Source organism: Oryctolagus cuniculus, chromosome 3 (genome assembly GCF_051225735.1).
Source record: "Oryctolagus cuniculus isolate XC-2025 breed Fujian yellow rabbit chromosome 3, ASM5122573v1, whole genome shotgun sequence".
NCBI lineage: Eukaryota > Metazoa > Chordata > Mammalia > Lagomorpha > Leporidae > Oryctolagus > Oryctolagus cuniculus.
The window spans coordinates 121,769,508-121,995,615 of record NC_142869.1 but is presented as its reverse complement, the minus strand read 5'-3'; the positions used below and the strand labels follow the sequence as shown (position 1 = coordinate 121,995,615).

General features: G+C 42.8%; 1 protein-coding gene, 4 long non-coding RNA genes and 3 pseudogenes across 16 annotated transcripts; 4 read left to right on the top strand and 4 right to left on the bottom strand.

Moving 5' to 3' along the window:
- Positions 1 to 1,158: 1,158 nt before the first annotated feature.
- Positions 1,159 to 17,525, bottom strand: LOC138849021 (uncharacterized). The gene is made up of 2 exons (XR_016231237.1): positions 17,269 to 17,525; positions 1,159 to 1,380 (listed from the first exon to the last, which is right to left on the bottom strand). It is a non-coding gene; the product is annotated as an uncharacterized LOC138849021 (long non-coding RNA).
- Positions 17,526 to 30,490: 12,965 nt separating this feature from the next.
- LOC149127486 (coiled-coil-helix-coiled-coil-helix domain-containing protein 2 pseudogene) lies at positions 30,491 to 31,043 on the bottom strand (annotated as a pseudogene).
- A 7,937-nt stretch (positions 31,044 to 38,980) lies between these two features.
- On the bottom strand, positions 38,981 to 42,377 carry LOC149127485 (coiled-coil domain-containing protein 71L-like; annotated as a pseudogene). Its single transcript, XR_016231133.1, has 2 exons — positions 42,371 to 42,377; positions 38,981 to 40,777 (listed from the first exon to the last, which is right to left on the bottom strand). The product of XR_016231133.1 is annotated as a coiled-coil domain-containing protein 71L-like (transcript).
- Positions 42,378 to 42,751: 374 nt separating this feature from the next.
- On the bottom strand, positions 42,752 to 169,519 carry LOC138848879 (uncharacterized). 6 transcript variants are annotated; one of them, XR_016230889.1, is made up of 5 exons: positions 168,854 to 168,988; positions 167,486 to 167,708; positions 143,331 to 143,554; positions 108,340 to 108,407; positions 42,752 to 43,192 (listed from the first exon to the last, which is right to left on the bottom strand). It is a non-coding gene; the product is annotated as an uncharacterized LOC138848879 (long non-coding RNA). The 6 variants fall into 6 exon arrangements; XR_016230886.1 differs by lacking the exon at positions 167,486 to 167,708 and having other exon boundaries at positions 168,854 to 169,519; XR_016230887.1 differs by lacking the exons at positions 108,340 to 108,407; positions 167,486 to 167,708 and having other exon boundaries at positions 168,854 to 169,515.
- LOC138849019 (uncharacterized) lies at positions 47,755 to 108,332 on the top strand. Of its 5 annotated transcripts, XR_016230892.1 has the most exons (5): positions 47,767 to 47,906; positions 68,802 to 68,946; positions 79,297 to 79,397; positions 105,305 to 105,368; positions 105,585 to 108,332. It is a non-coding gene; the product is annotated as an uncharacterized LOC138849019 (long non-coding RNA). The 5 variants fall into 5 exon arrangements; XR_011387342.2 differs by lacking the exons at positions 105,305 to 105,368; positions 105,585 to 108,332 and adding an exon at positions 60,538 to 60,626 and having other exon boundaries at positions 47,768 to 47,906; positions 79,297 to 81,575; XR_016230891.1 differs by lacking the exons at positions 105,305 to 105,368; positions 105,585 to 108,332 and having other exon boundaries at positions 79,297 to 79,513.
- LOC100356443 (uncharacterized) lies at positions 87,676 to 98,223 on the top strand. Its single transcript, XM_089328379.1, has 3 exons — positions 87,676 to 93,060; positions 93,297 to 93,512; positions 93,743 to 98,223. The coding sequence occupies exon 1, from the start codon at positions 89,608 to 89,610 to the stop codon at positions 91,462 to 91,464; it is 1,857 nt and encodes a 618-aa protein (XP_089184505.1). The 5' UTR covers positions 87,676 to 89,607; the 3' UTR covers positions 91,465 to 93,060; positions 93,297 to 93,512; positions 93,743 to 98,223.
- An 18,399-nt stretch (positions 169,520 to 187,918) lies between the features above and the next one.
- On the top strand, positions 187,919 to 188,942 carry LOC103348819 (coiled-coil domain-containing protein 71L-like; annotated as a pseudogene).
- A 6,957-nt stretch (positions 188,943 to 195,899) lies between these two features.
- Positions 195,900 to 200,444, top strand: LOC103348734 (uncharacterized). 2 transcript variants are annotated; one of them, XR_016230894.1, is made up of 3 exons: positions 195,900 to 196,006; positions 197,321 to 197,383; positions 200,222 to 200,443. It is a non-coding gene; the product is annotated as an uncharacterized LOC103348734 (long non-coding RNA). The 2 variants fall into 2 exon arrangements; XR_011387337.2 differs by lacking the exon at positions 195,900 to 196,006 and adding an exon at positions 196,194 to 197,024 and having other exon boundaries at positions 200,222 to 200,444.
- The last annotated feature ends 25,664 nt before the right edge of the window (positions 200,445 to 226,108 follow it).

Sequence of the window (226,108 nt, the reverse complement as noted above, 5' to 3'; positions counted from 1 at the left end):
ACTGCTTTCCCAGGCCTTAGCAGAGAGCTGTATCGGAAATGGAGCAGCCAGGACTCGAACCAGCATCCCTATGGGATGCCGGCACTGCAGGCGCTGGCCCCTACCCCTGAAATTTTAAATTGAGTATGTGTCATGTTCTATTTTGTTTTGTTATAAAAATGTGTATTTTTGTTATATATTTTTTTAAGATTTATTTCATTTGAAGGGAAGAGAGAGAGATCCATCTTCCACCACTGGTTCACTCCCCAAATGGCCACAATGCCTGGGACTGGGCCAGGTCAAAGTCAGGTGCCTGGAACTCCATCTGGGTTTCCCACTTTCGTGGCAGAGTCCCAAGCATTGGCTCCACCATTGCTGCTTTCCCTGGTGCATTAGCAGGGAGCTGGATGAGAAGCAAAGTAACCAGACTCAAACCGATGCTGTAATATGGAATGCTGGCATTGTAAGCAGTAGCTTAACCTTCTGTGTCATAACATCCTCCCACCCTTTATTTTTTTTATTTTTTATTTTATTTTATTTTATTTTTGACAGGCAGAGTGCACAGTGAAAGAGAGAGAGAGAGACAGAGAGACAGAGAGAAAGGTCTTCCTTTTGCCATTGGTTCACCCTCCAATGGCCACCGCGGCCGGTGCGCTGCAGCTGGCGCACCGTGCTGATCTGAAGCCAGGAGCCAGGTGCTTCTCCTGGTCTCCCATGGGGTGCAGGGCCCAAGGACTTGGGCCATCTTCCACTGCACTCCCAGGCCATAGCAGAGAGCTGGCCTGGAAGAGGGGCAACTGGGACAGAATCCAGCGCCCCGACAGGGACTAGAACCCCATGTGCCGGCACCACAGGCAGAGGATTAGCCTATTGAGCTGTGGCACCGGCCCCACCCTTTATTTTTAACCAAGGGTAGCAATAAGGAGTGTTTAACAGCTCCTGCCTACATGATCCCCACAGCCTCTCTCCCTCTGGTCCCTGAGGGTTTCATGATTGGGAACAAATGTGTAGCTCAATCCCTATGCAAAGACACCCCCCACACTGTGAAGAGTAGACTCCACAGGCACCAGCAGATCCCAACTCACACACACTCCATCCATCTCCCACCAATGTTTCGCAGTGTGAGAAAAGTAAACGATGAAGGTAGATAGTGTTAAAGAAAGAATAGAAAGGTAGACCTTTTCTTTTTTTAAAGATTTATTTATTTGAAAGAGTTACTTAGAGAAAGAGAAGCAGAGAGAGGTCTTCCATTCGCTGGTTCACTCCCCAATTGGCTGCTATGTCTGGAGCTTTGCTGATCCAAAGCCAAGACCCAGGAGCTTCTTCTTGGTCTCCCATGTGGGTGCAGGGGCCCAAGGACTTGGGCCATCTTCTACTGCTTTCCCAGGCCACAGCAGAGAGCTGGTTTGGAAGTGGAACAGCCAAGACTTGAATCAGTGCTTGTTAGGAAACTGGTGCAGTTGTAGCCAGGTGGCCGTATGGCCCAGCTACCTGAGCCAGGCTCCACCCCCATCCTAATGGGATTCGCTGCTCCTGCTTCCCTGCCCGCCCTCAGGCAAAGTTTTAAAAGGGCCTGTTCCTGAACACGTGCTCTCTGGGTCCTTCTCTCCTGCGCTCTCTTGGCCTCTCTTGGCTTCTCTCCTCCTCTCATCTCTCTTCTCCCTCATCTGTCTCTCTCTCTTACAGTCTCCTCTCTTTTCCTTCGCCACCCCTTCACTCTGGTCTGTAGGGTGTTCCCCAATAAGCCCTTTCCCTTACTCCGGTGTCCGGTGTGCTTTGCAACGGCTAACATTAAGATAAAACAGTGCTCATAGGGAATTCTGGCATCACAGCGGGTGGCTTAACCCAGTGCACCACAATGTTGGTGATGAAGAAGATGATGATGATGGTTTTTTAGAAGGACCCCTTTTTGTCCTCCTATCCCTCCCCACTCCAGCTCCCAGAGGCACTCCTAGGAGGCAAGCCCCTCAGGAAGCTCGTGAATCAAGAGGTGCTGCTGCCTGAATCCCAGGCTTATTTGCCAAGGACTAAGTGACCAAACCGTGCCCCTTCTCTGTCCCCTCCCTCTATGAATCTGTCCCTATGCCTCTCCCCGTGCCTAGCAGTTTGTCCCTCTCCTTCCTGGCTGCTCTGCCAGCCATCTCACTTCTGCATTTCCACTTCATGAAGTTAAATAGGACTTTTCCAATACCATTCCCCAACAAAAAAAGGGTTCCTAGAGGAACTGTTGCTTCCAGGGCCAAGGTAGGGAAAGCGCAATGGAACCCTGAAACATCTTTTTGATTTTTATCTTATTTGAAACTCTTTAGAGACAGAGTCAGACAGAGAAGTCTTCCATCCATTGGTTCATCCCCCAAATGCCTGCAACAGTTGGGGCTGGACCACACCAAAGCCAGGAGCCTAGAACTCAATCAAAATCTCCCAAATGTGCAGTAGGGACCCAAGTACTTAAGCCATCACTGCTGCCTTCCGGGGTGTGTGTTAGCAGGAAGCTGGAATCAAGAGCAGAGCTGAGACTCAAACTCAGGCACTCCAGTATGGGATGTAGGTATCCCAAGCAACATCCTAGCTCTACACCACACATCCACCCTGCCTGCAGCATCTTGTGCCAGACAATAAGGAAAGGCTCAAACAATAGGGTTATGTCAAAGGGTAGAGGAGCCAACTCAGAAGCTCTCCCAATAGCCAAATCCGGTACAATTAGAGCAAAACCACAAAAATCATAGTGCTAGATTATAACTGGGAGAAGACATCCAAGAGTCCATAACAGATATAAAAGTAATGAAATAAAGGAAGGCAAAAGACAGTTTTTTAAAAGATTTATTTATTCATTTGAGAGGCAGAGTTAGAGAGAGAGAGAGAAGGAGAGATAAAGAGAAAGGTTTTCCATCTGCTGATTCACTCCCCAAGTGGCCGCAACAACCAGAGCTGGGCCGATCCAAAGCCAGAAGCCAGGAGCTTCTTTCCAGTCTTCCATGCAGGTGCAGGGGCCCAAGGACTTGGGCCATCCTCTACTTTCCCAGGCTGTTAGCAGAGAGCTAGATCAGAAGTGGAGCAGCCAGGACACAAACTGGCACTGATACGGGATGTTGGCAGAGGCTTAACCAACTACACCATGGTGCCAGCCCCAATAGTTCTTTTTCTTAAATAGTAAAATTCCAGTTAGTAAATGTAGAGGGGCTGATATTGTGGCTTAGTGAACGAAGGTGCTGCCTCACACGCTGGCACCCCATATCAGAGAGCTGGTTTGCTTCCTATCCAGCTCCCTGCTAACGTGCCTGGGAAGGCAACAGACAATGGCCCAAGTCCTTGAGGCTCTGCCACACCCATGAGGGAGACCCACATGGAGTGCCAGGCTCCTGGCTTCAGCCTGGCTCAGCCCTACTTGTTGTGGCCGTTTGGGGGAATGAACCAACAAACGGAAGATCTCTTTCTATCTCTCTTTTTTTCTCTTTCTCTCTGTAACTGACTTTCAAAGAAAGAAATAAATCTTTAAAAAATAAATGTAGAAAGAATGATATAAATAGAAAATTACCATTTTGCAATAAACCACAGTAATAATTGTTGGAGGCAAGAATCATAAACAGATGCTAAAATTAGTGGGCAAAAATATGAGAAAGAAAGAAACAGGATAACGCAACTCCCCAGAGGATATTTGTTAATTGTGAAGGGAAAATAGCCCCGCTACCATGGAGAAACATCTGGGAGACAACACTATACCCAAGTTAGCCAATTCACGTGACCAATAACAATGCACACCCAGGTCACCTGTCCCAAGGTTTGCTGTCCCAGGAAAGGCACTGAAAGGAGCCAAGAGCCACCATAAAAAAATGGGGCTCCTGAGACAAACCGTTCCAGAGACGGCCTTGGGAAATGGGGAGTAAACCGGTTCACAGAGAAAGCAGTCAGCTACTAACCAGAGATACACAGAACACCTGCCTTGTAGATAAGCCCCTTCCCTACGCTTGCTCAAGGTTAACAAAGAAAGCTGCAAGGCACGTAGCAACCTATTCCTCTCTCCTAGAAACCCCCTCCCCCTAATGTATCCCTTTAACCTAGTACTTTTCCACCGACATTAGCACTTCAGACTGCCATACAAGGCCCGCTACTGAAAATTATCCAATGAACTTACGCCAGCCTATAATATGTTAATTTTGTGGTTTTGCCCTTTAAAAGCTGTGTGAGATAGCTGCTCGGGGCTCCTCTCACTTGCTTGCTGCTTGCAGCAGTAGGGGGCCCATTTGTACAAATGAAATAAAATTACCTCCTGTTCTATTGCATCGTCTGGTCCGGAGTCTGTGTTTCTGGGGTCATCACAAGAGGACACCGCTTTTGGGGTCCTACAGGCACAACATTTCTGCAGCGTTCTTGCCAAAACTGCATAACCTCAACCTAACACTGAGAAGTCGGCAGCAGACCATCCACCGTGAGGGATGTTCTGGAAAGCAACTGGCCAGAGTGTCCCAGTGACAAGGAAAGACTGAGGAGCTGCCTCAGCCTGCAGGAGGCTAGAAGCCTCATGGGGTTCCGAACGGAACTCTGGCCTAGAAGCGGTGCATTAGTGGGACCCTGGCGGCAATGGCAGGATGAGACACAGACCCCAGCCACAAAAGGCTCCATCTCAGTGTTCTGCTTACCCTCTCCGCGTACCCCCCAGCTCCGCTGCCCTCAGAGGTGCACCAAACCACAGCAGAATCTCTGCAGTCAGAGGATTGTGGGCTTCAGGATCAGCCCGTTCCAGCAACCCTGCCCATCTCCTGGGGGTGGTTTCTGTCCTCAGCCTGCTGCTCTCTGGCTGTGCATCTGCTCAGCACATTGGAGGAGACTGGGGCTCTTCTGCTGGTTTTCCCCTGAAAAGAGAAGCCCGCTTTTCTACAGAAGCCTGCAAACTCCCCCTCCTACTCCACTAGCCTGCATTTGATTACAGACCCATCCTGGAAGTCATCTTTGGGCCAGGGAATGCCATGCACAGGCTGCTAAGGGGCTGGGCATGGGTCAGCTCTCCTGGAGGCTCCTACAGAGGGGGAATGGATGCAGGGCAGGCAACCATCTCTTCTGCTATGATCGCCTTCCCTGGGGGGTTTCCTGCAGAGCAGAGAACGTACCTGTGACGGGCAGGCACTTTCTGTTCCTCCCGACAGCTGTTTCTCACCTATCAGTGAGCCACGGGGCACGTTCATGGTTACACACCAGGCTCTCAGGGGTGACTGACAAAATGTCAGAGCAAATGTGAGCAGCCCAGATGGTGTCAAGTTCTCCCTTGTGCACAGAGGGACTCACGGTGGCAACCTCCAGCTGAGGGACTTTGCAGGTCCTGTGTCCTATAGGAGGCACCTGCTTGGTCAACCCTTGGGAATGTCTAATGCCAGGATCCAGAGAACTTTTTTAAAAGACTTATTTATTTATTTGAAAGGCAGAGTTACGGAGAGAGAGAGAGAGAGAGAAAGAGAGAGAGAGAAGGGAGACACACACACACACACAGAGAAGGGGGGGAGAGAGAAGACATCTTCCATCTGCTGGTTCACTCCCCAAATGGCCACAGTGACCAGGGCTGGACCAGGCTGAAGCCAGGAGCCTGGAACTTCTTTTGGATCTCCCATGCAGGTGCAGGGGCCCAAGCACTTGGGCCATTTTCCACTACTTTCCCAGGCCATAGCAGGGAGCTGGATTAGAAAAGGAGCAGCCGGGACTCGAACCGGTGCCCCTATGGGACACCGGCACCTATATGGAACACTAGCGCCACAGGCGGATGCTTGGCCTACTATGCTACAGTGCCGGCCCCGTTAGAGATTTTTAAGAGAGCCCAGTGACCCACACCAACAGTCTCTCTCTCTCTCTCTCTCTCTTTTTTTTTTCTTCACTGTTCTCCAGCTACCTTAGAATGTGCTCCAAGAGACAGTCCAGCTTCCAGCTAATTTCTTTCGGATTTTGGAGTGCTGTCACCACCCAAAGACTCTAAGTGCTGTGGGGATAGGGACCTGAAGGTGCTGCGAGATGGCTGAGCACCATGCAGTTCCCCGGGGGCAGCCAGGGCTCCAGACAGATCTGCCTGCTGACCACATGGCCCGGCCACTGACAGCATGTTCAGTCCTGCCAGAGTCTCCCGTCTGCAGCCCAGGTGCTGCCTAGACAGTGCTGGAGGGGACGGTTTCGGTGTGATCTGTGACCACTCGGTGGGGCTGCCCTGAAGGCTGTGCTAAGAATTCCAAGCCTCCTTCCACTCCCAAGGGGGATGTGCTGAGGCTTTCTCCAGGGCTGGAGGAGGCAGCCGTGACCTTGTGTCCCTTTCATTCCTGACACCACTTTGTCCCTTTGAAATGTTTCTAAGTCACTTTTTTTAAGGTAATTTACTCTCATGAGTGAGAAACACTGAGCAACAATGAAGAGAAGTGAAGTCCTCCCGTTAGCAGAGAAGGCTGGGATAGACATCCTTGTCTTCCGGTAAGGAAAGCCTTTCAGAGGTGAGGCAGCGGTGAGCAAGGCAGCAAGGCCGAATGAGATAGGGCGTCCATCAGAACGAAACTCAGAGACAGCGCCCAGCCTACCTGCAGACCGCAGGAAGCCGGCTAGCAAAGTATGCACCTCACTGAGAGCCCAGCTTGTACTCAGTCTGGGGCTTCTAATGCAGTGGGGTCCAGGTCTCCCCGCCATTTCCCCTTCCCCTGGAGGTGGGGGGAGGGTGCGGTTCCTCCCAAGGTTTTGTCAGCCAGCGTTATCACACTGGGCAGCCTGCTAGGCACCTGGCAAAGAGGCACCTTTGGGTGCTTCTCCTGGCGGAGGGGAGGGAGCCTGGGACCATCTATAAAGTCACTGGGGCCTGTGCGCAGGACTTTGTAGTGTAAAACAATGGGCTGCTTCCCAGGCTGCAGGGGCTGTGTTTTCCTAAGGCTGCTTGCACACACAGAGGTTAATTTCTATCTTCCCACCTAGCACTCCCATCCCCTTGTCCCCTCCCTCTGCAAGGAATCAGTTACCTGGCTGCAGTGCACATCCGGGATAAACAACTCACAGGTGTTTATGGCTCCTGGGGCTTCCTTACCGGTGGGCTAAGTATTTAAAAGGAGGAAAGACCTATGGCTGCAGACCTCAAACCCGGGCTTCTCAAGCCGCAGGTTACAACCTATTAGTAGGTCATAAAAATCAGTTCAACGTTTCACGATTAAAAAAAAAAATCCAAACAGGACAGTGTTAGATGGCAACACCTGACAGGGATGCACATGGCTTGGTGGAACTTGGATGTGATGTAAAATGTACGTTTTTCTGAGGGCTGGGGTCTGTTCAAGATTTTTAAAAGTTGGGAAAAGACGGCCTTGCGCGCCGCGGCGTAGGCGCTCGGTGAGGACGGACCCAGGCTGCAGGTGAGGGCCCTGCTCCGGGGGCCGGAAGCTTCCGCAGAACTGTGCGCGGGGCGGCGGGCTCGCAGGTTTCTCCCCGCACCCCCTGCCACTGCCGGCCGCGCCCCGCCGCGGCGCGGTCAGGGGGCGCTGACTCACCCGCTGACTCAGCGCGGGGCGCGCTGCCAGCAGACGCGGCGGCCGGAGAGCGGCGGGGCGCCGGCGGCCGCAGGGGCGGGGCGGCGGGGCGGCCCTGGCGGATCCTGGCGGATCGTGGCCCTCCGCGGCGCCGGGAAACACCGAGGCCTCGCTACAGGGCCGGGGCCCGGGGGGACGGGCCCGGAAGCCGTGCTGCCCCCGGCCACCCAGACGGCCAGGATCCCCCGACTGGCTCTTCCTCCCCGCACCCCTGGCGGGTGACGCGCGGACACCACCGAGGACCAGGCACCGGCTTGGGGCAGGCCAGGAGCTGGGCTCGGCTCTTCCCCACACACTCCAGTCCCCAAACTCCAGCCCCCACCTCCCGCTGCCGCTTGGCCACCTCCTTCAGGAAGCCTTCCAGGAGGGCCTCTCCCTGGCCTGTCCCAGGGACACCTTGAACTTCGCTCCCTGCTCGTTTCCGGTCCGTCTTCATCCCCGGACTGCGCCTGTTGGAGGGCAGCGACAGGGTCCTCCCTGGCTCTGCCAAAGCCCCTGGGCGAAGAGAAGGTTCTGGAAGAAGTAGGACTTGTATCACAGTGTGGTCAGCTTGGAAGATCCAACCCAGGACACAGCCATACCAGATAGGGGGAAAATACAATATGTGAAAAATTCCTGCACACGTGTTTTTGTTACTTTAAAGTTTGTTTGTTTGTTTGTTTTATGTGAGAGACAGAGAGAGCTCCCATTGGCTGAGTCATGCCCCAAATGCCAGCACCGCAGGAGGGAACTTAGCACAGCCCCATCACTGGAGCCATCACCTGCTGCTTCCCAGGGTCCACATTAGCAGGAAGCTCAAGTCAGGAACAGGAGCTGACTGAGAACCCAGGTGCTCTGATGTAAGGTGCTGGCGCCTTGCCCTACCAAATGCCTGCCCCTTTTATTATTTTAATGTGGAAATATGAAAGTTTAGTTGAAATCATATATGTTCTGAGTACCTGTATTAACAGAAGAAAAATCTAGTTAGGTGCAGTGGGATAAGCTGTCACTTGGGATAGTTGGGACCCAGCTAATGTGCACCCTGGGAGGCAGCAGGTGATGGCCCAAGTATTTGAGTTCCTGCCACCCACATGGGAGACCCAGATGGAGTTCCTGGCTCCTGGCCTCAGCCTGGCCCATCCTGGGCTGTTGCAGGAAACTGGGGAGTGGTCTAGGGGATGGGAGAGCCCTGGGCCCCGGGCGCTCTCACTGACTCGCTCTCTTTCTCTCTCTCCCCCTCCCCGTCTGTTCCTCTCTTTGTGTCTCTGCTTTTCCAATAAATAAAGTTTTTAAAAAGGTCCATAAATGTAAGACTTTTGAAAGGAGACTGTAAATATAGTAGGACTAATTGAACAGATATTACTGGTATTTACTTTAAAGAAGTCACAATGATGGGACTGGTGTTGTAGTGTAGCAGAAAGCTCTGGCATCCCGTATGGGTGCCACTTGGAGTCCCAGCTGCTCCACTTCTGGCCCAGCTCCCTGCTAATGCACTTGGGAAAGCAGCAGAAGATGGCTCAAGTGCTTGGGCCCCTGCACCCATGTGGAAGACCCGAAAGAAGCTCCTGGCTTCGGCCTGGCCCAGTCCCTGCCGTTTTGGCCGTCTGAGGAGTGAATCAGTGGATGGAAGATGTCTCTCTCTCTCTCTCCTCTCTCTCTCTCTCTCTCTGTAACTCTTTCAAATAACAAATTTTTTTAAAAAAATTAAATTTGATAAAAATCACAATGACACTTGATAAAGGAGGATATTTTTACTCTAAGTCACTGTCTGCAGCCTTTGGGAAATTTCGAATGTAATGATCAAACTAAAAGTGCTCAAAGGTAAAACTTTTTAAAAATTTATTTATTATTTTGAAGGGCAGTTACAGAAGTGGAGAGAAAGGGAGAAGAGAGAGAGAGAGAGAGAGAGAGAGAGAGAGGTCTTCCATCGCTGGTTTGCTCCCCAAATGGCCGCAATGGCCAGAGTTGAGCTGATCTGAAGCCAGGAGCCAGGTGCCTTTCCTGGTCTCCCATGCGGGTGCAGGGCCCAAGCACTTGGGCCATCCTCCACTGCACTCCTGGGCCACAGCAGAGAGCTGGACTGGAAGAGGAGCAACCGGGACAGAATCTGGCTCCCCAACCTGGGGTGCCGGTGCCGCAGGCTAAGGATTAGCCAAGTGAGCTGCGGTACCAGGTCTATTTTTTTTTTTTTTTTTTGAAAGGCAGAGTTACAGAAGCAGAGATAGAGAGAGAGAGAAAGAGAGAGAGAGAGAGAGATTCACTCCCCAAATGGCTGCAATGGCCGGAGTTGAGCCAATCCAAAGCCAGCAGCCAGGAGCTTCTTCCAGGTCTCCCACAAGGGTGCAGGGTCCCAAGGACTTGGGCCATCTTCTACTGCTTTCCGAGGCCATAGCAGAGAGCTGGATGGGAAGTGGAGCAGCTGGGTCTCGAACAGGGGTCTAGCTGCATCTTAACATGCCTTAACATGCCTCAGGGAGTCAGCACTGGGACTGAGAGAGAGTGCTAGAGAGCTTGGTTTTGCAGCAAAGCTCCTGCTGCCTCTGTAACTGTTAACCCACCCAGGAGAGCACAGCCCCCATGACCTCTTGACCTCCTCAAAGTTCTGTTTCCAAATGTCATTAACATATGACTTTGGTGTTTAAGTTTCCAGCACATGAATTCTTTTTTTTTTTTTTTTTTTTTTTTTTTTTTTTTTTTTTTTAAGATTGATTGATTGGAAAGGAAGAGTTTCAGGGAGATCTTCCATCCACTGGTTCACTCCCCAAATGGCCATAATGGCTGGGGCTGGGCCAGGTTGAAGCCAAGAGCCGGAAACTTCTTCCAGCTCTCCCATGTGGATGCAGGAGTCCCGAGCACTTGGGGCATCTTCTACCACTTTCCCAGGCTCATTAGCAGGGGCTGGATCAGAAATGGAGCATCGGGGCCAGTGCTGTGGTATAGCAGGTAAAGCCGCCGCCTCCAGTGCCAGCATCCCATATGCATGCCGGTTCGAGTCCCAGCGGCTCCACTTCCAATCCACCTCTCTGCTATGGCCTGGGAAAGCAGTAGAAGATGGCCCAAGTCCTTGGGGCTCTGCATCCATGTGGGAAACCTCAAAGAAGCTCCTGGCTCCTGGATTCAAATTGGTACAGCTCTAGCCATTGCGGCCAATGGAGGAATGAACCAGCGGATGGAAGATCTTGCTTTCTCTTTGTCTCTGTAACTCTGCATTCAAATAAATAAATAAATCTTTAAAAAAAAAAAGGAATGAAGCATCAGGGACTTGAATCCTCACTCATATGGGAAGCCAGCATCACAGGCAGGGTCACATGCAGCCGCCTAGCCTGCTGTGCCACAACCCCGGCCCCACAAATTCCAGGGCCAAGCATTCAAACCATGGCAGATTTGGGCCTCTTTCCTCCATTTTCATTCTCAACACCTTTCTCTAATAGAGGACATTTGTGTCTCACACGTTGAAAATATGATTTATTGGCAAGCTAACTTTCCCCAGTGGCAACATGGGCAGCCACCTTGTAGGCCTTTGTGTAAAGGAAGTCTTCTCTTCCGTTTCTGGAATATCAGAAATCTCATTGAGTGCTTTTGTGGGTTTTGAGGAAATGGAAAAGTGACCAAAAGCTTTAGTTCTGGGGCAGGCATTGTGGCTCGTCCCTTGCAACAGTAACATCCCACATTGGAGCCCAGTTCCAGTCCCGGCTGCTCCACTCCCAATCCAGCTCCCTGCTAATGCACCTGGGAAAGCAGCAGAAGAGTCCTTGTGCCCAAGTCCTTGTGCCCTGCACCCACATGGGAGATCCGGGTGGAGTTCTGGGTTCCTGGCTTCTGCATGACTCAGCCCTGGCTATTGCAGTCATTTGGGAAGTCACTCAGTGGATAGAAGTGCGCGCGCGCTCTCTCTCTCTGTCACTCTGCTTTTCAAACAAATAAGAAATTTTTTTATTGAAGTTTTAATTCTCCAAGCCTCTGTGTCACAGGGAAGTAATCATATCCCCTTGAGCAGCGTTGGGTACAAGGTGTGCAGGGTATTCAGCCATTAGCATCTCTTCATTTTCTTTGAGAAGGAGTTCACAAACTGGATGGAATTTGCAAAAAATTTCCTTTGCACACTCCACCGAATATGCAGACGGCCGAGCAAAGTCTCATCTATATTTGGACAAGACATCATCGTCATTATTTTGTTTGTGTGTGTGTGTGTGTGTGTTTCCTGAAGCTTCTTTAAAATTTTCATAGGAATTGAGAATCCGAAAGGCCACGTTTCACAGGACATCAGAGGCAGGGGAACGTGATCTGACGCAGCACTTTCTATGGGTTGGGGTGGGAAAGCCTGGCTGCTGGCTCCACCTTGTGAACCTACACAGCTGTCATCAGAATGTCTCCTTTTGTTCTCCCACAGACATGTCAGCCACAGCTCACGTTCACAGAACAATCAATGGAAGAAGAAATGGGCACAATGGTGCAAGTTCACGTGTGGGGTATGCCCAAGCTAAGTCAGTGGCTACTCTTTGCAACTGAGAATTTGTGATGCCTTCTGGGGAGACAAAAAGGCCCTTTGACTCACCTAGAGGTGCTTGCCTGTCCCCCTGGGGACCCATGAGACTCAGTCTGTACGGGTGCTTCTGCCAGCATGCCCGATCCATACTTCCCTGCATACATGTGTGTGTTATTTTGATTCTTTACTTCCCTAACCCAGCCGTTTGTGTTATTGCAGCTGTCATCACAATTGCACAGTTGTTTAACCTTCTACATGACCACGAGGTCTGGATCATGCTGGCATTGAGACTGTAATTGTTCTCATTTTCATCTTCTGGACTGTTAAAAAAAAGGGGGGGCCCGAGGCCAGCATTGTGGTGCAGCAGGTGAAGTCATGGTTTGCAGTGCCTACATCCAATATCCAAATACAAGTTCAAGTGCTGGTTCAAGTCTTACCTGCTCTGCTTCCAACTCAGCTTCCTGTGAGTGTGCCTCAGAAGGCAATGAAGGACTTGGGTTCCTGCTACCCATGGAGGAGACTAGGATAGAATTTCTGGCTCCTGGTTTCAGTCTGGCCCAGAACTGGCAGTGGCACCTATTTGAGGAGTGAACCAGTGATGGAAGACCTCTGTTTCTCTGTTGCTCTGCCTTCCAAATAAATAAATCATTTTAAAAAATAGCCCCAGTATTCATTCACCATATTCAAATTAAACTAGTGCTCTCAAAGCGAGGCACACCTGCTACGTTATAGGTAGAGTGGGTGTTCATGCTAAAGACTACAATACATTTAAGCCACATCACTAGGATGGGATGGCAGAATAGATGACCCACTATTATGGCAAGTCAAGGTCACCATCATCAGTAACAGACTGAGGAAGATGCTCTGTCCATTTGGCACCGAAACCAGACTTGCTTTCAGCCCCTATTTTAGGGACTGCCTTATAGGCTTGGTACCGTTCCTCTAACCTTCTGTAGCCACCACTGAAAACCAAGATTTGTCTCAAACTGAGGAGTTTAACAGACGTCGGACCTTTGGTGCTAAAAATGGGACAGTTCAAGACAAACTGGGATGCTTGATCATCCTAGCACATTTGCAAAATCAATAAATAATGTCTCAGGGCCAGCACTGTGGCGGAGAAGGCTGAGCCTCCAGCTGTGGTGCCGGCATCCCTTATGAGTGCTGGTTAGTGTCCCGGCTGTTCCTCTTCTGATCCAGCTCTCTGCTAATGCACTTGGGAAGGCAGTGGAAGATGGCCCATGTGTTTGGGCCCCTGTACCTGTATGGCAGACCCAGGAAAAGCTCCTGGCTCTTGCCTTTGGCCTGGCCAAGCACTGGCCATTGTGGCCATGTGGGGAGTGAGCCAGCAGATAGAAGCTCTCTCTCTCCTCTCTATATATCTCTGCTTTTCAAATAAATAAATAAACCCTTAAAAAAAAGAAGTCCGTTGTATTTCTATATGTTAGTAGCACATGATTATAAACTCAAATCTTTAAAAGATTTGTAAAGTCATTTAAAATATAAAAGAAGTAGGGAAAATGTTATCAAAACATGTTCAAGACCTCTGCACTGAAAACTACCAAACATGGTTGGGAGCAGTGAACAAAGACACCTAAATAGATGGAGAGCCAGACCCTGGTATGGTGGGGAAGGCTCAGTGTGTCTCTGCTCCCCAAATTAACAGGACTCCACTCAGTCCTAATCAGCATCTCAGCAAGTTTTTTTTTTTTTTTTGTAGAGATGGTTAGTCTGATTTTAAAATGTATATAGATGTGGAAGGGATGTAGAATAACCCCAAGAATTTTGCACAAGCAGAACAAAGTTGGAGGCCTATTTCACGACTTACTTGAGTCTCCTGATTACAGCTAGAGATGAAAAGACAATCATATTGGCATAAGGACCTGCCGAGGTTACCAGAACCAAAAAGCTCCCCGGTTAGTTTCATGCAGACACAGTCAATTAATTTTCCACCAAGTACCAAGGCCCGTCAGAGGGGGAAAGTGAAGTGCTGGGACAGCTTGACACCTGCATGGTTTTCTTCAGTGAATCTTGACTCCTACCTCACACCATATACAACATCAATAAATTCAAGATGAGGCAAAGATCTCAATTTAGGAGCTAAAACCATAAAGCATCCATAAGAAAACACAAGAAAAGATTCCTTGTGATGACCTTGGAGTAGGCAGAGGTTTGACAGGACACAGAAACATAAACTGTAAAAGAAAATGTTGCCAATTGGACTTCATTGAAGCATAAAGCATTTGCTCACCAAAAGAAACTGTTTAAGGATAAACTGTAGACTGGGAGAAAAAAATTTGCAAATTATTTGTCTGACAAAGGGTTTGTAACCAGAAAATATATATAGAAAGCCTCAAAACTCAGTAAATTTTAAAAACTTGAATTAAAAAAGGTTAAACAGACACTCCACCAAAGAAGATTCATGAATGCCATATTAGCACACAAAAAGAGGCTTGGCATCATTAGTGATGAGGGAGATGAAAATTAAAGCTACATACCTACTAAAATGGCTAAACATAAAAATAAATGACAACACCAAAAGTTGGTGGACGCAAAGCAACTTGAACCCTTAAGCAGGGGCCAGTGTTATGGCACAGGGGGTTATGCCTCTGCTGACAACACCAGCATCCCGTGTTGCTCACTTCTGATCCAGCTCCCTGCTAACGTGCCTGGGAAGGCAGCAGATGATGGCTCAAGTACCTGGGCCCCTGCCACCCATGGTTGGGGCACAGGTTGGCGTGGGTATGGTAGGGGAGCAGGATGGAGCTCCTGGATCTTGGCTTGTGGCCATTTGAGGAGTGAGCCAGCAGATGCAAGATCCCTCTTTTCCCTCTCTGCCTCTCTGCCTCTCCCTCTCTTTGTGTCGTTCTGCCTTTCAAATAAACAAACAAACAAACAAATGCAAATTTATTTGGGGGGAATGCAAAGTGGTCCAGCCACTCTGCACTTGATCTTAGCCAAAAGGCCAAGAAGCAATTCCAGCCACTCTGGAAAACAGTTTGGCTTCTTTTTTTTTTCTTTTTATAAAAGTAAACACATATTCACCATATGACTCAGCAATTTAGTTTCCTGATATTCACCCAAGAGAAATGAAAACATATGCCTACACAAAGACCTGTACAGGAGTGCTCCCACTGCTTTACTTAAGAATAGTCAAGAACTGGTGCGTGGGTGACAAACTGCGGTCCATCCACATAACCATACCTGCTCAGCAGTATTGATAAACTACTGATATATACACAGCAACGTGGCTGCATCTCAAAATCTTTATGCTGAGCCAAAGAAACCTTTTTACTAGCAGTAGTAGTATTTGAAAAGCAGTTACAGAGACAGAGAGAAAGAGAGAAATCTCCCCTCTGCTGGTTCACTCTCCAAATGGCCACGATGGTCTGGACTGGGCCAGGCTAAAGCCAGGAGCCTGGAACTCCACCCGGGTCTCCCACATGGGTGCCAGGGGTCCAGGTGTTCTGGCCATCTCCTGCTGCCTTCCCAGGCACATTAGCAGGGAGCTGGATGGGACATGGAAGAGTACGGGCTGGAACCATATGGCTATATGGGATGCTGACAGCCAAGGCGTGGACCCACCCTGCAGCACCACAGTGCCAGCCCCAGAAACCAGTCTTCGAATGCTGTCTATTGTAGAAGGCTATTTATCTGCCATCCTAGGAAGGCAAGCTCCAGGGACAGAATTCAGATCTGTGCTCGCCAGAGGCTGAGGGGAGCACCAAACGCCTGCCTTAAAGTTTTTTTTTTTTTAAGATTTATTTATTTATTTGAAAGTCAGAGTTACACAGAGAGAGGAGAGGCAGAGAGAGAGAGAGGAAGAGAGAGAGAGGGAGAGAGAGAGGTCTTCCATCCGCTGGTTCACTCCCCAGATGGCCTCAATGGCTGGAGCTGCACTGATCTGAAACCAGGAGCCAGGTGCTTCTTCCTGGTCTCCTTTGCGGGTGCAGGGGCCCAAGAACCTGGGCCATCTTCTACTGCTTTCCTAAGCCATAGCAGAGAGCTGGATCAGAAGTTGAGCAGCTGAGATTTGAACCAGTGCTCATATGGGATGCTGGCCCCACAGGCGCATGCTCAACCCACTGCGCCCCAGCCCCGGGACATAAGTGTCTTAACCACTAGGCTAACTAGACCCAGAAAATACTTAGGGTATGCGTGTGTGTGTATGTTTGATATGACATTTTAAAAAACTTTTATTTAATAAATATAAATTTCCAAAGTACAGCTTTTGGATTACAGTGGCTTTCCCCACCCCCATAACTTCCCTCCCACCCACAACCCTCCCATTTCCTGCTCCCTCTCCCATTCCATTCACATCAAGATTCATTTTCCATTATCTTTATATACAGAAGATCAATTTAGTATATATTAAGTAAAGATTTCAACAGTTTAATACAACATTTTTTTAAAGAGGGAGGGGCCAGGTCAAAGCTAGGAGCCAGTAGTTTTTATTTATTTATTTCATTTGACAGGTAGAGTTATAGACAGTGAAAGAGAGAGACAGAGAGAAAGGTCTTCCTTCTGTTGGTTCACTCCCCAAATGGCCACTACAGTGGCCGGTGCTGCACCGATCCGAAGCCAGGAGCCAGGAGCCAGGTGCTTCCTCTTGGCCTCCCATGTGGGTGCAGGGCTCAAGCACTTGGACCATCCTCCACTGCGCTCCTGGGCCACAACAGAGAGCTGGACTGGAAGAGGAGCAACCGGGACTAGAACCCGCGGTGCCGGCGCCACAGGCAGAGGATTAACCAAATGAGCCACGGCGCCAGTCGTTAATACAACATTTAACCCTCACAACCGCCACCTGAGAGGGATGCTATTACTGACCCCATTTGACAAATGTGGAAAATGAGGCTCAGGGAACTGTAAATAACCCGGTTGGGAAGCCACATGTACACTTAAATACACGGTAGCTCGATATCCCACCTCCACCCCGCAGCTCGCTGCCTGCGGCTTTGCCCACATGTGTATCTCCAAGTCCTCGGCCTGGGTTCTCATTCGCACCTGGCACCGCGGATGCCCACACACACCCCTCCTCTCCCCCTCCGCCCCTTGAGCCCTGGAGACTCCTGTCAGGCAAAGGTAATCCCACAGACCAGGCGGACCCGCGCCCTAGCACGTGAGGCTGCACCTATGACCCGTGCGGCGCCCCCTGCTGGAAACCTGTCGCAAGTGCGCGACACGCAGCCGCCTCCAGGCGAGACCCAGACTCGGGAACGCCGGGGTCTCCCCTGCTGTTGGCCCCGGAGCAGGCCACCGACACCACCCCGGCGGCTGCAGAGGAGCCGTCCCCACCTCCTCAGGGCGGCTGATCCCTTGGGTGCGCAGTAGTGCCCAGGCTCCTGCTTGTCCTCCGGTGAACCCGAGAACATCGGGCAGAGTCCGCCGTGCAGCTGCAGATCCATGTGTGGACTCTGTGGACTTGACACGGAAGTCACCGCCTGTGCTCTGCCCGGAGGGAGTGGCGTGCTGGGGGGTACCCAGGCGCTCCCCATTTCCCACTGGCACAATTCCCTCTCCTCTCCTCTCCTCTCCTCTCCTCTCCTCTCCTCTCCTCTCCTCTCCTCTCCCCTCCCCTCCCCTCCCCTCCCCTCCCCTCCCCTCCCCTCCTCTCCTCTCCTTTTCTTAAAATTTATTTGAAAGGCAGAACCACAGACTGGCACAGACAGAGAGAGAAAGAGAGAGAGAGAGAGAGGTCCCCCATCCACTGATTCCCAAATGGCCACAATGGCCGGAACTGTGCAGATCTGAAGCTAGGAGCCAGGAGCTTCTTCCGAGTCTCCCACACAGGTGCAGGGGCTCAAGGACATGGGCCATCTTGTGCTGCTTTCCTAGTCTATAGCAGAGAACTGGATCAGAAGTGGAGCAGTCAGGACTTGAACCGGCGCCCATATGGGATGCCGGCACTGCAGGTGGCAGCCTCACTCGCTACGCCACAGTGCTGGCTCCCACTGGCTCAAGTCTAAGCCCTCCCCTCCCCTACTGCATATCTGCGCTTGCCTCATTCCCTCTCCATCTGAGACATCCTTCCTGTTTTGCATCCATCTCGTCTGCTTGCCACCTCCTCCAGGCAGCCTCCCCTGGCCACCTCAGCCTATGCTGACTTCCCTCCCTATTGCTACCACCTGCCCCCCATGCTGTGGATCTGCCTTGTTCCTCTACAAGGGCTTTGCACCCCCTATACTCCAGAGGAGGCTTTGTCTTCATAGGAAGCAGCTGTTTGCCAGAAACACTGCTCCAGTCAATTTTAGGAAACTTAAGGGGAAAGGGGGTGTCTTAGTGCCCTTATGATTCCAAAGCAGGAATCTACCACTAATCACCAGGAGGCAGGAGCTACCCCCCGCTGCTCCCTGGGAACCCCGGCTTTCCATGGCCTTGTGCCCTGGGCTTTTCTGTGTGTGTGCATCCTCCCTCTTACCTGCTTTCCCTGATTAGACCCGACCCATCTGTGAAGGCCCTAGCTTCAGACTCCGGGGCCCACATGCAATGGGGTGTGAGGCCCTGCTTCTGGGGGTTGGAGAGAACACCTGCACGGTGCCCTGGGGCAGGGGACTTTCCTGTGCAGTGTGCAGGGCCCAGGCTCCACTCCAGGGTGCAAACTTAGAGAAGGAGAGGGTAGGGCAGGGGTGAAATGGGGGCATTTCCAGGACAGCCAGGTCCTGGGAAGAAACACACTTAAAAAAAGATTTATTTGTTTATTTATTTGAGAGGCATAGTTACAGACAGAGAGCGGGACAGGTAGAGAGAGAGAGAGAGAGAGAGAGAGGTCCTTCCATTCACTGGTTCACTCCCCAAATGGCCACAACAGCTGGAGCTGTGCCAATCTGAAGCCAGGAGCCAGGAGCTGCTTCTGGATCTCCCATGAGGGTGCAGGGGCCCAAGATTTGTGTCATCTTCTACTGCTTTCCCAGGCCACAGCAGAAAGGTAGATTGGAAGAGGAGCAGCCGGGACTCCAACTGGCGCACATATGGAACGCCGGCACCACAGGTGGTTTAGTGTACTGTGCCACAGCACAGGCCCCAAGAAACACAATCAAATTAAGCCGACAGTGGGGCACAGGCAGAGGCACTGAGCTGGAGCCCTGATCACTGCCGTTCTCCCTCCCAGCATCCCAGCTGTCAATCACAGCAGCCTTCCTGGGGTCCTGCTCCTTTTTCTCTCCCTTGTGCACAGAAGTGGCCGAGTGGGACCAGGAAGACCTGACCTCTCACCTGGATTGGCTCCCCGCCAGCTCGGTGAACCTGGGTGAGTAACACAGGATGACCACATCTTCATCCGGAAGGGAGAAGATCCAGTAATGGCTGCGTGTGTATCGGGTGGGGATTTGAGCCATGGAAGCTACGGTGCTATCGAGCACACAGCTGTGGTTACATAAATGTCAGAGTCTTTTTTTTCTTCTACAGTAGCACATAAAACAGGTGTGACCTAAGGTTAATGGCCTCCTAGTTTTGATGAAATATGGGACCATTCGCTGTTAAGCTGATTGTGGACCAACTGCAATATCTCTGTGAAGAATACTCCCCTCTAGGGCTGGCATTGTGATATAGCAGGTAAAGCCACCACCTGTGGGACCGGCATCCCATAGGGGCGCCAGTTCAAGTGCCAGCTGCTCCACTTCTCATCCAGCTCCCTGCTAATGTACCTGGGAAAGCAGCGGAAGATGGCCCAAGCGCTTGGGCCCCTGCCACCCATCTGAGAGACCCAGACACAGAAGAAACTCCTGGCTCCTGGCTTCGGATCGGCTCAGCTCTGGCCATTGCAGCCATCTGGGGAGTGAACTAGCAGATGGAAGACCTCTCTTTCTCTCTGTGTGTCTCTACCTCTCTCTGTAACTATGTCTTTCAAATAAATAAAAAATGAATCTTTAAAAAAAAGCACCAAGTCTTGGTGAGAACTTGGTTAATTGCAAATCGTGAAGTAATTGAATATGTCTACTGTGTGTTTTTAATGTTCTTTTATTCTTTAATGCAAAATAACTGTATAGCTACAGGAAAAAATGGTCAGTATCTACAGTCATTGATTCTTTTTATGCTCAAAGAAGGATCATTTTCATTTAAAAAATGTAGAGAAATGTTGTCATTAAAGATTCATTTCCTAAGGATATTTTAGAAATCACTACAAAACTCAAATGTATGCTATGCTTCTAAAAATTAGTTCATTCTGGGGCCAGCACTGTGGCATAGTAGGTTAGGCCTCCGCCTGCAACCCTGGCATCCCACATGGGTGCTAGTTCGAGCCCTTGACTGCTCCACCTCTGATCCAGCTCTCTGCAATTGCCTAGGAAAGCAGTAGAAGATGGCCTAAGTGCTTGGGCTCCTGCACCCTTATGGGGGACCTGGAAGAAGCTCCTGGCTCCTGTCTTCGGATCAGCCCAGCTCCATTGCAGCCATTTGGAGAGTGAACCAGTGGATGGAAGATCTCTCTCTGTCTCTCCCTCTCTCTGACTCCGCCTCTCAAATAAATAAATATTTTTTTAAAAAATTAATTCATTTGATTTTAGCTTTAAAGTGGTAATATCAAATTGTCCAATCATTGAAGAACATAAAAAGTATATGAACTGGCTCACACGTCTATAGATACTAAATAGGAACTGACTGAAATGACTACAATTTTCAGCCTTATTTTTAGCATGCGGGGCAATTTTCAAAGTATTTTTCTACTGCCTTGACAAAAGTCATTAACTAGACTACAGGCTTATAAATACAATGGCTTGTGAACACTAAATCATATATTTCCTAAAACTTGATGACATGATAAGGTCATAACAATGACATTTTATTTATGTAGGAGATTGTCATTGTAGGAAATTCACTCTAAAATAGGAGGAAGTCGATAGGGTATCATGCCAAAAATTTACCCTCAAATAGTTCTGGAAAAGTAAGGTATCTGTGTTTTGCTTGCATTTTTGCTATGAGTTTGAAGTGGTTTCAAGATAATAACCTACTTTCTCACATTAATAATTGTAGTGCATGATCCTCATGAACACTTCTCTCTCCTTGGCACCTGAAGGAACCAGATTTCTCCTTTCTGGGCAGAGAGAATAGAGCTTGCTTATTATCCCCTAGTTGCTTTTGCGGATACAGGCTTCAGCAATCATAAATCATGTAACACAATGGTTGAAGAAAGATTTCACTATATTATCCAAAAGTTGAAGAATAAAGCTTTCTGAGAACTAACTGAAAGCAAAGGAAGACCCAAGTGAGGTCACTGGCTTGTTTCTGACACAATACAACTTTTTAGGATTTCAAAATTAGGGAAGTTTCCTAAATCCCCATTTTTTTTAAAAAAAAGGTTTATTTATTTATTTCGAAAATCAGAGTTACAGTGAGAGAGAGAGAGAGAGAGAGGTCTTCTATCCACTGGATCACTCCCCAACTGGCTGCAAAAGCCAGAGCTGAGCCGATCTGAAGTCAGGAGCCAGGAGCTTCCTCTGAGTCTCCCATGTGGGTGCAGGAGCTCAAGGACTTGGGCCATCTTCTACTGCTATCCCAGGCCACAACAGGGAACTGGATTGGAAGTGGAGAAGCCGGGACTCAAACTGGTACCCATACACGGGTGCCAGCATGGCAGGAGGAGGTTTTACCCACTACACCACCCTAAATCCCTGTTTTAAAAGTATGCAAATGCTATGCTAATAAGCAAGCATTAAAACAAACAAGCTAAAGATTTCCTAAATCCAGATCTTCTACAAAAACAACTGTGTACTCTTTTTTTCTTTTTTTTTATCTTTTATTTAATGAATATAAATTTCCAAAGTACGACTCATGGGTTACAATGGCTTCCCCCCCCCATACCGTCCCTCCCACCCACAACCCTCCCCTTTCCCACTCCCTCTCCCCTTCCATTCAACTGTGTACTCTTAAAAATTATCTTGTAAGGATCACTGAGTTCAATTTCAAATATTAGTTGCAACAAACAATTCTTGAAAGAAAGTACAAAAATATCTAAATGTGAGCTAAGCAGATATGGCAGAAGGAATTCATTTCAGAATTACCTTTAATCATTTAGCAAAAGAGATGTATTTTGACATGATCTCTTCTCAGCTAACTTGTAAAGGAAAATGGAATTTTTTTCTTTTTTTATTTAATGAATATAAATTTCCAAAGTACAGCTTATGGATTACAATGGCTTCCCCCCCCCATAACTTCCCTCCCACCCACAACACTCCCATCTCCCACTCCCACTCCCTCTCCCTCTCCCCTTCCATTCACATCAAGATTCATTTTCAATTCTCTTTATATACAGAAGATCAGTTTAGTATATATTCAGTAAAGATTTCAACAGTTTGCACCCACACAGAAACACAAAGTGAAAAATACTGTTTGAGTACTAGTTATAGCATTAACTCACAATGTACAGCACATTAAGGACAGAGATCCTACATGAGGAGTAAGTGCACAGTGACTCCTGTTGTTGACTTAACAAATTGACACTCTTGTTTATGGCATCAGTAATCACCCTAGGCTCTTGTCATGAGTTGCCAAGGCTATGGAAGTCTTTTGAGTTCGCTGACTTCGATCTTATTTAGACAAGGTCATAGACAAAGTGGAAGTTCTCTCCTCCCTTCAGAGAAAGGTACCTCTTTCTTTGATGACCTGTTTGAAAATGGAATTTTTATGAAATGCTCATTTTGGTTAAGAGATGAAACCCGTGAGAATCTAATGCAGAGTTCTGAAAAACCTAAAATTATTTTACTCTAATTTTTTTTGTCTTTCTTTGTTATTTTTTGGATAAATTAAGCTTAAAACAAGAAATAGCTTTGAAAAGTAGATACCATTTGCCTATTTGGGCTTCCATCTAGTGTTAAAATAATATATTACTCTTTTTTCTTCTGTATATTTTTGTGCTGGGAGCATGTCATTATTTTCAATATGACAGAGTTAGAAACTATGATTGTTACTCTGAGTTTTTGTGAGATCTTGTGATGTTCTGAAAAGATATTTCCAGAGCACTACACAAGACCTTATAAACTGCAATCACCAGGGGTAGGGCCTAGGAATCCAGGTTCAGAAGGCTGCAAGTGATTTCTTATATCAGACAAACATGGATTCAAGGAATATTACATCACTTTCACTCTGCATTTTAAAAATACAACTTCTGTTGCTCTGTGCAACTATCCTTAACTTGCCTTAATTATTTTACATTCTATTTTATAAACTTTGTTCAAAGTCCAAAGATTTAGTAAGAAATTCAGCAATACTTTTTACTGACTTGGTTTCATAAAGCCACAAAATATTAAAACAATTAACTTATCATAAAAAGACTCAAATTTTGAGATATTGAAGAGAACTCAAAATGAAATGAAGAATTCAATAGAATAAATAAAAAATGCAGTTGAGAACCATAAAAACAGAATCAGTGAGGCAGAAGAGAGAATATTGGACTTAGAAGACAGAGCACAGGAAAGTATAGAGTCAAACCAAAGAGAAGAAGAGGAAATTAGAAATCTAAAAAACACTGTTGGGAATCTACATGATACTATAAAAAAAAAAAAAACCCAACATTCAAGTTCTAGGAATTCTTGAAGGCATGGAGAGAAAGAAAAGATTAGAAGGCCTTTTTAGTGAAATACTAGCAGAAAACTTCCTGGCTTTGGAGAAAGACAGAGATGCCCAAGTACAGGAAGCACACAGAACTCCCAATACACATGACCAGAAAAGATCCTGGCCAAGACACATTGTAATCAAACTCACCACAGTGAAATATAAAGATCAGATTCTAAAATGTGCAAGAGAGAAATGCCAGATTACTTTCAGAGGATCTCCAGTTAGACTCACAGCTGACTTCTCATCAGAAACTCTGCAGGCTAGCAGAGAATGGCAAGATATAGCCCAAATCTTAAGATAAAAAAACTGTCATCCCAGAATATTATACCCTGCAAAGCTCTCTGTCGCTCCCCCTCTTCGTGGAGGAACGACACTGAACCCTGCGCTGTTCTTTCGTCTGCTCGGCCCTCCCCGGGTTTGCTGCTGGTTCTTCCCGGGTTTCGGCACCATTATGTCGCTCCCCCTCTTTGTGGAGGAATGACACAGGACCCTGCGCTGTTCTTTCGTCTGCTCGGCCTTCCCCGGGTTTGCTGCTGGTTCTTCCCGGGTTGGCTACTATCCCTTCCACCTCCGTGGAAGGGCAGTTCCCCCTGGCCACATTCCCCACTTCCGCAGGGGAGCGGCACACCGCCGGCCGGCTCTCTGGGGGGCTGCACAGGTGTTCCCCTTAGATGTTCCCCCTAGATGTTCCTGGTGCATGCCGTCTCTCTCCTCCTTTATAGTCCTCCTCCGCCAATCCTAACTCGGCTGCCCACACGCCGAGTACGCTGCTCTCCTCCAATCAATAGCAAGTCCTACAGTTTATTAGTTGAACTGGAGGCAGCTGTGCGGAAGCTGTTTACTTCTCTCCCAACGCCACATTGTGGGAGAGCAGATGCATAGAATAAGTCTTAATTCCAGTAACTCAGTCTAGTCCGGTTTGCTCCCCACAGATCCCCCTTTCTTTTTATTTTTGGCGTTGATACGCGCCTGTCTTCGGTGTCCCGCGGCACACACTCTGCTCTACTTGCTAGAGTTGCCACAGGCTCTTACAAGTCCTCTCAGGCAAACCGAATCCGGGTCCTCTCTTCGCCATGTTGTGAGGAGGTTTTTAGGCGCTGATGCGTGCCTGTGTTCGGTGCCCTGCAGCGCATGCTCTGCTCTGCTAGAACTGCCTGCAGGTGCTTACAAAACCTATCAGGCAAACCGAATCCAAGCCTTCTCATTGCCGTATTGTGGGGGAGACTTATTAGTGTTGGTTTGTGCCTATCTTCGGTGACCTGCAGCTCATGCTTTGGTCGAGCTGCTTGCTGGTGCTTACCGCCTTAAATCAGGCAGACCGAATCCAAGCCTCCTAATTGTTGCATTGTGGGGAAGCCTTACTGATGTTAATTCGTGCCTGTCTTCGGTGACCTGCGGCGCATAAGCTGCTAGCCGCCCAGGTGCTCATCGCCTCACTTAATCAGGCAGACCGAATCCAAGCTCTCACATTGCAGTGTTGTAGGGAGGCCTTTCTATTTCTCTATTTCTCTATCTCCGGGCATTCCTATTTCTCCCATTTTACTTCTGTCTGCCAACATTCCCATTTCTCTCATTTTACTTCTAAACTTTTGTTTCTCTTATCCCTGCGGCTTTCCGGCTGCGCCGCTTCAGCCCGCGCCTCTCTCATCTGCGCGGCTTTCCGGTGCCCGCCCCGAGGCTGCTTCTCGGCACCCGCCCCGAGGCTGCTTCCCGGCTCTGCGCGGCTTGGCTTCGCGCGCTCCGCGGTCTCCACGCCCTTCGCGTCTGCACCACGGCCTCGCGCCAGCCCCGTTCCCTATCTATTCACGCCCCGTGCTCTCTCTGCACGCGGCGGCTTCCGCGAGTAACACAGCGTAGCTTACGTGTCCGCCACTAGCATTCAATCTAAGTTCCCCGGGCTAGCCTGGCGAATTCAACCCAGCTTACATCTCCGCCCCACGATCTGGCTTCCCGTCCTTTGCTCCCCGGGCTAATCAGACGGATCCCAATCTGGCTTACGTTTCAGCTTCTGGTTTCAACTTTTCGCCCCCCATTCCCGGGCTAACTTGAGAATCCCAAAGTGGCTTTCGTGTCCGCCTTGGCCTGCCCCCCGCGGCTTCAATTTCCCTAACATTTTTCTCTACCCGGTATGTTTCCCCAAGCTTTCCTCCAACAATACTCCTCCCTCATTTCTCCTGGCCTCTCCCCACAGTCCGCATCCGAGTCTGTTTGTTCTAGCTTTCACTTTCGCTTTTGACCTTAGAGATTTCTCCCAGCTTCCCCCCGTAGTCCGTATCTGAGTCTATGCCTAGGCTTTCAACAGCTTCCTCCGGCACCTCTTTTCGTCCGGCTTTTCCCTAGGCTGTTTGCTAGTCTCTCTCTCTGGTATTTTCCTGCTTCTTCCCGTTTCTTCCCTCCTAAGTTTGCTATCCGTCCTAGGTTTCCTATCCGAGTCACGGCACCATTATGTCGCTCCCCCTCTTCGTGGAGGAACGACACTGAACCCTGCGCTGTTCTTTCGTCTGCTCGGCCCTCCCCGGGTTTGCTGCTGGTTCTTCCCGGGTTTCGGCACCATTATGTCGCTCCCCCTCTTCGTGGAGGAACGACACAGGACCCTGCGCTGTTCTTTCGTCTGCTCGGCCTTCCCCGGGTTTGCTGCTGGTTCTTCCCGGGTTGGCTACTATCCCTTCCACCTCCGTGGAAGGGCAGTTCCCCCTGGCCACATTCCCCACTTCCGCAGGGGAGCGGCACACCGCCGGCCGGCTCTCTGGGGGGCTGCACAGGTGTTCCCCTTAGATGTTCCCCCTAGATGTTCCTGGTGCATGCCGTCTCTCTCCTCCTTTATAGTCCTCCTCCACCAATCCTAACTCGGCTGCCCACACGCCGAGTACGCTGCTCTCCTCCAATCAATAGCAAGTCCTACAGTTTATTAGTTGAACTGGAGGCAGCTGTGCGGAAGCTGTTTACTTCTCTCCCAACGCCACATTGTGGGAGAGCAGATGCATAGAATAAGTCTTAATTCCAGTAACTCAGTCTAGTCCGGTTTGCTCCCCACAGCTCTCATTTGTGAATGAAGGTGAAATAAAGACCTTTAATAACAAACAGAAATTGAAAGAATTTGTCACCACTCATCCAGCCCTGCAAATGATGCTTAAAGACGTGTTACACACAGAAACACGGAAACATGGTCATCAATACAAAAGAAGCTTTCTATAAAAAAAAAAAGTTAAAAAAAAAGACTATGCTGGCGCTGTGGCACAGCAGGTTAATGTCCTGGCCTGAAGTGCCGGTATCCAATATGGGCGCTGGTTCGAGACTCGTCTGCTCCACTTCTGATCCAGCTCTCTGCTATGGCCTGGAAAAGCAGTACAAGATGGTCCAAGTCCTTGGCCCCTTGCGCCCATGTGGGAGACCCAGGAGAAGCTCCTGGCTGCTGGCTCCAGATTGGCACAGCTCTGGCCATTGTGTCCAACTGGGGAGTGAACCATCAGATGGAAGTCTTCTCTCTCTCTCTCTCTCTCTCTCTCTCTCTGCCTCTCCTTCTCTCTCTGTGTAACTCTGACTTTCAAATAAATAAATAAATCTTTTTTAAAAAGATTCAATTTTGGTACAAAAAATGATTTCAAATACCACTGACGATCTAGAAGCATCAAAGTTCAGTGAGAAATTGGCAGAGGGAGATTAAATAAAACACATGTATTCTCTTACTTTGGTTGACTTAACTAGGTATGTGCAAGTAGAAAAGTCAGCTAATCTCACAGAATCTCATTAAAATATTAAAAAAAATCAGCTGTTAAAAAAGGGATATAGACTGGATATTTTTAGGATCACCAGTGAATCTAAATGACAGTATGATTCTAAATATCATTAATAGGCAACAGAGAAACAGATGAGATTTGAGAAGCTACTAAAGCCATAATTGTCACATTAGAATGTTAGCCAAAAAAACTATGCAACTGAGAGAAATTCAATTATGAAATTTAAAATGAAGTAAATATAGTCACTGGACCCTGAAATAATTATTCCAGTATTTCCTAATGTCATGATGGTAAAATGGAATTAAAAGATAAATTTGGGGGGCAGACATTTGCAACACTGAAGATGCCACCAAGGATACCTGCATCCCATATCAGAGAGTGTCTAGGTACGCGTCTTGGCTCCACTTCTAATTTCAGATTCATGTCAGTGCACAGCTGGAAGGCAACAGGTGATGGTTCAAGTACTTGGGTTCCTGACACTCATATGAAGGACTCGGATTGAGCTTCTGGCCTCTTGGTTATGGCCTGACCCAGCACAGGCTGTTGTAGACATTTGGGGAGTGAAACAATAGGTGGAAGATGTGTGTGTGTGTGTGTGTGTGTGTGTGTGTCTCAGCCTTTCAAATAAGCAAAAAACAAATTTTTAAAATGTTGAAACACAAATTTACTTTGTTACAAAAAACTTGAAGCCATGAACAATTTCTCCATAATATACCTTTTCATAAACTTTGTGAAGTCCTCTCATATGCATGGCTTTCAAAAGTTTTTTCTCTCTTTTTATAAAAAGATTTATTTATTTGGGAGGCAGATTTACAGAGAGAGAGGGAGAGACAGAGAGAGAGGTCCTCCATCTGCTGGTTCACTACCCAAATGGCCACAGAGCCCTGAGCTGGACCAATCCGAAGCCAGGAGCCAGGAGCCAGGAGCTTCTTCTGAGTTTTCCATGCAGGTGCAGGTGTCCAAGCTCTTGGGCCATCCTTCACTGCCTTCCCAGGGTATCAGCAGGGAGCTGGATTGGAAGTGGAGCAGCCGTGACTCTAGTGGCCATATGGCAAGCTGGCGCTGAAGATGGGAGCCCAACCTACTATGCCACAGCGCTGGTCCCTTAAAAGTTTTCACACCAAAATAAAATTGGATTTTAATTCTGTTTTCATAAACTTTTTGAAGTACTCTCATACTATTATTGCCACTCATACATCAAAATGAAGGTTAGGAAAACTCAAGTTTCATAATATTGGGACAAATACCCTATATGTTACTGATTTTTTGGTTCTTTCCTTCTTTCATTATACTTATGTACAATAAGTAAAAAGTTAAGAGTCCACTAATTAAGACGAACTACCTACTCGAAGGAAAAAGACCATAAATATCTTCTCTTCAGACTGAATTTAACAAAATTCATGTATTATGGAGAAGATTAGTTATTTAGAGTCAGGTTTCCTAGAAGCAACTTTCTTCTGTAGGATTCATAGATATCTCAGTGGTCAAAATAGATAGCATAGTGTAAATTGTGATTTGTGGGTTATAATCTAATAGGAAAATATGTTGAAATAAATAAAGATGAAGGCACAATGCAAAAAAGGAAATAAAAGGTCAAGTTTATTAAAAGGAAATTGACATTTCTAAACACTTACCCATGAGTGAGAGAGAGGAGATTGAAAGAGACAGGGACAAGGGGGTACAGAGTGAGGGAGGAAATATTAATCACTGGAAAAGTATATTTAAGGTAAGAGTATTTCATTTTAAAAAAATTTTGAAACCAGTGCAAGTTAGGCAAGCAAGCCCACATGTAGTCCAATGTTTCAATATAAATTCCAAACACCCTGAATTGCATAGTTTCAGAAACATAATAGTTTATAAAATCATCTATATAAATCGTGAAATCTAAACCACAGTTCTACTTGATCTGTAAAAAATCAGAAATCATCAAATATAGCCAATATCAACATAAAAACAAAGAAGAAAACAGAGAAAAATTTTAAGGAACTTCTTGTATAAAATGCCTCCTGCTACCAATAATAAACATTTTCTGTGTGCATTCTCTTCCAACCACTTTGTTATGCTAGCTTTCTTTCCCAGGTTCTTTGATTTTTAATTAAAAAGCAAATGTCCTAGAAAGTAGATATCAATTAAAAAGCTACGTACCCCCCAATGTTAACCAATGGTCTGATCATACCTGGTGAACTGTAAGCATAGTTTCTAAATGTACCTGTTTGAAGACTGTGCAGTAACTACAGGAAGCCCACTTGGAAGGAACTGGCCAATATTATGCATCATAGGATGACCAATTGGAAGAGGTGTACGGCGACAACCAGGTTCTACATTAGTAACACAAAGGGTGTTTTGTAATTAATGGGAATTAATTGAGACCCAATCCTTCGTTTTCCATTCAGACATTAGAACTATATCAAGGAGTTAAGTCTAAAGTATGATTGGATGGCCCTTGAGAAATTATTCAATCTAAACATGTTTACTTATCAATAATATACCTATTTAAATTATGCTGCTTAAAAAGGAGCTGTAAGATATCTATGTAAGTAGCATAAAGATAACCTAATCACTCCATTAAAAGTATCTGGAGGTTTTTTTGTTTTGTTTTGTTTTTTTGTTTTTTTGGTTTTTTTTTTTAGTAAACATGTTGGTTTTTAATGATCTTCCTTTAAGTATTTCCACTTAAAACAATTATAAGCATATCCCAAATAAGAAAGAGTAGGTTGACAACATAGACATAAAGATAACCTTCCGTGATGACTGGGGGAAGTTATGATACCTGAAAGTCTATTTTCAACTCCTGGAAAGTAATGAAAGTAGTTGTGATCTTCATCAGGCAAAGTGTTGGGGCCTATTATGTGTCTAACGCTGCTCTGTGGAGTTTTAGGTAAGTCGATTTAGTCTTAAGGGGCTTCCAAAAAGTTGGGGGAGCTACAACAGATATAATTATGCCACCAAACCTTTACAATTGAGTTCTTTCATCCTATTGGTTTTTGTTTTTTTTTTGGAAGAAAATCACTTTATTCTACTCATAAACAATAACATTACAACAGCTTGTTCAAGGAGACCAAACATCTGTCCAGCCCCAAATTCAGTATCATCTCAATGAATTTCCACACAGCAAAGATGGCCTTTCTGGACTAAGGAAGCTCTTCAAAGCAGATGACAGGCTGACCAGGCGGCTTTACACTACCGATTACATCTGTATGCCAAAGTAACTTGGTCATGAGACCCCATTTTCCGCTTCATCCCGAGCTTCTTGATTAGACTAACCCGTTTGCAATTCTGCACTGTCTCAGGACTTCATTGAAACCCTCACAGAGCTTAACGTCACTCTGGTTCTGGGCACACTCCAGAAACTGCTTTATCTCGTAGGAGCAAGGGCCAAACTGCTGCTGCTGTGCTAACTGGGCTCCCTGGGGCTCCTGGTAAGTGATGTCCGGCCTCGAGGGCTCAGCACTGCTTCCTCCACTGAAGCCCCCAGTGATGGCGTGGCCCAGCGTGTGCCCAACAGCAGAGCCCACGGCCACGCCAGCTGCAGTGGTGGCCATCTGGGCCATGAGGCCTGGCTGTCGGGGTGCCGCGGCGGGTGAGCCGACTGCAGATGGTGGGGCTGCTGCTGGCGGCTGAGCTACTGGCGCTGGCCTCGGGCGGCTCTCATCTGAGGAGCCCGGCTGGCCGGAGGGGCCATGCGGGAGGTACGGCTGCGGCTTCCACGCGGCATCTTCACGGCCAAGCTACTCCGGCGTCTCCAAGGACGAAACTCTTCATCCTATTGGGTTTTATCCACACAATCTTTGTACCATCTCTCTATTGAGTGTGCCTGAGTGCCTTAGAACATTTTTGTCCCTTGACTGATTGGTTATATCAGCAGTTTGCTGCCACCTAGTGTTCAGGACAGAGTGTCACCTATAGAACCAGGCGTTGACGGAAGGAACCAGACACTACTTGTGAACACAGCACAGAAAAAGCAAATGCACATGGGTGGAATGATAATGGCGCCAAATTAATAAGTCCATCATATGATATGCAACTCTCATTAATATGCATCTTAAATAGGACTGCATAGAGGGCTGGGGTGAGGGGTGGAAAGAGTTCCAGTTCCAAATTAAACTAGAGAATAATCCTACACATTTTCAAGTGCCCGAGTTTCAAACCTTATTGAGTTAATGATGAGAATTCTCCTAGCTCCAATCCTACTCGATAGGTTCAATTACTGCGATCACAAAGAGCTTGGTATAATTTAAGAGGGATTTACGTAGAATTGGATCTACTCTTCTGGGATACTGTAGGATACTCATTTCATAAGGTAGATTTCTCCTTATATGTTAAACCTCTTCCATCTAATGCTTTGGCTTGGCCCCAGCTATACCTGGGTCATGTGTGACTTATGAAAGCCTAGTTTTTACCAGAATGTGACACACAGTGTTTGATATCTGCTTTCACTCTGAGCCTGTTCCACTTAGAGCTGTTTTCAAGGTCAGATTCATTTTTGGGAGCCCCATGCAGAGCTGTTACATAAAGTCTGATTGATAGGAGTGAAGGTGGGCAGAAGTTATCAAAATGTGAAAACCCAGTGTTTGAAGGGGAAGGAAAGTATTCTCATTAAAGGGGTGGGAGGGCAGAACCGCCTGTGCCCACTGGATGACTGGCTGGAAGCACCAACCTCCGCTGCAGAACCCAGGAGCTGAGCCTGACATCCTGGAGGACCCGTGACCTCTGCTGACCTTTTTAGAGCATACGAATGCCACTGGTCAGAAGAGGTCCTTGTTTAGCTGCCAATCTGGTGTGAAGCAAGGTCTTGGTTGTTCGTCACCCTTTTTGTCTCACTACAGTCGTAGAAACCGTGAAGGAGCGGCCTCAACCAAGAATGAGCTACCGTGTGAGGGTGAGCAATCAGTTCACCTCTCTGGGTAACCGTCCACATCTGTGCACTGGAAATGAAGACTGCTGGTTCAGCGTCTTCACTGGCACTGGTGAAACTTCGCGCCCAGGCCCGGGCAGCTCCACAGGGGCGTCCGCTCCCGGCCAGCCGAAGGCCACAAAAGGAGACGCGCCCGAGGCCTCCCACGCAGCCTCAGCTCAGCCTGCCCAGCCCTTGAGTTCTTTATAAGTAAGATATGCTACATGAAATGTATTTCTACCTCTCAATTTTCTACTAGGCATAAGGTGAAGCCAAAATAGTTGGATGGCAGAAAAAAATTCTAAAAATATAATCATTTATAAAGTATATATAGGCGGGGCTGGCGCTGTGGCTCACTTGGCTAATCCTCCGACTGTGGGGCCGGCATTCCATAAAGGTGCCAGGTTCTAGTCCCTGTTGCTCCTCTTCCAGTCCAGTTATCTGCTGTGGCCCGGGAAGGCAGTGGAGGATGGCCCAAGTGCTTGGGCACCTGCACCCGCATGGGAGGCCAGGAAGAAGCACCTGGCTCTTGGCTTCAGATCGGCATAGTTTCAGCTGTAGCGGCCATTTGAGGAGTGAACCAATGGAAGGAAGAACTTTCTCTCTCCCACTGTCTAACTCTACCTGTCAAAAAAAAAAAAAAAGTATATATAGGCTATTCAGTGATATCTATATAATGTCACTAGTCTTCTATTTGGAGAAGCAAGGTTTTCTTTTTAACAGAAAACCCTGTAAAATGTCTTTTTCAACTTCTGAAAATTTTAAAGTTTGAACATTTTGAAATATATTTTTCAAGGAGGTCGGAGTCATGTTTTATTTTTTATTTTCTTGCATAAACATCAGATAAATGTGAAGCAAAAATTGCTCCTGCAATGTCAAAGAACAAGGAAGAGGAGGAGGAAGGTAATACCCATATATTTTTTAAAAAAAGATTTATGTATTTATTTGAAAGGGAGAGTTACAGAGAGGCAGAGTCAGAGAGAGAGAGGGGTCTTCCATCCACTGGTTCACTCCCCAGATGGCTGCAATGGCTGGAACTGAGCCAATCTGAAGACAGCTTCTTCTGATTCTCCCACAGGGGGTGGGGGTGCAGGAGCCCAAGGACTTGGGCCATCTTCTACTGCTTTCCCAGGCCATAGCAGAGAGCGGGATAGGAAGTGCAGCAGCCAGGACTCGAACCGGTGCCCATGTGGCATGCCAGCACTGCAGGTGATGGCTTTACTTGCTATGCCACAGCACTGGCCCCACCCATCCAATAATATATGCTTCTCTTTGAGTAATTAGTGTTATGGCACATTGTTGAGCTAGCGTGATCCATTTTTTCCCTTGCCTCACATCACATTTGTGACACTATTTTACTTTGAAGAATTAATTTGAAGCCATCCATTTGAGTTGTAGTGGTCAGCATACCAGCTGGCAAAGTATGAGGTTCCCAAATCCCTGGCATTTTTGGCTAAAACATAGGGAAGTTTCCTGCCTGGGCTTCCTTGATGAGATGAGATGCTCTCTTGAGTCCCATTTTATGGTTTCACTTCTTGCTCTTTGGTAATTTGTAAGGTGCAACCAGAGCTTCTGAATGTTTCAGTTGCCTTTTGGCCTGTTATGTCCACTATGAAAACTGTGACTCACATTCCTAGGCATCAGCTAGTTTTCCTAGAGTGAAGTTATTTTCTACTCCTTTTAGATAAATCTTTTTTAATATAAAAGTTTTATTTTATTGTTTAAAAAAAAAAAACAGAGGAGGTAGGGAGAGGATGAGAAGAGAGATCTTCAACCTGCTGGTTTAGTCCCCAAATGGCTGCAGCAGCCAGGGCTGGGCCAAGCTAAAGGTGGAGCCAGGAGCTTCCTCCTAGTTTCTCAGATGGGTGACAGGGGCCCAAAGTACTTGGGCAATCCACTCCAGGGAGCTAGATTGGAAACTGGTGCTCTAACTAGCACTCTGATATGAGATGATTGCACGGTAAGTGGTGGCTTAACCACAATGCTGACCCCCCAATTGTTCTTATAAAAAATGTCTTATCTAAAACTACTTTAATTTGCATACCTTCTTCCATTTGGAAATAATTAAGTTCTATGGCTTGCCAGCAGCTCTGCTTATGTACAGTGGCCTGATAAAATACAAGATAGCAGTTACATTTCGGTTTCAGATAAACAAAGAATTACTTAGTGTGAATGGGTCCCATGCAATATTTGTTTTGTGTATTCTCTAAAATTTATTTATAGTTGATAAGTTAAAAAGGAAAGCACAGCCAGATTGTAACTTTTAATCATGCGCACATCAAACTGTCCAGGGAAACACTTCAGTTCCATTATAAACAATTGCTTTCTAATGCACTTAAGACATTAACAATCTATCAAAAGCACAGCAAAAAAGTAAATATAAGGCATTTATGTTCATTAAAAACCACCAATTAAAAGAGTGCCGTGGCAATCCATTAAAAACCAACAACAACAACAAAAAACTTTTGAGTTCAAAATTGCTTAAAATTTTTAGATTCAACTATTTTTTGGAGTTTGTTTTTTTTTTTACTCAAGTGTTTCCTGAAAAATAGTACTATTATTTGCACACAGTAAATCAATAGGTGTCAGCCACCAGCTTAACATTTGTCCAGTAAAGTACTCAGACTCAAAGGAAATAAATACACCCCACTACCGTGACACTTTGCACTATTAACATGAAGCCTGCCCCAACAATCATGTCACTGGTTTTAGTAATGTAAAAATAAGTTGCTGGTTGACAAGGAGGAGAAGGAGGAGTTAAATGACGTAAAGAATCTTATTTGAGGTGCCAGTCACATACAGGCACTCAAGAGTTAACATTAAATAAAAATACAATCATGGCAATAAATTCCATCCTAGCTCCCTTCTACTTGTGCCATGATTTAAGAGAGAATAAAGGTCTCAGGATTTCTTTAGCAAACTATGTCCAAGCTGAGCTCCAGACTCACGGGAGAGGACAGGAAATGGATGCCTCACTGCAAAGGCCACTGTGCCAAGTTTCTGTTCACATTCTGCTCAGAAGTTCCCATAAAATACTCTTTCCTTTCCAGGTAAAATACTAGTCAACTACATCAGATGTTTCTTCACATTTTTGAAGCTGTCACACAGGTCTTGCTAAAGCAAACCTGGCAAAAACAAAGATTTCTTCTATCTTATTTTAAAAACCAGAAATGGCAAGTTTTTTATAGCCCAGATGAACCATATTGAATTCACAATGAGTAATCAGGTCCCAACTGAAATCAAACAGCCCAAATTATCCAAAAACGCACTTATGAGAGCTCAAGCACACAAAGTAACACGGCATAAGTGGAAAGCACGTCGAGGCTGAGTTAAAATAAATGCATGGTGTCACTGGTTATGTTTCAGTTGTGTGCTGAGCAAAGTCAACCTCTCAGCTGAGCCTGATTTCAAAATGCTCTGGGAAACTATCTGGACAAACTACATGTTAAAATTACATTCTAATATGGCCATTGGATTTTTAAAATTATTATAAACCTATGTACAATAGTGAAGTGGTACAAACACTTTTTTTGTTCCAGCTGCTAGTTAGCTATAAAAATTAACAATATGTTTTTGGGAAGAAAGTCCTATGTATCTGAAGTACAACTGGCAATGGAAACTAACAAACCAAAAGAGTCTAAGCTCTCTATCACACAAGTATAATTTAACACTCTCCATCTTCTAAGTAATTACTCACTGTTTATCTACTCATGTGACAGTGTCTGTAGTAATGTGTCAAGTAGCAAGTAAGACTGAGGCTTACTGGGCAACTGGCATAAAGTCTCATATATATTTATAGATACATTTTTAAACAAAAGAACTCTGAAATTAATGTCACTACACTCTTATTATGGACTATTAAACTACAAGGGAAAAAACTGATTTCAGAAAGCTATGCCATGTGAATTCTAGGAACCCAAGAGCCAAAATTCCAACTCTGCGTATCCTCCTAAAAAGTTGCCAAGCAGAGCTAAACCTTCGCGTTGAGGATTTCACATGTCAAATTCCAGCCTGGGATAGATCATTCTAAAGCAGAACACTTACATTTGAAATAACAGTGGCACAGGCACACTACTTGACCCTTTAGGTATTGCAGTTAAAAGCTGGTTGTGGCACCACTAGCTAAGAACCATTAAGTCTTGCTGCCACCAATGACCAAAGGCACTTGGATAATCAAAAAGTCCACACTGGGCCACATGGTATCCACACTACTGTAACAGCATAAAGAAGGGTCAGTACTCTGTGGGGCTCAGCGGGCTTGATTCTGGTATCTTCAGCTGTCAAAGACCTAACAACTGCAAACACAATTACCAATGGGAAGACAAAAAAGGCAAACCCACAGGACAAAAATGTCAACTTTCGCGATGTATATAAAAGTGATGTTAGTCTGGGCATTTCTTGTTATCTGACAACAAGGAAACAAAGATCTCTCTTGCCCAAAGTTCACTTCAACCAGTGACTTGATACCAAGAAATGTCCCCCAGCCCCTCCTGTAGATCGTTAACAGCTGTGAGACTTGTAATGCGTATTCTCTTGATGGTTTTCGTCACAATCTTTACACATATTCACCCCTCTTACACAGCTCCTGCTTTCAATTAAGTGTCCCAGAATTAAGATTCTTGGATTTATATGTTGGACCAAGACATGAGGTCAAATCACATCCAGTCGGATGCCAGTCAATCCTGTAACCAGCTCTGGTTCATCACAATTTATTCACTTTTCTTTATCACAAGCCATGTGGGGTTTCAATTCTTTTTTTTATTCTTCAATTAAAAGGAATTTTAACAAGTCAACTTTTCTTAAACAAACATTTTAGCATTCTACCATTCTCTTTAAGAGCTCAGTAAATATAAACATTAGCTTTTCACATAAAATATTTAAGAAACCCTTTATAAATGTTTACACAGTTGTACTTTGCATCTCTTTGTAATCACTGAACCCAGGAAATTTAAAGTCACACAAATCCTCGCAATATTCAGAGTCATAAGCTTGAACCTTTTTAAAAAAACTTTTATTTAGTAAATATAAATTTCCAAAGTACAGTTTATGGATTACAATGGCTTCCCCCCCCCCATAACTTCCCTCCCATGCAACCCTCCCCTCTCCCGCTCCCTCTCCCATTCCATGCACATCAAGATTCATTTTCAATTATCTTTACATACAGAAGATCAATTTAGTATATATTCAGTAAAGATTTCATCAGTAGGCACCCCCACAGAACATAAAGTGTAAAATACTGTTTGGGTACTAGTTATAGCATTAATTCACATTGAACAACACATTAAGGACAGAGATCCTACACGAGGAGTAAGTACACAGTGACTCCTGTTGTTGACTTAACAATTTGACACTCTTGTTTAAGGCGTCAGTAATCTCCCTAGGCTCTAGTCATGAGTTGCCAAGGCTATGGAAGCCTTTTGAGTTCGCCAACTTCGATCTTATTTAGAGAAGGTCATAGACAAAGTGGAAGTTCTCTCCTCCCTTCAGAGAAAGGTACCTCCTTCTTTGATGGCCTGTTCTTTCTACTGGGATCTCACTGGGAGAGATCTTTCATTTAGGGTGGTTTTTTTTTTTTTTTTTTTTTTTTTTTTTTTTTTTTTTGCCAGAGAGAGTGTTTTGGCTTTCCATGCCTAAAATACTCTCATGGGCTCTTCAGCCAGATCTGAATGCCTTAAGGGCTGATTCTGAGGCCACAGTGCTGTTTAGGACATCTGCCATTCTATGAGTCTGCTGTGTATCCTGCTTCCCATGTTGGATTGTTCTCTCCCTTTTTGATTCTATCAGTTAGTATTAGCAGACACTAGTCTTATTTATGTGATCCCTTTGACTCTTAGACCTATCATTATGATCAATTGTGAACTGAAATTGATCACTTGGACTAGTGAGATGGCATTGGTACATGCCACCTTGATGGGATTGTATTGGAATCCCCTGGCCCATTTCTAACTCCATCACTTGGGGCAACTCAGCTTGAGCATGTGCCAAATTGTACAACTCCTTCCTCTCTTATTCCCACTCTTATATTTAACAGGGATCACTTTTCAGTTAAATTTAAACACCTAAGAATAACTGTGTGTTAATTAAAGAGTTCAACCAATAGTATTAAGTAGAACAAAAAATACTAAAAGGGATAAAGTATTAAGTTGTTCCTCGACAGTCAGGACAAGGGCTGATCAAGTCACTGTTTCTCATAGTGTCCATTTCACTTCAACAGGTTTCCTTTTTGGTGCTCGGTTAGTTGTCACTGATCAGGGAGAACATATGACATTTGTCCCTTTGGAACTGGCTTATTTCACTCAGCATGATGTGTTCCAGATTCCTTCATTTTGTTGCAAATGATCGGATTTCATTGTTTTTGACTGCTGTATAGTATTCAATAGAGTACATGTCCCATAATTTCTTTATCCAGTCTACCGGTGATGGGCATTTAGGTTGATTCCAGGTCTTGGCTATTGTGAATTGAGCTTCAATAAACATTAAGGTGCAGACCGCTTTTTTGTTTGCCAATTTAAGCTCCTTTTGGTAAATTCCAAGGAGTGGGATGGCTGGGTTGTATGGTAGGGTTATATTCAGGTTTCTGAGGAATCTCCAGACTGACTTCCATAGTGGCTTGACCAGTTTGCATTCCCACCAACAGTGGGTTAGTGTCCCTTTTTCCCCACATCCTCACCAGCATCTGTTGGTAGATTTCTGATTGTGAGCCATTCTAACTGGGATGAGGTGAAACCTCATTTTGGTTTTGGTTTGCATTTCCCTGATTGCTAGTCATCCTGAACATTTTTTCATGTGTCTGTTGGCCATTTGGAACAGAATATAAACACCAGAAATCAATCCAAACATCTACAACCAACTTATATTTGATCAAGGATCCAAAACCAATCCTTGGAGTAAGGACAGTCTATTCAATAAATGGTGCTGGGAAAACTGGATCTCCACGTGCAGAAGCATGAAGCAAGACCCCTACCTTACACCTTACACAAAAATCCACTCAACATGGATTAAAGACCTAAATCTACGAACCGACACTATCAAATTATTAGAGAACATTGGAGAAACCCTGCAAGATATAGGCACAGGCAAAGACTTCTTGGTAAAGACCCCGGAAACACAGGCAGTCAAAGCCAAAATTAACATTTGGGATTGCATCAAATTGAGAAGTTTCTGTACTGCAAAAGAAACAGGAAAGTGAAGACAACCGACAGAATGGGAAAAAATATTTGCAAACTATGCAACAGATAAAGGGTTAATAACCAGACTCTACAAAGAGATCAAGAAACTCCACAACATCAATACAAACAACCCACTTAAGAGATGGGCTAAGCTTGAACCTTTTAAAAACATCCTTGGTCAAAGCTTTGGAAGCCGGTAAAAATTCAGAAACGAATGAGGATTCAGAACACCATGAGCACAAACTGGTGCAACATCACAAAGCATGTTTCATCCAGAAAGAGGGTTGACAGTCAGTCAAATAAATAAATAAATAAATAAAAATAAGGGGGTGTGTGTGAGGAAGGTGATGATGAGCAAGTAAATTCTAGCTTAAAAAAAGAAAGCATGAAATCAAATTCCTTTGGAGGGGAAAAAAAAAAAAAAAAAAGAGTGACTTCTTTGTAGGACTTCCAGACCAGTAAGGAAGAATCCATAAGGGAGCGAACAGATCAGCCCCTACAGTCCTGGAGACGTCTCAGTCTGGGGTTAGGAAGCAGAGGGGCCTCCCTGCTGGTCCAGCTGTCGCCCCCTCCGCAGGCCCGGTGCCCCAGGGAGTCCCTCCCAGACGGCGGCGACGCGTGCAGGGGGCGCAGGGCAGAGAACACCATCCGGTGACGACTTCTTAGCGTGTAACGCGCACTAGGGACAGGGTCCTGGCCGGATTTCTAAACACTCCACTGCCACCTGTCCACTCGTCCAGACGGAAGCTCCGCGCCCGGGTCCGGGGCCGGCAGGCGGCGCCCTCGGCACCGCTCCTCACGCCCGGGGCACCAGGCAGCGGCGGAGCCTCCCCACGGGTTCCAGGTTCCCTCGCAGGCCTTGGCGCGCCCGGTGCTGCGCCGCCGCCACCAGTCTGAGGTCGCCCCACACGTGGCCGCCGACGCGGTTGCTGGGGAAGGTGGTCAGCGTCGGGGTGGCCGCCCTCCAGATCTCCCCCGGCGTGCGGCCCCCGAAGCAGGGCCCGGGCGCCGCCGCGGGCTTGGCAGGCGAGGTCTCCTCAGCAGCCGCTGCGGCGGCTTCCTCCTCCGGCGGCGGCCGCCCGGGCTCCGCGGCGCCTCCTCCTGGCCGCTGCGCGCGGAGCCGGGCGGCACTGGCGGGTCGGGCACCGGGACCGGCAGAGAGTAGCTGTGGTCTTCCTTGCTGCGCAGGATGTGCAGGGACAACTGGTGCTTGGGGCTGCAGAGGAAACTCCAGAGCTCCGTGCTGCGGGGCGTGGACACCTTGAAGGCGTCGCCCAGCGACAGTTGCGATCGCAAGTACAACCACCAACCCCTCCAGCGCCTCCCCCGCCTCCAGCGCCACCCTCCTCCCGCCCTCAGGCCGCCACACAGGGCCGGCGCCGCCCCTCTGCAATATTTGTTTTTGCTAAACCCTATCCCTAATGTCTGTATAGACTGGATCACTGCCTCCTTCAACTCTCACAGACTCTGCTAGTTCTGTTGTTATTGAACACATTTATTTCTCCTTGTGTTGTAGTGAGTGTGAACACCTGCCTCTTCTGTGAGTCAACAATCCCTTCGAAGGACGGACTTCCTAGCTCACTGTGGCGTACAGTCAGTGTTTGTCAATGCCGTGTGTTTATAGGAAATTCATTCTCATATTCTTCAATTTTTGTGCTCACCATTGCTTTCTGTATTCCACTCCTTTCTTAAAGGTTCAAGTTCCTTCTTCCTGAAGAAAATTCAGTATTTTTTTCAACATGAGGGTCTTTGAGAAATAAGTCTTCCCAGTCTTTGAGTATAAATGCCTTTCTTTGACCCAGAGTCCTGAGAGAATTTATCTGGGTGTGAAATTCTAGACTGACAGTTGCTAATCGTTGGATTTTTTTCCCCCTCAGCACCTCACTTCTTTAGCATCTTCTCATATTGATGGTTGTTAATTGTCACAAATCTGCTACCTGTCATATAGCTGTTCCTTCCCTGTATATGTGTGACTGTTTTCCTCTGGTGTCTTTTTAGGTTTTTCTGGTTTTATTTATTTATTATTTTTTATTTTTTCCCCCTCTGTATCACCACAGGCACAGCTTGAAGTACCAAAGTGTGGATTTATCTTTCTTTATTCTGCTTGGTTAGCTGACCCACACTTTGAGGGACGGGTACTTCCTTCAGTTATTTTCAGTACACTTTCTATTCTCCATTTTGTTCCACGGAAAACCTGTTAGAAAGATGTTAGAATTTCTCAGTCTATGACTTTTAACTGTTCCTTCACTTTTACTTTAAAAATTTTGCAAAATACACATGTTCTCCTCCTGTTTTAAGGCTTCCATCTTTTTCCTTGAGGTCTGAATATCACCTGATTTAGAACTTTTAAAAATTGTTCTAACTCCCTTCAGAATACTTAAGACAAGTTTTCCATGAAATCGTCTCCTACAGTGTTGGCAGGAGTGCCGGCAGGAGGAGTGTGTGGTTCCAATTGCTGAGGTCTTCCCAGTTCTTCTTTTGCCCGATCCTTTAGAAATAGCCCAGCTCCCATGTTGCAGTTCCTTGTGTGGCAGCTCTGTGTGTTATAACCTCTCCTCTTCCTTTGGTTCACAGCTTCTCCTCTCTGCCAGGTTAGTCGAGGTGCATGGCAGCTCCTCTTCCCTGCTAGGTTCTCTGTTTCATAACCATGGAGTAGGAGGCACATGGACAAGGAAGACTGAGCAAAACAAAGGAAGTTCATTGAAATAGGCAGCGAGAGCTCCCAGCGAAACAGCAACTATCCCAGAAGTGTGCCAGCCAGGAATGCCTGACTTAGGATGTTTATGTCTCCAAATGAGGAAGTTTACCCAGTTGGTTAAGGTATATGCTAATGAGGATTTCTGTGTGAATCAATCAGTGAGTCAGCAGAGCCTGAATGTGATTGGTTTGGCCAGGAACCTATCAGCAGTGGCCTAACTTGGAGTTCATGTCATGGAGGGAAGTTAGAAGTGTGCTCAACCTGGAGCGGGCAGAATGTCCTAAACATACAACGTTTGAAGGTTATGTAATATATGTTTCTCCTGTCTGTCTGGGCTCCTGGGTGGTTATACCATCCATGCTTCTTCCTTTCCTTTCCAGGAGTTCCTGGAGTCCCAGTCAGCATTGCACGGGGTTTCTGAAGTGACTGGAATTTTTGAGAAAGGTTGTAATATTTGGAATGGAGCAAGTTGTCGGAGCTTCATCATCTCATTTCCCCTTCTTCTACATCCATTCCTTTTTCTCTGTCCTCCACGGACTTCTGACCCAAGGTGCTTTCCTGCTCATTGGTACTGAAAACAGTGACACTGTCCAGGTTAAGCTGACTCTGCGAGACCTGGTTTCTCAGGTAAAGGGAAAAGCTTGTCTTAAACAGTTGCATTCGCCCACAGAAGACTGTATTCTGGGATTTAGATCATCTTCTTAGGCGCTCATCACACATGCACAGTAGATAATTTTTCCCAGAATAGAATGCTTTTAATTTTCAAGTAGCAACATTTATTTTTCACAAAAGGGAATATTGTGTCACAGTGATCCAAAGAATGGCAATATAAAACATCTCCCAACAATGCAAAAGGTATAGATGTGATGCCAATACCTTCAGTTTCTCCCCCAATAATGAAAATGTTAGCTGAAACATTTTCACATGATGACTGCTTTTATAATTTCTTCTTCTAGAACAACTCGGAAAGCTTCGTCAAGGATGTGGGTTTTGTTTTTGTTTTTGTTTCTGCTTTTGCTGCCAAGTAGCTGCTCAACAATGGCTTGATATTTTTGCTGTGCAAGGCCTTGCTGATAAGTTTCAAAAAACCATGTCTGTGCTTGGAGCAAACTGAAGAGGGGCGGCGTCAGAGACCTCTTCATGGCTGTGCATGTCCACCACAGTGCTGTGGCACCTGCCAATCATAAGTGTGAATTTAAAAAAAAAAAAACTAAACTTAGCATTCTATATTGGTTCAGACTAGCCTCTTACTTAAAATACTATCACTGAAAATTCTGTGAACTTCTTTTCAGCTCTATTAATTTGATTTCAGTAGCATTAACCAAATTGAAATGATTTATTTGTATTCAGTTGATGTAACATAGAATCTTAGAGTCCTTGAGCTGGCATTGTGGTGGAGGAAATGAAGCTGACACCTGCAATACTGCATGCCATGAATGCAGGTTCAAGTCCCAGCTGCTCCAGTTCCAATCCAGCTCCCTGGTAATGCTCCTGGAAAAGCATCAGGGGATGGCCCGAGTGTTTGGGCCCCTGCCATCTACATGGGAGACTTGGATGGAGTTCCAGGCTCCTGGCTTTGGCCTGACCCAACCCTGGCCATTGCAGCCATTTGAGGGATGAACCAGAGGATGGAAGATCTCTCTCTCTCTCTAGCTCTGCCTTTAAAATAAATAAATAAATCTTTTTTTAAAGGAATCTTATAGTCCTTATTTGTCAGGAAGTCCGTCTAGCATACTTGCTAGGGCTTTGAAACCCCTTAGTCTCATCTAATGTAAATTCCTAATTTAGTGTTGATAATGTTGGTGCAAATAGAAGGAAAAATCTGATAACAAATGATGGTGTGTTTACATTTATGTAGCTGGCTAGGACTACATATGTTTTATGTATATATATATATATATATACATATATATATATATATATACATATATATATATATATATCATGGTATATTCATACCATGATGATCAGGTTGTTAAATGTGTACTTTTAATAGTAGTAGTGGGCAGTTGTTTTTTTTTTTTTTTAAGATTTGTCTCTATCCTATCTTTATTTGAGAGGTAGAGTTACAGAGAGTGAGAGGGAGAGACAGAGAGAAAGGTCTTCCTTCTGGTGGTTCACTCCCCAGATGCCCGAAACGGCCGGAGTTGTGCCAATCTGAAGCCAGAAGTCAGGTGCTTCTTCTTGGTCTTCCATGAGGCTGCAGGGGCCCAAGGACTTGGGCCATCTTCTACTGCTTTCCCAGGCCATAGCAGAGAGCTGGATTAGAAGAGGAGCAGCCGGGACTAGAACCGGCGCCCATATGGGATGCCAGCACCACAGGAAGAGGATTAACCTCATGCACCGTGGCTCCAGCCCCAAGTAGTGGGCGTTTTGCATATACTATTGTCGCTCCCCGTCTTCGTGGAGGAACGACACAGGACCCTGCGCTGTTCTTTCGTCTGCTCGGCCCTCCCCAGGTTTGCTGCTGGTTCTTCCCGGGTTGGCTACTGTCCCTTCCACCTCCGTGGAAGGGCAGTTCCCCCTGCCACATTCCCCACTTCCGCGGGGGAGCGGCACACCGCCGGCCGGCTCTCTCGGGGGCTGCACAGGTGTTCCCCTTAGATGTTCCTGGTGCATGCCCTCTCTCTCCTCCTTTATAGTCCTCTTCCGCCAATCCCAACTCTGCTACCCACACGCCGAGTATGCTGCTCTCCTCCAATCAGGAGCAGGTCCCACAGTTTATTGGTTGAACTGGAGGCAGCTGTGTAGAAGCTGTTTCCCTTCTCAGAGCCATATTGTGGGAAAGCAGATGCATAGAATAAGTCTTAATTCTAGTAACTTAGTCTAGTCCGAGTTGCTCCCAGTTGCTCCCCACAACTATTTCATTTAAACCTCCATAAAACCTTTTTTAAAAATTATTTATTTATTTATTTATTTATTGATAAGCAGAGTTAGACAGTGAGAGAGAGAGAGAGAGAGAGAGAGAGAGAGAGAGAGAGAGAGAGAGAGAGAAAGGTCTTCTTTTTTCTGTTGGTTCACCCCCAAGTGACCTCTGCCAGCGCATTGCAGTGGCAGTGTCACTTACCACACTCACACGTCCAAGGATTAGGCAAGGCATTTTTTAGGTGGCCATTATTCTGCCCACCACAGTGACTATTTCTCTAGAATTTTAGAGAATTAGCTTACACTAACATGATTATATTTATTTTGCATATAGCATCAAGGTTTTTGTTTTAAAAATAAAGAGACTGGAAATTCTTAGACATTATGAATCAGGTCATAAAGGTTCCTAGAATGAGGGATTAACTATGGATATAGAAGAAGGAAAGATCTAAAATAGATAAGGAAACCAGTAAACCCTATAAATGTAATATAAATGTAAACAATTATAAATGATACAGGAGCAATGCAGATGCCTATTTTACCTAGTTACCGAAGAATATAGTGTCAAACATCGACTGTAAAAAGCCATTCAAATATAGATATTTTCCTGAAGGCATTGTCTATTTATATGCAAGATAATCTATTCTGCACACTATTGGATTCATTTTGTTTGAAATTAAATAAAATTATTTTCCAACATGAAAAGAACCACAAAGGAGTTTAATTTCCCATTTTACCCAACTATTAATCAGAATAAAATTAATGAATAGTACAGACTTTCAGAGAGTCTACTGTTTTTTGGGTATTATGCTAGACCCTAAAGATACACATATAGTCCCATTACATTCCATGCCTGCAGGAAACTGGGAGACATATAAGCAAATAAATTATAATATTGTGCAGCAAGGGCAAAAGGCGAGGTGAGCACAGGTGGAAGGAATAATGTACGCTGTGAAGTAGCAAGGAAGATTTTCCTGGTGGAAGGATAGATAAATCTCCATGGGGGTAGGGTGGAAGGAAAGCTAAGCCAGCAGCATGAACTAAAGAAACAAGTGTGAAAAGCACAGGGTACTTGGGGAAGAGCAAGTCTGAGTGGAAGGTGAAGAATGAGGGGCAAGGACCCAGGAGGTCAGCAGGGTCAGAGCCTGTCAGGCCATATTGCTGATTCTATGGGAAGGAAGCAACAGCAAAAGCTTTTTGATCAGGGAAAACACATGAATGACTTGTAATTTCCAAAGATTATGTTGGCCGCACAGGGGAGACTAACCAGGTGGGAGGTTAGCTACAGGCTGGAAAACCAGCCTAAACTACAGCAGTGGCAATGACAAAGTAGTGCAAAGATGAGAGAGATTCTGCAGTAAGGCACATCACAGGGACTTCACACGTAATTCAATGTGTGGTTGTGGGGAAGAAAGGGGAAGGGGAAGCTAAGGAAATATTGAGAGTTACTTGAAAATCTTTGACATCGGAGGAAAATCTGGATAAATTAGAGAATGAAGGAAACCAAGGGGTAATGCTATGATTTGGCCTCTTCTTGCCCACACTTTGGTTATGCTCCTCTGAGAGTCTTCTTACCCACTTTGGCCCAGTATTATATGAATGAAATGCATAGTTTGTGTTTCTTAAATAAAAGGTTTCTAGAAAAAAAGTAAAATCAAAGTAAACCTTCTTAAAGTCCAGTTTTTGCAGGAATCCTGCCAAGTCATTTTAGAAAGAATCTCCCACCCTTGATAAGAAATCGCATGCATATGCTTTCAGCAAGAATCGTTTTGCGTTGGTTTATCAAGAATGTCCCGCACCACGGATGTCACGTTAGTAGCTTTCTACCTACTGAGCACTTGCTGTGCTGATGGACTGTGAATCCCAGCTTGTCTTTGTTGTATTGGATCTGAGGCTGATCGCCATCCCCTGTGGTGGTAGTCTTGCCATCTGTTCCAACACTTCCGAATTGGGTTCCTTTGCCATTTTAACAGGGGTCAGAAGCACTTTTTTCTTTACGGAGAGAAATCTCTCTCTCAAGATCTCCTTTAAGGTGTAATTTGGCCACACATCTTTCATTTGGCCGGCTTAGACACTGAGGGGGTTTGCCAGGCATTATGATGTACACAATTCAGCCACTTGTGCCACAAGACCCTAGCAAGCTGGCTCCCCAGCCTCGATTTCAAAAAACTTGTACTGACAGTCTAGCACCCACGATGTTTGGAAACTCATACATTTCCCTGCCTTGAGGACTTCACAGAAATCGCACGGGTGCGCGTGCGCGTGGTGGTGGGGGGTGTCTGATGTTTTGACACTCAGGAGAAGTTGTGGAATGCTGGTATAATCTTGAAGATGAAGACTAGCTAAAATTACTTTTCTACTTTCCTCACTTCAACATAATTGCAAGGTCACTTAAATAGAGAAGCTGTTGCAACTCTCTAAATTCACCGCTGTAGCTGAAAAGCTGCCCTTAACAACATGCAAAGGAATGGCATGGCTGTGTTGTAATAAAACCTTTTCTTGGCCATACTGAAGTCTGAATGTCATGTCATCGCCACGTATCCCCAAACATACTCCCCCCCTCCCCTTTTTTAACCACTGAAAAATGTGAACAATCAGTCTTAGCTCAGAGCTTTTCAGAAACACGCGGGGCTGGCTGATCTGGTCCACATAAAACGTCGGAAGTAATTTAAGCAAAGAGTATTAAGTGTGAAGCCACTTGTGACAGTCTGTGCTAACTTCCGACACGCTAAAAGGTGTGAGAGGGCTTTCGTGCCACATTTGGTCCGGATGGCCATGCCCAGGAGAGGCTGGGCGAGGTGTCGCTAGGAACCGGGACAGCAGCGTGGGGGACCCTGCTGTCCACCTCCCGGAGGGCCGTGCGTCACTTCCGCTGCGGGCGGGGCGGGGCCGAGTGGATGGTGCCCTGGCTCCAGCGCCCAGGTTTGTGTGGGAAGCTCAGCTGATGCGGGCCAGCTGGGGAGGACGTCAGTGCCTGGAAGAGTCGACCGCCGCTGCCACCAGTGACCGCGGCCTGCATCGCGGTTAGTGACCGTGAGAGGACAGGAGCGGGATGATGGGAGGCCAGCTGGTTGTTCTGGGCGCCTGTCTGGGGCCACTTCCAGAATAAGACGGTGGGGTGGAGAAGTGTCTGGCGTGGGGGAGGTCCCGGGACCGAGCTTGCGAGTCTGGGGCGGATGGGTGCGCAGTCCGTCGGCTCTCTTCACGGGGGCTGTCGCTGCCCGAGACGCGCAGGCTGTCCGGGTTCCTCATGCTGCGCCCCGTGGCTCCTGCGCCAGCGCTGGCCCTCCCAGCCCAGTCCCTCCTGGAGTCGCCGTCAGAGCGGTTTCCCTGTTCTCCATCACTCTCAGCCGCGTCTGTGTGCGCCTGTGCTTCTGCTGCTTGGTGTTTTTATTCATCAGCGATTTCTTTTTGGCTCCGCCCACAATCGACTCTGTCCCTGCCTTAAGCGATTTAGGTGGGTTGAAGTGTGAGCGCTTTCAAAGGCGAAGCTGCAGGAATCAGGGAGTCGCCGTGCTTCCAGTCCTGGGTCGGTTCTGCCTGCGTGCTGGGAGGACCCTGGGACAAGGAGAGCTTGAAAAGCTTAGGTGTGGCGTGGGGACTGCCGCAGAATCCCATGCAGTTTCCGTTGACGTTTGTATCCAGGTTCTGTAGTCCTAACTTTTGAAACTTTTACAAGGACTCAAGTGTTTTTGCAATGGATCAAGAAAATAACGTTATGCCATATTAACATTGTACTAGTAACGCAGTATCATATGAAGAATTTTTATACCTGGGGATTTTAAAAAATATATACTCAGCACGGAACTGACAGCTTATGCCTTGGAAGGATGTCAGATCAAGCCCACTGTTGTCGTTTTGTAAAATCGCTTATGCAGACTAGTTGTCCTTTCAATAGAAGGTTATCCTACTTCATAATTTTTATTAATGAAATGTCTTTTTTTAAAAAGATTTATTTATTTCTTTGAAAGAGTTACAGAGAGAGGAGAGGCAGAGAGATAGAGAGAGGTCTTCTATCCTCTGTTTCACTCCCCAGTTGGCCGTAATGGCCGGAGCTGTGCTGATCAGGAGCCAGGAGCTTCCTCTGGGTCTCCACTGCAGGTGCAGGTGCCCAAGCACTTGGGCCATCTTCTACTGCTTTCCCAGGCCATAGCAGAGAGCTGGATCAGAAGAGGAGCAGCCGGGACTAGAACCGGCACCCATATGGGATGCCGGCACTTCAGGCCAGGGCGTTAACTCGCTGCGCCACAGCGCAAGCCCCAAAATGTCTTCTTAATGTTGATCCTGTTCTTCTATTTCTGTCTGAGATCTAAGTTAAAATCTTAGAAACACCATCCTTTGGTGAGTGAGGTGGAATGAAAGGAACAGTGCCTCTTAGTTTCCAAGTTCACTTGTTTCCCACGCAGAGTTGGTGCAAGAACAGTCTGTACTTCGGGTAGTTTCTCTCCAGTGAAGACAGGGATTGTGCAGAGGCTGGGCATTGCTTCACTTGGGTGGGATGTATATTTGTAAAAAGGTCAGAGTTAGAACACCTGGCCTTTGAGACCTCTCTGTCCAGAGATTTCTTAGCTCTAACTGCCTCTCCTGTCTCATGGGTCTTATTGTGTTCGTTATGCATTATTCTGGGAAGCAGCACCGTCCTGATTTGGTTTCCAGCGTGCCGACCTTCTGGCATATCTTCTCTCCTGTGCTGTAGTTTTCTTGGAAGGCTTTTCTCCTTTTGCCTAACTCTGGATCGTACTCAAAGCTCTATCCGTGTCCTCTATTAGTCAGCATCTTAACACAGGAAACCCAACGTCTGTGAATATCCTAAAATGTCATGGAAAATACAGTGGTTTTTTTTTTCCAAATAATCATTTTTCACCGAAGAGGTGCTTTTATCAGATGCCATGATCCCCAAATACTCAAGTGTTATTACTGCAAACTGTCCTTCCTTAAGTCCAGGCAGCCTTCCTCACTGTGTTGCTAACTTAACATGTAAATCCACATTCTGTTACATTGCCATTTAAGTGTCCCACCCTTACTTCTTCCTGGAAATCCAAAAGAAAATCTACTTTGCCTCTCCAATTAACTCCTTCCTGGATTCTTTATAGTCACAGGTGACATTCTCCCCATGTCTGATTCAAATCCTCCCAGTGGGCCCGTGCTGTGGCATAGAGGGTAAAGCCGCCGCCTGCAGTGCTGGCATCCCTTATGGGTGCTGGTTCCTGTCCTGGCTGCTCCACTTCTGATCAAGCTCTCTGCTATGCCCTGGGAAAGCAGTAGAAGATGGCCCAAGTCCTCGGGCACCTGTACCCATGTGGGAAGACCCGGAGGAAGCTCCTGTCTCCTGGCTTTAGATCAGATCGGCACAGCTCCAGCCTTTGTGGCCAGTGGATGGAGGATAGATTCTCTCTCTCTTTTTCTCCCTCTGGCTCTCTCTCTCTCTCCCTCCCTCCCCTTCTCTCTCTGTGTAACTCTAACTTTGAAATAAATGAATCTTAAAAAAAAAAAAAAAAACAGATGAAACCTCACAGTTCTCATGTGCCCTCTCTTTCCTTACAGCATCCTTGGTTGCCTGCTTTCAAAATGTGCCTCAGTGTGGCCCTCCTCTCCAACTGGCCTGTTAATTCAGGTGCTTGTCACTTCTGTCCTGTGAAGTCATTAAGTGGCATCTTCTGGGAATTCATTCTTTCCATCCTCAACTGGGTCTCCACTGGCAATCCCCTTAATCTCTCAGGCTAAAATTCCATTCCTTTCCCTGCTGTTTGGGCCAACCTCTGCATTCTGTATATTCCTCCCTTGCATTTTTGACAGTTCTGTCTGTCTTGCTCTTCCTCTCAGTCCTTGGTGGTACCTCTTAACTATTCATTCTTCCCCGTATCTGTTTACAGTCTAACTTTGGTTGTGGCTGACTTTACTCTCAAAACACTTACCTTCCATTTACTTGTGTTGTGATTTGGGAGCAGTTAATCTCATTGATTTTGTTGATCCTCTCTATGTTTGAAAACTTTTGCTCAATAGTTGTAGTTTCTGAGAGAGGAATACTGAAGTCTCTCATCATCACCAAGAAATTCTCTAATCTCCCTGTAATAGTTTCCATTTTGGCCGCATACACTGTATTTCAGTGTATTTCACACTGTATTTCAGATCAATGGTACATTCATCATCAGTCATGATGGTTGCATCTCATTGGAAGGAAGCAATGTAAACATTTTACCACAGTCAAGGCTGACATTGTGCTGTCTTCTGCCTGAGCCTTGCACCCATTTCTCTGATTCTTCCCTCCCTTACTTCCCTTCATCCACCTTTTCATTCTTGCTCTTCCTGAGTATAGAAAGCTCATTTCTTGCTCTGAAGTGTTGATTGCTTTTTTTCTCTGTCTAGAATGCCTTTTATTTTCCCCTCAGATTCTTTTAATAATTTCCCTCCTTGGTTCATTCAAGTCTCCACCAAAATGTCAACTGATTTCTTCCTCTGACCACACGATCTAAAAAGCACTCTGGGTGCAGGCAGCTGGCATAGCAGTTAAACTGACCCTTGGGAAGGTTGCATCCCATACCATAGGTGTCTATGTTAGTCTCAGCTCTATTTCCAATTCCACCTTCCTGTTAATGCACGCCTGGGAAGCAAAAGGTGATGACCCAAGTTCTTTGTGTCCCTGCCACCCACAAGGGAGACCTGAATTGAGTTCTTGTCTCTCAACTTTAGTCTGCATGAGTTCTGGCCGAAGCCAGGAGCCAGGAGCTTCTTCTGGGTCTCCCACTCGAGTGCATGGGCCCAAGGACTTGGACCATCTTCTACTGTGTTCGCAGGCCATAGCAGAGAGCTGGATTGGAAATGGAGTATTGAGGACTTAAACTGGTGCCCATATGGGATGCTGGTACTGCTTGCAGCAGCTTTACCCGCTATGCCACAGCACTAGCCCCCTGTTCTTTTTATTTTTATATTAATGCCTTTCCCTTACATTTACATTAAAGAGCTTTTTACTTTTGGTTGACTATATAGGCCTAGTATGCCATTTTTCCCATTTATCTTCAACAGTTCTTGTCATTATAATTTTGCTGTGTCTAAGAACTAGCATGTGGCTCAAATTTTCATTTCTAAAATTTTTCTGTCCCTGTTTACTATTGGTACAGTTTTCTTTTTGTCTCCTTTATTTTGTTCCTTCTGTTATGTCTGTGAACATTTGGACTTACTTAATTTTTTTCTAGCAGTATATCTTGGTTACACATTTTCCTGCAAGGGTGTTTGCTGCTCCTCTCTCTAGGTGATGGTTCATTTCCTTGGGTGTTTTGTAACCATTGTGAGTTAATCTTCAGTGATGATTGCTTAGTGTGGGAGTCTTGCTTCCCTGGGCTTTGGAAGCTTCTTTGCATGGTCCTTTCAGTTGATTCTGTAAGGAGGCCCATGGGTCTTTGAACCAGAGAATGTTGTGACTACAGATCCAGGCCTGTGGTTTCTCTTGAACCTATGCATTTCCCCCTGCTGGTTTTGAGCATGACTTTTTATCCATGAGTACTTTGTATTTTTATCAAGTATTTCTGTGTGTAGGGTTGTATGGAGATAAAATAGAGGAAAGAATTAGTGAACTTGAAAATAGAGGACATTAAAATAAGCAGTTGGAGGAGGAAAAAAGAGTTGAGGAATGAATAAAGCTTATGGGAATGTAGAGACAGTAAATGACCAATACCTGAGTTATTGGGGGTTAAGAGGTCCTTAATATGGGAGGGAGAGGAGAACCACTAGATTCCTAAAGCTGTACCTATGACATTCGTATTCATTAAATAAAAGCTTTCTTAAAAAACACAAAAAATAAAAAATAAAAAAAGAAAGTCCAAGGACTTGAAAGAATATTCAGAGGTAATGATGGAAAACTTCCTAAACTCAGAGAAGGATACACTGTCCAAGTATTCAATGTAATTTGTAGATACTGTACTAAGAACATAATAATATTCCCTTCCTCTCTCCTCCTATTTCTCTCCCACCCTCTTCCTTTCTCCATTTTAGTTTTTGAGATAACATATTTTGAAATTTCATTACAGAAAAAAGGCTTACTACTTCACAGAATAAGTTTAACAAATAAAAAGCAAACAGACCCTTGTTTAGTGTGAATATAGACAATGGCAATATACATTAATTGAATAGAAAAATGACCATTTTATCCATATATAGTAAGTTACAAAGTAATCACAGATCATGAAAACTACAGTAGTATAAAATTCTTAACTATTGGTTTGACAAAGGTATAAAACAAAGTTACAAAACTAATCTGCAGGCCGGCGCCGTGGCTCACTAGGCTAATCCTCCGCCTAGCGGCGCCGGCACACCTGGTTCTAGTCCCGGTCGGGGTGCCGGATTCTGTCCCAGTTGCCCCTCTTCCAGGCCAGCTCTCTGCTGTGGCCAGGGAGTGCAGTGGAGGATGGCCCAGGTGCTTGGGCCCTGCACCCCATGGGAGACCAGGAAAAGCACCTGGCTCCTGGCTCCTGGCTCCTGCCATCGTATCAGCGCGGTGCGCCGGCCGCAGCGCGCCAGCCGTGGCGGCCATTGGAGGGTGAACCAATGGCAAAAGGAAGACCTTTCTCTCTGTCTCTCTCTCTCACTGTCCACTCTGCCTGTCAAAAAAAAAAAAAAAAAAAAAAAAAAAAAAAAAAAACAACTAATCTGCAGGGCTGGTGCGCCTGCAGTGCCGGCATCCCATATGGGTGCCAGTTCACGTCCCAGCTGCTTCTCTTCTGATCCAGCTCTGCTGTGGCCTGGGAAAGCAGTAGAAAATGGTCCAAGTGCTTGGACCCCTGCACCCATGTGGGAAACCCAGAAGCTCCTGGCCCCTGGTGTTGGATCAGCTCAGTTCCAGATGTTGCAGCCACCTGGGGAGTGAACCAGTAGATGGAAGACATTTCTCTCTGTCTCTCCCTCTCACTTTCTTTAACTCTACCTCTCAAGTAAATACAAACCTTAAAAAAAGCCTAAATTTCAGCAATACAGATACACACAGACATTTCTGGTTTTTTTTTTTTTTAATTTTAGCTCCCACATATATGGGAGAACATGCAGTATTTTTCTGGGAACCACATATTTTTATTTTTGCTTAAATATTTATTTATTTGAAAGTCAGAGTTACACACAGAGAGAAGGAGAGGCAGAGAGAGAGAGAGAGAGAGAGAGAGGAAGAGAGAGAGAGGTTTTCCATCCACTGGCTCACTCCCCAGGTGGCTGCAAAGGCCGGAAATGTGCAGGTCTGAAGCCAGGAGCCAGGAGCTTCCTCTGGGTCTCCCACGTGGGTGCAGAGGCCCAAGGATTTGGGTCATCTTCTACTGCTTTTCCAGGCCGTAGCAAAGAGCTGGATCAGAAGTGGAGCAACTGGGACCTGAACTGGCACCCATACAGGATGCTGGTACTGCTGGCGGTGGCTTTACCTCCTATGCCACTTCACTCAATAAGATGTCCTCTAGTTGCATCTATTTTACTGTAAATGGTAGAATTTTGTTCATTTTTATAGTTGAATAATATTCAATTGTTTATATATACCACATTTGCTTTATCCATTGATCTGCCAGCAACATTTGTTGAAGAGACTATCCTTACTGCAATAGATGGTTTGAGCATTTTTGTAAAAAATCAGTTGGTTATATGCATGTGGATTCATTTCTGGGCTTTTTCTGTTCTGCTCCATTGATTTATGCATGGTTTTTATGCCAGTATCAAGCTGTTTCTTTTGACAAATAGACCAGTAAAATGTAAACAATAGATTTTCTTAATTGATAAGAATAAAAGAGGTAGAAGTTTAAATAGTAAACTAGAATATGAAAATACGCACAGTATAATGCATAGTCCTATAAAAGAAAGTTAATGCCTTAAAGTGTCTTTTTGCAATCTGTAAGTTTGGCACTTTTTTTAAATTGTTACTTTTGGCTGGCACCGTGGCTCACTTGGTTAATCCTCCGCCTGCAATGCTGGCATCCCATATGGGCGCCAGGTTCTAGTCCTGGCTGCCCTCTTCCAGTCCAGCTCTCTGTTGTGGCCCGGGAGTGCAGTGGAGGATGGCCCAAGTGCTTGGGTCCCTGTACCTGCATGGGAGACCAGGAAGAAGCACCTGGCTCCTGGCTTCAGATCAGCATAGTGTCGGCTGTTTGGTGAGTGAACCAGCGGAAGGAAGACCTTTCTCTCTCACTGTCTGTAACTCTACCTGTCAAATAAATAAAAAAATTGTTACTTTTTATTCATGATTGTTGGGATTAATTCAGCAGTGACATTAATTAATTAATTAATTAATAAGACAAAGAGAGACTCAGACATTGGCAACAATTTTCCTAGGGATGGCCCCCAATATCCCTAGGACCTTGCACCAGGTACCACTTCCTAAACATTTCACCAGCTCCTAACAAAACTACCCTAGAGACCAAGCCTTTTTCACTTGGGCCTTTGGGGAACATTCAGCATTCAAACTATAGCACATATTCATCTGTCTCAAATAGTAGCATTGAAGAGATGGCACACAGATACTTTTCAGCTTACACAAAATACATCAACATGATTAAATTACATGAAACCTATGTATGTCCTTAGATATCATCTGTTAGAGTAAAGCACATACATCCTTCAAATAATAAAAATAAGAAAGGAATGGGAAGCACTGGCAAAGCCAGAAAGGGAAAGGAAGGTTCAGAAGGGAATAGAGGGGCATGGGGGGAACAGGTTAACATCTTCCTTTTTCCAGGTGGGGAATGCTTATTCAAAATAGGTTATATTAACTTACAAATAGTGAGGCACAAGTGTGTGAAGCATCACATTGTTATCATAAATAAACTGAGGTAGATATGTGCAATATTTATCCAGAAAAAATAGTCATATTTAATTTTTAAACTTTCCTTAGGGTTTATTTATTTGAAGGACAGGGAGCTGCAAAGGGAGACAGAGACAAAGAAGAATTCACCATCTGCTCATTACAACTGCTCAACAGCCAGGGCTAGGTCAGGCCAAAGCAGAAGCTAGGAATCCAATCCAGGTCTCTCACATAGGTTGTGAGGACCCAACTACTTGACCTATGACCTGCTGTCCCCCAGGTTGCATGGCAGCAGGAAGCTGTTAGAAGAGCAAAGCCAGGACTGGAGCCAAGGCACTGGGATATGGTACGCAGGTGTCCCAAGCAGCTTCTTCATTGCTCAACCAAATGCCTGCCTTAAAGTTAACATTTTCAAAATAGTAATGAATGAACAGGAGTAGAGGGATTTTTGGTTTACTCCAACAAGTTAACATCATTCAAGTCATTTATAAACAACAGAAATTTATTCCCAGAATTGGGGCTGGGAATCCCAAGATTAAGAAGCCATTGGATCCTGTGGTCTGTGAAGTCCCACTTCCTGATTTACAGACCGTGCCTGCTCAGGGTCTCCTCACAGAGCAGAGGTGAGTTTCCAGGGTCTATTTTACAAGGCATTATGTTGTGATCCTATTCATGAGGGTTCCCTCTAATGACCTACTCACTCCCAATGGCCCCACTTCTAATAGCCTGGGTACCAAACTGAGGCTTCAAGATTTTGAGTTTTTGGGTAACACAAACATTCAGCTCCTAGCAGCGAGATATTTAATTTCTCATACAGAATTAATCAAGTCAATCCCCCAATTAGTTGTTCATCATGCTAAGCTATATGGGATTATTTCACCTCTATTTTTACCATTGATAAATACTGTCATTCCCTAATGGAATTTTATTTATTTACTTAATTTATTTGAAAAAGGCAGAGAGAGAGAGAGAAAGAGAGAGAAAGAGATGCCCCATCTGATGATTTATACCCCAAAGCCTGCAACAGCCAAAGTTGAAGGCCAGGCTGAAGCCAGGAGTTGGACACTCAATCCAGGTGTCTCATGGGGGAAGCAGTGACTCAACTGCTCAAGACATGATATTCTGCCTCCCAGGGTCTGTACAAGAAGAATCCTGAAATCAGGGGCAGAGCTGGAAACCAAAGCCAGGCATTGTGACTTGGGATGTGGGCATCTCAAGTGGTAACTTAACCCTGGCATCAAATGCCTGCCCCAACATTGTCATTGTTTACATTGGCACCATTGAAAACAAAGGGTGCTGAGCATGAGCCATTGAGAACATCAATTTAAAAGGACTGCAGCACAACACTATGTGCCTTCTATATATATGGAAGCCACCTCTAGCTCAGCCTCTGTCAGTTTGCTTTTAGTTCAGCCTCTCCTTTCTTTATAGTCTCCATGGTAACAGGGTTAGTATTAATGAGCCAGTTAGCAAGATGCTTATTTACCCATAGAATTACTGAAAAATGGGCTGAAATATAGTGCCAAAAACCTGTGAGCCTAAACTGATAATAAAAGAAGACCATGAAAAGTAGAATAGGGAGGAAAAGAAAAATAGGACATGTAGGGCCAGCATCGTGGCATAGCTGATGAGGCCAGCATCTCAGTGTCTGTCACACTGGCATCCTATATGGGTGCCGGTTTGTGTCCCAGCAGCTCCACATCTGAGTCTTCTCCCTGCTGGTTGCCTGGGAAAAGCAGTGGGTAAAGTGGGTAAAGTCACTGCCTGAGGTGTTGGCATCCCAAATGATTGCCAGTTCAAGTCCTGGCTTCTCCACCTCTGATCCAGCTCCCTGCTGATGGCCTGGGAAAGCAGTGGAAGATGGTCCAAGTACTTGGACCTCTGTATCCACATGGGAGACCTGGAAGAAGCTCCTGGCCTTGAGACAGCCCAGCTCCATCCCTTGTGGCCATTTGGGGAGTGAACAAGCAGATGGAAGATCTCTCTCTCTCTCTCTGTGTGCATGTGTGTGTGTGTGTGTGTGTGTGTCCCTGTCTCTTTCTGCCTTTCAAAGAAGTAAATAAAAATTTTTTAAAAGGACAATTGATTAAAAATTCTCTAAGTGACTAAGAAATCTAACATCTTTGATTTTCCAGGTAATTGACCCCATTCAATGCTGATTGCATTAGTATTAGCATAAGCTTTCAGTTGAGTTCTTTTGCTTTGTTCACACATGTATTTTCCCATGTAGTATAAATCCTAAGGCAGCATGCTCCAGGAAACCTGTTGGAAATGAGTGCACGATGTGTCTTTTTTTTTTTTTTTTTTTTTGACAAGCAGAGTGGACAGTGAGAGAGAGACAGGGAGAAAGGTCTTCATTTTGCCATTGGTTCACCCTCCAATGACCACCGAGGCCGGCGCACCACGCTGATCCGATGGCAGGAGCCAGGTGCTTCTTCTGGTCTCCCATGTGGGTGCAGGGCCCAAGCACTTGGGCCATCCTTCGCTGTACTCCAGGGCCACAGCAGAGAGCTGGCCTGGAAGAGGAGCAACTGGGACAGAATCAGGTGCCCCGACCGGGACTAGAACCCGGTGTGCCGGCACCGCAAGGCAGAGGATTAGCCTAATGAGCTGCGGCGCCAGCCTGTATTTAAGTCTTAAAATATTTCAATTCTTTTTCAGCCACACATTAGTTTATAATACATTTGTTAATTGTATATGAGTGAAAGTGGTTGTTGATCATGGAAGTGTGATTAAAAAGGGCAATTGCTTAACAGTTGAGTAGAAGAACTTTTAATGGCCAGTTTGGAGAAGGATTGTTCATCCTAGTAATAATTAAAATATCTTATCCTGATACTTTCTGGTAATATCCTTTTATTTCTAGTAAAACTGAAGAGGAAAACAAGACTTGAAAAATAATGACCTATAACCACTCTTTTCAATAAAGCTTTCAGCATCATGTATGTAGTATCGAAGATGAAATTCTGAGTTATGAACACTTTAGGGGTCAATCTCAGAAGGTTTAGTTTTAGACATGTCTACATGATTCTTTGTTGCTTATATTTTTTTACAATACACCAACAATGTTATATGATAAAGTATAGAAGTTTAAAAAGTTTTTTATATAAAATGGGGCAGGCATTGTGGTACTTGGGACACCTACAACACATATTGGAATGCTGGTTTGAGCCAAGCTACTTTTATTCCAACCCAGGTTCCTGCTAATGTACCCTGAGAGAGACCAGAAGACAGCTTATGTGCTTGGGCCCCTGCCACCCATGTGGGGATCCAGAATGGAGTTCTGAGCTTCTGGCTTCAGTCTGGCATAGCCTCAGATGTTGTGAATATTTTTATGGAGTGAATTAAAGTATAAATAGAAGATATTAGATAGAGAGAGAGAGCTTTCAAATAGATAAAAATAAGTAAACATTAAAAACATAAATGAGCATAAAATAAAATGAGTGATCAGAAAGTATCATCTCATAGTATAACTTCAAGAATCTCTCTTTCACACATCGGGGAGACTCTGCAGGACATTGGCATAGGTAAATACTTCTTGGAAAAGACCCCAGAAGCACAGGCAATCAAAGCAAAAATTGACAAATGGGATTACATGAAGCTGAGAAGCTTCTAAACTGCAAAACAAAAACTCAGCAAAATGAAGAGGCAACCAACAGAATGGGAAAAAATTTTTACAAACTATGTAATTTATAAAGGGTTAACATCCAGAATCTATAAAGAGCTCAAGAAATTCAAGAACAGTATAAACAATCCAGTTAAGAAATAGTCAAAGGAATTGAACAATTTTTCAAGAGAGAAAATTCAAATGGCCAACAGTTGGAAAAATGCTCAGGACCACTAGCCATTAGAGAAATGCAAACCAATACCACAATGAGGTTTCACCTCACTCCAGTTAGAATGGCTCTCATACAGAAATCAACAAACAAATGCTGACAAGCATGTGAGGAAAAAGGTACCTTGGTCCACTGTTGGTGGGAATGTATACTGATACAGCCACTGTGGAATACAGTGTGGAGGTACCTCAGTAATCTGAATATAGACCTACTATATGATCCAGCCATCCCACTCCTGGGAATTTACCCAAACCAAAAGAAATCAGCTTCTGAAAGAGTTATCTGTACACCCTCCACCCCCATTCATTGCAGCACAATTCACAATAGGTAAGATACGAAGTCAACTCAGATGTCCATCAGCTGTTGACTGGAATAATAAATTATGGTATATATACACTATGGAGTACTACTCAGCTGTAAAGAAAAAATGAAACTCTGTCTTTTGCAACAAGATGGTCTAAACTAGAAACCATTATACTTAGTGGAATAAGCCAGTTCTAAAAAGACAGATACCATATGTTTTCCCTGATCTGAGGTAACTAATAGAGTACCTAAAATGTAATATATTGCAGTGAAATAGACACTATGAGATTATATGATTGTATATAGCCCTTGTCTCTTCCTTTGAGGAACAGTGTTTTTTTCATAATTATCATTCATTTTTATTTTTTTCTTTTGATTTTTCTTCATACTATTTGTTGAAATCTTTTACTTAGTGTAGGGTTAACTATATGATCATTAACTAAACTGAAAATATATCTGTAAAATTAAGAGCGGGAATGTGAGCAGGAGGAAGAGGAAGAATTGTAGTGTGGGTGGGAGGAAGGGTAGGGGGAAAATGTCACTATGTGCTTAGATCTGTATATATGAAATTTGCATAACTTAAATAGAATTTAAAAAATAAGCTCTTTTCTATATATATTAATCACTTCTGTATCATAATCAAGAATGCCTTAGATTTGATTAAGTATCATATATTCAAAAATTACACTGAGATTTTAAGTGTTTTTGTTATATACTCATATTTAGTCTATGTTTACACTAATATTTTTCCAGTGTGCAAAATGAACTGAACAGACCAGAGCCAGGTAGCCTGTGACAGGGTGCACCAGGACCCAGACACAGATGAACAGAAGAACTGAGAGGTAAACTTCATGATCAAGGGGAAATGAGCATTCTTCATTGTTGGAAATGTAGAAAATTGATAGCAAGTTATGGTTGCTTCATGAAATATCTTGAGAGTCAAGTGAATATGGGGTCTGATGAAAACTTTTGGCAAGGAAGCAGAAAAAAAGTAACCAAGAATCTGTGGGGCAAAAGGAGAGAAGACAGAGACACACTTGCAACCAGCTGCCACCACACAGCCAGCTGCCAGCTCAAAGCAAGAAGAAATTGCCATGCACCCCACTGCTCGCAGTATTAGCCAAGGTGGAATTCCACAGTCACCCACTGACTATTACTTCAGCCTGGAGAGCTGACTGGGGTCTGAGCAACTGCCAAGCTTGGAGCAGGAAGTGACCTTGCTTTCCTCTTCTCCCCTCCCCACCCCTGCACAGTGCCCCTCTTTTCTGCTCCTACCAGCATCCTAGTCAGAGTCTGGGCAACGTGTGGAACAAAGGTCAGATCCCCTCCATCCCGCATCTGTAAGAGTGTTTGGGCATTAGCCCCAGAGCCACACTCGTGGACTATACGTGAGCAATGAGGATTCACTTTAAGCTGCTGGGGGCTATCATCAGGAACAGCCCATAAAAAAATCTGCTCCCACCCTGGGAGATCTGTGTAATGACCCCATTATACCCTGCAAAATCAGCACTGTAATAATTCAAATTCTAAATTTCTGGATGCCACTGGGATCGAACCATTGGACATAGGGAGGAACCTATCTGTATTCCACCTCTCTGGACTCATACCCTCCCTGGTAAAATCTAATGTATATCTTGTAGTCACTCTATAGTTCTGGAACAGGATTCCTTTCACATCCTCTAGTCCTAGGACTAGAGCTGTTGATATCATAAGCCACAGCATCAGCTGGATTCTCCAAGCAGGACTTGAGGAAGGGTGCATCTGTATGACATAGTCCTAGAGCCACAACATCTGGTACCACAAGTCCTGGCATCACTCAGGCTTGTCAATAGGACAAGAGTGCAGCCACCCTTGGTCCCCTCAGCAACATGAACAAGGCTCTGGTTATGACATTCACCAAAGAGAACAATACCAAATTCTCTGTGGGCCAAAGATACACACCCAAGGAAACCCTTATTTATCTGAAAGCCATACTTCTGTCCCAACACACAGCAGACTAGTCCACTGTGTCACTTATAGATGCAGTGACATTGAGTAAGACAAAAGAAATTACTCAGAAACTACACTCCTGGGCCCACCTAGAACCAAAGCCAAAGCAACAAGCCAAGTGATACCCTGTACTCCGGCTAAACTACAAGCTCTTTTCCAATAAAGCCTACTCCATAAAGAAGAGATGAACACTCCAGATGTGCAGAAATCAACCCAGGGACACAGGAGACATGAAGAAGCAAAGCAGTATGATGTCTCCAAAAGAACACAATACTCCTCTAGAATTAGATCCTGAATTGAAGGAGATCTGTGAAATGACAAATATAGAATTCAAAATAATGATTGTAAGGAAACTCAATGAGATGCAAAATAATACAGATAGGTTAAAGAAATGAGGAAATCAATGAGTGACATGAATGCAAATATTACTAAGGAGATAGAAAGAACCCATTAAGAAGAACCAAATAGAAAGTTTGGAGATGAAATCTTCAATCAGTGAAATAAAAAATATAATTGAAAGCATTGACATCAGAATAGACCAAATGGAAGAAAGAATTTCTGACCTCAAGTAGAAGGATTTTGAAATAATCCAATCAGACAAAACAAAGAGAAAAGAACTACAAAGAAAGAAGAAAGGCTATGAGAAATATGGGATACCATTAAATGACCGAATATGCATTTTATAGGTAGTCCTGAAGAGACAAAAAGGAAAAAGATATGGAGAAATCACTAAATGAAATAATAGTTGAAAATTTCCCAGGTTTTGAGAGAGACATGAATATCCAGATACAAGAAGCAAAAAGAACAAGGCAACCGAAAAAGGTCTTCTCCAAAGCATGTTGTCAAAACATCAAAAGTTAAAGACAAGGAAAGAATCCTAACAACAGTAAGAGAAAAGCTTCAAGTTACATATAAAGGAAAAACCAATTAGATTAACACCAAACTTCTCAGTGTAAAACTCACATGCCAGAAAAGAGTGGGATGGCATATTCAAAGCCTTAAAAGAAAAAATAACTTTCAACCAAGAATATAATATCCAGAAAAGCTATTATGTAAAGATGAAGGAGAAATAGTGTTTTCCAGATAAGCAGAAGCTGAGAGAATTCACAACTAGACCAGTCTTACAAGAAATTCTGAAGGGTGACCTGCATTAGAAGTAAACAGGAGGGGCCAGTGCTGTGGTGTAGCAGGTAAAGCCACCAGCTGCTACATCATATGCTACTCCCATATGGGTGCCAGTTCAAGACCTGGCTGTTCCACTTCTGATCTGGCTCTCTGCTATGGCCTGGGAAAGCAGTAGAAGATGGCCCAAATCCTTGGGCTCTAGCACCTGTGTGGGAGAACTGGAAGAAGTTCCTGTCTCCTGGCTTCAGATCAGCGCAGCTCCAGCTGTTGCAGTCATTTGGGGGAGTGAACCAGTGGAAGACTTCTCTCTCTCTCTTTAGTGTAGACCTAAAATATCTATACTACCTCTGCCTCTCTGTAACTCTTTACTTTAAAATAAGTAAATAAATATTTTTAAACAAACAAAAAAAGCAGTAAACAAGAGACACATGTTACCACCAAATTCATTTCCAAAGCAGGTAGAATCATCCAATCAACAAAATGGCAGGTCTTAGTTCTTATCTAACAATACTAACCTCAAATATGAGTAGGTTAAATTACCAACCAAGACTTAGGTTGGCTGAAATCCATTCTATAAACAAAACAAAACAAAACCCTGTGACCCCACTATATGCTGCCTACAAGAAACTCGTTTCACAAAAAAAAAAAAAGATAGACACAGACTGAATGTGAAGGGAAGGGTTGGAAAAACACATACCAGGGAAATAGAAACCAAAATTGAGGAGGCATTGCTATCCTGATATCAGATAAAGCAGACTTTTCTTTCAACTTTTATTTAATAAATATAAATTTCCAAAGTACAATTTTTGGATTATAGTGGCTTTTCCCCCATAACCTCCCTCCCACCCACAACCATCCCATTTCTCACTCCTTCTCCCATCCATTCTTCATCAAGATTCATTTTCAAGTCTAGTATCTGCTAACACCAACCGATAGAATAAATAAAGGGGAGAGTGATCCAACATGGGAAGTGAGACACTCAGCAGACTCATAGAATGGCGGATGTCCTAAATAGCACTCTGGCCTCAGAATCAGCCCTAAAGGCACTCGGATCTGGCTGAAAAGCCCATGAGAGTATTTCAGGCATGGAAAGCCAAGACACTCTGGCAAAAAGATCTCTGTGAGTGGGATCCCAGTGGAAAGAACAGGTCTTCAAAGAGGGAGGTGCCTTTCTCTGAAGGGAGGAGAGAACCTCCACTTTGACTATGACCGTGTCTAAACAAGATAAGAGTCGGAGAACTCAAGGGGCTTCCATAGCCTTGGAAACTCATAACTGGTGCATGGGGAGATTACTGATGCCATAAACAGGAGTGTCAATTTGTAAAGTCAACAGCAGGAGTCACTGTGCACTTACTCCTCATGTAGGATCTCTGTCCTTAACGTGCTGTACACTGAGGCTTAATGCTATAACGAGTACTCAAACAGTATATTTCACTTTATGTTTCTATGGGGGTGCAAACGATTGAAATCTTTACTTAATGTACACTAAACTGATCTTCTGTAAAAAAAAAAAAAAAGAAATTATCAATTCCCAACTTGACTCTCACTGGGATTAAACATGACAATAGGTCTGATCTGATTTCATCATCATTTAAAAAAATCATCTATTATTTTTCACTTTATGTTTCTGTGTGGGAGCAAACTGTTGAAATACTTACTTAAGGTATACTAAGCTGATCTTCTGTATATTAAGATAATCGAAAATGAATCTTGATGTGAATGAAAGGGGAGAGGGAGTGGGAAAGGGGAGGGTTGTGGGTGGGAGGGACGGTATGGGGGGGAAGCCATTGTAACCCATGAGTCGTACTTTGGAAATTTATATTCATTAAATAAAAGATAAAAAAAAAGATTCATTTTCAATTATCTTTATATACAGAATATCAGCTTAGTATATACTAAGTAAAGATTTCAACAGACTTCACCTACACAGACACACAAAGTATAGAATATTGTTTGAGTAGTAGTTTTACTTTAATTGACATAGTACAACACATTAAGGACAGAGATCCTACATGGGGAGTAAGTGCACACTGACTTCCATTGTTGATTTAAACAATTGACACTCTTGTTTATGCCATCAGTAATCACCTGAGGCTCTTGTCATGAGCTGCCAAGGCTATGGAAGCCTCTTGAGTTCAAAAACTCTGATCTTATTTAGACAAGGCCATAGTCAAAGTAGTTCTCTCTTCCCTTCAGAGAAAGGTAACTCCTTTGATGGCCCGTTCTGTCCGCTGGGATCTCACTCACAGAGATCTTTCATTTAGACCATTTTTTTGCCACAGTGTCTTGGCTTTCCATGCCTGAGAAATTCTCGTGGGCTTTTTAGCTGGATCTGAATGCCTTAAGGGCTGATTCTGAGGCCAGAGTACTGTTTAGGACATGTGCCATTCTATGAATCTGCTATGTATCCCGCTTCCCATGTTGGATTGTTCTATCTTTTTTAATTCTATCAGTTATTATTAGCAGACACTATTCTTGTTAAATTTATCCAAAGAAGTGAAAGATCTCTCTAATGAAAATTATCAAACACTGATGAAATACATCATCAGGACACACCAAAATGTAAAGGTATTCCTTGCTCATGGATCGGAAGAATCAATATCATTAAAATGTCTATGCTACCTAAAGCAATCTACAAATTCAATGCAATTCCTATCAAAATACCAATGGCATTCTTTACAGAACTAGAAAAAGCAATCCTAAAATCCATATGGAATCAACAAAGATTCAGATTAGCCTAAGTGATCTTGAAACACAACAATAAGCTGGAGGTATCACAATATCTGACTTCAAAGCATACTACAAAGTTACAGTAATTAAAACAGCATGGTACTGAAACAAAAAGCAATACATAGATCAAAGGAACAGAATAGAGAGCCCAGAAATTAATCCACATGTATACAGCCAACTCATTTTTGACAAAAATGCTCAGACCATACAGTGGGGTAAGAATAGTATCTTCTACAAATAGTTCTGGCAAAACTGGATTTATATATGGAGAAAAATGAAATCAGATCTATACCTCTCACCATTCACAAAAATCAACTAAAGATGGATAAAAGGCCTAAACTCAAGACCTGAAACTATGAAGTTGCTAGACGAAAATGTAAGGGAAACACTGCAAGACATTGGTGTATGGTATGGCTTCTTGGATTAGACCCCTACCCACACAGGTAACAAAAGCAAAACTTAAATAAATGGGAAATATGAACTCTGAGACTTTTGCACAGCAAAGGAAACAATTAACAGAGTGGAGAGGCATCCAACAGAATGGGAAAATATAATTCCAAAACACTTATCTGACAAAGGATTAACATCCCAAATATATCAGCAACATAAAAACTCAACAAAAACAACCAATCCAGTTGAGATATAGTCAAAGCACTTTAATAGACGGTTCTCAAAAGAAGAAATACAAATGGCCAAACAGTATATAAAAAATGTTCAGCAAAACTAGCTATCAGGGAAATGTAAATCAAAACCACAGTGAGATATCACTTCACTCCTGTCAGAATGGCTAAAATCCAAAATCAGAGTGTAACAAATGCTGGTGAGGATGTGGACAATGGGGAACATTATACACTATTGGTGGAATGGAAATTAGTGCAGCAATTGTGGAAAACAGTGTGGAGATTTCTTAAAAACCTAGAAGGAGACTTGTCATATGATATACCCAAAAGATATGAACACAAAGTATCAGTGTTAGCTGCACCACCATGTTCAGAACAGCACTGTTCACAATAGCCAATTTTGGAACTAACCGAGGTATCCATCATCAGATGAATACAGAAAATGTGGTATATATGCACAATGGACTATTATTCAGCTATAACAAAGAATGAAATTCTAGCATTTGCAGTAAAATAGATGCAACTGGAGGATCTCTTGATTACCTTAAAATTTACTATGGATAGGTTAAATGGTCATTTTTCCTAATGTTTATAGCCATTGTCTACATTCCACTAAACTAGTCTTTTTGATTTTTACTTTTATTTGGTGAAATATTAAGCTTAAAATATGTTATCTCAGCAACTAAATAGTAAACAGCCAGAGAAGAAGGAAGGAGATTAGGAGGGAATGAGGTGGGGGGAGAGGAGGATGAAGGGAGGAAGGGAATATCATTGTGTTCTTAACATTGTATCTATAAATCACGTTGAATGTTAAAATCAAAAATCAAAATAAAAAATAAAATAATGAACTGAACGTGCTGTCAATTCCATTCTTCCATATCTAGAAAGAAACAGAGTTGTATTAGAACCCACATCTCTCTGATTTTAAGGCAGTTATTCCTAATTACAGTGCCTGCATATCTTACACTTATAGGTATAAATCATCACCTAGTAAGCTTGCTAAATATTTAGAGTTAGGAACTATTCTCCATGCTATTCTGCTTTAACAGGTGTAGTTCACACTCTGGAATATGTATTGGCAATGAACATTTTGCAGCAGGATGTCTGTAAACTTCGCTACTCTCTTCTAAATCAGATGATGATAAAAAGAACATAGTCCTGGTACATGATCAACAATATACAACAGCAAAACAAACTAGAGTCTTGTTCTCTAAGTTCTTTTTGCAAAAACAAGATACTTACTAGAATCTGGGGAAAAATAGTAAAGGTACAAGCAAAAATTCCAGGTACACATAAAAATTTTATAGATAAAAGTGAAGGACACTAGCTGCAGAGGTTAGGAAATTTAAAAGTAGATAGACAAGTGTATGACACTTCTAGCGAGTGTCAGTAGATGCTATCAATGATTTTACCAATTCACTGTGCATCCAACCCACAAAGATGTTAAGAATAAGTCTCAGAATATTTAAAAAAGTTCAAAATCACTGATTAATTTTAGGTGATGGGAACACAGGGGATGTTGATCAAATTGTCTTGTTTATATTTTCTTCCTATGTATGCAAATAATGCTTTAAGATTATATGACTATATACACTTTTTGTGTTTATAGAACTTTTTTTATTTTTTATTTAGTAAATATAAATTTCCAAAGTACAGTTTATGGATTGTGTTTATAGAACTTTTATCCTCACTGAGGATTAAATGTCCAATAATTGAAAATCATCTAATTTCCTTAAAAAAACCTACATTATTTTGATTCTGTTGTCTTCATAGTAAATGAAAACAGTACTTTAACAATTAAATACTTTCAGGTAAGACAGCATTCAGGTACATTCATCTAATTTCACTGCTCATGTCCCTTTAAAAAGTCATTAAAATTACACATTTTTAAAATACATAAGATTAGTAAAGTAATAGTCACAGAGTCAGAATGTTGATGAATCCCTGTTAAAAAAAAATGGACATAGAGTGATAAGAGAAAAGAGATGCCCACCTGGTAATACAAAGAAATATCCAACATTAAAGTGAACAGGAGGAAAATATGAAAGTGTTTTACTTAGAAACCTCAATTAACAAAACTGGAATGGAAGCCCAATTATGGGGCATGTACAACTAAATCCAGCACCTTGAGGAAGTACACCAGACAAAGGACATCACAGTGACTTTAGATTCTGTACTAAAACTTTTATCAGCTTATATTTGATAGCAAGGATTTCTTGCTACCGAACAAAATGCAAAATTATTTGACACAAGTACCAAGCTAATAACAGCCTCTGCTCTAGCCCAACCAATCTCCATGTTCCATATTTGCCATGTGAAAACCTTTAAGAATTTTCCCTTAGATTCATTGGAATGAACTATTTGAGTATACTACAGCAGGAGTATAAGCAATTGGACAGAAATTATTGCAGTTTTCTCAAGAAGGAAATGCTCATTAAGTAATCATCATCTTAGGGTTTGGTGCTGTGGTGTAGCAGGTAAAGCCGCCGCCTGCAGTGCCAGCATCCCATATGGGCACCAGTTCAAATCCCAACTGCTCCACTTCCATTCCAGCTCTGTGATATGGCCTGGGAAAGCAGTAGAAGATGGTTTAAGTCCTTGGGCCCCTGCACCCATATTGGGGTCCTGGAAGAGCTCCTGGCTCCTGGCTTTGGATCGGCACAGCTCCAACCATTGCGGCCGACTGGGGAGTAAACAGGTGGATGGAAGATTTTCCTCTCTCTCTCTGCCTCTCCCTCTCTTTCTATGTAATTCTGACTTCTAAATAAATAAATAAATATATAATTCTTTAAAAAAAAGTAATCATCGGCTGGCGTCCTTGCTCAATAGGTGAATCCTCTGCCTGTGGCGCCGGCACCCCGGGTTCTAGTCCTGGTCGGTGTGCTGGATTCTTTCCTGATCGCTCCTCTTCCTGTCCAGCTCTCTATTATGGCCCGGGAGGGCAGTGGAGGATGGCCCAAGTGCTTGGGCCCTGCACCCACATGGGAGACCAGGAGAAGCACCTGGCTCCTGGATTCGGATCAGCACAGTGCACTGGCCACAGCGCACCAGCCACAGCAGCCATTGAGGGTTGAACCAACGGAAAAGGAAGACCTTTCTCTCTATCTCTCTCTCTCACTGTCCACTCTGCCTGTCAAAAAAAAAAGTAATCATCTTTTTTAAAAAAATTTATTTAGTAAATATAAATTTCCAAAGTACAGTTTATGGATTACAATGGCTTCCCCCCCCATAACTTCCCTCCCACCTGCAACCCTCCCATCTCCCACTCCCTCTCCCATTCCATTCACATCAAGATTCATTTTCAATTATCTTTATATACAGAAGATTGATTTAGTATATATTAAGTAAAGATTTCATCAGTTCGCACCCACACAGAACATAAAGTGTAAAATACTGTTTCAGTACTAGCTATAGCATTACTTCACATTGGACAACACATTAAGGACAGAGATCCCACATGAGGAGTAAGCACACAGTGATTCCTGTTGTTGACTTAACAATTTGACACTCTTGTTTATGGTGTCAGTAATCTCCCTAGGCTCTAGGCATGAGTTGCCAAGGCTATGGAAGCCTTTTGAGTTCGCTGATATCGATCTTATTCAGACAGGGTCATAGTCAAAGTGGAAGTTCTCTCCTCCCTTCAGAGAAAGGTACCTCCTTCTTTGGTGGCCCGTTCTTTCTACTGGGATCTCACTCGCAGAGATCTTTCATTTAGGGTTTGGTTTGGTTGTGTTTTGTTTTTTTTTTTTTTTTTTTTTTTGCCAGAGAGAGTGTTTTGGCTTTCCATGCCTAAAATATTCTCATGGGCTATTCAGCCATATCCGAATGCCTTAAGGGCTGATTCTGAGGCCCGAGTGCTGTTTAGGACATCTGCCATTTTTTATTCTATCAGTTGGCATTAGCAAACGCTAGTCTTGTTTGTGTGATCCCTTTGACTCTTTGACCTATCAGTATGATCAATTGTGAACTGAAATTGATCACTTGGACTAGTGAGATGGCATTGGTACATGCCACCTTGATGGGATTGTATTGGAATCCCCTGGCACATTTCTAACTCCACCATTTGGGGCCTGCCGACCTACAAAATAATCATCATCTAAAAGGCCTCACTAAACATACAAAAATATACTCTAAATAGAAATAGACTTTTTAAAAAAATCTCTGAAACTTCTTATAAAATTGAATTAATTGGATAAGAAACATTGTAGAACATGTCATTTTTTCATTGTGGTTAAGAAGAAACTGCATCTGTAGAATTTAAAAGAAGTCTTGATTAGGAATACCGTAAAATTAAAAAAAAAAAAACACCTTAGTGGAAGTCAACAAATAAGTTAAAAAGGAAGCAGAGAATAGCAATTTGAAATTTAAAAATAAAAAGATTCTGTGAAATAACCCTGAAGATTTTTACTTAATGAAAAGGGAAAACTTTAAATAAAAAATTAAGAAGAGCTTTAATAGAAATCTGTTTCTATTAATGTGAATATGGCTACAGGTATAGGAAGAAAAAAATCCGTAAGTCATTGAAGAAATTGTAAGATAGTGAGAGTTTGGCCAAAATTTCACAAAACCTTGAGCCAAGAGAAACAAGGAAAAAAATTTATCCAAATTCTTTGGCATTTGCTAATCCTGGTGAAATGGATCTCTTTTTTTTCCTATATTTAAGGGTCAAACGCCAACCTTGGCATATCTAAGTAGAAAAATGCAATATTAGATTCATGGACTCAAATCCAGATCCACTAAGAATTATATACTCCTTATCAGAGTGTAACTCTTGGGCAGGAATTTGGTACAAAGGTTAAGAGACTGAATAAGATGTCCACAAACTCTTATCAATGAATTTACATGCTTGAATCAACTCTGCTCCTCTTTCTAACTTTCCTAGGATGCTATATGTACCCTAGGAGGCAGGCAGCAAGTAATGATTATAGTGGTTAGGTCCCTGATATGAAAGTGGGAAACTAGACTGAGTTTCCAGCTCCCAAATTCAGGGTGTTCCAGTGCAAACTGTAGTGGGCATTTGGCGAGTGAACTAATGGATTAAAGATTTTCTGTCTCTCTTTATGTGCATTTCATATAAATAAATATTGATAAAGAAGAACGTAGCTCTGGAAGAAAATAAGTCATCCCAGATGTGTAGGTGGGTGTTCAAGAAGGGCTGGAGGTAAGTTTTCTCAAAGCAACAATTTGCAGGTCATAGGCAGTCATGTGCTGAAGTGATGAGAAAAACTGGTTGGAATTTTTAAACCATCTCATTCAAGTTATCTAAGAGTTTCTCAAACAATTTTTAAAAGAGATTCATTATATATCTGGAAGGCAAAGTGAGGGAGAGAGAGAGAAAGAGGGAGAAGGATATGCCACCCACTGGTTCACTCCCCAAATGGCTGCAACAGCCAGGGTTGGGTCAGACTGAAGCCAGGAGCCTGGCACTCAGTCTAGGACTCCCAAGTGAGTAGCAGAGTCCTAACCACTTGGGCCACATTGTGTTTCTTTCCAGGACCAGATGCCTGCATTTCAGGTGGTAGCTTAGCCTACTGAGCCACAATGCTGACCCCCAACAAGAAAGCTTAAGTCAGTATCTTGAAGAAATTTGAAGTCCAAAAGGGAAGTATGATGTTAGATGTTGTTTTTCCCAACATGCTGACTGCTCACTCAAAGCTGTTACTGAGAAGATGAAAACCTAAGTAGAAGTCCTTTCCTTTCATGGGATTGGGTGTGCATAGACAACAATTGGGAATCACATCTGCCCATGAGTCAAGATTCTGGTAAAGAGCAAAGGCTTGGGGACCTAAAAGTTCACAACATATAATTAAGATTGAACTGAAGATAAACCAGAGTCAAGGCCAGTTGTGATAATTTCAAATGCTGATTGTACTAATTAGATTTGTCATCTGCCTCCCAGATGGAAACAATTCCTCTCTGGAGAAATTTTAACATTATCTAGTTCAAGATATGTCTAAAAATTTCACAAGCAATATTTAACTTACAAACACGAACCACTAGGTGTAACCAACTTTTAAGGAAAACAGCAACATAGAAAATAAAAGAGCCATACAACACACACAGACACACACACACACACAATACACACAAAACAAAGAACGATGATTGATTTTAGGAGACTTGAAATATTCCATGGAAATGTATATTATGAAAAACCTATGTGTGGATTTCAAAAATCTTTTGTAACAAAATAAACTTATCTTTGAATTCCATTTTCTGTGAACTTTTTGAAACGTTCCATAGCCAAGATTGTAAAACACAAAATGGAGACTTTGGGTACAGAAACAGAAATATATACACAAAAATTGCATAGATCTGTTACAAGTGCGTGAGGCAATCACTGAAGGACTGGGAATAAAGACACTAACCTAACTTTGGAAATTAGTGATGTTTGTAGGACTAAAATCACAGAGACTTTGCAGAAACACTGTTCTCTATACTTCTGTCATCTGCTCTGCACTGCACTCTGTGATGTTCACTGTACGCTGATAAATTTGTTCCCAAGTAGGGCACGGATGAACAAGTAGAAAACTCCTATAAATTCATCCTGAAATTGAACAATTAAGTCAATGGGTAGCAGCAGGCAGCCAGATTCTCAATGGTCGGACATGCTGTGACAGAGAGAAAAGGAATGGTTCATGTGGTCATGGCTAAGAGTTGGATGTGTAGTATTAATTCATGCTTCTTTAAGGTAGATATCTAATCTGTGATAAGCCATATTAGTCATATATGTCTTTGATATGCTGCAGTGAGAATGGTACGTTTCTTCTCTTGTCTTTCTTCCAAAATGCATAGCCCCAGTCCAGTTATATGGAAGTATTGCACCTGAGGGACATTCTACAAAATACCTGACTGGCAATTATCAGAATGTTAAATATAGGTCATCAAAAATGTACATTCTGAAAAACTGTCACTCTAAAGACAAATCTTAGAGACACAATGATTATAACAAAAAAGTACACAGTAGGAAATACTGAATTTAATATGAATTTAGTTAACAATGTATAAATATTGTTTCATTCATTATAGTAAATTTACCATTCTAAATTTAGGGGAATTACGGTGGAAAACACTGAGTAGGAGGTATATGGAAACTTATGTACTATCTCCGTAATATTTTAAGTTTACTTAAGAATACAATAAACATAAAACCATTCAAATTAGCACCCAAAATGAATATAATTCTTAGTATATATATATATATATATATAAAATATATACAAAATCTAAATGGGAAAGATAACAAAATACCAATGAAAGAAATGAAACAACATAAATTAGAATGTGAATAGAATATATGAGAATATCATTTGATCACATATAAATGCCAAAAATATACTTATGTTGAACATTTCTTAACTGGCTAGAATTACAATTACAATCCTTTAAGTGATTAAATTATATGTACCAAAAATAGTTGTTTTCTTAAAAATTTTTTATTTATTTGAGAAGTATAATTACAGACAGTGAGAGGGAGAGACAGAGAGAAAGGTCTTCTATCTACTGGCTCACTCCCCAAATGGCCACAACCACTGGAGCTGCACCGATCCAAAGCCAAGAGCCAGGAGCTACTTCCTGGTCTTCCACGTGGGTGTGGGGGCCCAAGCTCTTGTGCCATCTTCTATTGCTTTCCCAGGCCTTGGCAGACAGCTGGATCAGAAGGGGTGCAGCCGGGACTTGAATGGGCACTACAGGTGGTGGATTAACCTACTGTACCACAGTGCTGGGCCCCCCAAAAAGTTTTAAACTCACTAAAACCAACAAACACAGTTAGATGTGAAAAGTCTTCTTCCAAAAATCAGGAATAAGGTAGCTATATTCACTTCCACCACAATTTAACAATATATTAGAAGTCATGGAGGCCGGCGCTGCAGCTCACTAGGTTAATCCTCCACCTTGCGGTGCTGGCACACCGGGTTCTAGTCCCGGTTAGGGCGCCAGATTCTGTCCCGGTTGCCCCTCTTCCAGGCCAGCTCTCTGCTGTGGCCAGGAAGTACAGTGGAGGATGGCCCAAGTTCTTGGGCCCTGCACCCCATGGGAGACCAGGATAAGTACCTGGCTCCTGCCATCGAATCAGCGCAGTGTGCCGGCCGCAGTGCGCCAGCTGCAGCGGCCATTGGAGGGTGAACCAACGGCAAAAGGAAGACCTTTCTCTCTGTCTCTCTCTCTCTCACTGTCCACTCTGCCTGTCAAAAAAATAAAAATAAAAATAAAAAATAGAAGTCAGGGAAAATAAAGCAAGATACAATGGATGTATGAAGATGATTCATGGATGACAGTATTATATAAATACAATGTCTAAAGCACTACAGATAATCTGTGAAGTTTAAAACCGCAAGTGAGAGACCTGCACTGCAAACTGATAATGACTGAGTTTAATGCCCAACTTTGGTTCCTGACTCAGCTTCCTGGTAATACAAATCCTGGGAGGTGCTCTAATGGCTCAATAGTCAGATTCTTGCCACTTGTGGGATACATGGACTATGTTCCCAGCCCCTGGCATTGACGTGGGCCAATTCTGATTGCAGTGGGCATTTGGGGAATGAACTAATATAAGGTAGATCCCTCCCCACTTTTCTCTCTCTCTTTCTGTCTGCCTCCCCATCTGTCTCTTAAATAAAATACATAAGTAAAACTTTTAAAAATATTTATGTGAAGTCAGCAAGGATGCTGTAAGCAAAAGCAACAAAAAGAATGTTTTTCACATAGTTATCCTAATCACATGGACTGTGACACATCTTGAAATAGGAACATTGTGAGAGTGAAGAATAAATCAGATTTCATCAGAAAGGTGTTGTTAGGAGAAATTTTAATGGTATTACTTATTTGAGACTAAATATACATGGGTTGATACATTTTTTGCTCTGTTCCAATCTTTAATATTGAGGGAAATGTGCTCTTTTGTTTATTAGTTTCTTTTGGACATGAATCAAAGAACTAAAAATACCATTTTTGATTCCATAAAAAAGTACATGTACCAAGTAAACCTAATTTTTCTCTAATAAGTTTTAAAAATAAAACAAAAACTATTTTCAGAGGATAAAAATCCAAATTCATTTCATTTGAAATAAGAACCAGAGATACTTTTTCACTAACATTGCACATTTTTTTAAAAAAGGATATCAAATGCACTGATAATGTAAAGCAATGAAAATCCAAGAATTCTACTTGTAGAAAGAAATTTCATTATGTCTATGAAGACGATATCAAGTACCAAATATTCAGAAATTTCTCCTTTACACATATGGCCAAGCAAAACTCAGACAGCTCTGTATGAAGACATTCCCAGGTATTTATAGCACCATTAATTGCAGTGAAGAACAAAATTCCTGAACTAAACTTCATCAACAGAAAGATACTAACTCATAAAATTAGCATCATCTTACTATAAAAATACTAAAACTCTCTCTACATACCAGTACAGAGACATCCTAAAAGACTGAATTTAAGTAGCAGATGAGGAAACAAGCTATGCTATCATTCATAACAGTTTATATAAAAATATATACTTTGTTGGGATATGTTATACCGACTTTATTACATCCCCACACATTCTCTGACAGTGGGTGTGGAAATGCTTTGTGACTTGCTTTTAGCGAGTGGACAACGTATAGTTTCTAGATCTAGATAAGAGGACATTGTGTTTTCTAGTTGCTCTCATGGCCCACATAATCTAGAGGAAGCCAGCTGCCATGTCATAAAGACATTCAAGGTCACAGAAAGGTTCAAGTTTTGAAATATTGGTAAACTGCCATTTTCAACAGGATACCCATGTGAGTCCAAAAATAAATTTATCAAAAATGGGAACTCCATTAATATAATGAACTATATTAACAATTAAAGTTCAGTATGAGATAATTTAAAAATTGACAAGCTGGAATTAAAAGGCAGCTCTACTGCCCTAGTAATATTGGTGTACAGATTTAAAATGTGAAATTGTACATAAAAACAATAAAACTGAAAATTCAAGAATCTTAATTTCTCATTTTAAAATATTTAATGCTTATTTATTTGATAGGCAGAGAAACAGAGAGCTTGAGGTAGAGGAAAAAGAGAAAGAGAAAGAGAAAGAGAAAAAGAAGGGTCCCTAACCACTGTTTGACTGCCCCAAAAGCCTGCAATGTCCAGGACTGAGCTGAGTCAAAGCCAGAAGGGTAAAGTCAATTCAGATTCCCTAGGTGGGTGGCAGGAACCCAGGTACTTGAGACATCACCACTGCTTCTCAGGGTCTGCATTAGCATGAAGCTGGAGTCAGAAGCCATAGCCAGATTCAAGCCCTGGTACTTGATATGGGATGTGGGCATTTCAACTGGTATTTTAACTGCCAAGCCAAATTTCTGCCCTAATTTCTCATTTTTAAACAGAATTAAAGAAGTAGACAGATGAAATGGCTTCTTTGGGAGGCATTAGATTTAAATGAATTGAAAAGTTTGGTACATGTGTGAAATGTACATTAAAACTGTGCTTTATTTACTTTAACTATATGGTCTCTTCTTTCTGCTGAAAATCCAATATATGTGTGTTTGGACTGCACAAGTGTTAGAGAGCAGTGCTAAAAGGATTTTAATACAGCCTGGCACACTGCCTTACAGAAAAGCCACAGTGCTGCAATCGTTTGATTTATTTAGGAATTCCTGCATGGATGGACTTTGGCGTGGTTTGGAATATTTTGTTAGTGCAAATTGTGGGTTAGTAAACATCATTGCACACATACTTTTGCTTGGAAGTCCTGAAAAGGACTACTTTAGAAACTGTATTAAATTTTGATAGATTCTGCCAAAATGACCTCCCCAATAAATGCATCAAGTCATTCTTTCATTCAACTTTATGAAATACCAAATGTCTTTTTCAGCATTGTTTGTGATTGTTTATGTTTAGGTTTAGAATGGCTAGTTGAAAGTTGCACCTTATTTTTAAAATTGTTTTTGCCCAGATTCCTTCAAATATCAAAACTGGATTGATTTTAGCAATTTTTTATGTATTAGCAATTTAAATTTCTTTTATATATTACTTCTTTATACTGGAGCATTTTTATTGGTAGTTTATTTTTTCCTGATTAATTTATGGGAATTTCTTACATTTTAAAGATGTCAATACTCTTATTTATTATAAACGTTTACCCTAGCCATGTCATACACCTAATTTTGCTTTTGGCAATATGAAACTTTTAAATTTAATATAGCTATGTCAATCATTCAGTTATAGTTTTCATAGAAGCTTTGGATAAAATTAAGATGTGCTGACCTGGTGATGGCCTTCCTGACCAGAGTTTGTTTGAAGGGAGGCCATTTCTGCTACATTATCAGAGTCTTGGCAGCAAATCAGAACTAGAAGTTCGTAAGGTTCGAGGACTTGAAAGTTTGCTTTTCACTCTGGCCTCAGAATCAGCCCTAAAGGCATTCGGATCTGGCTGAAAAGCCCATGAGAGTATTTCAGGCATGGAAAGCCAACACACTCTGGCAAAAAGATCTCTGTGAGTGAGATCCCAGTGGAAAGAACAGGTCTTCAAAGAAGGAGGTACCTTTCTCTGAAGGGAGGAGAGAACCTCCACTTTGACTATGACCTTGTCTAAACAAGATAAGAATCGGAGAACTCAGAGGGCTTCCATAGCCTTGGAAACTCATGACTGGAGCATAGGGAGATTACTGATGCCATAGACAGGAGTGTCAATTGGTAAAGTCAACAACAGGAGTCACTGTGCACTTACTCCTCATGTAGGATCTCTGTCCTTAATGTGCTGTACATTGAGATTTAATGCTATAACGAGTACTCAAACAATATATTTCACTTTGTGTTTCTATGGGGGTGCAAACTGTTGAAATCTTTACTTAATGCATACTAAACTGATCTTCTGTAAAAAAAAAAAAAAAAGAAATTATCAACTCCCAACTTGACTCTCACTGGGATTAGACATGACAATAGGTCTGATCTGATTTCATCATCATTTAAAAAAAATCATCTATTATTTTTCACTTTATGTTTCTGTGTGGGAGCAAACTGTTGAAATCCTTACTTAATGTATACTAAGCTGATCTTCTGTATATAAAGAGAATCGAAAATGAATCTTGATGTGAATGGAAGGGGAGAGGGAGTGGGAGAGGGGAGGGTTGTGGGTGGGAGGGACGGTGTGGGGGGGAAGCCATTGTAATCCATGAGTCGTACTTTGGAAATTTATATTCATTAAATAAAAGTTAAAAAAAAAGTTTGCTTTTGTCAGAATTCCATTGCACCATTGAACTCCCACATCAGTGAAGAAGCTCTCTTAGGGTTGTCATAACAGGCAGCTGGGGAAGAGCTCCACAAAATGAAGAGAGCTAGTTCCTAATGGAGAGCTCTGGGATGGAAAGGACTCAATGAACAGGGACCGGAGCAGACAAATAGTAAATAAACAATGCTTATTTCTCAGTTGGCATAGGCAGGGATTTGTAAAGTCTGCATCTGATCAAAGTAACTATTCACTCTATTGACAAGACAGCAGAGTCCTTAAGACATAACTGTGGAAGCTAACATTTTAAACAATGTTTGCTTGATGTGTGGTTCATTTGGGTATGGGATGATGAAGTGGATATACCTTTGATAGTATTACTCTGTAATAGATATTGTAGATGTGGGGGCTGGCACTGTGGTATAGCAGGTAAAACTGCTGCCTTCAGTGCCAGCATCCCATATGGGCACTGGTTCGAGTCCTGGTTGCTCCACTTCCAATCTAGCTCTCTGCTATGGCCTGGGAAAGCACCTGCATGGGAGACCCAGAAGAAGCTCCTGGCTCCTGGCTTCGGATCGGCACAGCTCTGGTTGTTGCAGCCAACTGAGGAGCGAACCAATGGATGGAAGACCTCTCTCTCTCTCTCTCTCTCTCTCTCTCTCTCTCTGCCTCTCCTCTCTCTATGTCACTCAGACTTTCAAACAAATAAATAAATCTTTAAAAGAAGATATTGTAGATATGGGGGCTGGCATTGTGGCACAGCAGGTTGAGCCGCCACCTGCAACACCAGCATTCTATATCAGAGCACTGATTGGAGTCCTGGTTGCTCTGCTCCTTTTCTAGCTCCCTGCTAAGCATCCAGGAAGCACAAGATGGCCCAATGGGACTGTGTGGGAGACCAGATGGACTTCCAGATTCTGCTTTGGCCTGGCACAGCACTTGCCGTGGGTATTATTTGTTGGGGGGGTGGTGAACCAGTTGATGGAAATGTTCTCTCTCTCTCTCTCTCTCCAGCTTCTTCACTGCCTTTCAAAATAAATAAACCTAAAAAGAGAGCTCTAGATCATATGCTTTGGTTTGTGATACAGAACACTCTGCTCACTGTTCCTAAGTTACTCAGCTATTATTGTGCATTGCACTTTCAGATACATGTAATTCTGCCTGGGAAGTTTCATAAAAGTCTGGTAGGGATTTATAGCGTAATGGAAGGAGAAAAGACATTTTTGCAATAGTGAATTCTCCCTTACTGGAATATGGTCTCTCTAAGTTCACTGAGGTCCTTTTTTATGACTTGCAGGAAAGCTTCATAGTTTTCCTTCTTCACTCACACATGATGATTTTTTTGTTGTAATGTTAATTCTACAATGGTTTTCTATGTGTACTGAACTTTTTCCACAAGTTTTTCCTTCATATTTTCTGTTATAAATATGACACACTCATGAGAAAACTGTCTATGAGTATTAGTTTTCTTCCAAAAATTTTATGATCAATAATTGTACATATTCGCCTTGCGGCGCCAGCACACCGGGTTCTAGTCCCGGTCAGGGCGCCGGATTCTGTCCCGGTTGCCCCTCTTCCAGGCCAGCTCTCTGCTATGGCCCGGGAGTGCAGTGGACGATGGACCAAGTGCTTGGGCCCTGCACCCCATGGGAGACCAGGTTCAGAAGCACCTGGCTCCTGGCTTTAGATCAGCATGGTGCACCGGCCGCAGCGCGCGGGCCGCGGCGGCCATTGGAGGGTGAACCAGCAGCAAAGGAAGACCTTTCTCTCTGTCTCTCTCTCTCACTGTCCACTCTGCCTATCAAAAAAAATATAATTGTACATATTTAGTGGCTATAGTGCCGCATTTCAATACACGCATACAATGTATATTGATCAAATTAAGGCAATCAAAATTTCTCCTTCATTGACATTACCACATGATGGGAGATTTAGAGTGACTTCCTTCCATTAGTTCATTAAATACATATACCAGATTAGTGTGAACTAGAGTCACCCACCATGCTGTGTAACACTAGCAAGTTACTGCTTCTATGTCACTCTGGTCCGGTACCATTAGCCAAACTCCCTCTCTTCCCCTCTGCCCTCCAAACATCTAGTGAATCAGTTTTAATGCTGGACACTTTGGTAAGTTCAGATAGGAAAGATTGATTTCTTCCATCCAGGAGATTCTGATTCAATAAACATCACTCGAGTAAACCAGCTTCATCCTAGAAATTTTCAGGTTAAAACAAAATCAAATGTTTATGATGAACTGCTACATTTTTCTCTCCAGTAAGATGAAGTATTTTATTTATTTATTCTGACTTACTCATGTTGAATGTCTTAATGTTTCTGGACTTATCTATGGAAATTTGGGACAGGCAGTTCAGTTTTCTTGGCCTTAGAGTCTTCTTGAATAACATTTCATAGGGTTAACTACATAACATCAACATATTTTTTTATCATGAAATGTTAATAATTTTATACTTCTTCAGATCACTGAGGCCACATATTTTTCAAGTGAAACCCAGATGAAATATGGAGAAATAAATTAAGATTACCATCTTGAACTTTTTATCCTGTGAGTCCTTAAATATGATAATATTTTGTTAATAATCTATTAAATCACAATTGTAATGTAGATTCATCTATGCTAAAATTTGGGATAAGTGGGCTAGGTTTAAATCAAACTCTATCTTGTGCCTCAGTTTCTTATCTACAAAATATGGGTAATACATAATTTCTCTATCAAAGGGATTTGTGGTATAATTCAATAATTTAATATGTTGATATTGATACACAGGGGTCTTCAAAATGTTTGTGGAAAATGTTTTATACGAGTACTATGTATGGACTTTAAACCTTCTGTACCAAATAAACCCACCTTTTAATTTCATTTTCTATAACTTTTTATATTACATGTACATACTTCTCAAAGGAGGTGAGCACATGTGAGTTCAATATACAGAACTTTTTATTTTCTTACATTAAATATACTTAAATACTTGTGATGTTAAGTTAAAATGGTTTAACATGAAACTATGCTCTTTCCAAAAATATTTGTTAGAAAAAGATTCTCCACAACAATGATTTATATTTATTTGATGATGAGAGCTGAACATTAAATTTATTGTTACTGAGCATCTTGGTTTCATTGAAGTATAAAAAATACAATATAGTTATATATGTAATTAGATCAGGAAATTACATGAATCAAATAAAAACCCTATCTTTTGGACCAGAAAAAAAGCAAGGGACACATAGGCAGCCTAGATCAGTTGCTGTCTAAAGAGAGGAGCCCTTTATGGTAGAACAGCAACTTAATATAGGTCCCTGAAGGAATCCCCAAGGAAGATCTTGCAAGAACAAAAAGGGGCCTGCAAACCTATCACCAGTGCTGTAAACTGAGAGCCTGGACTGGAATCTGAATAACCACCAAACACAGCAAAAACTCGCTTATCATGAGAATTCCTCCATATGTCTCAGATTTTCCTGAAAAAAATAAGAATTTGTGTAGTGCTGCACATCCTCCTAGTATTTGGAACTAGGGAATCTGTTAGCATTGAGTTCAATGTTAAAACATAGCCCAAGAGCATGTCAGCCTCAAGCCCAGAGAAGATCAAAGACATGGCTGCTGAGGCACAGGGTATTGTTGGTGAGGTTATGAAGTGAGCTCATTCTTACTGAAGCAGAGGCCAGAGCCACCTTAACATGAATCTTGATGAAATCTGAATGATCAACTTCTTCCCTTAGCTGCCAGATATCAGAAAGAGGTCATGTTGTCTGGGAAAAACCAAACAGCATTACACTTGAAAGGCCTCTCTTGTATACACAAAGCCCAATGTAAAATGAAACATTTCAAAAGGCAAGGAACAGAAAGATTGATCCTTTGATCTAGAAAATAAATCAACGAGTAGAAAGTAGCTACTATATAGGTTTTTATGAAATTCCAGTGGGGAAAAAAGAAAAAACAATAGATTTTTTAAAAATGTAGTTTCTTTTCCCTTATTCCTCCTGTTAACTGCAACTAAAGACCCTGAAAATTATACATAAATGAAATTATAGGACTGGAAAACATGGTGAAATTAAGAAGCGACATGGTGATAAGCTCCTTTGGTCTTCTCTTTATTAAACATGCCATTTTGGATATGAACCAGATTTGAATTTCTAAAGATGATGATAACTGGGAAACATTAACAAGTATAGTATAGGTATAGGCAAAGTCCCCAACAAAAGTTTATCTTTTTGCAAAAGAGGAAGAAAAGAGATGGCCTAGGAAGGCACAATGCTCTCAGATAATAGCTAGTCTTCTTCAGCTAAACACTCCAGAAACACCTTGGTTCCACTGTGACCTAATAACAGTTGTCACTTGGAAATCGCAGACTTCCATACTGGCTATGGTACAACATAGCCCCTGTGCCAGGCCAGGGTTGTGTTAGAGGAAGGCAAGTAAGGAGAACAGTTTCATCTCTGCCAGACCACAATGAGCCATCCTCCTCTGTGTCTAGGAGATTATGCTGCACCCTGGATCTCAGTCCCCACCCAGGGGTAAACCTCTCCCCGTCTCTGCTGGGATGGGAAGCCTAGCAAAACATCATGACTTTCACCATCCCCTACCATAGGAAGTTCATGCTTCACCCACCCACCCCTCCCATGTGTAGTCTGTGTGGGAGCAGCAATAAATCACTCTACCCTCTCCCAGCCAGGGAAGTATCAGTACAAACGGAAGCCAAAGGGAGAACCTGAACTTCCACCATGTCATGGCTGTAATGGTGTGCCACCTTCCTGCTTCACCTGTGAGAGTGATGTTAGATCAGTTAAAACAGGATATTAAACATTTAAGTTAAACATTTAAGTATGATTCAGCGATTCATGTTAGAACCCTAACATGTCCAGGTTTCAATTTTTGAAAATTCACCAACATCTAAGAAGCAGGAAGACTTTTAACAAAAGGAAAAAAAATGCAAATTGATAGATGTCGAAGGACACGGATATTAGAATTATCTGAAAAATATACTTTATTTATTTATTATGCTTTATTTATGCTTTTTATTTTATTTATTATGCTTTAACAAATAATCGTGAACATACTTGAAACAAAGGTAAAAATTGAATATCTCAGTAATATGTTTATATATGTCTAGTTGCATATGTATTATATGTATATATACATATATATGCATATACATGATATATATACATACATAACAAATAATCATGAACATACTTGAAACAAAGGTAGAAATTGAATATCTCAGTAATATATCTACATATATAACTGAGATATTCAAATTATATATAACTATTCAATTATATGTATATCTATTATATATGTATATAATATGTAAATGTAACACACACATATACTACATTATAATATATAATATTATATTAATAAATTATATATAATGTAATATATAATATATATGCATATATTACTGAGATATTCAATTACATCTATATAATTGTTCAATTATATGTATATATGTGTATATAGAATATATAGAATAGAATATATAGAATATATATTTTATATATTACCTAAAGAAGAACTAGCTTTCTCTATTGAATTCCTCCCAAAACCAGGTCCTCTTTCTACTGACAAGTGTCACTGTATTAAAATCTCTTTAGGTGGGTGTATTTCTAGAATTATTTTTAGTTAACCTAGATTATTTTGTGCCAATTATCTTAATTACTCTCCTTTTTATAGTCATAATGTCTACTAAGGAGAAAAAGAGACTTTTTTTCCTCTTCAGTTATATGTGAACTATTCTTACGTATTTGCTTTTCTGTGTAGTTTTAGAACTAGTTTTTCAAGATGTAAGCAAAGTCTATAGATCTGAGAAGAACTGGTAACTTCAAAATCTGTGCTCATTAAATAAAACATTTCTTTGGAAAAAAACTTTTAGTCTTGGGGCCGGTAAAAGCAGCAGAAGATGGCCCAAGTTCTTGGGCCACTCTACCCATGTGGGAGACCTGGAAGAAGCTGATGGCTCTGGCTTTGCATCAGCTCTGCTCTGGCCATTGTAGTCACTTGGAAAGTGAACCACCGGATGGAATAGCTCTTTCTGTGTCTTTCTCCCTCCCTCTCTCTCTGTAACTCTGCCTCTTAAATAAATAATTTTTTAAAAAATATTTAATCTTGTTTTCTAAGAGCATAGCATATCTAGCTCTCCAGTATTTTCTGTAAAATTTATTTGAAACAAAACAATGCATTTTAGATATTTACTTTTGTAAAGATTTATTTATTTGCAAGGCATAGTGGGGGGGGAGAGATCTTCCATTTGCTGGTTCAGTCACCCAATGGCCGCAACAACCAGGGCTGTGACAGGCTGATGCCAAGAGCCAGGAACTCCATCCAGGCCTCCCATCTAGGTGGCAGTGACCCATGTACTTGGGCCACCTTCTGCTGCTTTCCCAAGTGCATTACCAGGGAGTCTGATTGGAAATTGGAGCAGCTGGCACTCAGACTGGTGCTCATATGGATGCCAGGGTCACAGGTGGTGTCTTAACCCACTGTGCCATGATGTTGGTCTCCATCTCTCCAGTTATTAATGTCTTCAAGAAAGTCTTATAATTTCCCACACCAAGAAGTTGCATATCTTTGCTACTGTATATTCATTCAAAATCTACATATAGGCATATGATATTCAAGCTACAAAAATCAAGGGCAATGAGAAAATCTTTAGAGTTCTCCCTCTCCCTAGAGTCTGATCTTTTTGAGGAACAAAGATAAGAATTAAAGAGAAGTTGTCATCAGAATCCACGTAAGCAAAAAACCCTGCCAACCTTTAAATATATACCCAATGAAATGCATAAAAAACAAAGGGAAATAGAAGTATTTCGCAAACAAATAATAATCAAGTGAACTCATCAGCAGCATTTCTGCATTCTAAGAAATGTCAAAAGCAGCTCATTAAAGTGCATAAAAACGATACATGTCAGAAAGTCACCAATGTGTAAAGAAAAGATCATTGCAAAATGAAGGAATAGAAGTAAAATAGCATTGTTTATCCTCTATTTGCATAGCTTATGCAACATTTTGGAGAAAATATGTGCTGGACAGCCACAGATTTTAAGATACGTTTATCCTAACAAATCATAATTAGACTACTAAAGAGCTTTCCATAAATACTCATTCTCCAACCAGCAATATCATTCCTTACTGTGTTTACAAGGGATTTGACCTGGTCACCTTCCATTTTTTTTTTCCTAGAAAACAATAGTATGCAATCATCTATTGCTAAATTTTTCCTTCCTAGGAATCAATGACAAAACCAATATATTAAGAATTCACAAATATTTGTAAATTAACAATGCATTTTAGATATTGCAGAGGTCAAGGAAAATTCAAGATAAAAGTGAGAAAATAAATTGAACTGATAAGGAATGAAAATATGATAGACCAAAATTTGTAAAGTGCAGTTAAACTGTATCAGTTGGGAAATTCATAGCTTCAAATTTCTAAATCGGAAAGAAGAAAGGTTTAAAATGATTGAGGGAAGCTTACATTGTAATGACATGAATTTATAATATCAAACTCCCACAAATAAAACACTTTAATACAGCACCTTCCCAGGTAAATTCTATTAAATCTTTCCTTTAAAAATATTTTTGTTTGAATTTTATTTGAAAGGCAGACACAAAAGGAGATCTTCTACCCCCCAATCACTTCCTGAAAGCTTCAAGAGCCAGGTGTGGACCAAGTCAAACTCAGGGGCCTGGATCTCAATCCGGTTCTCCCTGGTGGGTTGCAGGGACCCGGCCATTGGAGCAATCACCTGCTACCTTCAAGGATGCAATTAACAGAAAGGTAGACCAGGGAGCAGAGCTGGGACACAAACCCAGTCATTCTTTTTTTTTTTTTTTTTTTTTTTTAATTTTCATTTTTGACAGGCAGAGTGGACAGTGAGAGAGAGAGAGAGAGACAGAGAGAAAGGTCTTCCTTTGCCGTTGGTTCACCCTCCAATGGCTGCCGCGGCCGGCGCACCGCGCTGATCCGAAGGCAGGAGCCAGGTACTTATCCTGGTCTCCTATGGGGTGCAGGGCCCAAGCACTTGGGCCATCCTCCACTGCACTTCCCTGGCCACAGCAGAGAGCTGGCCTGGAAGAGGGGCAACCGGGACAGAATCCGGCGCCCTGACCGGGACTAGAACCTGGTGTGCCGGCGCCGCAAGGCGGAGGATTAGCCTAGTGAGCCGCGGCGCTGGCCCACAAACCCAGTCATTCTGATATGGGATGGCGTCATTACATCTGGCATCTTAACTGCTGAACCAGACACCCCCTCTCTATCAAGTCTTTAAGAAGTAATTAATACCAATCTTACACAAAATCTTTCTGAAAAAGAAGACTGAAAACATACTACATCGTTTTAAGAGAGTAAAACATCCTATACAAAAATCTGGAAAGGGCATTACAAGAAGTGCAAAATACTAGTGAGTGTCCCTTTTGAACAAAAATATAAAAATTCCTTAACAAAATCTTAGGAAATAATTTAGTGAAATAGTAAAAGAAAAATGCATCCTATCCAAGTGGAATTGATCCTAGGAACGCACATTTGCTTTACATTGAAAAATCAGTTAATATGCGGCCGCGCGCCTCTGCCACCCCCAGGGACCCGGCGAGGAGGAGCAGGGCGCCAGCCAGCCCTGTGCCCGCCGGGAGGAGCCGCCGCCTTCGCTGCCCGACGGCTTTGAGCAGTTCTGCTTGCTGCTTCGCGGTGGCCAGCACACTCGGGGCTCTGCCTTTTGCGGGAAGAGGATGGAGCTGGGGCCGCCAGGGCCGGAAGATGCTGGCGGAACCCGGCCAGGTCGAAGCCCTGGGCGGCCTCTCGGTCCCCTGCCCAGGCTGCTGCCATCCCCAGCTCAGACACATGCGATTGCCTGTTCCCACCAGCCCCCTACTTCACGTTTGTGCTTTGTTTTGGGGGGCGTTTTAAGTAACTATTTAAAAGAAAGCAAGGGGTGCCTCAGTCTAGAATCAGAGCCGCGGCCAAGTGCGGGGCTTTGGCAGAATCCCGAAGGCCTGAGCGGATGCCAGGGCCTGGTAGGGGTGCCACTTAGCTGCTGCGGCCCTGGCCCTGCCCTGAGGTTGGGGTTGGGGGCTGAGGCCACACCCACCTCAGGGTTGATCTCCTTGCCTTATGTCCCCGTCAAGAGTTCCAGCAAGAAAAAAAAAAAAAAAAACAAAAAAAAAACAAAAAAAAAACAAAAAAAAAACAAAAAAAAAAACACCTCGAAATGGAGTGAAAATGCCCTTAAAATATGACAGCACTGAAAGATGAAATGGTGTATATCAAGAGCAAAGAATGCATAGATAGCTCTAAATCACAGATGATCTTCATTTAAGCAAATAAAGCAAAAATAATGTCATAGTATTAAAAATATTCCCAAGATTTTTAAAAAGTAACCTGTTGACTACAAACTTTATTTCATCACTAAATAATGCAAAAATAATTTCAAGTATGACATATTCTTAAGTTTTGAGTTTTGATGATAAAGAATATGTCATAAACATGTATACATAAAATGTGAATGTTATTTTATGCTTACTATTTATTCTATTATGTACTTAGTGTAAGACTAATTTTATAAGTATAAAATAAACTGAAAGTACATCATTGGGGCATGCACGGTGGTGTAGCAGATAAAGCTGCTGCCTGCAGTGCCATCCCATATGAGTGCCAGTTGGAGTCCTAGCTGCTTCACTTCTGATCCAGCTCTCTGCTATGGCCTGGGAAGGCAGTGGAGGATGGCCCAAGTCCTTCAGCCCTGCACCCGCATGGGAGACCCAGAAGAAGCTACTGGCTTTAGCTCGGCATAGCTCTGGCCATTGTGGCCATTTGGAGAGTGAACCAGCAGATGGAACACCTCTGTCTCTCTCTGCCTCTACCTCTCTGTATAAATAAATAAATTTCAAATAAAAAAATAAATCCTTAAAACAAAGTAGATCATTGTAAAAATTAAAATAAAGAATAAGAAAGGATGGAGGAGGGATGGTGTTAGCATGAGTAGGGTGGGAAGGATCACTCTGTGCCTAAATACGTATATATGACAAATATGAAATTTTTCACTTTAAAAATTAAGTAAATTTTAAAATAAAATATTAAAAATGTGACTGTTTTCAGGGTAAATTGATATACTCCTGCTTTATTATTCAGGCTCCTATTAATGTGTAAAGAAAATAAAAAGACATTTATGGTTAGACAAAGTCAGAACAGATTATAAAAAATGCTCTACCTGACTCAGGGTGTACTACCTGAAAATATGAGATCTGAAATAGAGAAGTTGTGTTGATAAGAGAGCATACACCCTAATTTGATATATTTTGTATCATTGTCTCTGTGATGGCTACTCCACACATTTAAAATCACTCAATAGATGTTTCTGAGCACCAATATGTAGGGACCACAATAGCATACTACAATGCTAGTACTGACAGAGATAGTGAACAGGGTCAAGTGGAAGGTTCTTGAGAAAAGCCCCGAGGATTAGTTGTAGCTGTGATTGGTCCTTGGCCTGCACTGACTTCACAAGGACCAACTGCCATCAAGTACAAATTCATGCTTTGCCACTGGACCATTTCTTGCTCTGACTTCATAAGCAGCTCTATGGTTACGGAATTCCACACTCCTATATAAGTGGCTGCCCAGCCCAGGTTTTTGTCCATTTTGCCAGGGAGCTAGTGCAGTGACCTGAGTGATTTGGACCCGCTTTTGCGATTGGTGGTGGTGGTGGTGCGATTTTGCTTATTTGTTTGTCTTTTGTTCTGTTTATCCTTTTCCCCATGCTGTGTTAGTTTGTTTTTTTTCCCACCCATTTGTTGTTTTGCCCATTTTGTCTTTGTTTGTAGTTTTATGTCATTTTTGGCTTCCCCCACCTTTAGTTAAGCAGTGTTGGTAGATTTCATAGTGTTAGAATAGTTATTTAGAGTTCGTTTTTTGAAAATTTTTCTGGTTGTTGTGTTCTGTTTTGTTTAGAGAGTATTTATTCTTGCCGTTGCATTTCATTAGAGTAGTTAGTGTAGATAGTTTGATATAGTCATTTTCATAGAGAGTCCCCTTGTTGTCCCTTTTTCCTTTTTAGATATCATAGTAAGGATAAGTCATTAGTTAGTATTTGTGTACATATAAGTTAGAGAGTGTAGAGAGCGAGTGTAGTGAGTGCCATCACAATGGAAAGCCGTGACAGCAAGGAGGCTGCAGACAGACCTCGGCCTGAGCTCCAGCTGCTGTCCGTCCTGGGCTACGGCAGCTTCAGCGTTGTGTTTCTGGCCCGCCAGGAGTCCAGACAGCAGAATGTAGCTGTCAAACTGTTCCGGCAAGATGTCTGCGACCCCTTTAACATCAAGCAGACGCAGAAGGAAGCTGGCATCATGCAGCTGCTCAACCACGAGAACATCCTGCAGCTGCTAGAGGTCTGTCATGTCCAGGGTCACCGGTGCCTCGTCTTAGAGCTGGCGGACAGAGGCACCCTCTATGATCTTGTCATGGGCCGGGGCGGCCTGCCAGAGCCCAAGGCCATGGCCCTATTCAAGCAAATCCTCGCGGCCGTGAGCCACTGTCACGCCCAGCGTGTAGCCCACAGGGACCTCAAGTTAGACAACTTGCTGCTGAACTCCGACCACAGAATAAAACTGTCGGACTTCGGGTTCAGCTGCCACCTGGCCGAGGGCGAGTTGGTGCACGACTCCTGCGGCATGCCTCTATATACTGCCCCCGAGGTTTTTCAACCTGGGGGCTATGACCCCTTTCCAGCAGATGTCTGGAGTCTTGGTGTCATCCTGTTCACTATGATGGCGGGGGCGGTTCCCTTCAGCGGGGAGGATGAGGCGGAACTTACACAAAATATCAGGAGGGGCTACTATGAACTGCCCTGCCCAGCCAGCCCCGCCCTGGAGGAGCTCCTGAGCTCCCTCCTGAGCTTGGACCCACGGGAGAGGCCTTCGGCAGAAGAAGCAAAACACCATCCCTGGTTCAACACCATTGGGGAAGAACTTGAGCATGAGGCGTTGACCCAGGTGTGGTCCCTGGGGGTTGCCAAGGACCCAGAGGACCAGAATTACCCAAGCTCTGGAGCCTCAACAACATCTAGCTCTGGGCAGCCCAGGTTCCTGTCCCTGGAAACACATTCACAGAGCCTGGAGCAGATGAGGCCCTACAGGCAGAGTGCCCCTGTGGGCGTGCCTACGCAGCACAACTTCCTGGTTCTACAGGGTGCACCTCTACATGCCAACTTCAGGGAGGTGTGGAGTGCACCTGCCCTCCTCAACTGTGAGCCCATGTCACCCCAGGGCTGCCGGGAGCCCAAGCCCAAGTCGGAAGAACATCCTGAGGAGAGGAGCCCTGGTGCCAGCCCGGCCCCCGGGTCCACCCCTGTGGCTGCCTCCTCCACACCCTCCTCAAGGAGCAGTGGGGACCCAGTGGAGCCAGAGGACCTAGGACCTGAGCCTGAGCCTGAACTTGAGCCAGAGCATGAGGAGGCTGAGACCTCAGCAGCAGCCTCTGTCCGGAAAGGGTTTGGCAGGATTCTCAGAATCCTGCTGTGTGCCTGCTGCCTGCCAGACCAAGCCAAACCCCCTGGCCCCCGCCGCCAAAAAGTGGTCCCCCAGGAGCCTACCCTGGGGGGAAGTATAACTTCTGAGGTGCATGACATGGAGCCTGAGCCCAGGCCTGAACAGGAGCCGAAGCGTGAATCCCCCACCACTGACACTCTGGTTGCATCTCTCCACCTTGCACTGCTGAAAGACAAGAGGAGCCCTGGTGCCAGTGCAGCCCCTGAGCCCATCCCTGTGGCCACCTCCTCCACCCCCTGCCCCAGAGGCAGAGGGGACCCAGTGGTGCAAGAGGTCCCAGCACCTGAGCCTGAACCAGAGCCTGAGGAGGTTGAGGCCTCAGCAGCAACCTCTGTCCGGAGCAAGGGCCGGCAAGGGGTTGGCAGGAGGCTTCTCCAACGCCTATGGTGTGCCTGCTGCAAGCCGACCCCAGCCAAACGCCCCGGTCTCCGCAGCCGAAAAGTGATGCCCCAGTAGAACTGTCATGGCACTTCCAGTAAAAAGAGGAACTACCTCAGGGGCTTGAAATGGATCCTGAACCTCAGCCTTAGCAGGAGCCGGATCCTGATTCCACCACCGCTGCCACTCTGCTTGCATCTCTCCTCCTTGCACTGCTGCAAGACAAGAGGAACCCTGGGTGCAAACCCAGCCCCCGAGCCCGTCCCTGTGGCTGCCTCCTCCACCTCCTGCCCCAGGGGCAGTGGGGCCCAGATGGTACCAGAGGTCCCAGCACCTGAGCCTGAGCCCTAGCAAGAGCCAGATCCTGATTCCGCCACCACTGCCACTCTGCTTGCATCTCTCCTCCTTGCACTGCTGCAAGACAAGAGGAACCCCAGGATGCAAACCCAGCCCCCGAGCCCGTCCCTGTGGCCGCCTCCTTGACGCCCTGCCCCAGGAGTAGAGGGGACCCGGTGGTGCCAGACTTTCCAAGCCTGATTCTGAGCCTGAGCCCGATTCTGCTACCGCTGACCCTCTGCTTGCGTGTCTCCACCTTGCACTGCTGCAAGACTACAGGAGCCCTGGTGCCAGCCCAGCTCCTGAGCCCATCCCTGTGCCTGCCTCCTCCACCCCCTGTACCAGGAGTAGTGGGGACCTGGTGGGGCCAGAGGTCCCAGCACCTGAACCTGAGCCTGAGACTGAGCCTGAACCTGAGCCTGATTCCACCACTGCTGACCCTCCGCTTGCGTCTCTCCACCTTGCACTGCTGCACAACTACAGGAGCCCTGGTCCAGTGCAGCCCCCGAACCTATCCCTGTGGCCACCTCCTCTACTCCCTGCCCCAGGACCCGGTGGTGCCAGAGGTCCCAGCACCTGAGCCTGAGCCCGAGCCAGAGCCTGAGGAGGCTGAGGGCTCAGCAGCTGCCTCTGTCCTTTCTGGCTCTGGAAAGGGTTTGACGGGAGGATTGGCAGAATTCTCAGATCCCTACTGTGTGCCTGCTGCCTGCCGGACACAGGCAAAAGCCCCAGCCTCCACCGCTGAAAAGTGGTGCCCCAGGAGCCTACATTTGGGCACATCCCAAAAAGATGTGTAACAACTGAGATGCTTGAAAAGGAACCTGAGCCTGAGCCCGAGCAGGAGCCAGAGCCTAACATTTTCACTGGTGCCCCTCAGCTTGTGTCTCTCCTCCTGGCACTACTACAGTAGGAGAGGGGCCCTGGTGCAGGCCACTCCCGAGCCCGTCCCTGTAGCCACCTCCTCCACCGCCTTCCCTGGAGCAGTGGGAACCTGGTGGTGCCAGAGGTCCCAGCACCTGAGCCTGAGCCTGAGTCAAGCCAAGGCCTCAGTTGCCTCTGTCCAGATCAAGGGCTGGAAAGGATTTGGTACGAGGATTGGCAGGAGGCTACACAGATGCCTACTGTGTGCCTGCTGCCTGCAGGACAAAACCAAATGCCACAGCCCCCGAAGGTGAAAATTGGTGTCCCAGTAGCCTATGTTGGAGACTTCTAGAAAAGAGGTCTACCCTCTGAGATGCCTGAACTGGAGCCTGAGCCTAAGCTCGAGCAAGAGCCGGAGCCTGATTCCACCACTGCTGAACTCTGCTTGCATCTCTGCTCCTGGGATGGCAGTAAGAGGTAAGGAGCCCTGGTCCAGCCCAGCCCCCGAGCCCATCCCTGGGGCCACCTCATCCAACCCCTGCCCCAGGAGCAATGGGGACCTGGTGGGGCCAGATGTCCCAGAGGCTGAGCCTGAGCCTGAGGAGGCTGAGGCCTCAGCAGCTGCCTCTGTCCAGAGCAGGGGCTGGAAAGGGTTTGGCAGGAGGATTGGCAGGAGCAATCACAGATGCCTACTGTGTGCCTGCTGCCTGCAGGTCCCAGCCAAACACCCAGGCTCCTGCAGCCGACAAGTGGTGCCCCAGGATCCTATGTCGGGACACATCCAGAAAAGAGTTCTACCATCAGAGATGCCGGAACTGGAGCCTCAGCCTGAGCCTGAGCCTGAGCCAAAGCCCTAGCAGGAGTCGGATCCTGATTCCACCACTGCTGACCCTCAACTTCTGTCTCTTCTCCTTGCACTGCTGCAAGAGGTTAGGAGCCCTGATGTCAGCCCATTTCTGTAGCCCATCCCCGTGGCCGCCTACTCACCCCTTGCCCCAGGAGCAGTGGGGACCTGGTGGTGCCAGAGATCCCTGCAACTAAGCCTGAGGAGGCTGAGGCCTCAGCAGGAGCCTCTGTAAAGAGCGGGGGCTGGAAAGGGTTTGGCAGGAGGACTGGCAGGAGCATTCACAGATGCCTACTGTGTGTCTACTGCTTGCAGGTCCCAGCCAAACACCCAGGCTCCTGCAGCTGACAAGTGGTGCCCCAGTAGCCTACTTTGGGGCATGTCCAGAAAAGAGCTCTACCACCTGAGCTGCCTGATCTTGAGCCTGAGCCTGAGCCCAAGTAGGAGCCTGAGCCTGATTCCACTAGCGCTGACCCTCTGCTAGCATCTCTCTTCATTGCACTGCTACAAGAGAAGAAGAATCCTGGGTGCAAACCCAGCCCCTGAGCCTGTCCCTGTGGCCACCTCTTCCACCCCCTACCCCAGGAGCAGTGGGGACCCAGTGGTGCCAGAGCTTCCAGCACCTGAGCCTGAGCCCAAGACAAATAGGAGCCTGAGCCTGATTCCACCACCGATGACCCTCTGCTTGCATCTCTCCTCCTTGCACTGCTGAAATTGAAGAGGATCCCTGGGTGCAAACCCAGCCACTGAGCCCATCCCTGTGGCCACCTCCTCCAACTCCTGCCCCAGAAGCAATGGGGACCAGGTAGTACCAGAGGTCACAGCAGCTGAGCCTGAGCCTGAGCCCAAATAGGAGCCTGAGCCTGATTCTGCCACCGCTGACCCTCTGCTTGCGTCTCCTCCTTGCACTGCTGCAAGACAAAAGGAGCCCTGGTGCCAGCCCAGCTCCTGAGCCCGTCCCTGTGGCTGCCTCCTCCAGCCCTTGTACCAGGAGCAGTGGGGACCCGGTGGTGCAGAGGTCCCAGCACCTGAGCCTGAAACTAGCCTGAGCCTGAGCCTGAGCCAGAGGAGGCTGAGGTTTCAGCAGCTGCCTCTGTCCAGAGCAAGGGCTGGAAAGGGTTTGGCAGGCGGATTGGCAACAGGATTCTCAGATGCCTATGGTGTGCTTTCTGCAAACTGACCCCAGCCAAACTCTCCAGCCCCCGCAGCCAAGAAGTGATACTCCAGAAGCCTATGTCACAGCACGTCCAGTAAAGAGGGCAACTATCTGAGATGCCTGAAATGGAACCTGAGCCTGAGCCTGAGAAGGAGCCAGAGCCAGAGCCTGAATCCGCCTCCACTTCCCCTCTGCTTGCATCTCTCCACCTTGAACTACTGCAAGTGAAGAGGAACCCATTGCGAGCCCAGTCCCCGAGCCCATCCCTGTGGCCAACTCCCCCACCTCCTGCCCTAGGAGCAGTGGGGACCCGGTGGTGCCAGTGGTCCCAGCACCTGAACCTGAGCCAGAGCAGGAACCTGAGCCTGATTCTGACTCCACTGACCCTCCGCTTGCGTCTCTCCTCCTTGCACTGCTGCAAGACAAAAGGAGCCCTGGTGCCAGCCCAGCTTGAGCCTGTCCCTGTGGCTGCCTCCTCCACCCACTGCCCCAGGAGCAGTGGGGACCCGGTGGTGCAGAGGTCCCAGAGGCTGAGCCTGAGTCTGAGGAGGCTGAGGCCTCAGCAGCTGCCTCTGTCCAGAGCAAGGGCCAGTAAGGGTTTGGCAGGAGGATTCTCAGATGCCTGCTGTGTGCCTGCTGCCTGCAGGTCCCAGCCAAATGCCCCAGTCCCCGCAGCCAAAAAGTGGTCCCCCAGGAGCCTATGTCAGGGCACATCCAGAAAAGAGCTCTACCACCTGAGATCCCTAACTGGAGCCTGAGTCTTATGGGAAGCAGGAGCTGAAACCTCATTCTACCACTGCTGCCCCTCTGATTGCATCTCTCCTCCTTGCACTGCTGCGAAAGGTGAGGACACCTGGTGCCAGGCCAGCCCCCGAGCCCTTCCTTGTGGCTGCCTCCTCCATGCCCTGCCCCAGGAGCAGTGGGGACAAGGTGGGACCAGGGTCCCAGCACCTGAGCCTGAGCCTGAGGCTGAGGCCTCAGCAGTTGCCTCTGTCCAGAACAAGGGCCAGTAAGGGTTTGGCAGGAGGATTGGCAGGCAGCCTCTCAGATGCCTACTGTGTGCCTGCCACCTGCAGGTCCAGCCAAATGCCCTGGCACCCGCAGCCGAAAAGTGATCCTCCAGGAGCCTACGTCGGGGCACATCCAGAAAGGAGCTCTACCACCTGAGATCCCTTATGGAGCCTGAGCCTGAGCCCAAGCAGGAGCCGGAGCCCGATTCCACCACTGCTGACACTCTGCTTGTGTCTCTCCTCCTTGCACTACTACAGTAGGAGAGGGGCCCTGGTGCAGGCCACTCCCGAGCCCATCCCTGTAGCCACATCCTCCACCCCCTTCCCTGGAGCAGTGGGGACCCGGTGGGGCCAGAGTCCCTAGCACCTGAGCCCAAGCCTGGGCCTGAGGAGGCTGAGGCCCCAGCTGCCTCTGTGCAGAACAAGGGCCTGAACGGGTTTGGCTGGAGGTTTGGCAGGAGGCTTCTCAGATGCTTACTGTGTGCCTGCTGCCTGCAGGTCCCAGCCAAAAGCCATAGCCCCAAAGCTGAAAATTGGTGCCCCAGTAGCCTATGTCAGAGACTTCTAGAAAAGAGGTCTACCATCTGAGATGCCTGAACTGGAGCCTGAGTCTAAGCCCGAGCAGGAGCCAGAGCCTGATTCCACCACTGCTGAACTCTGCTTGCATCTCTGCTCCTGGGATGGCAGCAAGCGGTAAGGAGCCCTGGTCCAGCCCAGCCCCCGAGCCCATCCCTGGGGCCACCTCATCCAACCCCTGCCCCAGGAGCAATGGGGACCCGGTGGGACCAGAGGTCCCAGCACCTGAGCCTGAGCCTGAGCCTGAGCCTGAGCAGGCCAAGGCCTCAGCAGCTGCCTCTGTCCAGAGCAAAGCTGGAAAGGGTTTGGCAGGATTGGCAGCAGGATTCTAAGATTCCTACTGTGTGCCTGCTCCAACCTGGCCCCAGCCAAACTCTCCAGACTCTGCAGCTGAAAAGTGGTGCCCCAGGACCCTACATCGGGGCACGTCTACAAAAGAGCTCTACCATCTGAGATGCCGGAACTGCAGCCTGAGCCTGAGCCTGATCCAGAGCAGGAGCCTGAGCCTGATTCCGCCACTACTGACCCTCTGCTTGTGTCTCTCCTCCTTGCCCTGCTGCAAGACAAAAAGAGCCCTGGTGCCAGCCCAGCCCCCAAGCCCATACCTGTGGCCTCCTCCTGCACCCCCTGCCCCAGGAGCAGTGGGGACCCAGTGGTGCAGAGGCCCCAGCACCTGAGCCAAAGGAGGATGAGGCCTCAGCAGCTGCCTCTATCCAGAGCAAGGGCCGGAAAGGGTTTGGTAGGAGGCTTCTCAGATTCCTACTGTGTGCCTGCTGCCTATAGGCCCCAGCCAAACTCCCGGCCCCTGCTGCCAAAAAGTGGTCTCCCAGTAGCCTACATCTTGGCACATCCAGAAAAGAGGTCTACCACCTGAGATGCCTGAACTGGAGCCTGAGCCCGAGCAGGAGCAGAGCCTGATTCTACCGCTGCTGCCACTCTGCTTGCATCTCCCCTCCTTGGACAGGTGCAAGAGGAGAGGAGCCCAGGTTCCAACCCAGCCCCACAGGCGGTCTCTGTGCCTGTGTCCTCCACCCCTTGCCCCAGGAGCAGTGGGGCCTGGTCATCCCAGAGGTCCCAGCACCTGAGCCTGAGCCTGAGCCTGAGCCTGAGCCTGAGCAGCTGCCTCTGTCCAGAGCAAGGGCTGGAAAGGGCTTGGCAGGAAGCTTCTCAGATGCCTACTGTGTGCCTGCTGCCTGCAGGTTCCAGCCAAATGCCCCAGCCCCTGCATCTGAAAAGTTGTCCCCCAGGACCCTACACTGGGGCATGTCCATCTGAGATGCCTGAGTGTTTCCATTTTCTAGAGACTTTCTGCATCTTCTCATAAATAAAAACCATAACTGTATGTAAAAAAATAAATAAAATGTACTATTCTCATCATGTTCCCCCCTCCAAAATAAATGGTGATGACAAAAATTAATTCTGTTCATTTGGGTGTAAATACTCAGTTTGGACTGCACTGGGAGAAATGCAGGAGTAAGAGAATATTATGTTTAATTCTTTATTATTGGGGGCATAGACATAAAATTGATCCTGAACAGAATTATTTTGCAAATAAATCACATGTGTTATTCTTCTATTGTATAAAATATAAATAATCTGAAACAAATGTGAAATCAAATAATACTCTTATAATGCCATAACAAAAATGTTATATTGTATAAACACCAGTACATTAAAAAATTCATACCAACATATAAAAAGAATTAAATCTCCATTAAGAAGCAATAACGGGCCGGTGCCATGGCTCACTAGGCTAATCCTCCGCCTTGTGGCGCCGGAACACTGGGTTCTAGTCCCAGTCGGGGCGCCGGATTCTGTCTCGGTTGCCTCTCTTCCAGGCCAGCTCTCTGCTATGGCCCGGGAGTGCAGTGGAGGATGGCCCAAGTGCTTGGGCCCTGCACCCCACGGGAGACCAGGAGAAGCACCTGGCTCCTGGCTTTGGATCAGTGCGGTGTGCCGGCCGTTGCACGCTGGTTGCGGCAGCCATTGGAGGGTGAACCAACGGCAAAAAGGAAGACCTTTCTCTCTGTCTCTCTCTCTCTCACTGTCCACTCTGCCTGTCAAAAAAAAAAAAAAAAAAAAGAAAAGAAATAACTATCTGACTTGCACAGAAACAATAAACTTCAGAAATGTACTGCTTAAATAGAAGTATCTAAACCACAAATGTAAAAAAAATGAGATATGAACACAGTGTTAAAGATAGACAAATGTTTAAATATGGTGAATTTATAAGAATAGATGTAGGCCGGCGCCGTGGCTCAACAGGCTAATCCTCCACCTTGCAGCGCCGGCACACCGGGTTCTAGTCCCGGTCGGGGCGCCGGATTCTGTTCTGCTTGCCCCTCTTCCAGGCCAGCTCTCTGCTATGGCCCAGGAGTTCAGTGGAGGATGGCCCAAGTACTTGGGCCCTGCACCCCATGGGAGACCAGGAGAAGCACCTGGCTCCTGCCTTCAGATCAGCGCGGTGTGTTGGCCGCAGCGGCCATTGGAGGGTGAACCAATGGCAAAGGAAGACCTTTCTCTCTGTCTCTCTCTCACTGTCCACTCTGCCTGTCAAAAAAAAAAAAAAAAAAGAGAATAGATGTAGATAAATATCCCCTAATATCTGTACCAGTTAAGATTGTAGCTGATTTTTATTTTGTGATGTATAATTTTCAATTTTTCCTTAAAACACATACTTTGATTAGGAGAAAAGTAGACAAGATTTCATTTTTGAAAACAAAGATTTCTGCATTGTTTGCTTTTTTTATACTATTTCTCTTCTTCCTCACCTAATTAACCAGTTAGGTTACTAAAGATGAATAGATGTGGGAATTCATGATTATGAACAGGGAGTGTTTTTAGCTATCATGACCTGATTTTATTGTGTCTCTGGCAATATCGGATATCAGATTAACTGGAACTTGTTTTTCATCATCTGAAAGAATGTTTATTCTTACCTGATTGTCTCCAGAGCTGTTGAGATGCACTGTTCTACTTTCCGATTAGCTATCAGCTTTGAAGTGTTTGTTTCATAAAACTCCATCACAAGTTTTAACACGACAGAGAAAAATGATTCCATCTTGAATCTAAACTTGAATTTTACAATTGGTATTTGAATCATATTTTCAGGACTACTGTGGCTAGGTTTGAGCTCCCTCACATACTCTGGTTCCTGTGGCCATGCAGTCTTGTTCTCCATTGGGCAGCGAAGGACTCTGTTGGCCAGAAGCATTTATTTAAAAAGATATATTTATTCATTTAAAAGTCAGAGTTACAGAGAGGTAGAGGCAGATAGAAAGGTCTTCCACCTGCTGATTCACTCCCCAAATGGCCACAACAACTGGAGCTGAGTCAATCTGAAGCCAGGAGCCAGAAGCTTCTTCTGGGTCTCTCACATGTATTCAGGGACCCAAGCACTTGCGACATCTGCTGCTGCTCTCCCAGGCCATTAGCAGGGAGCTGCATTGGAAGTGGAGTAGCCTGGACTTAAAGCAGTGCCCTTATGGGATACCAGCGCTGCAAGCAGTGGCTTTACCTGCTACAACACAGTGCCAGCCCCTAGAAGCATACTTGACCACTTATTCTCTCACATACTCATAGCTAACAACTTAAACATCCCTTATACCTTGTTATTTTCCTAAAATCCAACTTATGAATACCACTACTAGAGATTTATTTTGGCTTCTTTTCCTGTATCTGCGTCAGTGTTTCCTGGTCTCTCTTAATTTATTCCCAAAATCTTTCCATTCTTCATCCCGTTTTCATGCTGAGAGATTAATTTCAGCCCCAGTTTTGTTCCTGTAGACCTGCATATCCTAATGTATGCAAAGCAAAAGGGCTTTTAATGAACAAGACTGTCATGAATTAGATAGCATCTTATTAAACACTGTATACTCTCCCCAAAGGACGTTTAGGTGAATTACTAATCCATGCCTACAAACTGAAATTTTGGAAGTTTCTCTAGCAATCCTGATGCACACAAAAGTGAAGAAAGACTGAATTTAGCCTGCAGCCAGAGAGATAAAAGATGTATGAGTTCATTAATTTGTGATCAGGCCATGGTAAGAATAGAGGTGGAAACAGAGATAGGGCAGTAGGGAGATACCTGCTGTGATCTGATGGCTAATTTTCGATGTCAACTTGACAGGTTAAAGGATATTTGTAAATTTGGAGGAGCATTATTTTGTATGTATATGTGAGGGTGTTTCCAAAAAATATGAAGCTGTGAAATCTAAGTGGACTGAGTGGATCAGACCTGTCCTCAATGTGGACAGGCAACATCTCATTGGCTCAGGGCCCAGAGAACAAATGTGACTGGAAAATTAGTATTCCCATACCCAATAGAACAGAGACATTTTTTTTTGCTTCCTTAGACATCACCATTCCAGGCTTGCCAGCCTGTGGACTCCAGGAATTACACCACATACCCCTTGAAACCATGCTTCTCACATCCCAAGCTCTCCAGGCTGCAAACAATCTGTGATGGGACATCATAGCTGCCATGGTTTGCAAGCCAGTTCCCCAATAAAGCCCCTTTTATGCACCTGTACATAATCTACTAGTTCTGTCTCTCTGGAGAACCATAATAAACCCAAACATTGAAAATTACAATCCTGGTGTGGGTGTGTGGCACTGTGGTTAAGTTAGCTTGGTATCAAAGTACCTGGTTCAAGTCCCACTTATTCCATTTCCAATACATCTCCCTATTAATGCACACCCTGAAGGCTTCAGTACTTGGGTTCCTCTCACCGAAATAAAAGACCCAGAGTGAGTTCTGGACTTCTCACTTTGACCTGGCCAAGCCCTGGCTATTGCGGGCATTTAGGAAGTAAAAAAGCAGATAAAGGATCTCTCTTCATCTGCCTGTCTCTTTGCCTTTCAAATAAAATTAGTTTTTTTGTTTAAATAAAAACAACTGAAATTAGAGTTCTGATTATGCTGCTCCACACATGTCTAATTCCCAGATTTGATATTCAAAATGTCCCTTAACCCAGTTTATTATAACCCCATACTATTCCTCCAGTCACACAGCTTGTTCATTGCTGGGTGCCTGCACACCTTGGCTAGATTTGAATCTGCCTCCCCCACAAACTTTCTCTGTGCTTTACATGCACAGTTCATCTCCTTCCCATGTGACACTCGCCTCCGCAAAACACAACCGATCTTCATGTGCTGGTCTGATAACAGAGAATTGGTCTAAACAGGGGCACTACCCTTTGATCCAATTAACTTTCTTTTTTCTCCTTCCTAAACTAATTCTTGCACCAAAACGTTAATTTGGGCCAGATTGCTCAGAATCTTGAAGGCATAATAATATTTTATCTTTGGCACTATGGTCAGAGTTGAGGATTTTGAGGCTGTCCTTGGGTTAAGGGGCAAGAACTACTAGCATGGAAACAAAACTGAAGCCTTTGAGTGAGTTAGATGAGAGATTATAATAGTAGCAGCTCTGTCTGGGGTTTAGAAAGTAAAGTTTCAATTCAGGAGATAAAGGTGAGTTGCTTATGAAGGAAAATACATGAGGCTCTTGTTCATATAGAAGTTTGAGGTAGAGGTACCAAAGGGAGTTCTCAGACTTCTACCTCAGTGTTGGATGACAGTGGAATGATTTGAGGAAATGAGACATCCTGGAAAACAACAAAGTTATTAGGATAGGATATGTGTTTTTCTGCAATAGTCACCCAACAGGTCCTTCTTGTCTACCCTCTCCTACTTACTGGAGAAACAGCAGTCCCCACTGCTTTTACTGATGATTTCCTAGACACAAAGTTTTGATGTGTTACAGAAGAACCATAGATTCTCCTTGTCCTCATGAGAAGCCTAAGTATGTGTTTCTAACTCCAAGTTCCATAGAAGAGAAAATGGAAACACAGAATGAAATGGCTTGTTCAAAGTCACATAGCTAACAAATGGTAGAACTCAAGCTTTACAGATCCAAAGTCTAAACTTTGGCATCTAAGCCTCTTTAAAATCTACCCCTACTCTCAAATTGGAAACTGATGAACATTCATCATTGATGAAACTAACTCAGTCTAACTCTAATATTAACTGATTACTTTCCTGTAATGTCTCTTTTCTGATTATTGCTTCTTGTCACCAGTGTCCTAAATAAGATGTCCCTATCCATATTGTTGATTTTTTTAGATTTCCTCATACTGAACTTCTTCAATTAAAAAAAAGCATGAATTAGCACATTTTTCTTTCTTTAAGGGCACATCAATTGATTCATCCTAAATTCTGCAAAATAGGATATATTCTTCTCTCTAAATCCTGATGACATCTTTAGATATGCTCAAACACTAGCATTAAACTAATTGATATCTGATATTATTGAGCTACTATAAACTCAAGTGGCCATAACACTGTCAGACAAAGGATCAGTTTCTCTAATTTAATCTAATCTAACCTGATCTAATCTGTAATCTAAACAGGTCCCTTTTCTTGTCTCTTCAGATTTAAAGTAATGTGCTTCCTATGTTCAATCAGGTTAGGAAGAAAATAAAGTAGCTAGCATGCTGAGGTTGTTGGATAGTTTTCTGCATAGCAACTACGTACCTTTCTTAGTTGTGTTCCTAGATGCACCCATTAATATTTTCTATTTGTTTGATTCAGTTATTGATAACAATAAACTGACATCTCCCAGAAGAGCTATTCCATGTTTTTTATGTTTTTTACTTGACACGTCTAAAGCTATGGCTTTCCAAGTCCATTTTAATATACTTGTAAATTGAAATGTTGCTTCAATCTTTTCAAGTATTAATTTATCTACACTTAATGTAGGAATTGACACTATGTGGTTGTAATCTACTATCCTACTCTTTTCTATTTGTCCAACCTCTGCCTTGGTCTTTGGTTTCCGGTTTTGTTGTTGTTGTTGTTGTTTGATTTTTTTTTCTATTTTTCCATTGTTACTGTTAGTGCTAGCTTTAATAATTGCCTATCACAGTATAATTCTCACACAGTATTTTACATAAAACATAAAAACCTCCATACTCTTATCCTCTTTAAGGCTCACATTTTGTGATAAAATCATCAGACTATCTTTACATATCAATTGTATAATTATTAATAATTATCATTATATTTATATATTTATGTATGTATATAATTATATATGTTTATAACATATTACACATAAAGTATAATATGTAATTATATATTTATTATATATAATTAGATATATTATATATAAAGTTATATATGTATATTAATTATACAATGTGTTCATCTGCTCAGGTTGCCATGACTACCATAGATTGAGTAGCTAGAACAACAGAAATTGGTTCTCCCAGTTCTGGAGGGTATATGAGTGTCATCATGGCTGCATTTTGGTGAGGGCTGTCTTCCCAGCTCACAGAAGGCTACCTTCTTGCTTCCCCTCACATTTGGGCCAGATTGCTCTGGGGGAAAGGGAGGAGGGAGGTGGGAGGAGGGAGCAGGCTCTCTGAGGCTTCTTCCTGTTATAAGGATCCTAATTCCAACATGAAGACCCTGCCCTCAGGATCTCATCTAACCCAAATTACATCACAAAGATCCCATCTTTGCATACCATCATATTGGGGGTACAGAGTCAACACACAAATTGAGACATGAAGGTAGAAGAAGGAACACAATTCAGCCTACAGCAACAATGCAATCCAGCTCTGTTTCCATTCAATTAGTCAATGGCTATTTGAATAACTTAAGAGGAGTAAAAGTGAGTCTCTGCTGTTTGCTAGTATATTTATATTATCTCTTTTTATTTTTACCTGCAAATTTGAATTTCCACCTGCTATGATTTCCCTACAACTTAATCAACCTCATTTAACATTTCATGCTGTGCAGTTCTCACAGGAAATTCTTTCAGCTTAAGCTTATTATTCAATTTATTTTATATATAATCTGTAATGGAGTTTTACTGGATACAGAATTCTGAACTAAGTTTTTGGGGTTTCTTTCAGTATTTTAAATATGACATTCAGCATTTCTTCAGAGACTGAGCATTTATTTTGTTTTATAGAAATGTATAATTAATGTAGCCTTCCTCTGCTAACTGCTCTTGTTGTCTACCTTTGTTTTTCAGGATGTTTCTACCTCGTACGTATTTTTCTAAGCCTCCTCATTCTGAAGGTTAATATTTTTAATCAAATGTGGGAATCTTTTCACTGTTATTGTTTTCATGATTTTCTGACCTATCATCTCTTTTCTACATTTCTAGCTTTAGACTGTTTGCTCTGGTCTCAAAGGGAGCTGATGATACATTCCTTTTCCCTCCCATCTTTGTGCTTCACCTTGGATTATTTCTATAGACGTGTCTTCAAGTTCACTATTTCTATGGCATGCTCAATTTACTGTTCATCTTTTTTTCAGTTATAGGAAGACATATTTAGCTTTATAACTTCCATGTTTTATCTGAGTTGTAATTTCCTTCCCTCTACTGAGGCCCCTCAGCTTTTTGCATGTCATTTCTATATCTCCTTCATGTACGTTAAAGATTTAGAATGGTCGTTTTAAAGTCTTTGTGCTAATTCTGTAATCTGGATAATTTGTGGTTGGCTTTTACTCACTCTGTTTTCTATAGATCACATTTCTCCTGTTTTTCTGTCTAGTAGTTTCTAGTGGTATGCTGGATAATGTGGATGGTGCGTATTGTACAGTCTGAATCACACTTTCTTCAAAGGTCGCCATGTTTAGTTACAGGAAGCTATTTGATTATTGATGGCTCCTCTTGATTTTGTCAAAGGCTTAGCTTTTTGCTGGTTGGTGGGTTGGATTTTGTCTTATCCTTAGTCTTAGATCATACCATTATGGCATAATCCTGATTCCCAAGGTCTGATTGTTATGGTTTCTCAGCTGGATGGTTTAGGTCCTTAGCAATTCTTTTCCCTATGGCTGCATTGGAGCTTGACCAGATCTTGCACTGCAGAGCTTCTTGTATCTCCAAGCTGCCTCCATCCACAGCAGGCAAGCTCTACTTGTTCTTACTGAGTTGTTCTCTGTGTGTTCACGGGCCAGCCCATGGCCCAACACCTGAAGGGAAACCTCTCACAGACAGCCAATGCCCTCCTCTGCTCAGTGGCCTTTCCTCTCCTACCCTGAGCCACAGTCTCTTCACTGGCTTCACATTTGGGTCTGTGTCTCCTCTGCTCAGTAGAACTATCACTTTCCTTTCAGGTTTTACCTCCACGCTGTACTGTCAGAGGGATCCCCACGGAAAAAGCCAGGAGAAACATGAGAGGTAATTTGCAGGTTTCCCTTCCCTCAAGCATCACTGTGCTCCACTGTCTGTGGTCAAAGGACCAAAGTCAAATATCAGTTATCCCACTGACACTGAGAGTGAACAACTGAATATTGTTTGGAATTGTTTGTTTCCAAGCTATGGTTTTGCTTTGAATTTTAACTTTATCTAACAACCCATAAAATGCTAATTTTCTAATTCTGAACTATTTTACAGTCATGATACTTTTTCACAGACATGATGCTCTAGAAGGAGAGCCTGATGTGAGAAGTCTGTGAGAGTAACATATCAAGGGAAAGTTCCCATGCAGAAGAGCATGAATGAAGCTGTGACAGGGAAGGAATCGAGACAAGCAGGGGTGGATGTGGTTCCAGCTGGAGATTGGCTTCATCCTGGAATGCAGACTGAACCAAACGAAGAACCCAGCTGTTCTCTGGCTGGAGAAAAGAGCATAATGATGAGGTACTCTCCTGTCAGTAAGTCATTGGCTGATGGTTGTCCTGGGCAACAAAAGTGGGAGTTTTGGGTGTGAAAAGCCTCCCGGGCAGGTTTGCTTGATGAAAAGGAGGGACTTGCTTGCTTTTTGTGGCCAATCTTCATCTTGCAAATAACAGGATCTTGAGTAGGAACAAAACCAAAAGGCGCTGACTTGGAAGTCAAATAAGGAAAATTTGGAGTGTAGTAGGTATAAATGGATTCTAATTAAAGGCAGTACTAGGGTACTGGGACTTAGTATTAGGCTTTTTTTAATGTAAGAAGCAGTCATTGCAGTTCATTATTCTATGAGTTTATGGGAACAGTACAATGTTATCATATATATCTTGTACAAATATTTTTATAGATGTCCCTATAAACTACATTTCTAGTTAGTCAGAGTGCTTCTAAATTATTCAAGTCAAACCTGAATATTTTATCTTGGAATATCTGAAGTACCTAATACAGAATGTCAGTTATCTTTGTTAAATACCAGGGAAAGTTTTATATTTCTGTTTCAATTGAATAAAGTTTTGAATTTTAATAATTTCCAATTCAGAATTTAATAATTTCCAATTCAGAAGTAAAAATGTCTCAGAAACCGGATAACATCCACAACTTAAAATTAACAATTCAGATTTTTACAAGGATAGCAGAACCATCAATTTTCCTTATCTATCAGCATACACTGCCTCCATAAATAAATGATTTCCAGAGAATTCTTGAGTCGCTGTCTTCCTACAAGTTGTAGGTAACTCCCTTCTTACCTAGCATTATAACTTGCCACAGTGTTGGTGATAGTTGCCATCATCAAACTACTTATTTTTCATGTATTTAAAATGCTTATGACTGTCAGTCTTCTTTTTAAACACAATTTGACACTGAATATTTTGGAAAACCCCAAGGGCATTTTTATGTTTAATATCATAAAGATCAAAAATATTTTTAAAATCAAGCAGATTATGACTGATATTTACCATTTATGGAGCATTCACCATGCTGCATTCAGGGATATTGTCTGTTTTTTTTTTTTTTTTTCCAACCAAAAGAAACTGAAATCATTCTTTGAAGTTCAATAGGAAAGGGAGAATTCTTACCAACTGTGTATGCACTTACGCATACTTAGAGTCTTCTGAGGGTGATCTGTAATACCCGCTTTCAATTAAAGTGCAGAGAACACCCTGTTTAATGCATGTTCTGTCAGAAAAGCAATATGGGAAACAAGCACTAACATTTCCTGAGACTGCTATATCACTTCAGATTGAAAAGGTAGATCTATAAATCTTTGAGCAAAAACGCTGGTATTCATTCTATGTAAAACTTTATACTGTATGTGTAAAGTAAAAGAGAGAACCTACTTTTCAAAGCTCTTGCATTGTAACTGGTGGTATGCTAACATGATTGGAGTCAACAAGAAAAATAACAATGCTTCATTTGGAGACTTGAGTCAGAAGAAATAGGCTTGACAGAAAGTGAAACTGGAGAGAACTGGAGTAAAAGAAAGCTTAGAAAGGAAAACAGGTGCCTTTCCTATCATCTACTTAAGATTGAAGAGATACTTCCTAGAGTAAAAAACTCATCCATCTATCAACTTGTAAGAGACAATACAAGCCTTAAAATCCATTTCAAGTAAATCTTCACACACCCTAGCTTGTCTTGAAAATGGAACTGTACGAGTTTTCAGAGTTAAACATTGCATGGGGCACAATGCAACAAACCCTCTAAGAGGATCTACGAGATGAACACTCACAAGTCAGCTCCATGGCTTCTGAGACTTATCTTGAGTGGCTTCTGCAAACATTAATCCACTTCCCAAAGAAGAATCTGGACAGACTCAAGAATGAAAATCAAGGATTGGTCAGTGATCATCGGCTAGACTTCCCCTGCAGCTCATTTGGCTTTGTGCAGACCTGTACCTAGAGCTTGGCATGAAAGGCATTCTGAAGAGCACTTGAAATGTTTGAAAATTTCAAAGGACTTAAGTGAAGTTGGGTTAGCCTGGCCTCATTTTCCTGGTCAGGAAAGGCTTTTCAGGGAGCTAAAGCCTTCATTTTCACGATGTGTTCCATGTAAATAAAAGAATCTTCACACAAGGCATCTGTTTTAATTAAAGCTGGAAAAGAAATGCTTCATTGGAAAAACAAAGCTATCTCTTTTCCCAGGTTTCTAGTCTGCAGTTACTTCCCTGAATTTAAAATCAGAAATGTTAAAGTGGTAGGGTCAATCCCTTGGCAAATTCCCCCAGCCCTTTGAAATATGGAGGGTCATTTAACTTTGAGAGTGTTCCTAATTGCTTACTCTACCATTTAATTAAGAAGCTAGAGGGTCTTTCTAAGAATTCTGGCAGAAATTTGAAAAGGCACTATTTGCTAGCTGTAATGTTTAAGCATCTAACAACTGAGGACTTTGTCATCATGCAGGTAGATCATCATGCAGACAGATCCTGACATGGAGCCAGTGTCAGGTCAAAACAATGAGCTAGAACTGAGTATCTCACCCAAAGAGCTAGGAGAGAAGAAACAGGGATGCCACTCAATCTCCATCCCGAGAATACTTGTTTCAAGTCTAGAAAAAAACAAAATCAGAGTAAATCCAAAGGTCAGTAAAATGCAGGCAATGTGGAGAGGGGATCCCTGCAATGGGAGAAGGGTAGTGAGATGGATGGGAAGCTCCTGCCAGTGTGGTTGGACTGCCTTGACTTCTTGGCAGCTGAGACAGGCATCAAGTTGCAAAGGGTCACATTGGATTGAAGGTATGAAGTTGATATACACAGGTAAAAGGCAAGTGTGAAATCTAGAGATTATATAATCAAACAAATCTTCAACTATGACACATTAAGCAGCCTAGTAAGACATTAAAATTTTTGTTGTTCCTACTACATAAATAGATTTCAGAGCATCTGTTAATGTTAACATTCTTATTTGCTAAACTTTTCATTATATGTCAGTCTTCTTTTGCTTGTTGAGAGGTGCATTTTTAAAAGTTTAACAACAAACAGTATTCTTTAATATTTGCTAAATGAATGCTGCTTCCCATAGTCTTCCACAATATCTATTATCCTAGTAGTCAGATTTGAAGATGGGGCTATCCGTTTTGGGGAGAGGGGTAATTATTTCACCACCTATAGGACACTACAAATTACAAGCATACCCAGACTACAGAGGATACTGCTAAAAGAATTCAGTGCTGTGTACAATGACATAATGCTGAAACATCTGGTGAACAAAACTGGTAAAAATAAGCACAGTGTGATAGCTGCTTTCATTTCCAAATGAGTACAAACAGCCTGTGTGAATTTCTTCATCCAATGTGTCTGATGTGATTCTGCTGGTGCAATCAATACCTCAGCACCTGATTGTTCTAAATATTTTATTTTTGACACATCAAGGTTCTCTAAGCTTTCATTAACAAAAGCAAAGCCAGTTTGAATTTATTCCATATGTAAAATTATCAGCACTTCCCAAATTCATGGTTCATTTGAAATATTAATATTCTGATGTTATATACATTCATCATGCTTTTCATGATGTTTACATAAGTGAAATAAAAATAAAAATGCTACGTATCATAAAAAGTATGATTTAAGATAAAGAACAGATAATTGAAAATCATGGAAAACATATCACAATGTAGGCTTCAAAATTCCTGTCACTGTGTCATTAACAATTTAGACCTAGGACAATATAGAGATAAAACCAAAAATGTTTGTGGGTAACCTTCAGGATGAGAATGTTAAACCTAGAAAAATGTGAGCTATAATTTAATCTCAACCACAAAAAATCTTTTTAGAGGGTTCTCCTTTCATCAAATTCTCTCCTGATAAGAACTTGAGTATCTGGAAATTAAAGAAATCAAATTAAATGATATTTTGGGGATACCAACAATGATATGCCTTTGTCTATAAAAGATAAAAGAAGTGGGATTTTTGTTTTTACAAAGTTACACTGGTACCAAATTAGATGTACCAAAATTATTTCATTATTATGCTAGACTTTGTTTCATATAATATAATCATCAGAGAGTTTAATATATTTGGGATTTTATGTTCTTCTTCATCAGAGACTAAGCAATGTTAAGAAAGCAAGATCTCAATATCCTCCATCTACCCACATCTGTAAATATTGCAGAAGTGATCTGTATTCATGGCAATGCTCCCTATGCTTCTGCCTTCTGAACTTTGAATGATGTTTCCTAAAATATATTGAATCAATCTTAAAGGATTATATGACGGCAAAGATCCTTCAAAATGTAGCTGATTTATCCTGTTGGTTTCAGCTGGAAACGCATAAAAGAGATACCAGAGAGGTGAGTCTTATTATTCAATACCTACACAGAAGCAGACTCCACACATTCTTTTCTGAATAAGTCAATTTTTGAATTTGTTGACCTTTGCCATCAAAACAGTCTTTAATATATGTGGCTGAGTTTATGCTGCTATATCATAAATTTGTCTCCTCAGGGGGAAGAGAGTACAACATGAGACTGTACATTTAGGATTTTACCTATTAGTTCCATGATAACTAATCACAAGAATTCACTCTAAAAGTCCCTGTGGTGTTAAAATTAATGTTCAAATATTAGTTCACACTGTATGTGTGTGTGTTACAGTTTTTTTCTTAAAAAGAATAAACTTGTTCACTTATCCAGATTGATCCTATTCTGTATTGCAGAATTCAGCTTGGTTTCAAGTTTAAACAGAGTTTTGGTGTTGTTTCAACTTTCATATTCCAAGGAACAAATTATGAGTTCTTTACCTGGATTTCAGTATATTGATTTTCTTTAGCATTTTGAATTCAGTTTTCTCTGTAGCAAGAGAATAGTACAATCATTACCTGGGTAGATTTGCCCACATGTTGGTTAGTGTTATAGCAAAACACTCCAGAGAGTAATATCCTAAAAAAGTTTGACCAGGAGAGAAAAGGCTGGGATGTTTTTCTAAAAGTTCTACTCAACTTGTGTAAAGTCGTAAAGAAAGGAAGTGACAACATCTTTCAAGTATTTCTCAGTGATATGGAGTACCAACCAGCCATATGGATCTGATATTTCAGAGTAATGCCTATGTTTTATTCGGGAGTGTTGAGCTTAATGACATGCTTCAACGGAAGTGAATCATCATCAGAATTTGGAACAATAAAAAGCCCATGAGAGTATTTCAGGCATGGAAAGCCAAGACTCTCTGGCAAAAGATCTCTGCGAGTGAGATCCCAGTGGAAAGAACAGGTCTTCAAAGAAGGAGGTACCTTTCTCTGAAGGGAGGAGAGAACCTCCACTTTGACTATGACCTTGTCTAAACAAGATAAGAATCGGAGAACTCAGAGGGCTTCCATAGCCTTGGAAACTCATGACTGGAGCATAGGGAGACTACTGATGCCATAGACAGGAGTGTCAATTGGTAAAGTCAACAACAGGAGTCACTGTGCACTTACTCCTCATGTAGGATCTCTGTCCTTAATGTGCTGTACATTGAGATTTAATGCTATAACGAGTACTCAAACAATATATTTCACTTTGTGTTTCTATGGGGGTGCAAACTGTTGAAATCTTTACTTAATGTATACTAAACTGATCCTCTGTAAAAAAAAAAAAAAAAAGAAATTATCAACTCCCAACTTGACTCTCACTGGGATTAAACATGACAATAGGTCTGATCTGATTTCATCATCACTTAAAAAAAATCATCTATTATTTTTCACTTTATGTTTCTGTGTGGGAGCAAACTGTTGAAATCCTTACTTAATGTATACTAAGCTGATCTTCTGTATATTAAGATAATCGAAAATGAATCTTGATGTGAATGGAAGGGGAGAGGGAGTGGGAAAGGGGAGGGTAGTGGGTGGGAGGGACGGTATGTGGGGGAAGCCATTGTAATCCATAAATTGTACTTTGGAAATTTATATTCATTAAATAAAAGTTAAAAAAAATCCTGTTGGTATTCTATTGCACAGTAGGATAATAATAGTTAATAATAACATACTGTAATTTTCTAAACAGCTAGAAGAAAGGAATTCTGAATGTTCATACTCAAAGAAACCTTGAATATATGAAGCAATGGTTGCTAATTATTTTACTATGATCATTAAAATGTATGCATGTATCAAAATATTACATTGTACCCCATAAATATGTACAATTATTATTTGTCAATAAATAAAGATACATTTTGGTATAACAAAAAAAAAAAAGAATTTGGAACAATAGTTCCCAGGTTTATTCAGCCATTCTCTCTGATTTCTGTGTTCACACAAGCTTTTTGTAGTTTTTTTTTTTATAACCTAATGATTTCATTTCTAAGAAAACAATGCAGTTTTCCTAACCACATCATGGTTTCTGAGTTGGCTAGCATACAGAAACTCTTTCCAAATGACAATCCTTTTTCTCAATAGCAATAATGCCACACACTTTGTAGCAGGGTACTGCTTTTTATTCTCTCCCCTTCTATTCCTTTTTATTTGACTTTATCTACTCCAAATGCAAAAATGCTTAGGTACATATAGCAAATCTGGACCAACTAGCTTAATAGAAATCACTCCCTAAAACATTTGTCCGATCAATAATAAGGTTTTCTATAGCATGTTATATGTAGGGCATTTTGATAAGTATAACAACTTTACAGATAAAATTTTTGAAGATTTATTTTGAAAGTCAGAGTTACAGAGAGAGATGGAGAGATGGATATCTTCTATCTCCCGTTTCACTCCCCACAAGGCCACAATGGCCAGCACCGGGCCAGGACACAGCCAGGAGCCAGGAGCTTCATCTGGGTCTACAACATGGGTGGCAGGGGCCAAACACTTCCACTACTTTTCTCAGGCCATTAGTAGGGAGCTGGATCAGAAGTGGAGCAGCTAGGGTACAAACTGGCACCCATATGGGATGCTGACATTGCTGCCTATGTCTTTATCTGCTATACCACAACACCAGCCCCAGCAAATTCTGTTCTATTAACCCACATATACCCATATTGGAAAACAGTTTTACCTGAAACATATACGTGCATTTGTTCCTTTGAATTAATGCATTCTTTAAACATATTTATTTTGTGTTTGGATCTTTTAATCAGCATATGCTTCCAGAAAATATCTACGTGTATCTCTAGTTCATGCTTTTTGTTCCAACAGTTGCACTGAATAATTATATCACAAAAGTTTATCCATTCTAATCTAGATGGTTGTTTGCATTACACTCAGATTTGAGCTACACTGTAAACATTTTGGGCATGCCTTACTGCATATGAACATCATATATGTTACAACTGAAATGGAACTTCAAAATCACAAAAATATTTACTTTCCAAAATCAATAACAAATAGTTTTTCCAGTGTACTAAATTTTAGTTTGACCAGCATTGTATGAGAGATCCTATTGTTTCAGATTCTTATGGCAAGTTGGAATTGTCACTCTATGTGGTTATTCTGTACAGTGTCATATATTGCTGCATTGATTTGATTTTCTCCCAAAGATTAATGAGGAGGCACATCTTTCCATGTTTTTGTTGGTTAATTTGAAATTCTGTGTCTTTAAAAAATAATTTTGCATTTGAAAAGCACAGTTAGAGGGAGAGAGACAAGAGATATCTTCCATCTGCTGTTTTTACTCCCCAAATGATTGTATCACCTGGAGCTGGACCAGGCCAAAGCCAGGAACATGAAGTTCAATCTGGACTTTACATAAGATGGAGGGGTTCCACATACTTGGGCCATCTTCCTCTGATTTCCCAGACACGTTAGCAAGGAGCTGAAGTGGAAATGGAGCAGCCAGCACTCACATGGAATTTGTGTTAACTTGCAAGGTCAATATACCAACCGCAAAATTGTGTTTCTTGAGGTGCCTGTTCAAGCTTCTTGCATTTTTTTTTTTTTTTGGATTCTGTCTTGTTCCTATTGATTTGTGTTTTTTTTTCTATATCCTGAGTATGAACCTTTTTTAGATTAAATAGGTTGCAAATATTTTCCCACATATCATCTTCTCTCTTTGAATGATGACTTTTGATTCATGATTATGTAGTTGGAATCATCAATATTTTTATTTTTAGTACTTTGAGAGTTTTTTTTAAATGCTTCTTCATGCCACGCATTAAAGGTTACTCCATATTCTCTAAAATTTTTCATGATTTTCCTTATACATTTAGAGCTGCAATGCACTGGTGATTGTGACTTTGTATATGATATTACAATGGGTCAAGCTCTTTTTTCCACATGAGCAACCTGTTGGCACTGCCCCTCTTTGAAACAATCTTTCCCCACTAAATTACAGTGTCACCTTTATCATGTCTATATTTTATATATTTGTGATGTGTTTTGGTTATTCTATTAATGTATTTGTTTTTCTTAGTCAAAATATTCTCGTAATTATTATTGATTAATATAAAGTCTATCACCTTATTACATTCCTTAAGGCTATATTGGCTTGGAAATATACTCTTTGCATTTTCAAAACTGTATCAGTTCACCTAACTTTTTTTACAAATCTGCTGGTATTTTCATTGGCATTATACTGAATACAAAAGTCAATTTAGAGAGCAATAGCATTTTAGATAATTGTTTATTAAATTCTTAAGGGGTACATACTTCCACTTATTTGGATCTTCTTTAACCTGTCTTCATATTTTCTAATGCCTTATGTGGCAGTCTTTCATAGGATATATTCCAGTGCCTTTGAAATATCTAGATGTTGTTGCTAAGGTTATATATGCATGCATACAATTCCCTTCATACATTTTTTAAAGATTTATTTATTTATTTGAAAGTCAGAGTTACACAGAGAGAGTAGAGGCAGAGAGAGAGAGAGAGAGAGAGCGCTCTTCCATCTGATGGTTCACTCTCCAGATGGCCACAATGGCCAGAGCTGTGCCAATCCAAAGCCAGGAGCCAGGAGCCTCTTCCTGGTCTACCACGTGGGTGCAGGGGCCCTAGGGCTTGGGCCATCTTCTACTGCTTTCCCAGGCCATAGCAGAGAGCTGGATAGGAAGTGGAGCAGCCGGGATTTGAACTGGCGCCCATATGGGATGCCGGTGCTTCAGGCCAGGGTGTTAACCCACTGGGCCAAAGCACCAGCCCCTCCCTTCATACATTTTGACACTGTTCCAGTAACTTCAAATTCACATAAATACTAATAACATGTGAGTATTACAATCATTCTTCATTGTTTAATCTTCTTTTTCTTTGCCACAACTAAGATTTTTATTATGCTTATTATACAAGTGTAAATTGAGGGCATCCTTGATTGTCTTTTGATTTCTGGGAGAAAGTGCTCAATGCTTTCACTATAAAATTCAAGAATCTTTGTTTTATGCTGCTACTCATTATCAAATAAAAGTTCTTTTATCCATAATTTGCTAGAGTTTACCTTTTAAAGATTATGAATCGATGTTGAATTTTACCAAATGCTTTTTCTATATTAATTTAGTAGATCGCATGACATTTAGCTTATGTAGTTAATATGGAGATTTAATTTGATTAATGAAAGCAATTTCAACTTTGCATTCCTGGAATAAACTCAACTTGATCATAATACATCATGTTTTCATTTACTGCTAAATTGTACATGTTTTTGATTTGCTTAGAATTTTTTTCATTTATGTTTGAAGTAAAATTGGTCTGTAGTGTACACTTATTTAAACATCATTATTGAGTTTATGCTCAAAGTATACCCAGACTTCATATAATGATATAAGAAATTTCTCTATCTGTATCATGGGAGTGTTATTTCTTTCTTAATCTTTAAAGGCAATGGGTAAACTAGCTAGGAACTACTGCTTTACAAGTTGAAAGTTATATATTTAATCATTTCAAAACATTAAATTATATACAATTACTTTTTCTCCTAATGTCAGGTTTATACGTACTGTAATAAATTGCTCCTCCTTTTTTATTTATTTTTTTTCCACTTGAAAAATGACACATTCAGATAGAGAGAGATCTCCCTCTGCTGGTTCATTCCCCAAATGCCCAGAACATCTGGGGCTAGGTAGAAGCCAGGAGCTGGAACTCAATTTCAGTCTCTTGCTGAAGTGACAGGGACCCAGGAATTTGAGCCATCACCTGCTGCTCCCAGATTGCACATTAGCAGGAATCTGGAATCAAGAGCAGAGCTGGGCTTTCCTAGGTACAACAATGTGCATGGCCCAAGTGGCATCTTAACTGCTTCTGAAAAATTCTACCCCTCTCCTCTCTTTTTGCATTTCTATTTGCATATGTTGTACAATACTCCGCTACTGCTCGTAAGTTTATCACTTTCTGTTGTCTGTAGTCCATCATTCCTTACCCCCCTTTCTGGGTTTTCTTCTTACCATATGCTTCTGATTCATCTTCCAGTTTAACTTCATCCTCACTTTAATTGTATCTAATATAAAATTATATCAAATGCATGTAGTTTAAGTTTTGTTGTTTTAATTTTTAGTTCTGTAGTTTGTTTACCTTAAAATACTCTTTTTAACACACACACACACACACACACACACACACACATGCACATGCACCCATGAGGCTACTTCAATATTCATGGAAATACAAAATTCAAAGGTATGATCAGGAGTAGGCATTTGGCCTAATCGTTAAGTTGCTGTTTGGACAACTGCATCCCATCTTGCAGTGTCTGGATTTGAGTCCTGGCTCTGTTTCCCTTTCCAGTTTCCTGATTGGACACACACCCTGGGAGGCAGCAGATGATCCTCACATACTTGGGTCCATGTCACCCATATGGAAGCCTGGTTTGAGTTCCCATTTCCTGGCTTCAGGCTGGCCCAGTCAAAGCTGGTTTGAAAATTTGGGGAATGAACCAGTGGATGCTATCTCTGTCTGCCTGTCTCTCTGCTTGTCCAACACACATACACATTTAAAAATAAATTTAATTTGGTGCTAATTCATGTATTTTAAAATACACATTTCTATGAACTTTTCTAAAACCCTGCATGGGCATGAATTTCAAGTTTTGGACAAAAACCTACTTATCTTTTAACTTAATGTTTAATGAACTTTTTGAAGTAACAATATATATAATTTTCATATCCTACAGTGCTAACTTTCTGCTTTATTTTCTTGAATTTATTAGTAGTGATTGTATATTTTGTGTCTGGCAACTTCATTAAATAAACACCCCATGGATCTCTTTCTATGTCCAATCTGTATTTTTCTATACTAATTTTTACTTTTCAAATTTTAGCTACTTATATGCCTGCTTTCTTGATTTCACAAATAGATATGCTGAAGCTGAGGACATGCCATTATAGTCTTACAAAGTGGGGCTAAGCTTGATATTAGTGCATGGGGTGAGGCACAAGTAATTCAAATGACCTTGTTCTAACTTTGGAAATAAAGCTGAAATACTTCAGATGTCAGTCTTCCACATTTACCATTACCCAAAAGATATGGGAATTACCAGTCTCCCTTGATGTTCCCTGTACACCAATTTTTGCCTCCAAATCTTACAAGGTTATCAAACTCTGCTCATGTTCTCAGCTTTTGAGATTTAGCTATAGAAATCAATATGGCCCGCTATGAGGCCACATATTTCTGTATTGTCTGATTTTGGCCCCATGATCCTTCACTGCCTTGACAGTTCTATATCAAGCTGAGTTTTAATAAAATTTTTCACTAAGTCTGAATGTTTTGGGTTAATTGATCTGATTGCCATTACACTAAGGTTGCATATTTTTTCACTTAGGTAAAATTAAGAAAGGTGGGTAAAAAAAAAAAGGCAAAAGAACAATGAAGATATTCATAAGATCATACCCCTAAAAAGTAGGATATAATTTTCCTTATGGTATGACTGATTTTCCTCTGAACCAAAGCACTTTCTCAGTGTGTTCTTATCCTAAAAAATAACCTTAAAATTTGCTAATTGCAGTAACTTTCTAGAGCTATGTTTCCCAATTTGCATTATGCAATGATCTCTTCACAGCACAAGAAGTTAATATTGGAGTTTACAAAATCCATATCTACTTAGTGCATTTGTCAGATTTACTGTCTGTTCCTCCTGGAAATATTCCAACTGATACATTCAGTAGACTCTTTTTAATGTGCCCCTGAATGTCCACACTCAACAATGTGAATGATATATTGTAAAACTGATGATATCTGAGAAACAAATATTACTTTTTTTTCACCATTTTCTGTAGATTCAGCTGTGTTCCTGAACTTTCTTTTCTTATAAATTCCAAGAAAGGAAGAAAGTGTGGGCAAATGCTTGTTATGCTTCACCAAAAATAAATAATGTGACATTTATTCATTTATTAATTTGGGGGTAAGTTGAAGACACTATAAGCACGTGAATGTCCACAAACACATACAGGCACACAGATTTTTCACCCCATGGTTCTTTCACTGCATTGATAATGGCTTCAACATAAGCACACACACACACACACACACAAATTCTACAGTCTTACCTTATTTTTCTATTTTTTTTAAGTTGCCACCAATTCTGTGCTCCTGACTCTCCAAAGATTTGGGCTTTTTTAACATATTTTTCCTTTTTTTGTGGGATTATTTATCCTGTTTACATGGGCATGAACCTTAAATAATACCTTTTTTCCAAAACAACATATATAGTATTTAAAGAAATTCTCTACATAAATATATAAACCTGTAACAGTTCTCTAAAACCTGTGCTTCCAAATGTTCTTTCAGATTAAACACTATTGCTAAAATACAGTTTAAATGCACACATGATTCATAACAGGTGACTCCAACTTTCTGAAAATTCAAAGCTTACCTGATACTTTAAAAAGCTTTCTACTTTATCTGTTTAATCATTTATGTTCTACTCTTGAGAGTCCCACTGTGTAATCTGATGTAGTATAACGTTAACATTTATGGTAAGATTCAGTGAAGCTAAATTAAAGGTAAGTCAACCTTCAGAATCAGAGGTACCTTATTTCCATCATGTATAATGAGGATGATGGTCTTCTTTCTCCCTATAAAATGTGTGCTATACTTTCATTATCCATAAAAATGCATTAAAATCTCATCATGGTGTCAGTAATGATGCCTTTCAAATAGTGCTAAAAAGTTTAAAGTACAAAACTTCTCAAAAGGCTTATTTAGTATGCAAAATAAATTATTATGCCACTTCATTTAGTGAATATTAAGTAAGCTTCTTTAGCTCCTTGTGCCATCAGTTTATTTCACTCAGCTGAAGTCTAATAATATTTTCATTAAATATTTATATGAACAATCAAACACTGCAAATGAAGAGCATATCCCTTGACATTCAAGATGGTTTCCAGGCTGGTATCAGCGGGCTGTTAAATGGGTAGATCTTGTTTTTACGGCTTCGAATGATGGTTTCCATTAGCTTTGAGTGTCTTATGTCTGACCTTAGAATAAGGACTATTCATCATGTCTTCTAATTTTTCAATGTTGTTCCCTCATCTGGGAAGTACTGAAGATAGAAACTTAAGCGCATTTAAATGCTGGAGTCACGTTATGCAAATTTAACCAAGGAAATTCTTCAACACAGGTCATTTTTTAAAGCAATAGAAAATATGCTCTCTGGTTCTATATGTTAAGTATCACCCTGTTCACATAACTTGCATTTCCATTAAATAAAGACAAATCTGATGTTTGGCTTTAGCTTTATATGTGATTTCTTGATTTATGAATACTTGATAACATGGTGACTGTAACAATAAAACTTCATTTGAAATATGGCAAAATCCAGTCACATGCTGTCTGTACATTTCTGCCCTGAAATATTTGGCTCCCTCTAATGGATAGTATTTTGAGATCACTGGAAGCTAATACCAAAGTGATTGAGTCTATTATTTAGATTTTAAGTCCAGGTTTTAGATTCACTTCACAAGTTTCAAACTAACACAAAATTCTTTGGTGCCCATTCTGAGTACACATCCTCCCACTCACATGCTAGTTTACATTTTCAGTTTTATCATAGTCACAGTTATTACACTAGGATGTCTTAAGGAAATTGAGATGTGAAGTAGTGTTAACAATAGAAACCAATGCTTTGGGCTTCAAAGAGCTCCTGAGACAAGAAGCAGCAAAGATTTCCTGAAACTGGAAAGGAAGGAGTTCTTTCAAACTCTCACCCACCCACAATTTTACATCCCAGTACATTGCCCTACCACAAAAATTAACTGGTCCATATACTCTGCATTTTCTAGATTATGGAAATGAATTTATTCCCTGTAGGCTATTTTTAATTGACAAAAATGAAAAGGCCATGTAACAAAGCTACTTGCTTCATTTCCAGACCTTTTTTTTGCTATAAATAGATCAAACAGGCACATTGCTTAACGTATGAAAAAGAGAGTAATTGGAATTTCATGTGGCACAGAAGGCAATGGTTTTTACAATTAAGAGCGAGAAAACTCAGGATACGACAGAAATTTGGAGTATGCTTCTGTTTCCTTTTAGGTTCTTCTTATAATTCCATATTCTGAACTTAATGTATAGACATCCTAGATAATTAGTATACTAATTACTATTAATTACTATTGGGATTTTCCTCTTACCCTAAGGACTTTTAAAGTAAATTATTCTAGAAATTAACCACAGTTTTTTGACTCTTGGGAGTGACCGAAGAAAAAGCATAATTAAAAGTTGCTTCTGGGTCCTAAAAAGGTATTCCTATAATACGTAGATGCTCATTCATCAATGTAAAGCCTCATTACCCTAGTTATTATAATTTAATCTATATTCTACCACTGAAGTTAAACACCAATGAGTTTGATGGCTCTCTCATTACACATATGCATGTATCATGTTATAGTACATGCAACAGTTAAAATGTCAGGATATCAATTGACAACTTGAAGACATTCTTCTTTTTTCTTCCTAAAGAAACCTTTTATCTAATGAGTACAAATTTCATAAGTATAAGCTTAGGAACATAGTGATTCTTCTCACCATACCCACCCTCCCATCCTTCTCCCACTCCACCTGCTCCTCCCTCTCCCATTCCCAGTCCCATTCTCCATTAAGATTAATTTTCAATTAACTTTATAAATAGAAGACTAACTCTATACTAAATAAACATTTCAACAATTTGTACACATACACACACACAAACAAAACTGAGAACTAGTTTTACAGTTAATTCTCATAATACAACTCGTTCAGGACAGAGGTCCTGCATGAGAAGTAAGTTCAGAGTGACTCCCATTGTTAATTTAACAATTAACAGTTCTATGTATGACATCAGTGATTACTGGAGGCTCTTGACATGAGCTGCTTAGGCTATGGAAGCCTCGTGAATTCACAGTCTCCATCAGTATTTAGAAAAGGCCATGAGCAAAGTGGAAGTTCTCTCCTCCCTTCAGAGAGTACTTCCTTCTTTGATGGCCACTTCTTTCCACTGGGGTCTCACTCAAAGAGATCTTTCAGGTAGGACTTTTTTTTTTTGCCATAGTGCCTTGGCTTTCTATGACTGAAACACTCTCAGAGGCTTTTCATCCAGACCAGAATGCCTTAAGGGCTGATTCTGAGATCACAGTGATATTTAATGTGATTGTCACTCTATGAGTCTGCTGTGTGGACTGTTTCCCAAGTTGGAACATTCTCTCCGTTTTAATTCAATCTAGAAACTTGATCTTATTTATATGACCTTATTTATATGATTCCCTTTAACACTTAATTCTGTCTCTATGCTCCCTTTAACACTTAATATGACCGCTTTAACACATAAGATGGTATTTTTACTACCTAGTTTAATGGAATTTGGAGTCCCATGGCAAGTTTTTAAACTGTGCCCTTGAAAGTAAGTCCATAGGAATGTATGTAGAACAATACAGCTTTACAGTTACAAACCCCTCCTCCAGATCTCAATAAAAAAAAGAGTTAAGAAGTCTTTTTAAAAAATATTTTATTTATAGGGCCTGCGCCGCGGCTCACTAGGCTGATCCTCTGCCTTGTGGCGCCGGCACACCAGGTTCTAGTCCCGTTCGGGGCACCGGATTCTGTCCTAGTTGCTCCTCTTCCAGGTCAGCTCTCTGCTGTGGCCCGGCAGTGCAGTGGAGGATGGCCCAAGTCCTTGGGCCCTACCCCCCATGGGAGACCAGGATAAGTACCTGGCTCCTGCCATCGGATCAGCGCGGTGCGCCGGCCGCGGCAGCCATTGGAGGGTGAACCAATGGCAAAGGAAGACCTTTCCCTCTGTCTCTCTCTCTCACTGTCCACTCTGCCTGTCCAAAAAAAAAAAAAAAAGATTTTATTTATTTGAGAGTTACAGAGAAGTAGAGACAGAGAAAGAGAGGTCTTCCATCTGCTGGTTCACTCCCCAGATGGCTGCAAAAGCAGGAGCCGCACCCATCTTAAGGCAGGAGCCAGGAGCTTCTTCTGGTTCTCCCACGTAGGTGCAGGAGCCAAGGACTTGGGCCATTTTCTACTGCTTTCCCAGCACATAGCAGAGAGCAGGATCAGAAAAGGAGCAGCTCGGACTAGGACCAGCGCCCATATGGGATGCTGGTACTTCAGGCCAGGGCTTTAACCCACTGTGCCACAGCACCAGCCCCCAGACATTCTTATAAGTACAATATACCCCATGATAATGAACCTTAATTTCAGCAAAAATGAGAAGTAGCGTTATGTCCATCACCCTAACTGGGTTGTAGACACCAAGTTGAGTCACAATCTACACATTTTCCAGTCTTCACAGTCATAGGAAAAAATGCATGTGAGTCATTGCAGAGAATTAAATGGTCTTATACAGGGAAAAAATGGGGCAAAATGTTCCTAAAGCAGAAAAAAGAAGAGAAGAAAATAAAAAGCTTGGTTTCTCTTAACTTATATGGTCACAACTTAGCTCAACCTGCAAGGTCCATCTTGATGTAACCCCTATTTCCTCCCTATCCTCATCCCCAGGAATTTCTATTTAAGAATGCTCCACTACAGCAACTCTGAACATAATGTTCTGTTTTCCATTTATCTTCACCAGAAACTGCCCCGTCTCATTAGAATATTAGCACTATAAACCTTTCTTATCTCACCTGGCCAATAACTGCTTAGGCTTTAATTCTGTATTCAATGAACACAATCCAGGGAGACTTCTCTGTTGTTTCCCAGTCTTGGAAAGGTACATTTAATCCATTCACCCTTAAAGCCCAGTGCTTAGGCTATATTGATAACTTCATGTACTGATTCACTTATCCTAGTTTTGTATTCCATTCCCTGGAGAGGAACTTCTTAGACAGAAGATGAAACATTATTGATTTATATTCTCTAAAGTTAGCAGATTATCCGGAACACAGAGGAAAGTTTCTGTAAGAATGTGTAGAATGAATGAATTAGTGGCAAAGACCCTGGCTGACCTCTGCAGTTTAAAGGAAATGAGCTAAGAAAGAGAAAATATTGTTAAATAAAAGAAAAAAAACATTAAGGCTTCAGTTTAAATACAGATCTATTTCAATCTAAGTTTATCCTTAAATAAGGCAGTAATGTAGGTAATTAGTAGCTTAGAGGTTCATAATATACTATATCACTGCCACAGCTAAGTGAGTCCTTGAAATTCATGCACAGTTTTTATGTCTCCACTAATAAGAATTTATGCCATGCACAGCTTTTTACAACTATTTTAAGTCATAGTTTTGCCTATTTATATCCATGTGCACCTAAGTATATACATGTATGTGTATAAAGGTGCATTATTACAATAATTTTACTATGAGGATTAAATAGTCATTATTCATATGTGTGTGTGTGTGTGTGTGTGTGTGTGAGAGAGAGAGAGAGAGAGAGAGAGAGAGCGAGAGCTCTTATGCCTAAAAAGCTGAGCAACACAAGAATGTTTAACTATTGTGGTTGCATAATAGTTTTAGAGTCCTCCAAAGGTGAATACATTGAAGGCCTGGTCCTTAAGGTTTTGTATTAATGGTTAATGGATCAGTGTTAATGGATTAAGGGTGAGGACTTTATGCAATTATGGTATGTCAGAGAGGGGCTGGTAAGAAGCCTTTGGATCACTGGGTGCTTGCCCTTTTAGATAGTTCTCAGGAGAGGGTTGGACTTTGAACTCATCTTATACTTTTTTGTATTATTTGAAATATTTGAAAACAAAATTTTCATTTACATGAAAAGCAACTATATCTTAAAAGAAATTTTCCATTTACATGGAAAGAAAGTTACAGTCTAATAATGAGGAGAAAAACAAGAGTTTTCCTAGTAATAACCAATTTAGAACTAAGTGCCACTTATTAAGGAAGCCTGTCATTAAAGCATGAGACCATTACTTTCTCTTACTATTTAATTAGAATATGGTAATTGTCATTTTACACATAAATTAAATTATTTGAGGCCCATTAGAGGATACCCTAACATTGAAATACGGCTCTCCATATTCAATATAATTTATAAACATGAATTCAGTAATCTACTAAAGTGGCTGTTTTAAAATTTTATTTCCCTTGAAAGTGATTGTGAAAGTGAAAGTGCCTAAAATTTTTACTTAGTGGCATCATAGTTAATTTTGCAACCACTAGTCTTCACAACTAAACTGATCCATCACTTTCTCCCCAAGTACAACTTACTCTGCTACTAAACAGGATCACAGAGTGATTACAAAAAATAAGCTACTCACTTCCAAGAAGGAAGTTACTTACAAAGTCATCTATTTGCAGAAGAATAATGGCCAAGGGAATAAGTGAAATTTTCAAATACCTCAACTGTGAGAAGGTATACAATGAATAGTCTACTGACTATACTTTTCTGAAAGTTACAGGAGTACATGGCTGGCACAGGCATGGTTTCTGTTTCCACACAATGCAGGAAAAATGAAGGAAGCACTGGGATCAGGCAACATTCTTGGCCCTGTTACGGAACTGTGGCAGGAATCCTCTTCTGATCCAGCTACCACAGGAGTTCAGCTATTTCTCTCTTGAAAACTCCAAGTCCCAGTAGCTTTGAATCCTTGCATTTCCTTTTAATTCTCCTCTCTTTCATCCCAGGCAGGACAGGAATTTTAACCTAAGGCTCAAAAAAATAAAAATCCAAAAACCCAAAAAACTCCCATCCTTCTGCCATATGGAATTGTCAGAAATACAAAAAAAGAAGTTTCCATTTGTCTACATCTCAAAATATTATCCTCACATAATTATTCAAATTGAAGTCTTATCTGTTGAAGCAAAGATAGCCTTTCCTGCCAATATTTTTGCCTTCCAGAGAAAAAAGATGTCATAGAATTGGGGAATGTTAACATCTACTTATATTGTAGGTGCTCTTAAAATTGTCTAGAGCTTTAAAAAAACATCATGTGAAGTCCATAGCATTGTTCTGGAGACATAAAAAGTGCTCAATAAATGAAAGACATTCTGCTTTATTATGATTTTAAAACTGGCTTTGCAAGTATTTTGAGTAGGATATGCCACCAAGGGAATGCAACCCAACTTTAAATCCAGCTCTGTTTACCTACTTCCCAAGGTGCCCTACCTGTGAAATCATCTTATTCTCAGACTTTGAAATCTCTTCAGCTGAACTGTCATTTCCTCCTTGACTTATCCATATAGTTAATTTATTCAAATGTTCAGTTGGTGGCAGACACTTTATAAACAAGGATAACATAATGAGCAAAGTAACACAAACCTGGTCATGTAGAACCAAGGTCTAGTGATCAAGATTGCTATTAACCAAATAATCACCCCAATGTGAAATTATTTGAGCTGGAAAAGAAAATTACAAAAGTGGATATTTGTCATGAAAATGAACTCTGGGGGCTTCCATAGCCTTGGCAGCTCATGACAAGAGCCTAGGGTGATTACTGAGGCCATAAACAAGAGTGTCAATTTGTTAAGTCAACAATAGGAGTCACTGTGCACTTACTCCTCAGGTAGGATCTCTGTCCTTAGTGTGCTGTACATTGTGATTTAATGCTATAACTAGTACTCAAACAGTATTTTTCACTTTATGTTTCTGTGTGGGAGCAAACTGTTGAAATCTTCACTTAATGTATGCTAAACTGATCTTCTGTATATAAAGAGAATCGAAAATGAATCTTGATGTGAATGGAAGGGGAGAGGGAGTGGGAAAGGGGAGGGTTGTGGGTGGGAGGGACGTTATGGGGGGGAAGCCATTGTAATCCATAAGCTGTACTTTGGAAATTTATATTCATTAAATAAAAGGATGGAAAAGGATAAAAAAAAAAAGAGAGAATGCAAAACTTAAAAAAAAAAAGAAAATGTATACCCCTTGATCTAAGGCCTCAAGCCTGTCCCAGACTCCTTCTTAAGATAATAACTAGGTGAGGACAGAGGAAATCATGCTCCAGAAAGTGAGAATGTACAAAAGCCCAGTGGTGGGAAAAACATGACAGAAACAATGGGTTGAAAGAAGGCTAGAAGAGAAAAAAGCACAGTGCAGGATCAAGGTTGGGACTTCAGGGATAGATGAGACCATGCAGATTCAGAGGCCTTCACATGAGATTCATAATGTGACTGGGGAGTGAAATCAGAGAAGCTACATGGTTGTGATATGGAGTGAAATTGCAGGGGAACAAGTGGACATGATTGACCTTGGAAGAGGAACTCAACTTTTCCATTAAAAGATACAGAGGTCTGAGATGTCTTCTCACAAGAGGAGTAGAACAGTGTTAGATCGAAATCATGGAATCTGAAAATGCCCAGAAAATGAAGTCAACATCACTGTGAAGAGACGACACATGAGAAAATGCAGGGCAGGGAGGTGTTCAGGATGACTATCAGATTTCTAGTGTGGGATCTAAACTATAGGGCATGGGAATTGTTAGGTTGAGAATCAGAATTTTTCAACAAGAGAGTAGTATAGGCAGTGCCTTTGTACTTGGGCTATTTGACTCGTATTTGCAAACAGTTACTACTCTGATGGCTAGAGGGTCATGGTTCTCTATATAAATATTCTTCTATTAGGAAAATTTAAAGCTTAGATTCACTTAGTTTCCTCTCCACGTCTTATGCTATTGTTCTATAATAGATGAGTGATTCGATCCATTTCACAGAATCATATAACATCAGTAACTTAAAGCATCTTAGGAAACCTCTTGTGACATTTTGAAAGAAGAAAACATTGAGACATTTCTATAAGTACTGGTAAATTCTTAATACACATTAGATATATTTTCTTTTACCAACATCAAAGAACAAATATATAGGAGCTATCCATTTTTTTTTGCAAGTTATGAACAGACAGGAATGGTCACAGTAGAAATTTATCACTCATCACTGAAATTCAAATGATTGTAGAGTAATAAGCCAATGTCCATCCCTATGCCTCTGACAACGTCTTTACTGGCTAAATTTCTGTTAGCATTTTATACTAAGAAACTCATACTTCTCAGAGGATGACACATAACATTAAGCTGTTAGAGAATGGTCAGCATGTGTAATTCCTTCACAAATATGCTAACAATTATCAAATAACTGAATATCAACATTACAACCACACAATATTATATATCCCATATATGTTCTTCACTTCACAGTAGTGTAATCCAAGGTAAGCCTCATCTCCCCAAATGTGCATTGTGCCTTTATGAGCATAGATGTGATAATTAAATTACTTATTTAGGAATTTCACTGAAAAGATTTGACATTTTTATGTTGTGGTGGAAACAACCTGAGTAATTTTTCTGCCTTGTGAAGACAAACCCACTATAAAAATCAAACATTCTGAGGCTGGTGCCAGCGTGCAGTAGGTTAATCCTCCACCTGCGGTGCCAGCATCCCAAATGGGCACTGGTTCTAGTCCCAGTTGTTCCTCTTCTGATCCAGCTCTCTGCTGTGGCCTAGGAAAGCAGTAGAAGATGGCCCAAGTCCTTGGACCCTTGAACCCACACGGGAGACCAGGAAGAGGCACCTGGCTCCTGGCTTGGGATCGGCACAGCTCTGGCCATTGCAGCCACTGGGGAGTGAACCAGCGGATGGAAGACCTCTCTCTCTGTCTCTCCCTCTCACTGTTACAGACTCTGCCTCTCAAATGAATAAATAAAATCTTAAAAAAAACCCTAACCAAACGTTCTTTCTCTGCTTTCAATGGAGCAGTTTCTATTTTCCCATGTAAAGAGTGTTTCCATCTTTCTCATGTGTATGTAAAATAAGGGAATCATAAATACTGATAATTCTGTCAATGAAATCTTTACAAGTAGGACACATTAACTCTTGGCTGGTGGCAATTTAGAAGACAAGTCAGGGGCGGGTGTTGTGCCATAGCATATTGGGTTAAGCTGCCCCTTTGGATGCCTGCATACCATATTAGAATGCTACTTTAAGTCCTGGCAACACTGCTTCTGATCCGGCTCCCTACTAACATCCCTGGGAAGCAGTGCATGATGACTGAAGTACTTGAGTTTCTGCCACACACCTGGGAGACCTAACAGAGGTCCTGGCTTCTGATTTTTGCCTGACCCAACCCTAGCTGTTGAGGCCATTTGGGAGTAAATCAATGCATAGAAAACCTTTGTTTTTTTCCATGCCCCCCTACACCAACCTCTTTCACTTTGCCTTTCAAATAAATACATCTTAAATAACACAAGTCATTTGTTTACTTAAACAAAATGAAATCACTAGAACAGTTCTCTTGGCACAATTTGTGTTGTTATCCCTGGGATGTTCTGCTGAAGTGGACTTATTTTGTAGAGCAATTTATGATGCAGGTTATCAGTATTGCTGAAAGTTTCAAATATAATTTCTCATTCTTAGGCCAGGGTCCTTTACATTGTTTAAAAAGCAATGCCAGCATTTTGGCATAGAAGGATAAACCTCCGCCTGCAATGCTGCCATCCCACATGGGTGCCATTTTGAGTCCCAGATGCTCCACTTCTGATCCAGCTCCCTGCTAATATATCTGAGAAAGTAGCAGAGGATGGCCCAAGTATTTGGGTTCCTGCACTCATGTGGGAGACCTAGAAAAATCTTCTGGCTCCTGGCTTTGGATTGGTCCAGCTCCGGCTATTGTGGCCATTGCGGAGTGAACCACCGGATCAAAGATTTCTTTCTCCATCTCTCTCTCTGGCTTTCAAATAAACATTTTTTAAAAAAGGCAATGTAGGAGAAGCTCCAAGATGGCAGAATATGGAGGGAGCACACTGACAGTCAGGGAAAAGATAGTTTAATAAAAGTGGAGATACTGTAGTTTCAGGGAAGAGTTAGGGAAAAAACTGCAGAGGAAACTCTTCTGGAACTAGTGGGACATGGTGGATTTAGGTGGAAGGCACAGGTGCCCATGGCTCGGGACCCCAGCCACCGAGTATATGCACCAGTGCTGGAAAGGGAGGTGAGGTGAAACCACAATAACTCGAGACACTGGCAGAAAAGCAGCAGGAAGAGTCTAGAGGGAATGAGGCTTGAAGCCCCATGGGAGAATGTTCACCAGCCTAACTAGAGGAGAGGAAAAAAAATAAAAGGGACCAGTATGGACACGATTCTCTCTCTCCACTCATCTTACAAAGGCAGGGAAAGCAATACGGCAGGTGCCATTTTGGACATACAAAGCAGCTGCGCCAGCTCAGGGTTGTGCCTGCCCTTAGCCAAGCAGAAAAACCTGACTCTGGTGGAGAGAAATAACAGGAGGTTAAGACCTAGTGAATGTGTGGAGCTTATGAACTGGGACTGTGGAAAAAAAACAGGGTGTGTGGGAGAACTCATGTTGTGGCTGAGATGTGAGTAGTCTCAGTGGGAGATGCCACAAACTGGGTAACATTAGCAACCCGGTGGTAGACACTGCAGGGTATTCTGAGCTTACACTGAGGACTGCACAGATCCTTTGTGTGGTCCTTGGGACAGAGCAGACGAATATTACACCCACTGGGGCTAGCGCTCAGGCACTGACTGCCATCAAGGAAAAGAGCTCAGCTGAGCAGAATTACTTCCCTTCTGAAAAGAGAGAGAGAGAGAGAGAGAGAGAGAGAGAGAGAGAAGATTTACCACACCAAACCTGGGTGTGTCACCTCTGGCACACCCTTAACTCTGAAGAACTGAACAGAGCTCTCTGGCCACACCCACCACAAGCCTCTAGAGATTCACCAAAAGCAGACAGTGCACTCAATCTAGAGTCATAGTATAATGACAAAAGCCACCACAGCGAGGGGAAAAAAAGAACAACCAAAGAATATCTCAACGAAGCCAAAGAACAAATGCAGAAACCAAGGAAACAAGAACAAGAAAGACATTATGATGCCCCCAAATGAACATGACACTCCAATACAAGATTATGAAGATGATACGATAGAAGAAATGCAAGACACAGATTTCAAAAAAAATTGTAAGAACATTTAGAAGTTATCGAAAACAAATTAATGAACTACAGAAATCCATACTGGACAGGACAGAAAAATCTCTCTTGTGAAAATGAAATCTTAAGGAGGAATCAAAATGAAATTAGAAATTTAGTAGAACATGAAATTGTGATATTGAAATCAAAATGAAATGAAGAATTCAATAGAACAAATGACAAATGCATTTGAGAGCCTTAAAAACAGATTCAGTGAGACAGAAGACAGAATGGAATAGCAGACTTAGAAGACAGAGCACAGGAAAGTATACAGTCAAACCAAAGAAAAGAAGAGGAAATTAGAAATCTAAAAAATATTGTTGGGAATCTACAGAATACTATTAAAAAACCCAACATTCGAGTTCTAGGAGTTCCTGAAGGCATGGAGAGAGAGAAAGGATTAGAAGGCCTATTTAATGAGATACTAGCAGAAAACTTCCCGGGTTTGGAGAAGGACAGAAGGACAGAGACATCCAAGTACAGGAAGCACATAAAAACCCCAATAAACATGACCAAAAGAGAACCTCACAACAACACGTTGCAATCAAACTCACCACAGTGAAACACAAAGAAAAGATTCTAAAATGTGAAGAGAGAAATGTCAGATTACTCTCAGAGGATCTCCAATTAGATTCACAGCAGACTTCTCATCAGAAATCCTACAAGCTAGGAGGGAATGGCAAGACATAGCCCAGGTACTAAGAGAAAAAAACTGCCATCCCAAAATATTATATCGTGCAAAGCTCTCATTTGTGAATGAAGGTGAAATAAAGACCTTCCATAGCAAGCAGAAATTGAAAGAATTTGTCACCACTCATCCAGCCCTGCAAAAGATGCTTAAAGATGTGTTACAGACAGAAACATAAAAAGACGGTCATCAATATCAAAGAAGGTAAAGGAAGAAAACCTCCCAGTAAAAGATGACAGGAAGTTCCAAGCATATATTAGAAATATCTTTGGGAAAATGGCAGGGCAAAGTCACCACTTATCAATAATCACATTGAATGTTAACGGCCTCAACTCTCCAGTTAAAAGACACAGATTGGCTGAATGGATTAAAAACCAAAACCCATCTATTTGCTGCTTACAAGAAACGCATCATTCCAACAAAGATGCATACAGACTGAAAGTGAAAGGCTGGAAAAAGATATTCCATGCCAACAGAAACCAAAAAAGCTGGCGTAGCTATCTTAATATCAGACAAAGTAAACTTTAACACAAAAATTATTAAGAGAGACAAAGAGGGGCACTATATAATGAGTAAGGGATCAATTCAACAGGAAGATATAACGATTATCAATGTATATGCACCTAATTACAGGGCACTGGTTTATTTAAAAGATATGTTAAGGGACTTAAAGGGAGACTTAGACTCCAATACAATATTACTGGGGGACTTCAATACTCCACTTTCAGAAATAGACAGATCAACTAGACAGAAGATCAACAAGGAAACAGCAGATTTAATCCACACTATAGCCCAAATGGATCTAACAGATATCTACAGAACTTTCAATCCTACACTTAAAGAATTTACATTCTTTTCAGCAGTACATGGAACCTACTCGAGGACTGACCACATACTAGGCCATAAAGCAGGTCAGCAAATTCAAAAGAATTGGAATCATACCATGGAGCTTCTCAGACCACAGTGAAATGAAGTTGGACATTAGCAACTCAGGAATCCCTAGAGCACATGCAAACACATGGAGACTGAGCAACATGCTCCTGAATGAACACTCGGTCATAGAAGAAATCAAAAGAGAATTCAAAAAACTTTCTGGAAGCAAATGAGGATAACAGCACAACATATCAAAACTTATGGGATACAGCAAAAGCAGTGTTAACAGGAAAGTTTATAGCAATAGGTGCCTACATCAAGAAATTGGAAAGGCACCAAATAAATGAGCTTTCAATGCATCTCAAGGATCTAGGAAAAACTGCAGCAAACCAGACCCAAAACTAGTAGAAGAGAAATAACTAGAGAAGAAATCAACAGAATTGAATCCAAAAAACATTACAAAAGATCAGCCAAATGAAAAGCTGTTTTTTGGAAAAAATAAACAAAATTGACACCCCATTGGCCCAAATAACTAAACAAAGAAAAGACACAAATCAATAAAATCAGAGATGAAAAAGGGAATGTAACAAGACACCACAGAAATAAAAAGAGTCATCAGAATTTACTACAAAGAGTTACATGCCAGCAAACTGGGAAATCTACTATCAATGGATAGATTCCTGAACACATGCAACCTACCTAAATTGTACCATGAAGACAAAGAAAACCTTAACAGACCCATAACTGAGACAGAAATTGAATCAGTAATAAAGGCCCTCCCAACAAAGGAAAGCCCAGGACCAGATGGATTCACTGCTGAATTCTACAAGGCACTTAAAGAAGAACTAGCTCCATTTCTTCTCAAACTATTCAGAACAATCGAAACAGAGGGAATCCTCCCAAATTCTTTCTATGAAGCCAGAATCACCTTAATCTCTAAGCCTAAAAAAGATGCAGCATTGAAAGAAAATTATAGACCAATTTCCCTGATGAACATTGACACAGAAACCCTCAATAAAATTGTGGCCAATAGAATGCAACAACACATCAGAAAGATCATCCAACCAGAGCAAGTGGGATTTATCCCTGGTATGCAGGGATGTTTCCGTGTTCACAAAGGAATCACTGTGATACACCACATTAACAGACTGCAGAAGAAAAACCATATGATTATCTCAATAGATGCACAGAAAGCATGTGATAAAATACAACACCCTTTCATGATGAAAACTCTAAGCAAACTGGGTATAGAAGGAACATTCCTCAATATATTCAAAGCAATTTATGAAAAACCCACGGCCAGCATCCTATTGAATGGGGAAAAGTTGGAAGCATTTCCACTGAGATCTGGTACCAGACAGGGATGCCCACTCTTACCACTGCTGTTCAATATAGTTCTGGAAGTTTTAGCCAGAGCCATCAGGCAAGAAAAACAAATTAAAGGGATACAAATTGGGAAGGAAGAAGTCAAACTATCCTTCTTTGAGGATGATATGATTCTTTATTTAGAGGACCCAAAGAACTCTACTAAGAGACTATTGGAACTCATAGAAGACTTTGGCAAAGTAGCAGGATATAAAACTAATGCACAAAACTCAACAGCCTTTGTATACACAGGCAATGCCATGGCTGAGAAAGAACTAGCAAGATCAATCCCATTCACAATAGCCACAAAAACAATCAAATACCTTGGAATAAACTTAACCAAGGACGTTAAAGATCTCTATAATGAGAATTACAAAATCTTAAAGAAAGAAATAGAAGAGGATACCAACAAATGGAAAAATCTTCCATGCTCATGGATTGGAAGAATCAATATCATCAAAATGTCCATTCTTCCAAAAGCAATTTATACATTCAATGCAATACCAATCAAAATACCAAAGACTTCTCAGATATGGAAAAAATGATGCAAAATTTATATGGAGATATAGGAGATCTGGAATAGCAAAAGCAATCTTGTACAACAAAAACAAAGCCGGAGGCATAACAATACCAGATTTCAGCAATACTACAGGGCAGTTGTAATCAAAACAGCATGGTACTGGTACAGAAACAGATGGATAGACCAATGGAACAGAATAGAAACACCAGAAATCAACCCAAACATGGACAGCCAACTTATATTTGATCAAGGATCTAAAACCAATTCCTGGAGCAAGGATAGTCTATTCAATAAATGGTGCTGGGAAAACTGGATTTCCATGTGCAGAAACATGAAGCAAGACCCCTATCTTACAGCTTTCACAAAAATCCACTCAACATGGATTAAAGATCTAAATCTGTGACCTGACTGCATCAAATTATTAGAGAACATTGGAGAAATCCTGCAAGATATAGGCACAGGCAAAGACTTCTTGGAAAAGACCCTGGAGGCACATGCAGTCAAAGCCAAAATTAACAATTGGGATTACACCAAATTGAGAAGACTCTACACTGCCAAAGAAACAGTCAGGAAAGTGAAGAGGCAACCAACAGAATGGGAAAAAATATTTGCAAACCATGCAACAAATAAAGGATTAGTAACCTGAATCTACAAAGAGATCAAGAAATTCCACAACAACAAAACAACAACCCACTTAAGAGATGGGTCAAGGACCTCAATAGACATTTTTCAAAAGAGGAAATACAAATGACCAACAGGCACATGAAAAAATGTTCAAGGTCGCTAGCAATCAGGGAAATGCAAATCAAAACCACAATGAGGTTTCACCTTACCCAGGTTACAATGGCTCACATACAGAAATCTACCAACAACAGATGCTGGTGAGGATGTGGGGGGAAAGGGACACTAACCCACTGTTGCTGAGAATGCGAACTTATAAAACCGCTAGGAAATCAGTTTGCAGATTGCTCAGAAACCTGAATATAGCCCTACCATACAACCCAGCCATCCCACTCCTTGGAATTTACCCAAAGGAATTTAAATTTGCAAATGAAAGAACTTTCTGCACATCAATGTTTATTGCAGCTCAATTCACAATAGCTAAGACCTGGAATCAACCTAAATGCCCAGCAACAGTAGACTGGAAAAAGAAATTATGGGATATGTACTCTATAGAATACTATACAGCAGCAAAAAAGGCAATGAAATCTTGTCATTTGCAACAAAATGGAGGAATCTGGAAAACACCATGCTGATTGAATTAAGCCAGTCCCAAATAACAAATATCATATGTTCTCCCTGATAGGTGACAAGTAACTGAGCACCAAAAAGGAAACCTATTGAAGTGAAATGACACTATGAGAAACAATGACTTGATCAGCCCTTGTTCTGACTGTGGAGGAATAACTTAATACTTTATCCCTTTTCGTATTTTCTGTGGTTCTACTTAATACTATTGATTGAACTCTGTAATGAACACACAATTATTTAAATTAAAATTTAAGTTTAAATTTAAGTTTTATTTAATTTAATTTAAGTTTTAATTAAGTTTAAATTTAACTGAAAAGTGATCCTTGTTAAATATAAGATTGGGAATAAAAGAGGGAGGAGATGTACAGTTCGGCACTTGCTCAATCAGACTTGCCCCAAATGGTAGAGTTAGGTATGTGCCAGGGGATTCCAATTCAATCCCATCAAGGTGGCATGTACCAATGCCATCTCACTAGTCAAAGTGATCAGTTTCAGTTCATAATTGATCCTAATGATAGGACTGAGAGTCAAATGGATCACATAAACAAGACTAGTGTCTGCTAATACTAACTGATAGAATTAAAAAGAAAGAACAATCCAACATGAGAAGTGGGATACACAGCAGACTCATAGAATGGCAGATGTCTTAAAGAGCGTTATGGCCTCAGAATCAGCCCTTCAGGCCTTTGGATCTGGCTAAAAAGCCCATGAGAGTATTTCAGGTATGGAAAGCCAAGACACTGGCAAAAAAAAAAAAAATAAAATGACCTAAATGAAAGATCTCTGTGAGTGAAATCCCAGCAGATAGAATGGGCCATCAAAGAAGGAGGTACATTTCTCTGAAGGGAGGAGAGAACTTTCACTTTGACTATGACTTTGTCTAAATAAGATCAGAATTGGAAAACGCAAAAGGCTTCCATAGCCTTGGCCACTCATGACAAGAGACTAGAGTGATTACTGTCGCCATAAATAAGAGCATCAATTGTTAAATCAACAACAGGAATTTCTGTGTACTTACTCCTCATGTAGGATCTCTGTCCTTAATGTGTTGTACTATGTGAATTAACAGTATAACTAGTACTCAAAAGGTACTTTATACTTTGTGTTTCTTTGTGGCTGCAAACTGTTGAAATCTTTACTTTGCATATACTAAATTGATCTTCTGCATATAAAGATAATTGAAAATGAATCTTGATGTGAATGGGATGGGAGAGAAAGCGGGAGATGGGATGGTTCCGGGTGGGAGGGAGGTTATGTGGGGGAAAAAGCCACTGTAATCCAAAAGCTGTACTTTGGAAATTTTTGTTTATGAAATAAAAGTTTAAAAAAGAGAAAAAAAAAGGAAAAACAAGAAAGATTATACAGAACCAGGTTAGCAAAAAAGTGGTATGTATTCAAGACTGCATGATAAGACATGGAGGTTCATTATAACATTCTTCCTTCTTCTGTGTTAGAAACTTTGCATAATAAAAATCAAAAGGACAAAAACAATCATAAATAAATATTATTTATTGGCCAGAAAAAAAAGAGGAATGCAGTAGAGTTCTGTGTTAATATGAATGAAAATGGAAAGGTCAGTACTGGCTAGTTTGTAAAATTATAAGGCAGTTTCTCTTTTTGGACATAAACTCCAAATAGTTACAAATGTAGTACAGGAGATTAATCCAATAATAATGCATAATTAATTATATTCTGATTAGATTTGAAAAAATGCAGTATTTCAGAAGTTTTTAATATAATTTGTCACAATAACTTCAATTCAAAATGCTTACGATACTTCTTCAACATTATAGAAGTATTTGATAAAAATTGGACATTCAAGTTTGACTTAAATAGGCAATCAATTAAGTCATTTATTCTTGACACTATGCTATATAAATATAAATTGACACATAGTTTAGATACAGATATGGATTGCAGATTTAGAAATGCTGCAATGATATTTTCTATCACCACTCTTGTTTAACACTGCTTTGTAAGTAAGACCCAATTAGAGATAACTGGGATAATGGGTAAAATTATCATTGCTTATCAAATAGCATGTGACGAGAAAACTAAACTGTATTAACTGAACACTTCTTTTTACAAAAGTGCAGTCTCTTGGAGGTTGCAATTTATATTGTCATCCTCTACCAAAAATTAAATGAGTTTGAAAACTGCATTTACAGTAGCACTAGGGAAAGATTAGGAATAAAAATATATTTTGAACAAGAAATGCACAAAATTCATAGAACTACATTTTAAAACTGTCTTGTGGAATATAAAATGTGAATAATTTAAAAGGCAACATACTAGGACCAGCATTGTGGTGTAACAAACAAGGCCACCATCTGTGACACTGGCAGCTCATGGGGTACTGGTTCAAATGCCAGCTGCTCCACTTCCAATACAGCTACGTGCCCATTTGCCTGAGAAAGCAGCAGAGGATAGCCCAATCCTTGGGCCCCTGCACACAGATGGGATACCTGGAAGAGGTACCTGGCTCCTGGCTTCAGCTTGGCCCAGCCCTGGCCATTGCAGCCATTTGGGGAGTGAAGCAGCAGATCCAAGATCTGTCTTATTTTCTGTCTCTCCATCTCTAACTCTTTCAAATAATAAAATAATTTTTTCAAAAAAAGGGCAGTGTGTTGTTCCTGTTAAGAAAGTCCCCAAAAGATAAAATTCTAAATTTCCCTCAATTACTATTTGAAATGTAATCTTGTATCAATTAACTTGAAATATAAGCTTTAAAATTGTTGTTTAAAATGTTATGATTTACAATGCTCATAGACTTTACTTTTTATTTATTGTTTAAAATTTATTTTTAAGGAATACAAATTTCACAAGTACAACTTTAGGAATACAGTTATTCTTCCCACCATACCTGCTCTCCCATCCACACTCCCACCCCAGTCTCCTCTCCCATTCCCAGTCTCATTCTCCATTGACATTCATTTTTAATTAACTCTGTACACAGAAGACCAACCCTATTCTAAGTACAGATTTCAAAAATTTGTACACACACAAACACACAATCTGTTTGAGAACTAGTTTTATAGTTAACTCTCATAATACAACTCATTGAGGACAGAGGTCCTGCGTGGGGAGTTAGTGCACAGTGACTCCTGTTGTCAATTTAATAACACTCTTTTGTATGACATCTGTGACCACCTGAGGCTCTTGACATGAGCTGTCTAGGCCATGGAAGCCTTCTGAGTTCACAAACTCTGTCAGTATCTGGACAAGGCCATAAGCAAAGTAGAAGTTCTCTCCTCCCTTTGAAGAAAAGTACATCCTTCTTTGAGGGACACTTATTTTCACTAGGATCTCACTCACAGAGATCCTTCTTGTAGAACTTTTTTTTGCCACAGTGACTTGGCTTTCCACACCTGAAATGCTCTCATAGGCTTTTCAGTTAGACCAGTAAGCCTTAATGGCTGATTCTGATGCCAGAGTGTTACTTAAAGCAATTGTTATCCTATGAGTCTGCAGTGTGTTCACTGCTTCCCATGTTGGAACATTCTCTGCTTTGTAATTCTATCTACTATAATCATCCCACACTTGATCCTATTTATATGATCACTTTAACACTTAATCCTATCTATATGTGCACTTTAACACTTAATATGATCACTTTAACAATTAAGATGGCAATTTTACCACCAAACTTAATGAGATTTATAGCCCCTTGACAAGTTTTTAAACTGTACCCTTAGAAGTAAGTCTGTAGGAATGTATGCAGAACTATACAGCTTTACAACTAGACTTTTAAAAAAATTAAAAAAATCAAAGAAAGAAATGGAAGAGGAGGAGAACAGGAGGAAAAGGAGAAGGAAGAGAGGAAAGATGAGCAAATTCTTAAAAATTCTACCAGTTAGATACTGGTACAAGATTAGACAGAATAATCATAGAAGAGGGGAAAATAGGGATTTAAAGTAGGTCAACATGGGTACAGATTTTAGCATAAGACACAAATCACTTCCTTTAAGCAGTAGAATTGATGGTTGTTCAATGGTGTTAGAAAACTTCATGCAACATCATGAAAAAATGTAGTTACTCTGTCATACTTTTTTTTTTTTTTTTGGACAGGCAGAGTGGATAGTGAGAGAGACAGACAGAGAGAAAGGTCTTCCATTTGCCATTGGTTCACCCTCCAATGCCGTCGCGGCCGGCGCACCACGCTGATCTGAAGGCAGGAGCCAGGTGCTTCTCCTGGTCTCCCATGGGGTGCAGGGCCCAAGCACTTGGGCCATAGCAGAGAGCTGGCCTGGAAGGGGAGCAACCGGGACAGAATCCGGCACCCCGCCCAGGACTAGAACCTGGTGTGCCAGCGCCGCAAGGCAGAGGATTAGCCTATTGAGCCATGGCGCCAGCCAAATTAATAATCTTAATAATTATTAAAGCACTAATGAAGGGGCCACCTGAGACAAAAGCAAAAAATGTTTGATAATGGGAGGTAAGGGAACCAAGACCTTCCAGCAATAATGCCCAAGAGGACTTTATGTAGATGTTCTTGATCTATTCACTTCCAAATACTGGTCACTAGTGACATGAGCCCATCGAGCATTTGAAATATGCCTGATGTGACTTTGGACTTAAAAGTTTAATTTTTATTTAATTTGTATCAGGCATTTGATGTGGTAGTTAAGATGTCACTTGGATGTGCCTAGTTTCAATCCCCTGTTCCACTCTGGACTCCAGCTTCCTGCTGATCTATGGCAGGTAGTGGCTCTAGCAGCTTGGTCCCTGCCACCTATATAATAGACCTGTGTTGAATTCTGGGTTCCTGACTTTGGTCTGGCCCAGTCCTTGGTACTGTATTTGGGGAGTGAACAAGATCGATTTCTGTGTGTTCTCTCTCTCTCATCTTTCAAATACATAAAAATTTTTAAAAGAATTCATATTAATTTAAATTCAGAGGACACACACGGATAGTATGGTATTGAGCAGCACAGTTAAGGGCCTCAACATAATAAAATACAGGGTTATAAGAAAGAGTTCTTCTCATATTAAATGGAACTAACATAGAAACCTGAGTAGCTCTGTTGCAACACTGGGTGGAAAAAGCAAAGCAAATACCAGATTGGATATATATTACTCATTGGTGATGGGAATCTTAAGTCATTACACTAAAAGAGACCAATTTCATGGCTTAAATTTAAAAGAGCTAAACTACCAGATATTAATTCCATTATTAGGAAGAGAGAGAGAGAGAGAGAGAGAGAGAGTGTGTGTGTGTGTGTGTGTAGTCAATAAAGGATGAAATTTTCAATCATTCAGTCACTGGCCAAATCTAGAAATAGTAGTATTTAATATTCATAGTTGAATTTAAAATAATGCTAATGAAAGAATACAAATACAATTAGAAATTCCAAACGCAATATGGGAGAAATAATTTTTATTATAAATTATTTAAAATTATAAGTAAATAATTAAATTATATTATTATATATTATATTAATATATCGTATAGTAATTATAAATTAAATAATTATAAATCATTTATTATTATAAATTATTATTATTATAAATGGAAACCAGTGATTAATGATAAAGTATGAAAGAAGAAACATTTAATATTGATCAAAAGGTCAGGTATCACAGGCCATCTTGTTACATATCAAGCACTGGAAAATAACTGTCAATATCCCAGCAATTTTCAGTAAGTATCAATAAAGTAAGATTTTGGCACCCAAACACTGACTTGAGCTCTAGTTTCGAGAACTTTCTATTTAACTTTAGCTTCCAGTATTTTTAGTATCAAATGCCATCAATTCTGTTCTATCAGCATTTTCAGGAAAGTCACAAGTTTGGGAATACTGCCCACGATCAGCATATGCCCCATGGCTTATATACCATCCATTCCTCCAGAACTGCATTATAAACTGTTAACAATAAAATGACAACAGTAACTATCAGCTTGTAAATGTTTATATTTCTCTCACATGCAATACTGTATGGGCCATTTACTAGTTTTAATATGTATCCACAGGATTAATACTCAAATGGAGTATAATGTGGAAAGTGCAGAACTAAAGAAATAAGTCTATCTGAAAGCAAAAGCACACATTTTTTAGGATTTAAAAATATTACACCTAGAATGCCAACAACTAAGAAAGAAATGTGGAAAGGTGTCTAAGTAGCCATGATTTCAACAATATAAAATCATTAGACAGGGACCAAACACATAATTGTCTCTTGGCAATATTACCTAAGTTTGCAACTTTTTTCTGTCCAAATGACAATGAGCTATACAATCACTTACTTCCCTCAGTTCTACTATAGAAAGGCATGATTCTGTGGTAAACAACAAACCTTCCCTTTCTAAAGCTTTCATTGGCAATTAACCAAGATATTGTTTTCCTTTGCTGACTCAATTATACAGTTCCATGTACACTTAGCAACTCACGTCACAGATGCTACAGAGCATGCAATTTAAAATTATCAAAGGTTTCACGGCAAAAATCATTCAAGTTCACACAATTTATTTATTTATTTATTTTTTTTTTTTTTTTTTTTTTGACAGGCAGAGTGGACAGTGAGAGAGAGAGAGACAGAGAGAAAGGTCTTCCTTTGCCGTTGGTTCACCCTCCAATGGCCGCCGCGGTTGGCGCGCTGCGGCCAGCGCACCGCGCTGATCCGATGGCAGGAGCCAGGAGCCAGGTGCTTTTCCTGGTCTCCCATGGGGTGCAGGGCCCAAGCACCTGGGCCATCCTCCACTGCACTCCCTGGCCACAGCAGAGGGCTGGCCTGGAAGAGGGGCAACCGGGACAGAATCCGGAGCCCCTACCGGGACTAGAACCCGGTGTGCCAGCGCCGCTAGGCGGAGGATTAGCCTAGTGAGCCGCGGCGCCGGCCACAAGTTCACACAATTTAAATGTTCAGTAACTCTCAAGGTTTAGTCTAATGTTATTAGGCAAACTCAATTCATTCTTTTTTTGGTAATAAAACTAGCCACATTAGTGAGCCCAAGAGTATGCAGAATAAAAGGACCAGAAGAATTCTATCTTTTTAGAAAGAAACTTTGCTAATTAGTGAAATTAAGAATTAGATTTTGTCTACTGCTGAATGTTGAATTTGTCAAAAACAATTTATATTTAACCGCCATATCAAATTGCTTAAATTAAGTGAAATCATGCACTTGTCAAATAGTTCAAAGAAAACTGCTTTGCCTCAAAGATACTGAGGAGGAGTCAACTAGTTGAATTTAATGAAAACAGAAAAAGAACAAACTGCTGTCCTGAACAGTCAGTGTATGTGGTAACCATATTTCCTCTTCATTGAGTGACAGTCCTGCAGTGCTTCCTAGATCCTTGGAATCTATTTGCAGTCTGTACTGTGTGCTGATTTGCGGTGTCAAAGCCACTAAAAGAAAACATTTTCTCCATATCTTCAAACATGTCATCAAACTCCACCTCTGAAAGAAAACTCCTGGAAACGATGCCTTTGTCTGTTGGAACCATCTGGCGTGTCTGGAAGTGATTTTCAAAATGCTTCTTGGACTGAGTGCTTTGGTTTTGACCAAGAAACAAAACTACAGTATTTAAATAAGTAATCAAAACTGAAGTTAAATGATTGCTCAAAAGGGCTTCCACTACCTCTCTGTCCTTTACAGTGTGTCCAACTGTATCACACTCTTTTTGCCTATTAGCATCTGCTAAAAAAGAAAAAAATGCTTTAGTACCAAAAATATTCAAAATTACATATATTCAAACCTCTTCAGATAAGTGAATTCAAGTCCATCAGGAAGGATTTCACATCATAAATAAAAGCAAAACTCTACATACATAAGGATATTAAAATGTAAGTTATAAGTTGGGGACTTTGTCTTGTTGTCTGCTGTATTATCAACAGTTAAAAAAAAAAAAACAGTTAACTCAATGCCACCTGTAGTTAAATACCCAACAAATATTTTGCTAAATAAATGCTAGCGTTGCTGTATATATTGCTATGTATGTGGGCAACAATTAGAATTCTTCAATCTTTGTATCATTTGTATAAAATCATTACTTCTCTTGAAAAACTAAATCATCAAATATAAACAATTACTAGAATTTCAGATGTTTTATTTCCTTACTAGCTAAAGTAAGTATTTAATTCCAGCTCCTTACTCAGTTACCTACACCCATCAATTACTGAATGCTCTGACAAGCAGTTGGCTTTAGAACTCGTTTCAAGTGAAAATCTGTTGCATACTTTTCCTTCACAGACAAATGCAGCTGTGAAATGCAGCTCAAATGAATAAAAAGTAACAAGGTATTTGAGCCTATTTTAATCATTTTATATTTAATCTACATACTTAGTGTAATATTGTGTTTCATCTATTATTTGACAAGGATTTGGGGTATGTAAAATTCCTTTCACATACAAAAAGCAATTTTTAAAATAATAGAACAAAATAACACATTTTCAACAATTTTAGATCTGTATGTCAATAAAACTATTAACTATCATGCATTCACTCAGGCATCTAATTTATGTTATATTAAAAAGAAAGTCCAGAGAATCTCATTATATGTAAATACCACGTGCTCTCCATCTCCACAAAACCTTCAAATACAGGCACTTCTTAGCTATCATTCTTATTACTACCTAATGCCTATGAGACCTCCGAGTCATTTACTTACCTTCTGCAATCTCTCTGAATTTTGCTTCAGCATCAGGACACTTTTGTCAGGGTGGAACTTCATGGCCATTTTGTAAAAGGCCTTCTTGATTTGGCGCTCTGATGCTGACTCTGGCACACCTAATATATCATAGTAGCTTTTCTGAGGCCAGAGTTAGTTCTGTTATCATCAAAATACAGACTGCAAAGATGAAAACTGACTGGGGAGTAGCCATCTCTACTATCCTAAAAAAGAAAAGAAAAAATTGGTTTCCCACAGAGCTTATCTTAATACTTGTTCCTTTAAAAAAAAGAATCTTCAGAATACATAGTAAAATAATGTAGTATTAAAAAATTAAGCTTAGTATCTTGTACCCATTCCTGTTACTTCAGTTATATAGGCTTTGCAACTCTGAAATCCACCTAATCTTGGAGCAATCTGAATTTAGCCAAGTTGAGCAAACTCTCGTGGCTTTGCCTTGTCACTAACACTCTGGCCATACGTGAAGAAGGCATGGCATTTTGATATCTAATTTATCAAATTTTTATCAGTGAATATTGAAGATGCATCATATGCAAAAATTATTGATAAAAAGGTAAAAGACCTAAACATTTTAAAGGGTTTCAGTCTTCAAGATGTCACTTTCTGAGGGGGTAATAATATATTTAATTATCAAGGTAAATAACCCAAAATGTCTAAATGAGTAATCTTTACTCCCCCCACCCCAAAGAGCAACACTCCAGTCTTCACTCTAGCAGGGAAACTAAGCACTACAAGCAGAGAATCTAAACAGCCTAATACAGATACTGACAATACGCTGCAACACGTTTCCTCCAAATGTTTAACAAAGATGCAGGGTTAAGCAAGTTCCGTTCAAACGTTGTAATGAATAAAATTTAAGATTTCTGCTAAGGCTGTCAGGAAAAAAAAAATTTGAAACTCGAGTATTTTAGGATAAGTTTTTGTTTTGTTTTGTGTTTTATTTTCAAACTTCTCAGAGGTTAAAATACTGCCCTTACCTTGAAGCCACTCAAGGCGTTTTACCTTACATCTCAGGGTCCTATATCTACCCAACGACTTACAAGTCAAAGCGAAGTGGCTGTTTTTTGAACGACGATTGTGCCACCAGAGCCCTTCCCTAATAACCTATGACGGCATAACAAGGCTGAAGAAAAGGCACTCTGGTTAGTGGGAAACTGCCTGTCTGCCTCTCCTGGGGACTCTTCGGAGCTCGATTAGCAGGTGGATTCCTTTTCACCAGAGTTACTCATGGTCACGGGGACGGAGTACAACCCCGGGTGTAAAGAACACAAATGGAGCTTGGCCGGCGGCCGGCCGGATGGGCGGAATAACACCAACACACAGGGGCACCTTGATGGTTTGGGAAGCGGTGTTCCGCCTTTTGCGGCGGGGAGCCCAAGGCGCCTTACACCGGATGTCTCCCCCTGGGACAGATCGTCCAGCCAAGCGGCCCGGGCCTGGCTCGGCGACCCCACATTCACCCCAAGGGGACCGACACCCGCCCAGTCCGTCCAGGCGCTGGCGCCGGGGCTGCCCCGATGCCCTAGAAAGCTGGCCAGCGGCGCAGAGCCCCAACACAAAACGTACTATTCTGTGCTTCGGCCATCTCCTTTCTCTGCCTCCTGTCAAGAACACGCAAGCCGAAGCCCTGGGCAGCCACCAAAGGCCCAGTCTCCTCACCAAAAAACAGGCCAGGATCCCGGGGACGCTCCAATCCCCCCTTCCAACGCGACCCGGCCTCGTCCCTCAGCCGCACCTTCCGATGGCTGCTGCTCTTCCACAGAGCGGAGGCGCAGGCGAAGCTGAGGACCAGCTCCCTTCGCCTTTGGGGCCCAGGCCCTCACCGCGGCCTCCCGGGGCTGGCACACTCCCCATGCCGCGGGCACCCGGGCCTCGCGCTCCCTCAGCAGGCGCGGGGCGTCCTCTCCACCCGCTCCTCTCCGCGGGCAGCCGTTACTGGTGCCACCACCTCTTGAGAGGACCTGCGCGAAACGCTTCCTCATTGGCTTCTGCCTACCCACCTGACCCGTGCGCGCTACCGCACGTGGAAAACTGTTGTTGCCCATCAGGTTGTGCGACAAGGGGCGGTGCTGAACCCTCAGGGAAGTGAGTCGACCTTAGCAGCGACTTTCACCTGACAGCGTCTCCGCGCAGGTGCAGTGGCTCCGCAGGCCTGGCCTGCAGGGGCTCCCTCGCCTTAGTCTGGGAGTCCTGGGCCTGCCCCCTCGGCCATCCGCCTGGCCTCCCGGGTTCTCGATCAGCCGATGCCGCGCTACTGCACTGCGGTTTGCTGCCAGAATCGCTGAGGTCAGAACGATAAAGACCAGAAGCTGAGTTTTTACCCGTTGGTTGTCCTGGGAGCAGCGGGCGTCAGCTTCGCCTTGGGGCCAAGTCCTGTTCTTCGATGTTTAGTCTGTCAGGAAATCCCTGGTGCCTGACTTCGCATCATATCCAGGGTCTGACCGCTTCTCACCCCCACCCCTGACAGTTCTCTCCTGGGTCAGACCATCGTCCTCTATTGCCAGCTGCTGTTCTCTCCACTTCTAGCCTTATTAATATGTCTTACTCTCATCCTAGCGAACAGAAGATCCCTTGGAAATGAAAACTGGATCACATCACTCTCAGTAACCTCTGTTCCTTTTAGAGTAAAAGCAAGATTTTCATCAGAAAAAAAAAAAAATGCCACGAGACACTCCACTCCACTCTATGGCCCCTCCACCTCTCAGGCCTCATCTTTCATTGTTCATCTCGCTCAACTCTGTGGCATCCTCTTTGCCTGTGACCTCATTTTCCTAGATCTACTTGTGCCTTCTTCTGTCAACTCTTTCGTGTCTTTCCTCTTAATGTTACCTATCCAGCTCACCCGATTTAAATTGCAGCTTCCCACTTCCTACTCCTGATTCTCTTTAGCTTATTGTAGTTTTTCCCCCTATCCTACTGACTGCTTTTCAACTGTCTCCCATTAATAGGAATTTAGGCTTCTGGGGCCCACACTGTGGCACAGTGGGTTAAGCTGCCACTTGCAATGCCTGCATCCCATATCACAGTTAGGTTGGAGTCTTGGGTGTTGGGTTCCTGATCCAGCTCTCTACTGATGCATCCGGGAAAGCAGCAGCAGATGAGTCAAGTGCTTGGGCTTCTGCACCTATGTGAGAGACATGGATGGAGTTCCTGGCTCCTGGCTTCAGCCTGGCCCAGGCCCTGCCATTGTGGCCACTTCGGGAGTGAACCATTGGATGGAGGGCCTCTCTCTCTCTCTCTGCCTCTTCTCTCTGTGTAACTCTGACTTTCAAATAAGTTTAAAAACAAAAGATGGAAAGGAGTTATGTGCTTCGAGTGTTCAGTGATCACAATGTTAGCCATGTGCTGCTTGCTGTTTAGTTCTGGACGTACCTGTCTTCTTAGCCACTGCACCCTCTTGAAAATTTGAATTCAGGTTTTAAAATGTTAAGTGCATCAGTGTCATCCTTGTACAGTAGACAACTGAAAAACGCCTTCCTCAAAAACGAAGACAATAGCAGTTCAACTCAGTTGCCCTAAAGCAAACCAGGCATGCACGATCAAGGCAGAGAGAGAGCGAGCGAGCAAGAGAGCACTGTGCTTTGCTCTCCCCAGTCCTGGAAAGGGGATGTTGGGACTTCCTTAGTAGTTGCACTTCTCCCTGACATCTGAACTTCTCTGTTCAGAGTGCTTGCAGATCATGCACACCATCCACAGTTTACTGAACTGTCTCAGTATGGAGACCCACTCACGATTTCTCAGTAAGTTTGGTGGAACCAGACAGGCCAATGGGACGATTCTGTGTCCTGGTGTAACTGCCATTTGTGTCTTACTGTGTAACCTTGAATTTGGATCCATTAGGGGGAGAGTATATGTCTTGAGTATATGTAAGAACTGTAATGGCAGAGGCAGTCAATTGAAGCAGCAGAGTTGTCTGGATGTCTGTCTGGATCTTGACAGCCTCATGCTGTACAATGTGAAGATAACGGACATACCACAGATTTAAACTAGGAAGCCCATCTGACCCGCCACAAGTAAAACTCACTGATTGGTGTGTCACCTCTTTGGGGGTCAGATTCCCAGATCTCATAGTTGTGGAGGAGGAATTTGGGGGGTTAGAATTGCATAGAGCCCTTAAATCTCCATATGTAGATGGAGAAAACAAGTGTTTGGAAATATATACAAAATAAACATTGGTAAAATAAGACTTAAAACAGCTTTTGTGAAAGGTAGCAACAGTTGGAGAGAGAGGGTCAAAGAGACAGACAGATCTTTCATCCACTGGTTCACTACCCAGATGCCTGCAACAACTTGGGCTGGGCCAGACAGAAGCTGGAATCCAGGAACTCCTTCTGAGTCTCCCATGTGGGTGGCAGGGACACGAACACTTGAGCCACTATCTGCTGCCTCCCAGGGTGCACATTAGCAGGAAGCTGGATCAGAAAAAGAGGCAGGACTCAAACCCAGATCGTCCAATAGAGGATGAGCATCCTAAGCTGTGGCCTAACCACCATGCCCAGCCAAAACTTTATCTTTTAATATTTCACTTCTGTTCTTCTTTTTCATAAACATCATATTTCCTTATCATTTTAATATTCTGGCATAGTGGTTTTAACCTTTTGGATGATTGTTTATAGGATATTATAAAAGCTATAGTGCCTCACCCTAGACAACTTCTTGAGTGCACACACTTGCAAAATATTTCTGTGACATTGGTGGAAGGTGTGGGATGGTTTATGAACTTTGCCAAACATTAATATCCTAAGGCATTCATTAAATGTAATGAATTAACTTATCATATATGCACTGGCTATGTGTCACCTTTGAGAGAACTGAAAAAGTAGTCATGGAAATTATTTTCTCTCAGCTTAATGCTTTTTTAATCTTTTATTTATTTTTTAAAGATTTATGTATTTGAAAGAGTTATAGAGAGGAGGAGGTGTAAGAGAGAAAGAGAGAGGTAGGGAGAGAGAGAGAGAACACTGCCATCTACTGGTTCACTCCCCAGATGGCCACAATGACAGGGGCTGGGCCATGCTGAAGCCAAGAGCCAGGAACTTCCTCCGGCTCTCTCATGTAGGTGCAAGGGCCCAAGTACTTGGGCCATCTTTTACTGCTTTCCCAGGCACATTAGCTGGAACCTGGGTGGGAAGTGGAGCAGCCAGGTCTCAAACTGGTGTGTATGTGGGGTGCCAATGTTGCAGGCACAGGCTTAAGCTGCTGTACCACATGCTGGCCCCTGCAGCTGAATTCTTTCAGCATTAAGTGAAATCTTGGTGGGAAAAGGCTGTATATGTATATGAATATAGTATATGTGCTAGTCACAATGTAAATGTATATATGGTATATAATTCATATATATTATTTGTATGAATAAGTAATTTATATACACTTGCTAATGCATACTTAATATAGATTCATAATATATATGAAGGGGGTATGTATGCTAAGTTTAAAGTCATTGCTGCTCAAAAATAATATACAAATTTGAGTTCTAATAATTGTATGTGTTTAAGGGCAAGCATTTGGTGCAGCAGTTAGGGCACTGGTTGGCACAGCCATATCCCATATCAGAGTGCCTGGGTTGGAGTCCTGGCTCCACTTCTGATTGCAGCTTCGCACTAATGTACACTATTGGAGGCAGCAGGGGATGGCACAAACACTTAAGTCCCTGTCACCCACATGGGAGACCCAAATTGAGTTCTAGGCTCCTAGTTTTAGCCTGACCCTGCAATGACTGTTGTGGGCATTTGGGGAGTAAGCCATAAGATGGGGGATCTCTGTCTCTCTGATCTTTCAAAGAAAATGAAACACATAGCAATTAAAATTTTCTCAATAATCTGTTTCTGGTATGTTCTTTCCCCTGATACTTTCTTGTTGGAATGAATCTTGTTTGGTTCCACTGAGCCCACTATTTACCAGGCACCTTGGAGAACCATGCGTACAAGCTATAGATAATATTACTTACATTCAGTTTTTAAAATCAGGAACAATACTGTAAACCCCAGAGATATAAGCTGTGAACATTGAAAATGATGTGTTTTACACTGTGTGCAGGGTCCCTTTCTTCTCCCACGCTTCGGTGTTTTCCTGCCTGGCAGGTGACATGCCTTTCTACTAGTGATGACTTGGTGCACTGTGGTTGTCAGTCAGAGATGCCAGCTGTGTGTATGCCTCCATTTCTCCTGGGATCCAGGCAGCCACAATAAGCATTGGATGTTTCTTGGTGGATGCTGAAATGGCTGCCATCCATTTGTCTCACCTGGAATGCTATGGGGGGGGGCACAAATGCAGTTTCCAGCTCACTCCCTTTATTTTTTAAAAACTTATTCTTAAGGTAGAGTTACAAAGAGGGAGAGAGACAGAGACAGACAGACAGACCTTCCATCTGCTGGTTCACTCCCCAGATGGCCGCAACAGCTGGGGTTGAGCCAGGCTGAAGCCAGGAGCTTCCTGGGTTTCCCATGTGGGTGCAGGGGCCCAAGAACTTAGGCCAGCATCCGCTGCATTGCCAGTCGTGTTAGCAGGGAGCTGGATCAGAAGTGGAGCATCTGGGACTGAACTGGAACCCACAAGGATGCTGGCACAGCAGGTGGCAGCTTTACCCGCTAAGACACAGTGCGGGCCCCAGTTCATTCCTTTTCACTGGCTTACTGTTGCTCCACTCCTCATAAACTTTTTTTTTAAAACTTTTATTTAGTAAATATAAGTTTCCAAAGTACAGTTTATGGATTACAATGGCTTCCCCCCCCCATAACTTCCCTCTCACCCGCAACCCTCCCATCTCTGCTCCTTCTCCCATTCCATTCACATCAAGATTCATTTTCAATTATCTTCATATACAGAAGATCGATTTAGTATATATTAAGTAAAGATTTCATCAGTTTGCACCCACACAGAACATAAAGTGTAAAATACTGTTTCAGTACTAGTTATAGCATTAATTCACATTGGACAACACATTAAGGACAGAGATCCCCACATGAGGAGTAAGTACACATTGACTCCTGTTGTTGACTTAACAATTTGACACTCTTGTTTATGGCATCAGAAATCTCCCTAGGCTCTAGTCATGAGTTTCCAAGGCTATGGAAGCCTCTTGAGTTCGATGACTTCGATCTTATTTAGACAAGGCCATGGTCAAAGTGGAAGTTCTCTCCTCCCTTCAGAGAAAGGTACCTCCTTCTTTGATGGCCCATTCTTTCTACTGGGATCTCACTCGTGGAGATCTTTCATTTAGGTCCTCTTTTTTTGCCAGAGTGTTTTGGCTTTCCATGCCTAAACTACTCTCATGGGCTCTTCAGCCAGATCCAAATGTCTTAAGGGCTGATTCTGAGGCCAGAGTGATGTTTAGGACATCTGCCATTCTATGAGTCTGCTGTGTGTCTTGCTTCCCATGTTGGATTGTTCTATCCCTTTTTTATTCCATCAGTATTAGCAGACACTAGTCTTGTTTATGTGATTCCTTTGACTCTTAGACCTACCATTGCGGTCTATTGTGACCTGAAATTGATCACTTGGACTAGTGAGACGGCATTGGTACATGCAACCTTGATGGGATTGTATTGGAATCCCCAGACACATTTCTAACTGCACCATTTTAGGCATGTCCCAAATTGTACATCCCCCCCCCCTTATTCCCACTCTTATATTTAACAGGGATCACTTTTCAGTTAAATTTCAACACCTCAGAATAATTGTGAGTTAATTACAGAGTTCAACCAATAGTATTAAGTAGAACAAAAAAATACTCAAAGGGATAAAGTATAAAATTGTAAATCAAAAGTCAGGACAAGGGCTGATCAACTCACTGTTTCTCGTAGTGTCCCTTTCACTTCAACAGGTTTCCTTTTTTGTGGTTGGTTAGTTGTCACTGATCAGGGAGAACATATGATATTTGTCCCTTTGGGACTGGCTTATTTCATTCAGCATGTTTTCCAGATTCCTCCATTTTGTTGCAAATGACCGGGTTTTACTGTTTTTGACTGCTGTATAGTATTCTATAGAGTACATGTCCCATAATTTCTTTATCCAGTCTACTGTTGATGGGCATTTGGGTTGATTCCAGGTCTTAGCTATTGTGAATTGAGCTGTAATAAACATTAAGGTGCAGACAGCTTTTTTGTTTGCCAATTTCATTTCCTTTGGGTAAATTCCAAGGAGTGGGATGGCTGGGTTGTATGGTTGGGTTATATTCAGGTTTCTGAGGAATCTCCAGATTGACTTCCATAGAGGCTTAACCAGTTTGCATTCCCACCAACAGTGGGTTAGTGTCCCTTTTTCCCCACATCCTCTCCAGCATCTGTTGTTGGTAGAATTCTGAATGTGAGCCATTCTAACCCGGGTGAGGTGAAACCTCATTGTGGTTTTGATTTGCATTTCCCTGATTGCTAGTGATCTTGAACATTTTTTCATGTGTTTGTTGGCCATTTGGATTTCCTCTTTTGAAAAATGTCTACTAAGGTCATCGGTCCATCTCTCAAGTGGGTTGTTGTTTTGTTGTGGAATTTCTTGATCTCATTATAGATTCCGGTTACTAATCCTTTATCTGTCGCATGGTTTGCAAATATTTTTTCCCACTCTGTCGGTTGCCTCTTCACTTTCTTGACTGTTAGTTTTGCAGTACAGAAACTTCTCAATTTGCTGTAATCCCAATAGTTAATTTTGGCTTTGACTGCATGTGCCTCCAGGGTCTTGTCTTTTTTTTTTTTTTCATTTAAATTTTTTTTAACTTTTATTTAATGAATATAAATTTCCAAAGTACGATTTATGGATTACAATGGCTTCCCCCCCATACCGTCCCTCCCACCCACAACCCTCCCCTTTCCCACTCCCTCTCCCCTTCCATTCACATCAAGATTCATTTTTGATTATCTTAATATACAGAAGATCAGCTTAGTATACATTAAGTAAGGATTTCAACAGTTTGCTCCCACACAGAAACATAAAGTGAGAAATAATAGATGATTTTTTTCAAATGATGATGAAATCAGATCAGACCTATTGCCATGTTTAATCCCAGTGAGAGTCAAGTTGGGAGTTGATAATTTCTTTTTTTTTTTTTTTTTTTTTTTTTACAGAGGATCAGTTTAGTATACATTAAGTAGAGATTTCAACAGTTTGCACCCCCATAGAAACACAAAGTGAAATATATTGTTTGAGTATTCATTATAGCATTAAATCTCAATGCACAGCACATTAAGGACAGTGATCCTACATGAAGGGTAAGTGCACAGTGACTCCTGTTGTTGACTTTACCAATTGACACTCCTGTCTATGGCATCAGTAATCTCCCTATGCTCCAGTCATGAGTTTCCAAGGCTATGGAAGCCCTCTGAGTTCTCCGATTCTTATCTTGTTTAGACAAGGTCATAGTCAAAGTGGAGGTTCTCTCCTCCCTTCAGAGAAAGGTACCTCCTTCTTTGAAGACCTGTTCTTTCCACTGGGATCTCACTCGCAGAGATCTTTTGCCAGAGTGTCTTGGCTTTCCATGCCTGAAATACTCTCATGGGCTTTTCAGCCAGATCCGAATGCCTTTAGGGCTGATTCTGAGGCCAGAGTGCTATTTAGGACATCTGCCATTCTATGAGTCTGCTGAGTATCTCACTTCCCATGTTGGATCACTCTCCCCCTTATTTATTCTATCAGTTAGTGTTAGCAGGTACTAGACTTGTTTATGTGCTCCCTTTGACTCTTAGTCCTTTCATTATGATCAATTGTGAACTGAAATTGATCACTTGGAATAGTGAGCTGGCATTGGTACATGCCACCTCGATGGGATTGAATTGGAATCCCCTGGTATTTTTCTAACTCTACCATTTGGGGCAAGTCAGCTTGAGCATGTCCCAAATTATACATCTCTTCCCTCTCTTATTCCCACTCTTATGTTTAACAGGGATCACATTTCAGTTAATTTTCAACACTTAAGAATAACTGTGTGATAATTACAGAATTCAACCAGTCATATTAAGTAGAACAGACAAAAAAACTACTAAGAGGGATAATGTATTAAGTTGTTCATTAACAGTCAGGGCTATGCTGATCAAGTCACCGTTTCCCATAGTGTCAATTTCACTTCAGGAGGTTTCCTTTTTGGTGTTCAGTCAGTTGTCACCGATCAGGGAGAACATATGGTATTTGTCCCTTTGGGACTGGCTTATTTCACTCAGCATGATGTGTTCCAGATTCCTCCATTTTGTTGCAAATGACTGGATTTCGTTGTTTCTTACTGCGGTATAGTATTCTAAAGAGTACATATCCCATAATTTCTTTATCCAGTCTATCGTTGATGGGCATTTATGTCGGTTCCAGGTCTTAGCTATTGTGAATTGAGCTGCAATAAACATTAGGCTGCAGACCGCTTTTTTGTTTGCCAATTTAAATTCCTTTGGGTAAATTCCAAGGAGTGGGATGGCTGGGTCGAACAGTAGGGTTATCTTCAGGTTTCTGAGGAATCTCCAGACTGACTTCCATAGTGGCTTGACCAGTTTGCATTCCCACCAACAGTGGGTTAGTGTCCCTTTTTCCCCACATCCTCTCCAGCATCTGTTGTTGGTAGAATTCTGAATGTGAGCCATTCTAACCCGGGTGAGGTGGAACCTCATTGTGGTTTTGATTTGCATTTCCCTGATTGCTAATGACCTTGAACATTTTTTCATGTGTCTGTTGGCCATTTGGATTTCCTCTTTTGAAAAATGTCTATTGAGGTCCTTGGCCCATCTCTTAAGTGGGTTGTTTGTTTTGATCTTGTGGAGTTTCTTGATCTCTTTGTAGATTCTGGCTATTAACCCTTTATCTGTTGCATAGTTTGCAAATATTTTTTCCCATTCTGTCGGTTGCCTCTTCACTTTCTTGACTGTTAGTTTTGCAGTACAGAAACTTCTCAATTTGCTGTAATCCCAATAGTTAATTTTGGCTTTGACTGCATGTGCCTCCAGGGTCTTTTCCAAGAAGTCTTTGCCGGTGCTGATATCTTGCAGGGTTTCTCCAGGGTTTCTCCAATGATCTCTAATAATTTGATGCTGTCGGATCATCGATTTAGGTCTTTAATCCATGTTGAGTGGATTTTTGTGAAATGTGTAAGATAGGGGTCTTGCTTCATATTTCTGCACGTGGAGATCCAGTTTTCCCAGCACCATTCATTGAATAGATTATCCTTGCTCCAGGAATTGGTTTTAGATCCTTGATCAAATATAAGTTGGCTGTCCATGTTTGGGTTGATTTCTGGTGTTTCTATTCTGTTCCCATTGGTCTATCCATCTGTTTCTGTACCAGTACCATGCTGTTTGATTACAACTGCCCTGTAGCATTCCTGAAATCTGGTATTGTGATGCCTCCGGCTTTCTTTTTGTTGTACAAGATTGCTTTAGCAATTCGAGGTCTCTTGTGTCTCCATATGAATTTTGCATCATTTTTTCTAGATCTGTGAAGAATGTCTTTGGTATCTTGATTGGGATTGCATTGAATCTATAAATTGCTTTTGGGAGAACGGACATTTTGATGATATTGATTCTTCCAATCCATGAGCATGGAAGATTTTTCCATTTGTTGGTATCCTCTTCTATTTCTTTCTTTAAGATTTTGTAATTCTCATCGTAGAGTTCTTTAACGTCCTTGGTTAAGTTTATTCCAAGGTATTTGATTGTTTTTGCAGCTTTTGTGAATGGGATTGATCTTGGCAGTTCTTTCTCAGCTGTGGCATTATCTGTGTATACAAAGGCTGTTGATTTTTGTGCATTGATTTTATATCCTGCTACTTTGCCAAACTCTTCTATGAGTTCCAATAGTCTCTTAGTAGAGTTCTTTGGGTCCTCTGTTTAAATAAAGAATCATATCATCTGCAAAGAGGGATAGTTTGACTTCTTCCTTCCCAATTTGTATCCCTTTAATTTGTTTTTCTTGCCTGATGGCTCTGGCTAAAACTTCCAGAACTATATTGAATAGCAGTGGTGAGAGTGGGCATCCCTGTCTGGTACCAGATCTCAGTGGAAATGCTTCCAACTTTTCCCCATTCAATAGGATGCTGGCTGTGGGTTTTTCATAAATTGCTTTGAATATATTGAGGAATGTTCCTTCTATACCCAGTTTGCTTAGAGTTTTCATCATGAAAGGGTGTTGTATTTTATCACATGCTTTCTGTGCATTTATTGAGATAATCATATGGTTTTTCTTCTGCAGTCTGTTAATGTGGTGTATCACATTGATTGATTTGCGAAAAAGATCATACACCTTCTGAAAAAAAATAAAAATTCTTTTGACATTTTCACTTTTCTGTTTTCTTTGTTTGACTCTCGTAGACAGTATTAAGAGGTACTACAAACTTAATTTTTCCAAATGCATCTCTAATTGTCCAACTGCCTTAATTCATCAACCCATTCTTCACCAATTGGTTTATAGATAAAATGTGTATTCACATTAAGAATAGCAAAACTGGGAGGTCTGGGTCAAGGCTCTTAATGGTGCCTCATTGATTTGCTTGTACATACAACAATATTAGACTTGTTATCATAATTTTACAATAGTTTCCTCTAGGGCAAATCTATCTTCTTCTGAATAATAAATTCTCAAACTTTATAAATTTAGGAGTTACCTCACATTGGATTTTGATTGGAGCAAGAAGGAATACATAGATTAATGCTGGGAAAATGTGTATTTTGTCACTTTTCAATAAAATTTTTATGATTGTATTGTATATATTATTTTATCTATGAATTCATATTGTTAGATTAAACCAATGTGTTTTTGTTTTCCTTATAAAATACATATTAATTTACCTAAATTCAATTTTATGTAGCAACTTCATTTATTTAAGTAGCTCTTAAATGTGATTTTAAAGAAAAATTTTTTCAGATCCATTTTGAAGAGACGGGGGAGAGGGGGGTTCGTCTGATCCAGGGGCCCTGAATCTAGGAGCGGCGGAGTTTGAGAAGCCAGCAGTTGGGGGCTCGGCGGCAGCGGTCCCATGGCCAAAGCTGGGGGGGGGGGGGGGCGCCGAGCGCGCGGGGTTGGGGGGGGGGGGGGGGTCCTGGTCTTTGGCTTCTCGACTCGGTCCTGTTTGGACAGCGAACCTGTCTAGGCCTGTCAGGTCAGTGCGGAGTCCGAGGCCTGGAGCGGGCTGGAGGGGGCTGGGGTGCCTGGTGTGGAGTGGGGGACAGAAGCCTGGAGTCGGCCCTCGCCGGTGCCACGCGCGGCCTCCGCCCTGCCGGGGCCCGCGCGCGCCCTTGAGCGTGGGGGGCCTCGCTGGCGCGCGGGGCTGCGCGGGGGTGGCGGCTGCGCGCCCGCGCGCGCCCCCTCCCCGCCCCTCGCCGCTGCAGGGCTCCGGTCCGCCCGGCTGCCTCCCCCACCCTCCGCACTGGAGCGGGCGGGGTGTTCCCGAGCCGCCAGCGGCCGGGGGGAGGGTGTGGACGCAGCGCCCGCAGGCAGGCCCCACCTCCCGGGCCGGCCCCTCGCGGCCGGGAGCTCGGCGGGGAGGGGCGGCGGCGGCGGGCTCGCCCTTCCCCCGGAGGCCGGCGCGGGGGTGGGGGCGCCGGGTGCCCCGGGTCGCGGGCCGGAGGTGGTCCCCCACGCCGCGGGCGGGCCGGCCCCGCCCCCGGGCTCGGGCCGGGCGTGGGCGGGCCCCGCGCTGTTCTCCAAAGTGGGAGTTCGGGACGGGACCCCGAAAACAGGACGGGCCGCGGCCTCGCTCCCACCTCGGAGCTCGAGGAGGCGGAAGCCCGGAGTTGACCCTTTCGCCCCGACTGGCAGTGTCCTTGCTCGGGGAATTGTCGGAGCTCAGCGAGGTGCGGGTTAACAGCGCGACCCAGATCCCGTGAAGTTCTCGTTCCCCTCGCTCCCGTGTACACGTCGCGGGATATTTTCGTAACCCTCTCCTTCCCCCGAGCGGCGGGAATGGTGAAGGGGCTACGTGGGGTTAACCCTCGGACTCTGGGCACTGGGACAAGTTGGCGCTCCCCCCGCGGCCGGTGGACTCGCCCTCCGCCCGCCTGGGGGCCGGCGTGTGGAATGTGCCATTCGCCGGGGGGGGGGGGCGGGGGTTGCGTGCCCGGCGGCTCGCAGGGTTAGTTTGGAAATGGTCGAACAGTTGTCGCTTCCCTTTCTTCATTCCAAGTTTTGTGCAAAGGGAAGTTCCTTCAGAGTTCCACAGAGGCCCGGGAGGGTTCTGTCCCGCCCGGTTCCATGGGAGCGCGGACGCAGCGGCCTCCCTGGCTGCCCCGTCCCTGCCGCCGGGTTTGAACCCACGCCTCTGGCTAACTTCGCGAGTTTCCCAGGCGTCCGAATGGCTGTTTGTGACAGTGGTGCGCGCATTTTTTGTGTGTGTGACATGAGAATTGACTTATAGCCCATCATCTCGCGTGAGATATTTCCTTAGGATCGGGTAAAAGTGACTACTATAATAAAGATTTCTGTTATCTGGATTGTATTTTTTGTCTTCTGGGAGTAATTACTGTATGGTGGAATTATTAATTTCTCCACTTTTTAAACTTCACTAAGTTTTGACTTTTTATTTTATTGTAGTGACTTTCTTATTTCATCTGCCCGATTTTATGTTCCCAGATTTAGATACTGGAACACGAACAGAACTTTTTACTGTGAAACTTGGATTTTTAACTTTAGCATGTGTGGATGAATATATTAAGCACATTCTGACAGTTTTTTTGGAGGCATTAGGGTTTCTGCACAACTTTTTTCTTGATGTTAACAATTTTAACCTTGTTTGTTGCCTCTAATTGAAGGGTGAAGTTATCATATTGTGGGCTCATTTGTCACTTTCGAGTTAATTTCAGAGCAACTTGGTTCCTGATTATATTTTAGTGATAAAGTCTCTTTGTAACTCCTTTTAAAAGAAGTCTTTAATATGCTGGTGACCAATAATAAAGCAGAAATAATTAAACTTGAAAAAAAAAAGAAAAATTTTTTCAATCTTTCAGTATTCAAGTATGATGCTTGCTGGAGGATGTTAATCAATCACTTTAACAGTTTTAGAAACAATCTTTTTGATTAAAGTTCACAACAAACTTTTATCTTATTATGGGTAAAGACTATTTTCAATAGATGTTTCTGCATCTATTGACAGAACAATATGGATTTTCTTTCCTTGGTTAATCAATAGTAATAAATAATGGTGTCTTTTTATTGCACAGTGGTAAGAGTTTCACAAGGGTATATATGTAGGGAGTAAAACTACTAAGTTATTAGGTATGCATCTTCAACAGTAATTCAGAAGTCAAATTACTTTCCAAAGTGTTTTTTTTTTTAACTTACTTTCCTTAAGTCTTTATGTGCAATTGCCTTTCTTTATGTTTTTGGGGTTTTTTTTTTTTTTTTTTTTTTTTTTTTTTTTTGGCTCTTTTTGACAGGGAGAAAGGTCTTCCTTTACCATTGGTTTACTCTCCAATGGCCGTTACAGCTGGTGCACCACGCTGACCCGAAGCCAGGAGCCAGGTGCTTCTCCTGGTCTCCCATGCGGGTGCAGGGCCCAAGAACTTGGGCCATCCTCCACTGCACTCCCGGGCCACAGCAGAGAGCTGGCCTGGAAGAGGGGCAACCAGCACAGAATCAGGCACCCCGACCGGGACTAGAACCCAGTGTGCCGGCGCTGCAGGTGGAGGATTAGCCTATTGAGCCATGGCACCGGCTCTCTCCATGTTCTTATCCTCACTCACAACCACTGTGTATAAAAACCCAAGTTCTTATCAATAGGGCATTGTGACACATAATAGCTTTTCAGTTGAATTTGCATTTTCTTGAATTCTAATGAATTTGCTAATTTTTTCTTTGTTGAGCATTCAGATTTTCTTTTTGAGGTACTGCCTTTCCAAACTCATTTTACTACTGACTTTTCCACCCTCTTTTTTATGCGGTACGATGGCGTCTGTTTAAATGTTACCAGCCATACAGTTGTAATCAAAACAGCATGGTACTGGTACAGAAACAGATGGATAGACCAATGGAACAGAATTGAAACACCAGAAATCAATTCAAACATCTACAGCCAACTCATATTTGATCAAGGATCCAAAACCAATCCCTGGAGTAAGGACAGTCTATTCAATAAATGGTGCTAGGAAAATTGGATTTCCACGTGCAGAATCATGAAGCAAGACCCCTACCTTTCACCTTACACAAAAATTGACTCAACATGGATTAAAGACTTAAATCTATGACCTGGCACCATCAAATTATTAGAGAGCATTGGAAAAACCCTGCAAGATATAGGTACCGGCAATGACTTCTTGGAAAACACCCCAGAAGCACAGGCAGTCAAAGCCAACATTAACATTTGGGATTACAGCAAATTGAGAAGTTTCTGTACTGCAAAAGAAACAGTCAGGAAAGTGAAGAGGCAACCGACAGAATGGGAAAATATATTTGCAAACTATGCAACTGATAAAGGGTTGATAACCAGAATCTACAAAGAAATCAAGGAACTCCACAAGATCAAAACAAACAACCCACTTAAGAGATGGGCCAAGGACCTCAATAGACATTTTTCAAAAGAGGAAATCCAAATGGCCAACAGACACATGAAAAAATGTTCAAGATCACTAGCAATCAGGGAAATGCAAATCAAAACCACAATGAGGTTCCACCTCACCCGGGTTAGAATGGCTCACATTCAGAATTCTACCAACAACAGATGCTGGAGAGGATGTGGGGAAAAAGGGACACTAACCCACTGTTGGTGGGAATGCAAACTGGTTAAGCCTCTATGGAAGTCAGTCTGGAGATTCCTCAGAAACCTGAATATAACCCAACCATTCAACTCAGCCATCCCACTCCTTGGAATTTACCCAAAGGAATTTAAATTGGCAAACAAAAAAGCAGTCTGCACCTTAATGTTTATTGCAGCTCAATTCACAATAGCTAAGACCTGGAACCAACCTAAATGCCCATCAACAGTAGACTGGATAAAGAAATTATGGGACATGTACTCTATTGAATACTATACAGCAGTCAAAAACAACGCAACCCAGTCATTTGCAACAAGATGGAGGAATTTGGAAAACATCATGCTGAGTGAATTAAGCCAGTCCCAAAGGGACAAATATCATATGTTCTCCCTGATCGGCGACAACTAACTGAGCACCAAAGGGGAAACCTGTTAAAGTGAAATGAACAGTATGAGAAACAGTGACTTGATCAGCTCTTGTCCTGACGGTTGATGTACAATGTAATACTTTATCCATTTTAGTATTTTCTTTTTTGTTCTAGTACCATTGGTTGAACTCTGTAATTAACACACAATTATGCTTAGGTGTTTAAATTTTAACTGAAAAGTGATCCCTGTTAGGAATTTGGAAAACATTATGTTGAGTGAAATAAGCCAATCCCAAAGGGACAAATACCACTTGTTCTCCTTGACAGGTGACAACTAACTGAGCACCAAAAAGGAAACCTGTTAAAGTGAAATGAACACTATGAGAAACGGTGACTTGATCAGCCCTCACCCTGACTGTTGATAAGTAGCTTAATATGTTATCCCTCTTAGTATTTTTTTGTTTGTTCTACTTAATACTTTTGGTTGAATACTGTAATCAATACACAATTCTTCTTAAGTGCTGAAACTTAACTGAAAAGTGATCGCTGTTAAATATAAGAGTGGGAATAAGAGAGGGAACAGATGTGCAATTCGGGACATGCTCAAGCTGACTTACCTCAAACGGTAGAGTTAGAAACATACCAGGGGATTCGAATTCAATCCCATCGAGGTGGCATGTACCAATGCCATCTCACTAGTCCCAGTGATCAATTTCAGGTCACAATAGACCACAATGGCAAGTCTAAGAGTCAAAGGGATCACATAAACAAGACTAGTGTCTGCAAATACTAGCTGATAGAATCAAAAAGGGAGAGAATGATCCAACATGGGAAGTGAGATACACAGCAGATCCATAGAATGGCAAATGTCCTAAACAGCACTCTGGCCTCATAATCAGCCCTTAAGGCATGCAGATCCAGCTGAAATGCCCATGAGAGTATTTCAGGCATGGAAAGCCAAGACACTCCGGGGGGAAAAAAAACCTAAATGAAAGATCTCCACGAGTGAGATCCCAGTAGAAAGAATGGGTCATCAAAGAAGGAGGTACCTTTCTCTGAAGGGAGGAGAGAACTTCCACTTTGACCATGGCCTTGTCTAAATGTGATCAGAGTCGGTGAACTCAGGGGGCTTCCATAGCCTTGGCAGCTCATGACAAGAGCCTAGGGTGATTACTGAGGCCATAAACAAGAGTGTCAATTTGTTAATCAACAACAGGAGTCACTGTGCACTTACTCCTCATGTAGGATCTTTGTCCTTAGTGTGCTGTACATTGAGATTTAATGCTATAACTAGTACTCAAACAGCATTTTTCACTTTTTGTTTCTGTGTGGGAGCAAACTGTTGAAATCTTCACTTAATGTATGCTAAACTAATCTTCTGTATATAAAGAGAATCAAAAATGAATCTTGATGTGAATGGAAGGGGAGAGGGAGTGGGAAAGGGGAGGGTTGCGGGTGGGAGGGACGTTATGGGGGGGAAGCCATTGTAATCCATATTCTGTACTTTGGAAATTTATATTCATTAAATAAAAGTTTAAAAAAATAAAAATAAAAAAATAAATGTTACCAGCCATAATTTGGTAGATAAGTTATGGCTAAAGGCCTAATAATTAAGTTTTTATTTCTGATGGAACATTTTGAAAAATAAAACATAATTATCACATTATTTGTTATTGTCAGTATTTCTTTTAAAAGTACAAGAAAGGGACAAGAGCAGTAATACTTGTACAAATACTCAAGAGAAATGTGAAGGAATGAACTAGGGATATTTAGCAAGACCTTACCTCCCTCTACTTCCCCTTACCTCCATAAATGCCAGTAAAATTAATGTCTCATAGGAAGCAGTATTCAAGCAAGGACTGCTGAGAATGGATGTGTGAGTAATCCCAGCATCCTTGCCTGTCATGGAAGTGGGGAAATCTGCACATCTGAGGCTGAGGCTCTATAGCATTTCCCCTATTTTCACATGGTTGTGTTTAGTAATTCAGAGTGGTAGACAGACTGATAATGTATCATTTTCTGGCTATACTCCTTCCAACTCTCCTTCCTCACCACCCTCATGAGATTTTTCCTTGATCTCTCAAGTTCTTTGAAATCAAATATTTTTAATCTACAGCCTTACTTGGGATAAACCAAACTAAAATAGAATATTCACAGAAAAAAGTTCAATTTTTACTAGACTTCAGACTATTAAAAGATAAGATTGAAAAAAAACTTGTAGCAGGCTTGAGGCAAGCAGCCCATAGACTCATTTATTTCAGCTTATATAGTCAAGATCAGCCAATCCATTCAAGGGCCGGTCTATGCCCCAACCATTCACAGCCTGTTGCCAGTCAGGCTCTTGTTACCAGGCAGTTTCTGAAACCATCCAATCACGGCCTGCCGTCAGTCAGGCTCTGTTGTCATGTGGTTTTCTCTGTTGTCATGTGGTTTCTGAAGCCATCCAATCACAGCCTGTTGCCAGGCAGTTTCTGTTGTCAGTGGCCATCATGGCATGAACTTTTCACCACAGCGGCCATCTTGGCATGAACTTTTCACCTCATTCCACCACAAATGAGTATCGAAAATTCTCTAAGATTTGGTCAGTAATCACTTATACCACAACGTAGGTAAAGGGAAATAGGAAGCATCTTCATAAAACTAACACATAGCTTTTATTAATAATGCATATGGCATTGCTGGTTATTATCCATCATTGTAATCATTGTTCCAAGCTTTGTTCATTACATGGCAAACAACTTCCACCATTTTAACATATAATCTTCTCACATATATGCATATGGATGTGTTTGCAAGTCACTATGATTTGGAGAGAGTTTGAGTGTGTGCCCTAAGGGTTCTTATGCTGGGGAGTTGGTCTTTAGTGTGGTGCTAGTAAGAGGTAGGATGACTCTTAAGAGCTGGAGCCCAATGGGAGGTCATTACCACCTCTCCTCATTCTTTATTTGGCTTTGTATCTGCTGATGTGATCTCTCCTTCCCACATGTGCTCCCACAGGTACTGTGATGTGACCCAGTTAAGAAGGTCCTGAACAGGCACTGATTCCATCAATGAGACTGCCCAATATTGAATCTTCAACCTCCCAAACTATGAACTAAGTAAATCTCTTTTCTTTATAAATTATCTACTCAGGCACTTTGATTTGGTAACAGAAAATGAACTAAGGTACACATATATAGTATCTTACAAATAATATTAAATATTACAACAAATTAAACTTTTAAAATTTTAAATCAATTTGAGATTATAAAATTTTGTAAAAATGTTGCTGACTTGACACCATACTACTTCCTATTTTCCTAATGTGCTTCCTACTAAAAAAAAAAAAAAAAAATTCTTCCACATAAATGCAATGGGCTAATTTCTATCTTTTCCCCTTTCTCCCTTACTTTACTTTATGCACACACACAAATACAAACATGCGAGTCTTTCAAAATGTGCAAAAAATGAATTAAAAATACAAGTATTTTGGTGGAAAAATTTTGAAATCCATTCAGTTTTTCCATCATATGCATAGACTTTCGAAACCCATCATATACATGATCTTTTGAAAATCACACATATATATAATTGAGTTCATACCAATACCTCAAGTTATAATCCAATACCAAATAGTTTTTGCTTGTTTCCTTCCTTTCCTAATTGTGGATTCTTTCTCTATCAATGAAATGTCAGCTTTTGCAATTCTTCACAGCTAGAACATAAATAAGTAGAAATGTTTAAAATTATAATTGTGAATCTTCCTCTTCAGCCATTGATCTGAAAATCATTAGTATGGCAGAGAAAGGCAGATGTACTGCTCCTGGGGGAGACTCGCAGATGAGCTCTGTGGGATGTTAGCGAACAGACAGGATATGAGGAACTCAGGTTCATGTGTTTCCACTTATTTGTTTGAAAGGTGTGGGGGGGGGGGAATCTTCTACCCATGCTCCAGTATGGGATGCCAGCCATATGGACAGCAGGTTAGCTCATGATACCACAATGCTGATCCCCTCCCAACAATTACAATTTTTAATAAATGAATTCCTTTCTGGGTTTGTTCTACAATTTTCCACCTTATTATTCTCATCTTGGATGTATTAAGTGTATTGAAATTTCCTCTATTTTAAATAGTGTTGTATTATTTTTTGAACACTAGTTTATTTTGTTAAAGAAAATTGCTACAAGTGAAATTACTGATTGCAACATGAAATTCTTAAATCTTCATATGACAAAACAAAAGCCATTTTTCAGTTCTTTTAATTTTCCTTTTTTCAATTACCAATAATATTGCGTATTTCTGTTGTTACAGTCTATTTTTATGTGAATTATTTTTCATGTTATTGACACTTGATTTTTGTATTTGCCTGATTATTCTTTAAAAGCTGATAATAGAGCCGGCACTGTGGCTCACTTGGTTAATCCTCCGCCTCCGCCTGTGGTACCGAAATCCCAAATGGGCACCGGTTTTAGACCCGATTGCTCCTCTTCCAGTCCAGCTCTCTGCTGTGGCCTGGGAAAGAAGTAGAGGATGGTCCAAGGGCTTGGGCCCTGCACCCGCATGGGAGACCAAGAAGAAGCACCTGGCTCCAGGCTTCAGATCGGAGCAGCTCTGGCTATAGCGGACATTTGGGGAGTGAACCAATGGAAGGAGGACCTTTCTCTCTGTCTCTCTCTCTGTGTGTAATTCTATCTGTCAAGTAAATAAAAATAAATAAAAATAAAGGCTTTTAATAGTACATAAAAGTAATAGAATGTCATACTTCTTGCATATATACTTATCAGTTATCCATTTAGTTGTTAAGATGTTACATTATAGTGTAATATAATTGAAATATTTTAATATTAACACATAATTTCTTCTTCTGATATTGTATATCAGAGGTCATTTAACTGTTAACCTGTAACTGTCTTTGAGACCTTTCTGAGTTTTTCTTATATAGATTTTCATATAGCCACCAAAGATTAATTACATGTAATTTATTGTGATTATTTAACTCATTTTTCCTCTATTTATAGAGCCATCTTCCCAACATTATCAGCTCAAAAATTTTTGGTTTAGTAAAATAGTAAGGTATAGGGGCCAGCATCGTGGCACAAAGGGTTAAGCCACTGCCTGCAGCATGCCATCCCACATGGGCAGCGCTTCAAGTTCCAGCTGTCCCACTTCCAATCTAGCTCCCTCTTAATGTACTTGGGAAAGCAGCAGGGGATGGCACAAGTGTTTGGGTCCCTGTACCTATGTGGGAGATCCAGAAGAAGTTCCTGGCTCCTGGCTTCAGCCTAGGCCAGCTTTGACCCTTGTGGTCATTTGGGAAGTGGCTCAACAGATGGAAGACCTCTCTCCCTCCCTCCTTAACTCCCTCCCCACCCCCCTCTAACTCTGTCTTTCAAAAAAATAAAATAGATCTTTAAAAAATGGCAGCATTTTATAAATACCTTTATGTACATTGAGGGAATTTATTTTATGCTGTTCATTTCCCAGTTTTTTTTAACTTTTATTTAATGAATATAAATTTCCAAAGTACAGCTTATGGATTACAATGGTTTTCCCCCCCCATAAGTTCTTCTTTTTTTTTATTTAATAAATGTGAATTTACAAAGTGCAACTTTTGTATTGTTGTGGCTCCCCCCCGCCAACCTCCCTCCCTCCCGCGGCTCTCCCCTCTCCCATTCCCTCTCCCATCCCGCCCTTCATCAAGTTTCATTTTCAATCACCTTCATATACAGAAGATCACCTTAGAAAGGATTTCAACAGGCTGCACTCACACAACTGCACAAGGTATAGGGCATTGTTCGACTAGTAGTGTTGTTTTTAAGTTTCATAGTAAAACACATTAAGGACAGAGATCCTACATGGGGAGTCTGTACTCCGTGACTCCCGTTGTTGATTTAACAATTGGCACTCTTATTTATGACATCAGCAATCACCCGAGACTTTTTCTCCCCTATAACTTCCCTCCCACCGCAACCCTCCCCTCTCCCGCTTCCTATCCCCTTCCATTCACATCAAGATTCATTTTCAATTCTCTTTATATACAGAAGATCAGTTTAGTATATATTAAGTAAAAATTTCATCAGTTTGCACCCACACAGAAACACAAAGTGAAAAATGCTGTTTGAGTATTAGTTACAGCATTTAATCACAATGTACAGCACATTAAGGACAGAGATCCTACATGAGGAGTAAGTGCATAGTGACTCCTGTTGTTGATTAACAAATTGACACTCTTTGTTTATGGCGTCAGTAATCTCCCGAGGCTCTTGTCATGAGTTGCCAAGGCTATGGAAACCTTCTGAGTTTGCCAACTCTGATCATATTTAGACAAGGTCATAGTCAAAGTGGAAGAAGTGGCAGTTCTCTCCTCCCTTCAGAGAAAGGTACCTCCTTCTCTGATGACCTGTTCTTTCCACTGGGATCTCTCTCACAGAGATATTTGATATTTCATTTAGGTTTTGTTTGTTTGTTTGTTTGTTTGCCAGAGTGTCTTGGCTTTCCATGCCTGAAATACTCTCACAGGCTTTTTAGCCGGATCTGAAATGCCTTAAGGACTGATTCTGAGGCCAGAGTGCTGCTTAGGACATCTGCCATTCTATGAGTCTGCTGTGTATCTTGCTTCCCATGTTGGATCATTCTCTCCCTTTTTTTATTCTATCGGTTAGTATTTTCACACTACTCTTGTTTATGTGACCCCTTTGACTCTTAGTCCTATCATTATGATGAATTATGAACAGAAATTGATCACTGGGACTAGTGAGATGGCATTGGTACATGCCACCTTGATGGGATTGAATTGGAATCCCCTGGTATGTTTCTGACTCTACAATTTGGGGTAAGTCCGATTGAGCAAGTGCCAAACTGTACATCTCCTCCCTCTTTTATTCCCAATCTTATATTTAACAAGGATCACTTTTCAGTTAAGTTTCAACACGTAAGAATAACTGTATTAATTACAGAATTCATCCAATAGTATTAAGTAGAACAAACAAAAAAATACTAAAACGGATAAAGTATTAAGTTGCTCATCAACAGTCAGGGCAAGGACTGATCAAGTCAACATTTTGCATAATGTCCATTTCACTTTAACAGGTTTCCTTTTTGGTGCTGGGTTAGTTGTCACCGATCAAGGAGAACATACCAGCACTTCTGAGCATTAACCATCTGGGACCAGGAAGGAACAAACTCCTCCCTCTTAAGACCACTCACTGCCAGGTAGTGTCTCAGGCTGGAGCTGCTGATGGGAAAAGGGCGGGAGGGAGACGCGGTGAGCCACAGTGACCGCGGCTCGGCGCCTCCCTCCGTGCCCACAAGCGCGCAGGGTCGTGGAAGATGCAGCGGTGGCCACGGGCCGGTGAGGGGACCTGGGGAAGGAAAGGGCCAGCTCTTCAGCCCTGGGTCCCAGGGAACCTTCCCACCGCTCCGGAAGAAAGGAGGACTCCCCGGCTCATCCTAAAACTACACTGGGCCTCTCTGAGCTCTGGCAAATGCGGGCCAGGGTGGCTGAGCCAGCGAACACCGGGGCCCCCACCCGTGCCGCGCGCCGGTGGTCTGGGAGCGGCGCCCGGCGCAGATGGCGCTGGCAGCGACTTGGGTGCTCCAGCTTGGGCAGTCACTCCTGGCTCTAACCAGCATCATTGGGCGAACTGTGGCCAGAGGCCCCCGCGGGGAGCCCGGGCAGGGCAGGGACGGGAGGCGGGGGTCTCTCCAGTCAACCTCCATGCCAGCGCGCCGTCCCCGACAATTCTCAAACCTCGGAAGACAGCGCGGCTGGCTGGGACCCCCAGAGACCACCCCTGCAGGCCAACAAAGCCCCCCGCACACGCTCCCACCCCGCTGTCTTGTGTCTCTCCCGTTCGGCTTTTGGTTCCCTGAATCCTCTTTAGGGCAGCGAGACTGGAGCTAGGCGTCGGCCTCCCCCCGCCCTGAACCGGGCGATGCGCGCAGGTGTCGCACATCCGAAAAAGCCCACGCCCAGATCTGTCCGTGGGGAGTGGAACGCGCACACTCCTGCGCGCGCCCAGCCCGGCCCCTGAGCTCCTTGCCCCACCAGCACCAGGGCAACACACCTGGCGCCCTCCGGGTCGCTCGCTGCCCCGGAAGGCGCTGCGCTGGGCCGCAGCGACCTCTCCACACCCGACTGCCACAGGGAGCTCTCCGAGTAGAGCTTCCCGGAACGCGTGGGACGTGGGCACGGACGCCGAAGTTGGCCACGGACCGGAGGAGGCAGCGGGTGCTCGCCCGCGCCACCGGCGCTGTTTTTCGGCTGTGCCCTCGGCCGGGCGCTCGTCCCCTTCCTGGAGCCGGCACCCGCGGGTGTGTCGGAGACCCGTGAGGGAGAAGGGGCTTGGCGACCAGCTTCGCCAGCGCGGAGAGCGCCCGGCAGATCCCTCGGCCGCTGTTCTAGGGAACCCAGCAGCTCCCCGCGCCCGCTTCTGCTCCTGCCGCTGCCGTCGCCGCCCCCGAGCAGGACCAGGTGTCACCGCCAGACGCGCACCGAGCCACTCACGTTCTCGCGCCGCGCCCACCGCTCAGCGACCCGGAGCCCACCGCCGGTCAGGACGCTGGAGTGCCAATGTCAGTGCCGGAGGAAGCTGTCGCTTCTGGTAGCCCAGCCAGGCCGCCCCTGCGCTGGTGGCCCGGGCCCGCGCGTCTGACGCTCGGACTGCGGCGTGCGTCCGCCCGCGACCCCGGCGAAGGGAGGCCGGCCCCGCGCCGGCGCACGCCCCGCGTCGAGCTGCGGCCTCTCCTCCGCGTCCTCAGTCTCCGGCCTCGCCTTCCTCCCCGGCGCCTCCGGGGCAGCCCCTCCCGCTCGGCGGCGGTGCCAGCGAATGGGCTGCAGCCGCCTGCGCCTCGGGACTGGGGGCCCTCACCTGACCGGCCGGGCGCGCAGCCGCCCACCTTCCTCCTCCAGGGAGTGATGTGGTGGTGAGAGTGGGGAAGAGGCGGGAGCGTTCCGGGACCGGGGCGCCTAGAATCTAGCCTCTGTAGACGTTCTTGCTACTCTCGTGAGTTTAGGTTTCTGAGGGAAGTCTCTGACGTTTTCCCCCTTTTCTCTTCAAACGTTTCCTTTCTGCGAAACTCTTCCGCAGTTGAGTTGGAGTGGGTGTTCTGTTGTTGATTTTGCACGCGTGCTTTGCAGACCGCCCTCAGCAAGGGGAGCCTTCAGCCAATGTCTCTTCGCGGCAGGTAAGGGGTCTGACTTGTTCCCCGCGAATAGGGTCAGGTCACATTTGCTTATTGCAGCTTTAGGAGCGTTATGGAGAATGTGTTGCAATGTAATTCAGAATGGAGATTTTTCTAGACGTGCAGAGTTTGAGTGAACAATGCACGCTGCATGGTTCGGGCCCTGGAGCCCCCCTCTCCACAGTGTTCCATACCTTTAGCCTGACATCAGAGGCCTCATATTCTCCTGGCGTCAGCGACCCCAATCACTCACCTGCCAGCTCCTGCCCCACTTGACTATTGAGTGCAGGTCCTGGCTCTCACTGGGCAACCTGCAGCCCTGCTTCCTGTCCCTCCTTCTCTAGTTTAATGCAAGAAAATCTTTGTAGTCCCCTCACCACCGTCCACAACTGCTTCACCCTCTGCCTCGAGGTGGGTGCTTGGGGTGGGATTCAGGAGGAGCAGGAGCGGCTGGCATTCATCCTCGAAGGCCCTGACAACCCCCCCCCCCCCCACACACACACACCACCTCCACCCACTGGGGTCTCCCTGAATGTCCTTCTCCTGTCCTCTGGCTGCCCCTCCACCTCAGCCACTGATTCGAGGCAGGAGTTTTCTGTTCATCTTCGTTTCCAGTGAATGCCACAGGACAAAGCTGCGAGGTGGGGAAGGGACACCCTTTTCTGCTCAGTTCTTGCCAGGGTTCCATGTAGCAACTTGTGCCCTGGGCACTGAAGCAGCACCGTGGAATCCACCTGTGTGAGTCTCCTAAACGCTCTTATTAAATTATAACCTCTTCTTGCAGTTGTGTTTTGTCTTCTGGACCTAGCCCTGGACCTTGAAGGCCAAATAGAATGGACAGCATCTGGTTCCGGTGGGGTCAGGGGGTGTTGAAGGAATGAGCACGTGGATTGAACCTTGGGTATGGTTTTCTCCATCTCTCAAGGTAGAATAGCAACATACAGGGTTATTGTCAAGGTCAATTTAAAGCACCAGACTGCATCAAGGACATAGTCAGTACTCAACAAATTCTAGTTTGAAAAGGAATTGTTTGTTAACATGCTTGTCAAACACGTGCATGCTTGAATAGAAAGCACAAAGCCAGAAGAGGGGAAAACTCTGGAGAAAGTGGTAATGACAGTGATAGCATCAAAGATTTGATATTGCACAGTAGTTGTAGTAATAGCAAATTATTGTATCATTTTAATTTCCAGCTTATTATTTCAATTGCATTGCAGCCCCGCATAGCTGGGGATTAGTCTGTGGAGAGGGTGAGCTGCAGGGAGAACCCAACAGCTGCTGCAGGACGAGCTGAATTGAAGGCAGCATGGGAGGAGGGGCCAGAAGAATGAGCTGGAAAAGGATTAGAAAGACGCCTGATTGGGCAAAAGGACTTTCTACTGCCGATGATTGGATTTGCTTGGCGATGCACGAGGCATTCTGATTTGGCTGCACGTGGCCAGTGATACCCACAACCTCCTGGCCCCAAATGCTCTCCCCTGCCCATCCCTAAGCCTATTCTATCCCCATGGCCCTTACATCCCAGGCTTCGCTCCATCTTCTAACCCAGGTAAGGACTGCATAATAAGGTACATCGGTTGCCTTCATTGCTTGATGTTAATAGAATGTTCCTTGTGCCTGGTGCTGCTATAAGGACTTTGCACTGATTATCTCACTTAATCTATGGCTATCCCAAGTGGTGTGTGCTTTTATTGCTCCTGGTTCAGAAAAGGAGGCAAGAGAGGTTCAGTACTTCACAGAGGTCACAGTGCTGGCAACAGAGATGAGGCTCGGACATGATGGCTCTGGAGGCAGCAGTCGTGGTGCTGTGCCACACTGCTGGGCAGGAACAGCACAAGGAAAGTTTGCCAGTTTTGACAGCCACAGCAGAATGCCAGTGCATTGAAACAGCTATGTCAGGAAGTCATGGAGCCCCCCAGTGGTACCCACAGTGAATATGCCTCAGCTTTGCTCCTTTCCTCTTTTGCAACCATGTCTCTTTTTTTCCTCAGAAGTCTCCCTCTCTTTCTCTACACGTCCACTTGTTTCTTCTCTCACCTAGTTTTCCAACCTAATTTTCTTTTTTAGAAAGATTTATTTGAAAGGCAAAGTTACAGAGGGAGAGACAGAGAGTGAGAGCTCTTCCATCCACTGGTTCACTTCCCAGATGGCCAAATTGTGGATCTGGGCCAATCTGAAGCCAATAGCCAGGAGCTTCTTCCAGGTCTCCTACATGGATGTGGGAGCCCAAGGACTTAGGCCATCTTCCACTGCTTTCTCCGGGCACATTAGCAGGGAGCTGACTCAGAAGTGGAGCAGCCAGGACTCGAACCGGTTGCCCATATGGGAAGCCAGCACTGTAGGCTTCATCACAGTGCCACTACGGCACAGCACCAGCCCCCACCCCAATTTTCTTATTCCATATTCTTGCTGCAAGCCTTCCCTGTCTGAAAATTCCTGGTATTCTCCAAAGCTCAACATGGACCTGCTATGCAAGTAATGAGCCAGGTGCCCATGAGCAAGTTACTTCCCCTCTCAGAGGCTCTCCATGCTAAGTAAGGAAAGATTGGGCTAGGTGATGCAGAGTTCTCTGAGCCATGTCATTCTATGACTCCAGTGCTAAGCAAGAGCTTTCTTTGACTCCTCCAGTAAAATTCAGTTGAAGGTTGGCTGAATTCTAGGTAAGGAAGATTGGTGAAGTAAAAACAAGTTCCTGAAGTAGCATTACCAGGTGTACAGGAATGGCTTGTACTGGTGTCCTCACTTTTCTCAAGATAAAGTTCTATGGCTGGGCAACATGCATTAGATTTCTGATAAGGGTGTGGTGAAGGTAGTAATTGCAAAAGCTCTTCCACTTGAAAGGGTAGTATAGCTAATCCGACATTCTCAAAAAAGCCTAGTTGTTATGATGACAGCTCCTAAGAAAGTTTCCAGCCTCTTGGTGTTGATGCTCCTATATCACCTTCTCCTTGTGAAGATGGACTGAATCTAGTGACACACTTCTAATGGACAGAATATGACAGAAATCATGGATGTCACCCGTGATCCTGGGTTGCAAAGGCTCTGGCTTCTGTCTTGTTTTTCCTCTTTGGCTTGCTCAAAGGAAAGGAAGCTGCCATGCTGTGAGCCTCCCTATGGAAAGGCTTATGAGGCAAAGAACTGAGCAAGGGCTTTGCTCAACAGCACATGAGGAACTGAGGCTCTCAGTCCCACAGACACATGCAGGAGCCCGGGAGCAGATCACCCCCCTGAGATGACTCCAACCCGACTTGGCTCCTTCACTGCAGTCATGTGCGAGACACTGCGCCAGAGGACAATGTTCCTGGGACCCAGAAACTGGAAGATAATAAATGTTTTTTGTGGTAAGCTGCTAAATTCATCACCTGACAGTTGCTAATGTGCATTTCAGGACTGTGAATTTCCACTCAACCCAACCACACAAATAAGGTATATTTTCTGGATAGAAAGGGGGCCAAATGATCAGCTCTCACTGTAATAAGATGCAGATATGGTGCTGGATAAAGATACAATTGTGGAACAGATAAGACATCAGTATGGTGTGTCTGATAAAACCTCAGGAGCTCCTAGCTATGCTGGGGTATGGACCCCAGCCTCACACGGAGCTCCCCCAGCCAAGCCTCGGCTGACTAGCCAACTTCCCTGCATAGAGCTGGTCCTTTTTCCTCCTGGACACAAGCTGCAGTCTCCACTGGCTCTTGAAGCTTTGTAGCATCTAAAAAATGTAGAATAGAGAGAAAGATGAATTCATTCTTGTCAAAAACAGCCTGCGCTTACAGTCCCCTCTTGCCTGCTCGCTCAGTAACCTGAGTCTGAAAATGATGTCTTCCATTGTATATGTTCATCATCTTTAGATTTTAAATATAACCTATTTTAAATAGCAGTTTGATATAAACAGCAAAATTAAACAAAATGTACAGAGATGTCCATGTCTCCATACAAGAGTAACCACCCCCACAATATCAGCATCCCCTACCTACGTGGTACATGTGTCATAACTGATGAACCTATATTGACCCATCATTATCACCCAAAGTACACAGTCTGCATTGGGGTTCACTGTTGATATTGTACATTTTATGGGTTTCGACATATGTAGCCACCATTATAGTAAAATCCAGTATAGATGAACTGACGTGAAAGTGCTCTGTGCTCCATCTATTCACTGCCCCCCAACACTGCCCCCCATCAACCAGTGATCTTCTCCCTGTGACAGCACTTTTTTTCTTTTTCAGAAAGTCCCATGGTTGGAGTCATAAATAGGAGTCCATTCCAGAATGGCTTCTTTCATTTAGTAATAGTTAAAGTTCTTCCATGTTTTATTCATGGCTTGATAGCTTATTTTTAGTGCTATCCTCTTTATTTTCACTGTCTCACTTCTTTCTAAAGTACACAGTCCTTTATTTAAGTACTGTCAAATCGCATCACTCACTAAAGCAACCAACAAATCCCCAAATGAAATGTCCCTACAAAGCCTTTCTTCTTTTCAGAGGTCATCCCCTTTCCCTTTACTGAATAACTCAACTCCTTGCATTGTTTGCAGTCACTCTCCAGTTTTCTCTTTTTCAGTTTATTTCCCACTAACTACTTGAAATCTAACATCTACTCACATATATCTTGATTCTGTCCATAGTGACATAACCACAAAACACATTTCCTTTGACTTTCATGAGGAAAAAAAATCTGAGTCTCTTTCTACCTTTTCTGCTTCTCCTTTTTTCTTACCTTGCTTATTCTTCTCCCTTTAGGTTTCTTATTGTATAAATTGTGGGCAGATAGATTCCACTATACACCTTGTCCTTTAGCAATCTTAGTTGTATCTGTGCATGGTATTAGTATTAACTATAGACCTAGCTTTCCATGGTGCTGTCTTAACTGAACAGATGCATACTTTATCATGGTAATCAGTCATTCTACAGATGTTCATTAGGACATGTTATTGTTAAATACTGTGCAGGCAATAGTGATGTTGTAGTGACAGCATTTTAACAAGTACATGCCCCCTGCACTTCCATAGTTTATAATTTAGAAAGAAAGGCAACCATAAGTAAATCACATAAATGATGAAAATTCTCCAGTGTCCTGTAGTAGAGGCTATAGCTGGAAGAGATAGTGAACCCACAAGATCTGAAGAAGTGATAGATAATTTGCAAGACCAAGAAAGATGATAGAGAAGCTGAGATGAAGTTGGGTAGAAAATGGAGGAAAGAATCTGTATGAATGGCAAACAAGTTATGTGGGAGCTCATAGAAGGGAAGAAACATTGGCTTCTATGAGAAAACACATAAGTTAAATTTAATTAATACGAAGAGAGCCAGAAGAACATAGCCCAGAAAAAAATGTGGAGAAGGGAATAGGAGATTGTTTTAGGGGGTTTCTGATTACCACTTTTTTGTATATTGTGCCAGTCAAAATATGTGTATCATTCTCTTTTCCCTGTATCCCTCACTCTATGCAAACATTCTATTGCCAAATCTTACTACATGTGTTGAATACTTATTAAATGTACTGATACCTTTCTCTCCCATTGCCCTTTTCGTACTTCTAAGTAGTATAATTTCTACCAGATCATTCTTCTATTGTCTGGCATCTGATTACGTTGAATTTGTCTTCTCTCATATTCTAAATTACAGATACATTGCTTAATTGATTTTGATCAAACATTTAGACATATACCACCTCATTTAATTTTCACCATATAAGTATTATTATGTTCACTTTAGATTAAAGGTACTGAAATATAGAAATCTACAGTTCTTTGAATAGCTTATTTTATTAAAGGCCTGGCATGTGGTGTTCTTCTTCATGAAGCCTGTGAGTCCTCTCTCAAGGCTAACTTACCCTTTGGGTGTCTCTTCATTCAGAAGGATTTTCTTTATTTTTAAAAGGATTTAGAGGGATTGAAAGGGAATTGGTACCCACGTAGGAATGGGAGGGGCCTCCAGCCTCCCAACATAACACAGAATCTATTGCTCAAACTGCCTAGGCAGAGGACCAACACGAAGCTGGTTAAAAACAGTGTTCAGATTAATGGGATAGTATTGAATGATCAAATATATGGGTCTTAGAGGAGTTCCTGAAGGGATGGAAAGATAGAATGGATTATAAGCCTATTCAGTGAAATTATTAAAGAAAACTTTCCCAATATGTAGAAACATAGGGACTTCCAAGTACAGGAAGCACATAGAACTCCTAATAAACATGATCAGAAAAGATCTTCACCACAACAAATTGTAGTCAAACTTTCCACAGTAAAACAGAAAGAAAAAAAATTCTAAAATGTGCACAAGAAAAATGCCAGATTACTTTCAGAGGATCTCCAATTAGACTCACAACAGACTTCTCATCAGAATCCCTAAAGGCTAGGAGAAAATGGCAAGATATATCCAAGCCTTAAGAGAAAAAAAACCTGTCAATCCAGAACACTGTATCCTGTAAAGCTCTCATTTATGAAAGAAGGTGAAATAACAACCTCCCATAACAAGCAGAAATGAAAAGAATTTGTCACCACTTGTCCAGCCTTATAAAAGATGCTTAAGGATGTGCTACACACAGTTAAGACAGAAAGAGTGTCATCATTATGAATGAATGTGAAGGCATAAATTTCCCAGTAAAGGTACAAAAGAAATCCAAAGTAAACAATAGAGATATTTATGGAAACATGGCAGGGCCAAGCCATTGCTTAGCAATAATAACCTCGAAAGTAAATGGCCTCAACTCTCCGGTTAAAATTTACAGACTGGCTGAATGGATAAAAAACAAGACCCATCTATTTGCTGCCTACAAGAAACACCAACAAAGATACTGACAGGATGAAAGTGAATGGATAGAAAAAGATATTCCATGCTAATGGAAAGAAAAAAAGGGCTGATTTAGTCATTCTAATAATAGACAAAATAGACTTTAACATAAAAACTGTTAAAAGTGACAAAGAAGAATACTATGTAATAATTAATGTATCAATTCAACAGGAAGATGTGACTATAATAAATGTATAGGCACCCAACTAAAGGGCACATGGCTATTTTAAAGAAATGTTAATGGACCTAAAGGGAGATATAGACTCCCATAAAATAGCAATGGGTGACTTCAGTACCACACTTTCATTAATGGATGAATCAACTAGACAGAAAATCAACAAAAAAACAACAAAGCTAATCTACACTATGGACCAAATGGACCTAACTTTTATCGATAGAACCTTTCATCCCACAAATGCAGAAAACATTCTTCTCCTCAGTGCATGGAACTTTCTCTAGGATAGACCATATGCTAGGACATAAAGCAAGTCTTAGCAAATTCAAAAAATCACAATCATACCATGCATCTTCTCTGACCACAATATATTGAAGTTGGAAATCAACAACTCAGGAATTTCTAGAATGTATGCAAATACATGGAGACTGAACAACATGCTCCTGAATGAACACTGCATCATCAAAGAAATCATAAGACAAGTAAAAACAAATTCTGGAAATGAATGAAGATGACAATACATAACATCAAAATTTATGGGATACAGCAAAAGCAGTGTTAAGAGGGAAGTTGATAGCAATTGGTGCCTACATCAAGAAACAGGAAAGTCAACCAAATAAATGAGCTATCAATGCATCTCAAGAATCTAGAAAAACAAAAGCAAACCACAAATTAGTAGGAGGAAAGAAATCATTAGAATTAGAAAAGAAATAAACAAAATTGAAATGAAAAACCAATATAAAATATCATCAAAATTAAGAGCTGGAATTAAAAAAATAAACAAAATTGACACACCATTGGCCCAACTAACCAAAAAAAGAGGGAGACCCAAATCAATAAAATAAGAGGTAAAAAAGTAAATTGTACAATGGAAACCGCAGAAATAAAAAGAGTCATTAGGAATTACTACAAAGAGCTGTATGCCAATAACTCGGGAACCCTAGAAGAAATGGATAGATTCCTAGATACACACAATCTACCAAAACTGAGTCATGAAGACACAGAAAACTTAAACAGTCCAATAGTCAGGATGGATATTGAATCAGCAATAAAGAACCTCCCAACAAAGAAAAGCCCAGGACTGGATGACTTCAACTCTGAATTCTACCATATATTTAAAGAGGAACTAATTCCAATTCATCTCAATCTATTCAAAACAACTGAAAGGGAGATAATCTTCCCAAACTCCTTCTATAAAGTGAGCACCGCCTTAATTCCTAAACCAGAAAATATATGTCAGAGAAAGAGAACTATAGACCAATATCTCTGATGAATATAGATGTACAAATCTTCAACAAAATATTAGCTAATCGAATCCAACATCATATCATAAAGATCATTCACTAGGACCAAGTGGTTATTTATACCTTGTATGTAGGGATAGTTCAAAATTTGCAAATCAATAAATGTGATACATCACATTAATGAACTGAAGAACAAAACCCATATGATCATCTCAATAGATGCAGAGAAAGCACTTGGTAAAGTACAACATCCTTTCATGATTAAAATGTTAAGCAAATTGAGTATGAAAGGAACATTCCTCAATTTATGACAACCCACAGCCAGCATGGAGAATGAACAGAGAAAAGTTTGAATGGTAAAAATCTTCCATGTTCATCAAAGGATCAATATCATCAAAATGTCCATATTTACCATAAGCAATTTACAGATTCTATGTGATTCCATTCAAAACACCAATGACGTTCTTCTCAGATCTAGAAAAAATTATGCTAAAATTCATACAGAAACAGAAGAGATCCTGAATAGTTAAACCAATCTTATATAACAAAAACAAAGCAAGAGGCATCAAAATTAAAGATTTCAAGACATACTACAGGGCAGTAGTAGCAGAAGTATAGGCCTATGGAACAGAATAGAAACTCCAAAAATCAATCATGTATCTACAACCAACTTAATTTTGACAAAGGAGCTAAATCAACCCATGAGATAAGGACAGTCTCAATAACAACTGCTGGGAAAATCAATCTCTGTGTGCAAAGGATGAAACATGACCCCTAACTTATTTTTTTAAAACTTTTATTTAATAAATATAAATTTTGAAAGTACAACTTTTGGATTGTAGCGGGTTTTTCCCCCCTAACCACCCTCCCACCCACAAACCATCCCATCTCCTACTCCCTCTCCCATCTCATTCTTCATTAAGATTCATTTTTAATTATCTTTATATACAGAAGATCCACTTAGTGTATACTAAGCAAAGATTTCAAAAGATTGCACCCACACAAATACACAAAGTGTAAAGTACTGTTTGAACACTAGTTTTACCATTACTTAGCTAGTAAAACACATTAAGGATAGAGATCCTACATGGGGAATAAGTACACAGTGACTCCTGTTGTTGATTTAACAATTTCCACTCTTATTTATGATGTCAGTAATCACCTGAGGCTCTTGTCATGAGCTGCCAAGGCTATGGAAGCCTCTTGAATTCACAAACTCTGACCTTATTTAGACAAAGCCATAATTAAAGTTGAAGTTCACTCCTCCCTTCAGAGAAGGGTACCTCTTTCTTTGATGGCCAGTTCTTTCCATTGGGATCTCACTCACAGAGATAATTCATTTAGGTCATTTTTTTTTTGCCACAGTGTCTTGGTTTTCCAGGACTGAGAAACTCTCATGGGATTTTTAGCCAGATCTGAATTAGGCTTAAGTATTATACGATTGGCTGATTAAAGCTATCTTCGCCTCAGACGATGGCTTATGGTAAGAACATGTTATTGAATCATGAAGGAAATGTAAATCAAAACTTCCTTATGTGTGTTAGGCTGGCTATTATCAAAAGGTTAAAAGATTACGAACTGGGATCTCACTCACAGAGATTTTTCATTTAGGTCATTTGTTTGTTTGCCACAGTGTCTTGGCTTTCCATCCCTGAGAAACTGTCATGGGCTTTTTAGCTGGATCCGAATGCCTTAAGGACTGGTTCTGAGCCCAGAGTGTTGTTTAGGGCATCTGCCATTCTATGAGTCTGATGTGTATCCCACTTCCCATGTTGAATCATTCTCTCCTTTTTAATTCTAACAGTTATTATTAGCAGACACTGGTCTATAAACATTTATAATTTTTCTGTGTGTGTTAACATTTTTTTAAATAAAAACATTTTATAAGAAATGACGCTACAGGGGCAGCACTGTGGTGTACTAAGTTAAGCCTTTGCCTGTGAAGCCTGCATCCCATATGGGTGCCACTTGAAGTCCCGGCTGCTCTACTTCCAATCCAGCACCTTCTCCTGAGTGTCAAAACATCAGGCCCTCCCCACCCCCGTGAGATTTCTGTGAAGTCCTCAAGGCAGGGAAATGTATGAGTTTCCAAACATCGTGGGTGCTAGACTGTCAGTACAAGTTTTTTGAAATTGAGGCTGGGGGAGCCAGCTTGCTAGAGTCTTGTGGCACAAGTGGCTGAATTGCATACATCATAATGCCTGGCAAACCCCCTCAGTGTCTAAGCCAGCCAAATGAAAGATGTATGGCCAAATTACACCTTAGAGGAGTGTGGAAGTAACTCTAGGTCTTGAGAGAGAGATTTCTCCCCATAAAGAAAAAAGTGCTTCTGACCCCAGTTAAAATGGCAAAGGAACCCAATTCGGAAGTGTTGGAACAGATGGCAAGACTACCACCACAGGGGATGGCGATCAGCCTCAGATCCAATATGACAAAGACAAGCTGGGATTCACAGTCCATCAGCACAGCAAGTGCTCAGTAGGTAGAAAACTACTAACATGACATCCGTGGTGTGGGACATTCTTGATATACCAACGCAAAACAATTCTTGCTGAAAGCATATGCCGGTGCTTTCTTATCAAGGGTGGGAGATTCTTTCTAAAATGACTTGGCAGGATTCTCACAAAAACTGGACTTTAGGAAGGTTTACTTTGATTTTACTTTTTTCCCAGAAACCTTTTATTTAAGAAACACAAACCATGCATTTCATTCATATAATACTGGGCCAAAGTGGGAAAGAAGACTCTCAGAGGAGCATAACCAAAGTTTGGGCAAGAAGAGGCCAAATCATAGCATTACCCCTTGGTTTCCTTCATTCCCTAATTTATCCAGATTTTCCTCTGATGTCAAAGATTTTCAAGTAACTCTCAATGTTTCCTTAGCTTCCCCTTCCCCTTTCTTCCCCTCCCCTCCCCACCACCACACATTGAATTACGCGTGAAGTCTGTGTAGTGTGCCTTACTGCAGAATCTCTCACGTCTTTGCTCTACTTTGTCATTGCCACTGTTGTAGTTTAGGCTGGTTTTCTAGCCTGTAGCTAACCTCCCACCTGGTTAGTTTCCTCTGTGCAGCCAACATAATCTTTGGAAATTACAAGTCCGATCATGTGTTTTCCCTGATCAAAAAGCTTTTGCTGTTGCTTCCTTCCCATAGAATCAGCAATATGGCCTGACAGGCTCTGACCCTGCTGACCTCCTGGGTCTTTGCCCCTCATTCTTCACCTTCCACTCAGACTTGCTCTTCCCCAAGTACCCTGTGCTTTTCACACTTGTTTCTTTAGTTCATGCTGCTGGCTTAGCTTTCCTTCCACCCTACCCCCATGGAGATTTATCTATCCTTCCACCAGGAAAATCTTCCGTGCTACTTCACAGCGTACATTATTCCTTCCACCTGTGCTCACCTCGCCTTTTGCTCTTACTGCACAATATTATAATTTATTTGTTTATATGGCTGCCAGTTTCCTGCAGGCACAGAATGTAATGGGACTATACGTGTATCTTTAGGGTCTAGCATAATACCTAAAACAGTAGATTCTCTAAAAGTCTGTGTTATTCAGTTAATTTTATTCCAATGACTAGATGGATAAAATGGGAAATTAAAATTCCTTTGTGATTCTTTTCATGTTGGAAAATAATTTTATTTAATTTAAAACAAAATGAAACCAAGAGTTTGCAAAATAGATTATCTTGAGTATAAATAGACAATGTCTTCAGGAAAATATCTATATTTGAATGTTTTTTTACAGTCAATGTTTGACACTATATTCTTCTGTAGCTAGGTAAAATAGGCATCTGCATTGCTCCTGTATCATTTACATTTTTATTACTCTTAAAGGGTTTACTGATTTCCTTATCTATTTTAGATCTTTCCTTCTTCTGTATCCACAGTTAATCTCTCATTCTAGGAACTCTTATGACCTGGTTCATAATGTCTAAGAACTTCTAGTCTCTTTATTGTTAAAACAAAAACCTTGATGCTATATGAAAAATAAATATAATCATGTTGGTGTAAGATAATTATCTAAATCATCTCAGTGAGGAACATGCTAGAAAATAATTCTAGTGAAATAGTCACTGTGGTAGGCAGAATAATGGCCACCTAAAAAATGCCTTGCCTAATCCTTGGACCTGTATGTGACACTGCAAAAGGGACTTCTGTGGCTATAATTGAAGCTGCAGATTTTAGGAAAAGGAAATTACCTTGGATTATCCATGTGGGCCCAATCTAATCACATGTGTCCTTAACACCTGTATCAATGCAACAGCGGGAAGTCAGAGATGTTTGAGATGGAGTGTGCAGGGAGAGCATTTTGTCAAGTAATGCTGTTGGCCTCAAGGAAAAAAAGACTTCAGTCCTACAGCCCCAAGAAACTCAGTTGTGACAACACCTAGATGACCTTGAAAGCACATCCTTTCCCTGGGTAACCAGATAAAAACCCAGGCCAGCTGACACCTTGATTTTAGTTGTGTGAGATTTGAAGCAGAGGACTGTGTACCCAACATGATGCATAAAAGAAACTATCATTGCACATTGCTAGTACTGGACATTGGATACCTGGGGGGAGTCATAGCTGAAGCTGGACTTGGAGTTGTCCTTCTAGGTGATCAGTCACTGTCAGATTTTTTTTTTTTTGACAGAGTTAGTGAGAAAGTGAGACAGAGAGAAAGGTCTTCCTTCCATTGGTTAACCACCCAAATAAATGGCTTCTGCGGCCAGCGTGCTGCAACGATCTGAAGCCAGAAGCTTCCTCCTGGTCTCCCATGCGGGTACAGGGACCCAAGCATTTGGGCCATCCTCCACTGCCTTCCTGGGCCACAGCAGAGAGCTGGACGGGAGGAGCAACTGGGACTAGAACCCGGCGCCCATATGGGATGCCGGCGCCGCAGGCAGAGGATTAACCAAGTGAGCCATGATGCTGGCCCCCACTGTCAGATTTTAAAGCAAATGAGTAGCCCTAACTATATCACATATAGTTAGGTTTTTCTTTTAAACTTGCTTTGTAATCTGAGTTACATTTTACCTTTATTAGTTATTCCTTGCCTTACTTATTAACAGTACATTTCATTCAGTTGAAAATTCATTAAAAAAAAAAACTAAAAAGGTCTCAATATTCTATTTTATTGTCAGTTCCTAGCCTCACAACTTCCAGCTTGTGATGCTGTGGGCAAATGAACTTCTGCAAGCCCCCCTTTTTTCAGTAGTTAACAGATTCCCGCTTCAGTCATCCCAGTTTAATAATCCATGGCCACAGAATGAGATACTGTGATTAGACAGCATGATCAGGAGACCCCAACCCGTTCAGCAGCACCCTAGGGTGTTGAGTCTTTCGAGAAAACAACAGGGTCCACAGAACCAGAGGATTTGTCTTGAGAGAAAAGTATTTTCCCAGAAGAAGGTGAGAAATGCAGGTCGGGCAACACAGCAGGCAGATGAACACTTGGTGAAAGCGAGAATAAACCGGTGCCTAGATGCAGCAGGGCGAGCAACCCTGTTCCTTTAATGCTTAGTACAGTTTCTGAGAGCTTAGAGGCTTGTCAAGGACCACAGTGTTGGGGAAGCACGGTACACTTAGCTTCCATTCTGGCTTTGACACACACTTTAGCAGATCACCCAACGCTTAAGTCTCCACCCAACAGTTGAAAAATGTATTTTGTTTTACAAGGACCTTTACAAGGACATGTGGATCCAGGTTGAGCTAAGGCATCTATTTTTTAAAGGCAGCAGCAATACTTGCCTGCACCGCATTGTAAAATCATTAAAGTACAGACCTTGGAGCCATATGAAACAGAGTTATTATTTTGTCACTCCCAACAATAGTGAAAAAAATTGTTACCTCCCTGAGTCTTAATTTTCTCATTCCTCCTATTGGGCACAATGCTACGCAAATTAAAAGGTTTTATGGAGGTTTAAATGAAATAGTATATACAAAATACCCACTACTTAGGGCCGGTGCCATGGTGCAGTAGGTGCCTGTGGTGCTGGCATCCCATATTGGCACCGGTTCTAGTCCCAGCTGCTCCTCTTCCAATCCAGCTCTCTGCTATGGCCTGGGAAACAGTAGAAGATGGTCCAAGTCCTTGGGTCCCTGCAGCCTCATGGAAGACCAGGAAGAAGCACCTGGCTCCTGGCTTTGGATTGGCACAGCTCAGGCCATTGCAGCCATCTGGGGAGTGAACCACCAGAAGGAAGACCTTTCTGTCTCTCCCTCTCACTGTCTGTAACTCTGCCTCTCAAATAAATAAAATCTTTAAATAAAAAACCCCACTACTTACTAAAAGTACACATTTAAAAACCTGATCATCATGGTAGTCTTTGAATATATATCAGTCAATAAAACATATGTAGTCCTAGCCACCTTCATAAATGTTAACACACCATCATTTGTTAAGTTATCAGATTTTTCCTTCTATTTGCACCAACATTATCAACACTAAACTAGGAATTTACATTAGATGAGACTAAGGGGTTTCAAAGCCCTAGCAAGTATGCTAGACGGACTTCCTGACAGGTAAGGAGTGTAAGATTCCTTTAAAAAAAGATTTATTTATTTATTTTAAAGGCAGAGCTACAGAGAGAGAGATAGAGATAGAGATAGAGAGAGAGAGAGAGAGAGAGAGAGAGAGAGATCTTCCATCCTCTGGTTCATCCCTCAAATGGCTGCAATGGCCAGGGTTGGGTCAGGCCAAAGCCAGGAGCCTGGAACTCCATCCAAGTCTCCCATGTAGATGGCAGGGGCCCAAACACTTGACCCATCCCCTGATGCTTTTCCAGGAGCATTACCAGGGAGCTGGATTGGAACTGGAGCAGCTGGGACTTGAACCCGCATTCATGGGATGCAGTGTTGCAGGTGCCAGTTTCATCTCCTCCACCACAATGCCAGCCCCAAGGACTCTAAGGTTCTATGTTACATCAATTGAATACAAATAAATCATTTCAATTTGGTTAATGCTACTGAAATCAAATTAATAGAGCTGAAAAGAACTTCACAGAATTTTCAGTGACAGTATTTTAAGTAAGAGGCTAGTCTGAACCAATATAGAATGCTAAATTTAGTTTTTTTAAACAAAATTGGCAAAAATGATTGGCAGGTGCCACAGCACTGTGGTGGACATGCACAGCCATGAAGAGGTCTCTGACGCCGCCCCTCTTCAGTTTGCTCCAAGCACAGACATGGTTTTTGAAATTTATCAGCAAGACCTCGCACAGCAAAACTATCAAGCCATTGTTGAGCAGATACTTGGCAGCAAAAACAAAAACAAAACCCACATCCTTGATGAAGCTTTCTGAGTTGTTCTAGAAGAAGAAATTATAAGAGCAGTCATCATGTGAAAATGCTTCAGCTATTATTTTCGTTATTGGGGCAAAACTGAAGGTATTGGCATCACATCTATACCTTTTGCATTGTTGGGAGATGTTTTGTATTGTCTTTCTTTGGATCACTGTGACACAATATTCCCTTTTGTGAAAAATAAATGTTGCTACTTTAAAATTAAAAGCATTCTATTCTGGGAAAAATTATCTACTGTGTATGTATGATGAGCGGCTAAGAAGATTATCTAAATCCCAGAATACAGTCTTCTGTGGGCGAATGCAACTCTTTAGGGCAGGCTTTTCCCTTTACCTGAGAAACCAGGTCTCGCAGAGTCAGCTTAACCTGGACAGTGTCACTTGGTTTTTGTTTGTGGGTTTTTTTTTTTTTTTTTGACAAGCAGAGTTCGACAGTGAGAGAGAGATGGAGAGACAGAGAGAAAGGTCTTCATTCCATTGGTTCATGCCCCAAATGGCAGCCATGGCTGGCGCTGTGCCAATCCGAAGCCAGGAACCAGGTGCCTTTTGCCTCCTCCTGGTCTCCCATGCGGATGCAGGGCCCAAGCACTTGGGCCATCCTCCACTGCACTCCCGGGCCACAACAGAGAGCTGGACTGGAAGAGGAGCAACCGGGATAGAATCCAGTGCCCCAACCGGGACTAGAACCTGGTGTGCCGACGCCGCAGGTGGATGATTAGCCTAGTGAGCCGCAGCACGGGCCAATGTCACTGTTTTCAATACCAATGAGCAGGAAAGCACCTTGGGTCAGAAGTCCGTGGAGGACAGAGAAAAAGGAATGGATGTAGAAGAAGGGGAAATGAGATGATGAAGCTCCGACAACTTGCTCCATTCCAAATATTACAACCTTTCTCAAAAATTCCAGTCACTTCAGAAACCCCGTGCAATGCTGACTGGGATTCCAGGAACTCCTGGAAAGGAAAGGAAGAAGCATGGATGGTATAACCACCCAGGAGCCCAGACAGACAGGAGAAGCCTATATAAGGTAACCTTCAAACGTATCTTTAGGACATTCTGCCCACTCCAGGTTGAGCACACTTCTAACTTCCCTCCATGACATGAACTCCAAGTTAGGCCACTGCTGATAGGTTCCTGGCCAAACCAATCACATTCAGGCTCTGCTGACTCACTGATTGATTCACATATAAGTCCTCATTAGCATATACCTTAACCAACCGGGCAAACTTCCTCATTTGGAGACATAAAAATTCTAAGTCAGGCATTCCTGGCTGGCACACTTCTGGGATAGTTGCTGTTTTGCTGGGAGCTCTCTCTGCCTATTTCAATGAACTTCCTTTGTTTTGCTCAGCCTTCCTTGTCCATGTGCCTCCTACTCCATGGTCATGAAACAGAGAACCTAGCAGGGAAGAGGAGCTGCCATGCATCTCGACCAACCCGGCAGAGAGGAGAAGCTGTGACCCAACAGGAGAGGAGAGGTTGTAACACACAGAGCTGCCACACAAGGAACTGCAACATGGGAGCTGGGCTATTTCTAAAGGATCAGGCAAAAGAACTGGGAAGACCTCAGCAATTGGAACCACACGCTCCTCCTGCCGGCACTCCTGCCAACAGTGTAGGAGACGATTTCATGGAAAACTTGTCTTAAGTATTCTGAAGGGAGTTTGAACAGTTTTTAAAAGTTCTAAATTAGATGCCGCCGCCACCGTGGCTCAATAGGCTAATCCTCCGCCTGCGGCACCAGCACCCCAGGTTCTAGTCCCAATCGGGGTGCCGGATTCTGTCCTGGTTGCCCCTCTTCCAGTCCAGCTCTCTGCTGTGGCCCGGGAGTGCAGTGGAGGATGGCCCAGGTCCTTGGGCCCTGCACCCACATGGGAGACCAGGAGAAGCACCTGGCTCCTGGTTTCGGATCAGCGAGGTGCACCGGCCACAGCACGACGGCCACAGCGGCCACTGGGGGGGTAAACCAATGGAAAAGGAAGACCTTTCTCTCTGTCTCTCTCTACTTGTCCACTCTGCCTGTCAAAAAAATTTTTTTTTAAATAAAGTTCTAAATTAGGAAAATCAAGGAAAAAGATGGAAGACTTGAAAACAGGAGAACTTGTGTATTTTGCAACATTTTTAAAGAGAAAAGTGAAGGAGCAGTTAAAAGTCATAGATTGAGAAATTCTAACATCTTTCTAACAGGTTTTCTGTGGAACAAAATGGAGAATAGAAAGTGTACTGAAAATAACTGAAGGAAGTACCAGTCCCTCCAAGTGTGGGTCAGCTAACCAAGCAGAATAAAGATAATTCCACACTTCGGTACTTCAAGCTGTACCTGTGGCAATACGGGGGGGGGGGGGGGGATAAAACCAGAAAAACCAAAAGGACACCAGAGGAAAACAGTCACACATATACAGGGAAGGACAGGGAGCTGATTTGTGACAGATAACAACCATCAATATGAGAAGATGCTAAAGAAGTGAGGTGCTGAGGGGAAAAAAAAAAATCCAACGATTAGCAACTGTCAGTCTAGAATTTCACACCCAGATAAATTCTCTCAGGACTGCGGGTCAAAGAAAGGCATTTATACTCAAAGACTGGGAAGACTTACTTCTCAAAGACCCTCATGCTGAAAAAAATACTGAATTTTCTTAAGAAGGAACTTGAACCTTTAAGAAAGGAGTGGAATACAGAAAGCAATGGTGAGCACAAAAATTGAAAAATATGAGAATGAATTTCCTATAAACACATGGCATTGATAGACACTGTACGCAACAGTGTGAGCTTGGAAGTCCGTCCTTCGAAGGGATTGTAGACTCACAGAAGAGGCAGGTGTTCACACGCACTACAACACAAGGAGAAATAAATGTGTTCAATAACAACAGAACTAGCAGAGTCTGTGAGAGTTGAAGGAGGCAGCGATCCAGTCTATACAGACATTAGGGATAGGGTTTAGCAAAAACAGTTATTGCAGGGGGGCGGCGCCGGCCCTGTGCCGCGGCCTGAGGGCGGGAAGAGGGTGGCGCTGGAGGCGCGGGTGGTTGTACTTGCGATCCCAACTGTCGCTGGGCGACGCCTTCAAGGTGTCCATGCCCCGCAGCACGGAGCTCTGGAGTTTCCTCTGCAGCCCCAAGCACCAGTTGTCCCGGCACATCTGCGCAGCAAGGATGTCCAGGGCTACTCCCTGCCGGGCCCCGGTGCCCGACCCGCCAGTGCCGCCCGGCTCCGCGCGCAGCGGCCAGGAGGAGGCGCCGCGGATCCCGGGCGGCCACCGCCGGAGGAGGAAGCCGCCGCAGCCGCTGCTGAGGAGACCTCGCCTGCCAAGCCCGCGGCGGCGCCCGGGCCCTGCTTCGGGGGCCGCACGCCGGGGGAGATCTGGAGGGCGGCCACGCCGACGCTGACCACCTTCCCCACCATCCGCGTCGGCGGCCACGTGTGGGGCGACCTAAGCCTGGCGGCGGCGCAGCACCGGGCGCGCCAAGGCCTGCGAGGGAACCTGGAACCCGTGGGGAGGCTCCGCCGCTGCCTGGTGCCCCGGGCGTGAGGAGCGGTGCCGAGGGCGCCGCCTGCCGGCCCCGGACCCCGGCGCGGAGCTTCCGTCTGGACGAGTGGACAGGTGGCAGTCGAGTGTTTAGAAATCCGGCCAGGACCCTGTCCCTAGTGCACTTTAAGCGCGAAGAAGTCGTCACCGGATGGTGTTCTCTGCCCTGCGCCCCCTGCACGCGTCGCCGCCGTCTGGGAGGGACTCCCTGGGGCACCGGGCCTGCGGAGGGGGCGACAGCTGGACCCGCAGGGAGGCCCCTCTGCTTCCTAACCCCAGACTGAGACGTCTCCAGGACTGTAGGGGCTGATCCGTTTTCTCCCTTAAGGACTCTACCTCACTGGTCTGAAGTCCTACGAAGAAGTCACTCTCTCTTTTTTTTTTTTTTTTTTTCTCCAAGAAATTTGATTTCGTGGCTTTTTTTTTTTTAAAGCTAGAATTTACTTGCTCTTCATCGCCCCCCCCCCCCTTTTTTTTTGGTTGTCACCCATCTTTCTGGATGGAACATGCCTTGTGATGTTGCACCAGTTTGTGCTCAGGGTGTTCTGAATCCTCATTCGTTAATTTAATTTTTACTGGCTTGCAAAGAGTTGACCAAGGATGTTCTTAAAAGGTTCAAGCTTATGACTCTGAGTAGTGCAAGGATTTGTGTGACTTTAAATTTCCTGGGCTCAGTGATTACAAAGAGATGCAAAGTACAACTGTGTAAACATTTATAAAGTGTTTCTTAAGATTTTATACGGAAAGCTAATGTTTTTACTTACTGAGCTCCTAAAGAGAATGGTAGAATGCTAAAAGGTTTAAGAAAAGTTGACTTGTTAAAATTTCTTTTAATTGAAGAATAAAAAAAATGAATTGAAACACCACATGGCTTGTGATAAAGAAAAGTGAATAAATTTTGATGAACCTGAGCTGGTTACAGGACTGACTGGCATCCGACTGGATGTGATTTGACCTCATGTCTTGGTCCAACATATAAATCCAAGAATAATAATTCTGGGACACTTAATTTAAAGCGGGAGCTGCATAAGAGGGGTGAATATGTGTAAAGATTGTGATGAAAACCATCAAGAGAATACCCATTATAAGTCTCACAGCTGTTAATGATCTACAGGAGGGGCGGGGGGGGCGCATTTCTTGGTATCAAGTCACTGGTTGAAGTGAACTTTGGGCAAGAGAAATCTTTGTTTCCTTGTTGTCGGATAACAAGAAATGCCCAGACTAACTGCTTTTATATACATCGTGAAAGTTGACATTTTTGTCCTATGGATTTGCCTTTTTTGTCTTCCCATTGGTAATTGTGTTTGCAGTTGTTAGGTCTTTGACAGCTGAAGATACCAGAATCAAGCAGGCTGAGCCCCACAGAGTACTGACCCTTCTTTATGCTGTTACAGTAGTGTGGATACCATGTGGCCCAGTGTGGACTTTTTGATTATCCAAGTGCCTTTGGTCATTGGTGGCAGCAAGACTTAATGGTTCTCAGCTAATGGTGCCTCAACCAGCTTTTAACTGCAATACTAAAGGGTCAAGTAGTGTGCCTGTGCCACTGTTATTTCAAATGTAAGTGTTCTGCTGCAGAATGATCTATCCCAGGGTGAAATTTGCATGTGAAATCCTCAACGCGAAGGTTTAGCTCTGTTTGGCAACTTTTTAGGAGGACATTTTTGACTCTTGAGTTCCTAGAATTCACATGGCATAGCTTTCTGAAATCAGTTTTTTCCTTGTAGTTTAATAGTCTATAATAGGAGTGTAGTGACTTTATTTCAGTGTTCTTTTGTTTAAAAAATGTATCTCTGAATATATATTAGACTTTATGCCAGTTGCCCAGTAAGCCTCAGTTTTACTTGCTACTTGACACATTACTACAGACACTGTCACATGAGTAGATAAACAGTGAATAATTACTTAGAAAATGGAGAGTGTTAAATTATATTTGTGTGATAGAGAGCTTAGACTTTTGGTTTGTTAGTTTCCATTGCCAGTTGTACTTCAGATACATAGAACTTTCTTCCCAAAAACATATTGTTAATTTTTACAGCTAACTAGCAGCTGGAACAAAAAAAGTGTTTGTACCACTTCACTATTGTACATAGGTTTATAATAATTTTAAAAATCCAGTGGCCATATTAGAATGTAATTTTAACATGTAGTTTGTCCAGGTAGTTTCCCAGAGCATTTTGAAATCAGGCTCAGCTGAGAGGTTGACTTTGCTCAGCACACAACTGAAACATAACCAGTGACACCATGCATTTATTTTAACTCAGAGCCTCGACATACTTTCCACTTATGCCTTGTTAGTTTGTGTGCTTGAGCTCTCATAAGTGCATTTTTTGATTATTTGGGCTGTTTGATTTCAGTTGGGATCTGATTATTCATCGTGAATTCAGTATGGTTCATCTGGGTATAAAAAGCTTGCCATTTCTGGTTTTTAAATAAGAAGAAATCTTTGTTTTTGCTGAGTTTGTTTTAGCAAGACCTGTGTGACAGCTTCAAAAATGTGAAGAAACATCTGATGTAGTTGACCAGTATTTTACCAGGAAAGGAAGAGTATTTTATGGGAACTTCTGAGCAGAATGTGAACAGAAACGGCACAGAGGCCTTTGCAGTGAGGCATCCATTTCCTGTCCTCTCCCGTGAGTCTGTAGCTCAGCTTGGATGTAGTTTGCTAAAGAAATCCTGAGACCTTTATTCTCTCTCTTCTATCATGGCGCAAGTAGAAGGGAGCTAGGATGAAATTTATCACTGTGCTTGTGTTTTTAATTATTGTTTAACTCTTGAGTGCCTCATGTGACTGGCACCTCAAATAAGATTCTTCACATCATTTAACTCCTCCTTCTCCTCCTTGTAAACCAGCAACTTATTCTTACATTACTAAAACCAGTGACATGATTGTTGGGGCAGGCTTCATGTTGATAATGCAAAGTGTCACGGTAGTGGGGTGTATTTATTTTGTTTGAGTTTGAGTACTTTACTGGACAAATGTTAAGCTGGTGGCTGACACCTATTGATTTACTATGTGCAAATAATAGTACTATTATTCAGGAAACACTTGAGTAGAAAAAAAAACTCCAAAAAATAGTTGAATCTAAAAATTTTAAGAAATTTTGAACTCGAAAGTTTTTTGTTGTCGTTGTTGGTTTTCAATGGGTTGCCACAGCACTCTTTTAATTGGTGGTTTTTAATGAACATAAATGCCTAATATTTACTTTATTGGTGTGCTTAAATTTTTTATGATAGATTGTTAATATCTTAAGTGCATTAGAAAGCAATTGTTTATAATGGAGCTGAAGTGTTTCCCTGGACAGTTTGATGTGCGTATGGTTAAAAGTTACAATCTGGCTGTGCTTTCCTTTTTAACTTACCAACTATAAATAAATTTTAGAGCATACACAAAAAATATTGAATGGGACCCATTTATACTAAGTAATTCTTTGTTTATCTGAAACCAAAATGTAACTGCTATCTTGTATTTTATCATGCCACTATACATAAGCAGAGCTGCTGGCAAGCCATGGAACTTAATTATTTCCAAATGGAAGAAGGTATGCAAATTAAAGTAGTTTTAGATAAAGACATTTTTTATAAGAACAATTGAGGGGTCAGCATTGTGGTTAAGCCACCACTTACCGTGCAATCATCTCATATCAGAGTGCTAGTTAGAGCACCAGTTTCCAATCTAGCTCCCTGGAGTGGATTGCCCAACTACGCGGGCCCCTGTCACCCATCTGAGAAACTAGGAGGAAGCTCCTGGCTCCCACCTTTAGCTTGGCCCAGCCCTGGCTGTTGCAGCCATTTGGGGACTAAACCAGCAGGTTGAAGATCTCTTTTCTCATCCCCTCCCTACCTCCTCTGCTTTTTGAAACAATAAAATAAAACTTTTATATTAAAAAAGATTTATCTAAAAGGAGTAGAAAATAACTTCCCTCTAGGAAAATTAGTTGATGCCTAGGAATGTGAGTCACAGTTTTCAGAGTGGACATAACAGGCCAAAAGGCAACTGAAACATTCAGAAGCTCTGGTTGCACCTTACAAATTACCTAAGAGCAAGAAGTGAAACCATTCTAGTGAATCATAGAATGGGACTCAAGGCCGGCGCCGCGGCTCACTAGGCTAATCCTCCGCCTAGCAGCACTGGCACACCAGGTTCTAGTCCCGGTCGGGGCACCGGATTCTGTCCCGGTTGCCCCTCTTCCAGGCCAGCTCTCTGCTGTGGCCAGGGAGTGCAGTGGAGGATGGCCCAGGTACTTGGGCCCTGCACCCCATGGGAGACCAGGAGAAGCACCTGGCTCCTGGCTCCTGCCATCGGATCAGCGCGGTGCGCCGGCCGCAGCGCGCCGGCCGCGGCGGCCATTGGAGAGTGAACCAACGGCAAAAGGAAGACCTTTCTCTCTGTCTCTCTCTCCCACTGTCCACTCTGCCTGTCAAAAAAAAAAAAAAAAAAAAAAAAAAAAGAATGGGACTCAAGAGAGCATCTCATCTTGTCAAGGAAGCCCAGGTAGGAAATCTTCCCTATGTTTTAGCTGAAAATGCCAGGAATTTGGGAACATCATACTTTGCTAGCTTGTATGCTGACCACTACAACTCAAATGAATGGTTTCAAAGTAAAATAGTGTCACAATGTGATGTGAGACAAGGGCAAAAAGATGGATCATGCTAGCTCAACAATGTGCCATAACACTAATTACTCAAAGAAAAGCATATATTATTGGACGGGTGGGGCCAGTGCTGTGGCATAGCAAGTAAAGCTGTCGCCTGCAGTGCTGGCATCCCACATGGTCACTGGTTCAAGTCTCAGCTGCTCCACTTCCTATCCCATTCTCTGCTATGGCCTGGGAAAGCAGTAGAAGATGGCCCAATCCTTGGGCGTTGCACCCCCACTCCCTTGGGAGAATCAGAAGAAGCTATATTCGGATTGGCTCAGTTCTGGCCTTGCAGCCATCTGGGGAGTGAACCAGTGGATGGAAGACCCCTCTCTCTCTCTGACTCTGCCTCTCTCTAACTCTTCCTTTCAAATAAATACATAAATCTTTAAAAAAAATAGATGGGTATTACCTTCCTCCTCCTCTTCCTCGTTCTTTGACATTGCAGAAGCAGTTTTTGCTTCACAATTTATCTGCTGTTTATGCAAGGAAATAAAAAAGTAAAACATGACTCCAACCTCCTTGAAAAATATATCTCAAATGTTCAAACTTTAAAATTTTCAGAAGTTGTAAAAGACACTTTACAATGTTTTCTGTTGAAAAGAAAACTTTGCTTCTCCAAATAGAAGACTAGTGACATTATATAGTTGTGACTGAATAGCCTATGTATACTTTATAGATGATTATATTTATAGAATTTTTTTACTTCCATCAAACTATTTTGGCTTCACTTTATGCCCAGTAGAAAATTGAGAGATACAAATACATTTCATGTAACATATCTTAATTATAAAGAACTCAAGGTACTTTTAATGGAGTGATTAGGTTATCTTTATGCTACTTACATAGATATCTTAAAGCTTCTTTTTAAGCAGCATAATTTAAATAGGTGTATTATTGATAAGTAAACATGTTTAGATTGAATAATTTCTCAAGGGCCATCCAATCATACTTTAGACTTAACTCCTTGATATAGTTCTAATGTCTGAATGAAAAATGAAGGTTTGGGTCTCAATTAATTCCCATTAATTACAAAACACCCTTTGTATAACTAATGTAGAACCTGGTTGTCCCCATACACCTCTTTCAATTGGTCATCCTATGATGCATAATATTGGCCAGTTCCTTCCAAGTGGGCTTCCTGTAGTTACTGCACAGTCTTCAAACAGGTACATTTAGAAACTATGCTTACAGTTTACCAGGTATGATCAGACCATTGGTTAACATTGGGAGGTACGTAGCTTTTTAATTGATATCTACTTTCTAGGACATTTACTTTTTAATTAAAAATCAAAGAACCTGGGAAAGAAAGCTAGCATAACAAAGTGGTTGGAAGAGAATGCACACAGGAGGCATTTTATACAAGAAGTTCCTTAAAATTTTTCTTTGTTTTTATGTTGATATTGGCAATATTTGATGATCTCTGATTTCTTACAGATCAAGTAGAACTGTGGTTTAGATTTCATGATTTATATAGATGATTTTATAAACTATTATGTTTCTGAAACTATGCAATTCAGGGTGTTTGGAACTTATATTGAAACACTGGACTACATGTGGGCTTGCTTGCCTAACTTGCAGTGGTTTCAAAATTTTTTAAATGAAATACTCTTACCTTAAATATACTTTTCCAGTGATTAATATTTCCTCCCTCACTCTGTACCCCTTCTTGTCCCTGTCTCTTTCAATCTCCTCTCTCTCACTCATGGGTAAGTGTTTAAAAATGCCACTTTGTTTTTAATAAACTTCACCTTTTATTTCCTTTTTTGCTTTGTGCCTTCATCTTTATTTATTTCAACATATTTTCCTATTAGATTATAACCCACAAATCACAATTTACACTATGCTATCTATTTTGACCACTGAGATATCTATGAATCCTACAGAAGAAAGTTGCTTCTAGGAAACCTGACTCTAAATAACTAATCTTCTCCATAATACATGAATTTTGTTAAATTCAGTCTGAAGAGAAGATATTTATGGTCTTTATCCTTTGAGTAGGTAGTTCATCTTAATTAGTGGACTCTTAACTTTTTACTTATTGTACATAATTATAATGAAAGAAGGAAAGAACCAAAAAATCAGTAACATATAGGGTATTTGTCCCAATATTATGAAACTTAAGTTTTCCTAACCTTCATTTTGATGTATGAGTGGCAATAATAGTATGAGAGTACTTCAAAAAGTTTATGAAAACAGAATTAAAATCCAATTTTATTTTGGTGTGAAAACTTTTAAGGGACCGGCACTGTGGCATAGTAGGTTGGGCTCCCATCTTCAGTGCCAGCTTGCCATATGGCCACTAGAGTCACGGCTGCTCCACTTCCAATCCAGCTCCCTGCTGATACCCTGGGAAGGCAGTGAAGGATGGCCCAAGAGCTTGGACCCCTGCACCTGCATGGAAAACTCAGAAGAAGCTCCTGGCTCCTGGCTCCTGGCTTCAGATTGGTCCAGCTCAGGGCTCTGTGGCCATTTGGGTAGTGAACCAGCAGATGGAGGACCTCTCTCTCTCTTTCAATCTGCCTCCCAAATAAATAAATAAATCCTTTTAGATAAAGAGAGAAAAAAAATTTTGAAAGCCATGCTGGTTCACTCCCCAGAAGGCTGCAACAGCTAGGACTGAGCCAGCACGAAGCCAGGAGCTTCTTCCAGGTCTCCCACAAGAGTGCAGGGGGCGGGGCCCAAGCACTTAGGCCATCCTCCACTGCTTTCCCAGGTGCATTAACAGGGAGCTGGATCAGAAGAGGAGCAGCGGGAATTCGAACAGACGTCCAGAGGGATGCTGGTGCTGCAGGCTGCAGCTCAGTGCGGTAAGCGGCAACACCAGCCCCGGCACACCCACCCCTACCCATTCTTAACAGAAAGAAAAGCACAGATTTACTACACAGACTTCCTAAACATTTGTAGGCCAGGCAGTATTTGGAGCTGGGGCTACATGGCTAACACTAGCCTCCAACCTCCTCGAGAATTGTTCACAGCTGGGGAGGGTGGCGCACAGAGAACAAGGCAATTAGGATACCACTGGGGAAAATCATGGAAAACGTGGGAAAGCCTGGACCATGTCTCAACAAGTGCAGTGCAGAGCAGGAACGGGGCCACTGGCATTTGGCAGAAGGGTAGAGGGATCAGTGGAGAACTCGGCTGTCTAAAAATTGTGGTCTTGTTGTGGGCTACCTTGGGCCTAAATTTCTATTCCAGACGCTTGCCTTTTATGAGATTTCTAAGTACAGGCCCAAGCTTGACGTGTGCAATGCTACAATATTTACTTACAAAGTGCGGAAAATACACTTGTGGGTTTTCTTCAGGGAAAGTGGGTCAGGAAAGGTAAAGACAGACTTCCAGCCCCTGCTTGCTCTGAGTCCGCGAGAAGAGGGAGCCAGCTTCTTACAAAACCGGAAGTATTTACATGGCACTGCCCCCAAGTCCCGGGTAAGGGGAAGTACTTCCTGAGGGTGGGGTCATCTGATTGACAGGTGGGTAGATAACGGTTACACAGAACGGACGTGGTGTCGCTAACGGCCCCCGACTTACCCGGCCTTTGAGGGTAAAAACTTGCGGCTGCGCTTTGTTAGAGCCTCGCTGGTTTCTCCGCTCGGGTCCTCCAAATCCTTGAGCTTGTGGACTTTGGCGTGAGTGGGTCGTGAGGCCGCCCGGAGATGGCAGCTGGCCGCCCGGGAGGTAGGGGAGCCTGGACTGCCCCGTCCGCTGCTTTTCAGCTGTAGAGGAATTGGAAGCTTTCCACGGTCACAGCCGCAGTCCATTCCATTACTGCCACCTGACAGAATAATTATGCTTTTAGGGAGAAAATTCTCCAGTACTCTGTGATGGGTAAGTGAGGGCTTGTTCTCTTCACTTGGAGAGGAGTCGCTCCAGCTTGATGCTTCCTAGTGCTGGGGGATGGGATGGATATTTTTGCTCAGAAGAGTCTTTTTTATATGATCATTGTTTTGAAGCAGTGTTCCCTGGGAAACTGCTTGATGTTTTTCTATGTAGCAGGGGTATTAGACATTTAGAAACTGAGTGTATGTGAATTCGTATTGAAATAGCTGAAGATTAGTATGGAGAAAGCAAATGTGTTTCATAAAAAATCATATTTAATTGAAAATATCCAATCTTGTTTTCAGAATAAGGATATAATGAACAGAAGAAAGCATCCAATGACCGCAATTCTTTCAAATGTTTATATGGTATGAAAAAGTTTCTATCTAAAATACACAGGTCCTTAACTCACACTAGATTTCAAGTTCTTTATGCCCTCCCATGTTATGGGTCATATGAAGAAATTAATATATGCCACTGCCAAGCTGATGCTTGACATAAAAGCTCTTGCATTCATGGTATTCTGAGGGTGTGGGAAGGTAAATTCATATAAAGTATATTTGTTAGCATCCAATGTTTTGATGAAGATTGTGAAAGGAAAAAAGCATCTATTCATTAGATGATACAGACACACTGCATTGGAGATACAAAACTTGATTTCAGTAAACTGGAGTTCAGACCACAATCCCGAGGAGTCAAGCACACATTCTAAGCATTGAAGGGGATGCTAAACAATGTCTGCCTCACTGGTTTTGAATGCTATCTTGCATGTGATCAATTACAAAGAATAATTGATCAGGTCAAGCATCTTCTGATTGCCAAACCCTTCCTTACACCAAAGGGGTTGCATCAAAATTGAATGGAAGTATAAGAAGTTCACTGGTTATGTGATTTCTGAAAAATTTCCAGAAGTCCCTGCTCAAAATCTATGCAGTTTACTTTTCTAAATTTATGAATGAAAATGTCAGGGTCCAGAGAAGTTAAATCATATTATGTAAAATAACAAAAGTAGTTCTTGAGAAAACTGAGACTGACTCCTTATTCATAGGGTGAATTATTTTAATATAGAAATTAAAAGGGGGAGGAGTTAGAAAGAAACTCCGATAGATTGTGCTAAATGTGCTTTTCAGGTTTCTTTACATTTTCTACTCTGCTGTGATCCAAATCTTGTCATTTGTTGATGGATTCAGTTCTCCTGACTGCTACGTGTCTAACTCTGTGTCACGTCCATCGTTATTCATCCTTTGGTATAGGAATTAGTGTCATTTAAGAAAATGTTCTCTAGGATGTCAGGACATAAAGCTGTTGGAGGGGTTAAAGTCAAGTTGGGAAATGAGGAAGAAGAGAGGAATAATATGACTATTGCTTTAAGAAATTATCACTGAAGAGGCAAGAGTGATGGTGATAGCTGGGTAATAGAGAAAGGATGAAAATCTTTATGGGGCATGAAGAAAACATTGAGAAAATGAGACATATTTCTAGATGGAATAGTATTACTGCAGCAAAAACCTGAAGGCGAGAACATTGCCTAACAAACAGCTTCAAATTACTAATGCCTTCCAACAACAAATTTTTTTCCAATGGACTTGTAGATCAGATCTAGCCTACTGTATTGTACTGTACATGACTTAGCTGGGCTAGAATGCTCTCTGCTTGGCTGGGTTTGGGTTTAGGTTTTATCTGCATGAGTCTCGGGGATCAAAAGCAATCCTAGGTGTGCTTTCTTCAAAGGAAGATGATAGAAAGAGAAGTGATCAAGCCAAACCACTATGGCACATTTGAAGCCTCTGCTTACGGAGGTGCCCCTCACACAATCCACTGGCCCAAGAAAGCCACATGGTGTAGTCCAACTTCAGTGGGTCAGAAAAGCATCAGGGAGAGGTCATCTACCTCTTTGTAATGAATTTCAGGTTACCTATGGCAAGGCATAATGATCCACTGCCCTCGTTGTCACCTTCCTAATAGACAATGATTTGCATAGTGACTCATAGTCCGGGGTGGATGCTCTTCTGGGCTCCCACAGCTGTGTGTGTTTCCTTCATCACAGCACTTATTATTGTACCATGCAATTTGACATTCAGGGAGTCTTCACTGAGAGGTGACACTTGAATAAGATCCCTAATGAGGAAAGGGAAAGAACCATACAAACATCTGGGGGAAGGATATTCTAGGCAGAGGTCAGAACACATACACAGGATCTGGAGAAGGGAGGTTGTGCTGAAGATTTGCAGGTAGGGGGTGGTAGCAATAGAGTGAGAGGGAGGATGGTAGAGGATGAGGTCAGGGTTGTAAAGGGATTTGATGATAGATTAGGCAGAAGAGTGAGATAATCTAACGTGAAAGGATAATTCTGTAGTAAGCATGTGGCACACTAGTTAAGATGCCATTTGGGGTGCTTACATCCCATGTAATAGTACCTCGGTTTGAGTCCCAGCCCTACTTCCATTTCTAGCTTCCTCTTAAGGCACACTGTCAGAAGCATCAAATGACATCTCCGGTATGTGAGCCACTTCACTCATGTCAGAGGTCTAGATTGAGTTTTCAGTTTCTTTTCTTTCTTTCTTTCTTTTCTTTTTAAAAGATGTGTTTATTTATTTAAGAGGGAGTTACAGAAGGAAGGAGGGAGGGAGGGAGTGAGGGAGAGAGAGAGAGAGAGAGAGATCGATCTTCCATCCGCTGGTTAACTCCCCAAATGGCTGCAAAGGCTGAAGTTGAACAGATCCAAAGCCAGGAGTCAGGAGCTTCCTCCAGGTCTCCCAAGTGGGTACACAGGCTCAAGCACTTGGGCCATCTTCCACTGCTTTCGCAGGCCATAATTAGCTAGATCAGAAGAGCAGCTGGCACATGAACTGACGCCTATATGGGATGCTGATGAACACAGGTGGAGGCTTAACCTACTACACAGTGCCAGCTCTGAGTTCCCAGGTTCTGGCTTCAGACTGGCCCAATCACGGCTGTTGTGGGCATTTAGGGTAGTGGACCAATGGATGGGAGATCTATCTCTTTCTCTTTGCCTTTCAAATAAAATTAAAATAACATTTATTTATAAAAAAGGATCATTCTGGCTGTCATATTGAGAATACACACTAGGGGGTTGAGGGTAGAAACATGGAAACTGGGGTCAACATTGTGGACCATGCGCTAAGCCACCAGCATCCCATAACTGAGTGCTGATTTGAATCTTGTCTACTCCATTTCCAATTCAGCATCCTAGCAATACACCCGAGAAGGCAGTGGAAGATGACCCGAGCGCTTCAGCACCTCCAACCCATGTGGGAGGGGGGCCCAGGTGGAGTTCCTGCCTCCTGGTTCAGTCTACACCAGTACCGGGCATTGCAGCCACTTGGAGATTAAACCAGAGGATGCCAAGTATGTATGCATTTCTGTATGTATGTATCTATCCATCTCTACCCCCATCACTCTGCCTTTCAAATAAATAAATAAATCTTACAAAAATGAATGTGGAGACTGGCTTGCAGGCTATTATTATACTCTCTGGTGGTATAAACAGAAGCGATGGAAAGGAATCAGTTTCCAGGCATAATGTTAAAGGTAGAGATTGGACGGGTATGTTAGAGAGAAGGTCAGTGATGACTTTGACCTTATGAAACATCTGCAACAATTGATTTTTTTAAGGTATCTGGAAGACTGCAGGAGAGGCAAGTTTGGAAATAAGTTTTGTTCATGACAGGTTTTGTGATTATTTGACATCTAATTGCAGACACTGAATAGAGACTCAGAGAGAATGAATCTGTTACTTGCTCACAGTTCTTCCTCCCCTCTGCTCTCATGCTCAGTTCAGCTTCTTGAGTAGAGTATGCATTTCTGCCTCCCTGGTGCTGGGCATGGCTGTGTAAATTGCTTTGGAGAATTAAACGTGGGTGGAAGTGACTTTGTGCCAATTGGGCTGAGACCCTAGACAGTATGGCAGAAATACAACAGTCACTTTGAAGACTGTGCTTCACCAGGAGAGGAGCATACCCTTGAGGAGGTGCTGGTACCAGAAAGGGAGCTTTGTGGAGCCGATCTGAACTGAGTCTGCAGCCCGAGGCAGAGGTGCTTTGGCAAACCTGTGGAAAATTCAACAGGAAATGACTACTTGTTATCATAAGCCAGTGTGTTTTTGAATTGTTTGTTATATATTTTATTAAAGCAGAAGCATGCCTACTACAGTTAGGCACTTGAGATTGGAGTTGATGGGACGGGTCTGGCCTCAAAATGTGAAGTTGGGGGTCGTCAGCCCATAGATTGCTAGCTCACTAAGGCAGTGAACGTAGAGAAGAGATCCAGGGACTGAGCCATGCAGCCGTGCACTGTGTGCTTGCCAGCGTGGGACTCGGTGCCCAGGAAGAAGAGTTGGCTCTAAATGAAAGCAGGGAGGATTTACTTGTAGTAACAGAGGAAAAGGTGGAATATGTGTGACTGGGTGGGTACAACTGTTGGCAATAGCTTCTAGAACTATTCTTTCTTTAGAGATACAGGGAAAAGTTATTACTTAACAGTGAAAATGAGGTTCTGGGTTTTTTTAAAAAAGGTTTATGTATTATTTGAAAGGTGGTGAGAGAGAGAGAGAGAGAGAATGTTCCTTCTTCCATTTCACCTCCCAGATGGCCACAAGGTCAGGGCTGGGCCTAGCTAAAGGGAGGAGCCAGGAGCATCTTCCTGGTCATATTACATTGGTGGCAGGGTCCCAATCACTTGGGCCATCCTCCGCTGACCTCCCAGGCACATTAGCAGGGAAATGGATCAGAAGTGGAGCAGCCAGGACTTGAACCAGTGCCCATATGGATTGCCTGCAGCAGGTGGTGGCCCAACCTGCTACACCACAACACCAGCTCCAGGTTCTGGATATTTGAGAATTGAAGAAAGACTTGAGAAAGGACTTTCAGGAGAATGAGAAGTTTGAGATGGTGATTACAATTTATAGAGCAAGATTGTTTTTTCTCTAGTCACATTCAGTATCATGCATGACAGGACAGAGCAGGTAGAGAGTTGCATTTAACCATGATTAGGATTTTGGCGAGTTAGAAGCATCACATAAGAGGGTAAGAGAGTTGAGGTTTTATATAAAAGGGAGACGATGGTCTGTGGATTTTAAACTTCGGAAGGGAGAGTAAAACATACATTAGAAGGATGTGGGGAAAAGTGCCAGGTCCTGGTTGGGATTAGGGTATTACAGGGAAAGAGCTGGAAGGACACAAGGTGATGGTGGGGGAGCGGGATGCTTGCTCCTTAGCTTAAGGCAGGGTTGCTATTAAAGGTGGCTGGGTGAGGTGGAAGGTGAGGACACTGAAGATGAGCTCAAGAGTATTAGAAAGGATACCCAGGTGGATATTGGAGGCATGAAGACTGACCGTGAGTAGAGGGCCAGAAGTGACAGTGAGGGGGAGCTTGGTTCTTTGCTGAGTGAAGGAAAGCACCCCAGTGTGTAGATAAGTGCAACAAGGAGGAGTGGTGTGACAGTCTGGGGAGCCAAAGGGAAACCATACCCTGTTGGGAGAGCCAAGTCAAGTTGGGGATGTTAAGGATACAGGGGAATTTACTGTGGGTTCTAGAGAGTACACTGAAAATGTCCCAGGATTTGGGGATGGATCAGAGATGAGGTTCCAAAAAGCCGGCACACAGCTATCTGGTACAGAGAGTCTGGAGATGAAGGCTGTCGAGGTGGAGCTTTGGGGAGATGAGCTTTTTGAGGTGCTGAATAAATTAGAGATAAGGAAGCACACGCATCCACATCTCGAAGCAGATAGGTGGTGAGAGCTGGCGTAGTGAGCAGCGAGACTGGTGTTTGATCTGTAGCATGGAAATTTGGAGACTCTCCTCTTGATGTCAAGGACAGTGTGGAAGAGGGGCTGAGTGCTTTCATCTGGAGCTTGAAGAGGGCCCAGGGCATGGACTGAGAATGTTGTGGCCTGAGTGGCTGAGGTCATTTTTAACAGTGGGTGTTAGAATCACCTGACATCAGCATGAACTGGAGCTCTTCATTTTCAGGGTTTCAGGTTCAGAACCTGGGACTCTCTCTCATCATAACCATTCTCTCCTGATTATGTCATAAAAGCCGTGGCACAGCAGCTGTGTGCATGACAGTGATGCTAAAGAGAAAGACACGCATGGAAAGCATTCATGCAAGACACACAGGACTGCTTTCTCTCTTCTACCAGTATATCCACAGCTTTGCTGTGTGGCTGGGGTCAGGGCACTGTCTCTGACCTCAAAAAAATTTCAGAGAGGATAAGTCATGTGCCCAAACTACTTAACATAAGAAGTTTAAATTCTTTCCCCTTCCTCCTCCTTCTTTTTTTTTAAGATTTATTTATTTATTTGAAAGTCAGAGTTACACAGAGAGAGAAGGAGAATCAGAGAGAGAGAGAGAGAGAGTCTTCCATCCACTGGCTCACTCCCCAGTTGGCTGAAATGGCTGCACTGATCCGAAGCCAGGAACTTCCTCCAGGTCTCCCATGTAGGTGCAGGGGCCCAAGGACTTGTGCCATCTTTCACTGCTTTCTCAGGCTACAGCAGAGAGCTGGATTGGAATTGGAGCAGCCAGGACTTGAACTGGTGCCCATATGGGATGCTGGCACTGCAGGTGGCAGCTTTATCCAGCCCCTTCCCCTTCCTTCTGTTCTGAACTTGTTGGTGCCATGAGTCGGCTTCACAAGCGAGGAAGGTGTAAGGTGGTGAGTTGCCTGTGTTTACTTTTAAGGAATTCTGCATGCAGTGTTTCATTAGATCCTGCTGAGTGGTACCCTGGGAGAAGATGGATTTCACATACCTTTGAGAGCAAAGACCCTCTTTTCCCCAAATGGATTGATGAGGTCATTTTGGCTGTCTCACAGTAAACTTTCTCTTTATTTTTGCTCAGCAATTGGGGGCATAAATATGCTTTTTTTTAAAAGGTACATTTTCTTTTTTTTAGCTTTTATTTAGTAAATATAGGTTTCCAAAGTACAGTTTATGGATTACAATGGCTTTTCCCCCCATAACTTCCCTCCCACTCACACCCCTCCCATCTCCTGCTCCCTCTCCCATTCCATTCACATCAAGATTCATTTTCAATTATCTTTATATGCAGAAGATTGATTTAGTGTATATTAAGTAAAGATTTCATCAGTTTGCACCCACACAGAAACACAAAGTGTAAAATACTGTTTCAGTACTAGTTATAGCATTACTTCACATTGGACAACACATTAAGGACAGGGATCCCACATGAGGAATAAGTACACAGTGACTCCTGTTGTTGACTTAACAATTTAACACTCTTGTTTATGGCATCAGTGATCACCTGAGGCTTTTGTCATGAGTTGCCAAGGACATGGAAGCCTTTTGAGTTTGCCAATTTTGATCTTATTCAGACAGGGTCATAGTCAAAGTGGAAGTTCTCTCCTCCCTTCAGAGAAAGGCACCTCCTTCTTTGATGGCCCATTTTTTCCACTGGGATCTCATTCACAGAGATCTTTCATTTAGGTGTTTTGTTTTGTTTTGTTTTGTTTTTTTGTTTGTTTGTTTGTTTTTGGTTTTTTGTTTTTTTTTTTGCCAGAGTGTCTTGGCTTTCCATGCCTAAAATACTCTCATGGGCTTTTCAGCCAGATTTAAAGGCACATTTTCAAAGCTACTTCACTTACAATGGTGAATTTTATGACAGAATTTCAACTTTTTTGCCCATTTTAATTCCTGGTGTTAAAGTGTTACATCTGGGCGGAGCCAAGATGGCGGAATAGTGAGGGCGCGCACTGATAGTCCGGGAAAATTTAGTTTAATAAAAGGGGAGTTACAGTAGCCTCAGAAAAAACAACCAGGAAAATATTGCAGAGGAAACTCTTCTGGATCGAGTGGCTGTGAATCGGAGGACCTACTGGGAGAACAAGGTCGCCCACCACGCGGAAGCCGAGCCACGGACCGAGCCGCGGGTGCCGCAGAAGCCGCAGGGTCTGCGCGCCAGTGCGGGAAGGGGAGTGCATATCACACAGACAACAGCAGGGAGAGTTGGGACGTCCAGGGCTCCGAGTCCACACATCGGCGCTGGAAGGGGAGGTGAGCTCAATAACCCGAGACATTGGTGGGGAAACGGGGGTCAGAATCTAGAGGGGGGCCGGAAAGTGCAGCAAACTCACTACCGGAAAGAAGGAAAAAAAAAAGCTTGGGGGTTTCTCTTTCCCCTAACCTTGCAAAGGTTGCAAGGCTGCAAGGCTCTAAGAATTCGCAAGAGACAAAGAGCAGGCCCGCTCTCTGGATTTACATATCAACAGGGGAGAGCTAAGGAACTGAGTCACTACAATTCAGTAGCCAAGGCAACCCAGTGGGAGTCCAGAGGAGCCTAAACAGACTCTGGGTAGAAGCCAGAGACTGGAAGCTAAACACCATCAATTCTGCACAGCTGTGCCGTGTGGTGTTACTTACCCCCTGAATAAATTAAATAAATAAATAAATAGAGAGAGATTTACCACGCATAACCTGAGGGTGTCACCTTTGCACACCCTTAACCAGGAAGAACCAAGCAGAGCTCTCAGGCCGCACCCATCTCAAGCCTCTAAGGCTCCTCCAACAGCAGGCAGTCCACTTAACACGGACATAGTATAAAATAAAAAAAATAAAAAATAAAAAAAAAACGCACAGTGACGAAAGAAGAATTAACTATGCCAAGTAACAAACACAGAAATCGAGGGAACAAGATCAACGATGACACTATGATGCCTCCAAATAAACAAAACACCCCAAACCAAGATTATGAAGATGATGAGATAGAAGAAATGCAAGATACGGATTTCAAAAAATTTATGATAAGAACATTTAGAAGTTTTCAAAAGCAAATCCTTGAACTACAGAAATCCTTATTGGACAAGATTGAAAATCTCTCTCGTGAAAATGAAATTTTAAGGAAGAATCAAAATGAAACTCAGAAACTAGTAGAACAGGAAAGTGTGATAGTGAAATCAAAATGAAATGAAGAGCTCAATAGATCAAATGACAAACACATTAGAGAGCCTTAAAAACAGAATGGGTGAAGCAGAAGAGAGAATATCGGACTTAGAAGATAGAGCACAGGAAAACATAGAGTCAAACCAAAGAAAAGAAGAGGAAATTAGAAATCTAAAAAATATTATTGGGAATCTACAGGATACTATTAAAAAAAACCAACATTCGAGTTCTAGGAGTTCCTGAAGGCATGGAGAGAGAGAAAGGATTAGAAGGCCTTTTTAGTGAGATACTAGCAGAGAACTTTCCAGGTTTGGACAAGGACAGAGACATCCTAGTACAGGAAGCTCATAGAACCCCCAATAAACATAACCAAAAGAGATCCTCACCACGACACGTGGTAATTAAACTTACCACAGTGAAACATAAAGAAAAGATCCTAAAATGTGCAAGAGAGAAACGTCAGATTACTCTCAGAGGATCTCCAATCAGACTCACAGCAGACTTCTCATCAGAAACACTACAGGCTAGGAGGGAATGGCGAGACATAGCACAGGTGCTAAGAGAGAAAAATTGCCAGCCCAGAATATTATATCCTGCCAAGCTCTCATTTGTGAATGAAGGTGAAATAAAGACCTTTCATAGCAAACAGAAATTGAAAGACTTTGTGGCCACTCGTCCAGCCCTGCAAAAAATACTTAAAGATGTGCTACACTCAGAAACACAGAAACACGGCCATCAATATGAAAGAAGGGAAAGGAAGAACACCTACCAGTAAAAGAGCATGATAAGCTCAAAGCATATACTAGAAAATATTTCCGGGAAAATGGCAGGGCAAAGTCACTACGTATCAATAGTCACATTGAACATTAATGGTCTGAATTCTGCAGTTAAAAGACACCGTTTGGCTGACTGGCTCAAAGAACACAACCCAACTATTTGTTGCCTACAAGAAACACATCTCTCTAGCAAAGAGGCATGCAGACTGAAAGTGAAAGGTTGAAAAAAGATATTCCATGCCAACAGAAACCAAAAAAAAGCAGGTGTATACATATTAATATCAGACAAAATAAACTTTAATACAAAAACTGTTAAGAGAGACAAAGAGGGACACTATATAATGATTAAGGGTTCAATTCAACAGGAAGATGTAACTATTATAAATGTATATGCACCTAATTACAGGGCACCGGTCTATTTAAAAGATATGTTAAGGGACTTAAAGGGAGATTTAGATTCCAATACAATAGTACTGGGGGACTTCAATACTCCACTCTCAGAAATAGACAGATCATCCGGACAGAAGATCAACAAGGAAACAGCAGATTTAATTGACACTATTGCCCAAATGGATCTAACAGATATCTACAGAACTTTCAACCCTACATCTACAGACTTCACATTCTTCTCAGCAGTGCATGGAACCTTCTCTAGGATTGATCACATACTAGGCCATAAAGCAAGTCTCAGCAAATTTAAAAGAATTAGAATCATACCATGCAGCTTCTCAGACCACAGCGGAATGAAGCTGGAAATTAGCAACTCAGGAAACCCCAGAAAGTATGCAAACACATGGAGACTGAAAACATGCTCCTGAATGAACACTGGGTCATTCAAGAATCAAAAGAGAAATCAAAAACTTTCTGGAAGTAAATGAAGACAACAACACAACATATCAAAACTTATGGGATACAGCAAAAGCAGTATTGAGAGGCAAATTTATAGCAATAGGTGCCTATATCAAGAAATTGGAAAGGTACCAAATAAATGAGCTTTCAGTGCATCTCAAGGACCTAGAAAAACTGCAGCAAACCAAACCCAAATCTAGTAGAAGAAGAGAAATAATTAAAACCAGAGAAGAAATTAACAGGATTGAATCCAAAAAAACACTACAAAAAATCAGCCAAGCGAGAAGCTGGTTTTTTGAAAAAATAAACAAAATTGACACCCCATTGGCCCAACTAACTAAAAAAAGAAAAGACCCAAACCAATAAAATCAGAGATGAAAAAGGAAACGTAACAACAGACACCATAGAAATAAAAAGAATCATCAGAAATTACTACAAGAACCTGTATGCCAGCAAACAGGAAAATCTATCAGAAATGGATAGATTCCTGGACACATGCAATCTACCAAAATTGAACCATGAAGACATAGAAAACCTAAATAGACCCATAACTGAAACAGAAATTGAAACAGTAATAAAGGCCCTCCCAACAAAGGAAAGCCCAGGACCAGATGGATTCACTGCTGAATTCTACCAGACATTTAAAGAATAACTAATCCCATTTCTTCTCAAACTATTCAGAACAATCGAAAAAGAGGGAATCCTCCCAAATTCTTTCTATGAAGCCAGCATCACCTTAATCCCTAAGCCAGAGAAAGATGCAACACTGAAAGAAAATTACAGACCAATATCCCTGATGAACATAGACGCAAAAATCCTCAATAAAATTCTGGCCAATAGAGTACAACAACACATCAGGAAAATCATCCACCCAGACCAAGTGGGATTCATCCCTGGTATGCAGGGATGGTTCAACATTCGCAAATCAATCAATGTGATTCACCACATTAACAGACTGCAAAAGAAAAACCATATGATTATCTCAATTGATGCAGAGAAAGCATTTGATAAAATTCAACACCCTTTCATGATGAAAACTCTAAGCAAATTGGGAATAGAAGGAACATTCCTCAATATAATCAAAGCAATTAATAAAAAACCCACAGCCAGCATCCTATTGAATGGGGAAAAGTTGGAAGCATTTCCACTGAAATCTGGCACCAGACAGGGATGCCCACTCTCACCACTGCTATTTAACATAGTTCTGAAAGTTTTAGCCAGAGCCATCAGACAAGAAAAAGAAATCAAAGGAATACAAATTGAGAAGGAAGAAGTCAAACTATCCCTCTTTGCAGACGATATGATTCTTTACTTAGAGGATCCAAAGAACTCTACTAAGAGACTATTGGAACTCATAGAGGAGTTTGGCAAAGTGGCAGGATATAAAATCAATGCATAAAAATCAACAGCCTTTGTATACACAAGCAATTCCATGACTGAGAAAGAACTGCTAAGATCAATCCCATTCACAATAGCTACAAAAACAATCAAATACCTTGGAATAAACTTAACCAAGGACGTTAAAGATCTCTACGATGAGAATTACAAAATCTTAAAGAAAGAAATAGAAGAGGATACCAAAAAATGGAAAAATCTTCCATGCTCATGGATTGGAAGAATCAACATCATCAAAATGTCCATTCTCCCAAAAGCAATTTATAGATTCAATGCAATCCCAATCAAGATACCAAAGACATTCTTCTCAGATCTAGAAAAAATGATGCTGAAATTCATATGGAGGCACAAGAGACCTCGAATAGCTAAAGCAATCTTGTACAACAAAAACAAAGCCAGAGGCATCACAATACCAGATTTCAGGACATACTACAGGGCAGTTGTAATCAAAACAGAATGGTACTGGTACAGAAACCGATGGATAGACCAATGGAACAGATTGAAACACCAGAAATCAACCCAAACATCTACAGCCAACTTATATTTGATCAAGGATCTAAAACCAATTCCTGAAGCAAGGACAGTCTATTCAATAAATGGTGCTGGGAAAACTGGATTTCCACATGCAGAAGCATGAAGCAAGACCCCTACCTTACACCTTACACAAAAATCCACTCAACGTGGATTAAAGACCTAAATCTACATCCTGACACCATTAAGTTATTAGAGAACATTGGAGAAACCCTTCAAGATATTGGCACAGGCAAAGAATTTCTGGAAAAGACCCGGGAGGCACAGGCAGTCAAAGCCAAAATCAACTATTGGGATTGCATCAAATTGAGAAGTTTCTGTACTGCAAAAGAAACAGGAGAGTGAAGAGACAACCAACAGAATGGGAAAAAATATTTGCAAACTATGCAACAGATAAAGGGTTAATAACCAGAATCTACAAAGAGATCAAGAAACTCCACAACAACAAAACCAACAACCCACTTAAGAGATGGGCCAAGGACCTCAATAGACATTTTTCAAAAGAGGAAATCCAAATGGCCAACAGACACATGAAAAAATGTTCAAGGTCGCTAGCAATCAGGGAAATGCAAATCAAAACCACAATGAGGTTTCACCTCACCCCGGTAAGAATGGCTCACATACAGAAATCTACCAACAACAGATGCTGGCAAGGATGTGGGGAAAAAGGGACACTAACCCACTGTTGGTGGGAATGCAAACTGGTCAAGCCACTATGGAAGTCAGTCTGGAGATTCCTCAGAAACCTGAAGATAACCCTACTGTTCGACCCAGCAATCCCACTCCTTGGAATTTACCCAAAGGAGTTTAAACTGGCAAACAAAAAAGCGGTCTGCACCCTAATGTTTATTGCAGCACAATTCACAATAGCCAAGACCTGGAACCAACCTAAATGCCCATCACCGGTAGACTGGATAAAGAAATTATGGGATATGTATTCTTTAGAATACTATACCACAGTAAGAAACAACGAAATCCAGTCATTTGCAACAAAATGGAGGAATCTGGAATACATCATGCTGAGTGAAATAAGCCAGTCCCAAAGGGACAAATATCATATGTTCTCCCTGATCGGTGACAACTGACTGAACACCAAAAAGGACACCTGTTGAAGTGAAATGGACACTAAGAGAAATGGTGACTTGATCAGCATAGCCCTGACTGTTAATGAACAACTTAATACATTATCCCTCTTAGTAGTTTTTTTTGTCTGTTCTACTTAATATGACTGGTTGAATTCTGTAATTATCACACAGTTATTCTTAAGTGTTGAAAATTAACTGAAATGTGATCCCTGTTAAACATAAGAGTGGGAATAAGAGAGGGAAGAGATGTATAATTTGGGACATGCTCAAGCTGACTTGCCCCAAATGGTAGAGTTAGAAACATACCAGGGGATTCCAATTCAATCCCATCAAGGTGGCATGTACCAATGCCAGCTCACTATTCCAAGTGATCAATTTCAGTTCACAATTGATCATAATGAAAGGACTAAGAGTCAAAGGGAGCACATAAACAAGTCTAGTACCTGCTAACACTAACCGATAGAATAAATAAAGGGGAGAGTGATCCAACATGGGAAGTGAGATACTCAGCAGACTCATAGAATGGCAGATGTCCTAAATAGCACTCTGGCCTCAGAATCAGCCCTAAAGGCATTCGGATCTGGCTGAAAAGCCCATGAGAGTATTTCAGGCATGGAAAGCCAAGACACTCTGGCAAAAAGATCTCTGTGAGTGAGATCCCAGTGGAAAGAACAGGTCTTCAAAGAAGGAGGTACCTTTCTCTGAAGGGAGGAGAGAACCTCCACTTTGACTATGACCTTGTCTAAACAAGAGTCGGAGAACTCAGAGGGCTTCCATAGCCTTGGAAACTCATGACTAGAGCATAGGGAGATTACTGATGCCATAGACAGGAGTGTCAATTGGTAAAGTCAACAACAGGAGTCACTGTGCACTTACTCCTCATGTAGGATCTCTGTCCTTAATGTGCTGTGTATTGAGATTTAATGCTATAACGAGTACTCAAACAATATATTTCACTTTGTGTTTCTGTGGGGGTGCAAACTGTTGAAATTTTTACTTAATGCATACTAAACTGATCTTCTATAAAAAAAAATAGAAAAAAAAATTATCAACTCCCAACTTGACTCTCACTGGAATTAAACATGACAATAGGCCTGATCTGATTTCATCATTTTTAAAAAATCATCTATTATTTTTCACTTTATGTTTCTGTGTGGGAGCAAACCATTGAAATCCTTACTTAATGTATACTAAGCTGATCTTCTGTATATTAAGATAATCGAAAATGAATCTTGATGTGAATGGAAGGGGAGAGGGAGTGGGAAAGGGGAGGGTTGTGAGTGGGAGGGACAGTATGGAGGGAGAAGCCATTGTAATCCATAAATCGTACTTTGGAAATTTACATTCATTAAATAAAAGTTAAAAAAAAAGTGTTACATCTGAGTACTTCGCTTAATTGGCATCCAGAGAGTGACTGACGAGCAAGACTGCTGTTAATCAACTCTGAATCTCCATGGCCAGTTTTCTTTTACCTTCTACGATAACTGTATGTTTAGGGGCTGTCAGGAAGTCGTATAAATCCCTTTGGGAGTCCCACGTTCTAGAAAAGTTCACACATGGAAAGATAATAAGCCATGTAGCTCCTTGGCAGCCACGTTCCCCTAGGATGGGGTTCGTGAATAATGGTGCTTGGCTAGGTTGAGAGACACTGCCTACTGCGCTGCAAAGTGAAATACCTTTCCATTCACCAGGAGTATCCTTTACTTTGGGGTGTTGAGATAAGGGTTGTGAATAGCTCATTCATTCCTTTGCCTTGCCTAAGGAAAACCACATCTGCTTTTTATTTACTCCAAACATCAGATGGAGAAAAAATGATCACCGGAAAGAGAATAGCAAGCTGTATGCTGTGATGTATGCACAGTGATTTTTGTGCCATTTGTCCTTAAAGATTTTGTTTATTTGAAAGAGTTACAGAAAGGGAGAAAGGAAGGAAGGAAGGAAGAGAGAAAGGAAGGAAGGAAGGAAGGGAGGGAAGGAGGGAGGGAGGGAGGGAGGGAGGGAGGAAGGAAGGAAGGAAGGAAGGAAGGAAGAGAGAAAGGAAGGAAGGAAGATCTGTTGGTTCACTTCCCAGATGGCTACAGTGGCCAGGACTGGGCTGGGCTGGAGCCAGGAGCCAGGAGCTTCTTCCAGTTCTCTTACATGGGTTCAGGACTCAAGCACTTGGGCCATCTTCTCTTGATTTCCCAGGCCATTAGCTGGGAGCTGGATCAGAAATGGAGCAGCCAAGACTCGAACCAGCAGCCATATGGGATTCTGGCATTGCAGGCAATGGCTTTGCCTGCTATGCCACAATGCTGGCCCATGATTTCATTTTTCAGGTGAAAATGTTAGTATGTAGGGTCATTTCTATTATGAAACCAGCAGTAAAATGATATCATAGTTTTATTTGATATACTTCAGGTTCACACCTCTCAGTCATTAAATTGTCACTGAGAACTCACACATATATTTAGAATTTTATAGCAAATGAAAATGCACCTTAAGTTGTTTATCTCTGTGTGCTTGACTAAGGGAATGAAATTTAACATTAACAAATCTGTATGATTTTCCAGTTGAGTACAGCAGTCTGTAATGTGATTTCAGACTTTCCTATTTAAACAAGATGTGAGGCTTCAAGTTCTTGGAAACATTATCCAGTCTTAGCTAAAGCTGTGCAGATACTTTTGGGCAATTTAAAATAAAATAATATCAAAATTCTTTACCTTTTTTTCTTTTAAATTGATTCTCATCCATCATTGAAAATTTACCACTGGATCATTTCAAATTCTCAGGATGACCATATTAAGAAATGCTATTAAATAATGAGAAATGTTTGTATTGTTTCCTGATGCTGCTGGCATGAAATGACTGCAAACTCAGTGGCTTAGAATGCCATAAATTTATTTTCTTTGAGTTCTGGAGGTATGAAATCTGAAATGAGTCTCAGTAGACTAAAATTAATATGTCAGCAGGGTCATGTTCCTTTGGAAATTTATTTATTTTTGCTTTACGAGAGAGAGAAAGGAGGGAGGGAATGAGATATATATATCTCATATATATATATGTATATGTATATATATATATATATATATATACACATATATATATATATATTCACTGCTTCACTCCCCAAATAGCTGAAAAGGCCAGGACTGGGCTAAGCTGAAGCCAGGAGCCAGGAACTCAGTCTTGGTCCCCCAGGTGAGTGTCAAGAACCCAAGTAGTTGAGCCAACACCTGCTGCCTCCAGAGCACACATCAGCAGGAGTTGGATCTGAAATGGAGTAGCCAGGACTGGAACCAGGCAATCTGATATGGGATACCACTGGTGACCCAAGTCGTCACTTAAGCTACTACACTAACTGCCCACCTGATTATATTCTTTTGAAGCCTCCAAGGAAGCTTTTTTTTTTTTTTTGCCTTTTTCAGCTTTCACAGGGTGTCTGCCTTCATTGCCTGTGACCCCTGATCTCATTTCCAAAGCCAGCAGCATCAGGCCCAGGCCTTCTCATTATGTCATTTCCCTGGCTCACTCTCTCCTATCTCCCTCTTCCACTTCCTATAATTACTTGGGGCCCATAAGCCAGGATAGCCTCCCTAGCTAAGGTCATCTGATAAGCAAATTTAAACCCCTCTGTAGGTTTACTTCTCCTTACCCTATAACTTAGCTATTTCATAGGCCCCAGAGTTTAGGATTCTGAGGGAGCTCTTCTGTCTCCCACAGAGGTTAACAAGGAAAATGTATTACTCAGAGCAGCATCGATCTTGTGAGCCAACCATAGGTCAGTGCAAATTTAGATAAAGATGTGAGTTATAGTTAAATTGCCTCTTAACATAATTCATAGCTTGTGTACCTAGAAATTGTGGGTTTTGGTGTTTCACAAAACTCAGGCTTTACACACTACCTTCATGATATTGCCACATTCTTATGCTAGTATTCATTGAATATTTTTCCTTTTCATCAACTCATTTTAAAAAACGTAATGGGGCCGGCACCGCAGCTCACTAGGCTATCCTCCACCTAGCGGCACCGGCACACCGGGTTCTAGTCCTGGTCGGGGCGTCGGATTCTGTCCCGGTTGCCCCTCTTCCAGGCCAGCTCTCTGCTATGGCCCGGGAGTGCAGTGGAGGATGGCCCAAGTGCTTGGGCCCTGCACCCCATGGGAGACCAGGAGAAGCACCTGGCTCCTGCCTTCAGATCAGCGCGGTGTGCCGGCTGCAGCGCACTGGCTGCGGCGGCCATTGGAGGGTGAACTAACGGCAAAGGAAGACCTTTCTCTCTGTCTCTCTCTCTCTCTCTCTCTCACTATCCACTCTGCCTGTCAAAAAAAAACTTAATGACTTTTTGAAAGTATGAATATAACAGGAAAAAAGAGACAAATAAAAACAAGTATAAGAGATACATGTCGTGGTCAGTTGGTCCAAACCCTCAGAATGTAGAAGACTGGGAGTGGAATATAAGCTGTGAGCTCTGGGTGATGATGATGTAGGATAGATTTATCAGCTGAAACACATGGAACACTCTGATGGGGGATGCTGATAGTGGGGGACATTGTGCACATATGGGGACAATGGGTATGGGGAATATCTCTGTACTTTGCTGTCAGTTTTTGCTGGGAACCAAAAACTGATTTTAACAAAGTCTTTAGACAAATGTGAAAGTATGAAGAATCTAGGCAGAGAGTCAGGTAGCTGCCACCAGAGTTGGTGGGTGGTTTGAGTGCAAGGCAGAAAGAAGGGTGTCTGGGATTGGCCATGCCCATCCAGGGAGGCTGAGGATAGGAAGCTGCAGAATGGCAGTGCCCACTGCCCAGTCAGCATCCTGGAGGAATGCAGTGGACTGGTGAGGAGGGAAGTGTCGCTCCCCCTCTTCATGGAGGAATGACACTAAACCCTGCCTAGGCTTCATATCCGAGTCACGGCACCATTATGTCGCTCCCCGTCTTCGTGGAGGAACGACACAGGACCCTGCGCTGTTCTTTTGTCTGCTCGGCCCTCCCCGGGTTTGCTGCTGGTTCTTCCCGGGTTGGCTACCGTCCCTTCCACCTCCGTGGAAGGGTGGTTCCCCCTGCCACTTTCCCCACTTCCACGGGGGAGTGGCACACCGCCGGCCGGCTCTCTCGGGGGCTGCACAGGTGTTCCTTCAGATAGATGTTCCTGGTGCATGTTGTCTCTCTCCTCCTTTATAGTCCTCTTCCACCAATCCCAACTCTGCTACCCACACGCCGAGTATGCTGCTCTCCTCCAATCAGGAGCAGGTCCTACAGTTTATTGGTTGAACTGGAGGCAGCTGTGTAGAAGCTGTTTCCTCCTCTCCCAGTGCCATTGTGGGAGAGCAGATGCATAGAATAAGTCTTAATTCCAGTAACTTAGTCTAGTCCGAGTTGCTCCCAGTTGCTCCCCACAGGAAGGGCACCAGCCTAGGAAGGCTATGTTGAACATGCAGGTGGTGGTGTTGGGGGGGAAACAGGGGCTGATGGTGACAGGGGTGAAGGGGGTGGGTGGGACTAAATATGGGGCTGCAGATAGGAGGCCTGTGACTGAAGAAGCATGGGCAGCTGAGAGAAGAGTCCCTTAAGTCAAGTAGTTCTTCTCTCTGTTGTTTGTATATGCAGGCTGGTGCTGTCAGGGTCACAAGAGATTGCCGGCACTGGCCAGAAACTCCCACTTTGTCTTTGCTTTCTTAAGGCAAGAGGGAGAATGGAAGGCGAGTGTTGGGTTTGAGTTGTGGGAGAGACAGGTAGTGTTAGAGGTCAGGTGGGGAGTTGGAGTGCCAAGACTAGAACTGAAGCTGTGCTCCAGAAGCAGACAGAGGCTTGGCCGTGAGAGTAGCAGAGAAAAGAGGCTACTGAGGGAGAGGCATTCCTTTGAAAGAAGAGAGTGGTGGACAGAGAAACTACTTAGAATGTCAGATGGGACTGTCATGATGTCAGTTTCCAGGTAAGGACATGGACAAAAGGGCCCAAGCCTGCAGAAAGATCTGGGAGGAAGAAGAGCACAAAAGTGCTCTGAGTTTGGTATTTAGGGAGGATTCCTAGCTACCAGCGTGTATGCTGTCACATAAAATGTTCCACCATGCTCTGCATCCCTACTCGACTGTCACTGGTAGTCTGCTTCCCCCTTTCTCCTCCACTATCATTGTCACAGGTTTCCTCCTTGGGAGAATGCCTGTTAGGGGTTCCCCTGCCTTACAATAGGCTGCTGCTGGCAGGCTGGGTACAGCCTGGCATCCATGTGCCCCAAACCAGAAGATTGTGGAGACTGTGGACCATTGAGAAGAGGGGTCCCAGGGTGGGAGAGTGGACAAGCTGCATGGCAACTTTCAAGGGAAAGAAGTGTTTGTGGGTTGTTTGGTAAGTCTAGCTGATTACACCACCATCACTCAAATTTGTGACTGTACTAAAAACCACTGAACTGTGTGCTTGGGAAGAATGAATTGTATGAAATGTGAAATACATTTCCATTAAAAATATTTATAGGTTGGCCGGTGCTGCGGCTCAATAGGCTAATCCTCCACCTGTGGTGCAGGCACCCCAGATTCTAGTCCCAGTTGGGGCACTGGTTCTGTCCCGGTTGTTCCTCTTCCAGTCCAGCTCTCTACTATGGCCCAGGAAGGCAGTGGAGGATGGCCCAAGTGCTAGGGCCCTGCACCTGCATGGGAAACCAGGAGGCAGCACCTGGCTCCTGGCTTTGAATTGGCGCAGCAAGCCGGCCATTTGGGGGGTGAACCAATGGAAGGAAGACCTTTCTCTCTGTCTCTCTCTCTCTCTCACTGTCTAACTCTGCCTGTCAAAAAAATAAAATAAAATAAAAAAATACTTATAGGCAAACATGAAAAAGATTTATTGAATATTTACCGTGTGACAGGTACTGTTGTTGGTAATTTGATAATTAGCACATCCCAAAACTGGTGGGAGAATTGCTATAGAACCTCTCAAGCTGGGGCCTCTTGGCTAATAGGTAGAAAGCCAGTTGATGACCTTGGGGTGGTAGAAAGAAGGAGGTATTTATTGTACAGTGCAGAGCAAAGAGCCAAGAAGCTGTTGCCTAATTCTTGGACTTCCAAGGCTGTCCAAGAGTTTGAGTGAAGGTTCTTCTGGAGTTTGGGCTGAGAAGTGTAGGTTTATCTTGTGTCCAAGTTCCTGATTGGTTGGCCATGCTTATGCACTGCCTTTGAGCAGTCAGTGGTGCCGTGCTCTTTAGGGAACTTTTAAGATGGCCAAGTGGGGTTCATTCAGTCAGGGGACCCCACATAGGTGGTAGTTACACCTTGCTCAAGGTCTGGAGTTCCTAGAGAAGAAATCCCTTGAGACAGGGCCAAACATCAAGATGTTATCTACTGGAGGAACAAGTGACTTTGTTGCTGCAGTGACTGGAAACTTGTAGGGCTGGCTACACTATTCCCTAAATTCAGTGGAGTAAGTGATTGATTTGCTATCAAAAAGGCAGGGCAACAACATTTCAAGCTGAGGGAATGGAGGCTAGGAGACTGAGGCACAGTGGACCTTGGCATCTGTATTGGAACAACTGCATTGGAGCTCAGTTTGAAATTCATTAGTGACTAAAACAAAAATCCCTGCCTTCCTGGAGCTTAATGTTAATGGGAGAAGTCCAGTGAACTTAGTTCACACAAGTGTCAGAGTAGGCGCTGAAAGAGACTTGAGTAAAATTTCAGGTGGAGGTACAAGAGCCAGGAAAGCAAAAATGGAGCTGTGAAAAATGGTGAATGGGTTGATCTTGGGGGGGGGGGGGAAATGACAGTTTCCTTTTCTGAATCAAGAGAAAACAAAGAGATGGTTGGTGGGGCCAGAGCTGTGGCACTGCTGGATAAAGCCCTGGCCTGAAGCACCGGGATCCCATATGGGTGCCAGTTCAAGTCCTGGCTGCTCCTCTTGCAATCCAGCTCTCTTCTATGGTCTGGGATAGCAGTGGAAGATGGCTTAAGTCCTTGGGCTCCTGCACCCACATGGTAGACCCAGAAGAAGCTCCTGGGCTCCTTGTTTCAGATCGGTGCAGCTCTGGCCATTGCAGCCATCTGGGGGGTGAACTAGCAGATGAAAGACCTCTCTCTGTGTCTCTACCTCTCTCTGTAACTCTATCTTTCAAATAAATAAAATAAATCTTTAAAAAAAAGCAAACAAAGAGATAGTAGGCCTAGAAGCTGCAAAATTTTAAGGTCAAAGCACAGGAAGCCAGCTGTTTTCTATCTGATGGTGTTATCTCCATGAAGAGGGATGGAGCTTACTTCCTATGCTGACTTCCCTTGTGTGCATAGAGGACTCCATCATGCTCTCCCCAGGACAATGATCTAGTATCTGGGTGTCTGGCACCATTGATCACAGGTGAGGATGTCCATCTGTGCAGTTGTTCTTGCCTAGGTCTCTCTATCCCACCAGGGCAACTAATGGACTTTTCATCAAGCTATTTAGTCTTCCCTTGAAGGCTGTGAATGGTTGCAAAAACTCACTCTGCATTTTCAAGTGCCCTGTGTCCCTGCTCTTCATTAATAGCTCAGTAAAAATCTGGAGCATGATCATCTTGCCAACATTTACTTCATTTCCAGAACAGGAGTGAAGGTGGGTTACTAGGCTGTGTTTCAGTTAGTGGAAGGATACAGTAGACTATGCTATCGTGCATTTTTGTTTGTGGTTATAAAATGCAACCTAAGTGATTTAAGCAGAAGGCTTTAAGTTGAACAGGACTCTCCTGGGTGGAAATACTCCTAGAATCCACTAGAGGGAGCTATATTGCCATTGAAGTAAGAGTGGCACTAATGAGATATGGATTCCTAAGTTTTCAGAGCATGTATTTTAGTACATTTCCCCAGATGAACAGGAGAAAAGGAGAGGATTTCTAAAGTTTGTCTCGGCAATTTTCTTCAGAGTTGAGGGATTACATGTAGGGATGCTCAGTTATTGGCAGGCTCCTGGAAAAGGCATGGAATAGTCAAGGTTTATGGTGCATCAAAGGTCTCCCTGAGCATATCAAACGTCTTTAAAGCAATTCTGTTTGTTTGGTTTTGATCTGATGTGGCTTTTCCAAGGCTGGAATTCAAAGCTGCCTTTGCTTTGTCTCTGCTGTTCATTTTCTTGGCAGTGGTAGGAGAGGGTTCATGCTGCCTAAACTGGGATAATCCTTGCTGGGAAGTGCCCTCCTTAGATGCATTTCCTCCTTTGGACAAGAAGTCCCAGAAGACTGAATGTTTGGTTTTTTGTCTTCTTTACCTATGAAGAGGCAAAGCTGAACTTCTGATAACTCCACAGATGAGGAGCAGAGTGCAAAATAGTATGTATTTGTGTTTGAAAATTCATACTCACTGCCTCACCTCCTTAGATTCATGTGCTCAGGTGTGGGGAGCAACTGGGAGCAACTTGGACTAGACTAAGTTACTGGAATTAAGACTTATTCTATGCATCTGCTCTCCCACAATATGGCGCTAGGAGAGGAGGAAACAGCTTCTACGCAGCTGCCTCTTGCCAACTTGAGTGATGATCTCCAGGAGCTGATCCTGCTCCTGATTGGAGGAGAGCAGCGTACTCAGCGTGTGGGTAGCAGAGTTGGGATTGGTGGAAGAGGAACATCTAAGAGGAACATCTAAGAGGAACACCTGTGCAGCCCCCTAGAGAGCCGGCCGGCGGAGTGCCGCTCCCCCGTGGAAGTGGGGAAAGCGGCAGGGGGAACCGCCCTTCCACGGAGGTGGAAGGGATGGTAGCCAACCCGGGAAGAACCAGCAGCAAACCCGGGGAGGGCCGAGCAGACAAAAGAACAGCGCAGGGTCCTGTGTCGTTCCTCCACGAAGACGGGGAGCGACATAATGGATCCGTGACTCAGATAGGAAACCTAGCCAGGGTCTAGTGTCGTTCCTCCACGAAGAGGGGGAGCGACATAATGGTGCCGTGACTCGGATAGGAAACCCAGGAGGGAAGAAGCGGGAAGAAGTGGGAAAATACCGGAGAGAGAGACTAGAAGAGCCTAGGGGAAAGCCGACGGAAAAGGTGCCGGAAGAAGCTATTGAAAGCCTAGGCATAGACTCGGATATGGACTGTGGGAAAGAAGTTAGGATTTAAAGTGAAAGCAAGAAGAAACTTAGACTCAGATACGGACTGCCGGTTGAAAGTGAAAGTGAAACCTAGAAGAAACTTAGACTCGGATACGGACTGTGGGGAGAAGCCAGGAGAAATGAGAGGGGAATATTGTTGTTGGAAGAAAAGTTAGGGAAACATACTGGGTAGAGAAAAATATGTTAGGGAAATTGAAGCCGCGGGGGCAGGCCGAAGCGGAGACGTAAGCTAGCTTGGAATTCTTCAAGTCAGCCCGGGGAGCAAAAGGCGAAAATCTGGAACCAGAGGCAGAGACGTGGGACGCCAGGTTGGAATCCGTCAGATTAGCCCGAGGAGCAAAAGACGGGAAGCCAAACCGAAAGGCGCAGACGTGAGCTAGGTTGAATTCGCCAGGTTAGCCCGGGGAACTTAGACTGAATACCGGTGGCGGAAACGTGAGCTAGGCTGTGTGACTCGCAGAAGCCACCGCATGCAGAGAGAGCGCGTGGGGCACAAGTGGGGAGAGTGCACGGGGCGTGAGTAGGAAACATGGGGCTAGCGCGAAGGCCGTGGTGCGGGCGCAAAGGGCGCAGAGACCTCGGAGTGCGCAGAGCTGGGAAGCCGCCATGGGGCGAGGCGCCGAGAAGCAGCCTCGGGGCGGGCACCGGGAAGCCGTGGGGATAAGAGAAACGGAGTTTAGAAGTAAAATGAGAGAAATAGGAATGCTGGCAGATAGAAGTAAAATAGGAGAGATAGGAATGCCCGGAGATAAAGAAATAGAGAAAAATAAGGCCTCCCCACAACACGGCAATGAGAGAGCTTGGATTCGGTCTGCCTGATTAGTAAGACGATAAGCACCTGTGGGCGGCTGCAGGTCACCGAAGACAGGCACGAATCAACATCAATAAGTCTCCCCACAATACGGCAATGAGAAGGCTTGGGTTCGGTTTGCCTGATTGGTAGGGCTTGTAAGCACCTGCAGGCAGTTCTAGCAGAACAGAGCATGCGCTGCAGGGCACCGAACACAGGCACGCATCAGCGCCTAGAAACCTCCTCACAACATGGCGAAGAGAGGACCCGGATTCGGTTTGCCTGATTGGTAGGGCTTGTAAGCACCTGTGGGCAACTCTAGCAAGCAGAGCAGAGTGTGTGCCGCGGGGCACCGAAGACAGGCGCGTATCAACGCCAAAAATAAAAAGAAAGGGGGATCTGTGGGGAGCAACTGGGAGCAACTTGGACTAGACTAAGTTACTGGAATTAAGACTTATTCTATGCATCTGCTCTCCCACAATATGGCGCTGGGAGAGGAGGAAACAGCTTCTACGCAGCTGCCTCTTGCCAACTTGAGTGATGATCTCCAGGAGCTGATCCTGCTCCTGATTGGAGGAGAGCAGCGTACTCAGCGTGTGGGTAGCAGAGTTGGGATTGGTGGAAGAGGAACATCTAAGAGGAACATCTAAGAGGAACACCTGTGCAGCCCCCTAGAGAGCCAGCCGGCGGAGTGCCGCTCCCCCGCGGAAGTGGGGAAAGCGGCAGGGGGAACCGCCCTTCCACGGAGGTGGAAGGGATGGTAGCCAACCCGGGAAGAACCAGCAGCAAACCCGGGGAGGGCCGAGCAGACAAAAGAACAGCGCAGGGTCCTGTGTCGTTCCTCCACGAAGACGGGGAGCGACATAATGGATCCGTGACTCAGATAGGAAACCTAGCCAGGGTCTAGTGTCGTTCCTCCACGAAGAGGGGGAGCGACACTCAGGGAGACAGAAATCTTGATAATTTCAACATAAAACATTATTACTAGAGCATGTGTGAGTTTGATTTGGCTTCCTTTCAGAAATCTTTTGTATCTCTGTACGTTTGCACATACTGTTGGTTAATGATATTTTCAGGGCTTGACATTCTGAACTCTGCTCCATTCTCAGAGCTGTTACTTCCATGAGTCTTCCCATTCACCTTCCCTTGCTTCCCAGTCACAATGTTCTTCCAGTGATTTGTCTTCCTCTCCAGCTTCCCCCGTGGCCATCCTCTACTCGGGAGGCTGTATTGTGAAGATACTATAAGGGTACAGGCAGGAGACATTTCAGCAGGGCTCAAGTCCCAGTTGCATGTGATCTAGAGTGAGGTGCTGAAGCTCTCTGTGCCTTAGTCTCACATGTTGCATAGCGGGGATAGTGATAGTGCCCACCTCACTGGATTGCTGTGAAGATGAGTTCATATGGGAGAAATATCCCCACCTGAAGTGCTTAGCACCAGGCTTGTTTCACATTCCAGCCTTTTTCAAATTTTGGGATATTTTCAAAGATTTTAGCATTTGAGCATCCCTGGTTTGGAAGTGCCTGGGCATTTTGGATTAGGGGCACTCAACCTGTATTTATAAGGGGCTTATAAGTGTTTTGGCCCCTGCCACCCAGAGTGAGACCCAGGTGAAGTTCCTGGCTCCTGACTTTGGCCTGGCCCAGCCTGGCTGTTGCAGCCATCTGGGGAGTGAAGCAGCAGGTAGAAGATAACTCTCTTTCTCTCCCCCTCTTTCTTTCTGTAACTCTGACTTTCAAATAAATAAATCTTTAGAAAAGGGGAGGGGGGAGTGGCTTAGATATAGGAAACATACTTTCAGTATTGGCTGATTTTACTATTCTCTTTCCCCTAGAGACTGTCTTTTTGTTTTAAAAATACTTATCTGTTTGAAATGCAGAGTGACTTAGAGAGGGAGAGATGGGGTGAGGGTGGAGGAGGAAAGAGAGATCAATCTATCTTCTAGTGGTTAATGCCCCAATGCCCACAACAGCTAGACCTGGTCCAGGCTGAAACCTGGACCCCATCTGAGTCTTCCGTAGGAGTGGCAGGGGCCCATGAAATTGAGCCATCTTTTACTTCCTTCCCAGGTGCATTAGCAAGAGCTGGATTGGAAACTTCAGGACTTGAACTAGCATTCTAATCCTGCCCCTGGAGACTGTCTTTGTGGAGGTCATCTATACTCCAAGTCTCCACTATCTCCTTCATATTTTCTCTGAGCTTTCTCCTCAAACTTTCTAGACAGATGCAAGAGTTTCTGATGCACTACTCCTGCTTGCCTCACCGTGCTAGCCTGTGGCTTCTCTCCGCCATACAGAAAATGTTGTTCTCATGTGACTTGAGGGCACAAGGGAGAAGTCTCATCATCCATGTAGGAGGGAGAGATTTGTGTCTAAATCTCATATGTTCAATACAGAGCCTAGCACAGCTTAGGTAGTAAATACATTAAATTCTGTATGAACAAAGGCATAACTTCTATATGAATGGGAGTGCTTTCTTGTTCATAGTCCTTAAGCCTATCCTTAATGTGTTGATTAGAAATAGCATGTTCCACAACATAATTAAAATGTGAAAAATGTTATAAATAAAATGCCACCACTCTATTTCCAATCTTCTTTCTCACATTTCATAGGTCCTTTGGGAATTCTCTGTGTTAATATTGCTCAAACTCGCTCTTCTTGGTCTGGTGCCTCCCCACTCCAACTCCCAAAGTGGTCTGTGATTTCTTAGAATGCTAGGGCTATGAAAGAAGCAGAGAGAAAACCAGATCTTCTTTAGAGATCAGGATGTGGGAGAGGCAAGGATATTCTTGCATTCAACGTACATTTACATTATGTAAGACACTAGCAAAGGTTTCTAGGAGTCACAGGTTATACTTGAGGATATGAAGGAATAGTCACAGGGAAGAAGAATTGAGCTGTGCCTTGAAGATGTGAGGATTTATTCTGCCCACGTGAATAGGGAGGAAATTTGAAGCTGAGACACTGCATCTACCAAGGCTCAAATGCTATGGGGTTATGGAGCTTGAATTCTCTCTGGGGCATGGAGAGCAGTTGACTCAGGCAAGAGATTCTGAGGAAGCAATGGTGGAAATGTTGAGGAAGGGATTGCTTCATTTTAGAAGACAACAGGACCCAGTTATGAGTTGGGAAGGAGAATGTAATGTGAATAAGTTGGAGTAAACTGAAGTTTTTAGCCAGGGTTTCTAGAAGATTTTGTGTGAAATATAAAATGTAGGAGGTGGGGTAGCTTATTTGGAGAGTTGGGATAGGGGTAATTTTAAAAATTTATTTATTAAGAAAAGGGGAGGGGAGGAGGAGGAGGAGGAGGAGGAGAGAGAGAGAGAGAGAGAGAGAGAGAGAGAGAGAGAGAGAGATCTCCTATCCGCAAGTTCACTGCTCAGATACTCAGTGGCTGGGACAGGACTGGGCTGAAGCCAGGATTCAGGAACTAAATTCAGTTCTCCCAAGTGGGTGGCAGAAGCCCAGTTATTTGGGTTATCACTGCTGCCTCCTAGGATTTGTATTAGTAGAAAGTTAAAGTCAGGAGCTGGAGCTGGGTATTGATGTGGGACAAGAACGTCTTAATAGAAATTTTAACTGCTGGGATAAACACCCACTCAGATATGGGAGAACTAGTCAGGGAGTTTGCTAGGGAAAAATGAGCTGGGAGTTTTCCCCACTGTTTCTGTTGCTGCAGCCCTGCACTGTAACTCTACCCCTAACATGTCAGTCCAGTATGCCCACTTTCTCAAGATGCACCTGCATCTCATCCACAGCTGGGAAGGAGGAAATGCCATGATGAATGAGTGGAATTTAAACTCTGTGCAGAGGTGCCGTGGAACTCCCCAAAACCTTATGCACACTAAACTCCACCCCTTTTGAATATTTAATCAGGGTACCATCTCCTACCCTGTAAAGGGAACTGCGGCATGTGGAAGTAGCCCTTTTGGCTTCATACCCTTGCTGCTGGCTCCCCTCTCCCCTTCTCCCACACTCTGTCTTCTAACACATGTTTCTGGCCCTCGCATGGCAGGTGTCCCCCATCATGGGGTTGCCTGCAATCATGAACATATTCACACTCTAGCTTTCAGTAAATTCGGCTGCCATTTGTGTTCCTTATCATGACTCTGCTTTGAATTCTTATCTCATGCTGGGGCAAGTGATGTTGGAATTTGGGGTACCATATGATATCACTGTGTGCTTATTAATAAATTCCCAATATAAATAAGCCTGTGTGGGTTCTTGCCTAATGATCAGAGAAGAATTCTGAATACCGGCACAAATGAATGAGGCAGCATGATACATTTTAAGCTTTTATTCAGTGGGAGAAATGCAGAGGAGAGTGAGGGCCCTATTTAAAAGAGAGAGAAATCTGGATTCATACTGAGCACCAGGAGCCAGCCACATGGAGGAGCATGCAGGCCAGGAAGCATGAGGTGGGTGGCCCGAAGGCCACGCACCCTAGAGGCTCAGAGCTGCATGGGCCCATGCTGGCAAAAGGCCAGAAAATGAAAAAGGGCTGGGCATACCGTGTCCCAGGCTTTTAATCCACTTTCAAAGGAGAGTGGTTAATTAACTTGATTGGCCAGTGGACACAGGTGTGGTCAGAGTGGGGCATGAGGTCACACAGGGGCGTGGTGAAGGCATGGTCTTCCAGCTCACAAACCTAATCAGTTTTTCCTGTATGCCTGTCTACATCACAAGGACTTGAAATAAAACCAGGGAAACT

What these genes read in the sequence shown, in the direction of transcription:
- LOC100356443 (XM_089328379.1), top strand. Translation starts at nt 89,608, where the DNA reads ATGGAAAGCCGTGACAGCAAGGAGGCTGCAGACAGACCTCGGCCTGAG.